This window comes from Pistacia vera, unplaced genomic scaffold (genome assembly GCF_008641045.1).
Source record: "Pistacia vera cultivar Batoury unplaced genomic scaffold, PisVer_v2 Contig118, whole genome shotgun sequence".
Classification (NCBI taxonomy): Eukaryota; Viridiplantae; Streptophyta; class Magnoliopsida; order Sapindales; family Anacardiaceae; genus Pistacia; species Pistacia vera.
This window is the reverse complement of record NW_022195226.1, coordinates 23-281,212: the sequence shown is the minus strand read 5'-3', so window position 1 is coordinate 281,212 and position 281,190 is coordinate 23. Positions and strand designations below refer to the sequence as shown.

General features: G+C 36.4%; 34 protein-coding genes, 1 long non-coding RNA gene, 2 other non-coding genes and 1 pseudogene across 48 annotated transcripts; 23 read left to right on the top strand and 15 right to left on the bottom strand.

Annotated features, from left to right (window-relative positions):
• Positions 1-24,074: 24,074 nt before the first annotated feature.
• Positions 24,075-25,768, top strand: LOC116109530 (protein kinase PINOID 2-like). The gene is made up of 2 exons (XM_031395760.1): positions 24,075-24,689; positions 24,806-25,768. The coding sequence occupies exons 1-2, from the start codon at positions 24,091-24,093 to the stop codon at positions 25,668-25,670; spliced, it is 1,464 nt and encodes a 487-aa protein (XP_031251620.1). The 5' UTR covers positions 24,075-24,090; the 3' UTR covers positions 25,671-25,768.
• A 3,878-nt stretch (positions 25,769-29,646) lies between these two features.
• On the top strand, positions 29,647-30,658 carry LOC116109406 (early nodulin-93-like). The gene is made up of 4 exons (XM_031395627.1): positions 29,647-29,737; positions 30,113-30,174; positions 30,272-30,347; positions 30,446-30,658. Exons 1-4 carry the CDS (start codon positions 29,647-29,649, stop codon positions 30,538-30,540), a joined length of 324 nt encoding a protein of 107 aa, XP_031251487.1. The 3' UTR covers positions 30,541-30,658.
• Positions 30,659-32,851: 2,193 nt separating this feature from the next.
• LOC116109414 (early nodulin-93-like) lies at positions 32,852-34,170 on the top strand. The gene is made up of 4 exons (XM_031395632.1): positions 32,852-33,158; positions 33,567-33,628; positions 33,715-33,790; positions 33,882-34,170. Exons 1-4 carry the CDS (start codon positions 33,068-33,070, stop codon positions 33,971-33,973), a joined length of 321 nt encoding a protein of 106 aa, XP_031251492.1. The 5' UTR covers positions 32,852-33,067; the 3' UTR covers positions 33,974-34,170.
• A 3-nt stretch (positions 34,171-34,173) lies between these two features.
• On the bottom strand, positions 34,174-36,509 carry LOC116109396 (pentatricopeptide repeat-containing protein At1g08070, chloroplastic). Its single transcript, XM_031395620.1, has one exon. It carries the CDS (start codon positions 36,504-36,506, stop codon positions 34,296-34,298), a length of 2,211 nt encoding a protein of 736 aa, XP_031251480.1. The 5' UTR covers positions 36,507-36,509; the 3' UTR covers positions 34,174-34,295.
• Positions 36,510-41,288: 4,779 nt separating this feature from the next.
• Positions 41,289-43,153, top strand: LOC116108706 (zinc finger Ran-binding domain-containing protein 2). Its single transcript, XM_031394939.1, has 4 exons — positions 41,289-41,374; positions 41,662-41,951; positions 42,679-42,749; positions 42,866-43,153. The coding sequence occupies exons 2-4, from the start codon at positions 41,671-41,673 to the stop codon at positions 42,877-42,879; spliced, it is 366 nt and encodes a 121-aa protein (XP_031250799.1). The 5' UTR covers positions 41,289-41,374; positions 41,662-41,670; the 3' UTR covers positions 42,880-43,153.
• A 1,594-nt stretch (positions 43,154-44,747) lies between these two features.
• On the top strand, positions 44,748-47,678 carry LOC116109929 (zinc finger CCCH domain-containing protein 39). The gene is made up of 3 exons (XM_031396170.1): positions 44,748-45,179; positions 45,306-46,113; positions 47,100-47,678. The coding sequence occupies exons 2-3, from the start codon at positions 45,342-45,344 to the stop codon at positions 47,345-47,347; spliced, it is 1,020 nt and encodes a 339-aa protein (XP_031252030.1). The 5' UTR covers positions 44,748-45,179; positions 45,306-45,341; the 3' UTR covers positions 47,348-47,678.
• A 1,073-nt stretch (positions 47,679-48,751) lies between these two features.
• Positions 48,752-52,900, top strand: LOC116109354 (nudix hydrolase 19, chloroplastic). The gene is made up of 6 exons (XM_031395582.1): positions 48,752-49,412; positions 50,488-50,628; positions 50,741-50,845; positions 50,941-51,040; positions 51,855-51,947; positions 52,371-52,900. Exons 1-6 carry the CDS (start codon positions 48,795-48,797, stop codon positions 52,661-52,663), a joined length of 1,350 nt encoding a protein of 449 aa, XP_031251442.1. The 5' UTR covers positions 48,752-48,794; the 3' UTR covers positions 52,664-52,900.
• A 269-nt stretch (positions 52,901-53,169) lies between these two features.
• Positions 53,170-54,802, bottom strand: LOC116109662 (broad specificity amino-acid racemase RacX-like). The gene is made up of 2 exons (XM_031395885.1): positions 53,732-54,802; positions 53,170-53,451 (listed from the first exon to the last, which is right to left on the bottom strand). The coding sequence occupies exons 1-2, from the start codon at positions 54,431-54,433 to the stop codon at positions 53,170-53,172; spliced, it is 984 nt and encodes a 327-aa protein (XP_031251745.1). The 5' UTR covers positions 54,434-54,802.
• Positions 54,803-62,557: 7,755 nt separating this feature from the next.
• On the top strand, positions 62,558-67,600 carry LOC116109558 (NADH-cytochrome b5 reductase-like protein). The gene is made up of 13 exons (XM_031395788.1): positions 62,558-62,818; positions 63,290-63,332; positions 63,476-63,551; positions 64,411-64,470; positions 64,641-64,691; positions 65,149-65,203; positions 65,314-65,384; positions 65,467-65,518; positions 65,955-66,032; positions 66,203-66,292; positions 66,390-66,503; positions 67,177-67,245; positions 67,336-67,600. Exons 1-13 carry the CDS (start codon positions 62,648-62,650, stop codon positions 67,390-67,392), a joined length of 987 nt encoding a protein of 328 aa, XP_031251648.1. The 5' UTR covers positions 62,558-62,647; the 3' UTR covers positions 67,393-67,600.
• Positions 67,601-68,397: 797 nt separating this feature from the next.
• LOC116110049 (zinc finger CCCH domain-containing protein 34-like) lies at positions 68,398-71,846 on the top strand. The gene is made up of 3 exons (XM_031396292.1): positions 68,398-68,681; positions 69,270-69,380; positions 69,753-71,846. Exons 1-3 carry the CDS (start codon positions 68,610-68,612, stop codon positions 71,190-71,192), a joined length of 1,623 nt encoding a protein of 540 aa, XP_031252152.1. The 5' UTR covers positions 68,398-68,609; the 3' UTR covers positions 71,193-71,846.
• A 1,625-nt stretch (positions 71,847-73,471) lies between these two features.
• Positions 73,472-74,189, top strand: LOC116109893 (MAPK kinase substrate protein At1g80180). Its single transcript, XM_031396128.1, has one exon. It carries the CDS (start codon positions 73,660-73,662, stop codon positions 73,996-73,998), a length of 339 nt encoding a protein of 112 aa, XP_031251988.1. The 5' UTR covers positions 73,472-73,659; the 3' UTR covers positions 73,999-74,189.
• A 1,766-nt stretch (positions 74,190-75,955) lies between these two features.
• On the bottom strand, positions 75,956-77,155 carry LOC116108888. Its single transcript, XM_031395131.1, has 2 exons — positions 76,730-77,155; positions 75,956-76,122 (listed from the first exon to the last, which is right to left on the bottom strand). The coding sequence occupies exons 1-2, from the start codon at positions 77,153-77,155 to the stop codon at positions 75,967-75,969; spliced, it is 582 nt and encodes a 193-aa protein (XP_031250991.1). The 3' UTR covers positions 75,956-75,966.
• An 8,616-nt stretch (positions 77,156-85,771) lies between these two features.
• On the bottom strand, positions 85,772-86,598 carry LOC116109912. The gene is made up of 3 exons (XM_031396151.1): positions 86,402-86,598; positions 86,200-86,305; positions 85,772-86,107 (listed from the first exon to the last, which is right to left on the bottom strand). The coding sequence occupies exons 1-3, from the start codon at positions 86,539-86,541 to the stop codon at positions 85,847-85,849; spliced, it is 507 nt and encodes a 168-aa protein (XP_031252011.1). The 5' UTR covers positions 86,542-86,598; the 3' UTR covers positions 85,772-85,846.
• Positions 86,599-89,268: 2,670 nt separating this feature from the next.
• LOC116109833 (mediator of RNA polymerase II transcription subunit 17) lies at positions 89,269-94,378 on the top strand. 2 transcript variants are annotated; one of them, XM_031396072.1, is made up of 8 exons: positions 89,269-89,519; positions 89,794-90,007; positions 90,662-90,775; positions 90,868-90,953; positions 91,222-91,606; positions 91,695-92,159; positions 92,257-92,577; positions 93,911-94,378. In XM_031396072.1, exons 1-8 carry the CDS (start codon positions 89,431-89,433, stop codon positions 94,232-94,234), a joined length of 1,998 nt encoding a protein of 665 aa, XP_031251932.1. In that variant the 5' UTR covers positions 89,269-89,430; the 3' UTR covers positions 94,235-94,378. The 2 variants fall into 2 exon arrangements, with proteins under 2 accessions (XP_031251932.1, XP_031251940.1); XM_031396080.1 differs by having other exon boundaries at positions 89,270-89,519; positions 89,744-90,007.
• Positions 94,379-94,956: 578 nt separating this feature from the next.
• On the top strand, positions 94,957-99,095 carry LOC116109609 (transmembrane protein 128). 2 transcript variants are annotated; one of them, XM_031395841.1, is made up of 5 exons: positions 94,961-95,882; positions 97,824-97,988; positions 98,089-98,140; positions 98,222-98,727; positions 98,901-99,095. In XM_031395841.1, exons 1-4 carry the CDS (start codon positions 95,626-95,628, stop codon positions 98,309-98,311), a joined length of 564 nt encoding a protein of 187 aa, XP_031251701.1. In that variant the 5' UTR covers positions 94,961-95,625; the 3' UTR covers positions 98,312-98,727; positions 98,901-99,095. The 2 variants fall into 2 exon arrangements, with proteins under 2 accessions (XP_031251708.1, XP_031251701.1); XM_031395848.1 differs by lacking the exon at positions 98,222-98,727 and having other exon boundaries at positions 94,957-95,882.
• A 3,353-nt stretch (positions 99,096-102,448) lies between these two features.
• Positions 102,449-105,995, top strand: LOC116108723 (F-box/kelch-repeat protein At1g55270-like). Its single transcript, XM_031394948.1, has 2 exons — positions 102,449-103,203; positions 104,467-105,995. The coding sequence occupies exons 1-2, from the start codon at positions 103,177-103,179 to the stop codon at positions 105,724-105,726; spliced, it is 1,287 nt and encodes a 428-aa protein (XP_031250808.1). The 5' UTR covers positions 102,449-103,176; the 3' UTR covers positions 105,727-105,995.
• Positions 105,996-106,180: 185 nt separating this feature from the next.
• On the bottom strand, positions 106,181-111,443 carry LOC116108729 (probable ethanolamine kinase). Its single transcript, XM_031394962.1, has 11 exons — positions 111,062-111,443; positions 110,881-110,972; positions 110,615-110,721; positions 110,152-110,257; positions 109,511-109,633; positions 109,280-109,371; positions 108,289-108,373; positions 107,306-107,411; positions 107,135-107,201; positions 106,549-106,641; positions 106,181-106,463 (listed from the first exon to the last, which is right to left on the bottom strand). The coding sequence occupies exons 1-11, from the start codon at positions 111,196-111,198 to the stop codon at positions 106,335-106,337; spliced, it is 1,137 nt and encodes a 378-aa protein (XP_031250822.1). The 5' UTR covers positions 111,199-111,443; the 3' UTR covers positions 106,181-106,334.
• A 1,646-nt stretch (positions 111,444-113,089) lies between these two features.
• On the top strand, positions 113,090-113,160 carry TRNAG-GCC. Its single transcript has one exon. It is a non-coding gene; the product is annotated as a tRNA-Gly (tRNA).
• A 16,150-nt stretch (positions 113,161-129,310) lies between these two features.
• On the top strand, positions 129,311-134,462 carry LOC116109708 (DEAD-box ATP-dependent RNA helicase 52C-like). Its single transcript, XM_031395934.1, has 6 exons — positions 129,311-130,015; positions 130,113-130,196; positions 130,816-131,058; positions 132,043-132,210; positions 132,408-132,521; positions 133,559-134,462. Exons 1-6 carry the CDS (start codon positions 129,320-129,322, stop codon positions 134,279-134,281), a joined length of 2,028 nt encoding a protein of 675 aa, XP_031251794.1. The 5' UTR covers positions 129,311-129,319; the 3' UTR covers positions 134,282-134,462.
• Positions 134,463-135,284: 822 nt separating this feature from the next.
• On the top strand, positions 135,285-137,221 carry LOC116109549 (uncharacterized protein At2g34160-like). Its single transcript, XM_031395780.1, has 5 exons — positions 135,285-135,581; positions 135,954-136,002; positions 136,298-136,360; positions 136,450-136,514; positions 136,910-137,221. Exons 1-5 carry the CDS (start codon positions 135,462-135,464, stop codon positions 137,003-137,005), a joined length of 393 nt encoding a protein of 130 aa, XP_031251640.1. The 5' UTR covers positions 135,285-135,461; the 3' UTR covers positions 137,006-137,221.
• A 379-nt stretch (positions 137,222-137,600) lies between these two features.
• Positions 137,601-140,234, bottom strand: LOC116109671 (adenine nucleotide transporter BT1, chloroplastic/mitochondrial-like). Its single transcript, XM_031395898.1, has 3 exons — positions 139,215-140,234; positions 138,591-138,752; positions 137,601-138,490 (listed from the first exon to the last, which is right to left on the bottom strand). The coding sequence occupies exons 1-3, from the start codon at positions 139,788-139,790 to the stop codon at positions 137,990-137,992; spliced, it is 1,239 nt and encodes a 412-aa protein (XP_031251758.1). The 5' UTR covers positions 139,791-140,234; the 3' UTR covers positions 137,601-137,989.
• Positions 140,235-142,157: 1,923 nt separating this feature from the next.
• Positions 142,158-146,246, bottom strand: LOC116110041 (ribosome biogenesis regulatory protein homolog). The gene is made up of 8 exons (XM_031396284.1): positions 146,097-146,246; positions 145,402-145,552; positions 144,018-144,069; positions 143,692-143,820; positions 143,403-143,520; positions 142,885-143,068; positions 142,669-142,782; positions 142,158-142,573 (listed from the first exon to the last, which is right to left on the bottom strand). The coding sequence occupies exons 1-8, from the start codon at positions 146,183-146,185 to the stop codon at positions 142,415-142,417; spliced, it is 996 nt and encodes a 331-aa protein (XP_031252144.1). The 5' UTR covers positions 146,186-146,246; the 3' UTR covers positions 142,158-142,414.
• A 627-nt stretch (positions 146,247-146,873) lies between these two features.
• LOC116110021 (chaperone protein dnaJ 49) lies at positions 146,874-149,218 on the top strand. Its single transcript, XM_031396265.1, has 2 exons — positions 146,874-148,172; positions 148,841-149,218. The coding sequence occupies exon 1, from the start codon at positions 147,082-147,084 to the stop codon at positions 148,156-148,158; it is 1,077 nt and encodes a 358-aa protein (XP_031252125.1). The 5' UTR covers positions 146,874-147,081; the 3' UTR covers positions 148,159-148,172; positions 148,841-149,218.
• A 768-nt stretch (positions 149,219-149,986) lies between these two features.
• LOC116110030 (signal peptidase complex catalytic subunit SEC11A-like) lies at positions 149,987-152,937 on the bottom strand. Its single transcript, XM_031396277.1, has 8 exons — positions 152,803-152,937; positions 152,493-152,605; positions 152,013-152,084; positions 151,363-151,398; positions 150,891-150,936; positions 150,615-150,702; positions 150,465-150,522; positions 149,987-150,281 (listed from the first exon to the last, which is right to left on the bottom strand). The coding sequence occupies exons 1-8, from the start codon at positions 152,876-152,878 to the stop codon at positions 150,201-150,203; spliced, it is 570 nt and encodes a 189-aa protein (XP_031252137.1). The 5' UTR covers positions 152,879-152,937; the 3' UTR covers positions 149,987-150,200.
• Positions 152,938-154,172: 1,235 nt separating this feature from the next.
• Positions 154,173-155,209, top strand: LOC116109807 (NHP2-like protein 1). Its single transcript, XM_031396039.1, has 4 exons — positions 154,173-154,312; positions 154,394-154,618; positions 154,703-154,834; positions 154,928-155,209. Exons 1-4 carry the CDS (start codon positions 154,310-154,312, stop codon positions 154,952-154,954), a joined length of 387 nt encoding a protein of 128 aa, XP_031251899.1. The 5' UTR covers positions 154,173-154,309; the 3' UTR covers positions 154,955-155,209.
• Positions 155,210-169,655: 14,446 nt separating this feature from the next.
• On the top strand, positions 169,656-169,737 carry TRNAS-AGA. Its single transcript has one exon. It is a non-coding gene; the product is annotated as a tRNA-Ser (tRNA).
• Positions 169,738-170,985: 1,248 nt separating this feature from the next.
• On the bottom strand, positions 170,986-175,368 carry LOC116108622 (dual specificity protein kinase splB-like). The gene is made up of 8 exons (XM_031394870.1): positions 173,973-175,368; positions 173,745-173,843; positions 173,507-173,659; positions 172,792-172,955; positions 172,247-172,394; positions 171,997-172,119; positions 171,814-171,901; positions 170,986-171,205 (listed from the first exon to the last, which is right to left on the bottom strand). Exons 1-8 carry the CDS (start codon positions 175,326-175,328, stop codon positions 171,039-171,041), a joined length of 2,298 nt encoding a protein of 765 aa, XP_031250730.1. The 5' UTR covers positions 175,329-175,368; the 3' UTR covers positions 170,986-171,038.
• Positions 175,369-178,504: 3,136 nt separating this feature from the next.
• LOC116110005 lies at positions 178,505-180,405 on the bottom strand. The gene is made up of 3 exons (XM_031396257.1): positions 180,178-180,405; positions 179,912-180,060; positions 178,505-179,278 (listed from the first exon to the last, which is right to left on the bottom strand). The coding sequence occupies exons 1-3, from the start codon at positions 180,301-180,303 to the stop codon at positions 179,236-179,238; spliced, it is 318 nt and encodes a 105-aa protein (XP_031252117.1). The 5' UTR covers positions 180,304-180,405; the 3' UTR covers positions 178,505-179,235.
• A 281-nt stretch (positions 180,406-180,686) lies between these two features.
• LOC116109450 lies at positions 180,687-183,903 on the top strand. 5 transcript variants are annotated; one of them, XM_031395680.1, is made up of 4 exons: positions 180,687-180,869; positions 181,842-181,891; positions 182,415-183,544; positions 183,649-183,903. In XM_031395680.1, the coding sequence occupies exon 3, from the start codon at positions 182,476-182,478 to the stop codon at positions 183,490-183,492; it is 1,017 nt and encodes a 338-aa protein (XP_031251540.1). In that variant the 5' UTR covers positions 180,687-180,869; positions 181,842-181,891; positions 182,415-182,475; the 3' UTR covers positions 183,493-183,544; positions 183,649-183,903. The 5 variants fall into 5 exon arrangements, with proteins under 5 accessions (XP_031251540.1, XP_031251532.1, XP_031251524.1 ...); XM_031395672.1 differs by having other exon boundaries at positions 181,842-181,907; XM_031395686.1 differs by lacking the exon at positions 180,687-180,869 and adding an exon at positions 180,880-181,089 and having other exon boundaries at positions 181,842-181,907.
• Positions 183,904-186,962: 3,059 nt separating this feature from the next.
• LOC116109767 (deSI-like protein At4g17486) lies at positions 186,963-189,474 on the top strand. 2 transcript variants are annotated; one of them, XM_031395996.1, is made up of 4 exons: positions 186,963-187,317; positions 188,433-188,720; positions 189,109-189,189; positions 189,326-189,474. In XM_031395996.1, exons 1-4 carry the CDS (start codon positions 187,167-187,169, stop codon positions 189,454-189,456), a joined length of 651 nt encoding a protein of 216 aa, XP_031251856.1. In that variant the 5' UTR covers positions 186,963-187,166; the 3' UTR covers positions 189,457-189,474. The 2 variants fall into 2 exon arrangements, with proteins under 2 accessions (XP_031251856.1, XP_031251850.1); XM_031395990.1 differs by having other exon boundaries at positions 186,964-187,317; positions 189,323-189,474.
• A 2,008-nt stretch (positions 189,475-191,482) lies between these two features.
• On the bottom strand, positions 191,483-195,632 carry LOC116109862 (acyl-protein thioesterase 2-like). The gene is made up of 10 exons (XM_031396109.1): positions 195,515-195,632; positions 195,062-195,131; positions 194,828-194,942; positions 194,591-194,627; positions 194,385-194,454; positions 193,990-194,094; positions 193,038-193,188; positions 192,870-192,952; positions 191,995-192,088; positions 191,483-191,906 (listed from the first exon to the last, which is right to left on the bottom strand). Exons 2-10 carry the CDS (start codon positions 195,090-195,092, stop codon positions 191,819-191,821), a joined length of 774 nt encoding a protein of 257 aa, XP_031251969.1. The 5' UTR covers positions 195,093-195,131; positions 195,515-195,632; the 3' UTR covers positions 191,483-191,818.
• Positions 195,633-196,245: 613 nt separating this feature from the next.
• Positions 196,246-199,004, bottom strand: LOC116109949 (probable receptor-like protein kinase At5g20050). 2 transcript variants are annotated; one of them, XR_004124814.1, is made up of 3 exons: positions 197,571-199,004; positions 196,393-196,494; positions 196,246-196,277 (listed from the first exon to the last, which is right to left on the bottom strand). XR_004124814.1 is itself a non-coding variant. In XM_031396193.1 (1 exon), exon 1 carries the CDS (start codon positions 198,926-198,928, stop codon positions 197,567-197,569), a length of 1,362 nt encoding a protein of 453 aa, XP_031252053.1. In that variant the 5' UTR covers positions 198,929-199,004; the 3' UTR covers positions 197,406-197,566. The 2 variants fall into 2 exon arrangements, 1 of the variants encoding a protein (XP_031252053.1); XM_031396193.1 differs by lacking the exons at positions 196,246-196,277; positions 196,393-196,494 and having other exon boundaries at positions 197,406-199,004.
• Positions 199,005-215,308: 16,304 nt separating this feature from the next.
• Positions 215,309-219,867, top strand: LOC116109494 (protein arginine N-methyltransferase PRMT10-like). Its single transcript, XM_031395712.1, has 8 exons — positions 215,309-215,588; positions 215,678-215,870; positions 215,949-216,054; positions 216,808-216,997; positions 217,670-217,855; positions 217,961-218,044; positions 218,403-218,625; positions 219,691-219,867. The coding sequence occupies exons 1-7, from the start codon at positions 215,382-215,384 to the stop codon at positions 218,577-218,579; spliced, it is 1,143 nt and encodes a 380-aa protein (XP_031251572.1). The 5' UTR covers positions 215,309-215,381; the 3' UTR covers positions 218,580-218,625; positions 219,691-219,867.
• A 3,016-nt stretch (positions 219,868-222,883) lies between these two features.
• On the top strand, positions 222,884-230,171 carry LOC116109510. Of its 4 annotated transcripts, none has more exons than XM_031395756.1 (4): positions 222,884-223,059; positions 223,840-224,279; positions 224,617-225,287; positions 229,702-230,171. In XM_031395756.1, the coding sequence occupies exons 2-4, from the start codon at positions 223,878-223,880 to the stop codon at positions 229,721-229,723; spliced, it is 1,095 nt and encodes a 364-aa protein (XP_031251616.1). In that variant the 5' UTR covers positions 222,884-223,059; positions 223,840-223,877; the 3' UTR covers positions 229,724-230,171. The 4 variants fall into 4 exon arrangements, with proteins under 4 accessions (XP_031251616.1, XP_031251609.1, XP_031251604.1 ...); XM_031395749.1 differs by lacking the exon at positions 229,702-230,171 and having other exon boundaries at positions 224,617-224,721; positions 224,827-226,002; XM_031395744.1 differs by lacking the exon at positions 229,702-230,171 and having other exon boundaries at positions 224,617-225,082; positions 225,170-226,002.
• Positions 230,172-234,027: 3,856 nt separating this feature from the next.
• Positions 234,028-237,223, bottom strand: LOC116109884 (cytochrome P450 734A1). Its single transcript, XM_031396118.1, has 5 exons — positions 236,877-237,223; positions 235,753-235,976; positions 235,406-235,647; positions 234,949-235,324; positions 234,028-234,791 (listed from the first exon to the last, which is right to left on the bottom strand). Exons 1-5 carry the CDS (start codon positions 237,154-237,156, stop codon positions 234,318-234,320), a joined length of 1,596 nt encoding a protein of 531 aa, XP_031251978.1. The 5' UTR covers positions 237,157-237,223; the 3' UTR covers positions 234,028-234,317.
• Positions 237,224-250,789: 13,566 nt separating this feature from the next.
• On the bottom strand, positions 250,790-251,431 carry LOC116108879. The gene has a single exon (XM_031395120.1). The coding sequence runs from the start codon at positions 251,429-251,431 to the stop codon at positions 250,790-250,792; it is 642 nt and encodes a 213-aa protein (XP_031250980.1).
• A 4,818-nt stretch (positions 251,432-256,249) lies between these two features.
• On the bottom strand, positions 256,250-264,791 carry LOC116108872 (annotated as a pseudogene).
• Positions 264,792-275,866: 11,075 nt separating this feature from the next.
• On the top strand, positions 275,867-276,771 carry LOC116108715. Its single transcript, XR_004124674.1, has 3 exons — positions 275,867-275,982; positions 276,080-276,162; positions 276,265-276,771. It is a non-coding gene; the product is annotated as an uncharacterized LOC116108715 (long non-coding RNA).
• The last annotated feature ends 4,419 nt before the right edge of the window (positions 276,772-281,190 follow it).

Below are 281,190 nucleotides of genomic sequence, written 5' to 3'. Positions count from 1 at the left end.
TTACACTATTTCTATTTTGCCCTAACCATCTGGACGATCCACGGATGGATAACAACTAAGTACATAATCCATAGTACAATCTATATTTTATTATTTTATAAGCAAACAAAAAAACGTATAAGTTTTAACTAAAATTTCCGGTCGGCATAAGGGTCACAGTAACCAGGCTTATCTTTGAATTTCCTGCACCAATGTATTACAACTCGCAACACATAATCTGTACTATAAATCCTTTGATTTGAGTTGCCGCTATGAATTTCCAGTCGGAACACGTATGTGGATCACTGGTTTACTTAAGCGTTTCAAAAATCAGAGGCCCAATGTAAACCAAGATTAAAGTGAGGGCTGTGGCCTGTGGCCTGTGGGTGGCATGGCCCCAAATACAAGTACCACAAATCATACAGCCATGTAGCCTTACCAACAGAGTTGTTTGCTCCAGTCCCTTTACCACACCACACACCCTCTCACCCAAACTTTAAAAAACCCAAGAAGAGGATGGATGAATTTGAATTTTGAAACATCCATCATATTGAGATTGCAATTTCAGAATTTTTTGAACCAAATTGTCAAGCACACCTAATATTGTAGTGTATGCCAGGATAATACCACCATATATTCACGGATTTTCTTGACATTGTGCATTTAGATTTTACTTGAAGTCTTGGGTTTCATTGTTATCTAATATACTAATGGTGATGATATCGTTTGTAGAATTCTTGAGATTTTTTATTCGTAACAATGATTTGTAGCTAAAATGCTAAGCACATGGGCGAGGAAGTAAATTCATTATGAATTTGCAAAATAAAAGCATTCAGAGTTCCAAAGCAACACGTACGCAGGCATAAAAACAAAAGAAATGTTTTGGACCCCATGAGCAGAAGCTGCCCACGACAATATGTCTTAAACAAACCCCTTATAGAGAACAGAAGAAGATGAGATGCAGTAACTCAGTATATGCATCCATATTCTCGTTGAATTCAGTTCACTTTTCACTGAAATTTATGGTTTGAATGTTTCTCAAATCAGCTTTGGTTTTATATATGGTGTTGTGGAGTTGTCAGGTTAGCCATGTTTTGCTCAGTCTATTCTATACATTATTGAAGGGCTGAAATTAAGTTTTGCAGTTTTCTGTCGATTTGGTGGTTTCTCCAACCAATATCTTCTCTCTTTTTTCTTATTGCTGTGTTTGATTTTCACCAACACCCTTTTGCCTCAATTTGCTTCCTCTATAATATTAAATATATATGTTGTTATGCTGAAAAAATCAGGGTTGACGTTAGCCTACGTCAGCAAGCACCAATTAGAGTTCAGGAAAGCTTTGTGTCGTTCAGGAGTTGTCATGTCGCTCCATGACAAGAAGAATATGGCTGTCATCAACTTGGCAGATTCAGGTTTTGTCTATGAGTGATAGAGGGCCGTACACTTGTCCAAGCCCTAGGGAATTTTAGGATATATCCTAAGTTATCAGCCAATGGAAGGCAAGGAAGGATTTGCACGGTATCTACCCACTTGCAGATTTGTAATCATTACTTTGAATTCATTTACTATAAATAGAGGACTCTCCCTCTCATTTTTTCGATTTTGATCTTGAAGCCTCATTCTGATTGTAATCTTTATTTTCAGATCAAAGACAATCTACGAGAAAGAGACTAATTTGATATTCTCTCTGAATATTAAGTTATTGTACCTCTGCTCGCTGTTCGCTATACGTGACCTCTTGTAATCTCTCATATATAAGAGAAACAGTGGACGTAGGATTTGCTTTAAGCATTCGAACCACTTTAAAACCCATCTCTCATTTATTATTTAGTCTTTGCATTTGTTATCCTAATCATTCACGTGTAATTTCTTCGAACAGCTTAGCACTTTGCCCATGCGAGTCATTCGTGCAAAATCAAGCATCAACAGTTTGACGCTAGAAGGAGGGCCTGATTTAGTATCCGCTCTTCATCAAGAATCTCTGATCAATCGGCTTTACTCGCGAACAAATGGCTCGTGGTCTTGAAACTTAGCGAACTAGTATCAACATCCCTCGGGTACAAGATGTTACTTCTCCCAAAGTACCTCCAGTTCCGCAGAGTATTGCAGTGGATATCCCCTCGACCTCTTAGCTCGACACAGTTGTGATGAATTACCTAGAGAGGTTCAACAATACTCTCCAAACGGTTAGTTGAAAGATAGATCGTTTGGATCAGGTTATACTGCCTAATTTCGATAAGGCAGTGCCGCCGCCAAAGACGCATGTAGGTTGCGCAAAAGCGTGGAAACGAGCAAAAGCTCATGTCGCGTGCACTACGATGCATAAAGATAAGGGAAAACAGGTGGCAGATAGTGGGCGAAAGGGCTTGAAAGGACCAGTGAATACTGGTCGCGAAGTAGATAGAATACCTATGGCTTTGCAACTTGGTGGTATGTCGCATCATGAGCCGGCTCATGCCACATCGCATGGGTACCCCCATAAGAGTGCAAGGCAAGGAGACTCTTATTATCGTCGGAATGATGATTTTGACCATCACCGCAAGGGAAATGCCCACCATCCACAGGTTGGTTCTGACCACCGTGAAGGTTAGGATAACTCCCCTAGCCATTCAATGCCTTCACATGGCTCTAGCCAACGTGTGCCAAGGTATGTCGAAGGCTCCGACCAAGATGGGGAAGAGTCTGATCTGTGCTCTTTCCTCAATTGCAATCGTGAGGGGCGAACCCACGTTGCGGAAAGTGATCCCTAGGTAGCTTCGCTTCCTCAGATTGAGGAGTTACAACAAGCTTTGGATCAGATTAGAGCTCAACACAATAAGCGAGGGCAAGTCGCTGAGGCGTCTCCCTTTTCTCTAGCAATGTTGATTGCTCCTCTCCCGTCTAGGTTTAGAATGCCCGATATACGAGCATTCGATAGGAATTCTGATCCACAGGATCATCTCTATGAGTTTAATGACCTCATGAAACTTCACCAAGTTTGTAAAATGTCGTTGCTTAGCAATGACTCTGACTACCCATGCCAAGCACTTGTTTAGATCGCTTCCACCAGGATCTATTAACTCATGACAGCAGATGAGTTTGTTATTTCTGAGACACTTCCAAGCTAATAGGAAGTTCTCAATGCCGTTGAGCTATCTGAGCAACATACGGCAATAGAGGAATGAGTCCCTCCAGTCCTATATTGACAGGTTCCACAGAGAGCTGAATAAGGTGACTAATACACCCAAAGAGTCAGTTCAAACTCTTATTATTGCGGGAGTTCGCTTGTAAACCGACCTGTGGAAGAAGTTGCAGTATGAGGATGATATTTCCCTCACTTGCTTCTACAACCTCACTAAGAAATATCTCAAAATTAAAAATTCAGTGGTTGCCTTGAATCTCTATGACTTTGGTCCTTCAACTAGTGCTCCTAATTGGAGGGAGAAAAACCGGGGAGAGGGTATTAAAAAGCCTGATCACAAATGGGCAAATGATGATCAAAGAAAGGGAAAGAAGTAGCGATTTAAGCCCAAAAGTCTTATGCCCATGTCCCTCGTCGCAATCGCGACAAGAATCAGTATAGACCGTTGAATGCATCAGTATCAGCTATTCTGGATAAATCAAAAGAAGCTAATCTGCTCGGAAAGCCAGTGCCCATAAATAATCCCCTTTCAACAAGAAATAGAAAGAATATTACCATTATCATTAGGATAATGGGCACCATACTAATGAATGTCGAGCTCTTAAATAGGAAATTAAAGACCTCATTAAAAAGGGGCACTTCAAGGAGTATGTTGATGGTTAAACTCTCGTATCGGAGGAGGATCAAGAGGACCAGGGGAAGAAGCGTCGTGGTCACAAGGGCCTCCATCTTGTTGAAACTATATTTGGAGGACTACACCTTGCGGGAAATTCTCGAAGTGCTTAGGAGAAGTACGCCCGAGAAGCTCGCTATGACCTTATGAGTGTGATGAACACGGCGTCGTGATCTACTAAGGTATGCAGGGAGGAGGAGATTACCTTCTTAGAAAAAGATGTGGTATGATGACATCACCCTTATGAGGATGTACTCGTCATCGCAGCTGAAATAGGTCGGTGCAAAGTCCACAGGATGTTGGTGGATAATAGGAGCGCCGTAAATGTCCTATTTCAGCGAGCATTCGAGGAAATGCAATTGGAGGAGACAGATTTGAAGCTTGCCTCTTACCCCCTTTATGGTTTCACTGGGGATCATCTAATTCCCAAGGGAACGATTGCACTTCTTGTTACTTTGGGTGAGACCCACGAAGTGACTAAGATGATAGAGTTTTTGGTGGTAGACTATTCGTTTGCTTTCAATGGTATATTAGATGACCCCTATTGCGAAACTTCAAAGCTCTCACTTTCATTTATCATATGAAGATGAAATTTCCCACTCTGACCGGGTGTGGGGAGGTCAAAAGGTCTCAACGTGAATCTCGCGACTGCTATATAAGAGTAGCGTAGATGACATGCAAAGGGAAAGGAAAGCCAGTGAGCATTCTTGAGTAGGCTATGGCGATCAGCAGGATTGAACCACAGCTAGGTCTAGTGGAAGACATCATAGATCCCTATGTTCAGGAGGAATATTCCCACAGTGGGCCTATTAAGACTCTAACTGAGGTATCAGTAGACCAGAGTGAGCTGACTTGTGTATAGAGAATCGAAAGTAATCTCAGCCCTCAGCTCGCTATTGATTTAATGAGCTTGCTCAGAAGGAATATTGATGTCTTTGTATAGACTCATGCTATCATGGTCGGGATTAACCCGAATGTAATATGTCATGTGCTTAACATTGATGGTGAGGTCATGTCAGTTTGCCAGAAAAAGAGAGTTATGGACCTAGAGTGATATGCTGCTCTTAAGATAGAGGTGGATAAACTCCTCTCAATCGGTTCATTTAGGAGGCTCATTACTCGAGTTGGGTCGTCAATCCTATTTTGGTGAAAAAAACCCAACGAAAAGTGGCAAATTTGCATTGATTTCACGGATTTCAACAAAGCTTGTCCGAAAGACAGTTTTTCATTTACCTAGAATCGATCAGCTCATTGATGCCACTTCCAGGCACGAACTGTTAAGTTTTATGGATGCTTACTTAGGGTATAATTAGATTTCGATGTACACGTCTGACGAGGAGCATACCTCGTTTATCACAGATTGAGGACTATACTGCTATAAAATCATGTCCTTCGGTCTGAAAAACGCTAGGGTAACCTATCAGCATTTGGTTAACCGTATGTTTTTCGAGCAAATCTGGAAATCAATGGAGGTCTATGTCGATGACATGCTAGTCAAGTCGTATGTAGTTTCAGATCACATAGCCAATCTCGCAGAGATGTTCGACGTACTTCGGAGGTATAGAATGAAACTTAATCCTCTTAAGTGTCCATTCGGAGTATTCTTAGGGAAATTCCCAGGGTATATGGTTAACCATCAGGGAATCGAGGTCAACCCTGAGAAGATTGAAGCTTTCTTAGATATGAAAAGTCCAGTCAATCGAAAGCAAGTTTAGAGTTTGAATAGGAGAATAACGACTCTCAGTCACTTCATATCGAAAGCAACATATCGTTGTTTGCTATTCTTCAATATACTTAAGGCCAATAAGAAGTTTGATGGATTTCAGAGTGTGAGCGAGCCTTCCAAAGCATAAAAGAGCATTTCGGAAAGCCATCTCTCATGTCCAAGCCCCTTCCCAAGGAAATTTTGTTTCTTTACCTGTTCATCTCTCAGTATGCGGTTAGCGCAGCTCTTATTCAGGAAGAGGGCAAAATTCAGTGGGCAGTATATTACACAAGCAAATAATTACTAAACATCGAGACTCGGTATCTAAAGATATAACGATTAGCGTATTCCCTGCTAATCATTTCTAGGAAGCTGCGACCTTATTTTCATGCCCACACCATTTATGTATTAACCAACTACCCACTCAGGTAAGTCATTCAGAAGCTAGAGGCTTTGGGTAAGTTGCTTAAGTGGGCTATGGAATTGAGTCAATTCGATCTGTATTACAGACCGAAGACAACAATGAAAGGGCAGGCTATTACTGACTTTATCTCGGAATTTTATCATTAGCCAGATCAAAAATTTGAGCAGTCAGCCAATGAAGTTGCTTAGGAAACTGTTTGGAACTTATCAACATGGAGTCTTCATGTTGATGGATCTTTGAACAGGAGAAGTGTCGGGGCTGGTCTTCTGCTCATTAGCCTTGAGGGAACTCGCATTTATGGAGCCTTCAGATTTGGATTCAAAGCTATGAATAATGAGGCCAACTATGAAGCGTTATTCGCTGGTTTGCAATTAGGAAGAGAAATGGGATCAGATATGATTGACATTAATAGCGACTCCCAATTGGTTGTCAATTAGATTTTGGGAGAGTAGAGAATATGATCAATTACTTGAAGAAAGCTAGGACTGCACTCGAGCTCTTCAAGCACTATATGATTAGGCAAATCCCAAGGGATAGTAATTCTATTGTAGATGCTTTGGCAAAGATAACCTCATCACTAGACTCTGATGCTCCAAATAGTATTCTAATCAACTACATTAAAGCTTTTAGCATCAGCTCACATGATCATGTCGTACCCGCAAATGAATCAATTTCTTGGATGACTCCGATTGTTCAGTATCTCAGAGATAGGGTTCTTCATAACAGAAGATCAGGCAAGACTCATGCGAACTCAAGCTGCTTGTTACACTCTCATCAGAGATCAGTTGTATAAGTGAGGGTTTAGCACTCACCTCCGCCGATTTGTAACGCATGATGAAGTAGATTATATCATGAGAGAGATACATGAAGGGATATGTGGTAATCACACTGCTACACAATCTCTTGCCAATAAAATTATCCATCAGGGCTATTATTGACCCTTACTTCATGAAGATGTCTTTAACTTTGTGAAAAAGTGTGATAAGTGCCAAAGATTTGTGAACATCCTACGAGCTCCATCCCACAAGTTAACGACAATGACTAGTCTTGACCCTTTTCTATGAGGGGAATTGATCTCATCGGACCCATGCTAGCAGGTAAAAGGGGCATCAAATATACAGCGGTTGCAGTGGATTATTTCACTAAATGGATTGAAGCAAAGCCTTTGACTGCGATCACTACAGAGAAGCTTAAAGACTTCATCTTCAAGAATATAGTGTGCTGCTATGGGATTCCTCATACATTCATCTCTGATAATGAGAAGCAGTTCGATAATGAGAAATTCAAGCAGTTTTGCGAAGAGCTAGGGATTCACAAGAAATTCACCTCAGTAACAAGGCCGCAGACTAATGGTCAAGTTAAAGCTGTCAACAAGACTATCAAGCACACATTGAAGGCCAAGTTTGACACAGCCAAGGGCAATTGTGAAAGATGGATGCATGAAGAATCAAGCATTTCATGCTATAACAAGTATAGTCATAGTTTAAAAAAAAAAATTCAATCAAATTGAAATAAGTAAGGTAGAACATGTTACCTTAAGTCCTTAGCAACCTTGGAGACTCTTAATTTCAAGAGAAACTAAGCAAAAGAGTATCCACACCAAGGGAAGAAGAGATTTGACCAAGAGGAAAATTTAGGGTTCTTAGAGATTTTTCTCTAACAAAAATTCATATATCATTTTCTTTATATGAAGCCTTGTAAACAATTCAATAATTGTTTTGACTTCCTTAAACAATTCCATAATTGTTATGAAGTGTTAAACTTCTTTAAATTATAAACTTGGATTAACATTTAATCACAATTCAATTTAACTCTTAAATTGTTTACATAACAATTTACCCTTAAATTGTTTACAATTACAACCCCTTGTAAAATCCAATTTAATATAAAGAAAATGATTAATATAAATAACTTTATTACCTTGGTAGGTGCTAGCCAACCTTGGTAATCAACTCTCTTTGGCTATTTCTTCATTCTCCTTAGTTTTTATGTGTGACCTCTTAGGTTCACTGTGGCCTAGCCGTGGGCCCATATCAGACTATTTCGATATGTTTTGTCATAACTATATGAACAAAACTCCCACTGATTATGGTAGGCATCTACCAATGCTCCATAACCCCTAAGTCACAATGAAGATATACTCCAACGACCTTTTACAATCATACATTTTGTATAATCAAATCATTCCGTTGTCTAATCCCAATTAAGAATGGATTCTGGTATGTCAAAATCCTTATCTTAATTTTAATTCAATACATATGGAACGTGTCACCATGAAACAACCTTCATGTAACATTTATATACCCCCCGGAGATTTTCCTTTTCCAATGTATCTTGACATTTGTCTAGGAACTTGTATCAATCTATACCAAGTCAACGGATCCCATTTGACTATCACTTCCTCACACTAAACAACCTTAAGTCCTTAGCAACCTTGGAGACTCTTAATTTCAAGAGAAACTAAGCAAAAGAGTATCCACACCAAGGGAAGAAGATATTGACCAAGAGGAAAATTTAGGGTTCTTAGAGATTTTCTCTACACAAAAATTCATATATCATTTTCTTTATATAGGAATCCTTGTAAATAATTCAATAATTGTTTTGGACTTCCTTAAACAATTCCATAATTGTTATGAAGTTGTTAAACTTCTTTAAATTATAACATTGGATTAACATTTATCACAATTAACAATTTACTCTTAATTGTTTACATAACAATTTAACCCTTAAATTGTTTACAATTACAACCCCTTGTAAAATCCAATTTAATATAAAGAAAATGATTAATAAAATAACTTTATACCTTTGGTAGGTGCTAGCCAACCTTGGATAATCAACTCTCTTGGCTATTTCTTCATTCTCCTTAGTTTTTATGTGTGACCTCTAGGTTCACTGTGGCCTAGCCGTGGGCCCAATCATAAACTATTTCGATATGTTTTGTCATAACTATTTATGAACAAAACTCCCACTGATTATGGTAGGCATCTAGCAATGCTCCATAACCCCTAAGTCCACAATAAAGATATACTCCACGAACCTTTTACAATCATACATGTTGTATAATCAAATCATTCCGTTGTCTAATCCCAATTAAGAATGGATTCTGGTATGTCAAATCCTTATCTTAATTTTAATTCAATACATATGGAACGTGTCACCATGAAACAACCTTTCATGTAACATTTTATATACCCCGGCCGGATATTTCCTTTTCCATGTATCTTGACATTTGTCTAGGAACTTGATATCAATCTATACCATTCAACGGATCCCATCTTGACTATCACTTGTCCTCACACATAAACAACACATGGCCAAATCGACTTATTAACACATGGCATGATTACCTCATGTTTATACACCTATAACCATATGCGTTTATGCAGAATCCAACCGTGATATCTCAGGTCTAAGAATTAAAAATACCCTAGTATGATCTTATGATATCATTGACTACATTTTAAAGTCCATGTGATTCATCATAAATGGCCATATCAATAAACAGTTCACTAACCGCGTATCCATGCTAATGCCCTAGTGATATAACTTTTATAATCACCCACACCAATACCATCACATGATATTCTACGAGGCATTCAACATGCCTACTATGTAATATTATTGCCCAATTAATATTACCTATGTAGGATACTTTGATGATTTTGATATTCTAAAGATTTGTATCATCCGGACATTTCACATGAAACATATATATAAATGAAGCAATAAACCACATGTAAAATAAGAACACTTTCTTCTATTGATAAGATAAAATGTATATACAAACTATATACATTCACATATATATACAAAACTTAATGCCTTGGACCGACGACACGATTGGTTCCTAGGGCATACACTAACAAACCTCCCACTGGCACTAGAGCCAATCGTTGTGGTATCTAATATCCATCTTCTCAAGATGATATCTAATTGCTTCTGTGTCATCGCTTTAGTAAGTGGATCAGCTACGTTATCCGCTGAAGGTGTTTTCTGCACCCAAATTTCTCCAGCTTCACAAGCTCTCTCAAAATATGATATTTACGCTGAATATGTTTTGATTTTTGGTATGCTCTTGGTTCTTTTGCTGTGGCAATAGCACCATTATTGTCACAAAAGAAGGTTATCGAACTCATGTTCGGAACCACGTCAAGTTCAGCTACAAATTGCATATCCACACACCTTCTTTTACTGCTTCTGAAGCAGCAATATATTCAGCTTCTGTAGTGGAGTTGGCAGTGGTCGACTGTTTGGAACTTTCCAACTAACTGCTCCTCCATTACATGTAAAGATGAAATCCGGATGTAGACTTTCTATCATCCACATCTGATTGAAAATCAGAATCTGAGTATCCTGGATTTTCAATTCTGAACCTCCATAACTCAGTATTAAATCTTATCCTTCTCAAGTACTTAAAGATTGTTTTAACTGCTGACAATGTTTCTCTCCTGGATTTGATTGATATCTGCTCGCAATACTTACAGCATAGGCTATCAGGTCTTGTACATGCATTGCATACATAAGACTACCCACGCTGAAGCGTAAGGTATATTACGCATCCGCTGTCGTCCTGATCAGTCTTAGGACTCATATCCTTAGAAAGTGTAGTCCTGCCCGCAAGGCAAAAAACCTCTTTTGGAGTCTTGCATGTTGAAATTTTTCAACATTTTCTCTATACATGCTCTGAGATAACCCGACAATCCTTTCGCTCTATTTCTATAGATGCGAATTCCTAAGATGTAATTTTCTTCTCCCAAATCTTTCTTTGGAAAGCTTTTGACAACCACATCTTAACCAGTCATCATGCCATATCATTTCCCATTATAATATGTCTCTACATATAATATGAGGAAAATCATGACATGATCTTTTACCCACTTGTATACACACGGTTCATCCGGATTCTTTATGAAACCAAAAGTTTTGATTGTTTCATCAAATTGGATATTCCAGCTTCTGGAGCTTGCTTCAATCCATAAATAATCTATGCAATTTGCACACTTTATGTCTCTCAGCATTGGATACAAAACCTTCAGGTTGTTGCATATATATGTTTTCCTCAAGAAATCCATTGAGGACGCGGTCTTGACATCCATTTGCCAAATTTCATAATCATAGTGTGCTGCTATGCTAGTAAAATTCTGTGGATTTAAGCATTGCAACTGGTGAGAAAGTTTCCTCATAATCCAACCCTTGTTTCTGAGTATAACCTTTCGCTACCAGTCTAGCCTTATAGGTCTCTACCTTTCCATCTGCGCCAACCTTTCTCTTGAAGACCCATTTACAACCAATAGGAACTATTCCTTCTAGAGATCAACAAGCGTCCAAACTTGATTAGTGTACATGGATTCTATTTCAGAATTCATCGCTTCTAGCCATCTTCCGAATTGATATCTAATATCGCCTCTTCATAAATTTTAGGATCATCTCCATGATCAACTTCTCCCACTGAAAAAGATTCAAAAACTTTTTCATGTAGAAAGCCATAATACCTCTCTGGAGGTCGAGATATTCTAGAAGATTTACGGGCTGGAACCATTGTGTCATGCGTTGAAGGTTCTTGACTGGTTCACCTATCTGAGTATGATCGATTTGAGACTCTTCAGAAAATTCTTTGAGTTCAATTTTTCTTCCTGCACCTCCTTCTTCTAAGAATTCTTTCTCAAGAAATGTGTATTTCTACTGATGAAATTCTTTGATCAGCAGGGAAGTAAAATAGTATCCTAAACTTTCTTTAGGATATCCTATAAATCGACCTTTTTCAGATCTTACGTCCAACTTGTCTGTTTTAACAATCTTGACATAAGCTGGACAACCCCAGACCTTTAAATAGTTAAGACTAGGTGGTTTGCCATACCACACTTCATATGGTGTTTTCTGGACTGATTTAGATGTGCTCTTTTTAAAATATGCACTGCTGTTTGTAAGGCATACCCCCACTAAATCGGCAAGTCCGTAAAAGTCATCATAGATCGCACCATATCCAATAAAGTACGATTTCCTTTCAGATACACCATTGTGTTGTGGTGTAATGGAGAGTTAATTGTGTATAATTCCATTTTCTTTAGAAAATCTCGAAATTCTGTACTCAAGTATTCACCTCCACGATCTGATCGTTAGAATTTTAATACTCTTCCAGTTTGTTTCTCTACTTCATTCTTGAATTCCTTAAACTTTTCAAAAGATTCTGATTTGTATTTCATTAAATACAAAACCCATACCTTGATATCATCAGTAAAGGTAATGAAGTAGTGAAACCTCCTCTGGCCTTTCATTAAATGGTCCACTGCATCTGTATGTATTAATTCCAACAATTCTTTGGCCCTTTCCCCTTTACTCTTAAAGGGTGACTTGGTCATTTTTCCTTGAAGACAAGATTCACAGGTATATAAGGTTCTGAACCCAATGACATTAAAAGTCCACTTTCTCCTAACTGGATTATTCTTCTGTCTCCTATATGACCTAACTATATGCCAAGTAATTTAGGATTATTTCATTTCGAGTTTGTTTATAGTAATGGAATTCATTATGCTATGCCCATTTAATTCTATCACATACAAACCATTGTATTGATAGCTTTGCCAACAAGTTTATTTCCAAAATAAACTAAACATTCATTTCTATTGAACTGTATACTGTAACCATATTTACATAATACAAACAGAAATTATATTTCTAGTGGCTTTAGCAAAATACAGGACTTGTACAATACAAAATGTGTCCTGATGGAAGCCTCAAACTACATGTTCCCATGGCTTCGGCAGCAACATTTGTTCCATTCGCCATTCTTAACATGACTTGATCTTTCTAGAGCAGAACTATTCTGCAGATCCTGCAAACAAACACAAAGTGTGAAGTAGCAGCTGAATCTAATATCCAGGTTGAATTATTTGAACTAACATTTAATTCAAATTCAATGACTAGCATTGGGACATACCTGATCCAGTCTTCGCAATGCGAAGAGCTTTAGCCTTCTAATACTGTCTAGATAGAGAGGACAATTCCTCTTCCAGTGCCCACTTTCTTTACACCAAAAGCATTGCCCTTTTCATTAGATTTATTGGCTTGAGGAGACAGCCTTGTTCTTAAATCCCTTTCCCTTGGGTTTTGTTGCCATTTCTTTTGGGATTTCATTGGCTTTTTCTTCTTTGTCTTACTGAAAAGCCATACTTACAACCTCTTGCCTTTTGCCTTTTCTTTCCTGATCATAAAACTGTTGAATCTCATTCAACATATCAGGAAGTTTTCTCTCAATCCTATTGAGATATAATTATTGATGAAAGGTGTGAAACTTGGAGGTAGAGATTGGAGAACCAAATCTTCCTTGAGGGTATCCGGCATTACAATTCTCATGGCATGTAATTGCCCCAGAATGTTAATCATTTTCAGACATGTTCTTCTGGTGACACGCCTTCTTTCAACTTCATTCCGAATAAGTTGAACTTAATTCATATTGCCTTATCCTCGAATTCTCACGATACAACTCTTGTAACGCGAGGTAAATTTCATTAGCACTTTTCATCTTTTCACACTTTCTCTGAAGCTCGTCACTCATCGATGCCACAAAAGAGCGAGCTTTAAGTTCATCTTCCTTCCATTTTTTATATTCATTATGCTCATCAGAAGGAGCATCAGAAGGAGGAGGTTCAGGCAGGGGTGTTTCTAAAACATAGGCTGTGTTTTCTGAATTCAATATTATTGTCAGTTTCCTCAGCCAATCATTGAAATTACTATAGCCAACTAACTTGTTCTTATCACCAGGATTTTCAACAGTAGATTATTCATCTTTCACTATTTTTATCTTATGAGAATGCTGCAAGAAAATTAAAAACAAATTATGAGTGTTTTGTTTATATAATCTTTTCTTAAGCTAATCTAATTAGCTCCCACAATTTTATTCAAATCCATACTTCCCCAGATAAGATTCGGAAATTTTGCTGGATTAAAATTTCTAGTGGGAATCAAATTCTTATCAAATTTCATAAACCTCACTAATAGAAATCTTGGTCTATTAAATTCAATAGTAGGAAACTATTTCCTTTTATATCACCATATAAGCTATGATTCATTTTCTTGCCTCTAGTTTCAGATACCTCACATAATAAAATCTTGGTACCCTACACACAGTTAAATCACCCATTATGCTTTCTTAAAATAGAATTCTTATTATACCCTCACATAATAGAAATCTTGGGTACAATGTAATTTCTATCCAAGAACTAAGACATCATTCTAGTCATAATTAGCACCCTCACATAATAGAAATCTTGGGATCTCTAATTTTATGAAAAAGAATTAAGTGACTCATAATGGAAGCATAGACTTAATTTTTAAATAGGGAAGATTAAAGTTTAGGTTTTAATTTTAGGTTAATGTTTTAATATCTACCCTATACATATCCATAATATGTATCAACTAATATAAAAACATAAACCACCAAACTACAAACCTAAAACTAAATGTCATGCCATAAAATTAAGTTTCAACACTCATTTAAATATTAAAACTTAACTATATACAATGGCATAATTAATATGCATAAAACATCAAGCATATTGCATGCTTCAATATAGCATCACATGTTATCAAACATAACAAAAATGCATTATGTTGATATAACACACATATATCTCATATACAATATATTCAACATTGCCCATCAATAGCATAAAAAAACAATTTATTAAACTTAGGGTATAATGTAACATTTACATAAATAAGCAATTATTCAACCCTATCTTATAAGACACATGGCTTGAATCTTATCAAACACATAAGCTAACAATTAAACATGCTTATCTGTAAGACACATGTCATATTAATATACATTAATCTAATTAATCTTATCAAACACATAATTAACAATTAAATTGTGTTCACACTACTTTTCCATGTCTTTGTCACAAAGACAATTTACCCTTAACTCTTTAAGACAAATTATCTTAATACCCTTTAATGTCCATTAAATCACATATTAACAAACACAATATAACTAACAAATTATGCCAATCAAGATCAAACAACCCTTTTTGCACCTTACTAAAAAATATGCAACTATTTCTCATATGACACAAAACATCTCCAGTATCCATGAACTTACCACTATTAAACATTAATTTGAATTGTCTAACAAGTATCTAATTAATCAACAATTAATATACAAACTTGTCATGGCCAAAATGTCACTAATCAAAATCATGTGAACAACACAATTTTCATCAAAATTGACATAGTAGCTCCATACAATGTCCTAACAATCAAGAATCTTATTCTTCAAGCCATAAATATTGAACAGCAACATTTTAACCCAAAACTCATTTGGCCAACTTCAATCAAACACTAAAATTTCCATTAAATATTGATGTTTGTCCATAACCTTCATGTTCTTCAAACAAAAGTCATAAGAATTAATTGAAATAAAAAAATTTCAAACACTAAGTCATGGCCGAATTTTGCTAGTCCACTAATGATTAAAAACAATTTTTTATGGCATATTAAGCATACATATGCATGGATCTACAATCTTACAAAGCATTATCACAAAACTTCACAACAAATTTGAAAAATTAGAACTCATTCTTCATCATATGAACATGAAATTTTTTTGGCCAAGTTTAGACAAATAAGGATCAAATCCTTGGCTCTGATACCATTTGAAAGATGGATGCATGAAGATCAAGCATATCATGCTATAACAAGTATAGTCTAGTTTAAAAAAAAAAATTCAATCAAATTGAAATAAGTAAGGTAAACATGTTACCTTAATCCTTAGCAACCTTGGAGACTCTTAATTTCAAGAGAAACTAAGCAAAAGAGTATCCACACCAAGGGAAGAAGAGATTTGACCAAGAGGAAAATTTGGGTTCTTGAGATTTTTCTCTACACAAAAATTCATATATCATTTTCTTTATAGAGGAATCCTTGTAAACAATTCAATAATTGTTTGGACTTCCTTAAACAATTCCATAATTGTTATGAAGTTGTTAAACTTCTTTAAATTATAACATGGATTCATTTAATCACAATTAACAATTTAACTCTTAAATGTTTACATAACAATTTAACCCTTAAATTGTTTACAATTACAACCCCTTGTAAAATCCAATTTAATATAAAGAAAATGATTAATTAAATAACTTATTACCTTTGGTAGGTGCTAGCCAACCTTAGATAATCAACTCTCTTTGGCTATTTCTTCATTCTCCTTAGTTTTTATGTGTGACCTCTTAGGTTCAATGTGGCCTAGTCGTGGGCCCAATATCACAGACTATTTCGATATTTTTGTCATAACTATTATGAACAAAACTCCCACTGATTATGGGCATCTAGCAATGCTCCATAACCCCTAAGTCACAATGAAGATATACTCCAACGAACCTTTTACAATCATACATGTTGTATAATCAAATCCTTCCGTTGTCTAATCCCAATTAAGAATGGATTCATGGTATGTCAAATCCTTATCTTAATTTTAATTCAATACATATGGAACGTGTCACCATGAAACAACCTTTCATGTAACATTTTATATACCCCGGCCGGAGATTTCCTTTTCCAATGTATCTGGACATTTGTCTAGGAACTTGATATCAATCTATACCAAGTCAATGGATCCATCTTGACTATCACTTGTCCTCACACATAAACAACACATGGCCAAATCGGCTTATTAACTATGGCATGATTAGCCTCATGTTTATACACCATATGAACCATATGCGTTTATGCAGAATCCAACCGTGATATCTCAGGTCTAAGGATTAAAAATACCATAGTATGATCTTATGATAGCATTGACTACATTTTAAATGTCCATGTGATTCATCTAAATGGCCATATTCAATAAACAGTTCACTAACCGCGTATCCATGCTAATGCCCTAGTGATATAACTTTTATATCACCTACACCAATACCATCACATGATATTCTATGGAGGCATTCAGCACGCCTACTATGTAATATTATTGCCCAATTAATATACCTATGTAGGGAATACTTTGATGATTTTGATCTTCTAAAGATTTGTATCATCCGGACATTTCACATGTAATACATATATATAATGAAGCAATAAACCACATGTGAAATAAAACACTTTCTTCTATTGATAAGATATGTATATACAAACTATATCATTCACATATATATACAAAACTTAATGCCTGGGAACCCGACTACCACGATTGGTTCCTAGGGCATACACTAACAAATTGGGCCAATGATCTTTCAGAAATTCTATAGGCATATAGAACGACTCCAAGAACCTCTACTTCAGAAACACTTTTCCTGTTAGCATATGGCTACGAGGCAATGATCCCAGTGGAAGTAGGAATTGGTTCTCTTCGGAGAGAATTTTTTAGTGAAATAGATAATAAAGCACTCCTTTGTGAAAGTTTGGATTTGGTTGAAGAACATCGCGATAAGGCTCGGTTAAGGATAGCTTCCTACCAGCAACGGGCAAAAAGATTATTCGACTCTAAATTCAGGTGAAGGGACTTCCAAGTTGGCGACCCGGTGTTAAAAGAAGTTCTTCTCGACACAAGAGAACCAAGCGCGGGGGTATTGGGACCTATCTGGGAAGGTCCATATCGCATCGCTAAGGTGATACGACTTGGAACATATCACCTCAAGAGGTTTAATGGTTCTGAAGTACCGCGAGCTTGTAATGTTGAACATCTTTGCCCTTATTATCAGTAATTCCGAACTCGCTTATAACTTGATCATTTCTAATTGTAAAGTTTTCATTATTATAAATTTTATGAATAAGATTATTCCAATTCCTCCCAAAGAATTACTTGTGTCATAATCTCAAGTTTCTAATAATCTTGTTATTTATAACATTTTATAGGTTTAATGATTTGATATGCTATATTTGTTTTGTGAAGTGCTTAAGTTATAAAAGTACTATCACAAATGGTCAAAAGTTCATTTTTATATATCCTAAAAATATGTATAAAGGATGACCAAGAGCTACATTAGAAAATAATAAGCACAAAAGAATCTATTCCAGCAGAGAAGAGAACGATCACTGGTCTTCATTTTTAGGATCCCTGGTTGCGACCCCTTGGTCATCTGGCTGACCACCGAGCTCTAGATTGATTGCTTGCTCTTCAGGGGCATCTGTTTCCTGCTGATCATCCTCCGGGGCATGCTCTCGTTCTTCTTGATCTTCGGTCTCGACCATAGAAGCAAGAGCAACTTGATAGTCCTCGAGGAGGTCAGAGATATCCATGTTCGGATTGTTCGGTCGCAAGCTGAAGATAGATTATAGTGCCATCTATCTGCAACGCTCTCTTCTCTTTCTCTGAGTTTTCCCTTAACCCAGCTCGAGTTTTTTCTACTGTTACTCCTTTTCTCTTTGGCCCAACTCTTTGGTGAGCTTCACCATTGTTCGTTGGAGCTCTTTATTATCGCCATCTTTCTTCTCAAGCTTGACCTTCTGAAAGTCAGCTGCTCACATGGCAGAATTCCTTTTAGTCAAGTATATGTTCGCCTGAATGTGGGCAGTTTTTGCCTTTGCATCTGAAGCTGCAAGATCTTGTTTCAGTTTGGCAATTTGCTCCCTCATCTCGTAGAGTTTGCCAACATAATCAATCTTTATCTTCTGTTGGGCCACATTCAAGGCGAGCAAGGACTACTTAAAAAATGAATAAAAAGTTAGTTTTTAGAAGGTCAACTTATATGAAAGAAGTTCTCGAAGAGAGCAAGTCATTTTACTTGACTTTGCATTTGAAGTGCGGTGGCCACTAGATCGATAGGTTGAGAAGCCACGAATCTGTCAAAGGTCTTGGCAAGTTGGCATTCTAAAAGAGTGTATACCATCGACTGCAAATGATCTAGTAGTTACCCTAAAAGATCCAACACGGGCGGGTCAAGCCTTATTGAGGTATGACCCCCTTCGACTTGATGCTCACCTGCTCTCCCCTAAGTAGCCGTGGTCGCTCTTTCTTCTGTTTACGAACTCCCGAGGGCAATCGACATCTTGGGAGCCTCCCTTGAGGTCGTCCTCGCAGAGAAGGCTGAAGCCTATCTGGCAATACCTCGAAGCCTTTTGATTCAGGTTCAGTTTCCTTTTTGGTGGGTATTGTTTTTCTCTTCTTTGACTTCTGACCCACAGTCTTCTTCTTCGATTGATGAGCAACGGCAGGCTGAGGAGCCTCCTCCCGTCGCTGTATGGTCTGGTGCTTTTTGGCACCAATTTATATCCCTCTTGTAGGGATATCGTTAGAGGTCGCTCCAGTTGTTTCAATTGGATTGATCCTGAGGAATGTGAACCCCCTAGGCTTTTTCGTCGTTTTTGAAACATTCGGTGGCATAATTGCTGCATGACATAAAGATACGTTAGCAAGCAAAGTCTTCTTTTGTTAAAAAAGACTTAGAGTTCCTCTATGTAAGAGATACTTACGAGATGAACCTTCCAAAGATGCGTCAGGAGTGAAAAACCCATACTTCCACAGGTTGGTGGTACTCATGAGTAGACTTGCATCGTGACTCTGGTTAAGTAATCAACCAAATTCTTTGATGTGACTGCGATCAGCTAGCGCCTTCAATCTGGTTGTTTTGTTTTCTGCAAGAAAGTAAAAGGTTTGTTAACCTAGTATGCTAAGGAAAATTTAAAAGATGAGCATCTGGAAATTAAATGGAAAACCTACTAGTTTCATTAAATTTACAAATTCCATCGTACTTGAAGAAAAAATATTTGATTTCGTAAGCCCCAACGTTCCTAGGGTAACCAAATATCCCTCCTTCGATCGTTGATCGCTTGAAGAGGCAGTATGAGTCCTTGTCTTTACTCTTCTTTAAATAGTATGCGCAGCCGAGTTCTTCTACTATTAGCTCACCGAGGTTGTGCTCACTAAATGCTATATACATAGTGACCGCTATCATATATGCATTTGGCGTCAGCTGGAATGATGGAATCTGGAAATGGTTGAGAATCAACCTGATGTAGGGATGGAGAGGTATCCTCACCGCACATTTGAAGATTGCTTACGAGATTGCGGCCATTCCCTTGGGAGGTTCCTGAGTAGTGTGTGACTTGTACCGATACACGTTTACGTTGATTGCGTGTTGGTCTATTGCTTTTTGGATTCCATCCTTCGTGACTGTTGATCGTATCACCTTTCTAGGAGCCTCCATGGTGTTCAGTGGTTGCGAGCTCCCCTTTTCGACTGTTCTCGCCTTAGGAGTATCCATTGCTCTTCGAGTCTGTAAATATGCGACATGTAGAGGTGACTCAGTCTCCGTATACATTACCTCGTACGATGACTCAAGAGAGTAAGAGAACCTTGGTTTCTCTTACATAGCCGCCAAAACCCTAAAAACCCTAAAATTCTTAAGAAAGATTTTCTAAATATTTGCGCCTTAAGTTTTTACTCTTAATAGTGTTTCTTCTCAAACACTACCCGAGAATATTCATCGTCTAAGCCTATCAGATTTCCATACCCACCATTACTGTAAAAATTAAGTTTTTGACAGAATGGAAAAGAGAAGAAATTTTCTTTACCTCTTGATTATTGGGAATGGCTACTATGTCGTAGCGTTGAATGCGCATTAATCGGGAAGGGGATTAACTGATCTTTTGAGTGCAAAAGCGTTGTTTTTTCTCTCTGAAAGTTTGAGTTTTGTGAAAAAAACTTAGAATGGAGTTTGCATTTTATAGAGTGAAAGGCGACGTTTGGTTTCTTTTATAAGTGACGTTTAGGTAGGAACACGTTTCCAACCATTGATTGTGACCACATGTCATTAATCTGCGCGAGGAGTAACCTTCATGCTTCGTGGAGATCAACTGGCATGATTATCTCCTCCACATTAAATGCGCCCTCATCTGCATTTAATGTTTTAAAAGGGAATGTCGCTTCAGCATGGCTAGCATTTAATGCTCATGGCTGACACTTATTACACAGAGACACGTTTGTCAAATAAAGTTTATTTTATTGACCAAGACAGCTGTCAAGCACAATAGATAACATCTGAGGAGGTCATTCGAGTCACTTATGTAACTCTCAAAAATCCAAATCACGGTCTACACTTAGCTCGCTGGTCGAGGCAGACTATCAGCCTCACGTCGTTTGTAACAATGTGGTTAATCTCAATTGTTAGTTTAGATAAATGCTTCTCGAAACAAGTTAGGTCGCGGCATAGTCATGAAGTTCTCAAGATTCAATCTTTGAACCTTAAGAACTGGGGAACTTCTGTTATGCCTAAAAAATCAGGGCTGACGTTAGCCTATGTCAGCAAGCACCAATCAGAGTTCAGGAAGGCTTTGCGCCGTCTAGGAGCTGCCATTTCGCTCCATGACAGGAAGAATATGACTATCATCAACTTGGCAGATTCAAGTTTTGTCCATGAGTGATAAAAGGCCGCACACTTGTCCAAGCCCCAAACAATTTGAGGATATTTCCTAAGTTATCAGCCAATGAAAGGCAAAGAATGACTTGCACGGCACCCACCCACTTACAGATTTGTAATCATTACCTTGAATTCCTCTACTATAAATAGAGGACTCCCTCTCTCAATTTCGAGATTCTAATCTTGAAACCTCATTCTGATTGTAATCTTTATTTTCATAGCAAAGACAACCTACGAGAAAAAGACTAGCTTGATATTCTTTATGAATATTAAGTTATTGTACCTCTGCTCGCTGTCCGCTATACACGACCTCTTGTAATCTCTCATAAATAAAAGAAACAGTGGACGTGGGATTCACTTTAAGCATCTAAACCACTTTAAAAACAATCTCTCATTTATTATTTAGTTTTTGCATTTGATTATTCCAATCATTCATGTGTAATTTCTAAGAATAGCTTAGCACTTTACACGTGCGAGTCGTTAGTGTCAAAATCAAGCATCAACATATGTCATGATCAAATATGTAAGAAAGTAATTGCAATCTTAACTATTCTTAGTGTAAAAAGAAGAATAATTGAGGCAATTAGTAACCGCAGAAGATTTGTTGTATCATAAGAAAAAATATAAAGAAATGTGAAGAAGAAAGGTTGATGGATTTGGATTGACATGGGGAGAAGAATGTATGGGGCAAGTGATGGAGGATTGAGTGTTCCTATATATTTGCCACCTCTGCAGTACAGCAAAAATTGCTGGGTCTGCTACCTGGAAATGTAACCAAAAGTGAAAATGATAAGATGTTGCAGAGAAAAGTGGAACATTCACAGGAAGAGATTAAGAAAAAAGACGAATTTAGAATTGGTATTATATTTGAAAGGAAGAAACAAAGAGAAATCTGATACACTTTTCATAAAGTCTCCAAATCCCATCAAATGAGGAGAGATTTTTGATATGATCTTGATCTCCTTTGGGATGGTTTTTATTATGAATGATGATCAAAATTTTGTGCTTGATTACAGGCCCACAATATCATTTATCATCATATTTAGAATGGAGGATGTGACAAAGACAAACAAGTCCAAGGCCAAAGTAATTGGATGAACTCGATCCTTTTGTCCCATCCAATTATCTAAGAATGGAATGGTAGGTAAAATATGATGCCTTCACATTCTCAAATTATGAAACAAAAAGATAAACTTACCTCAAATTAATGAGAGCTAGCTGTTTTTCCAACCTAATAAATAAAAAAAAAGAATGTGAAAACCAGTTTAAAATTGACACGTGTAAAGGCAAGAAAATGGACCCAATACAGGTCCCCTGGGTCCAAGAATTCACATGCATGACAAGAGCACCATAAAGAAAAAGAGTAAACGACTTTTCCCAACCTAAGGTTTGCCTTAATAACATTTCTCACTCAAAAAGTTTCAAAATATGATTATTCTATCCATAGTTTAGATTCTATTAATATCTAAAATATATTTCATTTTCTCAATCAGCATTCTGCAAGTTACCAGAAGCTAGGATAAGAAGGATTTTGTAAAGTGGAAACTGGTAGATTGCATGGTAATGACAGATTGAATATTCGTCATAAAAATCAACTAAGAATAGAAAACTCTAACTTTACAGTGATCGACAATCGACGAGCAATCAAGTGTCTGAATGAGAAGGGTTTTGTAAAGAGAATACTAGAGATTCAAATGATGGTGATAAAGAGAATTTTTGCCTTCGTAATTAGTTTTGGGTAATAACGAAATATTAATTTTGGATAAAAAAATAATATTTTGAAACAATTTAGGTTGGGAAAATGTAATTAAAGCAAACCTTGGGTGGGAAAAAGTCGTTTACTCTAAACAAAAATAACATAATACTCATTTGATTTTTATCACATTAAAGAAGTCACCTCTCCGATTTAATGTTCATCTCTGAGGTGGAAATGAATTTAGTCCACGGGTGTTTCGTGCATACCCACACCTTTTTTTTACACCACTGCAACTACCAGTCAAAAACAAACCATTTTCACTTGTGATTGATTGATTGATTTGTGGCCGTCAAGATCATATGTTTTGTTGTTTGCTTTTTAATTATAAGTTAATCGTTTCTCGGGAAAAGCATGTCATAAAAATGGGTGTTAAGAAGCTTTTTAGCAGAAAAGAACAAGTGCTTTTGACCATCGCCTTTTTCACGAAGCCAGTGTTTTCCCTCATCAAAATAACCAAATTCCCACGAAATTTTATATGCATGCGTTTCAAAAGTGTTTCCAGAAGGCATATTGTTTACATCAGGATCAGAATCATTAAAACAAACATAAATATTTTGACATTAATGAAATTTTGAGATACATTAATGTTTACATGCATCAGCATCACCATTCCTCCTCTCTGTAACCCACTTCTTCTTCTGCCAGACCCAGAAACAAACACTAGTGGCTGTGTCAGTTGATGACTTACCCTCCCTTTAAACTCTTTTCTTAATTACTTTAAGCTTTTCCAGATCTTCAATTATAGATCGTGTCATCGTAATTGGTTGAGCCACAGCACTTTTTTTTTTTTTTAATTTTCTTTTTCCATTCAGTCAATTAATTTTAATTTATCAGTTTAGGTGAATATTAAATGATCAACCGAAAAGTTATATCGACAGTGTTGTGATAATTAGTGAAAATAGTGGGCAATTCGATAAATATAAAACATATAGGGGTATTTTTAATTAAATTATGAAAAAAATAACACTTTGTAACCTTCCATTCCATGCTTCACATTACATATATCAATTCATATAAAAAGCCATTGAAAGCAAGGCAAAGGGACAATTAAAATCCCCTCTTCTTCATTCAAACACTACATGCATGCACCACCAACAAAAATGGCAGCCACCACCGTTAACAGAGATGAATCCGACTATGACAGCAGCTCCTCCTCCATAACGGTCCCCGACTCTAGCCGTAGTTTCATGAGCAACCTCAGCTTCGGTAGCCGTCGTAGCTCCGTCTCTGTTTGCTCCTCATCCGCCGAAACCTCTCTTTACAACTCCCAAAAGCCACACAAGGCCAACCAAGCCGCGTGGGAAGCCATGAAACTTCTCAGAAGAGCGCAAGGTCGAGTTGGGCTCGACCATTTCAGGCTCCTGCGCCGGCTCGGCAGTGGTGACATAGGGAACGTTTATCTTTGCCAGATAAGGAACCCTGTGGTGGGACTGCCACAGTGTTTTTACGCCATGAAAGTGGTGGATAGAGAAGCACTTGCGATAAGGAAGAAGCTACACAGAGCCGATATGGAGAAGGAGATTTTAACCATGCTCGATCATCCTTTTGTACCAACTCTTTACGCAGAGTTTGAGGCCTCTCATTACTCTTGCTTGGTCATGGAGTACTGTCCCGGCGGAGACTTGTACGCCGCTCGCCAACGCCAGCCGGGGAAGCGCTTCAGCATTTCATCTGCCAAGTAAGTTAGTTTTTTTTTTTGCGTTTTAAAAAGAGAGATTTTGTTAACAGTTTCAGTTCTTATGATAATGATAATGGTTGATACTTAATATTGCAATAAATTGTTAATTGGTTCAGGTTTTACGCGGCTGAGACACTCTTGGCTCTAGAGTATCTACACATGATGGGCATAGTTTACAGAGACTTAAAGCCAGAAAACGTGTTGGTTAGAGAAGATGGTCATATCATGCTTTCGGATTTCGATCTTTCTTTAAAATGTGACGTTGTGCCGAAGCTGCTGAAGCCAAAACTCAACTTGGAAGCCATTGACAAGTATGAAAAATACTGCTCAATTCCATCGTGTGCTACACCCATGCAGCCGGTGCTATCTTGTTTTTCGGCCTCAACCAGAAAGAAGAAGGTAACAGTTACAACAATCACGGAACAAGTTGAAGGCACTCAAGAAGTTGATCCGGAACTAGTAGCTGAACCAATCAACGCTCGATCAAAATCCTTCGTGGGGACGCATGAGTACTTGGCGCCGGAGGTGATATCAGGGCAAGGGCACGGAAGCGCTGTGGATTGGTGGACTTTAGGGGTGTTCTTGTACGAGATGATTTACGGGACAACACCATTCAAAGGTGAAAACAACGAGAAAACACTAATTAACATTCTTAAAAAGCCATTAAGCATGCCGAGAATGGGTGTTAGTAGCAGTAAAGAATTTGAAGAAATGGTGAAAGTACAAGATCTTATAAGCAGGCTTCTAGTGAAGAATCCAAAGAAGAGAATGGGGAGCTTAAAGGGTTCAGTTGAGATAAAGAGGCATGAGTTCTTCAAGGGTGTTAATTGGGCATTAATTAGATCGATTAAGCCTCCAGAGGTTCCTAATGACCAATATGTTTGCAAGATTAGGAATAAGGGTTACAATAATTTACCCAAATTAAGCAAGAAAGAGAGAGAGGCCCCTTATCAGATACCCCATCATTTTGACTATTTCTAACTGTAAAATGTAAATAAAATTAAGTGACAGTTTGTTTGATTTTACAGTAATGGAAGTGATGTTTTAGATGATTAATATTATTAATGTAATACTAATTTAATTAAGTCAAGTCAGATCAGTGCTTTGGATTCAAATATATATGTATATATATATATATATGCTTACGTGTAAAAGGAATAGGAGGCAATGTGATAGTCATGATAAGTGTATGAAGGTGATCATGTGGTGACATAATGAGTGTTGATTTCTGATGATGGTAAAATTTAAAAATTGCAATTTTCTTTTACTTTTTGCACATAGCCACCACGCATTCCCATGTTCTTTCACCGATTAAAGGAAATAAAGAAACCAAATATTTCATTATCTATCTTTCCACTTTTTCTTTATTTAACACACACCCAAAACCCAAATGAAATTCTTCAAAATAAACTAATGTATTGGAAGCTATCTCGTACAATCTAGTTTACTTTGACAAACTTAAAAGAATATAAAGGGCCGAATAATATGTTCCCATCCGCGCCAAGTTTGCCCTAACAACAACTTACTACCCAAAAAATTTGAAAACAACAATTACCCACCCATCGTGAATATATGTACGATAATTGCCCACTCACCGTTAAGATCTGTTAATAAAATATGTTATCTAACATAGTACAGTAACTATAAAGATGAAAATACATTTTCTTCTTCGAACCCAAATCCCATATCTTATTCAACCGACCGGAATTGCGCCAACAAAAACTGCTCCTAGCCAGGCACGATTCCGACCAAATCGCATCTAGCTAGGCACGTGACACAATCATAGCGAGACAAAGGGGCAGATGGTGGATGTCGTGGAGTTTGTCGGTTGGGGTGCAGGGGTTTGTCTCACGACTGCGATGGAGGCAGTCAAACGCGATTGAGGGACTTGGATGGGCGGGAAGTCACAAATCCGATGGCTGGGGGCGGTTGTTGGCAGGCAGGTAGTTGGAAATAGCGTGGAGAGTGGAAGGGCTGCCAACTGGGAGATGTCGGCTACTGGAAAGGCAAAGAAATTCTAGCAGTGGAGGAAGGGGACATGAAGAAGAAGAAGAAGACGAGAGGAGGATGGGGAGATTAGAAAAATGGTTTTTTATATATGGCGTAAAATGTTAGAATTACCTTTTGACTATTTTTGAATTTACCATCCTATAATTTTTCAGTTCAAATTAACGGATATAATTAATGGTTGGTGGGTAATTGTCATTTTTAAACTTTTTGGGTAGTAAATTGACGCTAGGGCAAACTTAGGGTGAGAAGATTCGTTCGGCCAATATAAAGTTAAGAGATATCATGAGCTCAGGCTGAGAGAGATAAGAAGTATATGTAATGTAATAATTAAAGTTTTAAAAGACCAAAACGAATACAAGGGAAAGCAGTTAAATATGAATGTTAATTGAAGGACATTTAAAATATTTAGAAAAGGGAAAGTCAAATGAGGAATGTTAGTTGAATCATGTATATATATTAATGTGGCCCAATGAATACTTAAATCATAATGTATACAAATTAAGGCTCAAGTATTTTATTAATGAAGTCAAAGATTTGATGAGTCTAAGAAATGAATTGATTGAAATTTGAAATGGGGACCGTCAGGAGTCAGCTTGCAGAAGCACGCGGGTTTCTTTGGTTCTTTCTCACCTACTTGAGACTGAAAATGACAACTATCTTATTTATAATTAAATTAATGAATTTTGTTAAATAATAAACAACAAATTCACTATACATATTTATATTTATTACATTTGCGAAATGACAGAAAAGAACTAAAGAAGAAGAGCACTCATGACATAACATGCAAGGCAAATCATCCATTTTTATTGGAATTTGGACTCTTAATTCTATCACTAATGAGATTCAACTATATCTATTTATTAATGTCTTTCACTCTGTCCAATAAAACACTTGGTCAACCCAACATTAATATGTATAAATATAATCACTTCTTCCATCATTTTTTTTGTAAGACAATGATTACTCTTATTAATAATAGAAATAAATTAAATTAAAAATCTCATAAATAATACATTAAAAAATTTTAGTTGATCACTTCTTTCATCGTTATCTTTCAATTATAAACCTTTATTAGAGCATCTTTAAAGGACTCTTTATATGACTTAAACTTTTTATTATAAAGAATCCATCCATAAAAATAAGAGTTCAACAGACTCTTTATCTTTAAAATATAAATTAGAGAGTAAGTTTGACTCTTCACATTTAGAGAGTCAAATTTTACTTTCTATCCTAATTCTAATTAATTAACTACAAGTTTCTATGTATTTTATTTATTAATTTTCTCTCCCATTAAGTTTCTTCTTAAAAATAAAGAGTATATTTATTAAATTTAAAGAGTCTATTGAATTTGAATAAAAATTATATTTTTTATATTTAAAAATTAATAAAAATATTATTTATTTATATAAAATATATTTTTCAAAATAAAGAGTATCATTAGATATGTTCTTAATATCATTTTAAAACATTATATTTAAATCTGCTATTCCCTATCCCCTTATAATATGTCTAAACTTAGGCTAACCCTATTTTCAAGTAAAACCACACAATTTTCTTAACAACAATGGGCCACACGTACATCATACATATTCAATAACCTTTATCATACACATAAACTTGCATATATAATTTATATTATTGTATTGGCAATATAACATAACTGTACTTGTTAATTAGGGTCAATCAAATGATTCAAATCAAGAGTAATTTAATGATAAACAGTCAGCCCAGTAAAAGGTACTTGCAACCCACTCAAGATTGAAGATTGAAATTGAACAACAAACCCATCAAATCAACGTTTATGGGAGGACACTTGTTCAAATCTTATGGATATTGCAGTTACACATGAAGCCTACCCATGGTTTTGGAGCAACCCGCTGGCTCCTAACATTTTAATGGATCTCTGTGTAAATGAATAATAAAAAGTAGATAAAGTGACCAAATATCTATACCCTTTGTTTTCTCTATAATTACATTATTAGGACATAATTAAATCTGAGTAATAACAACATTTTTATAAATATTTTTAATAGAACACGATGTGCTAAAAGATAATTAGGTAAATGTTTTTTTTTTTTAAATTTAAAATTAATCAATCATCTTTTATCACATCATACTTAATAAAAAATATTATATATATACGAGATGTTTGTCTGAGCTTATGAAAATTAGCTTATAAACAACATTTGCTTATATACTAATTTTAACTTATAAGCATTTGAAATTTTAAGCAATTACGTATTTGGTTAAAGTACTTATAAGTGGCTGATAAGTAATTGACGTATTTGGTAAAATATAGCTTATAAGTACATTTTATTAGAAAATGACTAAAAATTGTATTATATTAAATAAGGATATATTATAAAATTTTAAAATTAAACAAAGATAATATGGTAATATATTTGGTCAAACTAGCTTATAAGCTGAGTGCTTATAAGCAAGAAAAAAAAATACCTTCTCCCAACTTATTTTTTTTTTGCTTATAAGCTTTATTTATAAGTTCAAAAAAGTTATAAACAAACTTGTCAACTTAATTTTAAAGCTTATAAACTAGTTTGATTAACTTATAAGCTTAGACAAACACCCCCATAATATTATGCGTAAATCAGATCAGATATCGTTTGAGTTGAAGTTCACCTACTTTACCTATCCATGACAGAATCATGGGGGAAAACCAGGGGCATATAGATATAAAGGGAACAAAGCAAAAGAATGAACCCACCATAAACACAAACCCAGGTGCAAACAACTGAAGTGAAACCATCAAACTCTGTACTCCAGTGCTGTTCAGTATTTGAAAACAACACGACCTCTTTCTCTCTCTTTCCGTCACACCATCTACTCTCAATTCCCTATAAATATCCAATCCAACCATGCAATACATCAATTCACTTCCTTATTAACATATCCCGTTTGTGTATTTTTTCAAATTACCTTTCTTACAATGGCAAAAAATGTGGCTCAGTCTCCTCTTGAGAGATCTAGCTTGGCTTCACTTGATCAAAAGCTGGCCATGGCTAAGCGTTGCTCTCATGGTATATGTCTATGTCACCTTTCTTTTTCCTTTGTTTTTTACACCAAGATCATCATGAGATAACATGTTAAATTTTTTCACATCATTTATAGCTATCCGATTTAAAAGATCCTAATTATTTCATGGGTATCTCTCTCCATTGTCAAAACTCAAAACAATGGCCCTTTTGGAAGTAGAGGACCGGGATATGCAGAGACCCGAATCACACATCTTTTTCACCCTCAAGTATTGAGCAAAATTTAATCTTTGGCATTTTTTTATATTCCACAGTCAAGATTGATGATGCGGTGGGCCAAAAAGTAATTGGATTTTGCTTATATATAATGATATAAATAGCTCTATGAATCGTAATTGTTTTGTCTTAATTAATCAACAGAGGGTGTAATTGCGGGAGCTAAGGCAGCTGTTGTCGCTGGCATTGCCACAGCCATTCCAACTGTAAGTCTTTGTAAAGATCTCATGATTTGTAATTAAGACGACATATATATTCTAAAACAATTAATCATAATTTCAACATTTCTCAAAATGCATGCAGCTGGCTAGTGTGAGAATGTTGCCTTGGGCAAGAGCTAATCTCAACCATACGGCTCAAGCTCTCATTATCTCCACAGGTGACCATATCCTTACTATGTTCTTATATATGTGGATCATTATTATCAGACCGTTTGGTTGTTTATGTTTATTAAATTGATTCATTGATCAATTACAGTGGCGGGCGCCGCATACTTCATAGTTGCTGACAAGACTGTTCTGGCGACGGCACGGAAGAATTCTTTCAAGCACTCTAACATGGAAGCATATTAGCTATCATTCAAACCCGATCTTGAATTGCTATCAAGATTCAAGATTAAATATTCTGTCATGGTTATAATCTTTTAAGAAGCAGCTTAGCATGTAAACTCGTTATCTGTATATAAATAAAAAATGGTATTTATTTATAAAATTTAGTTGCACAACAATCAGCTTCAATCTTGAAGTGACAGTGAATGGCTTGTTTTAAAATGTGTTTGACACCTGACAACAACAAAACCCATAAATGGGGCTTCAAATTCACTTTGAACAATATGGTAATTGCATGAACAATTGGAGCCATCTTTGGAACGATTACTCTCTCTACACCAATAATTTCCCCATTAGATATGAGCTTGGAAATCGTAGAAGAATGAAATAATTGCTGTTCCCGGCTTTGTACCAGTCAAACCAAAAGCAATTGCCAAACTTCTCAAGGCCCCTTCCGTCCACTCATCATCAAGTCATAAGGAATTTGAGTTGTATCCTCCAAAACCTATATATATTTCACTAATTATCAGTATCTACCTTGTTCTTGTGAAGTTTTTCTTTGTTGTTTGTGTGTTTATATATATATATATGCTTATTCGGTTATTCACCATGAATAGCCACAACAATTTCAATATGAAGCAAATATATATAAAATTCTTATTTAAATTTTCATCAAAAATTTCAAATCCTTCTTACAAAAAGGATTATGGTGTGAATCTCACCAGTCAGTTAGCTATACATATCCCTAAATGTGTTCTTAGTTAGGCAGCCTCTTGGTTTTTCAAGTAAATACACACAAAATTATTGTGAGGGTCGGAGATGCCAATAAGCCTGCGTATGGTTATGACTTTAAGAAGACTACTCGGCTAATCTATCTTTTAATGTCATTATCTGGTTTGATTCAAAAGTTAATAAGTGATTCTAATAATATTTTATTACTTATGTAATATAAGGAGTGATATATAAGGTTATATGATTATCAAGTGAAAAGATGATATTTTAAGATTATCGTAGCAATCTTACCCAACTTGTTTAATAACTTCCTTAACCTTATTAATTAATTATTAGACAAAAATGCCCCACATAATAATAACAATAAAATAACAATAACAATAATAATAATAATAGTAATAATAATAAAGAGTATTTTAATAAAATAATATTTAATCATTTTATAATTATTACCAACCAAACATATTAATTATTGATATAATTCACACAAATCAAAAATAATAATAATTTATATCCATTGATGTTTAAGGTTAAATATGTAATTCCCCCATACGAGTAATCTCTAACCACTACGTTACTCAATATAAATATATATAGGCATAAATTATTCGCCATTGATAAGATTATTTACCTAAACATGGTTGAAAAATTAAGCATTGAACCTTTAATTGTCAGACAGTCGAAAGTTATCAAACTGCAGTAAATCAAAGCTCCGTCTAAAGTCCATTTGCTTATTCACGCAAGACGAAACCATCAAATAAAGGAAACCCATGATCTCAACACATTTTTGGACTCCTGTCCTGTCGGTCTGTACTACTCGTAGCAGGCAAAGACAAGCTAAGGATCGATCCCAGCGCTTGGTTTGGGACACTTGTTCAAATCTCAAGAACATTGCACATGAAAGGCATAACTCAGCATAAGGCTTCCCATGGTTTTGATACTGTTTGCTTCAAACCAGTGGCTTCACTGATCAGGGAGAAATAAAATTATAAAAAAAAAACAAACTCCGGAGAAAAATCGATTAAAGTAAAGAACAATTAAAAAGCCACTTTATGGGACTCGGTGTGCAAGTGAATAAGCTGAGTGGATCAGAAAGTGACCCAGTTATCACTGCCCATTGTTTTCATCATAATTACGGATCACCCACCATCATGAACTCTGATAATTAACACAGTAACTAGGAGGAGTGGAGTCAACACAACTGTTTGTAATCCTTAGCTACTACCAGTATCAGTCCAACAATTTGTTACCATTATGATAAATAATATCTTTTAATTAATTTATTTATTTTTTATCATTAGAATATTTGAATCAATTTACGCATATCTCAACTAAACCTTTATGATCTTAAAACTTAAAAGAACTTCAATCATCGTCCTATTAATTATTAAGAGGACTCTTAAAACTTATAAAACCTTCTTTTGTTTTGTTTTTTAACCATCAAGCATGAACCAACGGTGGTTAGTAATATCTTTTAATACAATTCCTGGATCTAAAAGTTCACCTACTTATCCATTACAGCTTTTCACTGAGCATTGTGGCTGAAAAACCAGGGGCATTTAGGCAGACCCAGAGAATCATTTACCGACCATTACAGAAACCCAAGCGAAAACGAGACTTTAGTATTCAAACGAAACCATCAAACTCTGTACCCAGATTCTCAACACATTGTGTTCTCTCTCTCTCTCTTCCACCAACTACTCCAAATTTACTATAAATGTCCCACCAAATCTCACTCTCTCTTCAGGCAATACATCAATAATAATAAATCTCTTACTAGCATATCCCATTTGTGTTTCTTCAAATAACATTTTTTACAATGGCCAAAAATGTTGCTCAGTCTCCTTTTGAGAGGTCTAGTTTGGCATCACTAGACCAAAAGCTAGCCATGGCTAAGCGTTGCTCTCATGGTATGTCACCTTTCTTTTTCCTTCATTTTTTGTCACTTTTTCAACTTTATTTTTTACACCAAGATCATCATGAGATAACATGCTTAGTTTTTTCATATTTTAGGCGATCAAAATATTCTAATTATTTCATGAACATTTGGCATATAGTAATCTAATCTTCTGTATGCTGAAAAAAAAAAGGTCACTTTCTATTGTCCATAGACATAGAGTGGCCCTTTCGGAGGTAGGGGACCGGGATCCTTAGATCCGGATCGGACCTCTTGTTCACCCTCAAATTACTTTACGTATTGAATAAAATTAATGTCTGGCAATTTTAATATTCCGCAGTCAAGATTGATGAGTTGGTGGGCCAAAAAGAAATTAGATTTTGATTTATGAATTGGAAATGATTTTTTGATTAATCAACAGAGGGTGTAATCGCGGGAGCTAAGGCAGCTGTTGTTGCTAGCATTGCCACTGCCATTCCAACTGTAAGTCTTCGACATAACTCATGATTTCAACCATTCCCTTCTTAATTTACATGGAAATTAATCTTAACATTTTTTTTAACATGCAGCTGGCTAGCGTAAGGATGCTGCCTTGGGCAAGAGCCAATCTCAACCATACGGCTCAAGCTCTTATAATCTCCACAGGTGACCGTCCATAATATAGTGTTATGGATCATTATTATCACGACTGTTAGGTTGTATTTGGTATTTAAATTTATTCATTGTTCAATCGCAGTGGCTGGCGCCGCATACTTCATAGTTGCTGACAAGACTGTTCTGGCGACAGCACGAAAGAACTCCTTCAAGCACTCTGGCATGGAAGCATGATTTTGAACCATTAACAAGATTGAATTTTGTCCAACTCCATTTGTTATCATGTTCTCAGGAGCAACTTAGCATGTGATTCCAACATCTGTAAATGAATAAAGATGTGTTTATAGCTTAAGAGAACGAGAACTTGTTTTGTTTATCAATTATCAGCTTATCTCATTGCAAATCGGCTTCAATCTTCACGAGACAGCGATTAATGGAAACACAATGACTATATATTGTTTAATTAATCTTGATGTGTGTTGACAATATACAATAACAAACCCACGCACTGGCGCCTCAAATTTATCCTAAATATTGTACATTCAAGGTCTGAATTTTACCAATAGTCATTGCAAGAACAAGAACCATCTTTGAAATGGTGGAAACGATTTCTATCTCTAGCAATAATTTCCCTATTGAAGATCTTTGATATTAGCTTCGTTGCAGAATGACAATTCCCACACACTCGAAGATTCTTCACAATTCTAATTGTTGTCCCTGGCTTAGTACTAATCAAACCGAAAGCAATTGCCAACTTTTCACTATGATGACTCAAGGCTCCTTCCTTCCACTCCTCATCCATGTCATACAGCACTTCCGATGTATCAGGAACAAACCCAGACTTCTCCAAAAGTGTATCCATTTCATCCAACATCTCAAATATTTGTTTGCACTGAGGATGTACTTTGTCGCCCACAAGAAACTCATGAACTACACTGTCCACCTCAATTGAGCTACAACCAGGAACCTTCTTCATTCCCTTGTCATTTAGCCTGGTTCTTATCCTTGCTACATCGTCCCATCTACCAACTCCTGCATAGATGTTTGATAATAGCACATAAGCCCCAGCGTTTTCTGGCTCCAGTTCAAAGAGATTTTTTGCATAAGATTCACCTAGTTCCACATGTCCATGAACCCGACAAGCTCCTAGTAAAGAAGTCCAAATTGCTCCATCTGGCTTCATTTCCATAGTTCCTATCAGAGCCTCTGCTTCATCAAATAATCCAGCATGGCCTAGAAGATCTATCATGCAACCATAGTGTTGCAATTTTGGTGAAATTTTGTAATCTTGGATCATTGAGGTAAAGTATTGGCGTCCAAGATCTAGAAAACCAGCATGGTTACAAGCAGATAAGATACCAACAAATGTGATATCATCTGGCTTGAATCCTTCACTGATCATTCTTGAGAAGAGTTCAAGAGCCTTATCTGCATTCCCATGCATGCCTAACCCACATATCATTGCATTCCAAGAAGCCAAGCTTTTGGAACTCATGGTGTCAAAAACTTGTGCTGCTGCCTCTATATTTCCGCATTTAGCATACATGTCAACAAGACTTGTCCAGAGGGATATATTGTTTAGTTTTTGGAAGTTCTTGTCTATATAAGCATGAATCCATTTGCCAAGATCAATCGCACCTAAATAAGCACACGTTGGAAGAATGCTTAAAAAGGTGACATCATTAGGCTCTACATCTGATGGTAGCATTTGCCGAAATAACATTAATGCTTCTTTGTAGTAGCTCATACGAGTATAGCCACCAATCATAATATTCCATGAAATAACATCCCTCTGCTCTGTACTGTCAAACAATTCACGTGCCTTCTCCAAATCACCACATTTTGAGTACATATCAATAAGCGCATTAACAGTATGAAGATTAGTACCAAGTCTATGTTCTTCAATCCAAGAGTGAACCCAGTTGCCCAATTCAAGAGAACCCAAATGAGCACAAGCGGAAAGGACAGTAACCATTGTGCTTTCATTAGGAACAACATTTTCATTACAAGTCTCTTGAAACACTTCCAATGCCTCTTGATATCGACCACTTTGAGCATAACCATAAATCATAGCATTCCAAGAAACCACATCTCTTACGGGAATTTCATCGAAAAGCTTCCTAGCCTCATCCAGATAACCCCTTGACGCAAAACCGGTGATCAAAGCCGTGTATGAAACTGCGTCACGGAGAATACTTTTATCAAAAACCAATCTTGCACTTTCCAATTCACCATTTTGTGCATACATGTTAATAAGCGAAGTATGCACAAACGCATCAGACCCAAGCCCCAACTTCAGAACATGAGTGTGAATCTGTTTGCCTTCAATAGTAGCAGCAAGTTTTGCACAGGATTTCAAGATAAAAGGAAGTGTATAATAATTTGGCACTACTCCAGATAAAATCATGCGAATATAGAATTCTATAGCCAAAATTGGCGATGAACTCAATGAGTGTCCTCTAATAATGGTGTTCCAAATCACTTGATTGGGTTCTTCAATTGTTTCGAAGACTAGAAGGGCATAATTAAGATCACCAAAAGGCGAAATAGCGCAAAACTCAATGAGTTTGCTTAGCGCGAACTGGGTATTGTGGAGGCCAGTCTTGATGATTTGAGAGTGGACTTGTTTGAGGTCTTGTATGTTTCTGCACTTAGAGAGGAGAGCCAGAGATGGGTGGTTTTGAAGAAGCTTGTAGGGAGGGTCAGATGTAGGAAGGACATGGAGAGTAGAAGGTGGAATGGCAAGTGAAGATGGAGACAGCAACATAATTTTCACAAACGAAGTGAAGACTGAAGAGATAAGAATAGGTAGGATCAAGGGTAATTTCATATTTGTATTATTCAAGTTGTTGTGGATACCTGAGGCCTTTTGATTAGAGTAATACTAACATTACATACGAGTCAAATTCAGTTTTTAAAAAAAAGGACAAAAGAGATAATCATGATTTCAAATAGATTTGACTCTTTGTATGTGTTCTCGTAAGATTAGTATTACTCTTCACCATATAGAAAAATACTCTTGCCGATGTCAGCTATTTGTCATGCATCACACAATGGCATTAACTGATCTTTTTCTGATATCTGAACATGGCTTCTGCACTGCTCATCATCAATTTAATTTCAAGTCTAATATGAGATTTCTAACTTTCAATTAATCACTTATAACCCAAGTGTGAATATAATTTCTTTTCTTTTTATAATTAGAAGTATTCGGATCAATTTATATGTACCTTAACTAATTTTTGGACTCAATGGAAATATAATTAACGTCTTTTAGAAGTTATACATATTATGTATAATAGCTGATATGGGTACTATTTATTTTATGAAAGCAATATTCTAATAATTATTTAATAAATATTACAGAACAATAGAGTCTGAGCGAAATCTTGATGGTTCTGGGTTCATGGAACCAAACTGTTTGATACGATAAATAAATGAAAAGAGAGAAATCCTGTGAAAAAACTGATAAAATAATCCAAATTATGAGTAGCAGATGAATAATGAATTGAATTGGTCCATCTATTGACCCTTGAAAAGATGCACAAGTTATTTTCTCACTTTCAAGGTCATCAGGATAAGTGCAATATCAGGATACCAAAGGGGAGAAACCTTTTTTTATAGAGGATAATATCGGTCATGGTGTCAGTCACCTATACCCATCTCCAAACTGGAATTTTAAAGCCGCTTTATTACTTGTTTGATGGGTGAACAAAGAGCTTAATTAATTATTAGCTTCTTTTTTTTTTTTTAATTACTAAGGAGTGTTCGAGTCAGATTAAACGTATTTCAATTAATCTTTTAGGATCTTGAAACTATCGGTTGAGTAAAAGTTCAAGTAACTATCACTATTAACAATCGAGGAGTGACTTGAACTTAGTACCTCTTTAGTAATACATCAAAGAGTCCATATTAAACCATTCGACCACTTAAACATAATTAATTAGCTTAGATTTTACATAAAATAACAGTTTGTATATATCTGTCAAACCATAAAAATATTGATATGACAATAATGATTTTATAAGGTTTTTAAGTGGCAGTTGAACGAAGACATTTATATTCTATGTTTATTTGACAATGAAGAATATTCAATATTTCAAAAGCAACGGCTATTTTTCATGAGTAAACCAGCTATGGATGTGGATTCTGCAAGTATTATTGAAGGAGATGCCCCCCTCTTTAAAAACCATCACACATAGAGAATAAAGAAATTGGAGCATTGTCTAAGGTTTTATGCGGAATATTCACCATGTCTGGTAAATAAATGGTGATTAGGATTCCTCCTTATCGAATCCTAGGTCAACACGCAAGCATCTGTGCCTAGGTGGAGTTGAATATGATAGCCATGTCAGCAAAACAGACCCCACTTTGCCATAGTCAGAGAGACTTATGGTTTTGTTCATGGAGCGGCCTTTAATTGAGTATATTCTGAACGAAGTTGCTACTTGCAATTGCGAAAAATATGCTATTCTTACCTTCCCCCTTCCTGTGCCCACATTGGAGATATGCCAGCAATTTAATGGACACCTGACCATCTATGATAAACTTTGAGTAATGCTATGGATACTAAAATTTTACACCGAATTTTGTGCTGAAGGACATAACAATCAGTCAGACGTGACCACACTGGAGTCTTTCGTAAATAAACGGTCGTCTAACATTTATAGACGTCAGCCCATATTTAATGGACTCCCGTTCATGTCATATGGACGATTGTCCGTTTACTATAGACGGACATCTTTCTAAGATGGACACCCGTCCAAAAAAATTTGAAAGAAAAATAATGGACACTCGTCCATCTTATATGGACATGTGTCTATTTACTATGGACGGGCGTCCATATAAGATGGACGCCCGTCCAAAAAATTAAATTTTTTTTTTTTTTTAAAACAAAAGTAGTGGACGGGCGTCCCTCTTAGATGGACGTCTGTCCATTAGATAGGGAAATGTTGACTGGCCAACTTGAAATGTTGATGTGGCTTGTGGGATATGAAGCTTACCCATTAGGTGTGAAGACTGAAGAAGGGTCTAATGTTACTATTGATGTCGTCAGAGTTGTGAAGAAGAAGAAGAAGATACTTTTCTCCTTCTCGTGTCTTCGCATTTCAAGAAACAAAGCCAGCTCCTCGTCTCTTTCTTTCATCACCATCTAAATTGTTTCCTTTTATTTTCTTCTTCTAAACTCCAACTTCTATTTACTTTCATCACCTCTATTCGTGGATCTGGTTCTCCGATGGTGGTGGTGGTTGTAGTGGTGATTATTGCATCAGAAATAATATTCTACCATGGAAAAAAAAGTGAAGAACCAGATGCCATGAAAATAAAGTAAAGAAACATGTGCTATTAAATAGGGAAATGGACGGGCGTCTACCTAAGAGGACGCCCGTCTATTACTTTTTTTTTTTTTTTTTAATTTAAACAATGGACGGACGTCCATCTAATAAGGACGTCCATCTATTCAGTAGGGATGCCCGTCCATAATATATGGATGGGCATCCATGATTTTTGTTTTTAAATTTGTTTCGTTTAAATTATGGACGGACATCTATTATAGATGAACGATCATCCATATAATATGAACCGGAGTCTATTTAAAATGAATGGTCATCCAATAACAATGGACGATCGTCCATATTTGATGGACGACTGTTCATTCGTGTAATATTTGTTAACGTAATACGTGGCTCGTCTGATTCAGTAGATATATCGTTTGGTGTAAAAATTCGGTGTAAAACGTCGATATCTTTAGCATTTTTCATAAAGTTTTTACTCAAGGCATGAACCATGCACATCTTTTAAAGCATATATGCATGCCGAACAACACTCCTTTGGCATGCCTTGATGCATGAACTTGGAGGGCTTCATTGCCAAATTTTAACACCAAATGCCCCAATCAATTATGCAAAATACTTTTATATTTCAGGTTAAGGCGAATATGATTCTTGCAAGCATTCAAATTAACCTGTATATTTAACTATATTATCATGCAGTTCACAGTCCAAAGGAGCCCACCTAAAATGTGCTACTTTCCAGATAATTAAAACTAGCTTCTCCTTCCTGGTTCCTGCCCATTCTTGCCTGCAGCGTCAAGCCGCCGCAATTCTTATTCCAATTAATAAACTACTAAGAACATTCCTTTTTTCTAGTTAAAATATACAAAAAAAATGGAGCTTTATTTTGCTAACCATATAAATCTTCCTAGTTAACTTTGAANTTTTTACTCAAGGCATGAACCATGCACAGCTTTTACAGCATATATGCATGCTGAACAACATTCTTTTGGCATGCCTTGATGCATGAACTTGGAGGGCTTCATTGCCAAATTTTAACACCAAATGCCCCAATCAATTATGCAAAATACTTTTATATTTCAGGTTAAGACGAATATGATTCTTGCAAGCATTTAAACCTGTATATTTAACTATATTATCATGCAGTTCACAGTCCAAAGGAGCCCACCTAAAATGTGCTACTTTCCAGATAATTAAAACTAGCTTCTCCTTCCTGGTTCCTGCCCATTCTTGCCTGCAGCGTCAAGCCGCCGCAATTCTTATTCCAATTAATAAACTACTAAGAACATTCCTTTTTTCTAGTTAAAATATACAAAAAAAAAAAATGTAGCCTTATTTTGCTAACCATATAAACCTCTCCTAGTTAACTTTGAACCTGATTTTTTTAACACTTGGCTGGCTATTAGGAACAAGGAATTCCACGAACGCATTTTGTTTTGTGGCTTTTCGCGTACACATGTTAATGCATCAAGAGCAAAGAGGCCCTGTTCGTGTAGTCTAATTTGGAATATTGACATGCATATGCAAATTATAATGGGAAGGAGCAGAAAATAAAAGAGCCAATGGAGATGTGAATCCTCAAAAACTTTTGAATTATTGGAGAACAGGAATCTAAACATGAAAAGAAGAATTTGGCAACGGATGTGCATTATAAGGAATTGATTCCAAGGATGAACTGGTTAAATGTTTTCTCTCAACCTTTTCACTGTCTCATCACTCATGTGCCACCGGAACTACTTAAGCCTCCTCCTGGAAATTGTTTGTATATGGAAATATGCAAGTTGGATAAATTCCACGTGAGCATCCACGTTGGCATTTGCGTGTGGGACCAATTCTTCTAGAGTAAAGAGATATGGTTTAAGAGGTAAAAATGCTGATAGCTAGCCAGCCTTCAAGTAACATCTCCCCCAATAGCACCTTACTAGCTAGAAATGGATATGGAGAGGAGAATAATAATTCTTGAAAGTTTTTCTTTTGCAATAATGCAAGGAATCGTATAAAGAGGGGGGCATTAGTGGAAATTTACTAGGAAAAATAGTATGTTTAGCTCTTCTTTCACTGGAGATGAATAAGCAGGTTTATCTCAATCTCTCAGAATTATAATTTTCTACTTTCGGTATCCCATCTTAAGGAAACCACATCTGAGAAAAGGCAAAAAAGGATAGAGCAACATCAATGGCCCCACTCTTGAGGCTTTAGCATGTATAAAAACCCTCCTAACACAAACACCAAAATCACCAAACTGCAGTATTAACAATCTCTTCTACATCTTGCTAGCTACTACTTAATTACCAGTACAGCAGTACTATATTTTTTTTCTTTGTTCAAGCTCTTTCTTAAGGTGAGTTCCTCCATTTCAAGCTTTTATGTTTTGCCTTTTCTAACCCAATGAATGAAGTTACAGTTGGGTAGCCCCTGAAGGGATAGGAGGAGTTACATTCTTGTTACAAAAGAACATTAATTGATCTGGAAGACCATGATTATAGAAATTTCTTTGTAAATTTGTGGAAGGAGTTTCGGGTTGTAGCTTCAGCATGTTTTATTGTTTCTAATTCCTGAACACACAGTAGCATTTTTATATATTTTAGAATGATAATTCATATAGTTTATATTGTCCTATTCCTGCAGGATAGAAAAATGAGCTGGACAGCAGGAGATTGGATGTGTCCCGCCTGCCAAAACCAGAATTTCAAAAAGCGAGATGCATGCCAAAATTGCAGTTACCCTAAGTATGGTGGCCCTGATCCATCATCATGGCAAGTGGTCCGTCTGGGAGACTGGTATTGCACCGCTATGAACTTTGAAAATCATTCTCTATGCGGAGCTCACAATTTTGCCAGCCGATCAAACTGCTACATATGTGGATCTAGAAAACAAGAGGGCGGCCCGACTAAACCTGGTGACTGGACTTGCCCAAGGTGAGTTCACATTCACAATTTGTTCTCAGCAGATAGTAAGAATACCATGAGAAACCTCAACTGTTGTTCCAACCTATCACATTGATTGTTGCATTCTTTTTTATTTTTCTTTTTTGAGCAAGGATTTCTTTCATCAGCAGACCTTATCTTTCTTTTCAAAAGTGAATGCTAACTCAGAACTAAAAATGATCAAAAGCAATTACATCTTTACTTACGGAATTCATAAATAAACAAAACATTATTAATTTACACATGCAGTTCCTTGCTGGGGGGAACTCATAGGGAAATAATTTCAATAACTTGACATGAAATATCCTACTTGTACACGTTTAATTAAAAATTCACTGTTATTCTAGCCCCAATTTGTAGTGTTTATAAACATTCTTCCTCATCCCCACAAAACCTATGATCCTGGAGCTTCCTTTTGAAAGTTGTTTCCCGGTTGATATATGTGCATTCTTGGATTATAGAGTGTACATTGTCAAAATTATTAAAGAAACAAAATTTTCCAGAAATTAGGCAGCATTGTTTCATTATATGCCACTGTGACTATACAATCCAATTCTTTGTTTGAATCGTGCAGCCATTTATCATATACAATATTCTTATAGAATTAATAATAAAATAGTTAATTAGATGCATGCATACATGAAGAGTAACTTTTTCCAGCTCTTAATCCGATGTCTTATCAGTCCAAATAATTAGTCTGAAATTTTTGTCAAAACAGATTGGAATGTGGAGTTCACAACTATGCTAAAAGGACAGAATGCTTTAAATGCAAAGCACCAAAAGGATATGGTATACTCATCATCATTACTTTAATATTTTCTTGGTGAAGAAAGTAATTGGGTACATGAGCTTGTGCAGTCTCAGTTTTATAATACTTGTTTTGCTTTGTTGCTTTATAATTTCAGGTGGTGGAGTTTAGAGATAGAAATTTATTAAGAAGAATATCTCGAGCTTGTTTCCTTCACGTCTGATATCTTTGTCAGTTTACTCTTGTACCGGAGATAATTAATAACATTTAGCTGGCTAGATTGATCATGGTAGAAAGCCCTTTTTCTGAAGCAAGCAGGCCATGTAACTGCATTTGGAATTGGAAGGGTTTCTGGCTTTAATGTATGGTGCATGGTGTTGTTCTAACATGAAGCTTTTGAAATCTCTTGTTTTTCTTTTCTATCTTAATTAATGAAGATACTATGTTTTCCCTGAGCACTTCTGAAAATCTCTCTCTCTCTCTCTCTCTCTCTCTCTCTCTCTCTCTCTCTCTCTCTCACCCCTGGGTGTCATTTGGGGAGCAACATAATTTCAATAGTACTTTAATTTGATGAGGTGGTCCAAGCAATGATAGGCTGTGGTAGCTAAGATTAAAAGTTACAAATTCAAGTTTTAATCATGGACCACCACTACACTACTACTACAGTTTTGAATTCAATCAATGCAAAGGAAAATTGTGAGAGCATGCAAAAACTCAGGACACATAAGATTCATGGAATCACAATGAGTAATTTACTTCAAAAGACAAGCTTTCTCTCAGAGCAATAATTTATGATCCCTTTAAGCATCAAATCTCGAAGAAATATATAATTATGTAGATAAGAACCAGATGCTCTCTGCTATAAAAGCACAGATGCAATGCCAAGTTCAAAGTGAGTCAAATTAACTTTTTCTTCCTCGCTTTTGCCTTCATTTTAAAGGTTCATAGCTCTGTTGTTTTACCCCTTCATTTGCTTCACCCATGAGTTGGATATTGACTCCATTCTGTAAAAAAATATAAGCACTGATATGTAACCCAAGCACTGTTATGTAACCCTCATTGACTTCATGATGATCTAATTGAGTAAATGCATATTGACTTAAGGTGCAAGTTGAGGATGTGTATTTTTTTGGGAAAAAGGGCAAATTTACATATGTTGTTGTCTCCTCTCTACGCTCCATTACTTAGCTTTTAAGAGATTCTTTTGTTTACTCTAAGCTACCTTTATGTAACCTGTTTTCCTTGTTCAAGAACATATGAATGACGAATTGTATCAGCATGAGTAGCAGCTATTCTCGATCGGCATGTCTAGTGTTGGCACTCAATGCCTCAGGTTAACCAAAGCATAAGTGCATTTACAAGTTATATCAGAAGAGTGTATTGATTTAATTCTCTCGAGGGAACTTTGCAACTTCCTTTGATAATCTACATTCTACTAATTACTAACTATAACTTCTTCAAAGGTTATCTACCCCATTTAACGTGTTCTGCAGTTCACTTTTATAGCTAAGCTGCTACAAATTCCTGTGCAGAAATATGATGAGTTAGTATGGCTGGATATACCTAGTATAAGCATCAAATAATTTATTATCGGTATGTTCAAGTTGTTCTTTTTTCTTTTATAAACTAAAGTTAATTCACACCCTTATATTTGTCGAGATATTCGATTCTTGATATATTCTTATTTTTATCCCTATTCCTATTCCATCCTCAAATTTGCAGAGATATTTTATTTATAATATATTCTTATTCAGAGTTTTATATCTACATAATTTTCAGAAGATACTTGCAACTAAATAATTTGAGTTTTAAAGAGTTCAGGCTCGAGCTCTGTTAAACTACTAGTTGAACTGTCGTTCATATAAATTTGGGTCTCTGAGAGCCCACTTCTTGAAGCCCAGTCCATGAATTACGGATACGGGCATCAATTGTTTAGGTCTGACCCGTAACTGACTTTTCCTCCTCACCTTAATTATAGATTAAGAACCGTAATTAGTAATAACAAATTACCATCTTTACTAATTAATTAATAATAGGGTTTTGTGTGTGATAGGGGTTTAGCCGTTTCGAAGGACTTTAGGTCTGCACCACTCCAAGTTCTGTTTGGTTTAGGACATTAGGTTTTACAAACCAAAATTTCTCTTTTTCAATTTAGGGCTTGTGGTAGGCGGCTAGGGTTTTTGTACCATATATATATATTCTTTACTTCTCCTTTTTCTTATATATATACCGTATCTGAAAGTTCTAAGCTTTGATATTTTCTTAAATTTTGAGTTTTAATTGTTTTATTCTTTCAAGTTTCGTTTTCAGTCTAGTATTAGTTTGGTTTGCGTCATAGGGGTATTGGTTGTTCGTCTCCAAGCTTCCGTTTACTGATTTTGTTTTCCGGGTTTTAAAAATTTTGATCGGTCTTTGTTAGTTGATTCTTTTCCTCGACGAGATTCAATTTTTACGCAAAGATTCATCTGGGTGTAATTTGTTTATACATTTCTATTCCTTTTATTTTGATCCTGATTTCTTCGTAAACAATTTACTGTTTTCGGTAGTTTGGAATCCAAATTATATATATTGATTATATTGTATTTAATATATTACGGGGGTTATTTGAATCTCAGCCCTCAAAATTAACCAATATGAGTTTTCCCAACCCTAGCGCTTCTTTTTTGGCGCCACAGCAACAGCTTTTTTCTGTAGACAGTGATGCCATTGGTGTCTGGCCTCAGTATCAAATGAATAATGAGCAACAATATGAGCAGCATGCGCAATTTGATCAACAGCCTCCTTTCAAGAGACCTAGAAACTTTGAAGAGAACCAATCAAACCCTTCACAATTTCATAGGATGAATCCATCTTTAAACCCTCCAATTAATAAAGGAACAACTAACATTTTCTTCAAGACGCGTGTTTGTGCAAAATTTAAGCAGGGTACTTGTAGGAATGGTGAGAATTGCAACTTTGCACATGGTCTTGAGGACTTGAGACAGCCTCCTCCCAATTGGCAAGAACTCGTAGGAGGTGGAGGTGGCCGTGTTGAGGAGGATCGATCATCTGGTGGTGGTGGTGGTAATTGGGATGATGATCAGAAGATAATTCATAAGATGAAGCTATGCAAGAAGTTTTACAATGGAGAGGAGTGTCCCTATGGTGATAGATGTAATTTTCTTCATGAAGATCCTTCAAAGTTTAGGGATGATTCAGGGAGGTACAGGGAGAGCTCAGCAATAAGCATTGGGACTACAGGGCCACCTGTGGTGCATGGAGTCAGTTTTAATCAACCTGATAGCAATAGGTCTGTCAACAACACTAGTGTGAAACCTGTATATTGGAAGACAAAGTTGTGTTCTAAGTGGACAACAGGTCAATGTCCCTTTGGAGAAAAATGTCACTTTGCTCACGGGGAGTCAGGTATATGATGTTAGATTATGGTATTTGCCTTAATTGTGACTACGTTTTCTTTATGCAAACTTAGGTTTTTGCTCTACTTTTGGTTTGGAATTGGTGATCTGAGAACGTAGGTATGATATAATTAATTTGGAGATGATCATAGATATTGCATGAGGTTTTGCGGAGTCTTTTCTCTCATGTAGATCGCTCTTTTGGACTAAAGTTCTATGTTGACGGTATTATTCCCTAGAAGCAGCTTCAGTTCCATCTCTAGGAATTTAGAACTTCTATCGCCTACTCGTTAATTTTTTTCCTTAGCACCAACCAGATTCAAAAGTTTTGATACGAAAGAACTTTGAATTGGTTAAGCAATGATTGTGAATTCTGATCGATAAATTTGCTCTGACTGGTTCTGCTTATACTGCCCTGGTTCTTTATTGTCTTTTCGGTGGTGTTTGGAATCAGGATGATTGAACTATAAATTATCAACACCACCGGTACCATTTTTTCTTTCTTCTTTTTTATGTATTTGATTTGAATTTTGATTGGTAACTTGTGATTTTCAATGGATTTTATTAGGATAATAACTTTTGTTTTGCAAGTGAACTCTCTTCTATGATCACTTGTGCAACAGAAGCATGCTATCTATGTACTACAAAATTTCATTTGTGAGAAATTGTAATGTTCCTGAGGTAATAGCATATTTCTGATATTGATATGATTAATAGATACATATTGGTTTATTAACTTATGAATAGAAAGGGAATAGGGAATATGGACCTTTATATTTGGTTTCTTATAAATCTATTAACCTATTTGTTTGTCTTGCTGAGTTGTGTTGTTCACTTTGGTTTTCCGATTAATTGTGTTGTCTGCATATTCATTTATCTATATATGAGAAGACTAGAATACTAGATTAGTATATTTATTCAATTTGTTTAGGTTGATGCACAAGGAAACTCTTGTTCGGTCAACTCGTTCCGTAATGCGGACTGTTTTGTGCTCAGAATTACAGGTAACCAGTGGACGCATTGAAGTTGAAGCAGGGAATGCTGGTTTCGTTCCAATAAAGCCTCAATTGATTCCTGTAAATGATTCATCAACCACAGTGAATATGCCTACTTTAAGCAAAGAAGGGCAGGGCAAGAACTGCTTAGTCAAGTGGAAAGGACCAAAGAAAATCAATCGGATTTATGGAGACTGGCTTGATGATATGCCCTTAGTGCACAATTTGTCAAGTCAAGTGGAGAGCTGAGTTCAAGTAGAAGTTGTATTGGAAACATTGGCGATTCTGCTCTAATTGATAATATACAAGTCTTTGTTCCAGTTATTGTCTTATAGGCATATAAGATTGCAGATTGTTTTCGCTTGATGATATACCATAGGTTAATTTGGTTCATTGCCTTCTAATTTTTTCTTCTCTTTTACAGTGTTATCTCTTCTTATGAAAGATATGTGTAGCAGTTTGGAATTAGCCATTGCTTCTTGGAAATTCAAATAAGACGTCCTTGAAATCAAAGTATGAGTGTGCATTTCCTGAAAAAGAAAATTGACTTCTCATCTAAATTATGATTATTTTTTTATGACTGGTGGTGTTTTACTCAATTTGTGTGTATCTCAATTAATCTTCCGAGACCCTAAAATTATCGACAGGGAAAGAGCGCTCAAATGGTCACCCTTATTAAGGACTAAAGTGAATCGAATTTGTTGATGTTTGATTTTGACATCAACTATTCGCACGTGAGAAATGTTAAGCGGGTTTAGAAGTCACACGTGATTATGGAAGTACTTAGTTTAGTAAAGAATGAAGAATAATGTTTAAAGTAGTTCGAATGTCCAAAGGCGAATCTTACGTCTACTGATATTATATTAAAGAGAGTAAAGTCAGGTCGCGTTCAGCGAGTTGAGTTACAGTTTAGAGAATACAAGAGAGAGAGAGAGAGAGTATGCTATTCCAGAGTGAAATTAGTCAATCCTGTAAATGAGAGAGAAGATCTCTATTTATAGTGGGATAAATCACGGTAATGATTATTAAATCTGCAAATGGGATGGGTATCGTGCAAATCCTTCCCTGCGTCCCATTGCTCACTTGTCCGAGTGATTTCCTTGACTTATGTAGGGATTGGACACGTGGATGTTTTCCAGCCATTCACCAACCTGGTGTTCACCCACTACACTGGCAGGAGCATGCCACTGACGCCATCACGCGATGTGGCCACATCTGAGTGGTCGTGGAACCTTCTTAAGTTCTGATCACCCTATGCTGATAAGACTCTGCGTCAATCTTACTTTTTCGGGCATAACAGAATTTAAGACCATTTTAAGAGTTTTACTTGACCACTTCACAAGAATGGTTGACATGATATATATATATGTTAAAGACAATATCAGACTAACTAATACTTATTTATATTTTAAATTCATACAAAACACATAAAGGGTAAATAATGAATGGCAAGTGGCATCTACTGGATCGTCAAAACAATTAAGCGGCGGAGGAAAATATTAACCACTACAATTGCACTAGGTAGAACCGTAGAAGAACTAGGTTGGGCTTGGCGGGTAATGAAATGGGCCCCTCTTCAACTAACAGAAGTATCTAATCAAGGACAGTTGTCAGTACACCAATAACCTAAGTCACCACCTAACCGTTCGGCTTTTCTCCGTTACTCCTTTAAACCCTGTGAACCACCCAATGGAACATGAGAGCCATGCTCACGCTCCTCTCTTCCTCATCTTCATCTTCATCTCTTGTTCTTTTCTCTAAGAAACTATTCTCTCTCCCAAAGCCCTCATTAACTCTCTCCTTTTTCAGCAGAAATACAGCCACCATGTCCACTAACCTACAATCTCATGCCTTTGCTGGCAATCCTATAAGATCAAAAACCCCCAAGTCAACTGACCCTTTTTCACCAAACTCAGCTCTTGATTCACTGAAAACACAACTTTTAGACAACACTCTCCTTCAACAACCACCTTCTCCTGATTTCAAGGTCTTGCCTTTTAGAAAAGGCAGGCCTTTAGCCTCGTCTATCCCTGGTGAAATGACCCCGAGTTGGCATCTGGGTTGGATCAGCTTGCCTGATTGCAGGAATTTATTGGAAAATTCTGGGGTCCAGTTGAGTGAAGACTGTTTAGTTTATCTGGGTTCCCGCTCTGAGGATGATGTGGTGTATTGGGCTATCGACGTTTCAAGCGAGGCTGGCTTGGTTCCTGAATTGGGTAGTAAGCAATTTTGCTTTGTTGAACTGAGGACGCTTATGGTGGCCACCGACTGGGCTGATGAGCGGGCTATGGGTGAATTAGCTATTGCTGGTAATGTAAGTGAAAAATTGAATCAACTAATTAGAATTCGGTATTTGTTCTTTTGTCAATGGGTTTGGTCTCTACTGTTGATTTCATGTAAATGTTTATAACTGTTTGATGAATTTGGTTAGTTGAGTTAGTTTTATCAGCTTGTTATAAACTAATGTATATGCCCCATTAACAATCACAACATTCGGTTGACTGCCAAGATAATGTTGCTTGATCTGAGTTTTGTATTTGTAAACTAAAGTCAGAAACTCAGAATGCAAATATGATTTCAATTCTATTAGCAGTTTGTTAAATAAAATGGGTGGAGACTTGACGGAAGTTAAGTTCTTAAATCTATACAATGTGATGGTGTTATGGTGCCATTTGATAACAGAGTTCTGGTTCATAGTATTACTTTATGCATATGTAGGTGATGTGCCAGTATTTGATTTATCGGAATGTTAGAGGTTGGACATTGGGAGGAGAAGATATATTTTAGCATCGGAAGTGATTCATTTGTGCTTAATATGGTGTCTCTTGTTTGGAATAAAAAAATTACTGTACTGCTTAGAACAATTACATGGGTTGATTTACATCAAGTCCATGATGTTCTTTTTGATGATTTTTTAATTTTTTGAGTCATTTAAGATGTTCTAAAGATAAGGTCTTTAGTTTTCTGTTCTCTCATATATTCCCTGCGTATTCAAGATGCACTTTTGTGCTTTAAATAATTTTCTTTCACTTACATGAAGATTTATGCCTGTCTTGTATGTTGTTGCTTCTACCCACAACTATACATTCTTCTTTTCTTTTAACTTAATTCCCTCTGAAAACCCAAAAAGAAGCCAAACATATTTTTAATTCTATTTCTTTCTTAATATCACTTTTTTTTTGGGGTGGGGGGTAGGGGATTTGTTTAAGGGTAATATTATTTTTGATAAAATCTCGGGTCTGCTCTTCCCTTTCCCTCTTAGTTCTTCATTTTCTGACTGAATTGATAATTTGATTGCTGCTTTGCACCGTAACCGTATTAAATACTACAAATTTTGAGTCAAATTCACAACTTGTATCTGATGGCTTCATCTATGGTCTTTTGATTAGGCCAGGGCATTGCTGGAGTGGCATAACTTATCACGTTTTTGTGGAGTTTGTGGGGCAAAAACAGTTCCCATGGAAGCTGGGAGACGTAAGCAGTGCTCAAATGTTCTGTGCAATAAGAGGATTTACCCTCGTGTTGATCCAGTATGGTGATTGATGCTCTTCTCTTTTTGTTTTAACCATTGTCTTTATTGGAATTTATATATTCAGAACATTGAATGTCACCTTGCATTTGTGACTCGTGCTGTTACTACAGGTAGTCATTATGTTAGTCATAGATAGAGAGAATGATCGTGCACTTTTAAGCAGACAGTCAAGGTTTGTCCCTCGCATGTGGAGTTGTTTAGCAGGTTTTATAGAGGTGTGTGTATTGGCCAACTTAATAGTATCTCTCTCTTTCTCTCTCCCTCTCTTAGGTGAAACTTCTCATTGTTTGAATACTTTTCTTGTCCTTAGCCAGGAGAAAGCTTGGAAGAAGCAGTGAGGAGAGAAACATGGGAAGAGACTGGTATTGAAGTGGGAGATGTTATCTATCATAGTTCTCAACCATGGCCTGGTATCATTTCCACCAATTCTTATGTTGTTTCTTCATTTTTTGACTTGCAATATTATTGCTAGCGAATGCAAAATGCAGTGACTCATGAAGCTTTGACTACTAATTTATATAATTGAAAACCATATAATGTTGCCATTTATATGAAAAAGTTTTGACTTGACTGGGCTGTGCAAATGCATACCCAAGCAAGTAGGAACTGGTTATAAAATCTTTACGTTGTAGTTTCAAACTATGTGGGACAATATTGCCTAATAAATCATTTCGATAATTTGTTTTCTAAGCTATAAAATATCCATGCCCCTGTAAATTCTTCAACTTGAACCATACTATTCCTTATCCACAACATCTTTTAGTATACTCAATCAACCATCTCAGCTGAATATTCATCAAGTTTTTCCAATCGATATTAACTTTGTATGATAGTAGTAATCTATAATATAATGGTTCATTGTCTTGTCAACAGCATCTTTTAGTTATCACTCCATCAGTGGCATCTATTTGCTGGAAACATAAAAGTAGAATGTGTTTGGTATCATATCAATCAGAGTAGAATTTTCTTGTTATTCTAGTACAATTCTCGCAATAAGGTCACATTAACTACATATTCATATTCATTAAAAGAAAAAGAGAAAACCTTCTGTACTCATCAGAAAGTAACTATGTCAGAAGTGAAACAAGTCTTGCATGATTCTCTTTTATCTTCTTATGACTATCTTGTTAGCTTAAAAATCTGATTAGTTTGTCTTATGGTTTTCCTCCTCTTCTTATGGCAGTTTCTCTTGTTAACTCTAAGATCTTGTTTGGTTTGTTTCAGTTGGCCCGAGTAGCATGCCATGCCAGTTGATGGTGGGTTTTTTGGCATATGCGAAATCACTGGAGATAAATGTAGACAAAGAAGAGTTGGAAGGTAATGCTAAAATTTAGAATTTATAAATGTAATCAACTACGTTTTCCCCCTTATGTTCTCCTTTCAATATGATAAGTTACATTGCTTAGATATTACCCTGGTAGTTTTCAGATGTATGCTCTTACTCCTTTCATTTTATTATAATCTTTTCAAATTTTTATGATATGTTTAATTAAATTGGTACAAAATCATCAAAAAGATCTGCAGAGCATGTCTAGATAAAGTTAATCTTGACATTTCAATTTTCATGTTTGTAGCTCAGATAATGTGGTCATGGTTTTCCGTCTTTCATATGCATGCAAATAGAATAAACTTAATGATTTCAGTTGTTGACTAGAAAAATGAAAATCACCTCGGCAACCAAGATATTTTTTCACTCCACTTAGGTTTGCTAAGTAAAATGTTGAAACCTTGTCTGTTCAGATGCTCAATGGCACAGTAGAGAAGATGTAAAAAGGGCATTAACCTTTGCTGAATACAAGAAAGCACAAAGAACAGCAGCTGAGAAGGTGGAGCAAATGTGCAAGGGAGTTGAGAAAGGACAGAGCTTAGCAGCAGATTTTAATGTTGAAAGTGGGGAACTTGCTACAATGTTTATCCCAGGTCCCTTTGCGATTGCCCACCACCTCATCTCTTCCTGGGTCCACCAAGATGTTGCCCCAAATGGTGTCCAAGTTCGAACAGACCAATCTAGCAGTTCTATATCAAATTTGTAGTGGTGGCCTCTATTGAACTCAAGCAACTGTGAATCTGTAATTTATATTCCTTATTGCTTTTTTTTTTTTCTTTCTCATATTCAATATGGTGTTTATGATAACTGTTTCTGAAGCTGGTAATGGCTAGTTGGCACACAACCGCTGTGAAATTTTTTCTGTAATATGTATTGTTCTATCAGTTAGTAAATTCCTAAAATTAAATTAGAGCAGTTCCGCACTAGTCACTATTGGCATGAATCTTGGCTTTCACTTGTTTATGTTATTTCAATTTTGGAAATGGCCATTGCCAAAATCTAATATTTTTACCTGGTCCGAGGTGCTATTTTAATGTCAAGCAATCATGTATCTATCTGTCTTTGGTAATGGTATGGTGATCTTCTAGTAACAGCCCATCATTGGCACGTTAATACAAAACAAGACAGCACTTCTTTCCCGTATATGGAACCCCCGTGCAAGAAGATGGTTTTGAAAGCAATGAAAAAATGGTGGGAATAATACAACTGTATTTAATGTACCATTTTATTTGATCTAGCCCATTTCACAGTTGACCTGGCCAAAGCATCCATGGGATTAATGCATTTCTTAAGAAGAGGATCATCATGCGGTAAAAGATCTTGCATTTCATCCGAAGCAAGGATTACAGTATTCACAGCCCTGATCGACAGAACATGAATGGCAATTCTTAAGAGATTCCGTGCCCCTTCCATGTCCCCTCTGTTCATTGTTTCGATTATAGGAATTATAATATGCTCCTTGGTTGCGGTGTCTGGCAACACAACTTCAAAACCCTGCACAGTAAGATAATAATACCCAGACAGAAAACTGTTTTCATTAGTTTATCCACTTCTTTCACTTGGATATTCAACCAAGTGTCTAGAGGGTTCAACGAAGTTGAACCTCCCCGGAACACAGATCAATAATAACTGTAGAAATTAGTTACTGAACTGGAAAAATCTGGGTTCCTCCATATCCTTAAGTAGTATGGACTATAGAAAAGTGATGTGAAACTAGTTTTGTTGGATCAACTAAAGAAGAAATAACTCAATTACAATAATTATTAATTAATACCTGACTTTGTAGTTTTTCTTGATAAATTCCAGCAGTAAAAGTTTCATGTGTAGTAAGCACCCCAATCCGCACACCACTTCCGGTTTCCAATGGCTTTAACTTTGCTTCTTTAAGCTCCCTGGTAACACACTCACCAATATGGAGAAAAGGTACTGAACATCCCTCAGATATGTCGCCATGCCAAGCATGTGAAACATGGCAAGGCATAACTATGCAACGAGCGCCAGATTGCTCAACAAAGGACCTTTGGTGCAGCAAATTCTCAACAATTAGACCATGATTTAATTTGATTTGAGCAGTTGTTCTCTTTAATGAGTGAAAGAGTTCATTCTTTAATTCTGGATCACAGCAGAAGACGAAAGGAACACATTCTTTCGCATCTCTTGAACTCCACCTAGCAAGCTTTTCCAGGAAACTAAGAGTTGAAGAAACGGATACCCCTCCAATGATACCAACAGTATTTGCTTTGTTCAAAGATTTAGAAGAATGACATCTCATTAAAGCTGTAGCTGAACCTGAAAACTTCTTGGATTCCGATAAATTTCTACTCTCATAGATTTGTGCCTGAAATGAAAATGGTTGTACAACTAGAGATGGACTTGTTCTTGCTCTATACTGAGTCTTATTCTTATCTAAATTACTTAGAAGAACGGACGGGCAATTGACTGTATGGAAAGACATAGTCATGCCACCATCAAACATTCCTGGCCGCTAAAAGCTTCTATAAATCCAGCCGTTACAAGTAATCCTATGAATTTCACTATCTAAGGAATAATTTTTTTCTGAACCACCTATAAACAACTAGACGATCTCCAGAGCAGTGCTACACCAATATTGCACAACTTGAGACTCTGACAACAAAACCCACTTAAAAGAATTTAGTAACATGTCGAGGATTTCAGAGTAGAGATTTTAGAGACCGAATCTAAAATCAAAAGTATCTAAACCCCAGAGAGAAAGTTAGGGGTTTCTTTCAGAATCTAAACTCAAGCATGTTCAAACAAATTCTAAAAGATAAACAATAAAAGAAGCCTCACAGAAGGAAAAAAAAAAAAAAAAAAAAAACCATATTTGTCAGATGAATGTAGTACAAGTAGAATGCAAATGGAGATAACGATGCAGATAAAGGAAGTCAAGAATTCCTATACTCTGAAGGTCTTATATATAAATGCTGAATGCATGTATCACATGGAATGACCAATCATAAGTAAGTGGAAAGAATCTGCATTATTGTCGTCCAGTCACCTTTTGCCACCGCACTCTGTCCACTTTTCAATATAATGACAATAATTATATATTATATGTCAGTTACAAGAGAACCAGGCATCGGCGGCTGTGTGGCACTGCCTTCAAAATTACTGGCTACTTGTTAAATGAAATGGTTCCCTGAATGGCGAAAAGCTTGAGCACGAGTCAAATTGCCAGCCAACCCATCAAGATTACCACAACCAATGAACAACCCTATAATCACTTTTCATTAAAATACACAGTAATTAGCTGTTTTTCTGATGTTTGATTTCTGGATGTAAACCATTATGGCCGAATCACATCAATTATTGTGTGCTCTTCCCTTTTCTTCTTTCTTCTTTATTTACTTATTATGAGTATTATTATTATTATTATTATTATTATTATTATTATTATTATTATTATTTGGCTGCTTTTTATCATATCTCAACCTCAAACATGTGTGAAGGGTCGCTGTTTGATCTACAACAACAGGTACTATAAAATATAAATAAAGGGGCAGCATGGTGAGTGGACCTATGAATGATCACATAATGTCAGATTTTGTCCTCTGTGTTAAATCATTGGTTGGTGATAAATTATTGAGTAAAATGTTTCTATCTTCAACAAACAGAGACGGTCATTAGTGGAACTATGACACGCAGACAGTAAAATGATTCAAAAGCTTTTGAGTTTTGAGGTAAGTTGAAATGTCCTTCTCAAAACCAAAATATCTGTCAATCAGTTTATCACTTTGTCTTATTATGGATATATTGTGCATATCCAGATGAAGTTACGAATATCTAATATTTTAATCTCTTGATGAGAAAACAAACATATCTGTGGGCTGTAATTAGTATTTACTAGTTGTAGGTGAAGCTATTTTCTAACTAAACATGATGATGATTGAGATTCCTTTGAAAGAAGACACTCTCATTTGTCTTGTAACACAAAGAGTCCTCTGAGATAATGGCCATCGCAAACGATATTTTGACACCTCATTCTCCATAGTGTTGTCAATGTGACATCTTCACGAATAGGTCAAACTGCTCTCTTCACAAATGATGTCAAAAACAAGAAGTTCTCAATTTTGCATTGTTGTGGCTTATTAAGGACACATTTTCCTTCTCTCATTTGTGTTGTCACATTTTTGCTTGTTTCGGCTTCCTTGTTACGGGGGCTGTGCGTTGTAAAGGATTGTTTATCCTCGTGTGATTGTATTATGTTGTGGGATCAAAGTCAGATCTTTTCATTACTATTCAAAAAAATATATAATTCAAAAGAGTTGTTAGGAAGACAATTAAAGATCCTAAAGCTAAAGTTACAGTTCAGATACAATCAGATTTACATTTGAAATATTCAAAAATTAGATAACAAACTAACTAAAGGATAATAACAATGATAACAACTATCATCTAATATACCCCTCAAGATAGGTAAATGGATGAGAGGTGTTGATTTTAGAGAATGTAGAAGAAAAGTAAAATTGTAGTAAATGAACTGATTAACTTTACTGAATACAAAGAATTGTTTATATACAAACTGCACAATTTAGTTAACTTCTAACTATAGTTAACTAACCACACTTAACTAACTAACTGACTAACGACAGCTAACTAACTACTTAACTGACTAACTAATTAAGTTCAAGTTGCTTAACTGCTTAAGTTCAAGTTGAGCTTATACAGTAGCAGTAGCTCGACATACAATACAGTAGCTCGACATACCATATACACTTAATAAGAGGCCAATCTTGACTTTGAGAGACTGAAATTTTGAATGAGGCGACGACTTTGTAAGAGCATTTGCAAGTTGATCATCAATGGAGATGTGAGCCATGCGAAGAGAACTTGTCTGGACCTAATCCCGAATAAAATGAAAGTCCATTGCAACATGCTTCATCCTTGAGTGGAACATGGGATTAGAACACAACTAAGTAGCTCTAATATTATCACAATAGATGACAGGAGCATGAGATAGACCAATACTAAGATCAATTAAGAGATAACAGGCCCACTTGAGTTCAGCAGTAATAGTAGCAACAGAGCAATATTTAGCTTTTGTAAAAGAACGAGCAATGTTATTTTGTTTTTTTGAACTCCAAGAGATAGGATTACGACCAAGATAAACAATGTATGTACTAGTAGAGGAGAAATCATCCAGATTTCCAGCCCATTCTGCATCGGAGAAGGCATGAAGAGAGAGTGGAGAATCACAATAAATTATAACACCCTCATCTAAGGTACTAACAAGAAGAGAGTATAAAATATTGATTATATATTTGATTTACAAGTTTGGTCAATATATACATGAGTGTTGTACTCTTTTACCAAAACAGAGATGCCTAAACACAAGGAAGAGATAAAAGAACTTTTGAATATTAAACTAATTAGAGGAGATATGTGGAGATAAAGTAGAATCGGAGTTTGTTGAATCACTTGAGTGTGGGGAGAAAGAGATGACACCGTCTGATGAAGTTTCTCTAACAGGCCCCCGCAAGACGGTACTCCCATTGGAGACACCGATCTTGGAGTGTAATTTGTGAAAGGTGATAAACGGTAAGGGCTTAGTCAAGGCATTAGCAATTTGGTCTTTGAATGAGATGGGAGACACTGTGAAGGACCTTTGAGCCACATGGTCATGAAAAAAATGGTAGTCGATAGAGATGTGCTTCATTCGTGAGTGAAAGACAGGATTGACGGAGAGATAGGTTGCACCAATGTTATCACAAAAAATCTGCGGAGGCGATAAGCAATTAACATGTAACTAAGTAAGTAAATTTTTAAGCCAAAGCACCTCAGCAACACAGGATGCAAGAGCCCGATATTCTGCTTCAGTTGAGGAACGGGCAACAATTTTTTATTTCTTGAAACACCTGGAAATTTCATTACCACCGAGATAGATGATGTATGCAGAAGTGGATGTGTGATCATCACGACTGCCCGCCCAATCAGCGTCTGTAAAAGCCGTAACACAAAGCTTTTGATGATGTTTAAGAAATAGACCATGATATATGGTAGCTTTCAAGTAGCATAAAATCCGTTTGACTGTCGACCAATGAATCTTAGTTGGAGAGTGCATGAATTGTGTCAGTTTGTTGACTGCGTAAGATATGTCAGGCCAAGTGAGGGACAAATATTGGAAGCCACCAAGAACTTGCCGAAACTGGGTTGCATCGGTGGATGAAGAACCATTATGTAGCTGAAGAGACTGAGTGGAAGACATAGGCATACTACATTCTTTTGCTCCAGACCTTTTTTTCCGTTCCAATAAGTCTCAAATATATTTGTGCTGGGTTAAGAGAAGCCTAGAGTTGGTTAGCAGAACTTCAATACCAAGAAAATAGTAAAGATCACCAAGGTCCTTGGTAGAAAAGCGAGATGCCAATGCTTTCAAAAAACATGAGATAGTCGGGTTGTCATTGCCGGTGACAATCAAATCATCTACATAAACGAAAAAATAAAGAATAATACCACTATGATGATAGATGAAAAGCAAAGTGTCACTGCGTGAATTAGTAAACCCATAGGAGATTAAAAAACCTTTGAGCTCAGTATACCATGCCCTTGGAGCCTATTTAAGACCGTAAATGGCCTTCCGTAATTTGAAAACAAAGTGTGGATGGTGTTTATCAATAAAGCCTGGCAGTTGCTGCATAAAGACTTCTTCAGACAATGTTCCATGAAGAAAAGCATTGTTAATATCCAATTGATGTAAATGCCAGTCATTGGACCAGGCGAGAGATAGTATCAGCTAAATAATCATGGATTTAACAACCGGACTAAAAGTGTCATGAAAATCAATACCAAGACGTTGGTGATACCCTTTGGCGACGAGATAGGTTTTGTACCTGGATATGGATCCATTGGGGTGTCATTTAATCCGAAAAACTCATTTGCAGCCAACTATATTTTGAGAAAGAGAATGAGGGACAAGTTCCCATGTTCCATAACGAAGAAGTGTCGTAAGCTCATCAAACATGGCATGATGCCATTCAACAAATTTAATGGCCTGGGTAACACAGGTGGGTTCAACAGAGGTGGGAAGGGGATGGTTTGTAGTTGTATAATAGAGACGTTTGGGTTTGAAAATGTTATTTTTGGAGTGAGTAGTCATGGAATGAGAGGAAGTTTGTGGAAGGGTGGTAGAGTTTTGTGGCATAGGATGGGCTGGAAGTTGTGATGAGGAATCAACAAGAGGAATATCTGCAACAAGAGAACAAGAACCAGGAAGTGAGGGAGAAACAATATTTAGAGGAGAGGAGCTATGAGTGGAAGTACCTGACTTAGCAGAAAGAGGCGGCAAAGATATGATGAGAGGTTGCGGCAAAATGTGCAAAGGAGCTGCCATGGTGGTCTCTACTGGTGAGTGTTGCGCAACAAGAGGCAAAGACATAGTTGTTAGGGAAGAAGAAGGTAAAGACAAGTGCCAATCATAAAGAGATGAAAAATCAGCCAAAGTGGAATGTGAAAAAGGAAATTTAGCTTCAACAAACCTAACATGAGGAGAGGTGTAAATTTTTTTTTGTGGTAATATCTAAACAAAATTATGCACTTTGATTAAGAGAGTAACCAAGAAAAATACATGGAGAAGATTTGGGCTCAAGTTTATTGGAATTGTATGGTTTTAACCAAAGAAAGCAAAGACACCCAAACACTGTCAGTTTATTGTAATTTGGTTTCCGGTTAAATAATTTTCATAAAAGGAAGCAAAATCTATTAAAGGAGTGGGAAGCCGATTAATCAAATAAACCGCAGTTTGAAAATCATAGGACCAATATTTTGGAGGGAGTTTTGCTTGATGAAGAAGGGTTAGACCAGTGTCAACAATATATTTATGACGTCTTTTAGCAGTGCCATTATGTTGTGGTGTGTGAGGTGGTGTTTTAAGATGTTGTATTCCCATTGTGGTTAGAAAATCTTTTAGAGCAATATATTCTCCACCACCATTCGAGTAGACAGAGATGGTAGGACGCTTTAAAAAGTTTTCAACCACAACTTTATATTGGCGAAAAATGGTAAACACGTCATATTTGAGACACAAGGGATATAGCCAAACATATTTAGTGAAATGATCCACAAAAATAACATAATAATAAAAACCAGTAACAGATTGAACAGGGGAAGGTCCCCAGATGTCAGTGTAAACTAAATCAAGAGGCCCTCAACTTACTAAAGTAGATTCGCCAAATGGTAGACATTGACTTTTATTGCACAAACAAGACTGACACATAAAATTAAGGGGAATAGAAGAGGTTAATGACACTGAACCAAATATTTTATTATTTTTAAAGATGGGTAACCAACGCCCATGCCAAATTCCTGGAGATGCATAAGCAGTTACACCAGCAGAGAAAGCTACGGTTGGGTTATTATTTGCATCTTCTGCCATCAGCCACTCATAAAGATCATGCTGATTCTTTTCACGGAGGAAAGGAGTCCCCGTACATAAATCATTGACAACAAAATAAGAAAGAAAAAATTCAATAGAGGTTTGATTGGAGCGATAGAATTTGGAAACAAATATTAAATTTTGTTTAATAGAAGGCACACATAAAACATGAGTAAGATTGAAAGAAGAAGGAAAGGAAATAGATCCAGTATGAATAATTTTTAAACCTGAACCATCACCAATTTGAATGTCATCAAGACCCTCATAATGTTGATGAAGAGACAAGTTCGACATCTGAGGGGTAACGTGGTGAGATGCACCAAAGTCAACTATCCATAGAGTTTGAGCAAACAAGAATGTGGTGACATGATTGGCAAATAGGCGAGGTTGGCGAAGTTGAGGAAAAAGCTTGAAGCATCGTTTGGCATCATGGCCACGCTTGCTGCAAAACTGATAGACAACCTGTGGGGAAGAGGAGGGGTTGGTTTTGTATTATTTATGGGCAACAACAGGAGTAGGAAGGAAGCCAAGCGCTGGGGAAGGAAAAGTGGGTTTTGGAGTTCGGTAGGAAGAAGGGGAATGTTTGGCTAAGTGGGCAATGGGTGGGTGGGGATCTGAATTGTGTTTGTCATTATCAAGAAGGGAGGTCTCATGATTGATAATCTGATCAAATAATTCTTTGAATGGAACAACAGAATCTCGAGTCCTCATGGCAGTAATGAGTTCCTTGTAAGTAGGACCAAGACCACGAGTTGCATAAACAAGAAGGTCGGCATCACTTGGGGGAGCACCAAGAGCAGTGAGTTCATCTGCAATTTGTTTGATAGAGACAAGAAAGTCAGTAACAGAGAGAGAAACACAAGTAATCGTAGTGAGTTTATCCTTGAGATAAATCATGTGTGTGGTAGATCTCTTAGCATAGAGACAAGAGAGACGAGTCCAGGCTTTACGACTAGTTGTTGCAGAATAGACCAAAGGCATGACACCTTCACTCAAAGACACAAAAATCACATGAAGAATAAGTTGGTCTTGTCGACACCATGGAAGATATGTTGGGTTGGGGATAGACTGATCATTTTCGATCACCGTTGGAGAGGGACACGGGAAAGTGCCATCAAGATATCCAAAAAGATCCAGACCAAAGAAAAGGGTGTTGAATTGAGCTTTCTAGGAAAAATAGTTACGAGTCGTGAGCTTTAGAGGCAATTGAACAGCAGCATTTATGGTTATTAAATTCTGAGCAGAATTGGAGGGAACAGCAACAATTGTTGACAGATTATTTGGAGCAATGTTGAATGAAGCAAAAGACAGGAAGGAAGAAAGAAGGATCTAGCTTGTTAGAGGAAGGAGCTCTGATACCATAACAAGTAGGGAGTATAAAATAGTGATTATATATTTGATTTACAAGTTTGGTCAATATATACATGAGTGTTGTACTCTTTTACTAAAACAGAGATGCCTAAACACAAGGAAGAGATAAAAGAACTTTTGAATATTAAACTAACTAGAGGAAATCTATGGAGATAAAGCAGAATCGAAGTTTGTTAAAACTACTACAGTTGAATCACTTGAGTCTGGGGAGAAAGAGATGACACCATTTGATGAAGGAATTCTAACAAGTGCCACACAAATAGCACAAGAGACACTTGACAAAAGCCCATTGTTCAGTTGATGGTTGATGCTCATATTGAGATAATTTGTTAACCACATAGGAGATGTATGGACTAGTTTCGTTTCAACGGTTATTTGTGTTTGTAAAGGATTGTTTTGCTTCGGGTTTTATCTTGCTCAGTCGTTAATTCTTTATTTTTTATAAAATTACTAATTACCCAAAAAAGATAAGGAATTAGATGAAACATTAATTTTCATCAGAATTTTATTATCAAAAGTAATTGTTTCATCCCTGCTAATCAATCATTTAAATTGATCTATCATCTTCTTAATACTGTATTCGCCTATGGGCTGCATATCAGGTGAGTTGGCCCATAAAATCTAGGCCCAACATTAATTTTAGGCCTACACCCGTCCAAATAAATAAGGCCGAAAAGTACGACCCATTAGAATGGGGCCGCCTCTCTTAGGAAAATTCTTAATACGCTCCCTAATATTTTCAACACGTGGCGATATGGTGATGGTTGATTTTTGAAGATCTGTCATCCCAAACCCAATAACCAAGGAGATGAACAGTTCTTAAACAAAACCCGAGCACACCTTATAGTTTCTTATTTTCTTCATCAATCGACCCTCAAACTCTTTGATTCTTTTCTTTGTCTTCGTTTCTCCTACTGTAAGTGAAAAATGGCTAGTAGTTTCTTCAGGAAGCTGGCCAAAGCCACTCCAATTGCCTTCAACAATGCATTTGGAGGCCAACCCAAGTCCAGTTTCAGTAAATTTCGACTTCCCTTGGGTGCAATTGCTGCAGCTTCTGGCGGAATCTCTTACTACTACTACTTTTCCTCTCCAAATTTGGTAATTTCTCTTGCGAACTCCATCTGCATATTCTTTAAAATTGGCCATTTATTAAACTGGGTTGATGGATCACTTGCTTGTAAATGTATATTTCTCAGTGTAAGCATATTTTCTTTCGGCTTTAAGCTGGTTTTAGTGATTGTTGTTGGTACGCTCACTATTCATTTAATTCGTTTTTAGAGTAGTTTAAACTGATATAAGTTTTTATCTGGGAGAAAATGTGTTTGATTGTTATTATTACTTTTTCTTTTGCACATGGTTAAGTTCTTTGATTACGGATCAGTGTGTAACCTTTGGATGCTGTAGTTTATTATTGAGATAGGCATTTTTATATGGTTTGGATTGTGTTATATTTAAGCTATGAAATGAGTATTACGGTTGATGAGTTGAAAATGTACATCATTTCATGGTACATCATTGATGTTTCTTCGGAATTCAGAACTCAACTTTGCTTCTGCTTTTTAATTACAGGTTCACTTAGATCAAATCAATGACGTGACAGGTCCAAAAATTGGTGAGTATCTTTTGCCCAAATTAGATTAGGATCAAGTCATTCAAAGTTTGATGACTATATTACTTTGGTCAAACTTTTAATTTCAATGTAAAGCTGTAGCCAATGTCCCCATGAGCTCAGTGGATGTTTCTATCTAATTTCAGCTCTCAATCCTGATAAGTGGATTGAATTTAAGCTGCAAGACACTGCAAGAGTTAGCCACAACAGTCATTTGTTCAGGTATATCCTCTTGATTCAATTATATGTTTGTAAATAAGTTCAATAAAACTCATTGCAGAGCATGACTGTCTAGACTGATCTGTGGTTTTGATGCATATTTTTTTCTTCTGTGACTTCATGAACACCAGAAGGGTGAGTCTGGTGTTATCCCTGCACATGATGACACAATTAAGTATTACTCTGAGAGGTTCAGAACCTTGTAAAACAAACACCTGGACACAAAATTCATTCCTGAATTAGATTTTTTTCATGCAATACCTAATTGTGCTAAAGAATATATCACTCATGCTTCTTCCGAACTATTTTATTGATGAAAATCCCCTTACACTACCTCAGATCATTAGCTTCTGATATATTTGATAGGCTCATATGTAACTATCATTTTCTCTTCTATGATATGTTACTGGATGCATGCCCAAACTTCTGTAAAACTATGATTTATGTTTGGCTTATTTATGCCATTAAGTCCTCCCAATAACTCATTTTGGTAACTGTGCATATAGTTAGTTTATATTTCTTCAAGTTTCTTCGCAACATATCTTTATTGGCTAGTGTGTGAATGTCCTTGTAGAAGTGTTTAATTAATTTTAGTTTTCATGGAATTAAAGCTGAAGTTGGTAATTAATGTGGCAAATTAATCGGTGTCCAGAAGATGAATTAGAAATGATACAATTTGAAGGAATTGAGGGTTCCCTCTACAGGTGTTAAAGAAAAACTAATTGCATGTTATTAAAAACAGTAAAATTATTTGAACTATGTGTAAATCACAGTGGAACTATTAAGTTGATTTGCTAATTCCCAAGTTTGAAACGCTTGTTCAGAGTAGTTAATTTTTTTAACCATCTCCTCAAAATGGCAGATTCTCATTTGATCCATCCGCTAAATTGGGTTTGGATGTTGCTTCGTGCATCCTTACAAGGTATGTTTCACTGATTGTAATTTGAGATGGTTGTAAGTATCCTACAGGTTTTCAAGAAGAATCTAATTTTTATGATTTCTGATTTTTATAATTTAGAGTTGATATTGGATAAGAGTCAAATGGAGTCTGCTTTTGAATTCATCTGCTTTTATGTGTTATCATAACTGCAGGGCTCCAGTAGGACAAGACACTGAAGGAAAAACAAAATATGTCATACGGCCGTAAGTCCTCCAGTTCTAATCTTTGTTTGTTTGAACTGGCATTTCCTGTGTACGTAGCTTGATTGCTGATTTTGAGGTTTGCCTTATATCCAGTGTATTTTTTCGTGGTGAGGATGGTTTTCTGGTCAAAACCACATAATTTATAAATTTTCATTAGAGACTGTTCAGCTTATTGATTCTAAGTTCTCTCTCACTCTCTCCCATCTCCCTGTCGAAATGCTTGTGGGGAGGAACTAACTTGTTGCTGAACACCAAATGTCATGAATACCTAGGAAAATATATTGTGTGGATTGTGCACTTACAATCAGATGTTCTTGTTCTGAAATGACTGGATGATGTTCCTTGATATGTTGCTAGATGTTCTTAATATTGTTCATAGCAGGTTATTCTGTTTATCTATTTTATTGATAAGCTTATTTGATAAGTATCTTGTGCTATTACTGTCTTTTATGTTCAGGTATACTCCTATATCAGATCCAGATTCCAAGGGATACTTTGACTTATTAATTAAGGTACATTGTAAATTCTTATTATTTTTTCAGTTTCCACTTTTGAAGATACCCTTGCACATTAATGTAATGCTCTTTAAATTGCATTAGTCCACTCCTTTATAATTTTTCAGGTGTACCCTGAGGGAAAAATGAGTCAGCATTTTGCAAGCTTGAAACCAGGGGATGTAGTCGAAGTGAAAGGGTACTTTATTTGGATTTTAGAAGTATTGGCAGGGATTACAGTGTACATTATACTTATAGCTGAATGCATTTATTTCTTGCAGGCCCATTGAAAAGCTCAGATACTCTCCCAATATGAAGAAACACATTGGCATGGTAAGAATTTCGATTTTAGTTGCTAATCATAATTTCTCTTGCTCAAAGAAGTAATATGAAGGCAGTTTTTTTTATAAATTATGATATTATGACAGCACAAGAAGTGTAAGGCTATAAGTAGCCCTGAAACATCCATTGTTCTTACCCATGCGGGCCATGCCAGGCACCAAGTTCTGTGATTTCATCATATATAGTCATGACATACGCATCTACAGTGAGTGGTTTGCTGGCGTTTCAGTTCTTACCACACGTCAAGGATAGTTGATGGCATAATCATTGATATCACTTCTTGTGCATATGGACTTTACTTTTCATTTGAATTTCTAGTTCCTTTCAAAAAATTTGTTCAACTTTTTCTGATAAATTGCAATAAAAACGTGATTCTATCAAATTTGATAAAATTGTGTGTTTTCCCCTCTATATTATGCTCTTCCAGATTGCTGGTGGCACAGGTATTACTCCTATGCTTCAGGTGATTGAGGCTATACTGAAGAATCCCGATGACAACACTCAGGTAAGCATATCTTATTGTTATCTTTGTGATGATAATGATATGGTCTGACTGACATTTTTTTTACTCTTAGTAAATTCTGTGTTTGAAACAAAGGTCATTTGTTTATTTAGAGTGCTTTCCTTAGCAGATTATCTATACCATATTGCTAACAGCAGCATTAATCTCGATAGGTATCATTGCTTTATGCCAATGTTTCACCAGATGATATATTGCTCAAACAGAAGCTTGACATACTTGAAGCTAGCCATCCAAATTTGAAGGTAACTGGTTTTTTTAGCATGAACTTATAGCTGCATCAGTTTAAAAGATGTATATTTTGTCAAATAAAAACTACTTTTTTCGGATTGAAAATTGCAGATATTCTACACTGTGGACAAGCCATCAAAAAATTGGAAAGGAGGTGCAGGTTACATCTCAAAGGATATGGTCATAAAAGGCTTGCCCAGTCCAAGTGATGATACTCTTATCCTAGTAAGTAACTTTGTTACTTCTCTGCAATTGAACTTTAGTTAACTTGTTCAGCTAGATGTGGAGCTAAATTGAGTACAGTTCAATCCAAAACTAGGTTCTCTATCTGAGTAGCAAGCAATCGGCCAAACTCAGGATTCTCTATAATTATTCCATTAATTAATTCTTTTTGAGTATATCAATTAGAGCTTTCTGGAGGTTAAATCCTTATAAACCTTTTTAGGATAGTCCCCTACTGCTTGAGTATTGAACTCCTATTCTATATCTCGAAACCCTTGCTCCAAACCAGATTAAGGCCTCAGAGAATATTCCCAATTTCTGTGACTAAAGCCAACTACTCTTAATGTTTTGCCTACTGATACTGTGTCGATTTCTGAATTATCTTGGACTGTATGCTTCACAAGCGTCTCTCTCTCTCTCTCTCTCTCTCTCTTTTAAAATCACACGGGAATTCTTTTAATTCCACTTGAAAAAAGTGGACCACGGTATGAGTTTAATGAAGCTAAATGTCAAGAAGACAGTAGTTTCTACTTTCTATAAGCAGGCTACTGGATACCGTAACTGGAAACTACCTGAAAGATTATAGGTCAAACCTTACCTGTTGCATACACGTTCAAGAACTAGGATGAGATTTAGCAAATTTTGAACCCTGAATCAATTGGTCCTGCTTGTTTAGGTATGTGGACCCCCGGGGATGATGAAGCATATATCTGGTGATAAGGCTAAAGACCGCTCACAGGGGGAGGTATGAGTAGGCATTTTTTTTATTATTTTGACCACTGATTCAAAAAGGTTTTTCTGTCTTTAATGTGGTTGCTTAATTGCTTTGCTGCAGCTTACTGGCATACTCAAGGATCTTGGATATAGTGAGCAAATGGTTTACAAATTTTGATAGATTGAGACATTTCAGCCAACCTCATTCTATAATTTTCAAACCAAATTTTGTGTAATAAATGATGTGATTAACATTGGTGAAAGGACTTAAATCCCTAAAATACAAAATAATTTAGGAATGTTACACAATGCAAAATGTTAGATGGTAAGAGCCAATACTGATCTGAACATTTGAATTTGAAATAACCTTGTTTGTCCTACTGTTACATGTGTACGCAAATCCAGTTTTTTCCTGTGATGAACTTGATGGATTATAACTTCCTTTGACATTACCTTTTCAATCTGTCTCTGAAAATAATTGTAAAAGTAAAGCTTTTGAGCTTCCCAGATTCATGATAGTGAGATTCAAGAAGAAGAACCTCAAGAATCAGGGGAGGCAGGCAGCCACTCTTATGAAGATGATTAAAGGAAATTCTAGTCTGTGCTTGTGAACGACACGAGATTTTCACTCATACAGCTACTCGTTTGGAGCCAGTTGGTGTTTTTCCTGGTTGATAATCTCCTTTCTTCTTCCTTCTGTCAGAGAGTAATTAGGGTCAATTCAGTCATGTTTTGGAACATTTTATATTCCAATCGAACACTTTCAACTTCTTATTATTCTCGTAGGAGAAGATCATTTTAGAAAACTTAATGCAACATTAACTTAAACCCCATCTCTGCCAGAAAAGCTGCAAATAAAAATGATGGTCACATTAAACTAATTGACACCCATTTTCAGTCCGGATCGTACATATATATTCATACTACAGTACTATTCAAAATTTCGATTCCTATAGTAATTACAAATAATAATAATAATTATTATTATAAGCTGAAATGAAATTTTTATACAGCTTTGCTTCTTAAGTAGTTTTAGCAGTCTCAAATTAAATAAAAATTAAAAAAATTGTTTGTATTAAATTATAGTACTGTGTTAAGAAATAAAATTACTCTAAAATTAATTTCAAAAAGCCAAGAATAAAAAAAAATGGCAATTGGGCAATAATTCACAAATACCTGAAAATTAGACTCCAATTTGAAAAGCACCGAGCCCTGCCCTCGCCTTGCCAAACCGCAAACAATGAAAACAAAATTCTCTCTCTCATTTACTGTTACGATCGATCTCTCCGCCAAGTCAGTGTGAACAAAATTCCGAAACAGTGATGGATACTTGTTGATCTGTTGAAATTACGTGTAGCATATTGTAGTGTTGAGTTAGCCTGGCAATTCCTGAAAATGGAAGAAGAAGTGCGAAAGCGGAACACTGATTGCGTCTATTTTCTCGCTTCTCCTCTCACCTGCAAGAAGGTTTCTCCGCAACCATCAACTTAGCTTCTTGCTTTTCTTATTTTTCTTCTCTTTTTGTTTGTGACTTTTTTCTATTTTTTTTTCCATTTTCAATGTCACAACTTTCCTTTCTAACCCTACATTTAAAAGAATTTAGATTCTAGTGTTTCTTTTAATATTCCATGATCTCGATTTTTGCACTTTCTTTTACTTAGAACTCATTTAGTATCTGTTTTTTTAACTCTTGGGTTCGATTGTTGTGATGGTTTATTGTGCTTCTATTTGAGTTCGTCTAGGGTTTTACTCTATGTAAGTTGTGTCAATTTTGAGGATCCGAAATTTACTATTGATAGTTTAATTGTTTCATTTATACCTTGCACCACACTACATTTGTATACTCAATAAACCTAATGTATACATACTCGTTTAGTTCCAAAATGGATTTCTTTCCATGTACTTAATTAAGTTTGTTCTTGTGTTTTGTGTTTTTTTTTCTTGCACTGCAAGTTTCTCTGTTTTAGAATTTGTGCATCTTTTTAATGGTTTCGGCTGCAGTGTTTATCTTTTTATGTTTCGGCTGCAAGAGTGATGATCTTTTTCTTTTCTCAGGGGATTGATTGTGAATATCGGCACTGTGAAATTGCAAGACTGAACCCGAGGGATTGTTGGTACTGGTTAGCTGGGAATTGTATTAATCCAGCCTGTGGTTTTAGACATCCTGTAAGCTTGTCTTCTGTTATGATTCATAGTTCACATTGGGCCTTGGTTTTTTTATCAATTCTTTTCCACGTAATTTGCAATCTCGCATCTTGTCTTTTAATTTGAGTTTCTAACTTTAAGAATGTTTCTTAACATTGTGATTAGTTTGAATGTCAGAAACCTTATCTGTTAATAGGATAGGCAAATACCATTTCAGATATGGTATCTGATATTTAAAGTGTAATTTTGATTGGTACATTGTGTTTTTATTGTTCTCTTTCATATGTTTTGTTTCTGTATTATTTACTGGTTGATGGATTTGTTTCTGGATTATCAACATTAGTCACTGGTTCCATAATGAAATCACTTTACTAAATTTTGTTTCTGTTACAGCCACTGGATGGGCATCTCACTGAAGCACGGCCTGAATCTGTTCCACTGCCATATCAATCTTCTATGCCTGCAAACAAGACCACTGTTCCCTGTTATTTCTACTTCAATGGTCTCTGCAACAAAGGTGACAGGTGCTCCTTTATGCATGATCCTGAAGGTAGTGCACCTGCTGGGATATATTCAAGGAAGGCCTCTGCAAGTACTGATGCTCTACCCACAGAAAACAAGGCATCTACAGGAAATGACAATAGGTCCACACTGAAAGAAAGACGTCCTAATCCATCGGAAACTGTCACAAAGCCAGCAATGGTTATGAGCATTCAGCCCAAGGATTATCTTCTGCAATCAGCGCCTAGAAGCATTCTATGGCGAAGTGCCTCCCCACAGATATCTCTGTCTGAGGGTGAAGAAGCTGCTACTATTAAGTCAGACCTCATAGCTCCAGTAGAAGGCTTTATGAAAACTAGATCTCATCTATGCACAGATTGGAATTCTGAGGAACAAATGAATGGCCATATTGAGCCCGAGGAGCGGTGGGAATCATCCCCAGGTTTTGACGTTCTTGTGGATAGTGACAATAGATCAGAGAATTTGGGTTATGAGGATGATTCAGAGTACTTACTGGCCATGAATAGAGAGCACGGTGGTCTTAACGGCCAATTTTTGGGTTATGATTTGGAAGACCAAGTTAAGTATGATCCCACATATCCAGATGCAGAACTTCTAGATGAACGGCAGATCTACAGTGGTTATGATTGTTTGGATAATGGGTGCATTCTCGATAATGTCATAGAACCTTCAATCCGTGGAAGAGAAAGGATGTTGGATTCATTATTTTCTCAAAAGAGGAAATTCTTGCCATCAAAAGTAGCAGTAAATGATCACAATGTGGATCTTCGAGATTATCTGAGGAAACGCAGAGTAATTGATGATCATCGAATTATTAGTTCATCAAGAAAGCATGAATCACATAGATTTGTTGTTCGAAGGCAGGAAAGGTCTCGAAGGCATGTTATTGGTCAGCGGCTGCACAGAAGATTGGCATCAGTAGTTGGAAAGAACAATATTGAGTCATATGAGGACAATGGAACTCTTTCAATTGGTGCCAACCAGCATGAGTGGCTTAGGCGTTCACAATCTAGGAGATTTAGGCAGAATTCTAAGGAAAAAAGGCTTGCAAAACGGCAGTCTCATTCATCTGAAGTCTCTAGAAAACCTGTTTCAAGGGAGAGGAGATCTACTGAGACTTCTACTGCATTTACAGGGCCCAAGACTCTTGCTGAGATTAAAGAAGAGAAGAAAAAGACTGAAGAAAATGGTGATTACTCTGGGGAAACAGGGCATTCAAGTAAAACGTTGACTGACTTTCAGGGACCAAAACCTCTGAGTGAAATCCTCAAGGAAAAAGGAGGCCGTGACCTTGAGGGACAACAATACTAGCAGCTGCTGAAAGAAATTACTCTCATTTTCTAAAAAATGATCAATTGTGCTGAAGATGAGGACAGTGAAATGTTATTTGTTGCTAGAGGCATTCTGGCTTATATCATGATACTTCAATATGCTGGGATCCATTTAGTTACCGTTATTTGATGAAGGTATTCATTTTGTTTCTAGATGAAGACACTGATAAGTGAGAGCCTTGAAGAGAAGTAGAGAAGTCTATGGACATTTCATTTGTACTTCTGTAATATCTGTAGTCCCCAGATATTTCCTTACTGAAAGAAACTTCTTAGAATAGCCATTTGGCCAGGCTATGACAGTATACTTCCATCAGAAAATTTGGCATCACTGCTAGTGTTGAGCTTGTCTTGATTTCATGTACAGAGCTGCACATTCTGGTTAGTACATTTGTAATGAGATGGTCAGTTTTTTTTTACGTATAACAATGATTTTCTCATTAGAGATTACCTTGCTCTTTAAGACTATTCCTGAGCGTTTTCTGTTTGCTCTTTGTTATAATCTGTCATTTTGGGTGATTGTCGTTTTTTACTTTTTACTGCATTGGGGAATCCAACCAACTCATAAAACTCATCTTTCAGGCTTTCTGGAGATTGTTGTTAATGTCATGTAGCAGCGCATTGTTCTCCAATTTATCAGCTTAAATTGTACATTAACAGGATATAAGATATGGGATTTGGTACATTAGTAAGAGGTTCAATCCTATTAAATATTAACTAAGCAAAAATGATCACTGATTAGACATCCTAATTCGTTGGTAATGTTGTTAAGACTCATGTATCCATTTGACTTGGATTGGTCTGGCCTAATTCTAGGCTAGACTTAATCAGCTTCCTCTAAGCCTTTATTGAGTCCGACTCCCTTAAACTCCGCCGCGAACTACTCAATACTATCACGGAGCCAGATTATGATTCCCAAGTTCTCAGCAAAATATTATTAGTGATAAATTGTTTCATAAAATAAATATAACACAGCTCAGCAGTTGTTTTAGTCTTAAGATATCAACAAATCTGTGGAATATTTTTTGATTATGACTTGACATTTTATCACAATGATCAATTAATCTTATCTAAGTAACTAATCTACTAAAGTTAGTCAAACCCAGGATCAGTAACTTCAAGCTTTATCATGAATTGAAGACTCAAATTAAGAAGATAATCAATCAATGTTAGGCATATGTATTAGAGTACAAATAACAATTGCGCTCTACTTTTCTCATTTTGTGTCTTTTGGGTTAAACAAGGGTCAAATTGTTGAGAAACTTTAGGTATCTAATTTTTGGGTAAATTAAAAGGAGAGAAGGATAATAAAATTATGAGTAAACGACTTTCTTCTACCCAAATAATTGTTTAATGATATTTTTTTACCCATAAACTTTTAAAATATTACTTTATTACATAAATTTATATTGTGTTTTCGATTTCGGCATCTTTGTGACCCCACACCATCACTATTCTCTTCTCCGATCATCACTCTTCAAACTCTACTCCTACCAATCATTGACAATCTGACAATTAGGATTTGCACAGTTACCTCTCTAAAGTCAAATTCTGATAAATGTTAACCACTAAAATCTAATCTTCTATCATAAAAAGATTCATCGGCCTCTCCTCTTAAAAAGTCTCAACGGCTTGGAAAGAATTTACTCTCTATTCATCGTTAGAATTTAAATTTGGATAAAAAAATAGTATTTTAGAAGTCTATAAATATAAAATGTTATTAAACTATTATTTGGGTGGGAAAAAACATCAACTCTAAAATTGTACTAAAAGTTAATGTGATTATCAATGTGTGTTGTCTTACTATAAAAGCTATAAATCATATACTATTACGTAACATAAAATATATCATATACTATTACGTAACATAAAAAATATTCAAAGTACGATAACATGATACATTGAATGAAAGAATTGATTAGTATATCAATGGTTTTGTGATTATCAACTAAAATTACAATATTCTTCCTTTTTTAACTTTAGCCAATGCATCAACACTTAATTGTCATGTCATGACCGAGTAAAACTCTTCATCTTATTCTCTTGATTCCCTTTCGTCCTTATCTTAATTTTGTGAGCAATTATAAGGATGGTATACCTAAATTATACGGTTAATAGACCAAACGTTTGAACTAGTATTTGAACCATTGAAATTAAACCACGATATGGTCAGCCTTCTGGTTTGGTCTATTATTAGAGGAAAAACATTAATATATATATTGATTGTTATCCTTTTGTTACTATACACATCAAGGCAACTCTTATTTTAATTTCCATAAATTAATCTGTAGATTCCAATTTATGGTTTTTCTCATTTTAATTCCTCTTTTGTCATTTTCCTCTCTTCTTCCTCTTTTATAACACAAAAAAACATTCCCAACTCCATATTGTTTGAATTGGATCATCGTTTTCTTTGTGCCACCGTTACTCCGCAGAAACAAATAAGGACGATGGCTGGTTTACAAAGGTCTGCGGCGTCGTTTAGAAGGCAAGGATCGTCGGGATTAGTATGGGATGACAAGTTCTTATCCGGCGAGTTGAAGCGTCATACGAGACATAAAGAAGCGGCAGATAAAGACGATAACAAGGGAGAGTTAAGGCTGTCACAAAGCGTGATGATGCAGCGTAGTCGATCAGAAGGTGGAGGTGGAGGAAGAACTTATCGGACTGCTAAGGTCCCATCACCCAACAGGGACCCTCCGTCTCCCAAAGTGTCCGGGTGCTGTGGCTTTTTCGGTAAACCTGAGGCAACCCGTAAACCCCGGAAACCCAATAAGCGTAAGTCATGATCGCACATAATGCTTTGTACATGATTTTAAGTTAAAGATGATGAATACCATGTGTGAGTTTGGTTTCTATTTGGGATTTTTGCTCTCTCTATAATATATATATTTGAGAATTTAGATGTATGTATATTTACAACTTACAGGATTCTACCGCAGCATGCACAAACCAAACAACCACGTTTGGTTCTTTTACATTTCTTTCGATCGATGTTTCATGGTTCAATAAGCTTATAGAGATTATCTTTCTCTCTTAGGTTTTTCAGTGGGATGGTTTTTATTTTTCTTTTGTTTTAAACCAAATTAAACCCTAGAATTAAGTTTTTTTTCTTATTTTCTTTTCAATGAAAATGGCCATTCTGGAGTGATTATGACTTGAATATGGTTGTGATGCAAGTTGGTTTGTTATGACTTGAATATGGTTGTGATGCAAGTTGGTTTGACATGATTAGAGATAGAGTGCAAAATCTATAATCAAAATGATCTCCTGTTCTGTGAATGATGATTTGAAACGCTCCATTAATTCAAACTTGCAAATCATGATGAATTGGACTTAATAATGAATTAAATAAAGAAAATTTTAGGTGTTTTTCAATAGTTTGACATTTAGTTAATTACGTTTTATTGCAATTTGAACGGCTTTAGTTGGTAACGTAAGCGATTCCCGTATAATATATAGTATAATTTTCTCGCCTCTTTAGTCTCTACTCCATTAGATGTATGTGCATAAAGAAGCTAAGCTGCCGACCATCATATAATGTCCAAGCAAATTGTAATAACATAATTAAATGCTTTCCTTGATGTTGAATGTCTGGAAATTAATTATTGATTTTATTGATCATGTCTTTTTTTTAATTTTTTTGTCTGGCCAGGGAAGTCTTGCTTTTAAGATAGAGCCAAATATATTGATTGTTTTGTTTTCTCCTCTTCTTTTGTCTGGATTAACATATATATGTCCAAATTTTATTACGTTAATATGTTGATCGCTTTAAAATTATTTGAGAAAGAAAATTAGAGTGTAAATGTCTCTCTGGACGGATGAATATTTAGAATTAAAGAGCTGAAATACTTGACTAGCATGAACTGGAAAAGCAGAAAAGTCTAAATTCAAAGCAAATTAATATGTAATATAGAGATCGTACTAAGTTACTATTATATTATCCTTGAACCATTCTAATGGGGAATCAATATTGCTTGTAGAGTTTTTTAATCTTATTATATTTGACAAATTAGGGAACCTTAATTACATAACTCTCCATTAGCTGTTTGAGCCAAGCAATTAAATAAGTTGCGCTAGGACTAGTACAGTTGACAACCCTCAAAAACTCAGCTAATAACTATATAAAAGTCAGTTCTGAGAAGTGTTTACTGGGTAAAAGTACAACTGTGTTGGTGCTTCTGTGATAAATGATTTTTTATTATTGTTGAACGTTTAAGAATTAAGAGTATGTATAAAGAATTCGTATTGAGTTCACTACTGAATTATTTTTAGGTTCAAAATCAAGACTAACATACATGATCATTTATCATATTATTTCACACTGGTATAGCTTATGTAAAGTCTATATATTCATGTAAAAGGTGTATATATATATATATATGCACACCAAATAATAGTTGAAAAAAGGTTGGTGCATGATTTTGGTGAGAAGGTAGCTAGGAAAAAACAAGACTCGGCCACCCTTTTGTTTAAAGACAAACACGAAATGGCCAAATACATAGCCATCAGCAGCCTCAGAGGACCACCAGATCAAACCTGGCTGGTGCTTTGACTCTTATCAACCACGTAATTAATACAGATATTTTAATTTACATTATTTTATTCACATCACATGAATACAACTCTTTCATTAACACATATTAAATTGACAAACTTAGAGAAATCATGTAATTAATCAACTGATCATAGAAACAGAAGAAAAAATTCAAATGATATGAATAATCATTAGTTTCTCCAATGAATCTATGATCTCATCAATCTAAAGCTTTCTGAACTTTTGTTTTAAACACTAGAATATACAGTTTCTCCATTGAAAAGTATAGAAAACAACCTGTTGAATGGGTGACAAAGGAGCCAAAACTTGCACCAACAATGCAATGCCAAGCCGGACCATACAATTTATCAAACTCCTGCATGTATAGAGTCACATTTTTAACTATTATGCATTATTGAATTAAATATTTGAGAGATATTGAGATTAGAGAGAGGAAGCACATGATTAGCCGAAGATGATTAGATTTATTAACATTACCGACATGATCACTGTTGCACACATTAATTAGTAAGAGATCAGAGAATGAGATTTGATAATTATTTTTAAGGGATTTGAAATTTGAGATTCCATTGATTGCTCTCGCACACATGGGTTGCTGGATCATTAACTATTTCATCAATAATATAATTAATTGACCAAGGTTACTGTTGATGATCAATGTAAAGTGAGAGAAAGTACTCCATGTTTCTGTTCTGTTGTTGTTTTCCTCCACAAAATCAACCCTAATTATTCTGAATTCATCATGAGTAGTATTCATCTCTAAAGTATCAAGTCTAATTCCTTGTGGGGTTTCCATGAACTAAATCTAATCATCTACCATACAAAAATCCAAAAAGAAACACCAAAAGAGTACTATACATTACATATATGAAATATCAAGCCGGCCAGAGTTGAAGATGCACGGCAAAACTAGCAAGAAATTTAATTTGTTGGGAAAAAAAAAAAAAAAAAAAAATGTATACCTTTTTAATGTTAAAAGCAATGTGCTTGGAGCTGAACTTCTCCAAGGTATCATAGGTTCGCCGGGCAATTCTGAAGGCATGGGCCTGCATGAATCCAGGCATATCAGACACCAACACCTTCACTTGAAGAAATGCAATCACTGATGCCACATTTGTTTCTACGTGAGACACTGACTTTCTCCCCTCAACCAAATTTCCTCCTCCTCCTCTGCGCTGATCACCATCCTCACTTTCCTCACAGATTTCCAGTTGCTTCTTTAATAACAACTTATGTGACGGCAGCGACAGTACTGGAAGTGGTTTATTTGGTGGAATTTCTGTCACGTGTTTAACTAATGGCTGAGATTTTGGCTTGTGATTAATTTTAGCGGCGGCGGACTTATAGAAAGACATGAATCCTTTCTTTAGCTTCTCTTGGTTAGCCATTTCCCTACCTCTCTCTGATCAATTCACTTTTGAAGTAGAATTTGTATGTCTAACTGTCTATATATATATATAAATTATATACAAGAAGGAAGATGTGACTGCAATGATGAACACATTGAAAACTCAGTTAAATAATGTAGATTAGAAAGTGGGTGGTGATAAATTAAGCAGGAAACCATGTGTTGTTGCCTGTAATCAAGGATAATTAAATGGTGGAATTGCATGAGATGAGATTTGATGATTCATTGTTTTGGGTTAGAATTAGTTGTATGTGGTGGAAATTGAACAAGTGTTTGGGGCATATTTGTATTGTCTCCTATATATGATTTCGTTGCTGAAGAGCCAGCACACATGGACCCAATACTACCCTCCACCGGCTATTCATGTGGGGTACCCTAAACAACGATCTCTGTCTTTGTTGTACCCTTAAATTATTTTTCTAATAATCAAGAACATGAACCCAGTTAAAATGTTGAATTCTATTTTAGATGTTTGCTCAATTTCTTTAATCAGGGCAGAGAAAGTGTATTAAAAGAAACCCGTTATATAGTATATTATGCATTACATAATCTCATTATAATACATTAAATAAGAAGGGAATTCTTTTGGGAAAATGTTAACGTCTGTCAAAGGGTACATTTTTAAGTAAGTTTTTAAAAACATAAAACGATCAAATCTATATACTGTATTTGTTGTTGGACCATCTTTATCATGTATTAATCCGAGTCTCATATATATGATGTTGACTCAATTAATTGAGCACATTGAAGTAATTGCTTTACCATTAAATTACATGTTGAGCATATATAGGATCGAGCATGTGCATGTCATCTCTCGACTTGACTTTTGGAAGTGAAAAAGTGGATGAAATTTTAAATTGAAAGTGTTAAAAGCACTAAGCAACAATTACTAATGGCGTTTTTAGTAAAATATTTAAAGACGCCTTGCCTTCAAACAAATGGAGGACTTCACTTTACAGGATACGTATTAAGAAAGATTGTAGTAATCCACTTGAAAATTTAACTACAGTATTTAAGGTCTCCTCCCGGTGCCAAAACAAGAGGAAGGTCTCCAAGCCATGAATTTTTGTGGCTATGAAATCTCCAACGAGGATCCATAAATATGACCCTCACAGGTCTCAAAACCAACATTTCCCCTTGTGGTTGGATGAAAAACCTTTAATAACTAAGGTTAGACGGTTAGTTTGCCCAAGGGGTCTTGATCTGTGGACTAGAAGAGATACCTACTTCTTTTATTCATTGAGTTTGTAGGGTGTTCCGTGGCTCTGAAGATTAAACAAGCTTTAATGTGGGTCTAGATATCTTAGATAGTTTCAATATAGACTTGGATATCTCAAATACCTTCGATGTGAGTCTAGATACTGTTAAGGCCAAAAAATGTCTCGACCCAGGTAGGCCCAAAGATGAAGACACCTTCAACAAAGCTGAAAAACTAAGGCTCAATTCCGATGGGGCCCAACTCAATTGGAGTTCTGCAAATGAGTCCAGTCTAGTGCTCCTTCCTAGTCCTCACCATCTGGAGCTAGGCCTCTTGATCCTAGAACACCTTCTAGGCTTACGGTCAACTCAAAGCCCACAGTCGCCTACGAAATACACTCCTACTTGGATTCTAATAAGGAAGTCAACTACTATCCCAATTCCTCCACGGTCCGTATCCGAGTCACGCTCGAACTCCCTTTCCTGCTGAGATAAGGGAGCCAAAGGTTACACCCTTTGGGAGAACTACCACTACGAGGACTCCTAGTCCTACTAGGACTGGAAGACCATATAGTCACTATTTAAACAAGGTCAGCCCTCTCACAAGGGACAAAAACATTACACCTTCAGACCATAGAGTTCCCACTTGAGCTTCTGCCTTGTCAGGTACCACCCAATCGGTTTTGCGCCTCGGTTTCGTCTATGCAACCTCTCCAGACTCTAGAGCACGGACCCCCAATCTCGGATACGAGGTCGCGCCAGCCATGTTCGTCATTAGTTGACGATTCAGCCCTGACTGATAAGGAATAGGGGCCGCCGATAGAATCATTCTCGGTCGATCCACTTCAGACACGAGATCAAGGCGTCCAAGTGACAAAAAGTCTATCACTTCTCATAGGCGCTCACCCATCCTTTTGCTTCCCAGTCGACCCGTTCATACGACTAAGCCGCCCTAATCTCAACGGATTCTGGAATGTGATACATTATCCGGATTCGCCACATATCATTGTCCTTCAGAAGGGGCAAATAATCTCGGCTCAATATCCCACCACCCGGCCGACTCGACGCATCCTCAGAGCTACTACCGGATGAGGATGGACTACCAACTCCTTCAAAGTCTTCCCCACTCCCCCCTTGCCTGCCAAGCTCAACATCACCCGTGTTAGCCCCACTCGTCCTAGGGGCAGCTACGTTCACCCTGGTCGGTATACCGACTAGAACGCCCCCACCTTCGGGCATCATCACCATGGTCGGGTCATTCTCGTACTCATTCCCGACCTCTGCCTCTGCCCTACTCGAACTATTGGACCCCGACCCAGACATTGTTCAACCAATTCACTCTCCCCGACCGACCTATTCCTTTCAAAAATCACCTGACCCACTCTCCCCACACCACTGAACGAACCATTGTCTCCAAACTATTCTTACTTGACCCTCGCTCGCCCGGCACCACCACCCGACCTCTCCTGTTCAGAACCTACACTCCCTAAAATCTAAGTGTCAAATCACCGTTCGTCCCTCACTGCCGATCGACCTAATCTTTTCAAAACTAATAGCTAGTTGAACCCGCTCGCCCCTGGCGACCGACCTCCTCAGTTCAGGGCACGACTCCCTTCTATAGCTTCACTCGCCCTAAATCACCAACTAACTACTCCAAAATGAGAATACGCGACTGTATAACCCTCTGCTCGGCCTGGGCGACTGAACGCCTGCTCAACTTAGCCTTCCGTACGACTCTCATACCACTCAGTCGGGATGATCGGGTGACCTACGTATCCTAACTTTCCCAGTTATTCAAAACCTAGCCCATACCATTTCACTCGACTCGGTCAGGCAGACCGAGACGAGCCGAACCGAGACACCCCATAACTTAGTTTCGTCTTCTTTTCGTTGTCCAAAATTCCAAAAACGTCAAAAAACCAGGAAAACCCGCTCAAATCACCCATAATCTTTCCAGGAACCCAAAATTCAAGCCTGTTCTAAAAATAAAATACGGCACCTCCAAAAACTTAGGCAAAACCTTTCAAAAGCCACCAAACCCACCAAATCTTCCCAAACTTCACTCAATCTCTCCAAAAAACACTGCAGAAACGAAGAAAACAAGGAACTAAAAAGAAAAGAGCATAAAGGAATGAGATTTTACCGTAGAAATGGCCAAAATCCAGTAAACCTTCAAAGTTGCGAAGAAAACCCCAAACTCAGAGAAAAACGCGAAGTGAAAGAGAGAGAAAAGAGAAGATGAAGAGATCGGACGCCCCACAGGTTTTATCAACGAAAAAGTGTCAGAATTAACACGTGGCAGCCTACGGTTGGTCATCGAGAACTATGATATTTTGATTTTCCCGCCTAAATGCAAAAGACTGCTCAACTGTACACGTGTCGCAACGCAACCATTCGCTTGGTTCACCCTACCGAGCAGAGTCACCGCTAGAATTATTGACTCTCCAACCTCTGTTAACCAGCCTCATACCGAACATTACTCAGCGGAACATGAGCTCCACCACTCGGTCAACTCGACCGAGCGAGCAACTTCCTCGATCCGAATCACACGTACTCCCGTCCATTCGGATTCAACCAACAAGCCTACGGCACCACCAAGTTGAGCCTATCGTATTCCGCTTGGTGGGAAGTATCGACCGGGCATGCCTTCAAAGGTTGCTCACACACACGCTCACCCAACTCGTTACACCAAGCTAAGTCACTACTAGGGAACAACCAACACAGCTATTCATCCATATACACCGGATGAACACTGTCATGGGAGGATTCGCATACCTTCTCGCTCGGGAAGGCAGGTCGAGTGAGAGGATTTTGTGCACTCTTTCAAACTCCTCCTCGACTCGGTACATTGGACGAATCCAACAGGGCCAATTCACTTCCTCACTCTGTCGGACGCATTGGACGCGTGCATGACTAGGTTTCACCTCGCATGGTACACTGACGTACCGAACTCCCCGCCGACAGCAAAAGCTTACATCATTCGTTCCAGGGAACATAGAAGCAACACATTCAAAAACTCAGCCAGTAGGCCACGAAGGCCAACCAGATGTGTCTCCAGACAATGTTTACTCTCTAAGCTAAGCACTCCTTAACTCAGAGAGTTGGGGGCAAACTGTTAAGGCTAAAAAATGTCTCGGCCCAGGTAAGCCCAAAGATGAAGACACCTTCAACAAAGCTAAAAAGCTAAGGCCCAATTCCGATAGGGCCCAACTCGGAGTTTTGCAAATGAGTCCCGTCTGGTGCTCCTTCCCAGTCCTCACCATCTGGACCCAGGCCTCCTGATCCTAGAATACCTTCTGGGCTTACGGTCAACTCAGAGCCCACAATCACCTACGAATTACACTCCTACTTGGATTCTGATAAGGAAGTCAACTACTATCCCAATTCCTCCAAGGTCCGTATCCGAGTCACACTCGAACTCCCTTTCCTGCTGAGATAAGGGAGCCAAAGGTTACACCCTTTGGGAGAACTACCACTACGAGGACTCCTAGTCCCACCAGGACCGGAAGACCATACAGTCATTATTTAAACAGAGGTCAGCCCTCTCATAAGGGACAAAAACATTACACCTTCAGACCCTAGAGTTCCCACTTGAGAACTTCGCATTACAGCCGTAGTCATGGTCCCCGACTAGATTTTCGGTAACTTTTCCTTTCCCTAACTCTCACTAAACTAGCCTTACTCAACCTTGCTGACTTGAGCGTCGGAGTACCTTTAGCAAACACTACCCTGGTCTTTTCCATTTACTTCACGTTTGTTTTCTCATGTGTGCAGGTACAGCATATCGCTAGTGGTCTCAACCTCATGGGATCAGTCCATCTTTCCGTAATAGTAGATTTTTGCATCTACAAATACCTCTTATAAAAAAGGTCTCAAAACAAAAAATCATGGCCATTAGAAGAAAAAGAAAAAAAAATTAAAGGTCGAAGCTGCAGTGTATGGAATATGAGTCGTAGTCAACAAGTCTTTTTCCAAGTAAATATGATATAAATTGTTGAGATGGCATGTCTGCCATGAATGACAAATATGATAGACATGGTTTAATTATCCGCCTTATCTTCGGAATTGATATCTATATTTATTTTAGTGGGGTTCCTTCAACTTTCAAGCTTTAAATAGCCCCCCCTTTTTACAGGAATTTTGCGGGCTAAAAGTATAGCAACTCTCCATTCATTGATTGTGATCTGATACTGAGATCCTTGTTGTTGGATGATTTATGATTCATGCAAATTGCAATAAGCCGTCCATAATTCTATTGCTAACATCACTTATGGCCTATGCCTCAGACGTTCAATATTATAATTCCTATTGTCTTTGTCTTGTCGCCATCCTTTGCCGAGTCAGAATGATAATAAACATCATTGTGATGCAAATTTTCTATTTCATGTATTCTCTGACGAGACGAGATTTGGATCCTCTTCTAATTTTAATTTTATATGAAATTTTAATTATTCAATTATATTCCATTATTTATTTATTTTATTTTTTTATAACCAAAAGTGTCCGAACCAGCTTAGATACATCTCAACTAATTCTCTAGGACCTCAAAACTACCAGTAGGGTAAAACCTTCAATAACTACCTCTATTAACAATTATGGAGATTCGAACTCAGTAAGTCATGTTAGATTATTCTCTTGCTCTTTTACTCTCAAGAGGACTCGAACTTGGAAGACCATATTAGATCCTCTTCTTGTTCATTTACCATTAAGGGGATTCAAACTTAGGAGATTATGTTAGATCTTCTTTTACTCTTTTAGCATCAGATCGCTCAGTAATGGTTAATATTCCATTAATTTTCGGTTATAAACTTTCATCGCATAAATATTTTTAATATACTGGTTGTGTGTGACAGTATGAGTTTACTGTTGAGGTTTTAAGTGGGTTGAGTTTGGACTGACCAACTGGTGTGCCTATACACGCATGATGGCCCAAAAATCTACAAAACGGCCCAAACTGCTAGATATATTGAGGGCGCGGTGACATAATCATACGCATTAAGCAAGTAGCAGCCCCTCGTCCACCAGCAGCTTGATCTACATCAAAGCCGGTTCATAAACCAAATACCGGTGAGAATCTAGTTTGCAGCCAACAACGGAAAAAGTTGTAAATGTTGGGATGGAAAATGGGTCCTCTACAGTCCACGTTTACTAAATACAGTAAAAGCTAAATCCTATATCAATACAGAATGTAATGCTCAAAAGAGTCGAAAGGAATTAAGGTTGCTTAAAGAGATAGATGAAGTTGGGCATCATATTGTTACAATAAACAGTACTCCCAACTCATTCTTCTACAAGAAGCAGAATAAAAACATTACTTTCTATATTGAGGATTTGGAAAGCCACGAAGAAGAACTAAAGATCTGAAATGGTACTACATATATAATAAACTACTGATAGAAGCAAAATAGAATCTCTCTGTATTTACATGTCTTGATAACGATATCAGAGTGTTCTGTTCGTTATTGTTGTTATGCATTAATTTTTGGGGCGGGGTGGTTAGAAAGCTTAAACCGTACTCCATTTTGTCTAAGCCTATACACCCACATATATGGCAAAAACCTATCTTCACGCATGCCAAAAGCAAATGCAACTTTTAAAAGTTGAAGCAACTCTCACTTAAACCCATAAATTCCAGGAAGCAGCAGCTTTCTTTTTAGTTTTTCTAGGCTCTTTTGTGCTATGGTGAAGTTTCTACATAGATGCACACCATTACTTTTCTAACTTCTTTTTAATGAATCCTCTGTTCTGTCTCTTCTCTGCACAAACTTGAGAAAATTGTAGAAATAGGGGTTCCTTTCGGCCCAAAGCACTTGGCTAACTAAATTGTTTTGGACTGAAGGGAGCTCCTAATTCTTCTCTTTTCCTTCTCCAATATTTTGGCCTCAGGAGATTTGTAACTTTGATGGATATCTTCATTCTCCATCGATCATTTGTGGTTGGGAAACTTTAGATCACTGATAACTGGTATGAGAATCACATCTTTTAATTAGTTTATTCCATTTTGGGAATGATTTTACTGCAAGTTCGAAGATTTAACGCATGACCACTTTACGTATTTATAATTTTGAGGGCATGAGGTGTGCTTGGTGATTTGTGGATTTACCTTTGCTGAGTTGATGATAAGTTGCTGGTGTAGAAGTTCTCCAATCTTGGGATCAAAAATACAGACTGAAGTTGGTAAGTACTGGCTCACAATACCATTAAAAACATAAGTACTGTATATATTCATATATTTTGGATAATGGACACAGGAATTTAATCATCAATGGTAGAATTATAACAAAGAATATATAAGCATCTTTTTAAGAGTACTTCATAGATGCAGACGATATTTTGGATATACTAGAGCAGCTTTTTCTGAAATTGGTAATTTTGTTCGGGTTATTCTAATGATTTGTGTTTCAGAATTAAAGGGCGGCCAAAAACGAGTCTATAGAGAAGATGGCCAGCGTGATTAACTGGTGAGTATGACTGTAAGGCAGGAGGAACTGCAAAATTTTGGTCCGAGTGCAGCTTGAATTAATTCACATAAAAATTAAAATAATTTATAATCTTAATTAAGTAATAGTTTCTTCTTTCCTTTCCAAGTCTTGGGATTGAAAAAGACATTGAAAAATTCAATGGAGCATTACCGGCTGGATTTTGTTATGAGATCCGCAAGGTGTACCTCCCTTGAGTAATCTGTCCTGGATTTTTCTTCTGCAAAGAACAGCTACAAGCATTTATTTTCCTGGTTGTCTTTTGTGAAATTAGTCTTCACCAAAATATATTGTTGTTTCCTGGCCCATAAAATAAGAGGTCAACTTCCCAGCTATGTAGTATGTTGACCAATTGGGAGGCCTGGTCCAATTTTATATATTTTTTCATATGCTAAATACAACTGTACAGTACTTCTTCCCAATTAAAAGCTCGTGCCATAAATAGTCTAATTAAACACATTTTCAGTTCAAAGGTGAACTCACAACAATGAATCTGAATCGTTGACAAATTTACAGTAAGTGAAAGCTGGGTAGTGAATGAATCAGATTAATGGAGAACTTGAATTGAATATAGATTTCATTAATATAAAATCTGAACTCCATATGAATCTTAAACGTGCCTGCTATATTGTGAATACTAATTCTTTGTGAGCGAAAGATTTTTAAGCCACAGAATACATTTAAATCTGTTTTTCGAAGCCGTACTCTGTAAGAACTAAGAACCTCAATGAACTCAACAGTCATCCATAACCAGGAATCTGAAGAGGAAGAAATTTAAACTCCAATCGTAGGTTATAAAATATAAACATATAGCACAACATTTATTGTTACGATCGAGTTTGAACAGAGTAAAATGTTCACTAACGCATAAATAAGGAAATGAAATAAAGAATTATTTGGTGTTAATGAGGTAAACCAGGTAAACCAAATCTTGTCCTTCATTCATCTCGTCAATCTATAGCAGTAGCAAACACTTTTGATATCCAAATGATCGATCAAGCATAATGAGAAAAGTCTTGGCGATTCACTGCCTGCTGTTGCTGCAAAACGCATTTGAGAGTTGAACAAGATCTGATGGCCTCTCCGGCTAATGGAACCACTGGCAAGACGTCACAGTTGCAAATCTCGATCATTGAACCATCTGGGTCGTGAAAAAACAACTGATCCACAGAGATTCCGCCCTCGTCTACTCTAGCCTTCATGTACTGTATCTTCATCTCTTTCAGTTTTCTCTCTACTATTGCCATGCTCTCACACTGCCAAACCCAAACAAAAAACCACTAACTTAAATGCTTGTAAAGATGTAATATGCAGAAATAATAATATGGAAGATAAGAGGGAGAAATACTTGGAAGGATATGTGGTTGTCCTTGGGATTTATCGGGTTGATGGAGGGCATTTGATTAGGATCATCAGATTTCAGGAGATGTATGCCAATTCCATAGTTGAATAGCCTGTTTTTTACGACACAAGGCAACAAAAATGAATCAAAATTCAAGTATTTTATGTGTTAATTTTGATTGCGATAAAAAAAAAAATAATTGATATACCATGCGCCTTCAAAATCAAAACTAGGCCTTCTAATGGGAAAGAAACCAAGAACATTCTGGTAGAAATCAATAGATTTCTCAACTGATCTGCACACAATAGAGATGTGATTCAAGGACTTGAGACGTAAAGGATTCTCCATGCCTTCGACTGAGATTAGAAAGATGTGAATGTTGATGGTGGTAATTTGAAGGTATAAATAGGGAAAGAATCCAATAGCTCATCTCTCCACATCTGCGTTTGTAATTTTTCAGATAGTCATGTTTCCTACACGTTGATGACTGAGCAGTATTTGAAAGTAATTTAATGTGTTACAAGTACATTTTTGTCTTTATATAAATGGTCAATTCAGCCAAGATATATATGGTATATAACATTGATTTTATTTCCTAGTTGCTGTTGCTGACTACCTCCTGCTAAAATTTGACCCGCACCTTCCACAACCTTTTATAATGTTATTCAGTATAAATTTTATACCATATTGGATTTATAGTTACAGTTCTTGCAATTTGCATACCTAATCACTCTATGCTATTGTTTTTTAATGTTGTCTTAACTGGAACAATTATTCAGATGAGCTTAATCTTAAAAATCTTATATATATTAGTTTTAATACTTGTTGTTAGAGAAACACGTGTTCTGTTACCCATCCATCAATTATTCAGAGAAGTGTTGAAATAGTGCTGCCAGCTTCACTATTTAATTATTATGCCCAGCATTAAAAAATTATTTGAAAATTCCCATGCAGTTAGGTTTGAAACTAATATTCTATTTGGGTTACCAAATATTTTGGCAAGCTTCATTTGAGACTTTTCTGGTTTAATATATTAATTTAACAAACTGAAAAATAAAAAAAGAAGATATTTGAGAATCCTTTGTTGAAACTTAAAAGGATTGCACCGTTTGCATCAGAACTGCAGTTATAATAACTATGTTGACATATGTATAATCGTTCAGTATCTGGCAAAGAGATAAATTATATAATTCCCCGTAGAGATCAACATTTCAAATTTTAATTGTAATGTTCATTATGTTAAACAAAAAGGATTCTTTTGTCGTGAATTTTACGTGACAGAAAGTGAGCAAGCATACCTCATTAGTAATCAATTGGATGACAGATAGACAGATAGGCAACATCTGGGGCTCCTGTAAAATGTTTGTTTAATTATTCGAAGTAATATTTTGTGCAAATTTAATTAAGTGATTCATAGTAAAAGTTTAATAATAGAATTACGTATTAACAACTCAAGGAAAAAAAAAAAAAAAAAATCAACCCCCACGTTAAGTCATATCTGAAAATCGTTTGTCTTGGGTACGTTTGATACTAAGAGAGAGACTAAAAAATGTCACCCACCGCCAATCTATGTGGACTTTGGTAGTGATGGTGATTGCGTTTGCGTTGTCATTTTTCAAATCTTAGTTATGTTATTTCAAAATCAAAATCACTTCTACTTGTATGTATATATGCTTATTTCCCACCATCCAATGTTGTAATTTGTTTCTAGTGAAGGCCATATCCAGGAAGGGTGCATGAAACTTCACAGGAGCCTTCTTTCTTATAAAGTCCTAATCCACAGTCTCTAGTGCAATTCGATTTTGCTTCACCAATCTACATCTCCTATCCTTGTCACAAACAACTCTATTTTCTTCTTCATTTGCCTAACTAATACTTATGTATAAAACAAGACTCTTAACCCAATTTGAATTACGCATTACCTTTTAAATAAAAGTCGTTTTAAGTTATTGCACGTTTTTTAATAAATTAATTTTTTAATGTAACATTTTGCTTGGAAATGACAATGATGATTGATGAAAAATAAATGGCTTTTAAAGAGAAAGAGAAAGAGAAAGAGAAAGAGAAAGAGAGAGAGAGAGAGGAGACAGGGGCATACTTTGAGAAAGAGAGAGAGTGTTGCATTTGGCCAAACGACATTTATTTTGAAACAAATTTATAAGACTAAAACGACTTTTAAAGAGAAATGGAAGGAGTATATATTTTGACATCTCATGCATATGTCTTCTAACACTAAATTTTGTTTTTTCTTCAAAAATTCAACAATAAATTTCATAGTAATGTGTTATTTGGTGATGAGGATGAAGGTGAAATAGAACAAAAAAAAAAAAAAAAAAATTACGATGGGGGTCCCCAAATTTTAAATTATAATTATTTTGATCCTTTTTTAGGGTTAAAAAATAAGTTGTTATTTTAAATAACGTAGCGTATAACAAAGTTCAGGCTCAAATAACAATTAGAGTTTATTAGAATTTTCAAAATAAATTACCATGGGAAAATTGTCAATGGAACAAGTTAATTAAGGAGTAACACGTGTAAATAATTAGGCCTCAACAGAATTCTAAATAAATGAAAAAGAAAATCATCAGAAATGGGCTGGAAACATTTTACAAAGTCCATAACAAGGCCTGTGTATCTACTATTTGTCCCGGCCTGGACCGCCGGGTTCACTATGGTTACTGAAATTTGATGATTTCAATTTATTTTAAGGGAGACAATCGATTTTTAGAAGCGTTATACCCAATTGATAATCTTATTTTGTACCAAATTAATTAAATGGTAAGTTGAATTAGGGATTACACACTCATTTAAAGACTTGCTGATTTAAAGATTTAAAAGAACCATATTTCTCAAATTAACTACCACGAATTTACCTGTACAAAATCACACCGTTCTATCAACAAATCACACGATAATATTTCCACGGATATTTATTGAAACTTTTACTCAGTCGAAAAACTAATTAAAGTGGGACAAAACACGTTAATAAAATGATTTACCTATATTTTACAAAAATACTTAAATCAACGACCACTTTATCACCATTTTGCCCTAAGCAACTGCCGACTTTTAGACTAACACCATGGGTCAATCCTGCAATTACGAGGGACAAATCTGGTATTCCACGTTCTTTTGGGCGAAAGTAAAGCATTGAACACTGAGAAAACCCACACTGGGCTTGCCCGTCCGCCTTCCTTAGGGCTCTCTTTAAATTTTCCGGGAAATCACCGAGGCAAAATGGACAGAGAACTAGAGATCTCCGTTGACAAACTCCTCGTCAAGCGCTTAGATGCCATCGAAGAGAACGGCGTTGAGCGATTTCCACCGTATGGTTCCTGTTTCACACTCTGTTTCATTTCTCATTATAAATCCTTGAAACTAAATAAATTAAAGATTATTTGAAATTATGTTTCTACCTCTTTTTTTTTTTTTTTTCTTAACCTTTAACTAGTGATTTTGATTGGTTTAATAGTCTGTAGTCAAATTTTTTTTCCCTTAAGTTAGTTTTCAAATAAGATTCAGCTTTGCTTATGTTTTTCTTTTTTAATAGGTTTTGTGAATACATGTTGATTTTGGGAGTATTTTGTGTTAATTAAATAGTGATGTTGATTATGATGAAAAGCGAGAGTCGTTGATACGGAGAATAGACTTTGCGTGGGCAGTGGAGAAAGATGATAATAAGAAGCAGAAGAAGAAGAGCTCGAAAGAGAGTGGTTCAACCACCGCAACGACTCCATGGCAGTGGCAGAGCATGGTGGAGAATCTGCAGCTGGCTCACCAGGAGCTTTCTGTCATTATAGACCTTATTAATACTGTGAGCTACTCCAAACGTTCTAACTATCTATCTATTGATAGTTGATTGTTTTTTTGTAGTTGTATTCCATAAATTCAGGCAGTTGGTTTTTATTCTGGTTAAATTTTGAGGGCTTATTTTATTTTAATAATGAGACTATATTGCTGAAGTTGTTAGTTGTTGTATTTTAGATCTTGTATATAACACAAGTGTAACACAGAGTTTTTGGATAGAAATATGTGAAAAAAGTCCTTGGATTTTGTTTGATTGTTGAGGAAATGTAAGGAAAACAGAATTTAAACTTTGCTTATGGATATATAAGTAGACCTCAGAAGCCGTTACCTTTTAATTGCTTACAAGAAATTTTTTTTTTTTTTTTGGTGGGTGGGGGGAGAAGGGTTTGGTTTGGAACCTTTTAAGACTTAAAATTGCTATACCACTTGTTTAGTTGTCTTTGTAATCAAGCGACAGATTTTGCTAAGTAGACAAAAGATTCCCTGTATGAATGTCATTAGTTGATTTTTGTTTGGTGCTTTGGCTTGTGTATTCTTGCTTTTTGTAGAGGAATTAAGAGCTGTGTGTGAAATACAAGTGGAAATGAGTGGGTGTTCTTTAGATTAGATAGTAATGAATGCTAATTTACGTTATTGATTTGTTTTGATTTGCAACATGTAGGTGGAAGCCAATGATGCTGTAACAGTGGCTGGCATGACCAAGCCAAAGCCATTACCTAATGAACTTCTGTCTGACCTCGCTGTATCTGCAGCAACAAAGCTACAGTGCTATAGGGTATTTCTTTTTTTCTTTTTTAGTGCTGTATTTTTCTTCTGATATTCTCTAAGAGCCTCAACTTCTAATTTCTTGTAATGCTTTTGCTCCAGTGTCTGAGTAAATATTTTAAGCAGTCTGCCAAAGCTTTGGAACAGCAGATTGCTAGGGAAGCAAGATTTTATGGTGCTCTAATCAGGTGAGTTTCCCATATTGGCCTTTTCAGAACACTAGTTTGATATAAAATCACTTTGCTAAAAGCGAACGTTGACAATTTGGTAGACCTCATCATTTTCTTTTCTTTCACTTGTAAAATCACCTAAGCAAGCAAAGTATTGTGATCTGCATCCTATTTTGAATTTATTCATCTAGATAAATGAAGAAGCTCATAACTTTGTGATGGTATCTTACATATGAATAGTTCTTCAACAACACTCTCTATGTATCTTTTCCTGACAAGCGAATAGATTGCAGCAAAACTGGAAAGTTAAGCGGCAGCGTGTGGCAGCTGCAGCTTCTGGAAATGAAGGCTTTACCATTGATCTTTTCGACAGTTTGTTATACGATTCAGCAGCTGTATTGAAGCCATCTTCTCTGTCTACAATTCGTATCGAACATGATTTGGCTGGTATGCTGGCTATAAATTTACCTCCAAACTCATGCCGTTCTCTTTGTTTTGGTATTCTTGGTTTCCATTCCACTGATAGTTCCAAGGAATCCGATGAGGCCAAAATATATTGCTCTGCTCATCCATCTAAAGAAGCTGAGAAGGAGTCAGTCAGTGATGATGATTGTGTTAGAGAAACACATTCACTTCTCCGTGAAGTTCATCAAGCAATTTTTTATGAGCAGGTAAGAGCTTATATTCTTCTATTTTAATGATTATATATCCTTAATTTTTTCTCTCTTTGCTTTAAAACCTTGGTTTTTCTGCCTCCAGCTCTTTGATATAGTGAATCGTGAAGCTTTTAAACAATCATTAGGAGTCAATCTCACTGGAATTCAAGAAAATTATCTGCAATTAGGCATTGGTCAGGGAACCTCTGTGTTCATATCACTTACACCAGCCAGTCAGGGTGATCAAAAAGTTAACAGTTCGGGTACCCAGAAGGTGGAATCTTCAGTTTTACCTCTGGAATCATTAGATGGAGTCAAGTTATCTGAAGAAAAGGATGATAGTTTGAAAAAGAGACGGGGTTATCCTAATCGTGTTTGTTATGAAATTTATCTGCAACAGATTTTTCATGAGCATTTATATGTAAGAGATAAAAATAGATCCATTTCGACTGGTACTCGAGCAATTGGTCAACAATCAAAGGATGGGTCAGGTCTTCTTGGTCATTTCTGCATGTCATTGGCTCATAGAATATTTTCTAACAAAGTTCACATGGAACTGGAAAATGTGGTATTGTCCTTGTCTCTTGGACATGTACTACTAACTACTTTTCACTTTCCATTTATAGTTGAAAGTGTCCTTGATTTATGTTCTTTGTAATCTCTAGGTTTGTGGGGTCCCATATCTCCAATTGATATCCCATCCTACTTGGCATTCTCGAACATCTTCATGGACACTCTTTTTAAAGGTTCCTCTGTCCATTCTTCATGGTGGTGCTCAACTCCAGACAACAGAAATCCATGGTGTGAAGAATGTTGGTAAGTCACAGTTTCGGACTAAGGTGGTGGTAAATGATAATCGCATCAATGTCGAAGGCGAAGGCACTCCTAATGTTGTCGGCTTGTTTAAAGAGAGATCTGAAGATATATCTTCTATCAACAAATATGATTGTGACTTGGCAGATCTTCCTGTGATAATTCTACAGCAGGTAGGTCACTACTTCATCTTGTTTCATTTTCTCTTCTTTCTCTCTTACCAATTGCTGTATTGCCTTTACATAGGATATATATATATTAATTATCTACCTTTGTTTCTGAGATCTACCATTCTAGTTTGGTTATGTGAAGTGGATGCATGGGTGGGTCTAGGCTTTAAGAGTTTTAGGTTCAATTTTTTTTCCCAAACAAGAAAAAGATTCGGGTCTTTGGGGGGTCGGTGCCTCCCCTGGCAATTCAGTATATCCACTAGGGATGGCAATGGGGTGGGGAGGCCTCCTCCATTCCCTACCCCACTTAGGATTTTGGTCTCCATTCCCCATCTTCCCCAAATTATTTAAGCAGGGCGGTTATAGGGAATCCCCACATTTGGGATTGCGTTCCCCAAACCCACTCCTTTCCCCAATTTATTTATATATAAATAATCACATAAAAAATGAATAACATTATAATTAAGTAAACCATTACTATATAGTATTAATGTTCTAATAAAAATAACCATAATATATTGTAGCAATATTAAAAAGGAAAAAGCTTAAATAAATATGTCATAGCTAAAACAATTAAGAAAAAATAAATAAATTGTAAAATAATTTCTAATGTGTCATAGATCATATATTTCCCACTGTCTTCTTGACTTCTCTTCCACAATAATCATTAAGACTTCATTCCTCTAAAATGTGAAATAAAAAAATATACAACAATTTCAAATTATTATAATAATTATATTTATATAGTAAAAAATATTTTATATGTAATTTTATAATGGGGAATGGAGCGGGTTCGAGGTGGGGAATACTAAATCCATCCCCTATCCATTTCTATATGAGGAATTAATTTGCTCCCAAAACCCACTTCATTACCTAAATTAACTCCCTCATCCCCACCCCAATAGAGGTGGTTCTCCAGGGGTGCCAAACCCCATGGGGCATTTTGCCATCCCTATTATCCACCCCTGCCTGGATGTATCAATATTGGTTGAAATTATGCACATTTGCTTAGTATTATTATCTTACTCTTAGGATGTTTGTTTGAATTTGATTTAGTGAAGTATGTTTTATGTTAAGAGAACAAACAGTTTTGACACATTAAATTTCTAGTTGCTTGCATTGGCTTGTAATAAATGTAAATTATTGATGCCATAGATTTGAATAATTTTGGAATGTATTGGTACCAGTTTACCCTTTTAGATTTTCTTCTTCTGGTTTGTTTAAAAATACAAAGAAAGGGTGAAAGTTTATGTTTATTGAATGATTATGCACTAGCGAACATGTTTTGCTAAAAATTGTGGACTGATTTGAGGTTGTCTTTTAATTTTGACAATAGGTTGCAAGCCAAGTTATTCGTTGGCTACACGAGGAAGCTCTTATGGTGGGGATTAAAGCAAATCGTGATTTTCTATGTTTGTCCTTTGAGCTGGAGCAAGGTGAAACAGTGACCTTGGTTGCTCATGTGGACCCAGAAGATATCAATGGATGCATTTCATGGTGGCTGGTAATGGAGGAGGCTTTTTCAGAGGAGACAAAACTTCGAACAGACATATGCGATGGTGTTTCAGATTATCGGAAGTTCTTGGGCCATTTGTCTCTGGATGTGTTATATTCAACACTGATGGACATGGTTAGCTTGTGTGGAGGTGGAAGCCATTAGTCATCTCTTTCACCCACGTATTAACGAAAATTAATTTTTTTTTTTTTTTTTGGTTCTTCTATGTTTACTGTATAATATGTTTACATATATTATTTTCTTATCAAGTAATTTTGTCATTGGGTAATGATAACAAAACTGATGGAAGAGTGATGACTATATTCAAATAATTTCTCCCGTTAGTTGGGAAATTAGCCATTCATTATTCATATCTTCTTTCTGACGGAATTTATAGTTACCTGGAAACCAAATAAACGAATAAACCTTATTCACAAAGAAATCATCATGGTCATTCATTTTATATTAACTTGAGACCCTGCATGTCTCCTAACTACATCCATTACTTGGATACATGGATGATGCAAAACTGAAGAAGAAGAATAATAAATTTTGAGAAAAAGGGGATTAGGTTAAAGGAGAGATAAGAAATCAAACTCAAGTCTAATCTAATCCACCGAATGTTTACCTTTACCTGGTTAGGCAGCAACGCATTAAGCAGGCAGAAGAATCCATCCTGAATCCATCCTACCCCTACCATTACTCAAAACCAATCCTACCTTGACATTTCAGATTCTTAAGAATCAACGTTAGACACGCGCCCAGCTTCCGCACGTTCACAATCACATGCCTTAAGCCGTCTGATACTCCCATCATCAATCATCATTTGACTTAATTCCGATAATTATCCCCCTAAGTCAACATTTAAACCTTCATAAGTTATCGAAAGAAAATAAAATATTTTCATTCTTAAAAGGCACACGAAAGGAATCACCTCTCACACCATTGATGCCTTTGCCGTGCCCCCCTATCAAATCTATTTTATTCTTCAATATTCTGGCATTATTATACTATACAGATCCCCCTCTTCTCTCGTCATCAACAAAAACCACAAAACACTCTCTCACTATGTATTACTGCAAATGACTTAGTGGCCCTTTTCTTTTCTTTTTTTTTTTTTTTTTTCCCCTCTGTATTAATTAGTTGCTGGTCTGGAACCGGTGAAACCGAAGCAAGTTCTCCGTGGGTATCGAAGAGAATTTCAATTTGAAATTTGGAGTTTGGATATATTACGGGGCTCCTTATGGGTTTGTCTAAATTCTAGTATTGGGGCTCCATACTCAGTTTTTTTTTTTTCCTTTTTCTTTCTTGTTTTATTTTCTTTTTATGTTAATGGTCTCACTCTTGAGTTGGGTTTCTGTGAGGATTTTTTTAGTTTCTTTTATGGGTTTTAAACACGAGCAAGATACCTCAACAGATTGATTTTTTTGTAAAAAAAAAAAAATGATTCCAGCATTGAGCTTTTAGAATTTTACTGACAAAGACGTTACTTGCATTGGATATTAACTCAAATTTTGCAAAGAATTAAGTGAGTTTATAGTTTTTGTGGGGGAATAATGTCTGGTGGGACACCAGTTGGCGGTGGATATATGAGGCAAAGGCATAGTCAGGGTTATGCGTCGAGTGGTGATGACCTTGAAGATGATGCGTGCTCTAGGCCCCAACCTTTCTCACCTCCAACTAGTCGACCGAGGACTTGGCTTGAGATTTTGGAGAACGCGCTTTGGATTGCTTCAGCTCTTTTCATTATTTACTATGGTGATCGCCATTCCAATTTTATCTATCTTCTATGGCACGATGACAGAATTAGAAGGTTAGTTTCATGTTTTTACTTGTTTTGTTTTTATTTCAATTGTTCATCGCCTTTTTCATTGTTTAAATTATGTTTTGGTTTTATTTGAAAGTTATAATTCCGACGGTGTAAATGTTTGGAATTACATGCGATTTTTGGGAGAGTAGAACAAGACATCTCAAAGACTGTTGGTTGGAGTTTTTTGGAATATTTTTGTAGTATGCATGTGCATTAAAGTTTAAGTTTAGGTATAAGATTCTTTCTACATTTCAGGACAATGGGATGACAATGCTGATTAATATGAGTGGCCAATGTTCCTTCACTGTTAATTTAGTTTTGGAATTTTATGTGACGTAACTTGCTCATATGTAATAAAGTAATAAAAAAGGAGGTGTAATAACAAGTTACAGAATATGGTAATAGGTTGAGAAGGTATTGAGATAAACATATAGTACAAATAACTTCTATTGAAGAAATTTTTTGTTATCATAGATTCTTCTATTTACAATAGCAGAGTTACATAAATTGATATATATCTTATGTGAACAGTTATTTTCTGTATTATGGCTATAGGAAGATGGTAAGAGGTGATCTTCTTTGTTAATATCCAAATTGGCACAATAACTTAAATGCACCAGTTAGAAGAAGCGACTTCAATCTAGCTTATTCAGTTAAATGCACAAGAAGAAAGCCTTCCAATCTAGCTTATTTGGTTAAATGCACAAGAAAAAAGCCAGAATATTCTGTTGGTAGAGATAGCCCCAGGTAGTTGGAACAAGTGTTACAGGTTAAGTGAAGCTCCCTGCTTAACAAGGGAAAGAGGCTAGCCTCGTTCTAGGAAAATCTTTAGGGTTGCCTACACCCTTGCCCTAAAAAGCGTAAATTTAAAAGTTATCTTGAACTTGGATGATTTGATCTTCAAAATAATCTGATATTTAACACCGGAAGCGCATGGATTACTACTTGTTTTCCCCATGTGCTGCACATTACAGTCTTGCTGCATTGATCCACATTTTTAGTGGTGAAGCTTGATGTTCTATAACTTGGTGAAGATTCTTATGATAACCTCAGTCACATGATTTTAAAAAATAGAATTAACTTGAAGTAATATTCTTGCAGAGATCAGTCAATAATCAAATCAAGATTAGGTCTTTAAGGGCATCTGAATTGAATTCTTAGGAAGAATCTCAGGATCAGTTTGGTTCCCACCTAAAGTCTTAACTTCTAACAGGAATTTTTTCCATATACAACTATGGCATCTGAAGTATGCAATTCTTGTAGTAGGAAAACTAATGGTACTTCTTGGGGAATTTCAGCTCAAATGTTATCTGGTTAATGCAATTCATTTATGCCACTCCTGTGTGGCTTGATCACTATGAATTGTTTTACCATAGTATCGCAATAATTAAGTGGCATCTTGCTCTGTAGGTATCAGAATAATATTTCAGTTTTCAGTAAGTTAGTAATCATAAATTTGGAGGTTTCATGAAGGTTAAGTCGCACACCTCAGTCTTCTAAAAGTTTCTCAGAACTATCATAAAATCATTCAAATGTTAGATAGTTGTTTCAACTTTCATATAGCTAGGAATATCTTTTTAATCAAAAAGTGTTGGATCCAACTTTCAATCAATTCCTTGGTAAATTGTGTATGAATGATTTGCATGAGGTTAACTTTTTTTCAATTAACTTTTTGGTGGTATAAAGCGGAGGATCCCATTTTTAAAAAATCCACGTAATATTCTGAATTTTGTATGATGTAATTTTCTTCTTTGTTACTAACTTCACGGTCGAGTGGCTACTTTTATATCCCGAGAATGGCTATGATGGCAATAAATTTGTTTGGATGATTTCTCAATCTCCAATGGACATTGCGAGAACCCTTTTTTCTTCTGGTATAGTAGTTTCTGCTCAGGATTGAGAAATTGTCTGTTTGTTGATGAGTGTCTTTTGATTTTGTTGCAGATTGCCTTTATACCTTGGACTGTTGTGTTTTGGATTGAATGTTACCTTCTTCTTTTATTCAAGTATGTTAATATGGAGCGTCAGGAGATTTGATGAAAAATGGGAATTATTCAGTATGTCTGCTTTGCCATTTGTTACGCTGCTTGGCCTTGTCTCCTTTTGCCTGTAAGAGGACCCAAATTTTTTTATTTTTCTTTTAAAGTTGATCATGTGCTGTTGTTATAAGACTGCTGTATCTACTTTGCTGACTTACTTCTCAAATCAGGCTCTCTTTTGCTTTGTGGCCAATTTGGAGTTTCTTGACCCTCCCTCTCTTGGTATGTATTCCCACTTACCAGTTCGGTAAACTGTTTTAGGTGGTTGTGGAGCCTTGCTAATTTATGTTTATTTTACTGCAGTTCACTTTGTTTATGGCTTGCATGGTTATATTCCCCCATTCCATGATTGGAACATTCAGACCACAAAATGATATGTTCCGCATAGATTAGAGTTTCTGAGACGATGTAAGAAATGATACCGACTTAGATGAAGAGATGTTATCATAAACGTGGATGGTGATGGCACCGGTTTCTTGCGTATCAATGTCATTCCCCTTTGTTATGCCCACAGACCAGTTATTGCTATATCCTATCAGTGCTGATGACGACAAAGCTGATTGTCATTTAAACAATCAGTTTTTATACATGTTACCTTGATGATACACACTTTGAGTAGGTGTGACCTCAGAATTTTACCACAATAGGTTATTTTTTTTTTTTCCTCATTTTGTAGGAGTTCTAGCAGGATTCATTTGGTCATAGAAATCTTGAGATTTTTAGATGACATTCTTTGGTATTTGTTCTACACTTAGTCATACAATGTTTTCTCTGGCACACTGGAAATAGTTCATCTTTGGAAGAGGAAGGTGTGATTTCATTTATAGTTCTTAATTTGATGTTAGCACCCTCTCACTAAACCTCCTTTAATCATCTGTAGTTGCATTCTGCCTTTTGTTTTTTCAAGAGAATTTTAGAATGAATTCAATATATTAACGTCACAGTCTGAATCTGATAAGTTCAAATTGATCGTTATGGACAGGGAAGACAGTTAGTGATAATTTAAAACTTCTGAGAAATACTGAAGAGTTTCCAATGATAATTGATTTATCAACGAAATAAACAGAGCCCAGATTGACTGGGTACAATTCCAGTGTGTGTCTGTGAACTGGTCAAATAATGTGAGCAATAATCAAGTGAGTTTGCTTTTGTAAAGCATTGACAGTACCCTTTATCACCTTTATGATGTTGGGAAGAATAAAATAGATAGATGTTCAACACGCGGAAACAGCTCGTGGGTGGTGGTCAACTTATCAGCAATGCCAAAGGCATCCATTACCATTATGATTATTCCAATTTTCATCTCACCCACCTTATAAATCTGAAGGTAAGTTTTTAAACTCCAATACACATCACTACTGTCTCTACCTAATGCTTCCCTTTTCTTGACTGTTTTGTGATCCTTTCCCTGTGTAGACGAGCACCAAAGACAAACATATAAACAACATCTGTATATTGGAGGAGCACTAAAGACACAAACATATCAACAAGTATTCTATAAAAATTGGATTTAGTTGTTGGTGTATTTAGTCAATGCATTTAAGATTATGTTTAACAACTCTTTTCCTTCTGCCAACTAAATTGAACGAGTCATAGGTTTGGCCGACATCTGTGATCTTTAACCTCAACATTCACCCTTAATTAAACTTCACCCCATTCTAGAAACATACAAATCTCTGGTTTAATAAATAATCCCAACAGTCAATTCTGGTTCTGGCTAGTTGTTGAACTGAAACTAGTCGTTTTCCATGAACAGAGATGTAGATTATTATGGTTAATCCCGATTTGTATCCACTACTTTTTTTTTTTTTTTTAATTGGATTAATAAGAATGTTATGCTTATTGCTTATGCATGCATGAGAAAAGGTGAAAAAAATAAGAAAGTGAACCCCACCTGAAAGACTTTTACTTAAACCCCACAAAGACCTCAACCATGTCGTGTCCCCCAAGTTGAGAAAGACATGTTTCAACGTCTCCTCTCTAAAAAGGAAAAGGTGAAGCTTTCATAATTCCAATTCCAACCATAGTGCTGTGAATAGTTGTGTGAGTTTACATCAAACTCATCATAACACACTGAAATTCTTATAAAATTAGGCATTTAAGATAGTGAGGCGCCGAAATAAAGTTATACTTGTCTTTTACAAACAGTATGGAGCTAAAAAGAGAATAATATATATCACTAATGGAATGCAACTATGTCTTTGAATATGAACCACCTTGTTCATCTCAGGTGTCCCAAACCTCTCATTTGTCTAACCAAAGAGTTTATAAAAGCAAAAGGTTGAAGACTTTTAAAAGAAAACGATAAAATCCAAAGTAATACCCTATTCTATTCTATTATTTCAATGGTACACACATGGTCTTTCCCTTCGTGCTCACTAACTTCATTTGAAATCGACAAACTTACTTGCACCACTTTACCATCAATCAATATCAATCTCAAAACTTCCAATCACCATTTTTTCTCTGGTAGAAGTAGAACCCTGCAGAATGTAAGTGTTCACCAAAGTCTCACCAGTCTCCAACATGATCATAAACTGTTATGCCTGGAAAATCAAGGGCTGACGTGGAGTCACATGACGAAACGTGGCCTGCTCCCGTCAGAACGGTAAGCGCACGTCAGGCCTGCCAAGCGCCCTAGAGCTCCCACGTGTCCGCTTACCTGCTCCAAATCGCGTAAAATCGGCTTGAGAAATGGGTAATGGGACGTAAAGCCTGATTATGTCCTGACATTCACACCAACCCAAGGATTTAATGATGATTACACGCATTCAGCTTGGTATAAGAAGAGGAAGACCCCTTCATTAAGGGGATTTCGATCATTTTTACATTTAACTCTTTCTCTCCCTCTTAAAAGAGGCTTGGTATTTACTTTTCAATCATTTGTAAGTCAGTCCGCTTTAGCGACCTGACCCACTATTTAATACATCAGTGGATATAGGATTTACACCTAGCATCCGAACCACTTTAAAAACCTCTCATTGCATTTATTTCATATTCATAATCTATATTTACGTGTGTTCTTTGATCCAATCAACGTTGCGCACGTATCAATTATTGGTGCCTAAACCACCACAACATAACTATTCTCATAGAAAAAAAAAAATTACTTGTTGATCGCCCAAACCTCTTAAATTCCACTGAATTGTCTATTCCGAATCACACTCTTCTTCCCCACACTTAAACGGAGAGTAGCGTATTCTAGACACTACGATAGCTTAACACTTTGAAAAATGTTTCAATTCCTTCAATAACTATAACTTCTTATAATGATGGCCTGGCATCTAGTTCAGTATTTATTGCTTAGACTTCAATTCTCATATCCACACGCATAGTTATAGTTATAAACTTGAAGGCTATAATGTTAATGGTAATGGCTTCATTCAGTCACCATATCCAGGCTCATCTCTTTGTTTTCTATAGACAGATAATAATTTCTCAACTTCCCCCCCCCTCATTCAAAGGGTAGATTAAATGTAGTATTTGGTCAGTTTTATGATGCTGAGATGCTCACTTCAATTTATTTAACGTATAAATAATTTATTATTGCTAATTAATATGATCTCATTCTGTCTATATACCCTAACTTTATCGAATATTCTTTACATAAAGAGTTATGGGATCAATGAGAATCCCATGTCCCCAATTTGGTCTAATTATACATGGGATTTGGGGTATTAATAAAGAGTAAACGATATTTTTCCACCCAAATAATGGTTAACACTTTTCCACAACAAACTTTTAAAATATCATCTTATATACTTAATTATTTATGTTTAATTTGTATAGTTACACCCCACACATCACCATTTTCTTTCTTGATCATCATTCACCAAAACTCCTCAAACTCTACTCTCATCGACTCCATCATCGTCAGCAATTGAGATTAAAATTCATATGGCTATCCCCAAAGTCAAATTTGATCAATCTCAACCATCAAAATTCAATCTTCCACCATCAAAAGATTCACTGGCCGCCCTCTTCAAAAGTCTCAACAGTTTTGACAAATTTATCTTTGTTCACCATCAGAATATAAATTTAATAGTAAAATGGTATTTTAAAAGTTCATATAGGGTGAAAAAAAATGATGATGATATTTAATGTCATGTAATCTTGTTTAATCCAATGTAGATTGGATTCAGTAATCAACCGCATTAATGTTGTAAACTACAACCAGTGATTCAATTCAATGAACTTGTAACCAATAATTAGGAGTGAAAAGAAAAGAGGTTATCATACTCCAATCACATAAATTTTTACGTAAAATCTACTTCCCATGGCCCATTCTGATCATCACTTCATCAGCATAAACCATTTTACAGTTACCAATTTACCCTTTATAGACAACATGTATCAAATGCGGTGGGTCACACTTACTAGAAACTCTTTTTTTTTTTTTTTGGGTATAAATTAAAAACATTTTAGTGGAGTTCTGAGTTGTGGGGCCAATTATTTATTGTTTTATTTTTTATATCTTATTTTAAATAAATAGATATTGATACTTATTTTTCTAGTGCTGGTTTGGTTTGCCCAAGTCTCAAACAACAGCTATCTTGCAATCTTCTTCTCATATTGTTCTTCATTTCTACTAATAAAAACAACCACCAAAGTCTCATAATTCACAACTCATCCTTCTATTCTTCCTTTATAATGGTTTAGGTTTTGCTTTTCCCCTCTCTCTCTCTCTCTCTCTTCTTGAATTACACGCTCTTCTGCTTGGTTCGTTGTGCCATTGAACTCATGGGCCCTCAACTCCACTCAAGTTTAATGGTCTCTATCTCCTCTTTCAGTGCTCTCTCTTTGCCTTGCCCCCATTTTCTTGCTGTCTCCCATTTATCTCGTTTTTCTTCCTATAGTTTTATGACAAGATAAGCTTCTGCAGTTTCTGTTTTCTCTCTTTAGAAACTATGGTATGGTAGTTTATCTTGTGAGGCGTCTCCGTTTGGGTTGTTGATTTTGGTGATGGGTTTTGCATATAATGCAGTAATGATGTTGGGTTTGTGTTGTGATCAACTGTGGTTGACTGTAGTTCATGGGTTTTGACTCTGGGATATATCTCTGACTTTTTTGTCTTCTTGAACCGATTTTTGCTTAACTACGGGCTTTTTGATCTGGGAATTGGGAAAATCGGCGAATTTTCAACGTGGACTTATGCATTTGTTTTTTCCGTATGTTTTGTGTACGAATGATGAGTGAAAGATAAGAACTTGATTTTGGTGGTGTTAAATCTGGTTTCGGCAAGTTCTTGAAGGACGAAAATGGACAGAATGATTCAACCTCCTCTGGTAAATTCTTTGTCTACCTTTCGGCTGACATATAGCAATGTAATGCTTAATCGGTGACTTTCATTTTTGTGGTTTTTAAATTTCGGTGCTGCTTGATCCTTGCACATAGTTTTAGGGTTTTGGTGGTTCATGTTGTTTGATTGTGTACCCATCTATGTTTTCTAACTTCTGAAGACGTGTAACCATCAACCCACCAAATCCACTTTAGCCTCGATTTTATTTTAACAAGTTGGAGAAAGTTTTCTCCTGTCTGAAGATCATTATCATGAATTTTTGAAATAATTAATCTACGGTTGATAAAAGATAAGCTGTATCAACTCTCTTTATCGATTCTAGGTTGCTCATCCTGTAAAATTCGGATATCTGATTGATTCCAGCTGCGAATTGAAACGAAATCAAATGGCTGCAACTTCTTAAGTGCTCCAAACACTATTAATACCTTCTCCTGAGGTATATAGTTTTGGATAAAGTTTTGTTGTCCTGAATTTGAGCATTGGTAGGCATTTGATATTGTTATAGCAGGAGTTGAGCGATTCAAAGGATTTCTTTTGAGCTCCATTATTGTAATATAGACAAGTATACCGTAGCAAGCTTTTTAGTTACTGGTAAATCTTTTTGATGTTCTCACTTTCTTGTATATGATGCAACATTGATTTCAGGATTGTGTTAATGATATATACTTTCTAAGTAGAGATGGTATTTGACTAGTTGTACCTTCCAATCTTGTATTTTTCCTCTGATGCTTAAGTTCCTTGAGTCTCAGGCTTTTGTGATATTCTCTCTGGCCATTGAATTGATAGAGGCATCACTATGTGAGCTCTGAATTCGTATGCCCCTTTTTTCTTTTGTGCTTGTTTTTGTTGCTAGGCTTATACCTGTTGTATATTTTCTCTTGTTCATGAGATTAGTCTAGTTGTGTCCATAATTTATAAATAGTTTGATTTCTTCACAAAGATGAATCTATTCAGTTGTACTTCAAATCTATTTTGAAGATAGAAATTGAAATATCAGCAAATTTTGTTTGTGTTAAGATTCTGGTCTCTGATTAGAGTCATTATGGTTTTTAGTTTTATACTTCAGATGCTGCAAGTGCTCCAGATTACTTACTAGTTGGTGGATTTTCTTTTTTCTGTCGTTGGAGAGTGAATGAAAGAACTTATGCATTTATAGGTGCATAGTTGCACCTAATACTGGCTCTAGCATAGACGCTTTTTATGTTATAAAGTAGCCAGGTCAGTAATTCTCATACATGTGTTTTTGCAGGTTGATACAACTGCGTGTTTGTGTAGAGTAGATGCAGGCCTCAAAACTGTTGCTGGAGCAAAAAAATATGTTCCTGGGACAAGGCTGTGTCTTCAACCTGACATTAAACCATCTATTCATCCAACTAGGAACAAGCCACCTAGTGGCAGCCGAAGCAGAAACCAATCTCCTTTGCTTCCAGGGCTTCCTGATGATCTTGCTATTGCTTGTCTGATACGAGTCCCAAGGGTCGAGCACCGTAAGCTCCGTTTAGTCTGCAAAAGATGGTGCCGTCTTTTGTCAGGTAACTTCTTTTACTCGCTTCGGAAAAGCCTTGGGATTGCAGAGGAATGGATATATGTCATTAAGAGAGATCGAGATGGGAAAATCTCATGGCATGCTTTTGACCCCATATACCAGCTTTGGCAGCCTCTGCCTCCTGTCCCTAAGGAATATTCTGAAGCCCTAGGGTTTGGTTGTGCTGTTCTTAGTGGCTGTCACCTTTACTTGTTTGGTGGTAAAGACCCGCTAAAAGGATCAATGAGACGAGTCATTTTTTATAGTGCCAGGACTAATAAATGGCACCGTGCCCCTGATATGCTTCGCAGGCGACATTTTTTTGGTTCTTGTGTCATAAATAATTGCTTGTATGTTGCTGGTGGGGAGAATGGGGGAGCACATCGGTCCTTGAGATCAGCAGAAGTTTATGATCCAAACAAGAATAGATGGTCTTTCATTTCAGATATGAGCACAGCAATGGTGCCCTTCATTGGGGTTGTTTATGAGGGGAAGTGGTTCTTAAAGGGGCTTGGATCTCACCGTCAGGTTCTTAGTGAGGTCTACCAACCAGAAACTGACAGTTGGTACCCTGTATATGATGGAATGGTTACTGGATGGAGAAACCCAAGTGCTTCCCTAAATGGACATCTCTATGCTTTGGACTGCAAGGACGGCTGCAAACTCAGGGTTTATGATGAAGTGACTGATTCTTGGAGCAAGTATATCGACAGTAAGATGCATTTGGGGAACTCTCGAGCTTTGGAGGCGGCAGCTCTTGTTCCACTTAATGGAAAACTTTGCATAATCCGCAATAATATGAGTATATCTCTGGTTGATGTTTCAAAATCCGATGGTGTGAGAGGAGCTTCTGCTGAACATCTTTGGGAGACCATATCAGGGAAAGGTCAATTTAAGACATTAGTTACAAACCTATGGTCAAGCATTGCTGGGAGGAACCGCCTGAAAAGTCACATTGTTCATTGCCAGGTTCTTATAGCATAATGACTGTAAATTGTATTGCCTCGAGAGTTGAGCTCTCTGGTTTTTATGCTGTTAATGTCTCTTAAATTTGATGAGCGGAGAGACCAAAATATTGCAGGCCATGAAATGATGCCTTGTACACCCTTTGGGATTCCTATTGGAATTTAAAGATTTATACATACAATGAGAGCTGCTGGATGGATGAGAGTATATGTTTGCTAGTTGTAGTTTTACAAATATTTATATCATATACAACTTTTACATGTTAATTAACGAGCCTTTTGTTTAAATGATTACGTTTTGTTCTTGTTGTAGTGCTGCAGCTGTTGTCAATTAATTTTTCATGTGCGGAAACTTGCACTGCCCATAGAGAATGTAAACCAATTCGGTTATGAGCATATCTTCAACTGGATCCATCTCAGTGCATATGGAAATGAATACAAACAAATTAACTAAATCAAGTTTATGAATTACAAGAAGAACGAATCAGAGAGCCACTAGAAATTTATTTGTTCATATTTGTTTTCAACTTTCTTTTTCTTTAAACAGCTACAAAAGATTGTTTTACAAGGAATATCTCCCTAGAATATCACAGCTCTGATAACATACAGAACCTAATGATGGGTAATTCAGCGACTATTCGATTTTGAGAGGTATGATTGTGCAAGCAAGAAGCATCTCTCTTTCTGCCTTTTATATTCATTGTAGCGCAGGAAGAAATAGCCAAGATAATCAAAATCTATCGGAGACATCTTTGCCTATAACCATAAAAAAATACCTGGATTAGCGCTCATAATGATGGGTGTTTAGAGATTGACAAACAAAGCTAGGGCAGTAAAATACCTGGATTAGCGCCCATAAAGCCCAAAATATATGTGAAGCCAACATGAATGTATTTGCCTCAACATACAGAGCTTCAAGATCTTCGTCGGATACCTATTATTAACAAAAAAAGAACAAACCCAGAATTTTACCGGCTTGAAAAAAATTAATAATAATAAACATGTTTGATCAGATGACAACAGTCTTTGTGAAGTATGTTGCAACCACGAAAAGCTGTGTCTATGCCTACAGATCCCACTTTGGATTTATACGGACAAAATTTTGACAAGCATCCACCTTTGCAGATGACAATCTGATTTTAAATTTCTATTTCATACATTCAAAACTGAGCATTTCATGAACAGCGCACACACGCAAACAGATACTCAGGTGCCTTTTTATTATATTAAACCATGGCTCCAATGTTTTTTGGCTCACAAAAAATTAACATTTTTTTTCTTTATCGAGCTCATGAATTTCATGCATGCATAATTCAAGCAAAAATAAATATCCTTCATTTTGGGCCAGTACCTCAAACCTGAAAACATTTTAAAGATATTTATAATCTTTAATGCAGCCGAAAAAATAAGTTCACTGTCTCAAATACCTCATCAGGTTTGTCCGGTCGTAAATAATGCCTGAAGAAATGATATTGCTCATCTGTATTTGGGTATCTACATGAATGCCACATTCAAATCATTAATAAGATATCATTCTATGCTATCGCCAAAATTGAAAGGTAGATACAAACAAGTAGAAAATAAGAAAAGGAATATACAAGCTATAGTCACAATCATAGCCTGCGTATTCACTGAAGTGATTTCCAATGTCATAGCCTCTGTAATTGTATGACCCATACTCAAAATCAATCAAGTAGAGTTCCTCTGGAAATTCATCAAAGAAAGAACAAAGTCAGTAAGAGAAGAATAGAAACAATTCCAGAAAAATTAAATATTTAGCATCAGCTTTCATCATTTTATGCATGTCAGACCATTTTCAGGCAGACACCCACATATTTTATCTTGTTTGGACTTTGGAGGCCACTGACTTGAACATCTCATAAATCATTACCATGATAAATGTAAAAGTTAATATAAAAATTCACCAATTATAATCAAAATAAAACTTATATAATGTTTTATCAAATTGGTAAAATCCTGTGTCATGATGCAGCCTACGTCCGACACTTTTTAGAAAATATCTCTTGACTATAAGTTCCATGGTTCCATATGTTATCAATTTAAAGTTCCATAGACTTACACCCCAATACTTGGCTTAAGTCTCACTTCTAAGGTAAATATATATCTTGCCTACGCTTAATGTTCAAACCATGCAGCAGCTCAAGAAAGGTCAATGTAAATTTACCCTAATTGTACTAGATAACATACCACTTATGAAGCCATCCAGTAGGATAGCAACCCACTATATGTACACTACAAAAGACTTTCAAGGTATATATAACACACATTTTGGGGTTGTTAATAACTGATACAAATCTGGCAAAACTAAGAACTTTTGAACTTAATAAAGCAACAATAAAATGCATTATCAACTTCAAAACTCAAGAGGTTCAGGGGGGTGTGTGCATATGTGTATCTGTGTGGCTGCATGTAAGAGGGAATGAAGAGTAATTAGAACTGTCACTGAAACATGAGAAGTATAAATAATAAGAGATGTCGACCAAAAATAAACATATCTAACGAACAATAGAACATCTATTCTGCCATAAAGGAATGAAGTAACTAAAAGTGTTTGTCTCACCTTTTTCATCATTAACCATTATATTCCCAGAAAGCAAGTCATTATGAGCAAACACCACTGCAGAATTTAGAAGTCCTGTCAATTCCTGTTCAATTATCAGGAAATAATACCTCATAAATAGGATAAAGGTCTTAATTTATCAATAAAAAGGCACAAAATGAGTAGAAGGGGAGTGTAAACCAACAAGAGCATTTGGGTACCAATTGTAAAATGGTCATCCCTTAACACAAACCAATCTTCCAAATTATTTTCCACGGTTGCATGCAACCATGGAACAATAATAGGATAGAAAAAAGATTGGTAATGATAAAGAGATTCAACAATGATTCTGGGCATATAGTGTCTTCTGCATTGTGCATCCTAATACTCCCTCAGCCTTTAAAATAAAGTAAATCCTTATTTGGAGGTGATGCAAGTTAGAACCTTGAAACAGACCACATCATCCAAAGTCAGGATTAAAAAATGATGTATGATCAAGTAAAGTCTGATTTTATTAATGTTTTTTTCTATTTTATGTTGTTAGATGATTTGCATTTTTTTTTTAAGGTATGGTAATTGGCCACCCCTTGGACCCACTCGAACTCAAGAACGGCCGGGGTGGGGGGGGGGGTGCTTTCAACCATGCACCCCTCTATCCATCCGGCCACAAGTGGGTGGTTCCGATTTGCATTTATCTTACCACTGCAAGGACTCGGTAAGTTGTCATACAGCATCACTACGCAAAATTATGGTGGAAAATCATGCATTTTCAAGCTTAGTCCCCATAAAAGTACACCATAGGCTGAGTGACATTAAGGTTAATGAAATTTGGAACCACTCGGGGTTAAAATCTTCAACTTTGACCTGTAAGGTCCACTAAACATGTTGATAACACACAATTTTATGAAGAAGCCAGGTTAGAGGCAGACAGAGATGCTAGCTTCTGTTCATCCTCACTTCAGCCAACAATAAAGCAGAATTAGAAATAAGCTCACAATATATAGAGGACTACCTTGAGTTCAACAACTTCTTTTTGAACTTCCTCAAATGAAATGGTCTCATACATCCTCTGTTTCTCAATATCATCAAATTCAAGAGCCGATGCTGCAAAAAGGAGGCAACTCAAAAATGATACCAATATCATGCAATCAGCATTTAATTTAGAAAAACTAATAAACATTGAAACTTGAAATCCAGATTAAAATATTTATGACGGCTAGCAATTCATAAAAGAGAAGAAAACCTTTCTCAAAAAACTTGGAGATCTCATTCCATAACTGAGGTTCTTTAGAACCTGGAATTTCCACTTGGTGGAATCTGTGCAGTTGTTTTGCAATTTCAGCAGCCAGCTTTGGATTTCTCATGTCTGCCAAGGAATTAAAAATAGGTTAAAACCATATCAGGAGAGAGGTGACAGGTCCCTGACACCTTGAAAATGCAAATGCTTGAATTCATGAGAATGACCTCTGTTTTTAAGCGCAAAGTTTGAAGGTAATGGAAATGAAATAAATAGATAATGATGTTAGTAATGCTTTCCCCAAACCCAAAAAAAAAAAAAAAAAAAAAGGTTAAGAAGCAATTTCAATGAGAAGTTAATAATACTATATAATTAAGATAAGAACAAAGCTTTCAAAAGAGAATGAAGGATCTTTATCAGAATTGGCTGACAGCATAGGAGTATAATTTCAAGAGGGTCTAAAAGATGGCCCCTTCAATTTCAGAACAAAGCTGTAAGCAAGTCCGGGGAACTCCGAAAAGGTTCCAACTCTTAAATACAACAAGCCAATCCAAAGTTTTTTAATCCACATATTGAACTATTGAAAAAGAGCATCCAAGAGCAAGATTTCGTGGAATCACTGCAGCATATGAACTTCTTCTGCTTACCTGATGGAATCAATGTTCGTGCATTGATGAAGGATTGAACCATGCCATTTCCAAAAACTCCAAGCAACTTGGCACCAAATCCTGCAACCGAGAGGTACTTGATAGCCTAAAAGCAATAGTGGTGAAGAATCAGAAAATGAAGCAGGCAACAAAAAAGGTCACCAATTTTACATAAAAAGGCTAAATAAGCTAAAACGAAATACAAGAAGCACAATTTAATTTGGACAAAGTTTGCATTAAGCACACCAATAAAACATTTATCCTAGTATGGCTTCATTTTCCTTGCGAAATTGACATCCTTTTAGTTTCTTTAAGTCTCAATGTAAAATTGACAACAGACGAGTACAAAAATATATACAATATCACAGTGTCTTTAACATAAAAGAAACGAAGCTACAAGAATCAAACTATTTTTTTACAACATTATTACAAATATTCATATAAGATAAACTAGCAAATGCACCTGCAATTCCCGTTCACGATTGATAACATAATCGGTGTTGGGCCCGTATAATCTTACAGTCACGGAAACATCATTTCCATTTTCTTCCTTCACTGAAACCTTCAGAACTGCATGAAAATTTGATGTTTGATTCTTATTTAAGGAATCCAAGCGCTAATAATTTTTGCATACATGAGTTAAAACAGAAAATTCATAAAAAATAAAAGAAGAGAGAGAGAGAGAGGAAAAAGTAAAAACCACTAAAATCAATCCTCGAAAAAACTCACGCAAGTTAGTGATGCCACCGGATACTCTTTCTACAGAGAACCAAGAATCATCCAATTTTGACCATTTCTTGAACAGATCCTTACACAACTCTCTGTGAAAAAACAAAACAAAGAAGAACAAATTACGGTAAGCTTAAGTGATCTAAAAAACACAAGATCCAGTAGTGTGCGAATAACTAACATGACGTGAGGGGTCATGTGAGGGAGAGAAAGCGAGGTATCGACGGTGACATTAGACGTTAGGAATTCAGTGATACCGTTCTGACGAGCTTCGGCTGCAACCTCCATCTCGTTCCAGATCTTCTTCACTCCTCCCATTTTGTCTCTCAGTTTATGCTCTGGTACAATTACAAATTCAAACGCCAGATATTTGCGTTTCCAGCGAAACCGGGAACTCCTCACTAGTCGGTGTAGCAAGATGAAGATTGGGAAATCAGGGAGTGTTTTAAAGACGAATTTAGGCTTTAGGTACTTCCGTTAAGCCCAATGTGTGACATGTGTCCCCTCACATTGCGTTAAACAAATCACGTTTTGTAACATAAAGGAATTTTATTTGTCACGGGACATATCATTTTTGTCCAAATAGACAGTATATAAATTAATTTTGTTTAAATGTGAAAACAATTTAGAAAGTGTCGCCTCACGCAACAAGAAAAACAGACGTGCACTTTTCCAACACAGCAAGGCCTTGGACATCACCATCAAAGCAATTGAGATAAGATAGCAGCTTAAATATCTTTTGTTTTGTCATTTTCATTCAATTGCCCATTTCCCATATTTTAAAGCACGTGGCACAATCTCACATCTCAAACAGCACTAACCAAGCGTCATTTGACACATAAACTGAGCTATTAAAGCTTATATTATAAGTTTTATATTGAAATCATGCCCTAAAATAACACAATACTATTAATTATTAAGTCAACATTCATAAATAACAATCGAAATCCTTATAATTGACTGTGGCTACTTTTAAAGTTATAACAATCGAATAAATTTATAATTGACTGTGGCTACTTTTAAAGTAGTGCTGCGTTTGGAAGAAGAAGTTCAATGATCAATGGTATTGATTGTAATGTTCAAAAGTATATAAATTTTTTGGATATCATAGGTCATGTTTGACTTATTATTTTTATCCCTATTCCCAACCCTATTCTCCAAATAATGTTTGACACATTATTCCATAAATATTACCATATTTTTTTAACTACATTTAAACCCCATAAGGTTATTAATTTCATCAAATACACCCTCAAAAAAAAATTTAAAAATTATCAAAAACACCCCCGTGACCCATGCTTGCCAGATTGCGGCAACCACCATCGGTGGTAGCCGGAATCTGTACAACGGCCTACCTGCCGACCATAAATGGTCGGAAGTTCACCGATCTGACCTTTTGAGGCCAGATCCACCACAGATCTGGCCAGAAAAGGCCAGATCTGGCCGTGAACGACGGCCAAAGATGGCCGTCGTTTTCTCCTTTTTCGGCCGTCGACGGCCACGGCACGCCGTAGATTTGGCCTTTTCCGGTCAGATCCGTGGTGGATCTTGCCGAAAAAGGCTATAACGATGCGTTACGACACAGATCCGACCGGTCTGTGTAGTAACGCGATTTTCGACCAGATTCCGGCAGTGGTGGTCGGAATCTGGCACTGCAGGTGGTGGGGGTATTTTTATCATTTTACATGTTGGGGTATTTGTTAAATTAGCAAACTTAAGGGGTTTTTTTTATAAATTTTTAAATTTTACCTCGTACTACTCCCATATTCAATTATCCAATACTATCCCCAAAATCCTATTCAAAATAATAAATCAAACACACCCATATAGTTTTTCCCATATTTCTAAGTTCTAACAATATAATTAATGGTCCTGAGTTTCAATTTCCCACTGTCTTGGGTGACAATGGTGTGATTAAGAACCTTTTCATTTCATCATATTCATAAAAGCATGAAAACCATTTATTAATGACTACAGTCAAAAGAAAAATGAAAAAACTACAAGGTGTTTATAACATTATCTTTTCGACCAAAGACACCACAGATAATGCTTAAACAAAATCAAATTCTAGTTTTTGCTAGTGTTTTGATGTTTGCCTTAGGAATGCATGAATAGCATCGCATGGCTCCCCCGATATCATAAATGGTATGCTAAAATCTGATCCCACACACCTTTTCTGATGTAATAATAACAACATTAACTATCAACAGCACCAGTGGTCTAGTGGTAGAATAGTACCCTGCCACGGTACAGACCCGGGTTCGATTCCCGGCTGGTGCACATTTTTATATTTATACTGAATTTTGGATTTAGGACGCTTAGAAGGCCTAACATCAATATCATACAATCACAACTCACAAGCCTAGAAAATCCAAAACGCAAGCGAAGTGTAATCTTCTCCAACTACTTCAGTTTTGGGTTTAGAACTTCCTCTGGTTTTCCAAAATCCAGGATAAAAATATTGACAATTGTTTGTAAGTAGGGATGATACCAGGAAGAAAACTGAATTTTGCAGCAGCCAAAACTTGATTCCAAGCCACAAACTGAATAAATAAAAGTGAGGACATCTTGATTTAGCTATTGGTTGAATGAATAAAGGTGTTTGGTATTACTCATTTAATCAAGGGACTTGGCTACTTTATGCGCTCATTTTATGTAATCCTACTGCCTTCTTGCCATAAGTGTTGATAGTCTCTTAGAAAGTTTCACAAAAGCTGGAAGTGGAACTAAACTTACTCAGGCGGGCGGTACATGCAAGTTTTAATTCTATGTAACTTGGCATGCTTACATCCAAAATCAAACATACTCCCCAGATTTGGCTCATTCTAGAGGTAATAAGGGCTCTAAAGCACTGTGATCTTCCTTTGAAGCACAAAGCACCTAATAAACAGGAATCAAACATAGCACAAAAACCAACTTCATAGCATTTAAATTGTTCAAGAACATCAGGTAGTACTCTATAATACAAATCAAACCCTTACTCAAACCCTACTTGTATGATTGCATATAGTCTTTTTAGCATTTGATTATACTTCAAGCTTCGCCGCAGTTTTTGCTCCATGTAACTAATATCCAGAACTCAATGAATAGCATATTATACAAGTAGTTAACTGATTTTATTTATTAGTTATTTTTTTTTTTTCTTTTTGGTAAGATAGACAAAAAGAAAATTGTCCCAGAAAGCAGAACTAAATCTTAAACTCTAAATTCTGCAAGGGAACACTAATTAATAACAGAAAATAAGTCACCTGAGGCGTGCTTCTCCAGTAAAATATTTTCAAATAATCCAACCATTTTCATTTCATCATATATATTAGTATAACACAAAAGCATGAAAACCATTTGATAATGACTACAGTCAATAGAAGAATGAAAATACTATAAGGTGCTTATAACATTATATTTCCATTTTCCAACTAGTGACAGCACAGGTAATGCTAACAAAATCCAGTTATAATTTTTTATTGTAAAAAAATATAAAAAAATAATGGAAAAAAAAAGATAAATATAAAAAGAAGTATAAAAAAAAAAATAATGAAAAAAATAAACATAAAAAAAAAAAAAAAAAAAACAAAAAATATAAATAATAATAAAAATAAAAAATATATCTATATATAAACCACATAATATAAATATATGAAATGTAAATATATAACAATAATTATAATTTAAAATAAAAAAATAGTAAAAAAAAAAAAAAAACAAATAAAAAAAAAAAAAAAAAAAAAAAAAAATAAACCAAAAATAAATAATAAATAAAAAAAAAAAAACAAAAAAAATAATAAAAAATAAAAAAAAAAAAAAAAACAGTAAAAAAAATAAAATAATAATAAAAAAAAAAATACAATAAATAAAAAACAAAGAAAAAAAAAATAAAAATAAATAAAAAAAAATCAAAGAAAAGAAAAAAATACATAAATAAGAAAAAAAAAGTAAAAAAACAAAAATAAATAAAAAAAAAAGAAAAAAAAAATAAAGAAAAAAAAAAAAACCATAAAAAGAAAAAGAAAAAAAATAGAAAAAAAGAAAAAAAAAAAAATAAAAAAAAAAATTAAAATACAAAAAAAAAAAAAAAATAAAAAATAAAAAAAAAATAAAAAAAAAAACAAAAAAACAAAAATCAAAATAAAAAAATAATAAAAAAAACAAAAAAACAAAAAAAAAAAAAAAAAAAAAAAAAATAAAAAAAAAAAACAAAAAAAAAAAAAAAAAAAAAAAAAAAAAAAAAATAAAAAAAAAACTAAATAAAAAAAAACTGAACCTAACTCCTAACAACAAAACACTGAAGTTAGCGAAAAAACCCGACTCAATATGCTGAATCTAAATTTTAGCTTTAGGATGCCTAGCGTCAATATATCGAGTGTGGACTTAAAACTTATATGCATACATTCGCGAAATTACCAAAAAAAACTAACTCCTAACCTCAATATACTGAATTTTGGATCATTTTTAGTTGGCTCGTTCCAGAGGTGGTAAAGGCTCTACAACAGTGCGATCTTCATTTAAAGCACAAAGCATCTAAAAGACAGGAACAATAAATAGAAAAATATCAACCTCATTGCATTACAATCGTTTAAGAACATGAGGTTGCATTAATAAACATAAGTTCCCACTCGAAATAGCAATCTACGAAAATCATAAAAAATAAGCAAATATAAAATTCACATAAGATTCTAGATGCCTCAAGAATTTCAGAATACATTATATTCCATATCTTGTGAGAAGAAAAGAAAAAAAGAAGGGCTTCTGAGGATTTCATGTACTGATTTCAAACCCAACGTCATAAAGAGGATTGAGTATAAATCAAAGGCAATGTGAAAAAATGGGGAATGGATTAATTGTTGTTCCGTATTATCAAAAGCAAAAATTAGCTACATAATTCCAATAATTATTCCACTTAAGATCCAACTCAGAGGTTTTATGATGGGAGTTTCAACACTCTTTCACAAGGCAGAGTCATATAACTTTAATTTTCTCTTTTTCTAGGCTAGAAAGGACTCTTCAAGGAGCTACAGTTGAACTTAAGTTATGACATGAACCCAACTACTCCAATTAAGCAAAACATAGAATACAAATCAATCCCTTAGTCAACTTGTTCGACAAACATAAAAACATACTTTGATGAAAAGTGTCTATAGACAACCAAATCTTCCAACATCACTCTTGTAGCCTTGCAGGTTTTACATAGTTATCAGCACAACATGACAATTCTTCAAAGCACATAAAAAAACCAAAGAACACCGCGGGAAAATAAGCTTCATAAATCAATAAATTCAAGAACTATGTAGATAAAAGTGCATGCAACAGATTATGCAAGAACTAATATTATTGTCAACTCGTCTGAATAGCAATACTTTGACAAACCACTGACCGCCTGCTGCAGTTTTGAGCCAACTCCAATTAACTGGTTAAGAACATTGAAGTATGCCTTAGAATCAGCAGGAAAAGTCTCTGCAAATTCTATCCATTTCATCACCTAACTAATAAGTTTAATTTCTAGATCAAGGACCAATACTATGATCTTGTCAAAAAGAATCATGCACAAGTACATTCTCTTACTGTATAAAGTACACATCTATTCATCAACTGAAGCTAAGATGACATAAAGCAAGCAATTTAAAGCGAACCCACGCACTAGAATGGATTATATGAGAACAAAACGTGCTCATAATAGTGAAACATAAAAAAGAAAAAGAAAAAGTCCAATTATAAGAAAATAATTGTAATGAAAACAAATAGTATTTTTGTTTGCAGGAGCGTGTTTGCAGAGATTTCGTTAATTTGACGCTTACATTAGCAGCCATGTCATGTCACGTTTCTCAAATGGAGTGTTTTGTGTTTGTGTTGATGCTTGATTTTGACACCAATAATTCTCACGTGCAAAGCACTAAGCTGACTTAAAAATTGCACGTGAATGAAAAATACAATGAAGTAAATGAAAGATGATTTTTAAAGTGGTTCAGATGCTTAAAGCGAATCCTACGTCTACTATTTTTTTTTATATATATATGAGGTTACAAGAGGTCGCGTATAGTGAACAGCAAGCAGAGGTACAAATTACTAATTATTCAAAGAGAATATCAAGTCAATCTTTTCTCGTGGGTTATCTATGTTTTGAGAATAATAGGTTACAATCAGAATGCCAATTTTTTTTATTAGAATTCCAAGAATGAGAGGGGGAGCCGTCTATTTATAGTAGAAGATTTTAGGTAATGATTACAAATCTGTAAGTGCGTAGGTGTAGTACAATTCTTACCGCGCTCCCCATTGGCTGATTACATAGGAGATATCATCAAATCGCGTAGGGCTTGGATAAGTGGGCGACTCCCATCCACTCATAGACAAAGCTTGAGTCTGCCAAGTTGATGACAGCCATACTCTTTCTGTCTTTGGACGACGTGTCAGCTCCTAGACGGCACAAAGCCTTCTTGAACTCTGATTGATACTTGCTAATGTAAGCTCGCGTCAGGCCTTATTTTTTAGGCATAACAAAAGCTCCCCAATTCTTAAGATTCAAAAATTGAATCTTGAGAACTTCATGATTATGCCGCAACTTGACTTGTCTCGAAGAGCATCTGCTCGAACTGTCAGTTGAGAATAGCCTGAACGACATGAGGTCGATGACTTAACTCGACCAGCGAACTGAATAGAGGTCGCGACAGGGATCTTCAAGAGTTACACAAGCAACCTGAGGTGATCATCCCAAAAGGTTGAACGACCTATGTTGGATCTTGCCCAGTGCTATACTGATGTGTTTCGAACTTTATCTGTCATCCGCAACCTGAAAGTACTTAGAGTATTTTACTATCGAAAGCTGGAAATCACTTTGCTCCGAGTTTGATATAAGGGGAAGAGTGTTTTATTCGAATGACTTCTTCAGATGTTATCTGTTGCGCTTGACAGTTGTCCTGGTCAATAAAATAAGCTTTATCTGACAGACTTGTCTTTGTGCAATAAGTGTCAGCCATGAACATTAAATGCAAGTCATGCTGAAACGACATTCTCTTTTAAAGCATTAAATGCGGATGAGGGCACATTTAATGTGAAGGAGATAACCATGCCGACTTTTGGCAACTCCAATAGAGGGAAACATCGATTGATCTCCGCAAAGCGTGAAGGTTACTCTCCACGAGGATTGACGACATGTGGTCACATCCAATGGCTAGAAACGCATCCTGCCCAAACGTCGCTTACAAAGGAAGCCAAGCGTCGTCTTCTTCCCTATAAAACCCTAAGTCCATTCAACATTTTTCACAGAACTTGCATTTCCAGAGAGAAAAACAGCGTTTTCATACTCAAGAAATCGATTCATCCTTTTCCCGATTGATGCGCACTCATCGCTATGACATAATGTCAATTCCCAATAATCCAGAGGTAAAGAAAATTTCTTCTCTTTTTCTCTTTTTCATTTCTATTAAAAAACTTAGTTTTTTTCACAATAATGGTGGGAAAAGATGTCTAGTAGGATTACACGATGCACATTCACGAGCCGTGTTCGAAATGGAACACTTTTAAGAGTTAAAATCTAGGGCACAGATCTTTGGGAAATCATCCTTAAGAATTTTTAGGATTTTTAGGGTTATGGGAGAGAAATTAGGGTTTCCTTTATTCTTTTAAGTTGTCATACGAAACAATGCGTTCAGAGACTGAGTCATCTCTGCATGTCGCACATTTTCAGACTTTAAGAGCAATGGATGCTCCTAAGATAAGAGCAGCCGAAGGGACAAGCTCATAGCCACTGGGCACCTCGGCAGGTCCCAGATAGGTTGTACTATCAGTAGCCACTGTGGATGAAATACAAAAGACGGTAGATCAGTTTGTGATCAACGTAAACATCTACCGACACAGGTCGCACACTGCTCAGGACCCTCTCGAGGGAATGGCTATGATCTCAAAAGAAATTTTTAAATGTGGGATGATGATACCCTTTCACCCCTTCATCAGGTCGATCTTTGACCACTTTGATGTCGCACTGTTCCAGTTAACACCTAATGCATATATGATAGCGGTCGTTATGTATATCGTATGTGGCGAACACAGACTCGACGAGCTGACAGCTATGGAGCTCGGCTGCACCTACTATTTGAATAGGAGTAAAGAAAGATAAGGATTTATACTACCTCTCAAAACGATCAACGATCAAGGGAGGGATATTTGGTTGCCCCAACAACGTCGGGGCTTACGAAACCAAATATTTTTTCTTTAGGTATGATGGTGTTTGTAAATTTAGAAAGCCGAGTAGGTTTTCCCTTTAATTTCCAAACTGTTTACCCCATATGTTTAGCTCTTCCTTAATAAATAAGGCTAACGCATCCTTTGCTTTCTTGTAGAAAACAAAACTACCAGGTTGTCGGCTTTGACAGATTTCAGTCGCATCGAGGCATTCGGTCTATTGCCTGACTAAAGTCGCGACGCGAAGCTGCTCGTGACCACTGCCAATTTATGAAAGTATGGTTTTTTTAGTCCCGAGGCATCCTTGGAAGCTCCAACTCGTAAGTATCTCCCTATGCAAGAGAACTCTATGTCTTTGTTAACACACTTTCATGTCGCACAACAACCATGCCACCAAGGGTCCCGAAGACATCGAGGAGAGTTGGGGGATTCACATTCCCCAGAATTGATCGGACTAAACTGGCTGGAGTGACCTCCAGCGATGTCCCCACGGGAGGGATACAGATTGGTATGGAAAGGCAACCTTCCGCGGAGTGACGCGAAGAAGCTCTTCAACCTGCAACTGCTCACGCTTTAAAGAAGAAGACCATAGGCCAGAATACCAAGAAGAGAAAGCAACTACCTACCGAAGAGAAATCGGAGTCTGAACTAGAGGGCTTTGGTGTGTTGCCAGAAAGATCTCAGACCTACCATGTCTTTCGCTCGGGGGTGCCCTCGGGGGATGCCCTCAACAATTCGACCACCCCCGAGAGTTCGCATAGGGAAAAGGGAAGGACCATAGCTGCCCAGAGGAGAGCGAGCAAACAACAGGCTGAAGAGGTGTCCGCCTCCTTGGGGCTAGACCCGTCTGCATTGGATTCACTTGGGCAACTTCTGAAACACTTATAGCTGGTGGTATACACCCTATTAAAATGCCAACTCACCACGGCCTTTGACGGTTTCATGACTTCTCGACCCACTAACCTGGTGGCCACTGCGCTCCAGTTGCAAAGTTAGGTAAAATAGCATGTTCTCTTCAAGAACTTTTCAATACCAATCGATCTCTCAATTTTTTAAGATATTTAAAATACTAACTTTTGTCTCTTTTCCCATGCAACCCTTGCTCGCATTGACAGTAGCCCAGCAGAAGAGTGACATGGACTCTACCGGTAAACTCCATTAGCTGAAGGAGGAGAATGTCAAGCTGAAGCAAGATCTCGCAGCCGTAGATGCTGAGGCAAAAGCGGCTCACGTTCAGGCAGATCAATACCTGACTGAAAGAGATTCTGCTTTTCTAGCAGCAGACTTTCAGAAGGGCGAGCTCAAGAAGAAAGATGATGACAATAAAGGGCTCCAACGAACTGTGGCAAGGCTCACTAAAGAGTTGAGCAAGAGAGAAAAAGAGTTGCAAGCGAGTATTGATCGTGCAAAGGTGGCAGAGGAGAATCAAGCTCGGCTGTGGGAAAACACAAAAAAGCAGAAGAAGGCGCTATAGACAGACCTCGAGCTACTTTAGGGGCGATCGCTTCATTGATCGAGTAGATGAAGCGGCGAAATCTCGAGCTTGAGAGGAAGGCTACCCACTGGGCAATCCAAGCTATCTATAGCTTGCGGCAAGAAATCCAGAAATGGACATCTCTGACCTCCTTAACGATTACCAAACCACTCTTGTTTCTATGCTCAAAGCCGAAGAGACCGAACAGCAAAAGGAACATGAACCTCCCTAGAAGACGATTAACCGGACATAGGCATTCCTGCAGATCGGACAGATGATCCGAAGGTCGGCAACCAGCTAGAGGACATTGGGGTCGCAGCCAGGGGTCCCGAGAATGAAAACCAGTGATTCCTCCCTTTTTGCTTTAAGTATTTCCTGCTTATCATTTTTGTAATTCTTGGTCGCTCTTGTGTACACATTCATCGAACATATATGAAATGAACTTTTTGACCACTTGTGATAGTACTTTTATACTTAAGCACTTCACAAAACAAATATGACATATCTGATCATTGAGCTCGCAGAAAGTTATAAATAACAAGATTATTAAAAACTTGAGATTATGACACAAGTATTTCTTCGAAAAGAACTGAAACAATCTTATTCATGAAATTTACAATAGTGAGAACTTTAGAAGTAAAAATGGTTAAAAATGTGAGCGAGTTCAGAATTACTGATAATAAAGGCGAAGATGTTCAACATTTCAAGCTCGGGGCACTTCGAAACCATTAAGCATTTTGAGGTGATACGTTCCAGGTCGTATTACCTTAGCGATGCGATATGGACATTCTCAGTTAAGTCCTAATACCCCGGCATTTGGTTCCTTTGTGCCGAGAATGACTTCTTTCAAAACTAGGTTGTCAACCTAGAAATCTCTTCTCTTGACTTTAGAGTCAAAGAATCTTTTTGTCTGCTACTGGTAGGAAGCTATCTTTAACCGAACCTTATCACGGTGTTCTTCAACTAAGTCTAGACTTGCACGTAAGAGTGCCTCATTGTCTATTTCATTGAAAAATTCCCTCTGAAGTGAACTAATTCCTACTTCCACTAGAATCTTCGCCTCGTAGCCATACGCCAGCGAGAAAGGTGTTTCTAAAGTAGAGGTTCTCGGAGTTGTTCTATACGCCCATAAAAATTCTAGGAGATCATCAGCCCATTTGCTCTTGGCTTATCCAAGCTTGGCCTTCAATGTATGCTTAATAGTCTTGTTAATAGCTTCAACTTGACTATTGGCTTGCGGTTTTGCTATTGAGGCGAATTTCTAATGAATCCTCAACTCGTTGCAAAACTGCTTGAATTTCTCATTGTTGAATTGCTTCCCATTATCAGAGATGAGTGTATGAGGAATTCCATAGTAGCACACTATATTCTTGAAGATTAAGTCTTTGAGCTTTTTTGTAGTGATCGCGGCCAAAGGCTTTGCTTCAACCGACGTAGTGAAATAATCCATTGTGACCACTGCGTACTTAACGCCCCCTTTACCGGTTGGCATGGGCTCAATGAGATCAATTCCCCACATAGAGAATGGCCAAGGACTGGTCATTGTCGTTAGCTGATGGGAAGAAGCTCGCGGAATGTTCACGAACCTCTGACACTTATCACAATTCCTCACAAAGTTGAAGGTATCCTCGTGAAGAAGGGGCCAATAATATCCTTGATAGACAATCTTATTGGCGAGAGATCGTGCAGCGGTGTGATTGCCATAGATCCTTTCATGTATCTCTCTCATGATGTAGTCTACTTCATCATCGGTTACATATCAGAAGAGGAAAATGCTAAACACTCGCTTATACAGCTGATCCCCGATAAGTGTGTAACGAGCAACTCTACTTTTCAAGAGTCTCGCCTAAGTTTTAGTGCTAGATAGAATCTCATCTCAGAGATATTGAATGATCAAAGTCATCTAGGAAGTAGATTTGGTTACAGTTATGGCTTGCTCAGGTGAGATGATGCTGGGAACCCCGATATATCGAATTTGAATATTGTCCGGAGCATCAGAATCCAACAATGAGGCTATTTTTGCCAAAGTATCCACGACAGAGTTACTGTCTCTCAGGATTTGCTTGATCGTATAATGCTTGAAAGGCTTGAGTGCGGCCTTGGCTATCTTTAGATAGCTGATCATGTTCTTTTCTTTGGCTTGATATTCTCTCAAAATCTTATTGACAACTAGTTGGGAGTCGCTATTGATGTCGATTGCAACTGACCCCATTTCTCTTACTAGTCGTAGGCCAGCAAGTAGCGTTTCGTATTCAACTTCATTATTCATAGCTTTGAACCTAAACCTAAGGATTCCATGAATGCGGGTCCTTTCGGGACTAAGGAGCAGAAGACTAGCTTTGGCTTTTCTTCAGTTAGAAGACCCATCAATATAGAGGTTCACGGTTGATAAGTTTCGAACAGTTTCTTGGACAACTTCGTTGGCTGACTGTTCAGGTTCCCGATCTGGCTGGTAAGAGAACTCCAAAATAAAATCAGCAACAGTCTGCCCTTTGATTGCTATCTTCGATCTGTAATGTGGATCAAACTGACTCAGTTCCATTGCCCACTAGAGCAACTTACCCCACTAGAGCAACTTATCCGAAGCCTCCGGCTTCTGAAGAACTTGTCAAAGTAGATGGTTGATTAAAATATGGATGGTGTGAGCATGGAAATAAGGTCGCAGCTTCCTAGAAGCGATTAGTAAGGCATAAGCTAATCGTTTCATCTTTGGATATCGCGTCTCAACGTCTAGTAGTTGCTTGCTCGTATAATATACTGGCAACTGAACTCTGCCTTCTTCCAGAATGAGAGCTATGCTAATCGTATACTGAGAAACAAACAACTAGAGAAATAAGATTTCCTTGGGAAGAAACATGGACAGAAGAGGTGGCTTTCCGAGATACTCTTTTATACTTTGGAAGGCTTACTCACATTCTGAAGTCCATTCAAACTTCTTATTGTCCCTAAGTATATCGAAGAACAGCAAGCAACGATCTATTACTCTTAATATGAAACGACTGAGAACTGCTATTCTCCATTCAAACTCTAAACTTGCTTTTGATTGACGGGACTTTTCATATCTAAGAGAGCTTGAATCTTTTCAGGGTTGATTTCAATTCTCCGGTGGTTAACCATATACCCTAGGAATTTCCTTGAGGATACTCTAAATGAACACTTGAGAGGATTAAACTTCATTCTATATCTTTGGAATACATCAAACATCTATGCAAGATTGGCTATATGATCTGAAGCGACACCCGACTTGACAAGCATGTCATCAACATTGACTTTCATAGATTTCCTAATCTGTTCGGAAAACATACGGTTAACTAGACACTGGTAGGTTGCCCCAATATTTTTTAGACCGAAGGACATAACCTTATAACAATACAATCCTTGATTTGTAATGAACAAGGTGTGCTCTTCGTCAGACATGTACATCGGGATTTGATTATACTCTAAGTAGGCATCCATAAAGCTTAACAGCTCGTGCCCAGAGGTGGCGTCAATGAGCTGATCAATTCTGGGTAGAGAGAAAATGTCTTTTGGATATGCTTTGTTGAGATTAGAGAAATCAATACAAGTTTGCCACTTGTCGTTGGGTTTCTTCACCAAAACAAGATTAGTGACCCAACTCACCAAAACAGGATTGGTGACCCAACTCAGGTAATGAGTCTCCCTAATGAACCCGTTTGAGAGGAGCTTATCCACCTCAACTTTGAGAGCAGCATATCTGTCTGGGTCCATGGCTCTTCTCTTCTAGCGAACCGGCTTGATTACGTTATCAATGTTGAGTGCATGACATATCACATCCGGGCTGATCCCAACTATGTCAGCATGAGTCCATGCAAAAACATCAATATTCTATCTGAGGAAGCTCGTTAGGTTGGTAGTGAGTTAGGGCTGAGATTGCTTCCGATTCTCAACACCCGAGTCGGTTCATTCTGGTTGACCGATACCTCAGATAGAGTCTCAACAGGTCCACTGTGGGAATACTCCTTCTAAACACAAGGATCTATGTTGTCTTCCACTGACCCAGCTGTGGTTCGATCATGTTGATCACCATAGCATATTCGGGAATGCCCACTAGCCTCCATTTCCCTTTGCATGCCATCTGCACTGCTCTTACATAGTAGTCGCGGGATTCACTTCGAGATCCTTTAACTTCCTCGCACCCTGTCGGAGTAAAAAATTTCATCTTTAGATGATAGATGGAGGTGGCGGCTTTGAAACTCCGTAGTAGAGATCATCCCAAAATGTCGTTGAAAGCGGACGGACAGTCTACCATTAAAACCTCGGTCATTTTGGTCACCTCGTGGGTATTACCCAAAGTGACAAGAAGTGCAATCATTCCCTTGGGAATTAGGTGATCCCTAGTAAAACCATAAAGAAGGATAAAGGCAAGCTTTAGATCTACCTCGTCTAGTTGCATTTCCTCAAAAGCTCGTTGAAATAGGATATTCACAGTGTTACCATTGTCCACCAACATCATGTGGACTCGCACCGACCTATTTTAGGTGAGATAAAGAGTACATCCTCATAAGGGTGATGCAATCGTATCACGTCTTTCTTTGAGAAGGTAATCTCTTCTTCTCTACGTACCTTAGTGGGTCGCGAAGCCGTGATCATCACACTCCCGAGCATACCTCTCCTAAGCACCTCAAGAATTCCTTGTGAGATGTGGTCCTCCAAATATGATCCCAACAAGGTGGAGACCTTTGCAACCACGACACTTCTTTCGCCCGTCCCCTTGATCCTTCTCTTGAATGGGAGTTTGACCATCAACATACTCCTTAAAGTGCTCATTTTTAATGAGGTTTTCGATTGCTTGCTTGAGAGCCCGATATTCATCAGTATAGTGCCCATTATCCCGATGATAACGGTAATATTTCTTGCTGTTCCTTGTTGAAGGGGGATTATTCATGGGCTTTGGCTCTCCGACATACTAGCTTCTTCTGACTGGTCTAGAATAGCTGATACCAATGCATTCAAAGAAATATACTGATTCTTGTCGCGATCGCGATGAGAGACTTGTGCATAAGATTTCTTGGGCTCAAACCATTGTTTCTTTCCTTTTCGCTGATCGTCATTAGCCCATCTACGATCAACTCTCCTACTATTCTCCCCCCAACCTTCTTCCCCCTAGCTAGGGGCACTGGTTGAAGAATCAAGGTTGTGGCGATTTAAAGTAACCATGAAATTATTGATTCGGAGGTACTTCTCAGTAAAATTGTAGAAGCAGGTGAGGGAAATGTCATTCTCAGATTGCAGCTTTTTCCATAGGTCAATTTGCGAACGAACCCCTGTAATAATGAGAGTCCCAACTGACTCCTCGGGTGTATTAGCCACCTTATGTAGCTCCCTATGAAACTTGTCAATATAGGACTGGAGAGACTCATTCCTCTTCTACCGTATTTTGCTCAGATAGTTAAATGACATTGAGAATTTCCTATTAGCCTAAAAGTGTCTCAATAATAATGAACTCATCTACTGCCACGAGTTGATAGATCATAACGAGAGAAATCTAAACAAACGCTTGACATGGGCAATCAGAGTCACTACCAAATAATGACATTTGGCCAAGCTAGAAACTTGGTGAAACTCCATGAGGTCATTAAACTCATAAAGGTGATCCTGCGTATCAGAATTCCTATCAAATGCTCGCATATTAGGCATTATAAATCTTGATGGGAGATGAGCAGCTAACACTATTGGAGAAAAAGGGGACGCTTTAGCGGCTCACCTGTGCTCATTCTGCTGAGCTCTAAACTGATCTAGAGCTCGCTATAACTCTTTAATCTGAGGAAGCGGAACTACCTAGGGATCACTTTCTGTAACGTGGGTTTGACCCTCACAATTGCGGTTGAGGAAAGACCGCAAGTCAGACTCTTCCTCAACTAGGCCAGAGCCTTTAGCATGACTTGACACACACTAGCTAGAGCCATGTGTAGGCACTAAACGATTAGGGGAGCTATCTCGACCTCTACAGTGGTCAGAACTGACCCGTGTATGGTGGGCATTTCCCTCGCGGTGATGGTCGGGACCATCATGCCAGCGATGAAGGGAATCTAAATGCCTTGCACTCTTACGGGGGTGCCCATACGATGTGGCGAGAGACAACTCATGATGAGAAAAAAAACAAAAAAGTAAAACAAAAAAAAAAAAAAATAAATAAAAACAAAAATTAAAAAATAAAAAAAAAAAAAAAGAAACAAAATAAACAACATGTTTAAAATAAAAAAAAAAAAAAGAAAAAAAAATAAAAAAAAAATTAAAAAACATACCCAAGTATAAAAAAAAAAAAAAAAAAATAACAAAAAATATTAAAAACAAAAACAAATAAAAAAAAAAAAAAAAAAAATAAAAAAGAAGAAAAACAATAAAAAACAAAGAAGAAATAACAAGATCCAAAAAGACAAAAAAAAAACAAAAAAAAAAAAAAAAAAAAAAAAAAAAATAAAAAAAAAAAAAAAAAGAAGAATAAAAATGAGAGAAAAAAAGAAAAAAAAAAATAATATATTAAAAAAAAAAAAAAAAAAAAAAAAAAAAAAAAAAATAAAACAAAAAAAAAATAAACAAAATTAAAAAAAAATCAAAAAAAAAAAACAAAAATAAAAAAAGGAAAAAACTAAAAATAAAAAAAAAAAAAAAAAAAATAAAAAAAAAAATAAAAATAAAAAAATATAATAAAATTCATAAAAAACTCAAAAAAAAATAAATAAATAAAAAATAAAAAAAAATAAAAAAAAAAAAAAAAAAAAAAAAAAAAAAAAAAAAAAAAAAAAAAAAAATTAAAAAAAAAAAAAAAATAAAAAAAATAAATAAAAAATAAAAAAAAGACAAAGAAAAAAAAAAATAAAATAAAAAAATAAAAAAATAAAAATAAAAATTAAAAAAAAAAGAAAAAAACAACCATAAATATTAAAGAAAAAAAAATTATATTATATGAGAATAAAAAATAAAAAACAAAAAAAAAAAATAATAAAAAAAAAAAAGATAAAAAAAAATAAAATATCTAAAAAATAAAAAAATTATTTATTTGTGGTATTCAAATTGAAATCATTACATGGAGATCACAATTGGGTGTGCGTAATTTTCATTTATGATTGTCATTACTGTTTTATGAACATTTTAAACTAAATTACATTTTAATATTTTTCCTTCCTCATTTGAATCTCTACTCCCCCCACTAGCGTAAAACTCGTTTGACTCAAACGACATGCAATGCGTTGGGCAGTAAATCCACTTCGTGTCGAATCTCTCCAACTTGTGTGTCAATCCATGAGAGAATTAATTCAGGGGTAAGATTTAAAGTGCATTATCACCATGCCGTGTGTCACTCCATCAAATGACTACTTTATGTATAGGACTCCAAAAGATTACTTCACCAGTAAAATTTCAAGCTACGATGTCATCTTGGCCGTGTGTTGCGATGCATGAAGGTTAATTCGCACCTAAGATCATCCTCAGAATACTATAAATAGGGGGTTCCCACCCCAAACCAAGGATATACAACATCTTTTTAACCATAAGAGCACTACAACAATAGTCTCTTTAGAGCAACTTCTTTGTGTAATCACAACAATAAATAACCGTGGATGTAGAAATTGCTGTGCATTCGAACCATTTTAAAAATTACTTTTGTCTATTTTCTATTTCCTTTTACACATTTATTGTTCAAGTATTTCATTTACTCTATTTATAAACATCTCCTTAAACCCATGAGTTTAGTATCATATTTACTATTTCACGGTCTTTTATAAACCTTTTACGTAAACTTCTTGACTTGCATACATATTGTTGGTGCGAAAAAAGGCATCAACACAATAAAACTCCTGTTGTATATATGTGCCACTCGTGGTCCACAATGTCTACATTTTTGAGAAAAGATCATGTTAATTTATTGAGAATGAAACCGTTGATGTATATATTGATTATATTCAATGGTTTTGGCATTGAATATGATGAGTTCATGCCCGTATATAAATTACTACTGATATATTGTATTTGTAGCAGGGTATATTTTGACAGATTGAGTTTTACTTAGAAAAAAACAAATTTTGAACATTTGAACATTGTCAGTTGATAGGATGGTGAGATGAAACCGCCACCCTAGCTTTAATGAGCGATGGCAGCAGGTAGACTAAATCCGGCACAATAATAATAAAAGAAGTAGATTATGTGGAATATTAGTAACATTATTTCAATATTAGGATGATGGTAATGGTTACTGGAGTTGATAAATGTTGAGCCCAAACACAAATTGGTGTGGACCGTGTGGTGTAGTTGGTTTAGCTTTAGCACGTGTATTAAATGAACACACAAGACAACACAAAGAATATGGCCTTTACACATATATTCTCTTTGTATAATGATGTACTTTATTTTGAATTCGAGTTGGGCGTTTGAGCTCCTCAGTGAATTAATATAAACACATATTTTGGCCCTTCCCTATTCTTCCTAGTCTCTCGGAAGATATGGCATTTCCCTCCCTCGTGAATCGTGTATCTTTCTGATTCTCTCTCTCCATTTCTGATTGGAGCTACACTGCACTCTACACACTTTTCACCTTATAACCTTTACATATTCTCTCTCCATCCCCGGTACTATATTTTATATTATATCAGCGCCTTTTTCCTCGTCCAACTCCTTCTCATTGTCTGCACTACTCTGCACTGTAACATATCCAAACACCCTTTTCATCTTTCTCAATACTGAAATCCATCGCTTCCGCTCTGCACACACATGCTTGCTTTCTGCTCTCTGCTTTCGTTTCAAGCTTTTAACCATTAATATTAATACACAGTAGCTATGTCTTGGGTTGATGTAGTAGATGAGTCAACGCGTAATCTCACGCACCCAACTCGTCCGCCTCGACCCACCTACATACCACCCCACCTCAGGCACACCTACAACAATGCCGTCTCTCATCTCAACTACGATCACCCTTCCTCTTTTAACTTCCCTACCCACCCAACACCTTCTCGCCCCCGTTTCAACCCAAATGAACACGGTCGTTCCTCTCGGACACGTGGCGGTGGCCGTGGACGCAACTCATTTTTGGGCGGCCCAAACCCAAACTCATTTGACATCGCTGACAAGTTTGAGAAAGTAGAGGTAACAGAAGATGATCAATGTAATGATAACGCAATCAACTTTGACGCATATGAGGATATACCAGTGGAGGCTAGCGGCTCGGACATACCAAAACCGGTATCGAGTTTTGTTGAGATTGATTTGTGTGAAGCTTTGCAGCAAAATATAAAGAGGTGTAAGTATGTGAAGCCAACGCCCATTCAGCGCCACGCCATACCAATAGCCATTGCTGGGCGTGACTTGATGGCGTGTGCGCAGACAGGGTCGGGCAAAACGGCTGCGTTTTGTTTCCCGATTATTTGTGGGATTATGAGAGACCGTCTTAAACTGGTCGTTCCTGGTGGTGGTATGGTCAAGGTTGCTTACCCGACTGCTCTTATTTTATCTCCTACCAGAGAGTTGTCTTGTCAGGTGGATTTGGTTTCGTGGAATTTTCCTTTTTAATGTTTAATGCATTTGGGTTTTCCTTTTTCTTATACTTGTTTTTATTTCCATATTCTTTGATTAGATACACGATGAGGCGAACAAGTTTGCTCACCGCACAGGGGTCAGGATTGTTGTCGCTTATGGAGGGGCGTCCATCGGTCAACAGGTTTGTTGTTTGTGTCCACGTCATACTAACATTATGCTGATTAAGAGTGCTTGTGTACAAATTTCTAACTATTATTATCGAGGTAATCGGCACTTTTTTAAGCTATATATCGAGTGCTGATACATGTTTGCGTCAGTATATTGATTTCTTGTCATATCATGAACGAAGTTGCATGATTCTGTTTGTTTGCTGATTATCAATAGGTAAATGAAGACATAAAAGTTTGAATGGTGTGTTTGATATCATTGATTCGTGTTTTCTCCAAAACGGAAATTTATAATTCCTGTATGTACTTAATTGAAAATAAATAACTTCCCTGAAGTGGATTTTTTATGTTTTTGGGCCGCCCAGGTGTACGCTACGCATATAGCTGTCTTTTAACCATAATCCATGGGTTAATTCTATTTATGCTCTTTCATTTTTATTAATTAAGCTACAATTGTTCTTGTTACATGAAGAAATTGATGAATTCTCTACTCCCTCGATTGTTTCTAGTAGCTTGCACTTTGTATTATTATTATTAGTATTTTGCATGATATCAATAGTTCTTGCATTAGATAAGCATAAACTTATAATTTAACTGTTGCTATTGTCCCTTGCATATTTTTTGATGATGCAGTTCCATAATTTGGAAAAGGGTGTTGATCTCTTAGTTGCTACTCCTGGACGATTGGTGGATATGATTGAGAGAGGAAGAGTTTCTCTTAAAATGATTAAGTATCTTGCTTTAGATGAGGCTGACAGAATGTTGGACATGGGATTTGAGCATCAGATAAGGAAGATTGTCGAGCAAATGGACATGCCGCCCCCGGGGGCAAGGCAGACAATGCTTTTCAGTGCTACATTTCCGGATGAGATTCAGGTTAATTGATTCCTCCCCTAATTATGCCATGCCTTTTGGGTGCTCATAATGCTTTACACATTGTAGAAGCATATGAGTGATATTCAGTACCTTTAAAGGTAGCAATTACTTGCGCTTTTGGTTAATGTTGGCCAAGAGAATTCTATTCATTCCATTACTGTGACATGCAATTAAATATATGATGTTGTAAAAATTAGTTTGATTAAATGATTATGTATAATTTGGTATCATACTGTTTTATTTTATTTTTTTTAAATTCTGACCAAATTTGTGCTACGTCTTCAAATATTATTCTAAAAGTATTTTCTAAATTTGAACTAATAGCCTCAAGACTTCTGAATATTATTATTTTATGCTCTTTGCTTTTATTACACTATAATAACAAGCTTGATTTCTATTCAATTTGGTTTCTTGGATATTTATTCATTAAACTGACCCTTCTTTTTTTTTTTTTATGCAATTCCTCTAAGTAGAGATAAAATATTATTATTTACAAACTTAGAAGCTTTATTTGTATGATTAATGCTTTTGCGAAATCAAATGTACAAGTTTACGATCCACTAATTTTCGAAATACAAATAGATATGAGTTAATAATCTTTTCTATGGCAGTCGCAGAATTTTTTTCTCTTAGAATTATCTTTTGAATACCTTGTGCTTTTTACATTATATAAGTTGTTTAGTCATACATATTGGAGTTGTTGACCACTTCAACAAAAGGGGTGAGACAGATGCATTCGGGGGTTCCAATATTCTAATAATATTGACTCTGTTGGATGTAATAAATTGCGTATGTTTTTCTTTCTCTTTACTAGTTTGATATTTGTGTGTGTTTACATGTTTGATTTCGTATTACTCTGTAGATTATTTCAATATAAACTTTTACATTTGAAAGCTGGAGTTAATAGTTCAGATCATCGACACTTACACCTGTTTAGAATGGATTCTCTTGTGGCTGCCCTCACTTCTTTGTTGTACTTTGCAGAGACTGGCATCTGATTTTCTGTCGGATTACATATTTCTAACTGTTGGAAAAGTTGGTTCTAGCATTGATTTGATAGCACAAAGGGTTGAATTTGTTCAGGATATGGACAAAAGAAGCCATCTCTTGAATCTTCTTTGTTCTCAGAATCCTAATAGAACTCGTGACAAGGTATCTGTGCTGTCTGATTGTTCAAATAACATGAACCTCTGGTTTTTGGCAACAGAAAAATTCTGGTTTTTGTTTCATGCACCTTTGTGTAATGAGGGAGTATATATACATATTTGAATTTGACATACAGCAAACTAGAATTTTATTTTATTTCTAGTTTGTTGATTTACGCAAGTGTTGCCAATTGGATGTTGCAGCCATCCTTAACGCTAGTATTTGTGGAGACGAAGAGAGGAGCAGATGCATTAGAACACTGGTTATTGATGAAAGGTTTTCCAGCTATAGCAATACATGGTGACAAAGTACAAAGGGTATAAAGTCTTCTCTCTCCCTTTCCTTTTTCTTGCTTTTGGCATTTCAATTTTGTTTAAAATATGAGCTCCATGAATGTGAACCTGTGTTCTTGCACTGTTTGCCGATGTTGGCTTAGTGCCGTTTTCTTTTCCTTGTATCTTTGCTCTCTTATCAGGTTCAAGTTTCTCCACCAGTTGTATGGTTAATATTGTACTTGAGTGGTGTTAAATCTCAAGACTATTCAATCAAGGTAGAACAAGAGACCCAAGATTTCTAATCTCAAAATCAACCGCAACAATTAAAAATGAAAGCATGAAAAATAAAGCATAACAGTAAAGAAAAAGAACACAAAAAATTATAGTGATTCAGTAATCAGATTGATTACCTACATCCACTCTTCAGAACAGTAAGGAATTAACATTAAATGGTAAATCTTACAGAGTTTATGGCATTTCCTAGCATACAAGATAAACCCAGGATATTCCCCTCAGTGAAACCACCCGTAATGACCCTTGCCTCACCTCTCACACACTCACTCTGAATACAAAAAATAATTCCTATATATAAAGGAAAAACAATAGAACAAACCATGTAACAGACCATGTGACGAATCCTCACCAAGGCCATTGGATTCATCTTGTGATTTCTACTTTTCTAGAGCTCCATGTCAATCTCCATAGCAACAAATTTTCTCTCTCTCTGTAACCAAATGAGAAGAGTACGAGAAGAGTTCTTAGATGGGTTTGAGAGAATATTGTAGATGGGTTTGAGAGAATACCTCAAGTGGTAAAAAACTAATTTCGAGGGATATGGAATTAGTCTTATGTTTGTAAAGAATTATCACTTTCAGCATTTTTTGTTGGAATTCCTCTGTTAAATCACATGTTGATGGCAGACTTTTCATATCTTTTAAGGTTTAATTTCATTATATTTGCTATATATTTGTTTATTTTTTCCTCGAGAATTAACAGTAAAGTAGCTTATCACAATACCTTGGTCTGATTTCACCACATACTCCACTGTTTTTCGTAATATTCACTTGTTGAATTTGAAGGAGAGGGAGCGAGCACTCAAGTCTTTTAAAAGAGGCTCCACTCCAATTTTAGTAGCAACAGATGTTGCTTCACGGGGTCTGGACATACCACGCGTTGCCCATGTGATCAATTTCGACTTGCCGAAAGCCATCGATGACTATGTTCACAGGATAGGCCGCACTGGCCGTGCTGGTAATTCGGGCTTGGCCACTGCATTCTTCAGTGACAAGAAACTGCCACTAGCAAAGCCACTAGTTGAACTAATGAACGAAGCAAAACAGGAAGTTCCTTCTTGGCTGAGCGAGTATGCTGAGAATTCTCCTTGTGGTGGCCGTGGTCAAGGCAGCAGGTATGGACATAGCAACAAATTTGGTGGCTATGACTTCCGAAGAAGTTCCATTCCTTCTAGTGCGGTTGGTTATAGTGAGTATTATGGCGTTGATAGTTCTACTCAAGCTGCTGATAATTCTGCTACTGCTAACGGTGAATTCTATGCTGTTGGTTATAATACTGAGTATTGTTCTACTCAAGCTGCTGATAATTCTGCTACTGCTCACGGTGAATTCTATGCTGTTGATTATAATACTGAGTATTGTTCTACTCAATCTGCTGATGATTCTGCTACTGCTCATGGTGAATTCTATGCTGTTGATTATAATACCGAGTATTATGCTCTTCCAGCTAATTCGGATGCTTACCCTTATCTCAATGTTGGGTCAGTGGTTGCCAGTGGTTGGGATTAGGGCTGCTATCTATCTCACGTCTGGAGGTAGATTTGATATACACAGCTTTTGAAATTTGCATTTTGTAAGAGTCTAAAGGGATGCTTGAATATTTGTAGCATTTTGTAAAAAATAGGTGGTTTCTTACTCTGAAGATATTCTCTCTATGTTTGGAAGGTTAGACACTGTTAATTCTTCTGCCATTGGCTTAACAAGGATGAATGCTTTTTAGTTTTCACAACATTTGCTAGGCTTCAATTTTGCCATGGCCTGATATGGAACTTTGATTTTATTCTGCTGCGTTGGCCTGACCCAGCCATGGTAATAATATAGTTTATTGTTAGAGAATTTTAGATTATTAAAAGAGCATGAAGATAAAATGTTTTTATTAATAAATTTTCATTCTTAAGTAGTCATATTTAGTATTTATATCTCGTTGGGTATTATTTTTGTGTATTAAAGGATTTTTCTTGGAACAAAAATTAAAACTGACAGACGATAGTAATTGTTGAAACTTGAAATATAAACAAATATTTGCTAAGTATTTTGATTTATTGAATTAGAAGTGAATGGAGGGTACCGAATTTAGAATATTAACAATCTCCGGTGATAAGTGATTCAACGAAGATTCTTGAGTGTATCAGTAAGAGGTATTTAAGTGATTCAATGAAGATTCTTGAGTGTATCAGTAAGAGGTATTTAATTCGAGTTCTTTCATCGTTATTAATAGGGGTAATTATAAAAGTTTTTATCCGATTAATAATTTTGTAGTCTGAAGAGATTAGTTGACGTGTATATAGATTAACCCGATACTCCGATCATTTAAAAAAAAAAAATAGAATGTTATATGTCATCTTAAAAACATTGGGATGAATTTAAATTTATTCTTATTATAAATAATGAAAATCCTATCAACAATCCAATGTTACTAATTTCACAGGTTCGAAATGATAATGGCATATATGTAAAAGTAATATATAGTTTTTCAGTTTAAACTAAATAAATATTACCCAAAAGAATAAACATCCTAATTAATCTAATAACAAGAAGAAACAAACCCTAGCCCAGCCCCAGTTCAGAAAGACTACCGACCGCTTAAGAACTCACAGAAATATATCTTTCTCACCAAAACCATCTTTCGATCTTTTATTTTGACCTTCAACATACACTTTGGCTTTCGGTTTTCGTTTTCAGCTCTATCATGGAAGAGGTTACAGATGGAGTTAACAATATCAACTTAAGCGCTGATTTAATCAAGAAAAATCGGATTCAAGTCTCCAACACTAAGAAACCCTTGTTCTTTTACGTTAATCTCGCTAAGGTATGTATTTTTTTTTTAATAATAATTTTATCTTTATGATTGTACATGTTTTTACTCGATTGGGGTTGTTCTGTTGTAAGAAATTTATTAGCATTTAGATTTTAACCATGCTCAGTTGTAAGCTATTGATTTGATTGGCCTTGTTATTTTGGAAGTTTGAGTGATAAATGGAAAGAAATCCGATATGGGATTAAATTTCTCTTTGTTTCTAGAGCTTTCTGTTGAGACCTAAGAGAGGTTTAGGGTTTTACCCTTTTTAGGGATCTGGGGTATATCTAATTGATAATATGATTAGTTGTGTATCTAATTTACTGATTGTGGGTATAATTTTTGTGTTCAAATTTATAATTTGTGTCTAATATTTGGTTGCAGAGATACATGCAGCAGCACAATGAGGTGGAACTCTCCGCTCTTGGAATGGGTAATTACTTTATTAGTTACTATGTGCATTGGTTGTTTACTCTTCGATATGGTCATACGACCATTTTATATCCCTCTCGCATTCTTAAATATCAAACCGTGTTGTATCATTTGCTCTTCTTTACCATTCTACACGGATGTGGTTTACTCTTTGGGTAAATTAAGTTTGTTTAGTAAATTTTGTTTTGGCATAAATTTGACTTTATTTTGTGCTCTACATTGTTGTGACCTAATTAGTTTTTCATGTTGGTATATCCAGTCTTGAACATTTTATAATTTTCTTCTTGTATCTGCAGCCATTGCCACAGTTGTCACTGTTGCAGAAATTCTGAAAAACAATGGTTTGGCTGTTGAGAAGAGTATGATTATCTGTTTCCCTATATTGTACATATTCTTAGTCCAGCTATCAAGTCTCGATGTCTGTACTTATGTTATGCACTCTTTGTAGAGATCATGACCTCAACAGTGGATATGAAGGATGAATCAAGAGGGCGATCTGTCCAGAAAGCCAAGGTAATTAATTCAATACCTGTCTGCGCTTTATGGTTTATAATATAACATGCATACAATTTGAAATGCTGCAGTTAAGATCCTCCCTATATTGATCATCTTTGCAAGTTGCAAAAAAAGACTGATTTGGATGTTCTAAGTTTTCATTGATGATCCGCTTTTCCTTATCCAAAAATACTCTAATTTTGCTTTGTGATTTATTTTGACCCAGTATTTATACGTTGGGATATTACTTTTATATAATATATTTGGTGGTTCTTGTGTCATCAGTAGCGTTTTCCTTCCACACTATTCATACATACAATTTTGATGTTTATTTCATCCATAGTTAATATTGAGCTTTCCTGTCAATATCACCTTGAATGTCTCATGTATGGAGTTATAATTTTCCCTCTCAGATTGAAATATTGCTGGAGAAGACTGCAAACTTCGATGAGCTGATGGCAGCTGCTGCTGAGGAGAGGGAAGCTGGAGAAGCCGAAGAGCAGAATTGAAAGGCAGTTAGTTATCTATTGGTATCTGGTTTGCTTTGGTGTTCATGCTCCAGTGCCAGTGAAGGCACTTAATTTAGTTAGTTTCTTGGTTGTGGGGTATCTTAGGTATTGTAGTCCCAATTGGTTTGGTAATTGTGAAGATTTGAACTTAAGCACCTATAGACACCATATGTTTACCATTCAAAATTCAATTATATTAACTGATTCTTTTCTCCATTTACCTTCTTCAATGTCGCTAAGTACATTAAATGTGCTGTTAGTGTTCTGATGGTATCGGCAACAGTTGTCTATAAGACTTGCTTCATTCATCATCCTCTTTGTGCACTCTGTTAATTCATTATTGATTTAATCTTCTTTGTTTGTTATGGACTTATCCTATCTGCAATAGTGTTCTGAACTTCTGTTGTAATGGAGCTTTGTGCTGTTGTATTGGCCAAGCAACAGTGACGGCGTAATCACATTTCAATAATAGGAAAGTTCCAACGAGTGTCATGAACAGGAAAATTGGTCCAAGGATGATCACTCTGTTTTGGGATTTCAGAATCTGACAAGTTTGAAAGGCGGAACATTCATTGAGAATGTAAAAGAAGACTCAGCAATTTGCTGTATTCTCACAACTTTGCCTCAATAACTTTTACATATGATGCGTTTTGTTGGAACTTGGTTTCATCATTCATTGAGAATGTAAAAGAGTGGACCATTCGCCCAGTTTAGCTAATAGACACCAGAAAATTAGAACATAACACGAAATGAGTTCACTGCATAACTTTCTGCTTCACGTTGTTGCCTGCTAAGTTTGTTATCAGGCTTCGTTCTTCCAAGAGTTCTTGCTACTGACCAACTTCATATTTATAACTATAACTACGAACAGACCATGTATAATCTGAATCGCCAAAAGCTACATTAACTTAGAACTATGGCTAAACCATTTTCCTATTACAATAACTTGGTTCTCTCTCAAAGAAATTATAAAACAATTCCTTCTCATTTATAAACTAAAGCGTTAGTCTCTTTCAAATCTGTAGCTTCTTTCTGAATTAATATCCTCTTGCATGCCTCGTAGCACATGAAAGAAATCCCAGCTGCAGGGACCAATTTCATGCAGCTTGGCCCCAAACCTTTATACAGACCTGGGAGACCTTCCTTCTCAAGGATGCTTGCAAGAGCATGAAGCATGTTCTGGTACTGTCTTCCGTTGAGAGCTCCAGCCTGCATGTATTTCCGAGCCACCTCTAGAGGGAAAGTTGCAGTGCTTGAGATGGCAGCAGCCGCTGATCCGATGAGAAGTGTCATAATATTTCCTATTTCTTCCTTCTTAGAAGCCTTTCTGTAAGCTTTTCGTAATGTGTCATAAGCAAAATAGTTGGTAGCAGCATATGGAACTACTCCTATTAGACTCGGGGTGAGGCCTCTGTATAGCTCCGCAGGTCCCTCTTCCCGCACAATTTTTAAGAATGCATCCAAAAGATTCTTGTACAATCCTCTCTACAATCAGATTAAAGTTCAGTAACGTGATAAGAGTTAACCGAGCATAAAATAGTACATGTTAATGAGTTAATCAATGCTGCTTAAGGCTTGAGTTGACCTGGACTGTTACTCGGGTTTTGAGTAACTCGAGAGGATACGTGCACAAGGTAGAGCTGACACCAGCGACAGCACCTGCAATTGATGAAGCGGGAATCGGAAGCTTTGGCTGTTCCCCAGGTTTAAGCGCCAAGTGCTTCTTCACCGTATCGTAAGCAAATAACTGCATGAGGTCCATTTTTTAGAACATTTAGTTGTTTCATACCCGAAACAAGATTTTGACAGACAATAACCCAATAATAGACCTGCAGACGGTACTGAAATACAACATAAGATACTACCAAAGTGGTCAATTAAAAGTCGGACTCAAATCAGTAGGCAGTAAACAGTTTGAAGATCGATCTTTCTCCTCATTTCTTAACCACACACCGCATCTTATCCCACCCCAAGCACAACCACTGGATTCAATTGATGCCGTTGATTTTGCAAGAATTAATCACTAGAATATCCACTGGGAAACAAACCAGGTCTAAGCAACACAAAGACCCAATGAACCAGGACAGAATTTTAAACAAGAGTAAAACGTAATCTAAAATTCCAAAAAAAAAAAAATCACAGGAATCCAACAAGTCAGAAAATTAACATGAATATTGAAACATATAACATAGAATCCTTTATCACAAACCTCAATAGCTTTGTTTGGCGCAACCCGGATGACATTAACCAAATTGCCTCTAAACAAGCCCTTCCAACCATCAATCTTGAGGATAGCATCGAACACTTCACCTGCAGAATTCCCACAACTTCCAACCATCAAATGTGTTCTTACAGTCTCCAATGGAGCCACAACAGTGCGAGACACAGCGCCGGCTACTGCTCCACTGATCAGCTTCCTCAACGACGGATTTCCAATATTAATTCGCAGTTTAAACCCACCTTTCCTTTTAACAACCTTCTCACCAACCTCCAATACCTCACGTAACACCAGGTGTGGAATCCTATCAATGCTAAAAGTCGGTTGAGGCATTGAAACATATTTTGCGTGTACATTAGGACTTGGAAGTTTTGTACTACTCTCTAATGAATTTACAGGGTCGGGTGATGAAATCCCAAACCCCATTCCTGCTTGGCCTACACTTGCAAAAAATCCGTCTCTGAAACTATTAATCTCTTCAGAACTACATTGAAGCTTAATTCCAGAACTAGAGAAAACAACATCTTTGTTATTGTATTGAACAGCTTGTAAATTTGTTCTAGACATTCCTAACAGAAAGCCTGAAACTCTGCCGGGTTCTTCTGGTTTCAGATATGACTGAACTACTAGTGTGTATAAAATTCTAATAGTTTGACGTTTGATGAAGAAGAGGAGTCAATTTTACGGAAATGGGTGGTTAAAAAAGAAAACTCCAATGGTTATCCGACTAAATTGGCAGGAAACAACATTTGGTACACGGAATTACAAGACAGGTGCCATGAACATGATACAGCTAAGAAGATTCTTTTTTCCTTTCCATCCCTCTGCACAGTTAAAGCAGAAAGAAGAGAAGGAACGGCTGATGTATTTGCTTCCCTGTCCAAAAGGTGTTCCTTGGTGGGAAAGAGAGGCAGAATTTGTATTTAGCTTGTACTGAGATAGTGTGTATTTCTTTAACCCAATAAAAAATTTACAAAAAGGAAAAAGAGATATAGGCAAAGAGCCAGAGGGAATGAATGCAAAGCTTTACATGGCAGCTCATTGAAATTGACCAGAATATATGAGGAAAGCTTCGTGGCACTACTTTTCTAATTTATATTAAATTAAAAGTAAATAATCTTTGACCAATCTTGTCCATTAAAAAATTTTGAAAAGCTATTTTGGAAAAGGTTGTTTATTGCTTGTGAAATAGTATTGTTTCAATAAATGTTCCATCACATACAATTTCTTACTAAGGATGCGGATTATCCTTTTCCTCCCTATTTGTCTGCATTTTCTCTCAACGAGATACCTGCCGTCGGTACCACAAGGTTCAGATAAAATTGATATTTTTGTCTAGAAGTGGATCAAATGATTTTGGGCCATATACAGAATGGGTTGAAGCCCTAGGGTTGTTTCTCCTGCACGTAATTCGTTTCATGCTGCATGTTGATAGTGGGCAGCCCTCTCAGGTCCGCTTGGGAGTTTGCGTTTATTACTTCTCAGATTTTGTATGTATTGGTTTTAATTCGCNTGAACATGATACAGCTAAGAAGATTCTTTTTTCCTTTCCATCTCTCTGCACAGTTAAAGCAGAAAGAAGAGAAGGAACGGCTGATGTATTTGCTTCCCTGTCCAAAAGGTGTTCCCTGGTGGGAAAGAGAGGCAGAATTTGTATTCGCTTGTACTGAGACAGTGTATATTTCTTTAACCCAATTAAAAATTTACAAAAAGGAAAAAGAGATATAGGCAAAGAGCCAGAGGGAATGAATGCAAAGCTTTACATGGCAGCTCATTGAAATTGACCAGAATATATAAGTAAAGCTTCGTGGCACTACTTTTCTAATTTATATTAAATTAAAAGTAAATAATCTTTGACCAATCTTGTCCATTAAAAAATTTTGAAAAGCTATTTTGGAAAAGGTTGTTTATTGCTTGTGAAATAGTATTGTTTCAATAAATGTTCCATCACATACAATTTCTTACTAAGGATGCGGATTATCCTTTTCCTCCCTATTTGTCTGCATTTTCTCTCAACGAGATACCTGCCGTCGGTGCCACAAGGTTCAGATAAAATTGATATTTTTGTCTAGAAGTGGATCAAATGATTTTGGGCCATATACAGAATGGCTTGAAGCCCGAGGGTTGTTTCTCCTGCACGTAATTCGTTTCATGCTGCATGTTGATAGTGGGCAGCCCTCTCAGGTCCGCTTGGGAGTTTGCGTTTATTAATTCTCAGATTTTGTATGTATTGGTTTTAATTGGGCTCAAAAAATTAAAAAAATGAGTGTAATATATTTTGAAGGATTTATAAAATACTCTAAATTAAGGTGTTTTAGTTGGTTTTAAAATTTTATTTTATAAATACCCTATCTATTATAAAATTATCTTAATTATATTAAAAAAAAATTAATCATATTATACACATCTTTAACCATATTAAATATAAAATAATTTTAAGTAATCATAAAAAAAAATTATTATTAAAATCTCATTCCTAGATATTTTCTTGGAGAAATAGAGTTTTAATTTTTCGATCATTTCAGATACTGCAAAGAATGACAAAGGAAGATAAAAAAACTTTGTCACATTTAAAATTGTAAAATACTAATAAGTAAAAAACAAATAAAAAACTTTTACCTTATAATTGAAAAAACAAAACTCTCAAATACTGGTTAAAGTTGGATTATTTTTATAAGCATATGTGTAAATTTATCATTTTAAAAAATTGTTAGAACCGTTGAAAAATAAACTCCTAAACACAGATTGAGTGTTTTATAAACAGCTACTATAAACCCTTCAAAACCGTTATAATAAACCCTCAAAGCCAGTGAAAAACAACTCCCAAACAGACCCTCGATATATTGCATTTGCAGAGCGCTGCGTAGACAACCGATAAAAGGTTAAGTTAATCAGACAATGGCATGATCCTTCCATTGGTTACGTTAACTAAACATGGAATATATTCTCAGACAATTGAATTAACCTTTTATTGGTTGATGAGATGCAACAAAAGAATACCGAATACTTGTATTTTGGCAAGTGCGTATTGTGAGAGAAACAGAGCTACGGTAATCACTAAGCAACTTAATAGACTTAGAATACATAGAAAAAATCTCATATGGAAAACTCCTACTTGTTCCAATTGGCCAACTTGTAGCACATAACAGAAAACTCTACAAGCTTACAACAGTGTTTTCTGATTAATAATTTTATTTTGCCTTTCTTTTATTTGATGATCCCTTCTTTACAGACTTCTTATTAGGTTTATTCTTCGGTTTCAACTTGCTGGAGGTTGATGAAGACTTCTCTTGTCCATTTTTCCTGTGTTTCTGTTTCTTCTCTCTCTTCACGTTGTACATGGTAATGGCCTATTTAGCAAGTCCAATGGGTAAAAAAAGTGAGTGTACTTCCATTTGACTCCAACAATAATTAAAGGTTCCATTATCGAATGGCTGAAACGTACCTTATCAACGTTAAGTATCTCATGTGAATGCTTAGACATTAACTTATTCAAAACCTTCTCAGTTTGCTCCTTCTCTTGCGAGCCTATCCCTGTCCCTTCCACAACCGGTAGGAACTGAATGAAAACCAAAAAGAAAATAAAATTATTCATTCCCATGTAACATTTTGGAAATAACAGCATTGAAGCATTTGCCTGGCAAAAAGTAAGCCTACAAACCTTCCTTTGCTTCCCTTGTTTCTTGGGAGCCTTTTCTCCAGGTAGCTTCTTATCAAATTTACCACCACTGGCTGTTGAAGTAGCAACTATTCCAGCTACATCTCCTAATTCGTGTTTGGTAACTTTTTTAGGCACAGCCTTGGTTCCAGTTATGGGCAAAGCAGTGACAGCTAGCTGAACATGGCTGCACAGAAGAGTTTTTTTAAAGTTTTCTATACAATACTAGTGAAACAGCAGGTATCTAGCAGAATCAAGAGGCAGTTAAGCAGCAACAGATAAACAGCAATTAAAATAAAGAATGCAAATAAGATTTTATCCACATGTGGATGTTAAGATGAATGGGAACTGAGACAAGGTGGCCAGGGACTAACATCAATAAAAATATCTTAGATGGATGAAAGCTGAAATGGGAGTTAATGCGATGCTTGGGCAAGTATATTGTACGTAACATGAAGTTGAAAGCAATAAGAAATATTTATATGCCAAAGAAAACCCTAATTAGAGATGGAAGGGCAAACCTCGGCAAAGCACCAACTTTGTCTGCTTGTTTCAAGTTCTGCATCCGATTCTTCTCTTGCTTTTCAACTCGTATCTTCTTTTCTGCTTGTCTCTTAGCAAAAGGATCCTCTCCTGGCTCTGTAGAAAGCAACATTCAGAGTCAAAAAATTCATTTCATAAATGAATAAATAAGTGTGACATGATTTTCATGAATGGAAATTCCAAAAAACAAAAGGTATATTCATTTCAATTTTCAAATTGTTGGTAACTTTCTTGCCACTCAAACATTATCTATGTATAGAAACTTACCATCAGTCATCTTCGCCTCTATGATGGGTACATCTTTATCATCATTAACACGATCATAACCATAGCGGCGTTTCCAAGTACCAGTTTGCTCATCCCAAACAACCTTGTCCTTTTTACGCTTCTTTATTCCTGCAAGATATCGCAAAACCAATTGTGTTCATATATAACATTGCGCATACATCAAGATTCAACAGCATTCAAATACTTTAGATTGTTAATCTCAAGGCCAAAGTCAAGATCTTGATATATTTAGGTTGAATATAAGATTAAGAGTTTCATAATCAAAAAGAGCATATATACCACAGTTAATTAATACAATAAATTACCTCTCTTCTGGGCAAACGATTCCCATTTTGTGGGAGGTTTAGGCTTTGGTAGCTGAAAACAAAATGTAAAATGCATCTGAGTTTAATGCTAAACATAGAAAATTAAAAAACTAAATATAAACATTTAAGTTCTAAGAAAGTATGAACCAAAAAGAACCACAAACATTAACAATAAAAAACATTGGTTTCCACAAAGTGATAAATGCAGCAATAGGTAGCAGAAAGTGACATCGACATCCAACAACTTAACCGATGTTAAAGCTAAAATAAGAAACATAATGGGTATCTTAACAATTAATTCATTTGACAAATTTTTAAAAAATAGACAGTTGAATCTCATCTCTAATCTGCTAATCTCTTTCATCTTTCTCTTCATCACAAACTGTCTCTCACAAGTCTCATTCTCATGTCTCTATCAAAAAAAATCTCAAATCTCAATCAAAACATTAAAACTTTGATAAATGCCCTAATTTATTCATTTATAGATTTTTTACAAATAAACATTCGAATCTCATCTCTTGTCTCCTAATCCCTTTCATCTTTCTCTTCATCACAAACTCTCTCTCTCTCTCACTCATATATCTTTCTCATGTCTCTATCTAAAAAAAAATCTCAAATCTCAAACAAATTATTAAAACCCCAATCAATCCCCCAACTTCCAAGAACCAAACTAATCTTCAAATCAAACCATCACACATGTCTAGACTCCACAATATCAAACCTTTAAACCCTAACCAACAGCCTTTTCCACATATCCCCTCAATAAATTTTCTATTGGATTAGTTAACAAAGCAACAAAGTAAAAGAATATTCTTTAAATTATATTCATGGCAACACAGGAGACCACAATCTCATGCTCCTCACCTTCAAAGCACCAGGTGTGTATAAGTGTGGCTATGCATCAGTTTAGTTTTTTCCCTTGCTAGACAGACAGTAGACATTGTGCATTTTAAAAAGTGGCATTACTAGTGAGATCTCCAAGCACAAAAGTAGCAAGGAGCAGCACATAATGAGTCTCTCAGAAGAAATTTTTTACTGAGTGCATTACACACCTATATATGTAAGGCTCACTATCTATCAACCATGCATTTTAAGCTGAAAGGACAAATAACCAATCAAAAAAGTTCTGTGTGTTAACAATTAGTCTCACGTATGTAATGCCCTCAAAAACAAATTAAATAAAACAGGAATTACTTGTAACATGAGAGCTAGAAAAGAGATTGAAGCAAATTTGCAATTTTCAGCAATACATATGATGGTCCAGTACTAAGTTTCGACTTTCGTCGAAAGCAAAGTATGAAAGGATGAAGTATTGGTTACATAGTCAAGCTGAAGTAGATAAATAATTACAATTGAGAAATGCCAAACAAAAGGTAAGCCTTACATGCTTTGATCTAGGCAATTTTGTTGTTGGAGGAGGCAAACTGACAAGGGGTCCATCTATATCTTCAGTTGAAGGCAAGTTAAAAAGTTGGTCAGCAATCGCTTGAACTAACTTTGTGCCCTCCTGCAGACATTCCTTCACTAGTTCCTCCCTAAGCATATCAACATATGTACAATATAAAGTCTCCTCAAAACAAATATACTACCCAATCAAATATATACTTTGAATATCTAAAAAAATTGAGAGCAAAGCAACTGTTGTTATTCACTCATCAAATCAAATTCTAGCCATTGCATATTTATTCTCAAAAATAATCTTGAAAGGTCATGAATTAAACTAGCCTGTACAATCCCTAAATTTACAAGGAAATAAAAAGTGAGGGATTTAATCAAGAATGTCAAACAAACGCTGCATACATTTTTAAAAAAGTTAGATTCAAATCCTATATAACAGAAACCTAATCACTTACCTAAAATTCGAGACACCCTAAATAAAAAATGAAACAAATTAAATACAGCTCAGGGAAGGTATTTCAACAGCACTGAAAGAAACTATAGAGTTACTAAACTAACTGAAGATAAAATAAAACAAAGAGAACTACACAGGGTTTTGGATATTAATAAAATAGGAGTATAAAGATGAACAAGTATGAATTGACAAATAAGAATAGAAAAAAAAAGTAAAAGAAAGTAAACCTTGAAGAAGGGAGGGATGGAAAGTGGTAAGAAGGGTTGAACGCCATGAGATTACCAAGGTCGACCTCATACTGGCTTTGATTCTCCATCAGTCGCTGTGTCAAACACTTGATGAAGATGACTTGTTTTAAGGGTTTATGTACATAGCTTCTCCTTCGTTGCCCTAACGGGACTTCAAACTGTGATGTTCAAATAACCGGCCCAAACTCCACCTTTGGGCTTTATTTTGTGGCCTTTTTGGCACTTTCATAACCCATAAATGTGTTCTCAGTAGGAGTAATTCTACTACAAATTGTTAAAAATATTTTTTATGTTTTATTTAAGGATTAATTTATTGATTTTGTGTTAGAATTATGAAAATTTAGTCTCTAAAATTTATATACTAAATAAAAATCTTCTTTATGCAAGCAACGTTACGCCAATTAGTTTTTCTTCTATGTATATTTTTGGCTGATTAACATATAGAAGCCCACTGTTACCAAACCAAAGCAACTATAAAACTACCTAATGACCTATTTTAGTAAGAATACTAAGTATATAATATTAAATTTTTTAAAATAATGTTTTATTAAATTTAGCATTATTAAATTTATTGATTATTTATGTTTATTATATGAACAGAAACTTTATTTTAAAATTTTTGCAAATAATGTTACCCCAATTAGCTTTTCAAGAGGCCCATGGAATCCCAATGTTACCCGTAAATAATTCCCGAATCACCGAAGTACCTATAAAAGCCTTGTTTGGCTACCCCCTAAACCTAATCAAACACTGAACTCCCTATTAACTTTAAAAGATTGACACCCAAACAAACCCCAATCAATAAATAAGCCAATCTATTTTAACCAGAAGGAACGACTAGTCCACTACACCTCTCTCTCTCTTCCTGCCCCCAAGCCCAAACCCTCTCCATCAAATTTTGAATTCAGATCCCATGATTGCTAATTGATAATAAATTAGGGTTTTCTGGTTTCCAATTTTAAGCATGGACGGCAATAAAGACGATGCGTTGAAATGCTTCAGAATCGGGAAAGAAGCCCTCGAATCTGGGGACCGAGCGCGTGCCCTCAAATTTCTCACCAAAGCTCGACGACTCGACCCCTCTCTCCCCGTCGATGATCTCATCTCATCCATCGAATCCGATTCTAATTCAAATCCCAATGGGCCCTCCGTGCGGGCGACGACGGAGAAACCGGCCGATCAACCCTCGCTCCGTCACCGGGCCCCAGCCACCGCCTCATCTTCATCAACATCATCTGCATCTGCTGCTGCGTTCACCGAAGAGCAAATCACGATCGTGAGACAGATTAAGAAAAAGAAAGATTATTACGATATTTTAGGTGTTGAAAAGAGCTGTTCAGTGGAGGATGTACGGAAAGCGTATCGAAAACTGTCTCTGAAAGTTCATCCTGATAAGAACAAAGCCCCGGGTGCTGAAGAAGCTTTTAAATTAGTTTCTAAGGCGTTTCAGTGTCTGAGCAATGAAGAGAATAGGAAAAAATACGATCTTGTCGGGTCCGATGAGCCTGTTTACCAACCACGGGCACACAGTCGGGCGGCCCATGGGTATAATGGTTATTACGATGCGGATTTTGATGCCGATGAGATTTTTAGGAACTTTTTCTTTGGAGGGATGCAGCCCGCCAGAACACAGTTTCGACATTTTAATTTTGGGCCGGGTATGGCGGCCAGAACGGCTGATCATGGGTCTGGTGGGTTTAATTTACGAGCGTTAATTCAGTTATTGCCGGTGATTCTTATCATTCTGTTGCAATTTTTGCCATCTTCAGAGCCAATTTATGCCCTGTCTAGGTCGTATCCTTATGAGTACAAGTTTACGACAGAGAGAGGTGTTAATTATTATGTGAAGTCAGCCAAGTTTGAGCAGGATTATCCGATGAATAGTGCGGAGAGAGTGAAGCTTGAAAGGCAGGTGGAGAAGGATTACTCGTCAATACTTGTGCAGAATTGTCGGTTAGAGATTCAGCGTCAGCAGTGGGGTTTCATAAAGGAGACTCCTCATTGTGATATGTGGCGGAAGTTTCAAGAATCGCCAGCTTGATGACTTGAATCAAGGTTTAAGTCATAGTCCCTGATTTTGTTTGGAACTTTAGATTTTGTGTAGAATATTTTCAATTGGGAATATTAATTACACTTAATAAGTTATTTGCTTCCTTTTACTTTGAAGTATTTGATTTTATATCAAGGATATATACATTTTTGTATGTTTCTATGGGTTTTCTTGTATACCAGCTGAAATGGGCATATAACTGGGAATAATTTGTGTAAAAACAGTCTGTACTGCTCTGCTATTACTGATTCATTATTTTTAGTAGGAGATGCAATACATGGTACTGATACTATAAGCTAAACTCATTGACGTTTAGAACTCATTGACTTTTGCTTATAACAATTTGGAAGGGAAAATTTTCCCCTACCAACCAATTAAAACTATCATGAGAATTTTCTTGGATCTACCAACTAGGTAGTTTTCATCCTAATTTCTGGTGCAATTCATCCTACTTCTGACTTCAGGTTTATTGTTGTTGTCTTACCTGTTATCTTTCAACCTGCTGTGTTTGGAAATGTACCTTATAAATATAAACTGTCTCTTAGACATAGCCATAGATGTAGAACTGTTGTCATTTGTCATACCCTTGAATTTAATTCATAGGTATGCTGTGACTAATTTAGAGAATGCATCAAGACTTGTATTCTGGGATTGTAATTTTCTCCTTTTGCAGATTGCTTGTTTGCTGCTAAATGCTTCAACATTTTCACGTTTGACGATCACATGAAGCATTTGAAATTTGCTCAAGCTACGAAGGATAATAGTAGTGATTTTTGAGAATTATCTTTATCAAATCTGGCTGTTGTCTATACTTTTCGCACCTTTAGTTGGTAAACTTTCTGCAGCAAACTCTGTGATCTATGCATACACGAGGACAGCTCATAAAAACTTTCTTTGAAAGTCAGGTTGCAATATGCATGCCTATGAATGCATCCTGCAAGAGTTGCAAGATTTATATTTACATTACATTTTTAGTACTGTAGAATATAATTTTCGATAACCTCTATTTTTATGTACATGAACTAGTTACGTGTGTACATTGATTCGTTTACATTGATTTTTATGAGTTATTTTGCACTGTGTGAGATGATTTAGTTATTTACAATGTATCTACTGGTGATGGATTAATGATTAAAGCACTTTGACAATTGACCCAACTTTTTATGTATATGTTTAGCTTTTAACACTCATTTATCAATCCTTGGTTGCTTCTGTTTGTTTCCTGGGCAAAGTTTTCACCCTTTGTTATTCTATTTCATTTCCAATCTTTTCAAATAGAGATCTCCTTCACATTCTTCTATGAATAAGAATATTAGTTTTTTAATTTGATTGTAATTAGTTATTAACAACTGCCCTGATATTTAGTACTGCTTGATCACTATCATTATGCCCACAGATGGCTGGAGATTCACATCTGCATTTGCTGGGAAGTGCAAACTGTTTGCTGAGATTATAAATGAGATTTATAAGTTTTACATGTTTATCAAAATGTTACCTTTCAAGCTACCCTGAGAAAGGCTAACTCATTCTCACTCATAACATATTTAAAACAGCTGAGAATAATACAGTCTAGAACTGGAACTTTAGTCTCTATGTCCATGGCAAATAACTTTTAGAAATGGAGTCTTCACCAATTAAAGACCAAACCATTTAGGGTTCTCAGGGACTGGTTTGGAATGGCCAACCTCATTTCGCCCCTAATGTTAATGAATTGTTCCAACTTTGTGAAGACCGTCCATCAATGTCAACCCAAAGGTATAAAATAAAGGTACGAAATTTACTTTTTAGACCAGGAAGAAATTAGAATGTATACAACCAATCATAACAAGTCCCAACACGGCAGGGTTTATGTTTTAGTAATCATCTGAAACAACAATGTATTGTTGACAAATAAAATACATTCTATTTATGTGATTGCCGGCCTACAAAATGGTACAGGACGCTAGAAAAGAAATCTATGTCAATTGAACATGTAAAGTGTAACTTAGATCTTCTTCTCCGTTGTAATAAGAAAATCTTATGTGGGATCTGATTCATGTCTTGGCAGCTGAAAACTTGTGTCTCTCATCCTTTGAGGTTATGATCAGCAAACCCAACACGCCTAAAAGTATGTACTGCAAGCGTAAAAAAAAAAAAAAATTAAGTTTATAACTTTTCGTAATTGTTCAGTGTAAAAAATTAAAAAAAGAAAATGTCATAAAGAAAATGCATGATTTGAAGCAATTTTAAGAGAGTAATATTTTAATAAAAGAATCAAGATGCCATTGCAGATGCTTTAAAATTTCAACAAATGTAACCTTGATAATGGGCTGCTCAGTCATGATAATTGTTGCCCAACCAAGGTAAGGCAGGAACCTGGAGAGAGAAGACATTGAATTGAACAACATCAAGATACATCAGAGGCAGAAGAGATCCATATAGTTTTTTGTTAGTAGATGCTAAGTTACCCAACGGCTCTCCCCATGATATGTTGTCTTTTTAACCAAAACTGTCCACGAGCATATAACATCCTGTCATCGCTTGGATTACTGTCTCCTGATTAAAGCATCCAATCAATAGATGAGAACATTAGCGCTCTTCCATTATGACCTCACAAAAATTATGTTTGCTTTCATCCTTCATATCTATATAGATATATGTAAATATGTATGTATAACTTTTGACAACAATAATGAAATTAAACTTAGCAACAATCAACTATCTCAAGATGAAAAATATTATACCTTTTGTGAGTAAATCAACTTCTCCCATCTCCTGCCGCTCATGAACCTAAAAATAAATCATATAAAGAGTACTAACAGATATGTGAATCATTAAATATCAAAGTCAGAATCTTAGGGAAGTAAAAACCTAATCAGAAACATAAGTCATCTAAGGCATATCATAAGGTATTCATGCATAATCTTCCTCCTTTCACCACTTTCTCGCCCTTTCACCAACCCTCATAGTGTAAACTGTCAAGGATTCAGAGGAGTTATATAATTTTTTTTGTTTTCCAAGAAACCACCCCGTGTCCTCCAATGTGGCTCTGCCATTATTGGACGAAAGCAAACAGTACGGAAGCTTAAGAGGTTCAAAATATCCTAGGTTCTGCCTGAGATTTCCATTGTAAATAGTGATAGTTTCCCTTTACCCCTTTTTTCATTATTAAGCATAAAAAAGACTTCAAACAAATGAAGTATCCACCATTATTACCTCAATAACTCGATGGACAATTGGAATTTGTTTACCCTAAAACATTGTGGAAAACATAGATTAGCAAAACAAATATCACGAGGACAAATATTCAATATACATAAGCTAATAGCGAGTAAAAACCGCATGGAGAACTACTGATGAAAATAATATAATGCAAATGGATTTGTGATATTAATGAGAAAAATAAGAGTAAGCTCACAAGAGCAATTATTATGTGAATTCAAGTAGCTAATGTTATGAAGAAACACAGTCATCAAAAGCTTTTATTCTGGGGGGAAAAGATGAAGATAACAGTAAATATAAATAAAAGGTAAGAGTATACCGGGTAAGCTTTCAACGTCCGAAAGGAAATGAAGAACAGAATTTCAATGTGAAGTACTCTAATAGCCACATTTTTTCAGTCAAGAGATACAAAAACATAAAAGCAAATTTTTTTTTGACAACCACAATGCCATGTAACAAGAAGATTATTTTCAAAACACACAGAAGTACTGAATTTTAACAATCAAATATAGAGAAAATCAAATAAAGAAGATAGCTTGATGATGAAAGGGATGATTTAACAATTCTTTAAGAACAAATTAAGATGATTGAAAAAAAAATCATGTAAAAGAAATAGGAACTCATAACTGAATAAAACAACATACTTGTACTTTGAACACAACAATTTCTCCTGCACGAATGGGTTCATTGCTCATATGCAGAAACAAAATGTCGCCCTGCAAAATAATTAAAAGGCTATTCTGATAATTAGGTAGCAAAAGAGTGCAGATTCATATGTCATATAAAAAGAACAATGCTCTTTCCTCTTCCAATGCGATATAAGCTGGCAGGTAATGCCAATTTTTCAATAAGAAAGCAGAATTAATTAATTAACCATGTAGGAAAAAAAAAAAATTAAGGAGTTAAATTTGTGAATGCAAAGCTATATGTGGCATGGAAATAAGCATACTTGAGGTTATCTTTTAACTCAGCTCCTGAAGATAATTTAGTCATAAACCTGCGACCGACTTGATTTCAAAAAGGAAATATTTTGAGTTAAATGAAGTTGGCACCAGTCTGGATACGAATCAAGATTATTAAGTTGGTAAAACAAATGTTAATGCAAATAATAATTAATGACTCACTCTTTTAAAGCCAGGTTCCATACTTCCGGAGAGCACAACTACAATAGGCGATTCGCTTCCACTTAAACATATTAAACCTTTCCATAGCATCAAAGCTGACGAAACTATCATGCCTAACAAACACAGTGAGAATCCAATATTATACTCAGACTCAACAAATAACACTAGGTTAAATCTATATCTAGATAGTCATCAAACATTGAAAGAAAAGAAAAAAAAAATGTCAACTGCTTGCTTAGTATTATTAAACAAAGAAATTAAAGTTGCAAGCATGAAAGACGTAAAAAGGAATAGAAAAGATGAAGCTAACCAAGAGTGATAAGCTGAAAGAGAGATTGTTTGATATTCAGGGATCGGACGCTTTCTCCAATTCCAATCCAACCCATGTTTTTCTTTCTCTGATTTTCGAGTTCAATTTCATGGTCATGCTGGCTGGCATTTATAGGAAAGTCAAAGGCTCGTTTGTTGAGTTCTTCGAATTACGACCGTGGACCCCGTTTTCAGATTTTGTGCGTGGCACCAGCACTAATGCTTCGCCATCTGTTTTTTTGTGTTTTAATATAGAGTAAACGACATAGTCCCACCCAAGGTTTGACGAAATTCAAAGTTAGTATCCCAGATTATATTTATTCTAGATTTTCACCCTTAAAAGTTAAAATAACAGGTGTTATCAATTTTTAGGGTTTAAAAGATGCAATTATCATAATGCCCTTAACCCTAAATTGATAAATTATGTTTTAACCCCTAAATTAGTATAATTATAAAACCTACCATTTTATTTTCAAATTATATCAAAAACATCCTTGGTCACTACACACCCTCGTCAGAAATAGCTCGATCTGGGCTGTTTCTAACGACGTCGAACCCCCTAGTCACCTCCATCACCTTCCCTGTAGTCCGCCGTCCAAAACCTCTCTGGTTCCCGACTCATTGGCCCCTCCAATGGCCAAAGTCGTTAGGCTTAGGGTTTTGGTGTCCTTCGCCAGATTCCAACGGCGAAAATCCAATTGGACATCATCACTGCAACCACCGTCTCCAAATCTATAAAACCCCTATGTGCCTAGCAACCGTTTTATAGTCATTCGTCGGCCGAGAGTTCATGTTCATCGACCCTTTTTTGGTGAAGTGGTGGACGACAAACGGTGAGTTTTCGTGGCTAGAAAGGTTAGAGGTTTTGTAGGGGAGGATGCGAGGAGTCAAATGGTGGTGGTGGTTGGGGTTGTCGCCGTTCAAAAAGGCTGAAAATCGACAAAAACCAGTCAGCTACCTCAACTGCCATGGCCTACGATCAGCGAGTGATGAGGGGTTGTGAAGGGTATGATTTTGTAAAGGGGAAGATGAGAGTTCAAATGGTGGTGACAAAAGTGATTTTGGATGGAAGAATCGTTGAAAAAAGAGCGAAAAACATCAGGAACGCCGTCTACTAACGTGCGTCGGAGGGCTGTAAGAGGTGGTGGTCTACTAATATGCGCTGCCCATGTAAAATGACTAATTTACCCCTTTATTGTTACATCCAATATTTTTTCATCACTTTAAGGGTGGGAATTGAAATAAATATAACTTGAGGTACCAACTGGGATTTCATCAAACCTTGAGTGGGAATATGTGTTTACTCTTTCAATATAAGATTTTCTAACATATATTCTATCGATCTCTAATATTTAGTAGTAAAACGCTGCCGTATTATCTTGTTTCTTTAACCTCTATAAATCATCCCCTCGATCTTTATTCAATCTCTCTCCTCTCTTAAACCCTAGATTTTTTTGTGCTCCTCATTCGTCCCCAACAAAAACCCTAGCCTCCTTCGACTTACAAAAATGGTAATCTTCGATTAAATGATTAATTAATTTGATTTTGACATGATCTATTCACTGATTATGTGTTGTAATTGAATTTTGCAGACAGTAGAAGCAGTGAACCCGAAAGCATACCCACTGGCAGATTCACAATTGACCATTACAATTCTTGATCTTGTTCAACAAGCAGCCAACTACAAGCAGCTCAAAAAGGGTGCTAATGAAGCAACCAAGACCCTTAACAGAGGTATCTCCGAGTTCATTGTGATGGCTGCCGATACGGAGCCTCTCGAGATCCTTCTGCATCTTCCCCTGCTTGCGGAAGACAAGGTGGCTTTCAGATTCAGTGAGGTTTTTTATTACTTTTATAATTTGAGTTGAAACCAAACTAACCCCTTTCTTTGAATGTGGCAGAATGTGCCGTATGTGTTTGTTCCTTCAAAGCAGGCTCTCGGACGAGCGTGTGGTGTCACAAGACCAGTGATTGCTTGCTCTGTCACATCAAATGAAGCCAGCCAATTGAAAACACAAATTCAACAACTCAAGGTAGTTAATTTTGGTGTTTTGTTTAGTTGTATCAAAACAAGAGTTAGTGTTTGTTTTCTGAGTTTGTGTTTTGTGTGTGTGTTTGAAATGCAGGATGCCATTGAAAAGCTCTTGATTTGATGTGAAATGTGATGGCTGGTGTGAGTACTCGGTGTGATGGGCCTCTTGGGTGGATTTGACTGCGGCATTAGGGAATTGAGCTTATTATATTAATGATCTACCTTTATGTTTTGTTATTGTGCATTGTGAGATTGAGGCAACTTTTTTTTGGAATTATATTATCCAAAGATGAACGGTGTAATAATACTAGTAGTTAATGTGTTTGCTTCATGTTTGATATTGCTATGAACATAAACCATCTCTGAAATTAAGTCATTTGCTCCATAAATCCGAGATTGCTTGCATCATTCCTTCATTCTTAATCTGGAAATATGTTTTGATCATCTTTTGATAAATTTGACTTGAAGTATCTTGTTCCATGATTATATTATTGCATGTATATGATCAAAGTTTAGTCGGAGTAAACTGTAGAATTAAGAGTAAAGCTATGGTTATTGCCTTAGGAGTTGGATTAGTAAAAATATAGACAAAATGGATTGACAAATGACAGCCATGAAGTATTTACTCGATGGGTCTTTAGCTATGGAGCTGCTAAAAGTAATGCACTCTCGAATGCATTTCATTTTCATGTTCAATACAAGAAAATAATTTTGAAATTATTGATGGGTCCATCTTTTACTATCTCATTAATTGTCTTTAGTAATTGATTTTTACTTTTTTCTTTTATTTATTTATTTATTGCTACATTAATATGTAGTGAGTGTATGTTATCCTTGAGTCATCCAACATCCATCATGGACAATTGATCATAGTGATGGTTAGCCTAGTATTATTACTATTTCCTAGTTCACTATACAATAGCGCTTAAGACCATCTCCAACCATTGCACCAAATTGGTGTGATTTTTGCAATAAAACACTATTGCATCTCCAATCCACTCACCAAATATTAGATTAAAAAGAATTATTTTTTTCTTTTATTGTAATAATCAACAATTAATCTATTTCACTCATTATTTTTGTATATATTAATTAAATATTATGAATGATATTTTTATTAAATAATAATTACTTTGAAAATTATACTAATTTAATAAAATTAAGCATTTATTTAATAAAATATTAGTTGAACGATTTGGAAATTGATTTGGTGTGAGCTTTTATAGTTGAAGAAAATACTATTCTAGATACAAAATAATAATTCAAAAAGATGTATTGTCTATCTAAGCTTTTGAGATTTGTGGTTTATTCAAAAAGATGTATTGTCCATTCAAGCTTTTGAGATTTGTGGCTTATTCAAAAAGATGTATTGTCCATTCAAGCTTTTGAGATTTGTGGCTTATTCAAAAAGACGTATTGTCGATTCAAGCTTTTGAGATTTATGACTTATTCAAAAAGATGTATTATCCATTCAAGCTTTTTAAATTTGTAGCTTATTTCAAAAGATCTATTGTTCATTCAAGCTCAAAAAGATGTGTTGTCCATTCAAACTTTCAATTCAAACTTATGTTATAAAAGAGACAATACATTAGTTTTGAACACATCTCTTCTATTTCCTCTTAGAAAAAAAAAAGCATATATCTTCTTTATTTTTGTTACAAAATGACTACACAACTAAGTTCTTTGTACACAAATGAAGAAGACATGTATCTATGTCATATTTATCTCGATATTTCTCAAAACCCGATTTTAGGTATAAACCAATCTAGTGATCAATTCTGGTCTCGAGTTGAGCTTGACTACAATAGTTCCAAACCCGTGTTTCTTACTCAGGTTCAAAACAAAAGATCTTTAGGTATAAACCAATCTAGTGATCAATTCTGGTCTCGAGTTGAGCTTGACTACAATAGTTCCAAACCCGTGTTTCTCACTCAGGTTCAAAACAAAAGATCTTTGCATTATCGAATGCAACTGATCTTTAAAGCTATTGGCAAATTAAGGGAATGCGGACGTCAAATTGAAAATATGAATCCAAGTAGTGCTTCTGAGCAAGATATTGTGAGTATTTGTTACATTTAATTAACAAGTCTTTTTTATCTAATTGATTTTAACGTTATATGCATATTGTTTTGTAGATGATTCAAGCCAAAATGTTACTAGCACAAGATAAAAGTTACAAGAAAGGTTTCATATTTGATCATGTGTGGCCTATACTTAAGGATATTGAAAAATTTACAGATAATGTTAATGCCACAGAAGTATTTCAAAGGCAAACCGGTAGGTTTGTATCACAAGAATCAGAGACTCCCACTTCAAAGTCTCCCCAATCGGTGTCTTGTGACATGTCGTCAAATTCTCTAAACATAAATGATGAAAATATTGGGGGTAGTTTAGCTTAACGACCTATTGGGGTGAAAAAAACAAAATTTAAAAGGAAAAATGATAAAGAAGTTTTAAACAATTTTGAAACTATTCAAGAAGAAAATCGACAGCTTGCTGCTTGTAATAACTACTTCCTACTCAAATACTCATAAAAATATATATAATAAAATACATGTATAATAACATAAGTAATTGGGCCCAAATTTTTCTTTTATTAAACATATACATTTTTTTTTAATACAAAATTAGTATCATAAATAAAAACTATCAAAAACTATATAGACAGTGTAGCCATTCCTCCTCGCTTGCCGACGTCCATCTGACCGTGTTCTCACCTAAATCCTGCAAAAACACAGAAAGACAACCGGGTGAGCACAAATAATGCTCAGTAAGTAAACCCTTTAGCCATCTATCCCCGTAACTCTCTCTCTCTAAGTCTTTCCTGACAATTCTCATTTACTCTCTCTTTTATACTTCTCCCTGTTTTCTCTTTCTGTTTCTCTCTCTGTTTCTCTTTCTTATAACTCTTTTCTACTAACCCTCTTTAGTAAGTCACGACCCCATCTTACCGAGGGCATGACCGGGACTCGCTCCCGCTCTCCGTGACTTCTACTCGTTCTTAGTCGATCGGACTCAGTTATGCATGGATTCGGAACCCTTAGCCATGTGAGTATATAATCTCTCTCTCAGGTACTCTCGGGTATAGCCCTCATCTGCATTCACTTTCACGGGCTACACCACTTCTCTCTCTCATACTCATGCCGCTCTCTCAATGCGGCGTACATGCGGGAATACTCTACCCATTACTCACGGGTTCCCAATCGCACAACCTACTCTATTCTCTTTTTCTCTCTTTTCTCTCATAAAGCTCACACTCAAATTCTCTACTCTTTCTCTAATGCATAATTAATGCATATGGATGATTCATGCTCATTAATGCACTCATGAAATGCACAAATGCAATGTTGCATCAAGATAGTCATTCTGCACAAGTCACACTCAAGAAGGCATAACTTGAGTTATACATATCGGATTGCTACGATTTTGATCTCGTTTTAGACTAGAGACAGGGCTACAACTTTTTGTTGGTCTCAACCCAGTTCAATCTGTAAGATGCCTAAAAATCACTCAGAATGTCATAGCTGTGACAGTACAGTTTTCACTTAGGTTTTTCACTTAGGCATTTTATCAAACAATAAATGTGCAACACAAATCTACTTAGCTATAACTCTTCTTCTTTCTTTAACCATCCAAAATGGGAGTAAAGCTCTCTACAAAAACATGTCAAGGAAAAACACTCCCAAAAGTTTACTCAAACTCTTTCAACTTCAATCAAACTTCAACCCATCACATACAATCAAAAGCACTTCTCATAACTCAAATATATCTAACAACAAGTATAATTCATCATAAATTTCATCTCAATTTCTCAATAATCATAACAATACATAATTAAAGAAATCTCTACTCACTTGATTTTCTTAAATCTTAACTTGGTTGGATTTACTTACCTTATGGGTAAATGGCTTCTCCAGCACTTCTCCATTCCCTTTTGTATCAGTCTTCTATCTACAACTTTAACAATAACAACATAAGACTTTAACAAATCATAAGCAAATTCTCATCTAAAGCAAGAATCTTTACCTTAGGATGCTTTAGATTAAATCTCTACTAAAATTACCCTAAAAATCCTTAGAAATTCTTGGAAGATTGAGTGGAGGATTGAGAGAAATTAGGGAATGAGAATGGTGGTGGAGATGGTGAAATGAAGGGCTTTCAACACTTAAACCCTTTTTAGCTCACTTACATACAATCATTCCCATTTTGCCCTTGCTCTTTCTTGAAAATTCCCATCTATATCCTTTAGTCAAATATAATAATGCCCTCATTTTTATTACATTCTCCATGAAATTCTATCTCTTTTCACTCCCCAATTTTTCAACTAATTTTGAGTGGAAAGATCATTTTACCCCTAATAAAAGTTTAAGATTTTCTTCACATTTTTCTCAAAATAACTTTAACAAATTCAACTAAGACTAATCAACCAAAAATAACAACATGCAACTCAAATGAAACAAATCAATAAACTCAAGCAATGCAACAATAATTTAACTACATACCTCAATTGGCGCGTTCAATTCTCCCCCCTTAAAAGAATTCCGTCCCCGAAATTCACACAAATACTTCGGTAACTTTTCTGCATGTCTTGCTCTACCTCCCATTGACCTCTTCTACCTTATGATTTCTCCAAAGGACTTTTACTGATGGAATGGTCTTATTCTGGAGCCTTTAATCCTTCGGTCCAAAATCTGTACTGGACCTCCTCATACACAAGGTTCTCTTCTAAGTCAACATCCTCTATTCTCAAGATATGGGAGTGATCACTTACGTACTTCCGTAGCATCGAGACATGAAAAACATCATGCACCTTATTCTGCTAAGTGGTATGGCCAATCTGTAGGCCACTTTTCCCACTTGTTGCAATACCTCAATGGACCTACATTCTTTTGTGCTAACTTTCCTTTATTACCGAAGCGCATCACTTGCTTATAGGGGGAAATTCTCAGAAACACTTTATCACCCACTTGAAATTCAACCTTTTTCTCTTCAAGTCGGTATAACTCTTCTGTCGACTTGGCTTGCTTCATTCTGTTCTGATTAATCTTACATCTCTATCATTTTCTGAGTCACCTCTGGCCTAAAGACGTACTCAACTCATCCTTTTCACCTATCTCATCCCAATGCAGTGGAGACCTACATCGTCTACCATACAAAGCCTTGTAAGACACCATCTTAATTGTAAACTGGTAACTGTTGTTGTAGGCACTCCACTAAGGGTAACATTTCATGTCAGGATGCTTTATAATCCATACAGCAAGCTCTCACATATCCTCAAGCACCTGATTTGTTCTCTCTGTTTGGCCATCCGTCTGAGGATGATAGGTAGTGTTGAATGCCAAACGGGTACCCAAATTTCTCTATAACTAGTCCAGAAAGCTGAGACAAATCTGGAATCTCTGTCTGACACTATTGTCTTGGCACACCATGTAACCTGACTATCTCTTTATGTAAATCTAAGCCAACTGATCCGTAGTGGTGCTCTCATTTGCTAGAGAAATGGGTGGACTTAGTAAACTATCCACAATCACCCATATAGCATTATTCCTCTCTATACTCTAGGGAGACCTGTGATAAAATCCATCGAAATACTCTCCCATTTCCACTCTGGAATACTAGTGGTTGAAGCAACCCTGACAGCCTTTAGTGTTCTGTTTTCACCTGTTGACAAGTCAGCATTTACTACAAACTCTGTAATGTCTTTCTTCATACCTGACCACCAGTAGCCTTTCTTACATCTTCGTACGTCTTGGTTTTCCAGGATGAGCAGTTTATGGTATGTCATGAGCCTCCTAAGAATTCTCTTTCTCAACTCATCATTTTGGGGATACACAACCGATTTCTGAAATAGACACCATCCACTAAATGAACTCCGTTCCCATGCCATCATGTACTGGTTGAACTATTTTCTAACACCACTCATCAACCACTTGCTTAACTCTACTGCTTCCTCTAATAAAGTAGACTGAACCTCTAACCTGGCAGTCCTTCCCGAACACTTCAATCTGTTCTCTACATAATTCTTCTATCAACTGTTTCGTGCTTAGTGAGTCAGGACAAATAAGCTTTTCTACTCAAGGCGTCGGCTACTACATTGGCTTTCCTCGGTTGATACTTGATCTCACAATCATAGTCCTTAACCAGCTCTAACCACCTTCTCGTCTCATATTCAGCTCATTTTGAGTGAATAAGTACTTTAAACTCTATGATCAGTATAGATTTTACTCTTTGCACCATAAAGGTAATGTCCCAAATCTTAATGTGAAGATCACAGCTGCCAACTCTAGGTCTGCGTAGGGTATCTCGTCTCATACTCTTTTAATTGCCGAGATGCATATGTTCCACCCTACCTAACTGCATTAATACTACACTAGTCCTTGCAGAGAGGCATCTGTATAATGTCATAATCTACATTCTCATGTGGCAACACTAACACGGGAGTTGTTGTTAACGTCTTCTTCAATTCTTGGAAACATTCCTCACATGCTTCTGACTAACAAAAGGAGTCTTCTGTTTGGAAAGCTGTCAATGGTTAGCCAACTGGGCAAACCCTTCAACAAATCGTCTATAGTAACCTGCCAGGCCTAAGAAACTTTTGACCTCTTTTACTGTCTTCGGCCTCTACCACTCAAGATTGCCTTACCTTACTCGATCTCCTGAATCCTTTCCTTGGACACCGTATGGCCCGAAATATTACTTGGTCAAGCCAAAACTCACATTTAGAAAACTTAGCAACAACCGCTTTTCCCTCAACGTTGTAACACTATTCTCAAATGTTCCTCATGTTCTTCTCTCGACTTGGAATAAACCAGAATATCATCAAGAATACTACTATAAACTGATCTAGACAATCATGGAATACCCGTTTCATCAAATCCATAAAAATTGCTGGGGCATTAGTCAAGCCAAACGGCATCCCTACGAACTCATAATGCTCATACCTTGTACGGAAAGCAGTCTTAGCTATATCCTGCTCGGCCACTCTTACCTGATGGTACCCTGACCTCAAATCAATTTTGGAGAATACTGCTGCTCCTTTCAAATGATCAAACAAATCATCTATCTGAGGTAATGGTATTTATTCTTCATTGTCACTTTATTTCTCTCTGTAATCAATACACATCTGTAGTGACTCGTCTTTCTTCTACAAACAGAATTGGACTCCCCAGGAAGAATGACTCGTCGATAAAATTTATCTAAAACTCTTGAAGTTGCTTTTTTAATTCTTGAAGCTCTACTGGGGCCATTTGGTAAGGGGCTTTAGATATGGGGTGTTGTTCCTGGTGCTAATTCAATACTAAACTCAACCTCTCTTTCCGATGGCAAACCCGGTAAGTCTTCCGGAAACACATCTAGGAATTTTAGAACTATTGAAACCCTCTGAATTTCTGACTGTGGAACGTCACCACTCTGTACTACATGAGCAATATATCCAAACACCCATTTCTCAACATCTTTCTAGCCTTCACTACTAATCAACATGCTCAACTGATGATTCTCTCCAAACTAAATTTATCTCCACTATCGAGATTAATCTGTCTTCTTTCTCCGAAAATCAATTTCTACTCCATACCTCCCTAGGAAATCCATGCCCATATCACATCAAAGTTGGGCATATAAACTATAATCAACTGTTAAATCTCAACCATGGATCTACGGACTCTCCTAACAACATCTCCTGAGCAGCACTCACACCCCATCAGGTAACTCTATCTTAATAGGTTGACTCACTCTAGTAGTTTCAAACTTAATCTCTCTATCATTCCATGAGATATAAAGAATGGGTAGCTCCAAAATCAATTAAAGCATATAAAAGAACAACATGAAATAACAACTGACCAGTTACGGTTGAGGGAGTGGCCTCGGCTTCACCCTGTACCACTGTAAATACTCTGGCATTTGTACCTCTAGGAGTCTGAGCTATCGTGGGAGAGGAGCTTTACAATCCCTTATCAGATGCCTTGGCTGTCGGCACCTGTAACACACGTTTCGTCCCTCAAACACTCTCCTGAATGGTTCCTCCAGCATTTAGCACAAGGGGGAAACCCTTTTGTCTTGGGTCGTTTGTTATGACAATCTCTCCTATTCTTCTGGGTTGAAACTTCTTCTTGGCCTTTACTTCTCTGTTCTTTGTGGCATCTACTCTCTCCCTCTGTAAGGTAGTGGATGGCTCACTAATACTGTTGAAACTAACCCTTCTGCAATGTTTTTATTTACATAGATCTCTGCCCTTACAGGTCGTGTTAGAGCTCACCTGTAGGTATGAGGGGGCTCGGCTCCTTTCATTACGTCTCAGCATATCTGATCTCAACCCTTGCACGAACTTGTCCCTCCTTAACTCCGGTGTGTACACTACTATCCCGGTGCAAAGCGAGCAAGGGAGTTGAACTTACTGAATATTCTTTCACCGTACTAGTCCCCTGCTTTAAATTAATAATTCTTGGACCTTCTCGTGTATTCGATCTTCTGTTCGATACCGGTCTTAAACAATCTCTTGAATTCCTCCCAAGTCATCGAGGCCATGTCATGAGTCTCTTCCATTAATTCCCACCAAATTCGGGCATCTCCTCGAAATAAGAAACTGGCATATCTGATCCTCTCTCTGTCATTCAAGGAAACGTGTTGTCATCCGCTTTACGAACTTAAACCACTCTTCTGCTTCTAACGGTCCCTAGTACCCCTAAACTCTGGCAGCTGTGCTGTTTAACAAGCCCCTAAATCAGATCAACTCGCCTCTGTACTGTCTGAGGTACCAGCCCTTCTCGCTCTTGTCTTGCGGTCGGTACTCTACTAGGGGTTTCGGTTCTTTCCTGTACACGCTTTCCCCTGACTCTCAACTAACACCGTTTTACAATGGTTCGAATCCTTGTCTCATCAAGAGCAGGGAGAGTTGGTTCTGGTGGGTTAAAGAATTCTCCCTCGTTCATCACACTCTTACCCTTCTTCCTGTTACTACCCTTCACTACAAAACAACCACACTTGATCAATTCAAGAGAACACTTAATAAGGAAAGAATTAATTTACACAGTCGGCTCTTGGACATCATAGCACAAATGGTACACTGTCAAATTCCAAAATTTCGGCTCATGCCAAAATGTATAACTACTTCCTACTCAAATACTCATAAAAATTTACATAATAAAATACATGTAATATAACATAAGTAGTTGGGCCCAAATTTTTCCTTTATAAACATATACATTTTTTTTTATACAAAATTAGTATCATAAACAAAAACTATCAAAAACTATGTAGACAGTGTACCATTCCTCCTCGCGTGCTGACATCCATCCGACCGTTTCCTCACCTCAATCCTGCAATACATAGAAAGACAACGGGTGAGCACAAATATACTGAGTAATAAACCCTTTAGTCATCTATCCCCTAACTCTGTCTCTCTAAGTCTTTCCTGCAATTCTCATTTACTCTCTCTTTTATACTTCTCTCTATTTTCTCTTTCTGTTTCTCTTTCTTAGAACTCTTTTCTACTAACTCTCTTTAGTAAGTCACGCCCCATCTTACCGGGGGCACGGCCGGACTCGCTCCCGCTTTCCTTGACTTCTACTCGTTCTTAGCCGATCGGACTCGATTATGCATGGATTCGGAACCCTTGGCCATGTGAGTATATAATCTCTCTCTCGGTACTCTCGGGTATAACCCTTATCTGCATTCACTCCACGGGCTACACCACTTCTCTCTCTCATACACGCCGCTCTCTCAATGCGGCGTACATGCGGGAATACTCTACCCATTACTCACGAGTTCCCCATCGCACAACCTACTCTATTCTTTTTTCTCACTTTCCTTAATAAAGCTCACACTCAAAGTTCTCTACTCTTTCTCTAATGCATAATTAATGCTATGGATGATTCACGCTCATTAATGCACTCATGAAATGCACAAATGCATGTTGCATCAAGATAGTCATTCTGCACAGTCACACTCAAGAAGGCATAACTTGAGTTATACATATCGGATTGCTACATTTTGGTCTTTTTTAAAGCTTAGACAGGGTTACAACTTTATGTTTTGATCTCAACCCAGTTCAATCTGTAAGATGCCCAAAATCCTAAAGTCACAACTGTGACAGGGCAGTTTTCACTTAGGCTTTTCACTAGGCATTTTTCCAAAACAAATGTGCAAACAATCATTCTACTTTAACTATAACTCTTCTTCTTTATTTAACCATACCAATGGGGGTAAAGCACCCTTGTACATCACAAAACCGTGTCAAGGAAAACACACTCCCAAAATTTACTCAAACTTCTTTCAACTTCATCAAACTTCAGCCCATCATCATACAATCAAAAGCACTTCTCATAACTCAAATATATCCAACAACAGCATAATTCATCATCAATTTTTCTCAATTTCTCATAATCATAACACATACATAATTAAAAGAAATCTCACTCACTTGATTTTCTTAAATCTTAACTTGGTTGGATTTACTACCTTATGGTAATGGGCTTCTCTAACTTCTCCTTCCCTTTTGTATCTTGTCTTCTATCTACAACTTTAACAACAACAATAGAACTTTAACAAATCATAAGCAAATTCTCATCTAAAGCAAGAATCCATACCTTAGGATGCTTTAGATTAAATCTCTACTAAAAACTACCCCAAAAAATCCTTAGAAATTCTTGGAAGATTGAGTGGAGGATTGAGAGAAATTAAGGAATGAAATGGTGGTGGAATGGTAAGAATGAAGGGCTATCAACACTTAACTGTTAGAGTAGATGTCCTAGAGCCAATCAATTATTGTAGAATTGACTCTTTGTAATAATGTTCATTAATCATAAATAAAAGGCATTTTATTCTATATCGCATAAATCATTATTATGCAATAAGTTGATATATGTCCTTAAATAGTAAACCGTGACGAGGTTATCAAGTGTTTCAAATCTTGATAGTGAGACCCTATGAGCACATATGTGGCCATTCTAGAAACGTCTGTAGCCCCGTATTATTCTGAAGTAAGGGCACAGATAATACGGTAAGACTATCATAGTGTTGACGACCATGTCGAAAGGCAGTGACTAATCTCACTTGTCAAGGTTATTTGGTGACAACCTGGTGCAACACATGGTGCTTGTTGTAGGCGGATATACCGCACGAGTTCACTGGACTAACCCACCAGAGGATTTCATTTGGATGGTAACCCTAGTGTCTATGGAACAATCCTCTAACAAATGTGTGCATGTGATGCTTAGACTTGAGATCACCGAGCGTCTTGTGCACCGATTGGTGCGTTTGACACTAGCCTAACGCAGTTCTTTTCAGAGCTGTCAATACAGTGGTAATTGGCTGTATCAAGGGTGTATCAAGATTAGGTGGATAGACAGGATCATCACTCTCGGGTACGGGAGAAATTATCTCACGGTGCAATTCATATATGGCAATGACATTAAAACTGTGGCAACAGTGGGATTGGTTGTTGCTCTATCCGGATTATAATCAGGTCATTGGTCCAAAACTGAATACATAATATCGAGAGTAACGAAGGTTGACACTATTTCTATCTTCATCTCGTCGAGATAACGTATGATAAAGGATCAAATTGTATGGTAACCATATCGTTGACAGATAGCTGCTTTGCTGAATCCGAATCTATCGGGTGACCATGATGCCTTGCTAGGGGCCAATCTTGATCTGTGATTAGTGAGACATTAATTGGTGTTAATCGCGATACGTACACTACCGGTATGATGAGGAGCTATGGTCACACACATGAAGATAATTTAAGAGCCAAGAAGAAAGAAGGGTATTTTCGTCTTTTTAGGCAAAAGGGTATTTTGGTAATTTCATAGTGCAATTAATTTGCTGGGGTCGTAGCCTTTATTTAATTGGTTAGAAATTAAATAAGTGAAATTACGGTTAAATGGTTGTTCGTACTTTAATTAAATCATCATTATTGTTAAATGTTAATTAAATATTAATTGATTTTAATTGAGATAGATGAATTAAATTAAAATATCTAATTGGGAGTGTTAGGCAACTGGGGTATTTGGATTGGAGCCCAAGCCCATTCCATGTGGAATAGGGTAACTTGGTTTGCCTATAAAGGAAAGGTGTTTGTGTGATTTGTTAATTATTCATTTTTGCCTTTTGATTAAGAAAAGAAAACACACAACACCCATACACTCTCCCACGCCACTTTCACTATTTGATTGAAAAATCAAATATTTTTTTTTCTTCTTGATTTCTTAAGGCCAAGGAGGATCTAGCAAATCCCTCCTTGGTTCTTGGTGGTTGTCTTCGTGTGGAGGATCTAGCAAATCCCTCCTTAATTCTTGGTGTTGTCTTCGTGTGACTTCTTTGTTCGATCCTACACTTGTTGGTAACAAACACGTTCAAAGACAATATTGGTGGAGCCTCCAACGTGGGTAGAATCTAAACTTTAGATTTACTTTTTCTGCAGATTCTTGATGATATCATAAACTGTAAAATTTGTGCCTTGATTTTGGGCTTTAAGGACAGTCTATGATTGTATAAAATTTCGCTTTCCGTTGCGCAAGCGGGTCGTTTCCTAACATAAACCCTTTTTAGCTCAACTTACTACATATCATTCCCATTTTGCCCTGCTCTTCTTAAAATTCCATCTATGTCCCTAGTCAAATACAATATGCCCTCATTTTTATTACATTCTCCATGAAATTCTATCTCTTTTCACTCACCAATTTTTAAATAATTTTGAGTGAAAAGACCATTTTACCCCTAATGAAAGTTTAAGGGATTTTCTTCACATTTTTCTCAAAATACTTTAACAAAATTCAACTAAGGGCCAATCAACCAAAAATAACAACATGCAAGCTCAAATGAGAACAAATCAACAAATATTCAAGCAATGCAACAATAATTTACTACATACCTCAAGTGGGGTGTTACACTGCTATTTTCAATCAGGCAACTCAGCTAGGGCAGAAAATTATGAAATCCAAATGAAAAAATTGGCTTTGGCAGAATATGAGAAGATAACAAAATTTTATTCAAAGATTTGAATTCCATAACCGATCAAAGCCTACGTGAGTTTTTTCAAAATGAGCAATCAAGAATTATGTAAAAAAGAGCTCAACAACAAGTCAAAGATCTTAAAATAACTCTAGTTTTTTCTAATTTTTGATGATCTTAGAGGATCTGAAACTAATCTACAAGAATACTAAATTGTTATTTTAGTTTATGTTGTATTTTCTTTTAATTTTAGTGTTTTTAAATTAGTGTTAATTTTTATTTTGAGTTATTGTAGTTTAATATATGCATTGAACAAAGTTTGTGTTTTAATTTTTCATCATTTTTGGAATTATATAATTATTATGAATTTATTATTATAAATATATATAAATAATAATCAAATTAACTTAAATACAATAACAACAACATTACTATTTAAACAGTGCCACGCCAAATTTGGCGTGGCACTATAGCGGGACACCAATTTGGTGCAGCAGATGGCACTGGGTTGGAGTTGAAATTTGCGTTATTTTGGTGTTTTTACACCAAAATAACACAGGGTTGGAGATGTCCTAACCTGTTGAAATGAAAGGACATTTGAATTTGTAGATTGGCCTCCTTTTCAATATGAAACTATGTTGTTAGAAATTTAGAATAAATAGACATTTTGAGAATTTTGGTTAATCAGGCTTTAAAAGGGTTATTATTTTTGACCCTTGAGGGGCTATTTGGATCGGGGGTAAATAAGATAACGAGGGTAGTATTCGTTTATTTTGCAAGATTCATGTGTTTGGTTTGTAAGTAATAAAATATTATTGTAATCATTTATTGCAAATAGTGGTTACTATTGGTAATGTGGGGGGTAATCTTATTACCTTGCTAGAGTTGCTATTAAAACATTACTGGGGTAATATATTTTTCTTCTCTCAAATGTCTACCAAATAACAATTACACAACCCACCTACATTTGATAAATTAGCTAAAACACCCCAGCCATAAAAAAGTTTAAAAGTTAACAAAATACCCCTAGCCACCTAAGACCATTGCCGGCCGTGACTCACCACCGTCGGCCGTCGTAATAGTGCACGATCGGCGGGATTTGGCTGGTAGTGCCTCGATAAGGCCTTTTTGGGCCATGGATCTGGCCAGATCTGGCGTTTCTATGGCCGTTAAGATCTGGCCTTTTCAGTTGCCAGTCTGGCCGTGAAAAGGCCATGGATTTGTGATCCGTGGCCATTTTCGGCTTTGCTGGTGCACAACAGGCCATGTATGGCTAGTCTTGCACCATTCCGTCGACTGCCCGTGGCGGCCGACGATGGTGGCTCACTGGCGGCAGTGGCTTGGGATGGGTGGGGGTGATTTTGGTACAAATTAAAGTTTTATATGGCTGGGGTATTTTAGCAAAATTTCAAATGTAGAGGGTTAAAAGAAACGATTCAAAAAATAATAATAAAAAATATTATTATATTAATATTTAAAAATGAGGGCAATAGTAATCTATATATAACATACCCATCCATTTATCCTCCTAGCCAAACATATTATTCACCAATTTATTCGAACTAACCAAACACATTTTCTAAACATTTCAAGTAATCTTCAAGGTGATATTTCTTTCCGTTAATAAACCCCTATAACAAAATATTATATGATCCAAACGTCCCCTGAAAGGTAGTAAAATATATAACGTACCCACTATTGTTTAAAAGTATCATATATTATTCATAGGGATTGTGATACTTTTTGAAAGTGGTAAATGCTAATCTCAAGGGGGTATACAAATTTTTCAAAAATTGTGGGTGTACTTTGTATGGAGACTCGGAATATAAAATCATATATTTATAATATTTTTCGAAAGACCAGAGCATCAAGTGGGCGTGCCGGAGTGGTTATCGGGCATGACTAGAAATCATGTGGGCTCTGCCCGCGCAGGTTCGAATCCTGCCGCTCACGACTTTTTCATCTTTTTTTCAACGAAGTTTTTAATTCTTGACATTTTTTTTTTTTTTTTTAACTATATGAGCGAATGTTAATTTTTACCTTATTATCAATAATATTATTTGTTGTTTGTTATGCCTAAAATATATATTTTAAGTCATCTCCACCAATGGGATTCAACAAGCACATGGAGACAAAGTATGATAGTTGTCTGATTCTTAAACCGGTTTAGAATGATACTTACGTCTACAACTACCGTAATTTCATTAAATTAAGGACATGATTAAAAGGTTTCAACAAATAAGAAGGAATGAAGATCTTTACCAAATAAAGGCAATTTACAAAAACACTCATTACCTTAAGCTTAAAAGAGTATAATCCACTCCTCCCAATGAGATTGATTAGCGAATTCACACACTTATTCTACAACAAAAATAACAAAAACACATTGTTAGAAAGAAACTGGCTTATCATTCCCTGAAAACACTTCGAACACTTGTAACCTTTAAAGGTTGCATAAGACATCGTTCTCATTGTAATCTTCATTAGCAATCACAAAAGAAAACATAATACAAACACAGTAAAAGTAAGACTTACTCATAGCATCTAAACTACTCTAAATCTCCCTCTTATCAACTTGTTATTAATGCATTAATTAGCAAGCAACGTGGTTGCATCATAAATATTTTTACAATCATCTCATGTTCTTAACACTTTACATGTGCATAATTGTTGGTGTAAAAATTACTGATCAACTTTTTTATTAGTACAAAGTTTAGAATCATATTAAAAAATTTATTTAAATAAATGTTTACTTAGTTATGTACACTCTGATGACATATAGAGGTTATCGGACAACTCGGTGATTGAAAAAGTTTCAGTCTTTCAGATGACATTTTATAAAACTATGAAATTGCGGTATGGTGCAGGAGTAAACCAAATTATCGATGCAACACATTTATCAAGCTTTTGTTTCCCAACCGAGGAAAGGCTCTTTTTCACAAATATTTACAGAAAGCTAACTCAAGGCTTAGCCTGCTCTTGATCAATCACAACCACCAAAATTAAGGCTAAACCAAACAACTTTTTTTTCAATAGAACTGCTTCTCAATACTCTATACACTAGCTATATAACATTGGTGACTGAAAAAATAAACTTCACTTGGCCATCACTTACTCCTTACTAGAGGGTCATCTTCATATCATTACAAAACTACACTGGACAGGAAACCCAAAGCTGTCTGAAAATGCCCTGTTCCTAGTAGCCTAAGATAAGCAAAAAGACTAATAGTCTGGCCCATGGCTCAGCCTTTGGGTCATTTAATGTTCATGGCTACTGCCATGGCACGTAGCTCCTTTGAAATCTCTGAGAAGGCTGGCCTAGAGTCAGGATCTGATAACCAGCACCTTTCCATCAATGATCTCCAACTTGGATCACACCAGTTTGGAATTTCAGGTCGGAGAATGCCTTTGATTATGCCAGCTGAAAACATCACAGTTGAATGTATAAGGACATATGGATCAACCAAAATCAAACAAGATGCCACTGCACCATTCTGCTAACCATAATAGAAATTATGGAGATGATTAAAATAATTTCTTACTTTTCAATAAATAAATGGTAAGAACCGACAACCATGATATATGTTAAGCAATAAATTATTTTAAACTCAGATAATAACAATATCCATTTGATAGAATTACAAAATTTGACACTAACGAATTCTTATCTTTGGTTCTGCTGTCCACATTGAGTCATCAACCACAGAAAATTTGTTTTGTGTTTGTAATGGGATTTGACAAAGATTAGCTGATACAATAAAATATAAATGTACATATAATATATGATGAGTGAGATGAAGACTACAGAAGCAGTGAGAGCTCTGGGGGCTAGAAGCACTGAAATATGGCAAGGTAAAAGACAAAACGTGAACATCAAAGTTGAAGAAAATGCAAGACACCACTTGAGAATGTGGGTTAGATAACACAATGACAAGGATAATGACGTCACAACATTTGCATTCAGTGATTATTTGAGTATCTAAATTAACAAGTAGTTGAGAACAGTAGTAGTCTGAAATTGAAGTGTACCTATTATTTCCTCCGAATACAAGTCTGCATAAGGTTCCTCTCCAGTTAAGAGTTCCCACATGACTACTCCAAATGAGTACACGTCAATCTAGCAAAAAGATTCAACAAAAAAATAAAAAACAAAAACAGTTATGCAACTGGCAACAATACTCAACAATAAACTTCAATGACTGACCATTTTACCTTTTCTGTTACTAGGTTGTTCTTATTGTTCAGAAGCTCTGGCGCCATCCAAGGTATGGTTCCTCTTACACCACCTGAGATGAGTGTCTTCTGTTTGATTTTTGATAAGCCCAGATCACCAATCTGACAAAATGTTGAAATTTGTAAGTTGCTTAGCTAAATGAATAAATGTAAACTTAAGTCATTGATCAAGCAACAGAAATGGTACAGATATTCAGACCCAAAGCACATAATTTTCTTGTACAGATACCTTGCATACTGGTCTTTGAGGATCCCTCATGTTCACAAGGAAATTATGAGACTTCAGATCAAAGTGGACAATGTTCTTCTCATGTAGATATTCCATACCAAATGCTGCATCCATTGCTATAATTAACCTCTTCCGACGATCAATTGTCCTGTAAATCAAACCACCCAATTAAGGGAAAAAAAACACAAAGACACGTACTGAGTATTGGTTCCCACTGAGTGAAAATTATGCCCATCATAAGATTGCAACATGATGTATGATAGCAGAATTCACAAGATACAGCTCCATTTGACACAAATGTAAAGAAAAAAATGCTATAAAATTTTTTAGGGGCACAAGCCAGGTGTGGATGGACTAACAATTCGCACTATTTTCCAATTTAACTTTCAATTTCAAGATGTTCATGCTCTAACGAATGCAGAATTCAAGGTGATAATTCAAACTACTGGAAAAAGAAAATATTACAATTCAAATCACATTAACTTAAGTTCCTATAATATCTTCCTTGCATTATATTATAAATATAGAATGATAGGATAATTTACCGATCTTTCCTTTGTAGAACTTGTTTTAGGGAGCCATTTACCATGTATTCTGTCACTGTTGCCAAATTTGTTGCTGGCCCATCAGTAACTACACCATATAAGGCCACAATATTTGGATGGTGAAGCTGACCGAGCATGTGAGCTTCCCTCCAAAAATCTGCAACCTGCGTGGATGTATTGTCAACAATTGTACAAATGATATTTGCATTTCTCTTTAGGCAAGCAGGAGACTCAGGACTTTGTTAACTCATAGAACAAACCTCTTTTCATTTTCAATATATTTTATTGTCTATTATACATTCTATAGTTTTCAATAGTTAAGACACTTAAACCAGAGCTGCCCAATAAGAATGTGGGAAAGAGACAAAGGATAGGAAGGCTTCAAGCTTGAGAATGAAAAAGAAATCGACCAACAGCCTTATACAAAATTGATCAGTACATCTGGTGTTTATACTTAAATAAGGCACAAACAGATACATTTGACATCCTTAACATTAAATAGCATTTTAAAAATGTTAGAGCAACATAAGACTCAAGAACAAACCCCTCATGACAAAATGATGTTTAGATTGACGTGTTTAAATTGACAAAAGAGATTCTAAGTCCAGATCCAATATATAAATGATTCATATCAGATACCTATGCTATTAGTAAAAGTAATTAAATAATGAAAACTTTTTCAGATTGAACTTTGGAAAGAAATATGCATGATTACCAGTCGATCCTCCTCCAATGAATCTTCAGTGAAGCAGCTTGGTTTCATCCTCTTAATGGCGACATCAGATCCCCTCCATTTTCCATGGAAAACAGTTCCAAATGTACCCGATCCAAGTTCTTTTATATATTCAAGATCAGAATTTTTTATAGTCTGCAGAACAGTACAGAATTACAAGCTGTCTTCATATTCCATTTAAATGATAAAAGAGACAAATCAGACATGTTTGACAGGCTACCTGCAGCTCTCCAGCAGTTAAATGAGCGAAGAACGTTGTCAGGTGACTAGAGATTCCACCAATTATCTTTGGAGATTTATAGCTCAATTTGGCGTCACCCTAAGAAAAAAAAAAAGCAATTAGTCAATCAAGCCAATGAGAACCGCATCCAACTATCAACCAATGAAACTAGTGAGCATATAATATTGCCTCATTTGGCTCAAATCATCATATATCTTTAAGTAATACCTTTCCTTCGGGGCATAAACCAGGATCCTTCTGAACTTCTTCTCCATGCACAGCAACTCTTCTTGCTTTAGCTGCATTCTGCGAAGAAGAACTAGATCTGACCCTGTTTGATTCATCAACTACAAGGCCTGCACTGAATAGTCCTTCATCCACAGGATCTAAAGGCTTTGGTTGAGACTTCAACAAGGCATCAGAGACAACACTGCCAGAAACAGAAGAATTCTGGGGAGTATCAATTCCTTTGGATGATGACAATGAGAGGTTATACAAAAGATCCATAGAAGATGCAATTCCGTCTTGCAAATTTTTAGTGCTATTTGTCAAGTTGCGTCCTAATGCTGCTTCATTTCTATGGTCCATTTCATTTGAAGGACCAGAGATATTAGCATTCTCCAGTGAGCCAACCAGGAGTTTTTCAGTCTCAAGATCACTACAATTGGATGCATAATTGGTGGACATTCGATGAAAATTCACATGGAGAGTGTTATATAGAGCTTCATTCTTCTCAAACTCAGAGCCAGTCAATAGATCTTCCCGAGGTTCCATCACCCTTACACATGATGATGGAATCTTAACAGCATCAGATGACAGGAAAGATTGATTAACCACACCATTGCAGAAATCATGATAGGCTAAATGACTCTCCTCCGTATTTGAATTTCCATACTGTAAAATTGCATGCGCATCCTGCTCTCTAAAAGTCGCCTTCCCATATTGGATACCAAAAGGGAAGATGCCTTTGTTTAAGCAAGAAGCCATCATGCTCGCCCCACCCTCCAATGCATGCTCTGCGAAACCTGGCCACAGCTTCAACAAACTGGGATCATATAATCCCATAGACTGCTGTTGCTCTGAGATGTTTGAATACGGCTTGATCCCAAGATAACATGTCCCCACCGTGCTATCAAGTCTAACACCTCTATGGTTTCCTGCCTCAACAAAATTGTTCCTATGATTTCTCATATAATAAGGATGAATTCGATGATTTCTATAATCATACACACCAAACCTATGGTTTGGAATTCCATTCTGACAAGAACCTGAAACCCTGTCACCAAAATAGGAAGATTTCCCAGGATAGTTACTCCCAACGTGCTGATTGTTGCAATTTGATGGCAAGTGAGTTTTCACTGAACAACAATTCACAGCCCAAGGCATAATGTTTTCCCTATTGAAATTACTGGTTAAGACCTGCCCCTTACTGTTAAAATGCTTACCATCAAAACCATTACGCACAGAAACCACACCACAATCATACAATTCCTTTGACGGCAGTGAAGACTGACCTGTATTCCCAGTTTTACCCCCGCCCCCATTACACAAACCTGAACTAGACCGCCCCACTAAAGGTTCCATTGGACCATTTGTTTCCACTCGCAGATTTCCATCCCTCGGATTCAATGGATGCAAACGCTCATTTCCCATTCCATTAAACAAGAAAATTTTCTCTCCATAAGGATCCCTTTGTATAGTTGAAAACCTTGGTTGGGGTCCTAAATGCGAATCCATAAATTGATGCTCGTAATCCCTTTTAGTTTGTTTTGCTAATAAGCGTTGTTTCAAAACCATTTTTCTTAACAAATCTTCATTACCTCCTTTCTCAATCCTACTATTATTACCACGTTCAATTTCACTGCATACAAAAACCCAAAGCCTTCCATACTTACCGTACAGTTCCAGTTTATCATACTCATCAACCATGCACTTGACGTCATCGTCCGACGCGATCAACACCACAGGCATCTCGTCGTCAGCCTCATTGTCTTTACGCGAAGGGCCGGTCAAAGGAAGCTGGTACCTGAGAGTGAAGGAGCGAATGTTGGGGCATATATCTGAAATCTTTAAACGGAGTTTGGAGAAAGAAATGTTTCGGTCAAGAGAGACTATACGCGCCTCTCCGCCAATGTAGCGGAGCTTATTGGAAAGCGGTCTGATGTGGAATTCGCCATTGAAGCTACAAACTAGCTTCAGTTTGGAGGTGGGTTTCTTGCGGATACGAGAGAGAGAGTGTTCTTTCATGGCAGAGATGGTGTGTGCGTTTGTGTGCGTACTTCTTGCTTATTATATATGTGTGTGAGGCGGTTTGAAGTTTGGGTTTTGTTTTTGACTTAATTACGTTGTTGCCATGATCTCAGGTGTGTTTTCTGTTGGGAATTTGAAGTATATTATTACTTAATTACCCTTCAACTTGTTTTTAAATTACCGCTTTTTTGTCTTGTCGTTTTGTTTATAAATTTCATATTTAATGCTTGTATTCGTCTAAATAATAGTTGTTTGTCGTTTGTACCAACCTAAAGAAGCTGCAATCAATAAATTATTTTGCTTCTTTACACTTGCTGCTGTAGATATGATACGAGCTTAAGAATTAATATGCAAAATCTGGTCTAAGCATGCTTTTGATAATATATATATATATATATATATATATAACATAAGATTATAGTCCCATTAAACGTATTAGACTATGATCTTAAATTAATAAGAAGAAGAATTGAGAAATTGACGTTGAAAAGAAAAATAATTCAACAATGAGACTAATGTATGAGATCAAACATTAGTTTGGAAACGGAGTAACGATTTGTCAAATCCAACAGTTTCTAATTTTATTGCATATAAATACATAAACAGGGAGAAAATTCCAAAGCTTCGTGTCTATTTCTATATCTAATTTGTCTTTGTACACTGCATCATTGATCATACCATGTTATTCCAAAGCTTTCTATATTTAATTGTTTTAATTTGATTTTTTAATTGGTCCAATTATACCCTTCAATAATTCAAATTGGATCAAAATATTCTTCAATCTTTTGATCAATTGTTCTGATAAGAATATAAATTAACATAAGGATCAAGAAATGTTAAGTTACATTGGCGCACAATAGCATGCCAGCTGCATAGTATCTTATACTGTACATCACGTTTAGCATATTCTCTAAATCTGCACACGTGGATCCTTGAGATTTGACGTGGCCATTTGGGCATAGAATTGATTGATCCACGGCCACAAGTTAGGTGTTGGTCAGAGTCAGAATGATTTAATTGCATACGTGGAGCATTGAGAATACACGTAGCGTTTTAGGCCTTTCGGTTAAGTGATCCACAGCCACAAGTGAGCTTTTGGTCAGAATGGCAGTCCCTCGAGATGACTGCCACGTAACGACATAAAGGGTACGTAGTGAAAATGTGGGTCCATTTTAATGACTTTTTTTAACACGTGGAAATTACTTTTGGGCATTTGTTGGACAAGTTTTGGTCAGATTCTGTGTCAATCCTAGTAATGCAACAAGTAGGTCCAGTGTTGGCCATAAGCCCACATCGAATAATTATCATTTGGGATGACTTCACGACTAATCAGGAGAAACCAAAAGTTAGATTATTATTCTACATATCGATCTAATAATATAAAGTCGAAATAATTTAAGGTAAAGATAAGTTTTAAGAATAGAGATTCTTGATGTACTCTTTCATAAAAGGTTGAGCATTAAATACAATTGGGAATTGAATGTCGGTAAAAAAGGAGTAAAGAGTATGAATAATGCAAAATGGACATGACATGGTTAGGTGATGATCTTGAAAGGTGGCCAATGATATTAGTTGCCACATATATGATATGCATACAATAATCCAATGTTTCAATGAAAAATTGACGGACATGATTATAAAGGTTAGGCAGTATATGTTCCAATAATGTTACAAAAACGAGTTGGATATGTGATGAATCAATCATTTGTATGGTTAAAATAACGTTATATCATTGGATATCTCAAATGATCAAAAAGTTAATAATAATCATCACAAATATGTAATTTAGTTAAGGTGTGTACAAACAGGATATCTTAATCATAAAAAAAAAAAAAAAAAAAAAAATTTGAATAAAGGCAACAGTTGAGCTGGGACACTATAGTATGGCTCAAGCAAAGTCAATAAGATTCACTAGGCCTACAATATATGTATACTTATATTAAGATTTAAATAAAGAAGTTGTATTGGCATCAAAAAGTGCTAAACGTAGAAAATATCGTCACCCATTCATTTACAAGAATTTTCAACATCTCACATTAATTTAGATTAATTAATTTCAGTGGAGTAATGGTACATTGTATCTGTATCGTTCAACTGATTATCAGATTATGACAATAAAATAAAATAATAATTGCATGATTCTCATACCTTAGAACACCTTTATTTATGGAATCTACCGAAATCACAAGGTGAGTGGCGGCCTAACACGGAAATCACACAATTTTGATGGCGATGGCTTATCTTTCACGTTCAAGCTTTACTTGACTTCAACTAATCAACTCCATCCACATCACATGATTTTGCACTTGATAATGCTGCATTCATGGCTTCTCCTCTACTTCAGGATGTGGAATCGTGGAAAAATATGAGAGCCGTTGGAAATTTGCATACGCCTACTTTAATTTATTTGTTACTGGAATCTTCTGTTTAAAGAATGAACAACTCAATCCCCTATGGTCATAATGTCTCCAGCACTGCGTACAGAACAGTGTTACCAACAACTTAAAAGACAGATTGTTGCATCTATGACAAAGAGAACACATACATCAATGAGTAATTACAAGAGAAAATGTTTATAGAAGAACTGATTAAAAATCATTCCTGGAATCTGGTAATGGTTGTTGTATGGTAGTAAGAATTCCAAAATCCATGATTTTGGTACAATAGGAAACATGGTGAATAAATAGAAACAATGCCAGACAATCTGATGCTTTCTGCATTGGAGTCATGACTCTTTAATCCTTTTAAAATATATGAGTGCAATATTTCTAATTATTGTCCAAGACTTTCACCTATCTATCTCTGTGGAGAGATCTTTGAGTAAAATGTTCAGGACTGATACCTCTTTATGAATGGGATTTGAGAAAGAAGAGTCTTCAGGTTAGCGGGATCTGGGATACACTGAACCGCTACCTGGCACCCCGTGTATCCAATACAGTGCAGTGGATCCTCCACGACCAACAATGACAGATGTAGTTAGTGTGTATGCTTGACAGAAACATGACAAATTGAGAAATCTAAAATGGGATCCGGCTCTGTCAATCACATAACAGTTTCAAATGTACAAATGGGAAAAAATCTAAGATTTCAACCAATAACTATAATTTATTAACGAAGCTTTCAGTTGGTGCACCAACTAACCATGTTTTTCTTTGCTTTGGCAGAACAATATACGTTTCACAATTTATAAATTGAAATATAGAAAACAGAAGATCGGTATTATGCGTTCAGCCTCCCCAAGTCAATAGTAGCCCTTCCCCAGACAGTTCAGACAGCGCTGCACCCTGTAATGTGAAATATTTGGAGAAATCATCAAATCAACAGACAAGCATCTCCATAAAGATTAAAGAAGCAAAACATAACTAATCACTAATTTATCACTCGGCTTTTATTATTGAAAAAAGCATGCTGACATCCAGTATTCCAAACATTAGTTAAAATCTTTTATCACATTTTTTAATTGGACTTACACTTACTCATGGGACTCCTGCCTAATGACATTATTTTCTCATCCTTATATTAATTGGAGAACTTAATGAAAACGAAAATACAATGTAGAGCAACTAATTTCTGATGTGAATCTCATTTAATAAAATTACCACACAAAAAGAAAGAACCTAATCACAAGAGTATCTTACATTAACAACTATACTTCATAAACTACAATGAAAAGGAAAGAGATGACTAAAATGTTATTTTTTGGGAGGTAGCTGCTCCGCATATCCTTTATTTTCCTAACTTCTCTCAGAAACGAAACTATAGTCGGAAGAAAAGTTGCTTTCCAGAAACAAGAACACACCATGGAAAGGAAAAAAAAAAAAACCTCACAAAAAGTGTGTATAGTTTTGGCAAACTGAAAATGTTTTCAGAAACCAAGCATCGAAAACATAAAAAAAAAGAAGAACAAAACGACTAACCTGTTACCATCACATGTAGGACAAAGACAAGGGTTGATAAAAATAGGGTCATACAAAGGCGACCACTTTATAGTTGCATTTCCTTTGCATAACTTACATTTATAAAATCCTTTCCCTTTACAAGACCCACAAGGCGCCGCGACCTTTTTCTACAAAATGTAAAGCCGCAAAAACCAATCTCATCAACATATAACAATGAACAACTCAAACAGGAACGAAGTAGTGACATTAAGAGCAAGACACGATGGTTCTCATTTAGTTTTTACCCGTTTCGCTTCAGTGACAGCACGAAGCGCACCTATCGTAATCGTTGAAGCGAAATTGAGGGTGACAAATCCACCAAAGATTATTGTAGCACTTGTGCCCAACACCTGCAGTGATTTTGGTATCATCGTCACACTTTCACTCTCTCCCACTTTTCTTCGAACAATTTCAGTGCATACAAACCGACTTCAGTTTATCCTGGCAGTTGACGCCTGACGGTTGACGCTCTCAGACTTCGTATATTTAGAAATTTCCAGCAAAACGCACCGTCTTAGTTTATAATTCATTAATTCGTCTATCCAGTAAGACTTAGGTGGGGCCAGCTGGGTAAGTAGCAACTAGCAAGGCGCTGAAATTACAAAACTGCGCCGACTTAAAAAAAAAAAAAAAAAAAAAACAATTCAATTCAATTCAAAATTTAAAAATAAAAATACATTAAAGAAGCCGAGTCTGCCACGTCAGCTCCCATCGAGACGAGACGCCCTATATTTTCCTTAATCAACATTTTCTCTTTCTTTCTAGTTTCTCGCTTTAGGTAAGGAGTAAGGAACCCTAAATGAGCTGCTCTATCTCCTTCTCTCTCTTCGAAAATCTTTCTCTCTCTTCGAAAATCTTTCTAATTAGTCACTTCTAGGCCTTCAAATCTGTTTAATCTGAATCATAAATTATTCTATCGGACGTTTCAAAGTTTCTGGTAATGATCTAAATCGAATTATTATGATTTGTATCTTTTCTCAACTTTTGACCCGTTTCGGGGTCTGGTTTTGGCCGGATCTTGTCGATTGATGTATATTTAATTCAATCCTTAGATTGAACTGGTTCTTGACTTTTTATTGGATTCGTTCCATGTATTTTGATTTCTGGCCATGTGGACTTTGGGATTATGTGTTTTTGCTATTAATTTTGGATTCGAGGTGAGAAATTGGTGGCTGTTAGCTTACTTTAAAAAAGTTGGATTTGTGAAGTTTGATCTTCGTTTGCGATAATTTAATGTTTCCAATAGTTGCTATGGTTACTTTTATTGTATATTCAAAGTTGTTAGCTGTGATTTTAATTCCTGTATTGTATTGGCAATTATGAGCTGTTGAGTTTTACTGTTATTCTATATCATCTAGGTTGCTGCTGGTGTTGATGTTATAGTCATCAGATTATACTTGAGTTATCTGTTCTATTATTCATAGAAGTTATTTTGGAAATAATTTCGGTATAGGTATTACTTGCTAATGAGTTTTGTTAATGGGAAGAGCAAACAATTTGGGGACGGAATAAGTTATCAATTTCTTGATATTGGAGTTTTAATGATGTGACAATGGCGATGGCTATCCATGTGTTGATTTTAAATGGAAGACCAAAAGGATGTGAACTTGGTTGTGAGACAATATATTGTTGTTTTATGGTTTTAGCTGAAGATTTTGCTCCCCAGAAAAGGATTTTGTTTGGCCAACTTTCAAGTGGTTGGGCTTTAAGACATGTTAAGTTGTGTAGTTTCTTTTGGCAGATTACTTCTAATTGTAATCATTCCTTTGATTGAGATAGAAGATTGAAATGGTGGTGGTCTTCATGGATGAGTGACTGCAATTCTTGGGTTATGTCATTGTTGCTCTTAATATGACAAAAATGATCAAATGCTGTTTTAATAATGTGATATGTAATTGTTGCCATACAGATCATGCCTGTACTTGGGACTCACCAGCTATTCAATGGTCTTAAATCTTGGTAACATGACTTGCTGGTGCTTTTCTCCCTCCCTCCCTTTCTGCTAATGCCTTTCGGATTTTATGTTGATATCCACCCTTTTTCATTAATATTATTTCCTAGGAAGTATGCCTGGGAGAATGCTGAGGAGATGTAGCAAGGGTATTGATATTTATGTCTATAGCACAGGGTGAAGAATCTTAGTATCACTTATCCATTTTATCCTATTTAAGATAATATTTCTGCTCTATGGAGTCATTGTTTTTCCTTAAATTATGTAATCTGTGTACATTTTTATGATACTGATGGGAATTTGAGAGTTCTTACTAATTCACACATGTTCTTGCATAGTATATTCATATATCTATTTCTTTCTGTAAACACTGTAATTCTCTAAGCCTTGATTCTCTGTGTTTGATATACTTTCGTGTGCCAATTCTTTTCTTTTATTAGACTTGTAGGCCTTTCTTTTGATGAATTTTTAATACATAAAGCATGCATTTATTACATTTTGGTGAGATCTTTTGTGTTTTGATTTATTCAGTTGCTGCCTTTCTGGAGGCACTGGACTTTAGAGTTTGTGTTGATATAATAGAGACTTCAACATGCCAAAGGAGAGAAGAGATCGTTCTGTCTCTTTTGATAGATGCAAGACATCTCCTTATCCATGCAGCTCTAGTCATGCTCAGAGATCTTCTGCTAAAATCCCTTCCGAAACTGAGGAAAATTTGAAGGAATGGGAAGATGCGAGGTGCCCTGTTTGTATGGAACATCCTCATAATGCAGTTCTTCTCTTATGTTCTTCCCATGAGAAGGGGTGCCGGCCCTACATGTGTGACACAAGCTACCGCCACTCCAACTGTCTTGATCAGTTCCGGAAGTCATTTGCTGAAACCTCATCAGTGATACCACATCAAGAAGAAACCCAACCCACAAACTCAGTCTCAATTGTTACTTCAGAAGTAGCAGTTACTGATTTGCAAGAAGAAAGAAGTGAGGAAGGTTCCTCAACGCCACATTCTGTGTCTTGTGAGAAGAAGGCGCCGCCAAAGATAGTGTGCCCACTTTGCCGTGGCCATATTAAAGACTGGATAGTTGTGGAAGATGCTCGTCGGTTTATGAATGCAAAGACAAGGTCTTGTTCCTGTGAGACATGCAATTTCAGTGGCACCTACACAGATCTCAGAAAGCATGCTAGGCTGGAACATCCCCTTGTGCGGCCATCAGAAGCTGACCCAGAGCGGCAGCATAATTGGAGAAGATTGGAGCGCCAGAGAGACCTTGGGGACTTGCTCAGCACACTTCAATCTTCGTTTGGAGAGGAGGGGGCTGATAGTAGTATTTTGCCGATTGATGATGGGGGTTGGCTTACTGTATTTTTTCTCATTAGAGTCTTTAGACCTGGGTCTAATCCAAGGAGAAGTAGCTGGTCCAGTACTTCAAGAGCCAGAGCACACCTGAGTATTAGGAGGAGATCTACCCGACTTTGGGGGGAGAGCTATGATGGGGAAACAGGATCTTCTTCCAGAGACGACGATAATGACTCTTCAGATGGTGGATCAGTTCCACTTAGGCGCAGTGAGCGCTTAAGGCGGCAAACAACTCCAGACAACCAGCCTTAATGGCATATCCCTTGCTGCATCTGTATGATTCTTTTTGTTTGGAATTTCCACTGTAAGAAATGATGCAACTTTCTGGTGCTTTTTTTTTCCATTATTTTGCTGATGATGGCAATCAAGTGTGAGAAACGGGAGTTGACTGCTTGTGTTGTGTTTCAGGTGGAGCACAATGGGATAAGAATGGAAGTAATGCTCGAGGTTTGGTCTATTCCACATCCTGTGGAACAGACTTTGTTGGAGTTGATGGATACTTATCGGAGATTTGTCAAATTGTAATTTAAATGAACTTTTAATTAACTACATATCTTTTTGTCTGAAGCAGCTCTTTTCTTTTACTTGGCATTTGTTGGTGCTGCTTCTGTCGGAATTGTCTTTGAATTTGTTAAATAAAAATTTATTAATTTGTGCCGTTCAAATTAGTGGCCAATTTGGAGGGTTGTTGCTAGTTCAAGGGCGTTTGGTTGGGTTGGGTTTTATGTGAAATTATTGGGTTTAAGTTATCTTATATTACTTTATTATCATATTTAGATTATTAAGTAATATAACATTCTGGTAATCTTTAAATATTAATAGTGGTTACAGTTGGTAATATTTGAGCTAATCTGATTACCTCAATTTTGTAAGATTATTTGGATAATTTTTTTCTTTTTACAATTCTATATTTGGATAATTTTATTTTTTTGCCAATTCTATCTCTTATTAATAAAATTTTAGACAATAATGTCTTTATTTTTAAATTTATTTACATAAATCTTGTTTTTACCATTTCACCTCATTTAATTAATTTTTTTGGATAAATTTACTCTTTGAAATCAAAACAAATTTCAGCTTACCCAAGTCACCACTCTTATCCACTTGTTGTTGCCTGTTGTCAGCCAAACCACTATTGGCTGTCGCGGGAAGTTGTTGGAAGTCACCTGAAGTCATCGTGAGCAGCCCATTGTGATCAAGAGGCCTCGATATGGCCCACCGTTGGCCATTTTCAGCAAGATTTGGCCTAATATGGCCGTTTTCAGCCATCAATATGACCAGAAACGATCATATCGGAGCCTCGTGGTCACAATGAGCTACTCACGGCGACTTTAGGAGACTTCCGACGGTGGCAACAAGGGGTGGCTAGACCTGGCAATGGGGTGGGGCGGGGATCTCATTCATCGTACCCATCCTCGCCCTCAAAATCACTCCCCACCCTCGCCCCATCCCCGTTACGGGGATGACAGGAATTCCCAATCCCCGCTTCAAAGGGGAATGTTGGAGGCCCGTCCCCACCCTGTTAATTTTATATAAACATAAATTAATTTGAGCATGACCAAACATAATAGTTAATTCTCGTCCACATAACAAACACTTAAATTAATCGTTTAAACATAATTAATTATACATAAATATGGGTTAGGGTTTGTTTTTGTTTAATTGTTTAGGGTAAAAGAAATTGGGAAAATATGAGTTTATATAGGTATGATAATTGTGTAATTAGGTGAAATATATAGATATTAGTGAAAAGTATATATATATATAATTTTATATATTATATACGAGGCGAGGCAGGGTGGGGTCGAGGAAAGGCATCACCCACCCCCGCCCCATCCCCGAGGACGGGGATTAAAACACCCCCCACCCCTATCCTTGAAAAAACTGAGGCTTCCCTGCCCCATATGGGAGGGGGCGGGTCCCCGGAATTCCGGGGAACATTGCCATGCCTAGCGGTGGTAGAGAGTGGGGGTGATTTTGTTATAAATTAAAGTTTTATAAAGCGAGAGTGTTTTAGCTAAATCTGAAATATTGGGGGTTAAAAAAATTATTCAAAAATTAATAATAAAAATAATATTATATTAATATTTAAAAGGAGGGCAATTTAGTAATTTAAATAACATACCTACCAATTTATTCCCTCTAAACAAACATATTAATATAACATACCCACCAACTAATCAAACACATTTTTTTAAAGATTCATAATAATCTTCAAGGTAATATAAGATTCTAGTAATCTAACATTCTCTAATCAAACATCCCCTCATATTGCTCTGACAACAACTAAGGTATAATTAAGGAATAATGATGTAGGACTATTTTCAACGAGATGAAGGATTTTTGTATTATCATATCTTTACCCTATTCAAAATACACATTTGTTTCCCTATTTTGAAAATTCTATTCTATTTTATTTAAATATTTTTAAATCTCTTAGGTTTGTTAATTTAACTAAACACAAAAAAAAAAAGTTTAAAAATTGATAAAAAAACTTCCACCCACCCACATTTGTCAGATTTCGACCACCATCGTCGGTAGGTGGTCGGAATCTGGTATAATGGGGCATTACCGACTGGATCTAGTCGGTAGTGCGTCAATCTAACCTTTTTGGGTCAAATTCACCATGGATCTGGTCGTTGACAACTAGATCTTTAGCCGTAGCTAGTCGTCAACGACGACCAAACGCGGTCAGATCTAGCCACCAACAACCAGATTTAGCTGTAAATCTGGTCTTTTCTGGACAGATCCACAGTAGATCTAGCTGGAAAATGTTATTTCAGCATACGATCGACCAAATCCTATCGGTTGTCTACCAATACGATGACTCTAGCCACCTTCTAACGATGGTGGCCAGCTGTCGGTATTTAGTGGATGGGTTAGAGTATTTTTATTAATTTTCAATGTTTTATTATAAGGGTGTATTTTTATTAATTTTTAAACCCTACTTCATAATAACCACTAAACTCTTACTTTTTCAAAAATCTTATCTAAAATAATAAAACAAACACACTCGAAGTCAGAAATATTCCTATTTGCTTTACCAATAATTGATTTTCCTTAATATGTCCATTAAAGAGTAAGAAGTAACATTGTGAACTGTTAAGGTCCCAGCCGGATAAATAAATGATATCGAACGGATCGCAGTAATGTAATATTCAAATTAATACAAAGCTCTTGCATTTGCTGGGAATCAACGGACTAGACTTTGATCATGTGCAGATTAAAAACCGCCGCATTGGTTTTGAAAATAAGATACGAAGATTACACATCATACACATGTGATCTTACTGAATCAAACGCAGGCCAGTTTAAAAATTTTAAAAGCACATGCCACGTTAATGAGTATTTTTTCTTGTCATCCCTAACCTTTGGTGTTATGACTTTTTGGTCCCAACTTTTATTTCTCTTGAATCATTGTGTTAAGAAATTTAGAAATTTTATTTTTATCTTGAATTTGGATTACAACTTCTTTTATTTTGAATATTAATTAACGAATGCTATTTTGTGTCGTAAATTTTTTCTTAATCTATTAGCTTTTGGGTTTAAATTGTCACTTATTAAAAGGAGCCATTATTTGGTACGCACCATTATTTGGTACACAATATACAAATGATAGCCACCTTCCTTAGCTGTACTCTATTTACCCATTTTCATTTTTTTTTAATATATATCTTTAAAAGAAAAAGGAAAAAGGAAAAAACGAAAAAAGAAAAAAGAAAAAAGAAAAGATAGTAAAAGAAAAAGAGAAAGCGCTAACTTTCTTTTTCCTTTATTCCTCAAAAGTCCCAAACCTTTCCTGTGACTGCCCAACTGCTCGGAGAATGGAGACGCATCTCTGAGACCGAGAAAAAGAGATTTGTAGTTGCGGGCTTAGAAGTTTTATTTCTTTGTGGAGTTAGTGTGAAGAATAGTTTTATGAGGAAATGGGATCAGCCAGCATCTCCAATTCCAGCTTAGAACATGATAATTGTGACAACAGTGACACCCAGGTGGTTTTAAATGTTTACGATCTCACCCCTGTCAATAATTATACCTATTGGTTTGGTTTCGGGATTTTTCACTCCGGCATTGAAGGTTTGCTTCTTTTTGCTTTATTTGGGTATCTCTATGTGGTATTCACGTTGTTGAATTTGTCTTTCAATCTTTTTCTCTTTTAATTTTTTACAGCTTACTAATTTTGGGATTTTTTATATTTGCTTAGATCTTATGGGGCAAAGGTTTTTTTTTTTTTTTCTTTTGCTTGATTAAAGAGTCAAAATTTGAATTCATGTTTGTAATTCAGACGTCAACTTTATGGGGTTCTTGTTGCAGATTGATTTTAATTTTTTGCATGTATGATAGACGTGCTTCTCAATGTTTACAGTTCATTAGCCTTCTCTTCTTATTTTTTTCAGAAAAAAGGGCAAAAAAAGGGAATGTTTGATGGATGGATCATTTGATGTTAAACTATTTTTTATACTGTAACTTCCCTTGGACTTTATTTTAACAAAGAGAAAGAAGTTTTAATTCATTAGTGCCTAAAAATCTTCAATCTTGAAGACAGTGTAAAATTTGTTATGCTTCATACAAGCAATATGAGTCAGTTGCACTTGAAAATATTTGGTCTAAACAATGAGCTTTTGGTTCCAGGTTTAGTGCAGAATAGGTGATGTTGTTTGTACTTCAACAGGGACAAAACTAAGTATTTGAATTGTCTACTGATTAGAGCCTCAGACACTGGATTTAAACTTGTCTCATGCAACTTTAAGTATTTTATATACTCAAAATAGTTGGGAATAAGTTGTGATCCTTTGACTTGTATAATGGAATTGAATAAATTGGTTCATGGTTGATGTGTGCCCTGGAGGAAGGCTGGTAGAAGTGTGGAACATATAATGGGAATTGGGGAGAAAGTGATATTCTGATAAATGTTTAAGATTCACGAAAACGATATTAATTAGAAACCTGATATTTGCTTGAATTGGGGAGAGAGTGACTTGATGAACTATTTCATCCTGATCCGTAGAAGTCCATATAGTGAATGTTCATCATTACCAGAGAGTTTCCTGATCAATAAATTCATGTAGATCTACAACTAGTCCAAAAATGAAAGAACTCATTATATTTGAATTTTTGTTCAATACATATTGTTTCTTATTGCCTTTTCACAGCTCAACTCACTAGAACATCTGAATTTATTGTGTGAACAGTTCATGGTAAGGAGTATGGTTTTGGAGCACATGATTTCCCAGTTAGCGGAGTTTTTGAAGTAGAACCAAGGAGCTGCCCTGGATTTATTTACCGATCTTCCATCCCATTGGGACGCTTAAATATGCCTTCCTCTGAATTCCGGACGTTTATTGAGTCTGCAGCTTCTGAGTACCATGGAGATACTTATAATCTCATTTCCAAGAATTGCAACCATTTTACTGATGAAATCGCATGGAGATTGACAGGCAAACATATCCCTGGGTGGGTAAATCGGCTGGCCCGGATAGGTACAAAAAGTTCTTCCTGTTTATTGATCTTCCAATTCCTGTAACACATTGCAACTTGCAACTAATAACAACTTTGGATGATGTATTGGCCTTAAACCCAAGGAATATGTGGGGTGAGTAGCTGCCCCTGAGGCTCAGCCAAAGGAGTTACCGACCGCCAAATTGTGTTATAATATGCCCAATTAAAGATATATTCATCAGAATACATTAGGTTTCAAATTATGGTCTTTGATCTGTCCTTTCCTAGATTTCAAAAGATATAGCCTTTAGTTTTAAGAATTTGAAGTTTACTTTTCTTTTCCATAAATAGTTACACAATTTCTTTTACACCCTAAAAGCTGAACAATCTGAAAATTTAATAGAATGCATCACGTGTTCCATATTTCAGGTGCTTTGTGCGGTTGTCTTCTTCCTGAAAGCCTTCAAGCTACTTCTGTTAAGCAGCTACCTGAGTACCACGAGTGTACGGGTAAATATTATATATCATGAATTATTTTTCTTCTGAATATTGTTCAACTTAATGTTTAGTTCACTTGTTACTTTTAACTGGTTCTAATATTTGCAACATATGGTTTTGCCTTTTTCTGCATTCTTTCCTAAAGAAGATGGTACTGAATCACTGTCAACAGCCACTCCTCGTGAGTCAATTGAAATTGATGATGATGGAGAGAAACTCTTGTTGTCACCACCAGCTGGCAGTGGGGAAGTGGCTTTTGTTAAAGAAAGGGAGAAGTGAACTGTGGTTGCTTTCAAGGGAAAAAATTTGCCCTTTGGACCGATTATTCTCATCTTAAGTAGATACTTGCTTGGAATGGCCTGCATCCCATTTTGGGAGGTAAAGTTACCGGAGATCATTTACCATCGGTAGCACACGTGATTGCTTGCTGGATGTTGATTTTTTTCCAAATTACTCATTGTTTCAATCATTTTTCTTCTCTTTCCCCATTCTTTTCTTTGGTTTGATGGGGTGAAGAATTTTGAACTAGAAAATAGCTTGTTGTAATTGATTTTTTGTACTAGTGTTTTGTATGAGCTTCTTTGAAGTAGAAACAATATCTCAATAACTGTTCAAATGTTTGATATAGTTCATGATTTGAAGGCATAGACATTTTCCTAAACATATGAAATGTTCAAATTGCATGTAGTTTCTAGGGGGACCGTGATACCCAGAGAAGCTCTTCCAAAAATATTACATTGCTTATCAGGGCACCTGAAGGATATAGAGTTTGCTCCAAATTAGTTTGCATGAACAAGTTTGAATCTTAGGGAAATTTTGCATATATATTTAGAGTAAACGACATTTTCCCACCTAAGGTTTGGTGAATCTGCAAGTTTCCACCCTCGGTTTCATAAATTACAGATTCTCACCCTTAAATTAATAGAAAATTGTTTAATCTAACAATTAAAAGGGTAAAATGGTCATCTCAAAGATGAAAATTTTGAAATGACCCTTTACTTCTCAAATTCACGCCACCAGAAAATTTTAAAATAACCATTCACTTCTCAAATTCACCCAACCAGTGATTTCAGGCCATTCCGACCTGTTACCTGCACAATCGACCCCTCCCGACACCACAATTACAGTCCCCTCAACCCTCACATCAAAACCCCTAACCTCCTCGCTTGATTGAACCCTCCAATCGTCGGTCGTCACTTTTAGTGTCAATCGACGTTTCATCCAAATTCCGGCAGGTCCTGGCATCGAAAACCACCCCCAAGACCACCAATAGCATTGTCGGCTTCCTCCCACCAAAGCCCCAACATCCCGACTGCAATTGCTCATCGATCGTCATCGCCTCTTCCTTTGGTTTTCGCGTTTTGTCACCCATTTCCAGCCAAATTCTTGCACCTCGTCGAGGCGCAATCGAGTGGAAAAGTTAAGCATTTTGGTGAGGAGGATAAGGGGATGTTGATGGTGGTGTCAATGAGGTCCAATGGTGTCAAAATTAGGCCAGATTTTTGGCTTGGCCGGGATCTCTTCTGGGGGTTATTTGAGAGAAATTTGAGATATGAGGGTTATTTTGAGAGAAAAGTAACAGTATTAATTTAAGGGTGGAAATTGCAATTTATGAAACCAGGGGCGGGAACTGTAGATTCGCCAAACCTTGGGTGGGAAAATGGCGTTTACTCTATATATTTATAAGCAACTGTAAACTTTACTGGTAATTGATGGCAGTCCTCATCATGTAAGTGATAAACCTCGAGCTCCCTCTTATATTCTTGATGGTTTATATGAACTATGAACTTAGGCCTCCAACGTATTACGTATCAACTCTTCAAGGCTCAAGCCAGTAACATAAAATTCATACAAATATAGGAGAGTTGGAATTTGATTTTAGGGCCTAGTTTTTACTGAGGCATGGGCTTTTGAGATGACCTATTACATATGGTCCAGGTTTTTATTTTATTCTTAATCATATGTAGTCTGGCGGTTGCGAAATTCAAACGCAATATCGTCCTTTAATATTGTACATTTTTATTGAACAACGGAGTCGTTTGGCAATGATAGAGAAACTGGCAAAAGCAAGTTGCCACTTAAGTAATAAGATAGTATATTCCTGATGAATGCACAAGATAAATAGCTATGCTCCAGTTGCAACCATAATCTGTCATTCTCCTGATTACTGAAAAAGGTGGCAAGAAAACAGAAATATGAAAATTTCAAGAGCAAATGTAGTCCCTATAGTTGTTATAAGTCCCAAATTTCATTTTATTTATTTCTTCCCGATCACGCTGATTCAGAGAAGTTGGCAAGGCAAATAAAAAAAGAATCAGCAAGTCACTACCAGTTGCATGGAAATGAAAATAGAGACAAGTTAAAAACATAGCAATAACCGTCCAGACTTCATGACAAGCAAGTTGATGACCCAAACTACACACGTCTTAAAGATTTACCAATAAGGTTTCTTGTAGATCCAACAGTTAAAACAATATGAAATACGCCAGGACTAAATAAGGGAAATGCATGGACCAAGTTCGCTATAGCATGTATGTAAAAACCAGAACCATTTTGAGCTACTAAATTTTTATCCTTGAAACCATCAACAATTTTCTCCTTCCTCTTCAATTTTATGAAATCAAGATTTGCAGTTGTCACGTTATGAAGAGCTCCCCTCAAGTCCCAATTTAGATGTTAGCCAAGCACAAACCTCATCCATCTCTTCAGGGATTGTGTAGTGGCCAAGCCTGACAGTCAAGAAAAGGAAAAGGAATCAGAATTTTACAATAATAAGTTATCAAAACCAAACAAAGAAGTCTTACTGGTGTTACATACCCATTGTAAGATTTGAATGTCACATCCCGAAACCCATTTGAATTCAAGGATAGTGAGGACTTTTCACCAAATTTATATTGAACCACGTCATCACCTGCAACCAACCATGCCAAATCAATTTGTTAAGACCTGCAACTTATGTCACCAATAACTACAATGCCAGTGCTGAAACTAGAGCAAATCTTCAATTAGGGTTGAATACGAGACCATGAACTGGTGATTGAACATCTAGAGCAACGGATGGCAACCATTGACCATCTTCTTGACAAGCAAATAACAGGAAGAAGATATATAAAGTAGTAAAATCATTCTTGTTCTTCCATTACAAAAACAATGTGAATGTATTATGAAATAATAAGTGCGCTGCCTTTTATGTGACTTCTATTGTAAAAAAAAACATGAAGATGGCATTATGCTGCTGAATTACACATTGTCCATCCTACGGGCAGCTCTAATAGCTGAAATTTGATGAGAGCCGTTTTTGTCAATGAAACAAGAATCATGAATAAAACTACACAAAAGACATTAACTAGCAAGGGACTAAAATGATATGCAAAATGAGAGGATTATATGGCCACAAAAGATTAGCTTTGACCAGCATTAAAGATTTTAAGCCTCCCAATGACCATATATTGACACTGGCATAAACATATTCCAATAAGCAGCAACAAAAACAGAAGATAAATAATGAAAGTGGTGAATGGTCAGTTTATGATCATCTAAGCTTATATTCTACTCATAATCACAATTTGTTACTCATAGAAAAAAGAAAGTATACCCTAAAGCCAATGATATAACATAAAACCTTTCAATTGAATATAAATTTCACGACAAAAAAAAACCAGCATGTTCCTATGTGAGATAGTAAGGACGACCTTTGCCATGACAAAGCAAAATGGGCAAAGATGAAGCACGCCTTGCAGCTTCGTTATCTCCTCTTAATTTGCTATTCAAAGTCCTGGAAAAGCACATAAATTAGGCACCATAAGAAATGGAAATATGCCTAGAAAGTATCAAGTTGAGGTAAATATATGAAGACAAACTTTGAACAAGGAAGCCAGCCACTTAGTCCCACAACTGCACTTAAGTTGGCAGGGTATGTATTGCCATTTGCATATTTTCCCTGAGCGAAGCAGGTTGCAGAGTATAGTGAGGTTGCTGCACCCATACTGAAGCCTCCAATACCAAGTTTAACTATGACAGAAAATATTATGATAATATTAGAACTAGAACAAGAGCAAAGTTGGCATTTTCAAGATTAAAACTTAGGAGTAATTAGTACATTGCATGGGTTGGAAATTAATCCATTGTTCTCCCCATTGCATTTGAAAAAGTAAGTTCACCTCTTAAGTGTACATTCATATAAAAACCTGGCGTAACCACTATTAGTGATCATAAGGAGAAATAGATCCATTACACAAAAGCAATGCAAAATACTTGTCTCACATGCAAAACAAGCCTCTTTAGTTGAACTTATACGTGTGACACAATGCAATGGTGCTATGCCCATTTGAATAATCAAATATCCTATTAGTTCATGATGCAATTTGAGAAGCAGAAGTCCATAAATCAACTCCACAGTAACCTGATAATGATATTTAAGTTTGCATGAGTGTATAAAAGCACAATCCTTTTGACCTACAGATTGGAACATAGTGTGGCAAATTGTGCTCCAAATAAATGACACAGATTGACACTGCAATGCTTTCTATGTTACAAAAGTCTAGCTCAGAAACAGCTCTAGATGATATGCTCTTACTCTGTATCAGATAGCTAAGATAACATAAGCAATTAAACTGAATATTTGGCATTTTGAAAAAGGTAAACAGTTAAGCAGCTGTGGCATGATATTAAGTTTCTCATATCACTCCAACAATCAAAATGCTTGAAAACATCAACAACATAAACATCTAAAAGAATAACTTTCCAAACTGATAAAGCATTGCCAAATGTATAGCATCATCACATACCAAAGATCTGAAAGAAGAAACTTACTGTCAGCAGGCTCAGTTGACAACAAATTTGCAACATGCAAGGCTGCAGCATCTAAACCCTCTAAATCATCGGGACCATCTTCCGAAAGATCTCCCACATCAAACCCTGATTTAATCACATAAGCATTTCAGGTAAAAGCAATTAAGGTCTCAAACAGAAGATTATGTTGAAGCAAGATTTTCATTTCTAACATCCAAAACTGAATCTTCATTTTCAACAGATTGTTAGCAAAGATGAGAGAGTGGAGTCTTGTTATAGTTAATATCGTAATTATTTTTCTTTCATTTTTCAAGGTGCTTAGGGATAATATTGTACAACTTTGATAGACAGCGACATGAGTATTATGTGATTTTTCATTTAAAAGAATATATTACAAATCAGGCAACTATTCTTACAAGCAGTGGATGGAAAGCCACCAAATATAGTCATTGGTTGAGTAGGGGCAGTAGGACAAATCCATTTAATCTGCATCATACAATTACAGTCATAACAAGTTACGAACTTCTCAATGAAATCAAAACAACTCTTCCAAATAAATTCGAAAAAGGCAAGTTTCGTTAATGCAAGTGCTCCTAAAGAATTAGGATGCGATCACTCTTACATTTGGAAGAGGAAGAGTCTCCAAGAGCTGTGACCAGCTGCAAATAGGATCAAAGCATAAATGAAACTTACATTTTCATATACAGATAGATACCTATATACATTTTCATACACATGAAACCTACATTTGCTTTGCAAAAGTTTTGCAAAGCGAGCATGCATAACTAACAAAATAATTGATCTTAAATATATATAAAGAATTACTGGAGAGAAGACAGCAATGAAAATTTGACAATACCTCGAACCATTGTCACCAAGACCATGAAGCCAAACCACAGTAGCTTGGTGTTTACCTTTGGGCCTGATCACATAGGTCCTTCCAAACTCAAGAGCTCTTCTAGCAGTTTTACCCCCTTAAAAGGTGTTGTAATAAAATTCATTAATAAAAAATGCTGAAGATTATAAAAGAACTTTCATAGTAACCATCAACTTTTCCAAACAGTAACTGATGGAGCAAAAAAAATAAACTAACCGGAACTCATGGAAGGGCCAGTAAAGCTCATGTTAACCCTAAAAAATTATCAGTAAGAAGAGAACGAATCCTGAAATAGATTAGGACCCAGATTAATAATTACCCCCTGAAGTAAATGAATTAATTCAATGTAGCACTCTTATCAATTTGACGATGTTTCTCACAAACAACATTATCATAAATGAGCTAAAGAAAAGGTTTAGTATTCAAACATTGTTAATATCAAAATGAAACCAATAATTTATAATAACACCACAAAAATATAAGAACCATAATTAGACCCAAAAAAAGGGGGCAGTAATATAATTAATAGAAGACAATAACCATTATAATTAACAAAAGGCAACCTCCAAGAAAGAATTTGATGTTGAAACAGAGGATAACAAAGTGGAAATATTTAGTAATGAGATCAAAATTAAGGAGAAAATAGGTTTTAGGGTTTAAAGAGATTACCAGAAGGGTAAGGTTCGATATGATAACTCCAAGGAAAGACGAGCTGTCTGGCTTTGCTCTAGCTCGGTCCCCAAACTTTTGGTCCGATAATCCTTGTTTTTCTTCTGTTTTGTTTTTTGTCGTTTTACGATGTTACTAATATTTATGTCTGATTATTGTCGACCGTTGAATGTTGATCAATGCGTATAAGTTGTTTATAATCGTCTTATTTTCTAAAAAATAAATTTCATATTTATTTATGTCCAGTCCATATCACATATTACATTGACAAATCATATAATATATTTTTTTTCTAAAAGTAACGGAAAATAAGGTAATTAATTAGTTATATTTATATATCAAATGTTGTGGAAATTGTAATATTTATAAATTATACACTCTCTTTATCTCAACTATGTTACACAATAATGTTAAGAAAAAATTTTAAAAATTAATTGAGGAAATATTTCTGTTGTGTGTGATTTTTCCACTAAGCTCAGGTTACTGCGAGGATGTAGCTCGACCCAATATCAGTCCGACTCCATCGGTTGTTCGACCTAGCATAAGTTCGTCAACATATAACTCGATCTAGCACAAACTAGTCGTGAACAACTCGAATGATTATTCAATCAATTCCCAGACAACTTCAGATCCTAGATATTGCGGGAATTACTAGATCAATAGCAATCTTTGCGCAATTACAACACCCAATCGCTAGAATATCGGAATTATAGTTCATATCAATTGTAATCCCTTTATTTTCGCTATTTCCTTTGTACAAAACCTGTATATAAACCCCTCCAAATGATGAAAAATGGGTTACGACATTCTCACATAATTCTCATTGTAAGCTCTCACAGCAAATACGAAACACAGTGGACGTAGGCTCAAGACTTTACCTCGCTGAACCACTTTAAAAATTCTCATTGTCATTTACTTTATTGCATTCAATATTTGTCTATCACTGATCATCCGTAATCACGTGCACATCCATTCTGATCCTGCAAAGGTCGATCATAATTCTCTGGTTAATGCGGACTTTTGTGTCAACAACCGCACCAAATAAAGATGGATAATTTAATAATTTATATACATTAGAATAAAAAATAAAAAAAATTGAATGTATGGTATATAAATTTCAATAAGATAAGATATGATGTCAAGTCAAAAGATGGAATGAGTCTTTCAATCCCAATTTGTTTTATAAGCTATCTTTCAAAGGAGTTTAACATTAAATAATTAAGAATAATTATATTCCGCAAGGACCGCAACCCTTCATGAATGGGTAAGAAATTAAATTCAGCAATTTTTCTAATACGTAATTATATTATAATTTAAAATTTATCATTATCATTATCATTTTTTGAAAACAAAAAATGTTACATTTTAATTGATAGTATAAACCCAAAATTGATTAGATTTGTGTAATTTTTGTTTTGGGACTAAAGAATATATGAAAACTGTGTTTCAGTTTGTGGTGTTTCTGTATACGCGTATTTACATAAGAACAAGATGGGGACAGAGTTGACTTTTATTTTGGTCCATTAAATAGAAATATACCCTCTCAAATCAAGTTAAAGTTTTCAATATAGCCAATATTATTAGACCATTTGGTTGTTGGATCATCATTTTGTACACATTCTGCACTGCACACCTTTGTTTTGCCAACTGTTCCATAGTCTGATGCTGCTAGCAGAAAAGCTCATTACTCTTTTCAACTTTCTATTTACTTGATTTTGTGAAACTGCTGCTTTGTGTTATATTTTTGGGGTCAGCTTTCCTTTTTCACTATTCCCATTCAGTTTTTTTCTCATGTTTCCATTGAGCAACTGTAGAGTTACTGTACAGGGAAATGAATCAATAATTTTTTACAGGAAAGCTATTTAGCTTTGTTTTAACATATATAGGATTGACAAAGTGACATTACACCTATTCAAAGATCTTGTATTCTATAATCTTCATATTTCCATAAACTTTTGTCAAGAAAAAAATTTAGTAAAATATCGATGTAAACCACAAAAAGAAATTACAGATTACCAAAAAGAGAACCAAAGTCAGGCAACATTCTTAAAGCTACCTTCCGGAGAGAACTGACATGGCGTAAGAGCATGTTGATGTAGTGGGAAGAGTTGTATCAACTTCAGGAGACAATGATGCAATCTTTTTCTTGCCATGGTCACCACCATCAGGTTGATCTTCTTCATCAATTGATAACAAATCAACAATAACCATTTCGGTCTCCGGTGGCTCATCTACTGTTACACGCCCTTCGAGCATTTCCACTACCCGAGCCATACTAGGCCTCAGCCTAGCCCTCTCCTGTATGCACCAAAAAGCTACATAAATCAATCTCTTTACCTGCCTCTCATCAATTTTCAGTCCATTTTCAATCAGTCTATTGTCAACAACTTCCATAAGCTTCCCTTCTTTTATTTTCTCCTTTACAATTTTCGGAAAGTATTGCCATTTCCTTTTGGACTTGTCATTGCCTTGTTCAATCAGGCAAACATTTCTTCGCCCTCCTATCATTTCTAAAAGAACCATCCCATAACTATAAATATCAGATTTTTCCGAAATTCCACGCTCCAACAGCCACTCTGGGGCTAAATAACCTCTTGTGCCCCGGACTGTTGTAACAACTCTGCTTTCATCTCTTCTCATTAACTTTGATAGACCAAAGTCTGACACAATTGCTCGATAATTCTCATCGATAAGTATGTTTTCTGGCTTGACGTCAAGATGTAATATCCTTGACCTGCAATCATGATGAAGATAAGAAAGTGCCTTGGCCACATCAATGGCAACTCTATACCTTAAATCCCACGACAAGCAACCCCCTCGGGAATTCCCACTTCTTCTTCTTCCAGGGAAGATCCAATTATCAAGTGAACCATTCGGAATGAACTCATAAACAAGGTGTCGAGGCCCTCCAGGAACAATACAGAAACCAAGAAGGCGTACAAGATTTACATGTTGCACACTAGCAATGGCTGAAACTTCTGATTTGAATTCTTTTTCGCCGTGTTCCTCGCCGTCGATCCTCTTCACAGCAACAGCAGTACCATCATTTAGTATGCCTTGGAAAACAGAAGCTGATGCTCCTTTGCCTAAAAACGATTGGAAATTGTCGGTTGCTTCTTCAAGTTCCTTGAATCTGTACTTTATGGGAACTCCTGCAACTCTTCTAAGGAAGCTATATTCTATCCGAAGCTCTCTGCCTGCTGAGCTCAGTTGTGTCTCCAACAACTTTCTTCTGCGATCGTAACGCCTTCTGATTATTAAATAGGCGAAAACAAAAAGGATCACTGCGATATCTGCCCCTGCAATTAGGAAGAAAACTTTGGAAAGTTTGAGTGAGACACGAGCAATAATGATAACTAAGATGAGGGCAATGACTGTTGAAGCAGCAATTACGAGAGCTTTCTTGTCCTCCATTAGAGCTTCATTCTAAAGATTCTCTTTCTGTGTATTTTCATGTTCTCTGACTGTCCAGAGAAAAACCAATGTTGACTGTTTGCTATCCTAGAAAAGTAAGGTGCATAGCATTTTTATGTTATTTAATATCAATAAGGCAAATAATTTTCTTCTATAAATCGTCAACTGTTGAAGTTTCGGGGTTGAGTTTATTTGAATTTGAATTAAAAGAAACCACCAAGAACTTCACCTAATCTTCCTTGTTCATTTATTTCAAAGGGTAAGCCTTTTTCAGATGGTTTCTTCATAAAAACTATTCAAATTCTTTATTTTTTTTTAAGCTCTGAAATGGTCAATAGTGTATGATTTATATTTTATTGAGAGAAAGTAAGTCTTCTCCAAAGAGTAAAGACCCAGCAATGTCTCACACCTGCACGTCGTTCTTCACATAATAGACTGCTTTCACCATAACCATAAACTAAGTGAAAGAACATTTTAGACCTATTCTGTCTTGTCTGTTTCTGTTTTGTCTTCCGGATCCTGGGCTATGGCTACCCACATCCAGTAGTGATGATGAAAGCAAACGGGAAAAACAAATCTTATGTGGGGGAAATACAAGAAATTTATAGATTTTTTACTTCTTGTCTTTCAAGATTTAAAGTATATATATATATATATATGTTAATGGTCATGATAAATAAAATATCAGATGTCCTGACAAAATATATCTCAAATCATCGCCATAATCAAAGGTTTTTACACATCCTATGAGTTTATACTTATCTATTGACTCATTCAAATCTTTATTTTTATAGAACCAAGTCAAGACAAGACTCATAGGATTAATCAAAACCTCTATCTTCTAATGGTTGACGCCTTCAAAACACTTCGCACTTAGTTTTGTTATTACAACAATATACATAAGTGTAATATAATGCATAAGATCGATGAAAATGAAAGATAAATTTCCCAAAGAATCAGAAGAAGTCCACCATCATGAATATACAAATAAAAGCATAAGCCAAAACCGAGCCGTCGAAGAGTTCCATAGATCCAGTAGAATGATCAGAGCATGTCATTATCTTTTACTTCTGTAACTGCTCCTTGTTAAGACTCTTTCTACCTGAAGTTGGTGTAATTCGAATGAATTGATACATTTTCAAAGCTTAGTGCTGCTAATATTCCTTTTAGACATTCGCAGCACTGGTTTTAATATTTCAGTTGGAAGAGGGGACAAATTAAAGTTTTTGTTGTTTAACAAGCATTGACCTGATATGCCATTTGCAGGGTTTAGATTTGTTTTTTTTTTAAAAAAAAAAAATAAAAAGAAAAACCATTGACAAATTGTGAGACAAGGACTAAACAAGGTTTGGCTATTCTGTAAGACTTTTGTTGATGCTAGATTCTAACACCAACTAAACGATACGTGCGCAACGTTGATTGGTCAAGAAACACACGTGATTATGGATAGAGCATAGGAAATAAATGCAATGAGAGCTTTTAAAGTGGTTCGGATGCTAAGGTAGCAAGTCCTACGTCCACTGATTTGTATTAATATGGTGGGTTAGGTCGCAAAAGCGGACTGACTTACAAATGATTGGGGAAAGTAAAAATACAATTTCTAGAGAGAGAGAGTTCAAGTGGAAAAGTAGCCGAATCCCCTTAATGAAGGGGTCTTCTTCTTTTTATATCAAGCTGAAGGCGTGTAATCATCATTAAATCCATGGGTTGGTGTGATTGTCAGGACATAATCTGGCTTTACGTCTCATTGCCCATTTCCCAAGCTGATTTCACTCGATTTGGAGCAGGGAAACGGACACGTGGGAGCTACACGGCGCATGGCAGGCCTAACGTGCACTTACCGTTCTGATGGGAGCAGGTCACACTTCATCACGTGACTCCACGTCAGCCCTTGACTTCCCAGGCATAACAGAAGTCCCCTAGTTTTTAAGGTTTGAGGATCGAACCTTGGAAACTAAGTCATGCCGCGATTGGAGGTTCTGGTCACTTCGACCTGAATGGGAGAAGCTCGGGACAGGGTCTTTTGCGAACACGACCTCGCACTCTGCCCAAACGACCTGACAATCGTCACCCCAGCGACCTGGATTCATCGGACGCTTCTTACCGTGCCTTAGGGTTGGAGATCCAATGAGTCTGCTCCCACGCTGTCAGGTGCTCTGCACGTGTTAAAGCGTCTGGCAGTAAATGCGTTGCGTGCTGACCCGACGTGGTTTTGACAGTATTAACTGCGCGATTCATTCGAAATGACGATCCTCATCAGAGCATTGAATGCGACGTGGGGCGCATTTAATGCGGAGAGAAAGAGAGAAGGCTGTCGTTTCGCTTTCGAGGGATGGAAACCGTCGGTTCGCAGTCCATATAAAAACTCACATTTTTCAGATGACGCCACTAAAACCCCTTTTGCCTCGAGTGACAAGCCTTTGCAAACCGGAAGTTCCTCTTTTCTGATTGGCGTCTCTCAGATATCTGAAACAAGATTCGGCCTTGGTCACGCGTCCCAGAAGGTAAGACCCTTTTTCTTCTTCCTTTTTGTTTGGTTGGTAGGCAATGGCGTTGGGTCTCCTGGTGTTTCACCAGAGGCACGACGCCGTCGTCGGATTCGAGCCGTGGATGGTGGCTCAAGTTACTATTAGGGTTTAAGGAATTTGTATTACTTGTCCCGGCGACCTACCATCACCGATGGGATACATAGCTATCCCAGCAACGCGGGGGCCTACGAGACAAAATTCTTCTTTTCTGCTATGACGGCTACTGCCGCTTTTAGAAACCAAGTAGGTTCTTCTTTGCTAGGTTCATTGTATGTTCTCATGCTTTATAATAACGACATGCTTTCTTCTTTTGCAGTTAATAGAACGACCAGCCAAGACCTGCTTGACGACTCGGATAGGCTCGTGTCTTTTGGAGTCCTTCCCGAGGAAAGCCGGGACGCGAGGAAGCTCGTGACAACCGCGAACTTGCGAAAGTACGGTTTTATTAGTAACAATGCGTCTTTAAAGCCCCTAGAAGGTAAGTTACACCGATTTCCTTTTGGTCGCAGAATAATTTTGTTTACTAATGTACTTGCATGCAACAACTATGCCTCCGAAAGAGTCCGAGTAGCCTCGCTGAGCACCGTTCGTCTTCCTTCGATCGAGGAGAGAGAGAGCGGCCGAAGCTGCTTGTCCCATTCTGGCACAACCGGTGTGAACAGTAGTACCTTCCCAGCCCCGTCCTGTGCAAGAAGCGACCAGGACAGAATAGGTCGCTCAGGCACCACCTGCTCGCTCAAGGCGGAAGGCTCTGGCCCAGAGGTCAAAGAAGAGGAAGCAGATTCAGGTCGACGAGTCAGAGACCGAATCTGAGGAAGAACCTTTGAGGTCGCGACAGGACTCAAGGAGGTCGGGCAAGGAACCCGTGAGCAAGGCGATCGCTGCTGACAAGGCGAAGGACGCACTAGTGCTGGACTCATTGGGGAGTCTGCCTGAATACCTACAGCCGATAGTCTACGGTCTGCTCGAGTGTGTGCTATCGGAGTCATATGACGAGTTTGTCGATATGGGCGACGACCTGATGACCACATCATTCCAGCATCTAAGCAAGGTACACGAACTGCTCTTTAGGGTTTGTCCGCCGTTTTCATTCTAAACTCGCTTCTTGCTCACAGGCTTTGCTTGCGATGAGGATGTTTATGGAGAAGACTCGGCTGGGGGCCGCGAAGGGGGCCAGCGACCTAAAGGAGGAGCTCACGAAGCTCAAACAGAGCCTGGAGTCCGTCAAAGCAGAAAGAGCGTAAGCATTCGAAGCGGCGGGCAGGTACCTAGACCAAAAGGATGCCGCTTTAAGGACAGTGGACTTCCAAAAGGCGGAGCTTGAGCGACGCGCGGAGGAAGTGAAGGAGCTTCAGAGGACAACTGCTAGGCTCTCTAAGGAGGTCGAAGAAAAAGACCAGGAGATCTAGGCGACCTCCGCATGGGCTCAGCGAGCTGAACAAGAAAGGGAGGCCTCCGAAAAGGAAAGGCAAGCTCTTGAGGCCGAACTCCAGGAGAGTCGGGAAAGAATCGCTTCTCTGACTGAAGAAATGCGGATCCAGTAAGAGGAGGTGGAGGATAAGGCCGTAGACTGGGCAATCGGGTCTATTTATTCCCTGTAACCAAAGAACCCAGATATGGATATTTTCGACCTCCCAGAGGGGTGGCAAGAGGCCTTGCGGATCTTGGGGGAAGAAGACGATCAGGTAGCAGCGGCCACCCGAGCATCCGACTAGGCAGAGGGTTCTGGTCCTGCTTCGAAGGATCCCCCCGACCAGCCATAATGTAAAGAGTTTGACTCCATTGAGATTGGGTCTTAATTTTTGTTTGTACATAAATGAAAATACATTTTGCTTTCAATTGTTGTTCGCCTTTTCATACATAAGTACAGTTTACAATCCAGATTTACATAGGCAATTACATACGAATTCTTCCACGTGAACAGAACACATGCGAACTGTTTCAAGCGAACAAAATAATACTTTTACATTAAAGAGGAAACTAACAAAAACTGAGAGTTGAGTTCGGGATTACTGATAGTATGGCCGGAGGTGCTCGGCATTCCAAGCTCAGGGTACTTTGGAACCGTTCAATCTTTTGAGATGGTAAGTCCCCGGTCTGATCACCTTGTCGACTCGGTACGGTCCTTCCCAGTTAGGTCCTAGTACCCCTGCACTTGGCTCTCTGGTCCTAAGGAGAACTTCCTTTAGCACAAGGTCCCCGACCTGGAAGTCTCTTTGTTTGACCTTTGAATCGAAAAACCTCTTTGCCCGCTGCTGGTAGGCTGCTATCCTTAGCGAAGCCTTGCTGCGGTGCTCTTCAACGAGATCCAAACTTGCCCTCATTAGTGCTTCGTTTTCAACCTCGTCGTACAAGTCTCTCCGAAGAGAACCAGTTCCCACCTCTACAAGAATCATTACTTCGCAGCCGTAGGCTAGCCAAAAAGGGGTTTCTGAGGTGGATGTTCTCGGGGTTGTCCTGTACGCCTATAAGACCTCTGGGAGATCGTCAGCCCAATTTCCTATGGCTGCCCCGAGCTTAGCCTTCAGAGTGTGCTTGATGGTCTTGTTGACAGCTTCAACTTGGCCATTCGCTTGCGGTCTGGTGACTGAGGCGAATTTTTTATGGATGCCCAGCTCGTCGCAGAACTGCTTGAATTCCTTGTTATCGAATTGCTTCCCATTATCTGAGATGAGGGTGTGGGGAATTCCGTAGCGGCACACTATGTTCTTGAAAACGAAGTCTTTCAGCTTTTTGGTCGTGATCGCGGCTAGCGGTTCAGCTTTAACCCATTTTGTGAAATAATCTACCGCGACAACGGCATACTTGACCCCTCCCTTTCCAACTGGCATGGGACCGATAAGGTCGATCCCCCACATGGAAAATGGCCAAGGGCTAGACATCGTTATCAGCTCGTGCGAGGGGGCTCACGGAATGTTTGCGAACCGCTGGCACTTGTCGCATTTCTTGACAAAATTGTGCGTATCTTCTTGGATCCGGGGCCAATAATATCCCTGGCGAACAACCTTGTTCGCAAGAGATCGAGCAGCTGTATGATTACCGCAGATTCCTTCGTGGATTTCTCTCATGACATAGTCTGCTTCTTCACTGGTCACACATCGGAGGAGAGGGGCATTGAATCCTCTCCTATACAGCTGGTCCCCGATGAGTGTGTAACGGGCATATCTTGCTCGCAGGGTTCTTGCCTCGACCTTGTCGTCTGGCAGGGTCCCATCCTTGAGGTACTGAAAAATGGGAGTCATCCAGGAATCCGATTGAGTCATATTCATGGCCTGTTCAGCTGAGCTGATAGTTGGAGCATCCACGTAACGAACAGGAATGTTATCTGGAGCCTCGGAACCCAACGACAAGGCTATCTTTGCTAGGGCGTCCGCTATAGAATTGCTATCTCTGGGGATCTGAGAGATCTCAAAGTGTTTGAATGACCCGAGAGCGGTCTTAGCTTCTTTCAGGTAGCGGACCATGTTCTCTTCCTTGGCTTGGTATTCCCCTAAAATTTGGTTGATGACCAGCATGGAGTCGCTGTAAATGCTAATCGCGGTTGCACCAATTTCTTTGGCAAGTCGTAACCCGACAAGTAGGGCTTCATACTCCGCCTCATTATTGGTCGCCTTAAACCCGAACCGCAGAATAGCATGAATTCGAGCCCCCTCGGGGCTTATAAGGAGAAGACCTGCACCGGCTCTTTTTCTGTTTGATGACCCATCAACGTAGAGGTTCCAGGTCGACAGGTTCTGAATCCTTTCTTGCATGACTTCGCTAGGCTATTGCTCGCTTGGGAGATAGGAAAATTCTGAGATGAAGTCTACAACAACTTGCCCTTTAATGGTCGATCTGGGCTTGTACTTCAAGTCGAACTGGCTCAATTCCATGACCCATTTGAGCAGTTTACCCGAGGCTTCTAGTTTCTGGAGGACCTGCCTGAGGGGGTAATTAGTCATTACGTTGATTGTATGGGCATGGAAGTAAGGTCGCAGCTTTCTGGACGCGATCAGCAGAGCAAAGGCTAGTCGCTCCATTTCAAGATAAAGCAACTCGACATCCGATAGACGCTTGCTTGCATAATACACTGGCCACTGCACCTTTTCCTCTTCCCGTACTAAAGCTGCACTGACCGCGAACTGGGAGACGGACAGGTAAATGAGCAGGATTTCCTGTGGAAGAGGCTTAGAGAGGAGAAGTGGCTTCCCAAGGTGTTCTTTTATACTCTGGAATGCCTGTTCGCATTCGGGAGTCCATTCGAATTTCTTGTTGGCCTTCAGAACATTGAAAAATGGTAAGCAGAGGTCTGTTAATCTCGATATGAAGCAACTAAGTGCCGCTATCCACCCATTTAGACTCATGACCTGCTTTTTACTGGTCAGACTCTCCATATCGAGCAGAGCTTGAATATTCTCGGGGTTTATTTCTATGCCGCACTGATTAAAAATATACCCCAGGAACTTTCCTGATGACACCCTGAACGAACACTTGAGAGGGTTTAGCTTCATTCTATACAGTCGGAGGATGTCAAACATCTCAGCGAGATGTGCAATGTGCTCTGAGGCGACCTGGGATTTGACCAGCATGTCGTTCACATAGACCTTCATTGTCTTCCTGATCTGGTCAGAGAACATTCGGTTGACCAACCTCTGATAGGTCGCGCCCGCATTCTTGAGGCCGAAAGGCATAACTTTGTAACAGTACAGCCCCCGGTCTGTAATAAAGGACGTATGCTCCTCGTCTGGCCCATACATCAGGATTTGATTGTATCCCGAGTATGCATCCATGAAGCTTAACAGCTCGTGCCCCGAGGTGGCATCAACGAGCTGATCGATTCTCGACAGAGGGAATCTGTCTTTGGGCAAGCTTTGTTGAGGTCGCTAAAGTCAACACAGGTCCGCCACTTGCCGTTTGGCTTCTTTATCAGGACCGGGTTGGCAACCCAGGTCGGGTAGAGAGCTCACGAATGGATCCATTTCGGAGAAGGTTTTTGTAATATCCCACTTGAGGTACGTGTTTAAGATTTGCTGTATTAGTTAAAAGTTTATTGTTTCAACTTTAATTGAGTTTGTATGTTGAGTTGATTGAATTGTTGCCTTGAAATTGGTTGAGTATTGGTGAAGTTGGAAATCCAATCTTCGCCGGGGCGAAGAATAAGCTTCGCTGCGGCGAGGAAGAGGAGTTGCACCACGGGTAGGTTCTGCCCTATTTCGCCGAGGCGATAAAAAGTACTTCGCCGCGGCGACGAGCTTAAGACAAAGTTTCTTGAGTTTTCTAGAGAATTTTTCTTTTGGGACATAATGACCATTCTACCCCTAATTAGTAGGAAAAGTGGGGAGTAAAATGAAAGGAAATTTAGTAGAGATTGTGTTTGGATGGGGGTGTAGTTGTAAAGAATCAAAGGATATAGATGGAATTTTCAAGGAAGAGCAAGGGCAAAATGGGAAATGATGCTTATAATATGAACTAAAAAGGGTTAAGTGTAGAGAAACCCTTTATTTCTTCATTCCACCGCCTCTTCCATTTGCCCATTTTCTCTCAATTTCTCCATCCAATCTTCCAAGATTTCTAAGGGATTTAAGAGGGGTTTTGAGTAGAGATTTCATCTAAAGCATCCTAAGGTAAGGATTCATGCTTTAGATGTGAGTTTTCTTATAATTGTAGTGAAGTCTTATTTGGTTGTTGCTGTCCTTGTGGTTGTTTTGAGTTGTAGAGAAGAGACAAGACCACAAAGGGAAGGAAAAGTGCTAAAGAAGTCATCTTTGCACAAGGTAAGTAAATCCAACCAACTTGAGTTTTAAACAAGCTTTTTGTGTAGAGATGTATGCATGATCAGTATGTAGTATGATTAATGAGAAAATTGAATTGAGATGAGTAGCTATTTTTGTAGTTGTTGGATAGATTCCATGTATGAGAAGTGTTTTAATGTGTATTGAGAATGGAATTTGAGATGAAGTTTGAGAGATGTTGTGTGAAGCTTTTTGGGAGTGCTTTTCTTGACAGGGATTATGAGTATTTGAGGGAGTTTTTCCCCATTTTGGATGGCTAGAGAATGAAGTATAGTAGTAATTTTAGTAGAGTGTTTATATGCACATGAGTTGTTTGATGAAATGCCTAAGTGAAATCTGCCCTGTCACTGCCGTAACTTTCTAAGTAATTTTTGAGTATCTTACGGTTTGAACTGGGCTGAGACCAAAACATAGAAGTTGTAGCCCTGTTTCTAAGCTTTGAAACGAGACCAGAACCGTAGTAATCCGAGGTGTATAGCATAAGTTATGGCCGTTTTAGTGTGACTGGTGCAGAATGACTGTTTTGAGGAAATCTTGTAGTTGGCATTTCATTAGTGCATTAGGGAGCATGAGATAGCTCTACACCTTTGTTTATACACTTGAGAAGTAGCTTGAGATTTAGTAGAGAATTTGAGTATAAGTTCCTTAAGAGTTAAGAGAATAGAGTAGGTTGTGCGATGGGGAACCCGTGAGTAATGGGTAGAGTATTCCCGCATGTACGCCGCATTGAGAGAGCGGCATGAGTATCAGATAGAGAAGTGGTGTAGCCCGTGAGAGTGCATGCGGATGAGGGCTATACCCGAGTACCCGAGAGAGAGAGATTATATACTCACATGGCCAAGGGTTCCGAATCCATGCATAACCGAGTCCGATCGGCTAGAGTGAGTAGAGATCACGTAGAGCGGGAGTGAGTCCCGGCCGTGCCCCCGGTGAGATGGGGTCGTGATTTATGAAAGAGTTATGAGAAAAGAGTTTCTAAGAGAAAGAGAAAGAGGAAAAGAAAGACGTACCCAAAGAGATATTGAACGGGGAGTTGTAAGGAAAGAATTAGAGAAAGAGAGTTACGGGGCTAGTATGAGTAGAGGATTTACTTACTGAGCATTATTTTAGTGCTCACCCCGTTGTTTTCCCATGTTTTGCAGGACCTAGGTGAGGACACTGTCGGATGGATGTCGGCGTGCGAGGAGGAGTGGCTACACTGTCCCTGATGTTTTGATGACTTTTTGTATACGTTATATATATTTTGTGTAAAAATGCATATGTTTGTAAAGAGTATGTATATATGTTTAATAAAAGAAAAATTTGGGCCCAATTTCTTTATGTTATTTTATATGTATTTCTTTATAAGTTTTTGAGTAGTAGTGGCTATTACAGTTTTCCACTTCTGATTTCAGTGCGGCGTACCATTCCGGATCCATCGCCCTTCTCTTCTGGCAAACCGGTTTGGCTTCACTACTGACGTTTAACGAATGGCAAATAATGTCTGGGCCGATCCAGACCATATCTCCATGCGACCAAGCAAACACGTCGATGTTTTCCCTTAAGAAGCTTATCGGTTCGGAAGCGAGCTAAGGGTTGAGACAGCTTCCAATCCTTAACACTTGGCTCGGCTCTTTTGGATCGACCGAAATTTCGAACAGATCCTCAACCGGGCCGCTTGGAGGGATTTCCTGAATTCGTGGATCTATGTTATCCTCCGCTGGACCAGGCTATGGTTTGATCCAGCTGATCGCCATGGCCTGGCGAGGCACACATCGCGAAATGCCCTTTCCCTTGCCTGCCATCTGCACCACTTTTACGTAGCATTCGCGAGATGCGCTTTGCGATCCGCTTACTTCCCCTATCCCCGTCGGGGTGGGGAGCTTCATTTTGAGGTGATATATGGAAGTGACTGCCTTGAAGCTTCTCAATAGAGGTTGCCCCAAGATTCCATTAAAGACCGATGGGCAGTCCATGACAAAAAATTCGGTAACCCTAGTCACCTCGTCGTAGTCGCTGAGCGTGACTAGTAGCTGGATCGTTCCTTTGGGGATCAGGTGGTCCCTAGTAAAATCGTAGAGAGGCATCGAGGTGGGCTTCAGGTCGGCCTCATCTAGATTCATTCTATCGAAAGCGGTCTTGAACAGGATGTTCACAGCCCTTCCGTTGTCCACAAGCATTCTGCAGACATTATGGCACCCTATCAGAGGGGTGATCACAAGGGCGTCCTCGTGAGGATGGTGCAAGCGAGCTGCTTCCTTCTAGCAGAAGCTGATCGGTTCCTCCTTTCGAGCCTTTTGCGGTCGCTGCGAAGTGCTCATTACCCTGATAGGGTCGTGATATGCTTCGCGAGCGTACCTTTCTTGCGCACCTCGCGTGTTTCCTGCGAGGTGCGGGCCTCCAAAGATTATGTTAACACTGCTGTATCTGCTGTGATCACGACGCTTTTTCTTTTGCTCCCCTTGGTTCTCTTTTGGGGAGTCATCGATATACTCTTTGAAGTGCCCTTTCTTGATGAGCTCCTCGATTGCCTGCTTTAGAGCTCGGCATTCATCAGTATGGTACCCATTATCCCAATGGAAACGGCAGTATTTTTTACTGTTTCTGGCCGTAGTAGGGGTTTTCATGGGTTCCGGTTCACCGAGTAGGCTGGCCTCCTCGGATTTGTCAAGGATTGTAGATATGGACACGTTCAGCGGAGTGTATTGAGCTTTGTTGCAGTCGCGACGAGGAACAAGAGCATAGGACTTTTTGTGCTTGTAGCGGGGTTTCTTCCCTTTTCGCTGATCATCAATGTCTCCTTTGCGATCAGCTCTCCTGTTTTCTCCCCGACCAGACATACTACTGGAAGTGCCGTGATCGCGACAGCAGAGTGCGGCCAATGAATTCTCTATTCGGAGATATTTTTCTGCAAGGTTGTAAAATCTGGTGAGGGAAACATCGTCCTCAGCCTGCAGTTCTTTCCACAGGTCGGTTTGCGGGCGAACTCCAGCTATTATAAGTGTTCGGATGGACTCTTCTGGAGCGGGAGCCACCTTGTTGAGTTCCCTGTGGAAACGGTCGATGTAAAATTGCAGGGATTCGTCTCTTTCTTGCCTTATGTTGCTGAGGTAGCTCAAAGGCATCGAAAACTTCTGATTTGCTTGAAAATGCTGGAGGAATGTCGTGCTCATCTGAGGCCACGAACTGATCGATCCTGCTGGGAGCGACCTTAACCACCACTTGGCGTGAGAAGTGAGCATCACGGCCAAACAACGACATTTTGCAAGGTCTGAAACCTGGTGGAGCTCCATCAGATCGTTGAACTCATACAAATGATCCTGCGGGTCATGGTTCCCATCAAACGGTCGCATGTCGGGCATTCTGAACCCTGGTGGGAGTGGAGCAGCTAGCACTTCGGGAGAAAAAGGGGATGCAGAGGCGACCTATGCCTGTTCGTTTTGCTGCTCCCTTAACCTGTCCAGAGCTCGCTGTAGCTCCTCAATTTGTGGTAACGGAGCCAATTGGGGATTGCTTTCACCCATGCGAGTCTGGCCTTTGCGATTACGGTTCAGGAAAGCCCGGAGGTCGGATTCCTCTTCGCCTCGGCTGACATTTTCGGCTGCACTCGACACACGCTGGCTAGAGGCGTGTGAAGGCGATGGATTGCGCGAGGCGTTTTCACGACCCTCGCGGTGGTACGAATCGCCCCGCGAGGTGTGGGGGCCACCCGCATGATAACGATCGAGATCGTTCTACTGGCGGTGATAGGAATCATCGCGCCCGACATTTTTGTTTGGGTTCGCCTGCGACATGGCATGGGACAGCTCGGGATTCACTTTTTCGCCGAGTCTCAGTTTTGTCGGCACCCTGCTAGGGGCATGGTTTGTGTTCGCTGGTCCTTGGGAGCCCGTAGGCTTACTTTTTGCCACTTGCTTACCCTTGCGTCTACGCGCTGTAATGCTCGCGGCACGGGCTATTGCCCTTTGCCGCGCTTTCGCGCGACCTGCAAGCGTCTTTGGCGGTTGTACCGCCCCAGCTGTTGTAGATGACATGCCTTGGTCCAAACGGTCTAACCTTTGGTTGACCATTTGGAGAGTATTGTCGAACCTCTCCAGGTAGCTTCTGATGGCGGGGTCGAGTTGCGAAGCTGCCGGGATATCCCCGGCAGCATTTTGCGAAACTAGAAGTACCCTGGAGGGGGTATCCCCTTGGGTCAAGGGGACTCCTTCAGCGCGCTGATTAGCTTGCTCTGGCTCAGATTGGTAGGCCATTTGTTGCTGTAAGACCAGTAGGTCAAAGATTATCCTGATGAAGGGTAGACACTAAATCAGGCCTTCCTTCTAGCGCCAAACTGTTGATGCTAGATTCTAACACCAACTAAACGACACGTGCGCAACGTTGATTGGCCAAGAAACACATGTGATTATAGATAGAGCATAGGAAATAAATGCAATGAGAGCTTTTAAAGTGGTTCGGATGCTAAGGTAGCAAGTCCTACGTCCACTAATTTGTATTAATATGGTGGGTCAGGTCGCAAAAGCGGACTGACTTACAAATGATTGGGGAAAGTAAAAATACAATTTCTAGAGAGAGAGAGTTCAAGTGGAAAAGTAGCCGAATCCCCTTAATGAAGGGGTCTTCTTCTTTTTATATCAAGCTGAAGGCGTGTAATCATCATTAAATCCATGGGTTGGTGTGATTGTCAGGACATAATCCGGCTTTACGTCTCATTGCCCATTTCCCAAGCTGATTTCACGCGATTTGGAGCAGGGAAACGGACACGTGGGAGCTACATGGCGTATGGCAGGCCTGACGTGCGCTTACCGTTCTGACGGGAGCAGGTCACGCTTCATCACGTGACTCCACGTCAGCCCTTGACTTCCCAGGCAAAACAACTTTCTTCAATCAATGCATTCATGCAAACGGAAAAACGGCATAGATTAAAAATAAATACATTGATACCAGTTGCTAAGTAAATGCAAGACAGACTAGCAACATCATGCTGCTCCTAAATTCAACACTAAACTGGATATTTAGTCAATATCTTAGGGTCCATTTGATTTGTTATTTTAGATTGGATTTTGGAAATAATATTGGATAGTTGAATAGGGTTATTATTACGAGGTTAAATTTAAAAATTAACAAAATAACCTCTTAAGTTTGCTAATTTAACTAAACACCCCAATATATAAAATTTTTGTAAAATGACAAAAACACCCCCACCCGCCCACAGTGCCAGATTCCGGCCACCAACGTCAGAATCTGATCTGAATCTGGCGTTACGACGCAGACCGGTCAGATGTGGCCGGATGTGCGTCGATCTGGCCTTTTTCGGCCAGATCCACATCAACGGCCATATCTGGTCGTCAATGGCCGCAAAAGGCCAAAGATATGGCTGTCGTTGTCAATGAACGACGGCCATTTCTTTGGCCAACGCAAACGGCCAGATCTGGCTTTTTTCGGCGAATTACCAGCCAGTTCCAATTGTTTGTGGGCCGTTGTGACAGATTTCGGCTACCACCGACGGTGGTTACCAGAATCATGCAACTATGGGTGGGTGGGGGTGTTTTTGTTAATTTTTAAACTTTTTTTCTGGGGGATTTAATGAAATTAATAAACTTAAGGGTCTAAAAGTAATTAAAAAATATAATAGTGTTTCCTAAATAATTAAACAAACAAATATTTTAGGAATAAGGTAGAAAATAATAAACCAAACGCACCCTTAGGTTTCACGTTTAAGCCAACTACAAGGTTGTTTTCCATAAACCATTCCTAAGTGACTTAACGGTGTAAAAAATAAAAGGAGGTTACATGAGCTTCTAAGTTTGAGTTCCCCCAAATACTAATAGGAATTATTACTAGAGCTTTTACTTGGTTAGTTCTAGGGTCCTAAAAGATTGAATGACCTGATGATAAAAGAGCAAAAATGGGTTTTATGAGCTCCTAAGTGATTGTTTTCCATAGGGCTATAGTTGTATTCATTGTATTTTAATCCTATTATTTTTGTGGTGTCGCTGTTTAATTTAATCTTTAATCTGTGTTTAATCATCTCTGCCCTTAATTAAGTAAAGTGATTAGATTTGCCACATTCTCCGTGAAACAAATTGAATATGTTCTTTGAATTTTAAGACTCTTTAAATTTTATGACAGATAATATATTTTTTTAAGAAAGAAACTTAATAGGAAAGATAAATTATAAATAAAATGCATAAAAACTTGTAACTTATTAATTAAAATTATGATAGAGCGTTAAATTTGACTCTTTAAATGTAGAGAGTCAATCTCGCTCTTTAATTTATATTTAAAGAATAAAAAGTCGGTTAGACTATTGTTTCTATGGATAAACTCTTTATAATAAAGAGTTTAGTCATATAAAGAGTCATTTAGTTCTTTATTTTAAAAAACATCTTTCATATAAATAAAGAGCATCTTCATTTATTTTTAAATATAAAGAACTAATTTTTTATTCAAATCTAATAGACTCTTTAAATTTAAAAAAAAAAAAATATCTTTTCAGGAAAGAAACTTAATAAGAGAGATAAATTATAAACAAAATGCATGAAACTTGCAATTTATTATTTAAAATTAAGATAGAGAGTGAAATTTGACTATTTAAATGTAGAGAGCCAAACTCATTCTTTAATTTATATTTAAAGAATAAATAGTTTGTTGGACTCTTGTTTCTATGGATAAAGTCTTTATAATAAAGAGTTTGTGTCATATAAAGAGTCGAATACACTCTTTCTTTTTAAATAGCATATTTCATATAAATAAAGTATATCTTCATTGATTTTTAAATATAAAGAATAATTTTTTTTTTTTTAAATCTAATAGACTCTTTAAATTTTAGGAAAAATAATATATTTTTTCAAAAAGAAAACTTAATTGGAGAGATAAATCATAAATAAAATGCATAGAAACTTGCAATTTATTATTTAAAATTAGGATAGAGAGTGAAATTTGACTCTCTAAATGTGGAGAGTCGAACTCACTCTTTAATTTATATTTAAAAAATAAAGAATCTGTTGGACTCTTGTTTTCATGGATAAACTCTTTATAATAAAGAGTTTTGGTCATATAAAGAGTTATTTGGATATGCTCTTAATATACCATTTTTATATATATTAATATAAGAGCATCTCTAATGATGTTCTTTATTTTGAAGGGCATCTTTCATATAAAAAAAGAACATCTTTATTAATTTTTAAATATAAAGAACACAATTTTTATTTGAATCTAATAGACTCTTTAAATTTAATGAAGATGCTCTTTATTTTTAAGAAAGATATTTAATGGGAGAGAGAATTAATAAATAAAATGTATAGAAACTTATAGTTTATTAATTAAAATTAAGATAGATAGTGAAATTTGATTTTCTAAGAGCATCTCCAAATAGCTCTTTTTATGAGTCAAACTCTTTATTATAAAGAGTTAATGCATAAAAACAAGAGTCCAATGGACTCTCTATTCTTTAAAAATAAATTAAAGAGTGGATTTGACTCTCCACATCTAGAGAGTCAATCTTACTCTTTATCATAATTTTAATTAATTAAATTACAAGTTTCAATAAATTTTATTTATTGTTTCTGTCTCTTATTAAGTTTTTTTTTTAAAAAAAAAAATTGTTTTTTCTCCCACTACGATGGTCTTTTGAGTTTCTATATATTCATGTTCTGTTTTCTTTTCTCTAAAATCATAAATGTTTTATGGGAAAATTGAAAATAAAGAATTAAAATAAAGAGTCCATTGGACTTAAATAAAATTTTTGCTCTTTATATTTAAAAATCAACAAACATGGTCTTTATTTATAGGAAATATGCTCTTTAAAATAAAGAATCATTGGATATGCTCTAAATTTGGAGAGGCAAACTCACTCTCTAATTTATATTTTAAAGATAAAGAGTCTGTTGGACTCTTATTTTTATGGATATAAAGAGTCATTTAGAGATGCTCAGGGTCAATTTACGAAACTAGGTATTTTCCTTTAATTCGTAATTCCGTATACAGGGGATAAAAGTGTAAATGGACCTCAATGTAATTCCAATAACCAATAAGCATTAAGCAGTAACAAAGTCGTTGAAGTAGAATAGCTATTAGGTGAGCCCACATTTATACAGCGACGTTGCCCTAAAAAATAAAAATCTCTCTTTTCCCTCCCTTTCAGTGAAAGACAGTGAACCGAATAGAGGAGGCATGGGGAGCTGCAGAAACGGCGTCGTATCTGGGGACAGCAATGGAGGGATTGGCGGCGGTCCAACGGTGGACAAAGGAGTCGATTTCGCCAATTATTTCTGCACCTATGCCTTTCTCTACCATCAAAAAGAGATGCTTTCTGATCGGGTCCGCATGGACGCTTACTTTAACGCCATATTTGAGAATAAACATCACTTCCAAGGAAAAGTAAGCATTTTTTTTTTTCTACTTACTTATTGTAAGTAGCTTCTGTGAAAATGTCAAATTTTGATTAGTTTCTTGTATTTCTTGTGAAGACCGTGTTGGATGTAGGAACGGGAAGTGGTATACTTGCAATTTGGTCGGCACAAGCAGGCGCAAAGAAGGTGTATGCTGTGGAAGCTACAAAGATGTCGGAACATGCCCGCACACTTATCAAAGCTAATAATCTTGATCATGTGGTTGAAGTAATTGAGGGGTCTATAGAGGATGTTAGCCTGCCAGAGAAAGGTATTAGATTTCTAATCTATTTTTATCATTATGATTTATTGCTGTAAATTCTAATATTACATTTTGGTTAATATGCAGTTGATGTAATTATATCAGAATGGATGGGCTACTTTCTTCTTCGTGAGTCTATGTTTGATTCGGTGATATGTGCTCGTGATCGCTGGCTGAAGCCAACTGGAGTCATGTGAGTGATTGGAGATGCTATGTTTTATTATAGTTGTGTGTCATGTACAATTACATCACTATAGTTTCACATTTTCTTCTTTTGTTTTTTCCTTGTAACGGGTTTTTTTTTTATTACATTTAGAGTGCGAAAACTACATGCTGATGTTGTTTTTTTTTTTTGCAAGAATTACCCATGGTTTCAAGTCCTTTGAAGATTTGACCATATACTGATACGAGATTATATACATTCTGTACAATAAAGGCTTCACTTACACACCCTTGACGGAGACACAACTGTGTGATGTTCTTGCCATCTGCAAATATTTGATTGCTTAAACTAAAATGGTGAAATTTATAGATTTTGACTGGTGTTAGAATGTGGAAAAATATTTTTTCATGATAGTGAGGACTAAATGTGCATATGGTTCAATTTTAGCATAGTAGGTGGCAATGACAATTGTAGGGATTAGGGCAGAAAGTTTTTATAGCAATCCCTTAAATTACTTGAATTTCCACTACCAGGGAGACATTAGAGAAGCAAAATTGGATAATCCATATCTTTGTCTAAGTTAATAATTTATGGTCTCCGCATTGAACATAGTATGATCTTCAATGAATTTCTCACTCTCCTGCGCTTATTTTTCAGTTGGGCTGCAGATTTGATTTTTCTTAACTCCTTTAGTTTGAGCTTGCTCTGTTGTATTTATTTATTACTTATGATATCTGTAAGTTATTTTTGAATGGGTTGATCAGACAAGTTTTGCTCTCTCAGGTATCCTAGTCATGCTCGCATGTGGATGGCACCTATTAGGTCAAGTTTGGGAGATCAGAAAAGGAATGATTATGAAGGATCCATGGACGAGTGGTATAGGTTTGTCCAAGATACTAAGACTTCCTATGGTGTTAATATGAGTGTTTTAACAAAGCCTTTCTCTGAAGAGCAGAAGAAATATTATTTACAGGTAAATTTCAGAATCTGCTAATCCTTTAAGAGTATTAAAATAAGTGAATGTATTAAAATTAATGAAATTAATTTTACTTTTATGCTGCTTCAATTTTTAATCTTGTGCAATCTCATATTTGATATCTTATGATGTTGTCAATATATATTTATAACTCTGATATTCACGGGAAAAATTATACTTGTTGGCCAAGCAACCTATATCACACTCCTCCTTCCCCTAGCTGCCCCCTTCCCAATCCTTCTGAAGTTTTGAATTGGTTAATAACTGTTTCTTTATGTGAGCATTGGCTGAATGGTGTGACCACACCAGCTGGTATGCTGCATATTTTTTTGATGTAATTTCATTGAGGAAAATCTATCTTTGAAAATTTCTCTCATTTTGGAAGGGATTTAGATAAGCTTTTTTGTTGACTTGGTTTTTATTTAAGTTTTCTTTGTGGAATATTTTACTCGTATCAGAACTTGGATTTGCTATTGAGTTGTAAATAATGAAATTAGTCTTTATCTGCTTGCTTATATTCTTTCTAAACCAACTTCATTATAACTTTTTGATCAAGAAACATATTCAATAAAACAGTTTGTTTATCTATTTGACCATTTATGCATGAGACATTGCATGCTCTTTTGTTGTGTTGTACCATCAATAAGAGCATAATATTAATTTTTGCAGACATCATTATGGAGCAACCTTCATCCACATCAAGTTATAGGGACAGCAGCTATTGTGAAGGAGATTGATTGTTCTACTGCTACAGTGAATGATGTCCTTGAAGTCAGATCAAACCTTTTATCATCAATCACTGGAGAGAGGACAAGGCTTTGTGGATTTGGTGGATGGTTTGATGTCCATTTTAGAGTAAGTTGAGCTTCAGTGCAGCTTATTATGGTGCATGCTTGTACTCTGAGGCATCCATGTACTGAGTGGAGTGTATATAACTTTTCTATTGGTCTGGTGCACCAGGGAAGCAAGGTGGATCCTGCTCAGAAAGAGATCGAGTTGACAACTGCACCTAGTATGGATGATAGCACACATTGGGGCCAGCAGGTCTGTATATGAAAAATGAATCTGTTTTTACTTTTGATCTCAATTCTACAAGTTTCTTCATCGTGGCATGTTTTTTCCTCCCCCAGTAAAATAATGGACCTATTCATTTACCTGTTTCTTAGGAGGTTGTATTGTCTGCATCTTCTTCTTGACAAGTTTGCATAGTATTAGTTAATTTTTTGGGATAAGATCTGTTTTAATTTTTTCTGTTGTAAGACTTTAGTTGTGCACCTATCATTCTTGCATGTATTTCCAGACTCTAGTATGAGCAGTCTGCAGTTTTGTGCATTTGATGATTGTTTGCTTCTTCAGTGACACTATTTTCAATCAAATATTAAAGTACTGCCTGTTTTACTAGGTTTTCCTCCTTCATCCTCCTATTCATGTTAGTGAAGGGGATGACCTGAATGTTTCTTTCTCAATGAACCGGTCTAAGGAAAATCATCGATTGATGGAGATTGAACTCAGTTGTGACATTAGACAGTCTTCTGGCAATATTCTTCCGCCATTCAGCAACAGGTTCTATATAGAGTGAGGAAAGAAACAGGTCACATACTTTGGGTACTTTAACATTGGCTAAGGTACATACAGTTACTCCTTTATTTACTAAAATTTCAAAACATGATCTGCCTATGCCCTATGATGTCAAAGCCATAGATTAAAATACTGGTATAGTCTACTCAATTTCAGTCTGTGAGCCTTCTCTTGCTAGTTTATCTATATTTGGGCTTTCTTTGCCCATGGAATTTGAAATCTTTCTATACATGCTAGAACTTCTGCACATACGTGCAACTGGATTTGGCAATAGAATGTATGTCGGTCATCCAAACTTAATCTGAACCTGTTGGTAGCTTAGAAATTTCTTGAAATAGTTTAGCTATATATTATTGGAGAGTTTTTTAACATGTCAAACCTACTTGTAAAAATCTTACCAAGCAACAATTGGGTGGGATTTGATTTAGATTTTGTGAAATATTAATTTAAATGCAATCTGTTTGCATAAATGTTTGCCTGAATCTGGTTAGTTTGGTAATTTAGTAATCTTAAAACTGTCTTAATTAGGTATGGAGGTTACACAATTCCTATAGCATTTTGCTACTGTAAATCTTGCATGAGAACTTTGTGCTCTTGATAATTTCAAGCTAATATCTAGCACTTAAACATTTGGTGATACTTGATCTTTGTATAGTGGTAAAAGCCTTATTGCGGAAATTGGAACTGCCAAGTTTCTATGAACATTTAGATGAATTTGGACTGGCTGATTAGAAAGTTTTTCTAGCTTTTGTTGGAAAATTTCAGCCTTGGGTTTTCCTGATTGCAAAATTTGTTTTCATGTACTGGAAACTGAGATTATTTAGAAGTAAGGACAAATGACTGGATGGTTATTTTCTTCTTGATTTGTTTATGTGCACCTTCACACTTGTGGTTTAATTTTTTTTATCAATCATTTCACAATCAATTGCAAACCAAATTATGATTTGGTCTATGTATATGAATGTCTCACTTTCAAACTGAAGATTATATGGTCAAAAATCCAGATATGGCAATTATTTGTTTCTTTTACATTCTACTATTTAGCTCTTTATGGAAGATAGAATTGCATGGACTCTCTAACCATGTCTTTTTTGTTTTTACTGTTTGGCCAGTGTATGATTGGAAGACATGTAACCTCAGACATGTATGCTTTGGTAATTGATTGCATTACTGTATACATATGTTTCAAGAAATCCCATAAATGGGCATTGTGGTGATTTTTTCGTTTTGCCACTCCAATGTTGAAGTCAATATATTGTGTTTTAAATGACAAATTTTGTCAACGTTTATTATAATTGTCTCTATAGTCTTTATTTCATGCTATCTTCATTTTTTTTTTCTTTTTCATTTTTATCTTGTGTAACTGTAAGAAGCCACCCCATCGACTTCAATTATGACGTTCACTAACTGTCTCCAAAATCCTTTTAGCATTATGTCCTCGGTCTTTACTAAATGTCAATAACGTAAGTGCCAAAAGTTAAGAAACATCATTAAGTTCTTAAAGTTTGCATCAAAACTTCAACCACCATAGTCTCAACCCAGTAAAAACCACCACCACCACCACCACCAGAGTAGAGTATAGTGACAAACATCTCTCGCTCCGCTTACCGATCTCTTTTTAATTTTTTCTTATGTGACGACAAATTTGGTACAGTAGTTGATATAATCGTTGAATGCCAACGTCCGAACGTCGATACGGATGTGGTTCAAACTAGGCAAACTGACGCAGCGACCGACGGTACCGACGTGGTTACCTGAACTAGGAGTTTGGTCCCAAATATAGTTTTTTTTTTTCGTATTTCTGCCTCTCGGCCAACTACGAAGAAGCATAATCAAATATGAAAAAATGAAAATATATATAGTTTGTTACAAGAAAAAAGTTGAAATTGGTATCACATTCGGAGTCTCTGATCATGTTTTGACAGCAGAAAAAACATGGAATCATGGAGCAACAGATGTGGAATTGTAGAATAAATAAACTATAAATATTTGTATTTTAGTAAAAAGAAGACAAATAACCCGTGGGTAATTGCGTCATTTAAATAATTTTCTCATTAGATACATTTTACTCCATCACCATGTTGTTCCCCATCTCACAAGTCACATGTTATTCGATGACTCCCTGGAGAAAATTCCTTACTGTTACAGACAAGTGCATGTGAAAATCTCCATGCTTAGACCAAAATAATCTACTTTTTTTTAATTTCCCATGCACATGATCCCTTTAATTGCACCGCAAGCAGCTGTTAGGCCAAGCTTATTAAAATCCCACTGAATTTTCATTTGTCAACTCATTCAAAATCCGATATTCAGTTCCAAGCAAGCTTGTTTTTACTCCTATAAAAATCTGCTGTCTCTGCGTTTGGCTTTGTCTCATTTGAAGATGCATAGGTCATCGAGCACTTCTCGAGCCTCTGATGAGTTCTTGGTCAACTTGTTGCCAGCGGCCATGGCCATGGCGGCCTCTTCACCTGTAAAAGCTTTATCTTCTGATGACTTACCAATTTACGATCCCGTTTCTGAAGCCACCAAAAAGGAAATCGGTTTACATCAAAAGTCAATTGCAGAAAATGCCATTCACCTTATTCCACTTGTTGTGTTTCTCTGTGGTTTAATTCTCTGGGTTTTTTCTCATCCAGGTAAAAAGTAATCCATTCTTTGCTCTTATTATGTAAGTTATATTTATTAATTTTCTTAAATAGAAGAAAATGTGGCAATGTAATTTTTTTAATTATCAAGTGAAGAGTCATTTGTTCTGATGATGCTGATTTTATTAGCTGTGTTACTCTTTGTCCAAGTGACTAATCTCTGGGAACGTATAGAGAATGTTTCCTGTTTGGGTAGCTGAGCGTTTAGAACGACATGTCGTCTACCTCTCGGTTATTCATTTGCTATGCCGTCTATCTTTTAAATTATAAAACAAAAAATGACATATTCTTCTGCTTACCATGAGAGAACGATGTGACTGCAAGACGACAATTGGCTTTTTGCCTCTACCAAACAAAGAGCGATTGACTAGTCGGCCATCTGGTTAAGAAGTGGAATTGTGGAATGAGAAAAGTAAGACAATGGAGGAAGGGTGGGCTTTGTTTTTATATGTATGTGTATCTTTAAATGATCATATGGCACTAAGTTAATATTTATTTGGGTTAATATAGTGTTGCTTACAAGCACATAACAAATCCTAAAAGAGTACAAGAAGCTGACATTACAATAACCATCTTTGGACTTTATAAGTTATAAAGAGAAAGGAGAGAATTTATGTACCATTAGTATTAGAGGAAACGAAACGTATATCCAATTTTAACTTTAAGCCACGTTTTCTTTCTTACCTTTATTTGTATTCAATTTCCCAGCCCACACTCTTTCTTTCAGTTTAAATCCAAATAAATATAAGACACGTTCATGTTTGTTAATGAATAATCATGCATCCAATTTTCTTTCATATAAAATTGGAATATTTCTTTATTCTCTCCTTTCTTCCAAAGTTATGCCTCGTTACTTGATACTCTGGCAAATGTCCCTTCACCATAATAACTCAAATTTATTAATGGATTTCCACATATTATTTATTTAATTATAAAAAAAAATTAAAAGAGATATTTTAACCAAAAAAGAAAAACTAAAGAATAATTCGATAACGACTTTTGGGTGTATTATTTAAAAAGTTTTGAGTTTAAGTCTTTCTTCGATTATTAATAGAACTAGTTACTGGAGCTCTTATTCGATCAATAGTTTTAAGGTCTTGAAGATTAATTGAAAAACGTGTAAACTAATAAAAAATTTAATTAATTAAAAAGAAATTACAATTAAAGTGTTTAGTGTTTAGTAGACATGTTCCGATCATAGGGCGTAGTCGACTAGTCGTCAGTCAAATAAAGCAAATTACGCGGTTGGCTGGCTGCTATTACAACTTTAATTTAGTAAGAGCAAACAGTTTGACCAACATTTCTAATTTTCTACTAAATAATAAATCCTTCTCCATTCTAGGTAGTTTGATGCACAAGTTATATATCACTATCTCTCAAATTCTATTTTAATTAAATTGTTTAATCCACGGGGAAGACTCTTAATTTGTATCAACATTGTTAATTAATCGCAATAAAAAGACTAATTTCAGTATCCTTATCCAACCTAACTAATCCAAAAACACCATAGTAATAATAATAAAAATAATAAATAATTGATAAGTGTGCGTAATACACACCACGGCACACAATAAGGCGCAACGCAACACTTAATCCCAACTTAACAAGCTATTCTTAGCCTTTAGGCAGTTGGCAACTTCATACCATATTCTTTGTTTATTTTGCATATGTTTATTTATATATATATTTTTTTTTGGAATTATTATTTATTAATCCTATTCCTACCAAAAGTATACATACTCATAAAATAACCAACCACAAAAATAATAAATACAACAAAACTCAGATACAATTATAAATCTTTCTACGAGCGTTTCTCTTCAATCGAACAAGGTCGGTCAAATCTCTTCCTTTTTCCTTCTATTTATTTTCTGCTATTAATTTTGTTATTTGTAGGATCTAATTCTTGCTTCTTCGTTTGTTTTTTTTATCAATGTTTACTGCACACAAGTTTAAATTTTGCTTCTTTAGTCGTTGTTTTTTCTTTCATAATTGACTTTCTGTTTGGTTGCTGAGAAAACAAAATAATAGTGAAAGAAAATATAAGTATTTTTTTTCTATCTTTTCTTTTTGTTATGCATTTTTTTTTAAATACAAGTTTGAACTCAGTAAAGCTCTGTTTATTATAGTTTTGTTTCTTCATGATTTGATGTTTGCGGTTCCTTTTGTTTCCCGGCATTTTCTCTGCAACCAAACAAAGCCTAAAGTGTATGTAGTGCTATTTAATTCTCTGATCATTGAATCAGTTTTGTCTGATCGCTTCAGTGTCATTGTTTCGTTCTTTGATTTCGAAAAAAAAAAAAAAAAAAAATTCAAGAATACATTTAGGTAGATGAAAGAAATTGAGCAACTGAAATTTTATATTATTTGTTTGTATGCTAAATGAGATATTAAGGATCTTCACTAGATTGAATGCTGCCATAATACTTTGTGTTTTTTTTATTAGTTTTCTAGAATCCAAACCTTATGGAATTAATCTTTAATTATCTATAGGACGTTCAAATCTTTTAATCATGTGATTTGACTCAGGGTTTCTTATTTGAATTACTAGTTTTTTTTTACGGTTCTACCTTTTTTTTTAGTTCTTAAGTCAATCACTTCATTTTACAACAGGTTTTGCACTTTAGGAATTCAGGAGCCAAAGAGCAGTAATGAGATTTAAGAAAGGAGATAAAGTGGAAGTGTTGAGCCAGAAGGAGGTTCCCTCTGGCTCCTGGCGTTGTGCAGAGATAATTTGTGGTAATGGCCATAACTACACAGTTAGATACGATGGGTATTCTTGTGCCAATGACAAGAAGTTCTTGGATAGAGTTTCCAGGAAGTCCATCAGGCCTTGCCCTCCTCTGCTGGAAGTTTCGGAGTTTTGGGTTCCCGGTGATGTAGTAGAGGTGTTTGATAATTTTTCTTGGAAAATGGCAACAATTTCAAAGGTTTTGGGGAAAAAGTACTTTTTGGTCAGGCTTCTTGGATCTTCTCTGGAATTCAAACTCAAGGAATTTGACATACGGGTGAGACAATCTTGGCAAGATGACAAATGGGCTGTGATTGGGGAGGTATTTTTCATCTGAATCTGTTTTCATTACTAGTTATTTTTTTTGCAATTTTGGTTTATGCTTGTGATTCAAAGTTATTTTATAAATGTTATTTCAACCAAACTTTTCTTGTTATGTTGAGTTAATATCTTCTAATGTTCATCAGTTGTGGGTTAAATTTTTTGTTTTGCAAAAAGTGAACTCAAGGTTGAGTTCTAAGTTGTCAATTACAATGCTTGAAGTTGGCAATTTGTTTAGGCATTTTAGAGATCATTTAGTAATTTTTAACTGATTGTATTTAGTAAACTCTTTGTTAATTTTGTGAATCAAAATTAATCTGTTTTTGTTTTGCATTCAGGGCTCTGGCAGTAGGGAAGATGTGAAACACGATAGAAGTTTAACATTGTACTGTCAAACTTCAAGCTATCGAGTGAAGAACGCAAAGATTAGGATGAATTTACATGTAAACAATGATTGCTTTCCTGTTAAGAACAGTGTGAATGTCCACGAATCCCATATTGCTTCATCTAAAACTCTGAAGAGAGGATCTCCTCTTTGCCATTCTCAGGCTGAAGGATACACTGGAGCTGCCGAGAAGTTAAGAAGAATTGACAAGGATGGCAGGTTGCATCCAGTGATTGCTGCAAATCCATCTTCATTACCTGAGCAGGTAGAAGCTGTTGCTTTCCCAAGAGAAATGATGGGTGAAATATACATCCATCCTTCTTTTAATGATGGAACAACAGGGGTTTCTGAAGTTGAAGCAGAAAGGAGAAAATCAACTGGAGCTGTTGGATGTTCTCTAGCAGTAAACTTAGATTCAAGTGATGCTCATAGTGTTACATGCTCTGTTGGTAGTTGTAGTATCGATAGCAACAATTCCTATAAGTTGCCTCATCATGTTTCTGCAGGTCCTATTGAAGATAGCGATGGTAATTTTAGTGATGCTGAATCTTTTTGCCAGTTGAGACATGAGGAAGGAAATTGTCTCCTTCCCACAAAAGAGGAACTGGCAGCCGAAATCCATAGGTTAGAATTGCATGCCTACAGATCCACTATGGAGGCATTGCATGCATCAGGTCCATTAAGTTGGGAACAAGAAGCATTGGTGACAAATCTTCGTCTTTCACTTCATATATCAAATGATGAACATTTAATGCAGATAAGAAACTTAGTTTCTGCTGATAACAGCATTCCCATTAGATGACTGGATAATCTGGGTTTTATTTTTCAAATTATTTTTTGCTAGCTGTAGAATTTCATAAATTTTTTCTTTGATGCCCCTCTGTTGTAAGAAGCATGATAAAAAAAAAAAAAAAAGTTGTTTATCAATCATTCCTTTTTGGCATTATGACATATAGTGGTCTAGTTTGAAACAATGTAACCCAAACATTGCAATTAATATTTCTAAGCTCATCCTTGTGCATCTTTTTTGCTCTTTTATTTCATCCTTAGTCAGAATCGTCCCTCTTATTCTCCTATATTCTTTTCAATTTTTTAATTGTTAATGAATTAGTTTATTTATATATTTTTGTGTGTGTACTGTTGCATATAATGAACAATTGGGATATATCAAGGCTGAAATTTCTGATATTGTAGTTTTGAGTTTTATTTGAAGAGAAGCATTGGTCAGATGTATTCTTTACCATGTGAATCTTCTTCCAACACTTGAACCCTGGTCTTTATTAAGGGTGTTATCATTTTACTAAAGGCTGGTGAATAATATGTTTATGACTTTCTCTAAGTATTTTATAGGACATCTTTTTGCCATTTAATCCATATAAGTAGGGTTTATTAGGTTCCTTTCGTCTGGATCATAAACTAGAAAGTTGTCCCATCCTTTCTCTTTGATATAAATGATCTGGACTTTGAATAACTTAATATCCACTGTGCCATTCGGTATTTTAAGTATTTTTCTTTTAGTACCTTATTGATGCTTCCCCTGCATTTTCCAGGGCCAAAGTTGGAGGGCTTGTAGCCTTGTACACCTCTCTTCCCAATGTCACAACATGAGTTGGGGTTTGCCACCTTTTCTCTTGGTTTGAGCAATGGGGCATTTTTAATAGGACAGTTGACAATGATTAACTGATGTGGCTAATTTACACGGTTGCTGGATTCTTCCATTTCAGGCCACCCGTGGGACTTAAATATCTCTGTCGCTGAAGCATTTAAGACCAGAATATTGTGGCTGGTCTGCCATTGCATGACCTGATAAGTGGTTGCTTGAAAGGTTTTATTTCAAAGCTTTACTTCAGCACATCCGTGTACAAATCTCTTTGCTTGCTGATGTGCGTTTTACAGTCTTTCTGATGCAAAGTTATCACATAAGAGTAATCGTTTTTTTTTTGTTTTATGGTTGCTTTCATAGTGCTCCTCTGCTTCTGCATCTGTGTGGTTTTGACGCTAAAAAATTAGTAACTAGTGAAGCTTAATTAGTTAATGCCCTGCAACCCGTGGCTATATAGAGTTTCTGAAGCTTGTGTCAACATGAATTTATGAAGTTAGGGAATCTATTTAATGAGATCATCCAAGTGAATCTATACACATGCACACTTGGATTGTTGTGGACACTTGCTAGCAACCTTCCCCTCCAGTAACGTGCTCATATGTCCTAGCATTTGGCAACATGTTTATCTGTGTGATGTTATTACACTCTTTTCGAGGTTCTAGGATATGTGGTTCTAGGATAGTCAGTTAGCTTCGAGTCTCCATCTTCTTTTGATGTCATACTTCTCTCTCAGGGATCCACACTGTCATGTTCTTATGCAATAAGATGAAATCTTTGTGAGGAACAGGCTGATTCATTTTTCCATTTACCTGTGTTTTGTGCTCTTTTTTCTATGCTGTTCGTGATCCCTTTATGAGTAATTGGCAACATTATTATCACTGATGGGTGGTAATGCTAGATGTCATGTTTCTGGCTAGATGAAGTTGGCTGAACATAAACCAAAAGAATGTTGGTATTTTCCTGGCTGCCTGCCGGCTATCTCCTGTTAGTAAATGTTGGTTCTTTTCCCATCCCTTATTTTATTTTTTTTTCTTTTTTTCTTTTTTTTGTGTGTGTGTGTGAGTCTCTTTTTTAAAGTCACTAGAATACCACATACTAACAGCCAATACAAGTTACCAATATGTTATAAGTGAGCAAGGGCAGGAACAAAAGAGTCACAATGGTTATCGATTTTCTGTAAATATGAAAATATTGGGTTGTGTTTTACAGACATTGGCATATCGTATTAAAAATTGACAAGTTAAACTAACAAATTGTTGTATCTTTCAGTGTTATCTGACTGATAATCAAAACCATGGACTTTCATGATCAATATCAACCCTCTAGAATAATTAAGTTCCTGGGATTCCAAGTGGTTCGACTTTCATCTGTCATGGCACAACAAATCTACCTACTCCTAATGTGGACTAAACTCCTTATTTGGGTAGATTGGTAGCCCGTTGTTTAACTCTTTTTGTCCCCCATTTTTAGTTTTATTTAATAATTTTTCTATGGATCTTTAGTNTTTAAGACCAGAATATTGTGGCTGGTCTGCCATTGCATGACCTGATAAGTGGTTGCTTGAAAGGTTTTATTTCAAAGCTTTACTTCAGCACATCCGTGTACAAATCTCTTTGCTTGCTGATGTGCGTTTTACAGTCTTTCTGATGCAAAGTTATCACATAAGAGTAATCGTTTTTTTTTTGTTTTATGGTTGCTTTCATAGTGCTCTGCTTCTGCATCTGTGTGGTTTTGACGCTAAAAAATTAGTAACTAGTGAAGCTTAATTAGTTAATGCCCTGCAACCCGTGGCTATATAGAGTTTCTGAAGCTTGTGTCAACATGAATTTATGAAGTTAGGGAATCTATTTTATGAGATCATCCGAGTGAATCTATACACATGCACACTTGGATTGTTGTGGACACTTGCTAGCAACCTTCCCCTCCAGTAACATGCTCATATGTCCTAGCATTTGGCAACATGTTTATCTGTGTGATGTTATTACACTCTTTTCGAGGTTCTAGGATATGTGGTTCTAGGATAGTCAGTTAGCTTCGAGTCTCCATCTTCTTTTGATGTCATACTTCTCTCTCAGGGATCCACACTGTCATGTTCTTATGCAATAAGATGAAATCTTTGTGAGGAACAGGCTGATTCATTTTTCCATTTACCTGTGTTTTGTGCTCTTTTTTCTATGCTGTTCGTGATCCCTTTATGAGTAATTGGCAACATTATTATCACTGATGGGTGGTAATGCTAGATGTCATGTTTCTGGCTAGATGAAGTTGGCTGAACATAAACCAAAAGAATGTTGGTATTTTCCTGGCTGCCTGCCGGCTATCTCCTGTTAGTAAATGTTGGTTCTTTTCCCATCCCTTATTTTATTTTTTTTTCTTTTTTTCTTTTTTTTGTGTGTGTGTGTGAGTCTCTTTTTTAAAGTCACTAGAATACCACATACTAACAGCCAATACAAGTTACCAATATGTTATAAGTGAGCAAGGGCAGGAACAAAAGAGTCACAATGGTTATCGATTTTCTGTGAATAGGAAAATATTGGGTTGTGTTTTACAGACATTGGCATATCGTATTAAAAATTGACAAGTTAAACTAACAAATTGTTGTATCTTTCAGTGTTATCTGACTGATAATCAAAACCAGGGACTTTCATGATCAATATCAACCCTCTAGAATAATTAAGTTCCTGGGATTCCAAGTGGTTCGACTTTCATCTGTCATGGCACAACAAATCTACCTACTCCTAATGTGGACTAAACTCCTCATTTGGGTAGATTGGTAGCCCGTTGTTTAACTCTTTTTTTCCCCCATGTTTAGTTTTATTTAATAATTTTTCTATGGATCTTTAGTTTTGAGGTTTGTCTTACTGTGCAGTGTGTTGACACGGCAGTACGCCCATTATTGTTTTTGGACTTGGCCTGGCGGCCGGCTGTTTATAGTAAATCTATGTAAATGGAGTTGTTCGGAAGGTGATTATGAGATGGAAACCACCAAAAAAATTGTAAATGAAATTTGCTTACTCTATGATGCTATACAACAAGAGTGATACATGCATAATTTTAAGTTCTGATTTGTCAAATTGTTGATCACATTTGATTCATCTATTTTTAATTTCCAAAAATTTAGGAAAATCAATGCAATATACATAATTGAAGTTAGTGATAGATTTGTTTTATGATGAGTTAGGGTGGGAAAATTCTGGGCCATAGATGAGCTTTAAGTATTAACAAATGAGGTGGTGGGAAACTATATATGGGAATTAATGTGCAGTGCGCAAAAAGGTGAAGCTTTGAAATAAGGTTTGCTCTAACAATGACATCCATTCCGGAATCCACAGCCATCTACTTTTTTTTTTGTTTTTCACATCTTCTGCATTCCTTCCATATCAAGACATTTGTAATTTACTTGGGTTATAGCTTTTGTATTGCTTTCTGTTGCAGATGCAGATGTCAGTTGCATTGATTCTGATGTTAAATCGGCTTTGGAGCTTATCAAAAAGCTGTGATTCTGTGAACAATATTATTGTTTTTTCGCTGCTCTCAGTTTTCCAATTATTTGAGTCCTTGACTTTAGAAGTGAGCAGAGCTTGAGTTTCAGATGCTGGAGCCTGCTTTCATTGGCCTACATATTGATGGCATGGCCCTGTTTTCGTGCAAAAACAATTCAAATTTTGTTCTTTTTTTAATAAAAAGAAGACGACTCAGGGACAAAGTAATGTTATAATGGGACGCGAATTGGAAGGTAACATTTTGCCCACACGCAATCCTGGCGGCTAATTTCATTATTCCTGCAAAATCCATTGGTTCTAGATCAAAGAGAGTACGACAAGATATAACATCAACAATACCATAAAACAATTCATGTAAATTTCCTTGTGGGAACCATTTACCAACTTTTAAAAAGCACTTGAGGTCACACCAATTCAATCCTTTTTGTTTGATATTAAAAATAAAAAAATAAAAAATAAAAAGGCTTGGGCTTTATCTAACTGCATATAATTAAAAAGTTGATATGGCGTAGCATACTACAAGTTTTCCCTTTAGGCTTTTTGTGATATCTTCCAAAATCAAAACCCAATTTTCTAACATTAATAGAGTCATTCATTTGGCATCATATACTTATTCATTAAAACAAGAACCTTGTTTCTGGGGTGCACCGTTGCCCACCCTCACTTCAATTCAAATCTGTCCCACAATCGTTGCCATATTACCAAACTTTGCTTACATTTCTATGTCTTAACATTTTGATTAATTATTCAATATATATATAGCTAGCTCCCCACTTTCCTATGCAGCCAAAGAGTTTTGTCAATTATACACGCCAAATTATTATGAATTTTGCAGTTTCCAGGATTCTGTTTTACTTTCAGGAAGAGTTTTATGAACCTTTTACTTTGATGATTATTTTTATGTATCGTATCGAGTACCAACCCATAAATAAAGACTTGAAGGAGAGGGAGAAGGAGAAGGAGAAGGAGTGGCAGAGTATGAAATATGAATATATATGATTCTTCATTATTAATATAATAAATAGTATGTTTGTTTAAGATGAGAAGCATTAAATAAAGGGGAAATGGCACAGGTGGGTTTGTCATGAGAATAGGCAACAAAGTTCCAAGTTGGTCATTCCTTCCTTGGTGAGTAGTATATATAATTATAAGGAGGAATTGAAGAATTAAATGTATAAAATGAATATGATAGAAGATTGATTAAATGAATTTAAATAGGGGTGCGTTGATAGATGAAAAGGCTACAAATAGAGTTGTGCATTTATGTGGCTCCACCAAATCCCCTGCCATTGTCTCATCTGCATCTCTTCATCATTGGTACTCCCATGTGATTATGCTTCTCTTCTCTAACCTTATGCCATGGACCCACCTTCTTTTCTCTCCTTGACTTCTCTTTTCCTTTTCCATACCCATTTATATAATCTTATTTAAAATAATAATGTGACATCTAGCAGAGGCAGAGAGAATTCTCTAATCCAGCTAAGTAGAATATACATATATGGTCTGATTCCAATTAGCATTCTCAAATCTCAATCATATTCGTATCATATGGCAACAAGTAATGAAAAATGGATGATATAATTGAGAAGTGGAATGCTCGTGGGACATAAATTTAATTGACCGCCAAAGCCAATGCCAATGTATCATCATATCTTATGAAAGATAAGGTGGTATTGAGCCAGCTAGAATGCTTTGGCACAAGAGAAGGCATAATCAATTAATTAAACTAATTCATAATTAATTAATTAGCCATAATTGTAACGTACAATTTCGGATGGGTTCCAGTTGTTATTTGTTCATATTAAAGATGGCTATTTTGTCTCTCTTGTTGAATCTTTGATTAGATTAGACGTTATGTTGTGGGAATAGTTCGCAGTAGAAGGACATGTGTCTATTAGAATATTATTTGTATTAAGCATTTTGAAAACACTAGAAATGAATTCTCAACTCCTGCCTGCTGGATCGTGTATTAACCAAAACCGCAATATATATATATATATTATATTATATACTTGCATGACTCATCATTTTATTATTTCTGAAATAGATATATAATCAAGAAGCCCATGTTTTCTGACTTCTTTCATTCTCTTCTGCATGCGATTGCCAATCATAATCATCAATCATTTTTTATTTTGGGTTAATTTATAAATCAACAGTAAAATCACATGCAATAAATAAATCAACTCTTTACTGGGATATTTAGCTTGCTTTTCTTTTTTTTTTTTTCTTTTTTTTTTCACGTGAAATTATATGTTTTTAGAAAAATTATTAGATAAAGAATGCAATTGTAAATAGGAATAAATTTTAGAGTCCTAATAAAATTGAAATATGAAATATCTGAATATGAAATATCTCATATCCTACGATAAATATAGGATTAAGAACCAATTCAAGATACCAAGAATGTAAAACACTGATATTTGATGTAAGAGTTATTAAACATCATGAAAAAGTGTCTTAAAAGTTTGTTTCCACTCTAGTATTGGTTAGTTTCTGCTCTATTTTACGTACTAGGTTTATATATTCGTACTCTTGTGGTGAGTTATGCCAAATTATTAAATATTAATATTTTCTGTAATATAATTATTCTTTATATTATTTTCTGAATGTGTGATACTTACCATTCTTAAATCCTAAACATTAATAAATTTCTAAATACTTTTTAAAATGAATATGGAATGTTAAGTTTGTCGTGTACTGCAGGGGACGGGAAGGAGACATTAGCGTAGATGTTAACGTGGATCGAGGCATGGCCAAGAGACAAACCACAAATGTGTATATTATTTAATTAAAAGATTAAGACATCGATTACTGTTAATCAGGAAAAGCTTAATTAAGCACGTACATTTCTAGATATAAAATCATGGGAAAATCAAGGGGCAGGCAATGCAATAATTTTTAATTTATCGAGATTAAGGGTATGTCCAAATCATTTAATTACAATAACAGTAGAGAATAAACAGGTTAAGATGGTAATTAATACAGCAAGGTGTATAAAGGTTAATGAAAGGAAGATTAAGTTAATGATGAGGAGTAATTATATAGATGAAATCACATGCTCTTACTATGAAGCACGCTTTGATTCCTTTAACAAAAGCAAAAAAAAAAAAAAAAAATTCATTCATTCATTCATTAATAGAAAGAGATATCTTCAATTCCCCAACCACATGCTTTATGGGGACCATCAAATTAACCCTTAATTACATCTCAAATTAGAAGATCCCAAAGTCATGTTGTAATTAATACATGGGTTGTTACTACAATTAATTAAAGCCCTAAACCCTAAAAAGGAGAATGATAATCAAAGTGCATTTGCATGCTAGATTTACAGTCACCTTTAACTTTTAAAAATTAATAACATTTCATGCTTTGGGTACTGCATTTGTCCTTGCTTTTACTTTTAATCTTCTTATCTTGTAGTAACACTATGTTCACAGATTCTAGCGCCTCTTCTCTTCCAATTTTAATAGTAGGGGGCCACTGCCACCATCTCTCTCCTCTCCCTTACTTTTTTTTACGACTTATTTTAGTATATTCATTTCAATATGGTTAATTTTATGTAATTTTTACATATTTTCATTAATAATATTTCAGCAGATTTATTTAATTATGAGAAAACACAATTAAAATTCGTAGCCACGATTAATCAATTAATAACTTTCTTCTGGAGTGGAGAATGTTTTGAGGCAAAATAAATTTTGAAAAGTGGGTTGTTATTATATATATATATATATATATAGAAAATTGAGAATATCGCTAGATTTGCTGGTAATGGAAGAGTGCAGTTTCAATTCCCTTGAATTAATTAATAAAGTTAGAGAGCAGACAAGTTCTACAGGGATTTTCACCATCTTAGCTGGTACCCATTAACCCATGAATTAATGAATAAACAAATGGAAGTTTAAATTAATTAATGTGCACAACTTTCAATTGGCCAAAGTGGGGTTACAATTACATGAAAAATTTCACCTAATGTTCGTATTGGATGACCCCAAGACTCATCAAATCCTATAATGTCTTAGGCTTAGCTACAGCTTTGCATTTGCATAAAAAGAAAATTATAATAATATATTAAATTAAGCTTAGGTTGTCTATTCTGTATATTATTATGGTGATATAGACTACAAATTATTGATGAATTTGCCTTTTTCTATACAAGACAAATTGCATACCCAACCGTTGCTTAAAAAGAAAAACAAGGAAGATTCATGAATCCATAAATATATAATAATAGATTCTACAAAACTGTGTAGAAATTGTGCAAAAATATATATTACATACAAACAGGGAGCTACCGCTACCTAGCTGTTAGCCTGCCATTAATTTACTGTAACATAATCCTACAACTAGTAGTACAAACCTTACACTTAATTAATGGTAAAAACCATCGGTTAAAAAACCATGAGAGAGCATTGGGTCAGTCAAATACTAGAAGAAGATTTTATATTTCTGCTCTAACTTTTTTGGATCCTATAAAACTCAAGCCACTCACTCGCACAACAAGGAAGGATAGATAGATAGATAGATAGATAGATGGAGATGAAATCAGGAGCGTTGATCATGTTGATTACAAATGGGGTCATCGTGATCCGATGACAAATGATGAAAGATAATTGGTGCACCATATTGTGGGTATAATAGCATGAGAACGGTTGGTGCATGTTGATAGGTTGGAGCCAATCGAAACGAGAAGCGTTGAAGGATAATGGCCAGTGCTAATTTAGTTTGCAAGATGGCTAGATTTTGTCCAATGCAAGTGCGGACCCCAAGTCCAAATGGGATGAACCCCACTGGATGTTTCGCCGCGCGGGCCACACCCTCAGAGAATCTAGCTGGATTAAACTCGTTTGCATCATTCCCCCATATTGCTTGATCATGATGAACGGCTATGATGGGTATTAGTAACTCTGTCCCACATGGTATCTTATATCCACCCAACTCCACATCAGCTTTCGCCCGTCTGATCGTAGCGATGATTGGTGGGTATAATCGAAGGGATTCGTTTAAGATCATGCTCAGCTGCACAGCAGATTATTTGATATAAAAAATTTAGAAAAAGTAGAGACCAGAGAGAGTTCAGTTATGCTAGAAAGCAAAAACAACTAGTACGAGACAAAACATGGTTTTTGTCTTAATTAATAAAAAGAGGAGGGGGAGAGGGGGCGTTTTCGTTTACCGTCTTAAGCTTGACAACATCATCTTTAGTGGGTATGTCACGTGCTCCACACACCCTTACCACCTCCTCACGTGCTAGCACCTGCCATTGTGGGTGCATTGCTAAAAGAACTGTAGTCCACGTCAGCAAATTGGATGTGGTCTGTTTGCCAGCAAAGAAAAAGCTCTTGCATTCTTCAACAATGTCATAATCTGTTATATTTGGAGATGAGTTTGAAGCTTGAATCATAAGTCCTAGCAAATCCTTTGAACTTTTTTCCTTTTCATTCTCTACTTGCATTCTATTCTCTTTTCTCTTTCCGATCAGTTTCATTAACGATTTCTTGATTTCCTTGTCTAGTTTCCACGAATTTATGTTCCGTTTTGTGGGTAGAAATCTGCATTCACAGTTATTTTACTCATTAATATACATACATACATATATATTCCTCAGATTATTTTATTCATATTATTATTACCTGTAGCCAGGGATAAATACTTTCCGAAAAGCCTCAGCTGCCAGCTCCATTTGTTGAGCTTGTAGTCTAAAAATGGCTTTGCCATCTTCATAGCTACTACCAAATGCAGTTCGAGTAATTACATCTTCGGTAAGAAGTTGAAACCACTCTGAAACTTCAATTTCTACCTGCCCGGATTTTGACATTGCTAGCCATTTATCCAACATTTCGGTTACGCTTTTTGCCACCACTGGAACCAGCAGCTACAGAAGTTTTTTTTTTTAATTTTTTTTTTTAATTTTTAAAGTTTTGTATTAATATATTTGAAAATTGATTTAATAATGAATTAATTAAGGTGATGAACTTACTTTGAGATTTTCCATATGGAAGGTGGGTGTTATGATTTTCCTATGTTGAGCCCATTTTTCTCCTTTGAGACTGAGGAGACCATCACCTTCAAGCTGTTTAACAAGTGGGTGTGCCTCATTTTTCTCATAGAATTCAGACTTTGAAGTAAACACTTCACGAATGAGGTCGGGATCGGAGACGGTGAGGCGAACGGTAGGTCCGAACCATACAAGAAATGTTGCACCTGCAATGAACCATTTAAAAAAAAGAAGAAATGATTCGTGTGTTGGCATTAAATAAATAAATATAAAAAACGGGATATACAAGGCAAAGAAATAAAAAGAAGAGCTTAACACCAAGTAGGAAGTTGCACAGAACCTCAAGTAGTAAGAATGAAGTTGCAGAAAGAGGAATGAGAAGAAAACATGACAGCCATTAATTCAGAGAAAGCATGGATAGTGTAGGACCCTACAAGACAAGAGCAAGAGCGGCCAAAAGAAACTAGGAAGAAGACAACTCAATACATACTACTACCAAACACATACAACTTCATTATCAGAATTCAAGATCCCATAAAACAAATGAAAGACGACATACACAACTCAAAAGTAAATGATAACTGAGTATGATAGAACACCGCATTTTCACTTTCACGACTGAAAAAATTATAAATAACAAAGTAATTTTTAAAATAAAAAATCCAAGTTTTTATTTTAATTTTTTTATTTATTAATCTCCAGTGGAAGGAGGAGGATGAGAGAAAAATTAAAGGAAAGAGAAAAACAAACGGGTATGGACAATCCAAAACTCTGAACTTCAACATCAAGCATCCGAGTTCAGAAAAAAAAGGCTAAAAAGTTTTCAAAAAGAAGTACCGAAACTCAAAAAATAAGGTTTTCAAAAGCCACAATTTTAAAGCATATGATCATCAACCAAGCTAAAGAGACTGCGCACTATCAACTTTAATGATGATCGAAACTAACTCTTAGCTTTAAGAGAGAGAAACCTCTCAAGATCATTTTTTTTTTCTTTGATAATCTTTAATAGCTTAAGGAAAGAAGAAGAAGTTTAGAATGTTGAAAAAAGAAAAAGACGCCTCAATGTGAGTGGAAATGAGAAGTAAAAAGAGAGAAGAAAACAGTACCATAGATTTTCTTCCAGTGATGGTAAAAGGAGAGAACTCGAGGGAGAATGTTGTGAGAGAAAGGCATGGGTTGAGAAGAAGCCTTAAGCATCATGCCAACCAACTCCTTAACATTTCCAATGAAGAAATGATAAGGAGGACCTCTGATCCCTTGCTTAGAGAAATGGTCTTCAATTTTTCTGGGTGTCCACCAAAGCAGAATTGTAAGTTTTAAAACTAACAAAAAGACGGTGAAAGAGATGACAAGGAACTTGAACCAGTTGAAGAGGTCTTCCTCCATATTAGCAAAGCGAGAGAAGAGAGAGCGTTGCAAAGTGGAGCAGCCTTTTTTATGTTTTTTGCTTCTTATCTTGTTTTGCTAATGTTGGTGTACTTGTTACTTTGTTAGTGTGTTTGGCTTTTAATACTAGCGAGCGAGAGCAAAGCAAGGCCAACGGCGTAGGGGCCGCCATTGGAATTCTAAGGGTCAACGAATAAGCTTTTTAGTTACTCTTTTTAATCCTTTTTAGACTATCTTACCCTTGTCTTTTCTTTTTAGTATTATTATATCCCCTTTTTTCTTATTGTTTTATTTTTCTAAAGGTCTTTATATTAATTAAATAAAATAAATTAAGGTAGTTAAGTGATTTTATTTATTAACAAAGTTTCCCCTTGAAAAATCTTGTAACAAAACTAAAGAAAAAGTTAAAAGAGTAAATAAATATTTATTAATTACCATGTTCAAAAATAAAAATAAATTACATGCACTCTTAAAAGTATTCATAACACCTTATTTTTCTAATTACTATGTAAATTCTTTGTTCTGGGTATTATTGAATTATGAGGATGAATTGCATATTTTTTTGTAATCGGGGTGTTAGGCCAGCTTACGCGCACCTTAACTAATCTCTGAGGTCTGTTGAATGCCCTACAAATTCAAAGAACCACATAACTTATAATGTTATTATGGTAGGTGACCCTAAGATTTAAACCCAGAAATTTAAGAAAATGAGGAAACCTTTTTGACCGGAAGTTGAACCCCTTGAAGTTAATTGCATATAAACCTAACCTCAAAATTCTCATGACAAGCATATAGTCTCACGTGAAAGTAATTATTATTAAATAAATTTATGTAACGCCTTTGTATAATAAGAAGTTAATGTTAACAAAAAAAATAATTTTAGAAGAAATGTAATAAATGCTATATAACTTCCCATTATAATTTTATTTCCAGTACTTAGTAGTAGTGGACCCAACAAAAATAAAGGCTTTCCCCTTTCTCTCTCATTTTATACTAAAATTGAAAGATTTTAATAATGACACCATTTAACCAATATTTTAATTATAATTTAAGAAATATATTAATTGATACTTAATTAAGGAAACGACCTTCAAAATAATCCTGCATATTAAGTAGGTTTTGTCACTTGATTTCTAAATTAAGAAATGATTGAAGGCAACAGATGAGCATGAGGTGTAAATTAATGTGTTATTTTTTGTAAATATCTAAAAGAAATCAATTTACGATCTTCCGAATATATAATAGTATAGTTTATAGTCAATTGATATTATAAGTATTAAAAGAATAAAAGAATAATGATGTGATAAAATTTCTAATCTTGTTCAACAAAACCAATATTCTTTTATAATCAACATTAATGACATAATAAACCAATTTTTGCAAGATTTTAATTCTGTCTAGAGGTTAATAAAAATTTTTTAATTTAAAATTTATTAATGTTAAGATTATATGGGTCGGGAAACATCCGGCAAATGGTCATGGAAGAAAATTAAAAAAGGAAAAAAAAAAAAAATGTAAAGTCTTCCTTAAGAATAAATATGAAAAAGAATGGACCCTTGGATTTGGTATGGAGCCCTCCACTTTTAGGATTGTACTTTAAAAGAATGTTAAGTAAAAGATTAAAAGTGATAATTAGAGAGATCTAAATCTAATAACTAATTAATTACTTTTTTGTATGGAAAAGGGTAATTAAGATTAGTTGTAATATTGTTTGTTGTTCCTTGTTCCCGAAAAGATTGATTTGGGGAGTTGAAGAAAGAGAGAGAGAGAGAGAGAGAGAGAAGGCAGAAAGCGGGTTGTTATTTTGGAATGTTGCTCTTAAATTTGATCACATGGGAACAAGGCTGTCTATTATAGGGTTTGTTTGTGTGGTTTTGGTGGGGAAATATGCTCTAGTTGACCCAACAAAAGGGCACCCACGCAAACCCACCTTCTCTAATCTTGTCCTAATACACCCAAAACATGTTGGGGCCATGTGCCCCTCATGGGTCCTTACAATTTTTATTACCAAATTACCAATCAAAATGTTTGTAATTAAATCTCTGTCATTCACATAATGTTTAATATAAATATTTTCTGAGGTGAATTAATTCATGTGGGTCTATTACTATTTATAGGGGTAGACTAGTGTCAACTTTGTTGTTTGGTTCTTTGTGAGATTTTGAGGGTGACTGTCCTAGATGGGACAAATATTAATTAACTTTATAATTTCACCCCACTTGAGTTGAAAATGGGTTGTTATCGGATGAGTTCATATACATGTATTTTGTATACTAAATAAGGTGCTGAATTTCTAGTGTGGGGTTTGCCCATTCCTATTGCTAAGGGTAATGTAACGACCATGATGTGATGTGATGTGCTTTCTCTTATTTATTTTATTTTATTCCAACCATACAAATAATTAACTTGAATTATTAATTAAATAAAAACATATAATTATCCATTTATATTTCCTCAGTTGACTGACCACCTCTATTATTCTAGAGAAGATCTTTTAGGAAGTTATTGGGAGAAAATTATAAAAACTGTTTTGAGTGCTGATGCTACACTTTTTGTCAGCAGTCTGTAACAACTGTAAAAGGGTTATTTATCATAGTATATTCTCAATAAAAAGAATTACTTAAATTTGATTTAACGTACAGTAATCAGTAATTCATAAGTATTGTTATTTATATCGTTCAAATTATAATCGGTCAGTGATCAGACAGAGCTGAGTGTGTGCAGAAAGAGAGATCTAAGCGTCTAATTGAATATTTCAATGAAGATCAGAATTCGTCCTTCAATGCCTGTTCACTCTCTAACTTTACTTAAAGAGACACAGGAGTTCATGATATAGCAAATCAAACTTTCAAACAAAAATAATAATAATAAATCTGAGGATGGCCATACTCTTCTGATCTGCGAATCAAAAACACTAAAAGACAAACTATAATATGCAAACAATTTAACAATCTCTGGAGTTTTTGAATATGGCCAGTAATAAAAGGCTGCAGAAAATAAGGTGCTTTTGCTTGCAAATATTTTTATATATATATTATTCTTTTTTCATTTTGTCTTTTAATTGATATTGAAAAAAAAAAGGCTGCCACGGAATTGCACTTGTGTTAGATGAGGAAGAGCTATAATATACTTTTTGAAAGATTGGATAGTAGACATGGATTACTCTCATTTATCATTATCTATATATAAGAAGGAAAGGGTATTTCCACCCAGTTTTCTTTAAGAACTTAAATTTATATAAACTGATTAACATGCATTAATTTGATGGAGTTTAATTTATATACCACTAGCGAAGAAAATGTATATATGATGAAAACACTTTGATTAAAAAAAAGGGTAGAAAATGACAATTAACCAACCGTAGTACTTAATTATGAAACATATATAACTCTATTTGGAAGTTGACAAATTTATGGGAGTTACATAATTGAGAATTTTGGAGTGATTTGGGTTGAAAAATAATTGACAATAATTGGAGTAGAGTGCTTAATTATTTATATAGTTGTTGAAGTAAGAGGAAAAGAAGGGATATGCATATACGATCTGTTAGCAAATCCCTCTCCACCACCATATCATATCTTTTTTTTTTTTTCAAATTTTTCACATCTTAATCACACGTAAAACTTTAAAGAGTTTTGACCTTCGTTTATAATCAATTCAGTCCTTGAAGATCTATAACTACTCGATGACAAATCCATTTTGAATGATAGTTGGGCCTTAATTTTCATTAACGTAATTATATGTCCATTATAGAATTGTTTAATTGAGATTAACCCCCCCACCCCCAGGCCGTATCATTTATCTATAATCCAAAGCTTCAAAAATAGGTTTGCCTTTGCGCGTGCATGGTTGCGCATGCATTAACCGAAAGATCTTCTCTCATCTTGAAAACGATGATTGTAAGCATGAAAATTAAATTAAATTAATTAATAAAAAGAAAAATCAAAGTGATGGTTGGATTGTTTTTTGTCAACTACTGTTACGTATAGCGACAGAGAATATATATGAAATGATCTAACATCTAACCAGTTTTCGTCCACGCAATCAACGGTGTGACGGGTCCTTCACAGCCTTGTCAAATCGACTACAGCCACGTGTCACCCAATCATTTACCTTTCTGCCTTTTGCTTTTTTCATTTTACCATAATACCCTTTCTTCTATGGAGATGAATTTAATTAGGTTAATGTTAATGTTAAGAGGAAAGTAATGATGAGTTCAAATGAGATTGCAAATATCGAAGAGAGTTGTAATTGGATCATCCTAATCTTGATAAGGGACAAAGACACAAAGCTGACAAAGGGATATATTTGGGAAACTAAAAAGAAAATCACATGCATCTATTTTTATTAGTTTTTTGAGTACAAAGATAACAACCTCTGGCAGTGTTAAGAATCACAGCCCAAATCCGTACTTTTTTCCAACCCTCGTGAATCGAGGGCAGTGTTTTTTCACTTTTTCTCAAGTTTTTACAATTCATTAATTCACCAAAGTAAATAAATATTATTTGAAAAGGAAACTAAGCACTAGGTACTACATTTCATGCCATATGTTTTGTCCCTTTAAAACCATCCTTGTCTGCTTTTGTCTCTCTCCAACGCCCATGTCTTTTCTCCTTTTATCAATTAATAAATTCATTTCACTTCTTTCCCTTTGCTAAATATAATCCTACGCTATTAAAATTAAGTAAACCACCTCTAATCTTCTATATATATACAACATTAGTTTGTTAATAATCCCATAAAGAACAAAATTTTGACATGGAGTTCGTATAAAAGAAAAAAAAGGACAAATTAAACGAAGGTCGACTGCCATTAATTTGACTATATATTTTATATAGTAAATTTATGTTGCGATGCATGTAGAGTTTGAATATATAAGGAGGTAGGTTAGCATGCAGGATGGGAAGATGAAGATGAGATGAGAAAAACAAATAAGGGTGAAATTAAGAGAAAAGGAAAGGGGTTGCAAAATGGGGATAGACAATGACAGTTGCTTCCTATCCTCCCATTTATGCCTCTGATGTTTATGGTTAAGCACATGGTACTATTGCAGAACATGTCTTGTTCCAAGTTTACATGAATATCAAACATGGTTCTTCTTCTCTCATTGCCCTACCATTACCATCTCTACTATTTATTATGTTCCTCTCTATAATATATCAATGTATTTCGTATTCTCACATGATGGCCCATTTCATGATAAGTCGCAATCTTTTATTAACTCCTCTTTCCCCACTTATTACATACATACCAAAAAATAAGTGTTTCCATTTGATTTGATTGATATATACATGTATTTGTATTTTGTAATATATGTGTTGATACATAAATTTGCACCAACTAGAGCGATCCGATCGACCTCGGTGGGATGGCAAAAAGGATTTTAAAATGGTTTGATGAGATGAACTTTTGAGTCTATATCCACTGTTATTTGTATTTACTGTGAGAGCTTACAATAGTAATTTTAGGAATATTTTCCAACCCCTTCCTCGTCATTTAAGGGGGTTTATATACAAAGTTTGTATAAAGAAAAGAGTGAAAATAAAGGGATTACAAATTAAATTGAAATGCAACTCTGATATACTCGCGATTGAGCGTTGTGATTGCGCAACGATTGTTGTCAATCTGATCATTCCCGAGATATCTGAGATCTGAAGTTATTTGGGAATTGGTTGAACGACACTCAGATTATTCGCGACTAGCTTGTTTTGAGTCGAGCTATAGCTCGACGAGCTTATGTTGGGTCAGACAATCAGTGGAGCCAAGCTGGTTCTGGATCGAACTATATCCCCGCGATGCTCCAAGCTTAGTGGAAAAATCACACACAACATCTGCCCCCCTAGTGTTTGATGCTCGTTTTGGGCTTCAAAAACTATCACTAGATTTGATATCAAGCTCGACATCATTGGTAGGTCTCTGGACGCAAGTTCGGTCAAGCTCCAAGGGTCGAACCCCATGCTTTGTCGTACTCCACACTTGGATCTTCTCTCTCCTGTGATACCTGACAAACTTGGAATATGAATGGTTAGGACAATTATGTATATTCCACGCGATCATGTCGCATTAAATGTGGCAGCCTTTGGCAATCACATATCATCGCGCGTGGGTGACTTCAGTTGTCCACACGCCGAGTTGAGGCGACGTGTGGTGACAGTTATGATTACAACAGTCTGATGGTTTGTCCCCCCTCGCTGATGGTTGACACGTGGCCAAATCCAAGGGCTAGGATTACTCGATAAATGGAGGGTTGAGATTCACTATAGATTGATGGCTACGATTGAACCCCGCTTTTTCGCTTCCCATGCAAGCTATTATAAAAGCGAATGAAGTGGTCAAAAACTCACTCAACTTGTGAAAATTCTTTGACGTCTTTTGCTTATTCTGTTACTGCTTCATCGTCATCACGGTGCTTTTTCCAGCGAGTTCTTCCCATTCTCTTATTCCAGTAAGGCTTCTTTCCTTCTCTTTAGTTGCTTTCGCTATTTTTGCGGCTAAGGGTGGCCATTATCATGGCCACATTGAGTCTTCTAGGGGTTTACTAGGGTTTTTAAGCGTGTCTCCAACGGTCTTGGGTTTAAGGAGGGTTTAATGCGGTGGCCGTCGGAATCCGAGATAGGTCGTGTGCATTCGTCATTTGGCGCAAGCTATCTCGAGTGCCTGAACTGAAAGCAAAGTGTAGATAGGTCGCTGAGTCTTTCGAGCTCTGACACATGTTCACTTTTTTTTTAGGTACCCAGGAGTGAGCTTTAATTATGTCTTCGTCCTACAACCACACGATTGATCGCATTTTCGATTCACCCGTAGGTTCGACAGTCCTCGGGGGTATAATCCCTAAGGTTTCCAAGGAAATTGTCGCGTGGAGCTTGAACCCCAACGCGGCGGGCTCGTACGATCGTGCCTTAGTATAGTTGGTTCAATCCAAGCGGTCTCTAGTTCATAGGCTGCAGAGAGAACCACAATCCTTGATTAATAACGAGGACCTAAAGCGCATAAGAGAGACTTATGCGGCGCAACTCAATTTGATGGTTCCCGGGGATTATTCTTGGAAGAATCCCCCACCCGGATGGGTGGCAATCTCTGAGACCCTTCTGAGATGCGGGATATCTATTCTCCCTCATTGTTTTATTGACAACATTCTGAGATGGTTCGACATTGTTTCTCTCCAACTGTCTGCGAACTCATACATCATAATCATAGGTTTGTATATAGCATACATGATCGTCGATTTGGGTGAGCCATCCATCGAGGAGCTCGTCCATTTGTATAGGCTAAAAAAGGGGTAAGACCAGATGTACTACCTTTCCAAGGTGAGGAAGGTACGTTTCAACGGGCTAATCAACATCCCGAAGAAGGTCCCGCATTGGGACTCCCAATTTTTCTTTTATGAGGCCTGGGAGACCGATATTTTTGCTTTAGAAGCGAGTAAGACTTCGACCTCCGGTGTGTGCGAAAACAACTTTTAAAATTTATGTTTAAGCTAACTGAGTTGCTTTGCTTTGCAGTTAATGTCGAGCAAAACTATCTTCCTGCTGCAAGTTTGTAAAGGCTCCAACGTTTCAGCGACCTTCCTGACAGACAACACAACGTTAACAAGATCATTTCCCTTCCTCATTTAAAGGAACATGGCTTCTGTGAGGGCAACGCCAAGTTTCTTACCATTCTTGAGAAATGTTAGTTATCGCTTGCTCGTTCTTATTTCTTCTGCATAGATAGGTTGCTCACCATTTGCTACTCTTTTTTGCAGAAATGTGAGCTGAGAAACCAAAGGGCCTCAAGAAGAAGGCGGTGGCTTCTGTTGCTACCAAGAAAATGTCGAATGCTTTGGCGACGAAGCAACCCACTGGCATTGTTGACATGAAGTGTAGCGGTGGTGAACTTGGGGAAGGCCCAAGTGTGAAGAAGTCTACGACTGCCTTAAAGGCAGTTGGCGGGAAAGGTATCTTTGAGCCCCAAAAAGGGCCGACAAAGAAAACACCTAAGTTAACTAGGGGCTTGGGAGAACAAAAGGCATCTGAGTAGTATGACGGCTTGGGCAAGAAGAAGTTGGTCAAGCCTCAGGGGGGCTTAGGAAAACAAAAAGTGGCCGAGTAACAGGTTGGGTCGGGCAAAGAGGTTGCCGTGCAGGCTGATGGCCAAAAGAAGTCTATAACCAAGGACTTGGCCAAGAAAAAGTCTGCCTACGAGCAAGACTGTCATTGTCGGGGGAAGTAAGTCCAACTCGTCTCGGTCGGGAGGCAAGAAGATGGACGAAGCAACCCCAACTGTGATCAATGCGTTGATCGACCAACTCCCCGACCATTTCACCATTGGGGCCGCAGCGGCCAGGGATGGTGTCACCTTACAAACATTCGTGGGCATTACGGATTCATCTCCCACCGAGATGCTGGCTTAGGTGTGTAGCTATACGGCAAAGGTACCAGTAGTTCACCCTCTTTATTCTTTTATGCTTGCTATCAGTATTTCTTGTCGACTTTCCATCCTTTCTTTAGGCTGCCATGGTGAGTAGGCTTCTTTACGATGAGTGTTATCCTACGCTGAAAGACACTCACAAAGAATGGTAGCTAGCGGAGACGGTGAAAGAAGATACCTTAGCTAGGGCCTAGGTCGCGAAAAAGGTAAAGGAAGTAAAGTAGGTTGAGTTTGAGTAGCTTAGGGAGAAGATGGCAACTTTCGAGGTCAAGGAAAGGGAGTTCCTTGACAAGATAAAGGTGAGCGAGGTTACACGAGCTAAGACTAAAGCCGAAGCAACCGAGGCAGGGAAGAGTTTGGCACAGCAGCAGGGTGCCAATAACAAGCTGAATTCTAAGCTTTCCTCAGCCCAAAAAGCTGCCTCGGATTGGGAGACCAAGTTTAAATAGACCTCGCTGGACTTTGCCCAAGAAGTGGAAGGTCAACGAAAAGCTAAAGTTGAGGCCAGGTAACTCAGGCTTCAAATTAAGGAGCTGAATGAGGCTATCACCACTCAAGCTTGGCAGACATTAGTCTTCCTTGTACAGAAGTTGTGGGAAGCTTACCCCTCGATTGACTTCTCTTTCCTTCCATGAGCTTATTAGAGAGAGGTTGATAGGATGAAGACTGAAGCTCAGGGAATGGTCTATGTATACTTGGATGATTTCAAGGATGATGGTGAGGGCTAGGATGAGGTCGAGGAAGGTAAGGAGGAGATTGGCCTCAAGCAAAAAGTCGAGGATCCAGCTCCCCTGGCTATACTTCCCCCCAGAGTTACCGATCTTTCTTCGGGTGAGACTCTCAACCTTGAAGAGGCTGCTACCATTCCTTCTGTCGAGGAACCGTCCGTCTCTTACAATCAGTGGCGAGTTCTTTAGTCTGGCCGAAGATGATGTCCCTGCTCCTCCACCTACCTAAAAGATCATTATATTTCTCCTTTTTTTTTTTTTTTTTTTGTTAAATTTGTAATCGAACTCGTTAATGAAAAGAAGATATTGTAATATATCCTCATCGAGCAATTCTTTTTTATAATCTTGTTGAGTCATTTCAATCGTCCTAACTAGACTTATAAAAAAATCTAAATTTGCTCAAAGTTATGCGTAGCTCGTTTCTTGAGGAGCTTTTTCGAATATATGCAAGGAAATCTTATGCGACAACTTCGACTTTGGATCCATTGTTTATTTCCAGTTTTGATCGCCAACTTAGGGCCAATTTCCTTCGACATGTTTTTCTTGAACTTTTCCAAGTTTAACTTTGTTGATTTGGGATATTTCACCCTTATATAGTCGGATTTTAGTGTGGCTTATTGAGATAAGCTGCCTTTTTCCGGACTCGACTCTGAGTTCTTTTCTACATGTTATCGTGTAGGTCGCAATTTTTGAAGCAATGAATAATAAGCGCTAAACAAGTAAAAGTAACAATGATGAACAAAGAAATTTTTTGAACCTCTTTTATTGATAAGACATTTTGGCCATAATCGGCCTTACAATGAATGATTAAATAACACATGCTTGGAACCCGAGCTGCTTATTGGTAATACCTTAGCAAATGTTCGGCGTTCCAGGCTTGTAGTACTGCTTCGCCGTTGAGGCGTTCCAAGTGAGAGCTTTGCGAAGATCCTGAATGGACCTTCCCATTTGGGCCTAAGTACCCCCAAGTTCGGGTTTTAAGTACCCTGAATGACCTTTCTGAGAACTAGATCACCCATTTCAAAGTCTCTATTTCTGACTTTGATGTTGAAGTATCGCCTGACTCACTGCTGATACAAGGCAAGCCTTAACTGAGACTTGGCCCGAAGTTCTTCGATTAGATCCAACCTCAGGCGGAAAAGATCTTCATTGGCTTCATCATCAACAACTTCCATTCGGAATGAACCGATCCCTACTTCAACCAGAGCCATTGCTTCACACCCATATAAGAGAGAGAACGGGGTTTCTCCTGTTGAGCTTTTGACTATTGTTCTGTAAGACCACAAGACTTCGAGCAATTCTCGGCCCATCTTCTTTTCAGGGCGTCGAGCTTCTTTTTAATGGTTTGCTTGATGACTTTGTTTATAGCCTCTACTTGACCGTTGGCTTGAGGCCGATAAACAGTGTCGAAGCTCTTCTTGATGCCGAGCTACTTACAAAAAAGATCTAAAGTCCTTACTGTCAAACTGTTTCCCATTGTCGGTAATTATAGTGTGGGGGATTTCAAACCTACAAATGATGTTTTTGTAGACGAAATCCTTCAGCTTATTAGACATGAGTGTAGCTAAAGGCTCGGCTTTTGCCCACATGGTGAAGTAGTCAACGGCAACCACTGCAAACTTAACGCTCCATTTTTCCTGAGGAAGGCCGATCAGGTCGATGCCCCAGATTACAAATGGTCAAGGGCTTGTCAATGTAGTTAATTCTTGAAGTAGAGCTCGTGGAGTGTCTGCAAATCTCTGGCATCTGCGCACATAGTCCGTTGTATCGTCGAAAACTGTTGGCCAGTAATAACCTTAACAAAGCACTTTGTATGCTAGAAATATGCCTCCTGCATGGTTCCCGCAAATCTTCTCATGGATTTCCCTCAAAACATAATTTGCATTCTTATGGTCAATACATCGTAGTAGCGGTACACTGAACTCGTGCTTATATAACTTATCATTGATGAGCATGTATCGAGCGGACTTTGCGTAGAGTGTTTTGACTTCAGTTCTTCCTTCTGGCAGTATACCATCCCTTAGGTAGGCAATGATTACATCCATCCAACTGTAACTCTGACTCGTTGCTAAGACTGGTTCTTGTAGAGCGAAAATGCTTGGTCTTAGAAGGAATTTAACTGGTATAAAATTAGTTTTCTCTTGGTTCATTGTAGAGGCCAGACAGGCTGAACCATCAGCTACCGAGTTCTTCTCCCTTAGGATCTAAAGAACTATGAAGGATGTAAACTGCTCGAGCTCAGATTTTAGCATTTGGAGGTAGGATGCCACCCTATCTTCCTTCGCTTGGTACTCCCTGGTAATCTGGTGGACTACGAGTTGGGAATCATTGTAAATTTTGATGGACTTCGCCCTCATTTCCTTGGCGAGGAGGATCCCTTTGAGCAACGCCCCATACTCAGCCTCGTTGTTGGAGGCGACGAACTCGAAACTTACTGCTGCTCTGATTGGGTTTCCTATGGAACTTTCAAGTAAGAGCCCTTTTCCTGCCCCTTTCTCGTTTGAGGAGCCATCCACATACAAAGTCCATTGTCATAGGTTGTCGAGCTTTGGCTTCTATTACTTGATTTTGTCCAAGGTATTTGCCTCTAGCGGGCTTCGTTCCCTTTCTAGCTAATAAGAGAATTTTGATATAAAATCTGCCAAAGCCTGACCTTTGATTACCATTCTCGGGATGTACTTTATATAATGCTGACTCATTTCCATTGTCCACTGAATCAATCTGCCTGATGGCTCGGGCATTATTTTCCTCAACAGAAAATTGGTCAACACATGAATGGAGTGCGCCTGGAAGTTAGGCCGTAGCTTTCTAGCGGCGATGACAAAGGAATAGGCAAGTATCTCCATTTCGAGGTATCTAATCTCCGCGTCGAGCAGCCTCTTGCTCACATAATATACCGGCCACTATACTCCTCCCTCTTCGCGTACTAATGCCACGCTGATAGTGGACTTTGATACCGACAAATACAATAGCAGTGGCTCACCTTGGACGGGTTTTGACAACAAAGGAGGTTGTCCTAGATGTTTCTTTGTCTCCTGGAAGACTCTCTCGCACTCCTCTGTCCACTTAAAATCTTTCTTCCCTTTCAAGGTCTCAAAGAATGGTAAACATCTGTCTATGGTTGGGAAACAAACATACTAAGTGCGGCCACACGCCTTGTCAAGCTCTATACCTGTCTTATGCTGGTTGGGCTTTTCATATCTAGCAAAGCTTAAATCTTCTCTGGGTTGGCTTCAACGCCTCGTTGATTTATAAGGAACCCCAAGAATTTTTTCGAGCTTACTCCAAAAGCACATTTTAGGGGGTTGAGCTTCATTCTTTATTTTTTGAGGATGTCAAACATTTTCCCCAGATGCTCAACATAAATTTCGACGACCTTTGATTTAACGAGCATGTCATTGATGTATACCTTCATAGTTTTGCCGATCTGGTTGGTGAACATCTTATTCACCAAGAGTTGGTAGGTCGCCCCAGCATTCTTCAGGCTAAACGGCATAACCTTATAACAATAAATCCCATGGTCAGTAATAATAGAGGTATGTTTTTCATCGAGCTGATACATTAGGATTTGGTTATATCCCGAGTATGCATCCATGAAGCTAAATAGTACGTTTCCAGCTATTGCATCTACTAGTTGGTCAATTCGTGGTAGCAGAAAGTTGTCTTTAGGACAAACTTTATTCAAGTTTGTGAAGTCGACACAAATCCGTCATTTGCCATTCGACTTCTTAACCAGGACTGGGTTGGCGAGCCAATCCGGGTACTTTACTTCTCTGATGAAGTTGATGTTTAAGAGTTTGTCAACTTCATCTTTGAGCGCTTTAGAACGTTTTGCATCCATAGACCTTCTTTTCTGTCTTATTGGCTGAGCCTTTGGGTCGATGTTTAGCTCGTGACACATTACCTCGAGGTTGATCCCTACCATATCCGCATGCACCCATGCGAATATGTCAAGGTTTTTCTTCAAAAACCCTACCAGATTATCGGCCGTTTCTTTGCTCAGGCTACTGCCAATTTTCAGTACGCGAGGTGGATCTTTCTCACTAACACATATTTCTCGTAGCTCTTCCATTGGCCCTACGGCAGTCTCTTCTTTGTGGATGCAAGGATTTATGGTATCCTCGAGAGGTCTAGGGTGTGGTTCAGACTCTATCATTGTTCTCGAGAGTGGTCATTTTAATGTAGCGTTTATGGCCTGGTTGTAACATTCTCGAGATTCTTTCATGCAGTTCCTAATCGTCTTGACTCCTAATAACCATTGTTCTCGAGAGTGACCATTTTAATGCAGCATTTATGGCCCGGTTGTAACATTCTTGAGATTCTTTGCTGCAGCTCTTCATCGTCACGACTCCCCCGGGAGTCGAGAACCTCATTGCTTGGCAGCACATTGATGTGACTGCACTCAAATCATCCAAGATCAGTCGTCTGATGATGACGTTGTATGTGGTTGAGTAATCTACCACTAAGAATTCAGTTATTACTATCCTGATTTTGGGTCATGCCCTTAGAGTCATATGAAGGTCGATCATTCCCTTGGGGACCAGACTATCCCCGGTGAATCTGTAGAGTGGTGAAGGACACGCCCTCATGTCCCTCTCTATGAATCTTATCTCTCGGAAGGCTCCCAAGAAGATGATGTTCGTTGCACTTCCATTATCGACCATTACCCTCAACATTCTAGTATTGTCGATCCTAGCTGCGATTACGATCGCATCATGATTATGGCAAAGGGATTCTTCGCATTCTTCAAAAGTGAATCCTACCACCTCCCTCTCCTGTCTGGGCCGCTTTGACGGCTTATATTCGCAGCTCATTACCTGGGGGACCGAATATGTTTTGGCCTCGCAAGCATATTGCTCGTGGACACGCCTTGAGCTTTTCGCTATTTCGGGCCCCTCGTAGATCATACCCACTAGGACCTCATGGTTGGCGTTGGTCGGGGCCTGCTGGACCTGGTTATTTTGCTCGCCAGTATTTTTGTGAGCTGGTGCCTCCTTGACAAATTTCTTTATGTGACCCCTTTGTATCAGGTCTTCGATGACATCTTTCAAAGCTCGGCACTCATTGGTGTTGTGCCTGATGTCCCGGTGGTATCGGTAATATTTTTGCCAATCTCTTCTGCCCAGAGCCCCCTTCATCCTTTCTGGAGCGAGCTATCTTTTTGCCTCACGAGAAACTTCGTAAATGTGAGTTATGTCTTGCGTGAGGGGGGGTATATCCTGCGTATCGCGGGAAAGGTTGCCTATCCCCGCAGTTATCTATTTTCTGTCTTTTTTGGGACCTATTATGGTCCCTATCATTACGGTCTTGGCCCCTTCGCTTATCTGATGGGCGATCTCGTCGTTTGTCTGGAGCACTTCGTAGCGAGCTTCTAATTAGGGCTACTAACGAGCTTTCTACTCGCTGGTGCCTTGCAGCCATCTGATAAAACTTTGCCAAGCTCACGTGATCTTTGCTTTGGAGCTCTTTCCACATCTCCGTATTCGGCCTGATGCTTGCAATTAGCAAAGTCCGGATTGACTTTTTTGGTGCATCTATAACCTTTGCTTGCTCGTTCTAGAACCTCGTTAAACACGAAGTCAGGGTTTCGTCTCTCGCCTGACAAATATTGCTCAAGTAGCTGAGCGGTATTGCGAACTGTCTCCTCGCTTGGAATTGTTGCAAATACAGCGAGGAGAACTGTTGCCAAGAACTGATGGAGTTCATCTTGAGTCTTTTGTACCACCTCTTGGCATCCTCTACCAATGTGACCTCAAAGTAGTGGCACTTTGCTAGGTCACAAACCTATTGCAGCTCCATCAGGTCATTGGAATTGTCGAGGTGGTCCTAGGGTCTCCTCTCCCATTGAACTTACTCTCTAACGCCTTGAATCCCTGTGGAAGTAGGGCCTGGCGAACCTCCTATGTGAAGGGGGAACTTACTATTTCTTCTACTGCACCGTTCTGACAGACCCTTAGATTGTGGAGCATTTTATGCACACGATCCAAGTCTTCATTGTGATTGTCTTGGCTGGCTCTATTCAACCTTACCTCAAGCAAGTGAGTTCGCAAATCTGTTGCTTGTAAACCCCCTCCATTACGCGCATTGATGCACTCGGTTGAGTCATGATGGCTCGGTTGATAAGTGTTATTATGTTTGTCAGTGCGTTGCTCACGACATCGGTTATAACCAGAACATCGGTCATTGTCAGATTAGCGCACATTACTCATCTCGCAAGCTTGCAAAGATCGGGCTTGTCTTGGGCATGGGTTAAGATTGGCACACTGACACTGTAGATGTCGTCGGGTAGGTTGAGCGTCTTGTGGGCGACTATTACATTCGCTTTCACCCATTGGTTGTTTCCCTGGCCGCCTCCTTAGGTTAGTTCGCCTGTGTGACTCATACTCGTGAGCAGAGTGCACCCTTTGACGTCGGGGGTGTCGGTCGCCCCTTGGCTCCGATGAGCCAGATTAGTCCCCGGCTGAAGTCCGACCCGTCAGGGTGGGATTAGTGAAATGTAGCTAGTCAAGGTTTTGGGCGATTGGTTGTTGATTTCTCAGCTCGGCCATGTTCTGTTACACTGCTTGTGTAACCATGATTCTGATCATCTCCACCAGCTGGCCGTTTTCGAGGTTTGACATTCCTGCCTCCTAGTTATTCATGGCATGATGAGATGGCAACAATGGTGGTCGACGCCCAACAGTGTCCTATTGCACCTCTTGATGGGTGGTCTCCACATCGTCGTGGTTTCTGGTGGTGGTTTTTGATCTTTTACGCACCATCGTGGGCCTAAAATGGTTAGATCACTGTGGTTGTTTGCCAAAATTTCTGAGATATTGGCGGAGACCCTCCTTCTAGTGCCAAAATGTTGATACAGTAATCTACACCAACTAGAGCGAACCAATCGACCTTGGCGGGATCGGAATTGGTGTGTGCGTGATTACAGATAACTAGCAATGAATGGATAATGAATGCAGTAAAGTAAATGGCAAAAAGGATTTTAAAGTGGTTCGGTGAGATGAACTCTTAAGCCTACATCCACTGTTCTATGTATTTGCTATGAGAGCTTACAACAGTAATTCTAGGAATATTTTCCAACCATTTCCTCATAGTTTAAGGGGGTTTATATACAGAGTTTGTACAAAAGAGAGAGCAAAAATAAAGAGATTACAATTAAATTAAAATGTAACTCCGATATTCTTGCGATTGGGCGTTATGATTGTGCAAAGATTATTGTCAATCTGATCATTCCCCGAGATATCTAGGATCTGAAGTTATCTGGGAATTGGTTGAACGATCACTCGAATTGTTCGCGACTAGCTTATGCTGGGTTGAGCTATAGCTCGACGAGTTTATGCTGGGTCAAACAATTGGTAGAGTCGAGCTGGTTCTTGATCAAACTATATCCTCGCGATGCTCTGAGCTTGATAGAAAAATCACACACAACAATATGTAAAACCTTAATTAATAAACTGTTGAAATTTTACCAAAAATGAATTCTGACCCATACGATTTTGCTTAAAGAAAGTTGCATATAGATGTGATGTGACCCATTTACAGCTGTTGTATTTTGATATAAGACTAAGATTAGATATGATGAAAGATATATATGGATGCATAAATTGTTACACTAATGCGTGATACATAACAAAGTTAGAAAGACAAAAAACAGAGTTATGATGAAAGAAAAAGAAAGAAAGAATAGCCAATACACCAAAAAAGAAGGGTCGACATAGCAATGCAGGAACACAAGGATTGAAGAGAATAGGAATTGGAAGGGGAAGCAAAGCAAGTGGAACTGGGATCCGACCATCCACCGACAGTGGATACCCTATAGCTTATAAACAGAAGATGTATAAAAATGGGGCCTTGGGCTACGGCAATGAGCCCCTGAAAATTAGGACATTTGTCTTTTAGAAGGCACCCCACCTTGTGTAAACATGCTGGCAATGGCTAAGACCAGCTTTCATTTACCCCACTAATTGGTTGGAATGATGTGGAGTTTAGTGGGCGGCAACAGTTGCCTACAATCCACGACTCACTCAACCAAAATATTTCACTATGCTTAGAACCGACACAGAAAATGACAACTCCTTCGCCTTTGGGGCTAAGTAAAGGCGACCGGGAGCGCGTATTGGGTTCCTCAGACACGGGCAAGTGGGTGTGAATGTAATGTACCAGTAACAGTCAGAGCCCATCTACTTATGCCATCTGTATTTCACATGACATTTAAATAAACTGCAATTAATCATAAAAAGGCTGAGGTGAGTAAGTATCGAGCATGATTAAAAGTTTGGTAAATGTCAGACACTTCTCAGACCCCTATTGAATTGTCCATTTCTCGTGACTCCTGATAAAGTTTAGAATGTTCAGATGTTGAATCATTAACCTAGTGCTGTACTTTGGGAGCCATTGCCATTGCCATTGCCATTGCCAAATCCACATCTCACTTTCAGGCTTATATGTTACCACTTTCCTTCTTCCTACTTCCTGCTTTAATATTCTTTTAACTTCAACAAGGGCTCCTAGGAGATGGAGATGAAAGCCTAGCGTACTATAGGAATCATTGAATTTCCTTTTGTTAAAGTCGATCCATTGAATGAGGATTATGATAAAGCAGAGTATGTTTGAACCATGATGATGGGCCGTTCATGTAAGTATTTGACCCATCATTTATTGTTGCAAATCAATTACATAATTGAAGTACGAAAGATTAACACAAGGATATGGTCATGTCCTTTCTCCTTCCAGAGGGATTTTAAATGCTCATTCGATTACTTACAGTAAACTCAATACAAACTCTGCCTTTTTCAACAGTCTCTGGAAAACCATACCAAACGTAGATCTAATTCAATATTTATGACTTTCTATCCCGAGGCCTAAGCTCTGTTTTAAAAACCGGTCCGGACCGGCCGGTCGGACCGGTTGGACCGTGAACCGGTAGCTTCTCCGGTCTGGTTTAGGTCTCAGGGGGGTTTTTGAAATATTTTAAAATTATGAGGGTTACTTTGTAATTTTATAGGGGTATTTTGAAGATATATCAAAAGTTTAGGGATTAATTGGTAATTTTATTGGGATATTTTTGGAATAAATAAAAATTTTAGGGACCAATTTGAACTTTTTTAGGGAAATTTTTGTAATATATTAAGATTTAAGAGGTTAATATGTAATTTTTTAAAAATAAAATATTGCTGACGTCACCGATTCAACCGACCGGTCCAACCGGTTGGACCGATTGAACCGTGACCCGGACAACAAAACGGTTTGCCCTCCGGTCCGGGTTTTAAAACAATGGGCCTAAGGCCCTAAAGAACTCTCTATATAAGACTTTCCTCCTCGTCATTAAAATTTAAAACTGATAAAGCATTTTCCGGCTAGAGAATTGAGATTCCATGTGAAACTACGAATAATACTACACATACATGATTTCCATACAACATTATGTAGTAACATATGATTGGATGAAAATTTAATTTTAACTTTAAATTAACCAATCATATCTTACCACATAATATTGTATGAAAATTATGTATATGTAATATTACTGGTGAAACTAGTTCATTGGAGGGAACCTTGCCTCTACACACGCATAAAACGTGCCTTATATTAATGCTCGTCGTCACTCCTTACACATTTAATCACTCAATTTACCCTACAGTCCCATGGATTTGCAATTGTGCCAAGTTTTGACTGTATGTGCGCGACAACTATATTAAGAGATTCAAGTTCGAACATATAGAACTATGCATTAAAATGTTTTAGAGAAGCATAAATCGACAACACCAAATATAATCCAATAGCAAGTATAACCACAAGAAAACACATTCCAACAATATATGAGGAAACCTAACTACTACATTCCCATTACTAAATCCTGCATATAAATGTTGCAAATATTTCAAATGATAAACGCTAATACAAGGTCAAGGGGGCTTAAAAAGAAGCACAAATGGTTGTGCCACACCAGCAACTGCCCTCTACTCAAAGGCGTCATCATCTCACAGGAAGGCTGACTAGCTGCTGCAGCAAGCTCGGCTTCATGCCTAAGGGAAACAAAAATACAACAGTCAGGCAAAAGAAAAAACACTTAAATATGGCTAAAATTAAAACCTGCTTTGATAGAAAACCAATTGATGTAGAAAGTACTTTTAATTATTTCAATTAATTAAAAAATTGCACAGTAGGTGCCAGCTGACTGGCTAAAAAGTCCATGAAATAAAGGGGTACCACGGCCACAAATTGTTCAGACACGAGAAGAATCCATAAATTCAACTAAAAGATTGCAACACTAAGAAGTTCACTTACTGTTGCTGTGCAGCCAAGTCTATGTGTACTTCTGAGGAGCAAGAGCAGGAGACTCGACAAAGTGAATATTAGGGTCCCTAGAGTCATCAAAACACCATCATCAATGTCAGTATTATTAACAACACATGCATACCACAAAGTATTAGGACATTAAGTATACCCGCAAGCTTCCTGGCAAGGTACAAGAAAGGTTTTCTCAAAATTGTAGTTGCTCTTGGCAGAGATCTCATAGTACTGCAGATTCTTCTTCCTGTGAATGTGACCTGCTTTGCCTTGACTTGCCTGTTCTTCACATCAACCTTGTTTCCACAGAGAACAATAGGTATATTTCACACACCCTATCATTCAAATGACACAATGTTAAACCATCACAGATGCAACACAAAAAACCTAAGAAAAGCTGAAGTTAAAACAGAAGGTAAACTTCATTTAAACACACCGGCACAGATCGCGATGCACGTAGGAACATTCTTGTATGTCAAGCGGGCAGTAACATCAAACATAATGATGGCACATTGCCCATGGATGCTGCATATGAGGATGGAAAACTGTTAATAAAAGACAGGAGGTCCAACTAGCCCACACCACTAGCATTAGAATCAAAAAACGGAAAGGAAAACCTTCATTCAAACTGAAGGATATTATTCTATAAGGATACGTAAATACTAACAAAGACTCCTGTATCTATGATTGGTACCATTTGAATCTAAATCTAACCCCAACCATAGCACTATTTTTTCCCACTTAAGCTAAAGCAGAAACAGGTCTTTCCCATATAAAGTTCAGTTCATTCTTAGTTCCCTTATACATTTGTCTTATCCCTGGCTGGAATCAGAGAAACAGTTAAAAGCAAAGATTAAAGTTACATAAGCTGCACTGTTGTCAGACGGTCATGGTGACACGCAGAATCCGCTCAACAATCTGCTAATAAGATTTTCATGATAGATTACATTTCAAATCATCCGACTGATGAGATCTATTTTAAAACATAATGCTTCAATAAGGTCAATAGCTCCTATATTCACCACTAGTAGCCATCTCTGAGCCCACCAAATTTCTCTTGCCCGGCGTGTCCCGCAGTAGAAACGGATTTTCCCGCAATTTGTAAAGAAATCCAATGGATGAACCTCCACACAATGGTTGCTACGTAATGCAATTAAAGAAATAAATAACAATACAAATATATCAAGTAATTAAAAACGAACACAATCAATCTCTCCTCCAGAACACTTACGTTCATATTTCTTCTCAAACTCCCCTGTCATGCCTCTTGACAAAAGTAGTCTTTCCTACACCATTTTCAAACACTCAGTCAAGCCCAAAACACGACACTTAAGAACATAAACATCAATCACTAAACAACGCGCCTAACATAAAATAAATAAATAAATGGGAAATAGTTCCAAGCGGACAATCACTTCTCCTTAAAACTACTTCGAAAATAATTCAAACAATAAAGTATATATGTCCTTTAACTGTTAACACGAACTTCATGTCTCTAAGTTACACATTATATTTCTTCTTGCAGTCTCCTCACGAATAAAAATGTTGCGATATTAGTGAAAAAAAAAAGAAAAAAAAAAAAGGAACACGAATCAGAAGACAAGTTATTAATCCGTAAATTTACCAGTGCCTCCATCACCGACGATTACAAGCTTGAAGCTCGGGTAGTCTACAGTCTGCTGATTTGGCAAAGCCTGAAAAACAATAAATAAACAAATAAAGCTCCAGTGAATAAACCTAACTACAAATTTCGAAAACAATATATCAGATCTGAAATTGTTAAACAAAAGCTAGCGTCTCGCTAGAAGATCGAGGAGGAAAATAATGAGAGAGGGATTTACCATTAGTAAGGCGAGGGACTGCAGAAGACGAGTTTGTGTGTGTGAGCAGAAATGTAGACGGTGAAGACGGCGATAAAACGGGCTTATAAGAGAGAGCGATTTGAATTGAGGATTCAGCGTGGCTTTAAGTTGACGCAACTCTACCACCATTGGATTAAATTACATTTTAGTGATTCATCTTTGTTCTAGAACATCTTTGACCGTCAGATCTTTCTTTGCCTCAGATTTACGCACTTCTTTCCGCTCCGCTTTGTTTTTAGCTCTTTTCAAATTTCGAACGCATCCAAATTGATTATTATATTTTTAACAATCCCGTGTGTTTTATTTAAATAGGGAGAACGACTAACACGTACCCAAAGTTTGTCATAACGATTTGGTACCTAAAAGGTTTTGAAATGACAAATAGATACCTTCCGTCATTTCTATTAGTGGTTTCTGTTTATTACTGTTTATTATAGTGAAAAGACTAAAATGCCCTTAAAAGTTTGAATTTTAGTTTTATAAATTTAAAAATTTCTAAAAAACCCCCTAAGTTTACAAATTTAACTAAATACACCCCAATGTATAAAATTTTATAAAATAACAAACACCCCCGCCACCTGCAGAGCCAGATTTCGGCCACCACCGCCGGAATCTGGCCGAAAGTTGCGTTCACGACACAGACCCTCGGATCTGTGTCGTAACGCGTCGATCTGGCCTTTTCCGGCCAGATCCGTGGCTGATCTGGCCGGAAAAGGCCAGATCGACGGCTAGATCTGGCCGTCGACGCCGCAAAACTCCATCTGCGGCGTCGACGGCCAGATCTGGCAGTAGATCTGGCTCTTTCCGGCCAGATCAGCCACGGATCTGGCGGAAAAGGCCAGATCTACGGCTAGATCTGGCGCGTACGCCCGCAAAACTCCATCTGCGGTGTCGACGGCCAATCTGGCATAGATCTGGCCCTTTCTGGCCAGATCAGCCACAGATCTGGCCGGAAAAGGCCAGATCTGGCTGTTGCTTTGACGGCCAGATCTTGCCTTTTCCGGCCAGATCCGTGGCGATCTGACCTGAAAAGACCAGATCGCACGTTATGACACAGACCCGACGGGTCTGTGTCGTAATAGTTTTCCGGTCAGATTCCGCGATGGTGGCCGAATCTGGCACTGGGGTGTTTTTGTTATTTAACAAACTTTTTATATATGGGGGTGTTTAATTAAATTAGGAAACTTAGGAGGTTTTTTAGAAATTTTTAAATTTAGAAAAAACTAAAATTGAACTTGAAGGGCATTTTAGTATTTTCACTATTAAACAGAAATCAGTAACAGAACATGACGGAAGGTACTTATTTATCGTTTCAAAACCTTTGGGTACCAACTTGTCGTTACGGTAAATCTTAGGTATGCACAAGTCTTCGGCCTTTTAAATATTTTCATTGATGAAGTTTATTGTAACTCAAGCATTTATAATTTAAGATGAATGCATTCTAACAAATTAAATGAAAATTAGTATTCAATTAAATACTAAATCATTTTTTAAGTAATTAAGCATAATAGTCTAATTTTTAAGAACACATTCCTACTTAAAACATAATTTTTGTTCAACAAAATATTAGAAAAGTGAGTTAGATATTTAATAAAAAATTAAGATTTATACTTAAATGTTGAGCTATATTAATATGTAATTTAAGAATTAATATTTAATATATATATATATATATATATATAACAGAAGGATGGATGGATGAATGCAAAATGTTAAAATATATAAACACCAGAGTTGTAATACATATCTCCCCACCACCGAATAAGTATCCGAAAAAAAAAAGTCTTCTTCCAGTGTACCGTACATGATACAATCGAATCTACTACGGAAGTAAGGGACAATTGTGGTATAAGTATCACCATTCAAAAGTTAGAATTGCCTACTATAACAAATTTAAATAATTCATGTCATTTAGCATTAAATTTCAAGCATGATATTTTTTGTATGGACGCTGTTGCCCTCTCCATTTTGTCTTTTTAAACTTCACTTTAGAAAAACTCCATTAATTTTTTTTTTTTAAATATATTCAAAAGTTATTTTTAATAATTTGTCTTATTTTTATGAACACTTAGTTTATAAATTTTGATAACAATCACATTTTTTTTTTTATATCATGAAATCTTGTTATTGAAAATTATTGTGCCTAATTTAATTATGAATGATTTTTTTTAATAATCAAATTTTTTTTTTAGACACAGTATGTCGTTCGGAAAAGTTTAACATAATACTGGAAACAATTTAACTAATCTTAACATCATTTAAAAATTAGTAACAAACTTCTCTGATGGCCGAATAGTTCGACAAGATTCGAGTCTCTTTAGGTTACTAATAGGGTAGTCACTAGAGCTATTATCTGACCGATAATTCCAAGGTCCCGTGAGAATAGTTGTAGATGCGTGTAAGCTGGTTCAAATTATGGTCATCAATAAAAAAGACATATAGTAGCACAGTTTTTTTGTTTTATTGATTAAAAAAAAAAAAAAAGAAAACAAGTTGAAGTCAAAATAATGAAGGAGGCATTGAAAATATTGATAAAAGAAATAAGGTTTTATGATTTAGAATGGAAATTAGAATTTCTATAATAAATGCATATCTTGATTATAATTATTATTTTTAATTTGTCTAAGATATTCGTTTTATAAGAGGGTAATATTGAGTTTCGGAAAAAAAAAAAATTGATAAAAGAGATATAATAATATAAAGGCGGGGATAGATAGCATCAATTTAAAAAAAAAAAAAAAAAGTTATGTAAATTACACAGCATTATTAATATTAATATTTCTAAGAATGATTAAAATTACAATTTATGAATTAGGAGTTTATCTTATTAAAATCATACGAACCAATAGTATTTCTTATTCTGGGTTTTAAAACTCATTTTTTAAATAGTTGACTTGACTGAAAACTAACACTACAACAAAAATAACTTACGGTAACACTAGACAATAATAGTTTTCCTTAAAGTGTTACCGTAGACTATCTATAGTAACACTTGATATTAAAATGTTACGATAACAATTTTTATATGTAACACTTTAACTTTTTGTAACACATTTTATATCAATGGTAACTTTTCTTCTTAAATGTTATGGAAAATATATCTACAGTAGCATTTTTAAAGTATTACAATAAACCTAATAATATAGTAACTTTTTTATAATGTTACCATATAATCAAAATACAGTAACATTTTATAAGTGTTACGATAAACCCAATTATTTACCAGAAAACAAAATATTATTCCCGCCAATATGAAATGAGGTTGATATTGTCTCCTTTTTATTGTTTAGGGGTCAAATTTACTATTTGGGCTTTACTTTGTTACATTTCATTCATGTAGGGACCAAACAAATATTTTTACAAATAGTATAAAAGGAAGATGGAAGGTTAAATGCAAAGCCAAAAACGTCCACCCATCTTCATCCATTTTTTGGAGACCGTCCAACTTCCACCTTCGACGACCATTTTCCTTCTTCAATGGCTAGTCGTCATCACGTAAAACCTTCCTGGATTCCAACGACCATTAAGCTTCCTCCATCTGTGACCATTCATCTTCTCGATGACTTTGACTTTCGTTTCTTAGTTTTTTGGCAACTTCTAGACATCCTAGGGGCTAGTCCATACTCCCTAAGGTCAGATCCACCTTCCATAAGCTTGGTTGACTCGAAATCTCGCTTCAAAAATTCATTTCACTGTCTTGACTCTTCACCTTAATTCTCGGTGTGATTTCGTCACTTTTTGGTGTCGTTTCGTCTCTCAAGTGTTGGAGTTGTCCACCACTTCAACAATAAGGGGTCACACATACGCATTCGGGAGTCTCGTTGCCCGGTCAATGGGTAGGGGTGCAGGGGGTAGCGCGTCCCGGCCTGCAGGCAATTTGCGTGTATTGAAATAATATTGATTTCATTAAATTAAAATATTGTAATACTTAAAAGTGTTACTAAATCAAAATATAATAACAAATTTTATTTTCCTAAACTTTAACTGGGAAAAAATTTGTCTACCTGCCAAACAAAATTCCCCACCCCCCTACCTTATTCACTCATCTTCTCCAATTCCCGTCACCTTTTCACACATCTTCTCCAATTCACGCCAACTCTTCACTCATTTTCTCCAATTCACGCCACCTCTTCACTCATTTTCTCCAATCACGCCACTTTTTCAATTTTGCTTCTTTACTAAAATTTCAGCTCCAAGCTTCTTTCTAACACAATTTTTGTTATGTCAATGAAGCCACCCTACACTTAAAGCATTTTCAACTCATCCAACCTACTCATTCAAACAAAATACCCTACACTTAATCATCTTCATTCAGAAAAATCTAGTGAAAATCATTGGTTTCATCAAATTTTTAGCTTAAAATCTCCAATACTCATAACCTATTGAACCCTAAATGGAAGCCCTCATCCTTTAAGAGGCAAATCAGTGAAGCTACGGTTCAGGTGAATCATTTTCTTGCATTTTTTCTCTGCATTTTTGAGTAAGAGGGGAAAGAAAGCTGCTCAAGTGAAGTGAGTAAATTATTAGTGTGATTTATGTTTAATTTGACACTTAATTATTGTTTTGATTTGTCTCCCTAATCGCATTAGTAAGATTTCTATTGGTCATTTTGCCTTTATATTATCGAAGCCTTACAATATGTGTACTATATGTGTGTGTTTGGTGAACTCAGCAATAGAATAGAACTCACCGCTTAAGAAATCAATAAATTTATACAAGTAGGGACAGATGAAGCCGAAGCAAAAGACCAGATAAGTTTGATGCATAGTTTTTTTCAACTTGAAGATGACACATCAACCAGCCTAATATTCTTTGATTTTTGTAAGTTGAAAGCCATTCAAAAGCAAAGTAGCGAAAGAAAAGAGAATTATGAATTTATGTTCAATTGATCAGATATAGCAGGTAAAGCCCTTCCATTTCTATGTGAAATTTTTGGTGGTTTAGAGTGACCTCACATAATGGCTTACCATTTCTTCAAACAGTGAAGAAAATATCAGAAATTATGCAAAATTTACTGTTCAAATACACTAAAACGTAACATCATTCATCATCTATAGATGGGTACACTTTAAACATACACAGGTACATATTACCTTGAAAGCACAATAATCCAAAGTCGAAACCGAAGTAAGTAAGAAATGAGAGTAAGGATATTTCTAAGATGATCTCTTTCTTGCTTGTTATGTAAACATGCAAGGGGTCGAAGTTTTTAAGTGTTATGTTTATGATTTGAATTCATTGTGTTAACTTTTACTACTGCTTGTGCAAAAATATGATAATTTATTTGAGAGGAATGCCAAGAATGGTAGCTTTTACCTTTAGTCAAAGTTTCACAGAGCAAAGGAATGTTTAGAAGACGTGTATCGAAGCAAAGCGGAGAATCTATCTTGAAGCTTAACCCACTGTGCGAATCATCGTCACTTTTGTACGATAAACGATTCTAGTATGGCAGATCTCCCCAAGTTAAAAATTGTATAAATAATTTTGTTTCGCTTATACGGTTGTTTGTTGAACCTCGTGTTAACAACCTGCATTAATCTAATCAATTAGTTTAAGGTTTATTTTAATAAAATGAAGATCAGGGCCATCAATGATTTGATTTCTATAATGATCGAACTGTTTGAATGAATCATTGTGGTGCTTAATAAGATTGATTTATTCTTTTTGGGTGCTGAAAGTTGTTTTACTTAACATTAAACTAAACTTAGTGCTATGAATCATTGTGGTGCTCTTTTCTACTTTCTGTTTTGGAAAGTTAAGTGCTTTTGGGAAAGCAAGCTTTTTGCTCTGTGCTTTTGGGAAATCCTACATGTTTAACACAAAATCTTAGATTTCTAAGCTTGCAAAACTGCAAACTGTAGTTTGCAAAACTACAGTCTGCATTTTTGCAAGCCATTATTAACAAGGCCACAATGGCAGCAAGCACAAAGGAGAGCAGCAAAAGTAGATTCATCAGGTTTTAATCCTTCAGCTATTATCTCCTCAAACATTTTGAAGGCCCCTAATTACTGTATTGTAATTAACAATATTCCTTTCCGGCATAGTCTCAAAAACACGAATCCCCAAGTCCACAAACCCACATTTTGAATACGTCTGTGAGAGCAGAAGAAACCACAACACTCAATTCGAAACCACGCTGAATAACATAGCCATGCACCACACTACCAGACCACACATTTGTTGATTGAGCAGCAGCAACTAGCACACTAGCAATCAAAATAGGATCTACCTTCTTGCCTTTAATATGCATTTTCTTGAAATAGTACAATGCCTTTTCATAATCTCCATATTGAGAATAACCCGTAATCAAAGCAGACCATGTTTGCAAACTGCAGACTGCAGTCTGCATTTTTGCAAGCTGTAGTTTGCAAACTGCCTGCAAAAATGCAAACTGTAGCTTGCAAAAATGCGGACTGCAGTTTACAAAAATTGCAGACTGCAGTTTGCAAAAAGCGAAGTCTCAAACAGTTTGCATGTACATATTTGAATATGAATTATTTGTATTTGTCAAATTATAATAGTGTTTTCGTTTGTGCAGATCGAAATTTATCCCATATCAAGAGGGAATTAAAGATTATTGCAACAAGAAGGATTGAAGTTAATAAGCTACAACCATTAGGTATTCGGAGAGTAAGCATTATTTTGTTGTTCAATGGAATTTGCATATTATGTTGGTTACATTCAACTCATGTTTTGTTGTTTTCATAATATTCTGCCATGTTTACCTATAATTATTTATGTATTGTTTGGCTTTTAATAATTGTGTAGATTAAGTAATGATGATGATGAATAAGGATTAGGTGCATCTAAATGGGTAAGAAAAAGATTAAAAGACACACTTCCATATGTGTATGAAGTAATAATGATTTTCTTAACAAGGTTTTAGATGTTTTAGGTTTTTTTTTTTTTTTTTTCTCTCTCTTTTGATAGAGCTACGGATGCATACATTCAAGGTGCATGGGACTTTGTCAGTTTGTACTCTTCATGTCATTAGTGTAGCTGCTGGTGGGTATGACTACAGTTTATACTACATGTCATTACTCTTCATGCAGGAAATTCTGGGCAAGGTTAGACTAATTTTACATACTGCAATTTGCAAACTGCAGTATGCAAAATTGCAGACTGCGGTTTTCAGTCCGTAAAATTGCAGTTGGCATTTTTGCACTGTTGATTGTGAAGTTGAATATTTAAACATATTCTTTTAAACATGCATGGTGCCGTGTTTTTAAAACTAGTGATTGTGAAGTTGAAGATTTAAACATGTTCTTTTAAACTTGCATGGTGCCATGTTTTTAAAACTAGTGATTGTGAAGTTGAAGATTTAAACATGTTCTTTTAAATTCTGGGCAAGGTTATATTTTTCATGTCATTAGTGTAGCTGCTAGTGAGGTGTGCATTATCTTAGTATCGAAATTTTCTCATGTTGAGGTATATATGTAGTCAATGTTTTAATTGTATGAACACACAATTTATGTATAGAGTTTGATCTATCTTCAGAAGTTTTTAATTTTTATTTAAATTGTGTAGCATGACATGAAATATATCTAAGTAGGTCACTCTACTGTCTTTGTAAAACTTTAAAGGTTTTGCACTATAACATAATAATGTGTTCTTTGTTATTTAATTAAGTGAAGAAAGATTTTTGATGGTGTGCAAACTGCAATATGCAATCTGCAGTTTGCAAACTGTAGTCTGCAATTTTGCATACTACAGTCTGCAATTTTCTTGCCACAATAATCCTTATGTTTCCTTGTATGGTTCTAACTTTGGTCGTCTTGCACTATGTAGTGAAGTAACCATAGTTTCCAAAGATGGAAAAGTTTTTTGCTTTACACTCTTTCATTGGCTAGGAATGATTTTGTGATAACTTATTCTTTAGAACTAAAATTTGATGAGCCTTTGAACCTAGGGTTTGATAAATGAGACTTTGTTGGTGGAGAAACGTGATTAACTTTGTAATTTGTACCATTGTTTATGCCAATGATGATAGTATATCATTAACGAGGCTTTAGGATTGTTTCTTATTTATTACAGTAAAATATGTATTTCTCATGACCATTTTTTGTGCCTATGTTGACAATATTTCATTAACAAGGCTTTAGGTTTTTCTGCTGGAACTGTTATCATAGTATCTTCTGTTATCATAGTATGCTTGTGAAGTTGGAGATTTAAAGCATGTTCTTTTCCTCTTTGTTTTGCATTAAATATTTGAGGTGCTTTTGTCTTGATCTTTTCTTGAATTTACAATATATATGTGTTGTCATCTTTGAGAATATACATGGGATTTGAAGATTTTTTTGTATTAATGGTTTTGTAGGTTGTGAAAATGCAAGAGTACTTTTTTGGTAAAGCACAATTTGGAATGGAAGATGGTTTGCATGATGGTTTTTGTTGTTAGAATTTTTTGAATGATTGGAAGGTATTAACTATTGCTCATAGTTAATTTTTCAATCATCTAGGTATTATAATGTAAAAATGATAGGTGCATATTTGTTAAGCATATATAAAACTTTTTGTATATGAAGGTTTATATGTTACAAAATGTGATATGATATATGAAGCATGTTAGATTTTATGGATGTAAAGGATGTTGGGTGCCTATTTATTAGGCATATATGCAAACTTTTTGTATATGAAGGTTCATCATCAATGAAATGTTCTTTGGAAAATTAGTGTATCATTGTTCATAATTTGTATTATTTAAATAACAACTATAACAATTTTATATATGTTATAACAGACACATTGATAACACTTTCAAAATATTATGGAAAATAATTTTGTAACATTTACTAAATGCAATGAATGATACTTTGGTAGCACTTTTAACATGTTATTAAAAACTCTTTTGTAGCATTTTAACAATGTTACAGAAAACTAAACTGTAACCGGTTAAGAGTGTTACAAAAAACTTATTTATAGCAATCTGAGATGTTACAGAAAACTAAACTGTAACAGGTTAAGAAAGTTACATGAAACTTATTTATAGCATTTTGAGAATGTTACAGAAAACTAAACTGTAACATGTTAAGAAAGTTACAAAAAACTTATTTATAGCATTTTGAGAATGTTACAGAAAACTAAACTGTAACAGGTTAAGAATGTTACAGAAAACTTATTTATAGCATTTATGCAGTGTTACCAAAACTCATTCGTAACTACGAATAAGTGCTACAATATACTTAACAACAACATTTTATGACAGTTATTGAAATGATTAATAACATGCAAAAAGTGTTACCAATGTCTGCTTTTTAGTAACATGGGTTGTCATAGTATCCTTATAAATGCTACGAATTACCTACGGTAACACTTTTTGCATGTTACTGTAGGCCATTTTTGGTGTAGTGTAAATGGAGTGTTTTTCGACTTTTAGTTGTCAGAATTAGGGGTTAAGGGAAACCTAAACATTTAATAAAAATAAAAATAATCGTTATAAGTATAAAAAAAATAGAAATATATATATATAAACTGGAATACCCATATGGTTTATCGACATGTGGTACATTTTGAAAGCTTTAGAATTGCTCCATTTTGACACATTGGATTGACAAGTCAATCAAATTGCTCTATTTTGATACGTTGGGTTGATATTTATTGCTCCATCTATAATTATTAATTAATTAAAAAAAGAGGATCTATATTAATAATTAATAATAATAATAGTAATACAGGTGCATTCCATTAGCATTTTAAAGGTTTAACCATAATGACATTTTAGATTTGTGATTGTCATGTTGTTGAATTTTATTCGTGATGATGTAGACAATATTAATTGCTACATTGGTATTCCAAAGTCTAAATAAATATACATAATGATTGGATTACATAGGTGCATTGTATTGGTTGTATTAATAAATAATAATAATACAAATTATATAGGTGCATTGCATTGACATTCTAAAGGTCTAACCATAATGACACATTGGATTTGTGATTGCCATGTGATTGAATTTTATTGGTGATGATGCAAACAATATAAATTGTTGCACTGGTATTCCAAAGTCTAAATAAATAGACATAAAGATTGGATTACATAAGTGCATTGCATTGGTAGTAAAAGCATACATGTTTATTAATAATTATATAAGTGCATTGTAGTGACATTGCAAACCTTTCTTCGTATTCAATTCGTATTTAATTGTGTTAGCATTCGAAATGTCTAAATAAGGGTTATAAAAGGGGCATATGTTCAGTTGTGTATTATCAGAATATGTTAGTTGATATCAATAATACGTCTGGTATTTTGTTAATTGTTTATAGGTCATGTTAGTTTGTGTCAATAATACTTCTATTCTTCATGATTTTATTAACCAATGATTTTTTATTTATTTATGTTTTTGTTGTTGTTTATATGTCAAAAATTCATGAATTGACATTGAATAAAGGAAGGAAGTCTGATTGACATTGTCAAATGAGTTCTTATGTTGATTCGTTCTTCTGAACTGTAAGTATATCTTCTAACTATTTTAATACGAAATTGTAAGTATATCTCATAACTATTTTAACGGTTATTATTTGGTTGAATGATTGTTTTTGTTCAGTCAATCTATTTGAATGATTAATTGTGTTAGTCCTACCGAATGATAAGTGTATTCCTTAGCAATTTTAATATGAAGATTAATTAACTTTTGTTAATTTCGTTTTTAGGTAACAGTTTTTATATGAATGAATGATTGTTCCTTAACAATCTTAACATAAAGATCGATTAAATTTTGTTATGTTTGTTTGCAAAAAAATGTTCATGTACTTTACTAAGATCAAATCGAGGATGATCCTATTGTCAGCCAAACTGCAAGTATGTGTCATAACTATATTAGTATAAACAATTCATTTGTGTTGAATATGTTTTCTATAAAAACATTCGTGTATTTTAATTTGTTATATGAATGATGTGCGAGTATATATGTTAAATGAATTAATTTTGGCTGATTTCGTTTTCCAATTAATACGTGTTATTTGAAATATTTCTTATCAGTCATAATCTGATAATCCCTTAAATTTGGGTTAAGTAAACCATTCGTTTTATCATCACACGCATTTCGGTTTCAACTGAACAATCAATAGTAAATTGACCATAATTTGCTCAATAAAAATCCAATTGATGGGAGGATTGAATCTTTAAAAACAAGATAGTGCTTTAATTTGATATATTATACGCTTAATTTGGATAACTGTAGCCCCATTGCCGAACCATTCATTTCATCATCACACACATTTCGGCTTCCACTGAATAGTCAGTAGTAAATTGACCATAACTTGCTCAATAAAAATCCAATTGATGAGAGGTTTGCATTTTTAGAAACTAGACAGATAGGGCTTTAAATTGATATATTATACGCTTAATTTGGATAACTGTAGCCTCACTGTTGAACTATTTCTTTTCTCATCACACATATTTCAGTTTCCCCTATTTCTCAATTTCCACTGAACAGTTAGTACTAAATTGATCATAACTTTCTCAATAAAAATCCAATTGATGATCGGTTTGAATATTTGAAAACTAGACAGATAGGTATTTAATTGGATATATTGTATGCTTAATTTAGATAACTGTAGCCCTACTACCAAACCATTCCTATTATTATCACACACATTTCGGTTTCCACCGAACAGTCAGTAGTAAATTGACCATAACTTGTTTAATAAAACTCAAATTGATGAGAGGTTTGAATATTTAGAAACTAGATAGATAGAGCTTTAATTGTAAATATATACGCTTAATTTGGATAAGTTTAGCCTCACGGCTGAACCATTCCTTTTATTGTCACACACATTTTGGTTTTCCCTGTTTCTCGATTTCCACTAAGCAATCAGTAGTAAATTGACCATAACTTACACAATAAAAATTCAATTGATGAGCAGTTTGAATCTTTTGAAACTAGAAATATAGAGTTTTACTTTGATATATTATATGATGAATTTGGATAACTATAGACTTGCGGTCGAACCATTCATTTTATCATCACACATAAAACCAAGTCAATTTTAGTAATGACAAAGAAAAACAAATATTGATATGTAGTTTTAATTATATTTGTTCTATCTCTTTTGTTGATATTTTTTTATGTTACATACATATATCGAAAACAAGTTGCTGTTGGATATAACAAGTTGTTCTATCTCTTTTGTTGATATTTAACACACGCATTTTGGTTTCCACTGAACAATTAGTAGTAAATTGACCATAACTTGCTCAATAAAAATCCAATTGATGAGAGGATTGAATCTTTAGAAACTAGACAGACAGTGCTTTAATTTAATATATTATACGCTTAATTTAAATAACTGTAGCCCCACTGCCGAACCATTCCTTTCATCATCACACATATTTCGACTTTTACTGAACAGTCAATAGTAAATTGACCATAACTTGCTCAATAAAAATCCAATTGATGAGACGTTTGCATCTTTAAAATCTAGACCGATAAGGCTTTAAATTGATATATTATACGCTTAATTTGGATAATTGTAGCCCCACTTCTGAACCATTCCTTTTATCATCATACACATTTTAGTTTCCCCTGTTTCTCGATTTCTACTAAACAATCAGTAATAAATTTGTCATAACTTGCTCAATAAAACTTCAATTGATGAGAGGTTTGAATATTTAGAAACTAGACATATGCTCTTTAATTTGATATATTATATGCTCAATTTGGATAAATGTAGCCCCATAACTTACTCAATAAAAATCCAATTGATGAGCAGTTTGAATCCTTGGAAACTAGAAAGATAGAGATGTAATTTGATATATTATACGATGAATTAGGATAACTATAGACTTGCTGCCAAACCATTTATTTTATCATCACACAAATAAAAAAAAAAATCAATTTTAGTGATGACAAATGAAAACTAATATTGATATGTAGTTTTAATTGTATTTGTTCTATCTCTTTTTGTTGATTTTTGGATTGATTTTGTTGTTTGATTTGTGGGTTTTGTGGGTTTTACAATTATCGTCTTTCTTTAGGATGCTATCATCAGATGCTTTTTTTGCTATAAGTGGTGGTCAATTCTAATTGCAACAAATAGATTTGTGTCATAGGACATTTATCTTCATGGCTTCTTCAATGCTTCAATTAAGTTGCCTTCAGATTGTACTGTTGGAGTTGTTGTTGCTTTCTATGTGAGTTCTTTTCTCAACATTCTTAATTTTTTTTTTTTAATTTCTAAAATAATAATAATAATAATAATTCATTTTCTCTTCTCAACAATGGCTCTGCAAGTCTCTTGCTTAAAAGTTCACATTTTTCAACAAGGTTTCTCTTTTTCTGATTTATTTATAGACTTATCAATAATACCCAGTGGGTTATCTTGCAATTTTTTTGGCTTTTCTTGACAAAGGTTTAAACTTTAGTTGCAGATTTCAAATGGTGGCATATTTGAGAAGAACCATGATGATATAGACTTTGAGTTCAATTTGTGGATATTTTATTTATTGATTTTTTAATTATCAATTTAATATAAAATGAACTTCAATATAGAAAATATATATTTAAAACACAAAAAACCAATAATAATGTAAAATAAAAAATACTCGAGCAATGCAACTTGAAAATGAATATAAGTTACAGAAATTGGAGAAAGTCAGTATAAATTTTAAGTTTAAATAGTTTATCTTGATAACATTAAATGATCTTAAATATTATAAATGATTCACTACAAAATATTGACATCAAATATCAAAGACATGTCTATAAAAATAATATCAATTGTACAAGATGATGATCTTGAAAATATAATTAGACCATATAATGTGCATGTGATATTCTTAAGTTGGATGAATGATTTAATGACATCTACCTATAATTGATATTAATAATTATACAGATACAATTATTAATTTTATCTTAACACAACTTTGTATATATATAAAATTTATATTTACTTTAAAATTTGTATAATTTAACAATTATTATATCTTAATCTAATTTGTTTATTTTGTTAGAATAAATTTGTTTATAATCTATTTCAAAAACATTGAATAAACTAGAGGTGAGCATTTGGGACTAGGCCCAAAAACCCAGTCCCAAAACCCGGTCCTAGGAGGCTGGTCCCAAAACGGGACCAGACCTAAAGAGGAGGGCCCAGGCCCTCCATTGGACCCTCCGATCCCAGGCCTAGGCCCAATTTTTTTTATTTTTTCAATATAGTCCTTATCAAATTACATAAAACCCCCTATCAATTTTAAAATAAACATAAAATATGAGGGCTAAACTGAAATTTTACAAAATTTATTAAAAATTTAAAATAAGTAAATAACCGTTGGCTGCTGCAGGCCACGGTTATCTTTTTATTTTTAACCGTTGGCTGGCAATGGTCACAGCCAACGGTTATAAGTTATAATATAAATTATAACTTTTTTTTTTCATTCCTCTATCCCCGCCACCCCGCGCCCCCCCCCCCCCCCCAAAAAAAAAAACTACTCTACAATAACCCTAAAATCTTTCATTTTTTCCACACCAATCAATCTCTCAATCTCTCTACTCTAAATCTCCAATCAATTTCTCATTCAATTATATTTTAATTTATAATTTATTCATATTATTTATTTGTATTATTCAATTTTTTTTCTATTTTTCAATATCATCATAATTTCATATTATTATTTAATTTCTTTTCATTTTAATTATTTATTATTTTATCATAAATTTATAATGGCTTCCCCAAATCAATTTTACGTTCCATCCACCGAAGAAATGGAAGGCTTCAATCCATTTTCACCATTTCCTTCAGAGGAAGCAACTGCAATTCCACAACCACATTCGGTCGGGACGAGGTGTAGGCCAACACATGCGAGCTGCGAGTCAACGGGCACGGGCATAGCCTAACCCCCCCGACCTTCAAAGAGTGTCGTGTCCGATGTATGATGATACTTCACCAAATCAAAACGGCCAAAGACAAATGGGGAGGGGGAAGAATCGTGTGAGATATATAATTTTTGTGGAACCATTATTGGCACTGAGAAGGGGACTTCGACGATTCGACGACACGTGGAGAAGAAGCACCCCCAAATAATGCAGTTGCCCGATGCATCTTCAAGCGGATCAGGTAGACAAATTCAAACTCAACTTAATTTTAATCCACAATCCTCAACTCTCTCAACATGGCAATACAATGCACATGTTGCACGAGAGGAAATAGCAAGATATATAGTTGCTACAGACTCTCCCATTTGTTTATCTGAAAATCATTTTTTTATTCATATGGTTAAAACTGCATTTTGTCCAGCATATACTGCTGTTAGTAGAAGTACAAGTAAAAGAGATATACTAAAACTTTATAACAAAATAAATAATAAACTTAAAAACGAATTTCAAAATTTTAGGAATATATCTATTGCACTTACATCAGACATATGGGCTTGTAGATCAAAAACCTATTTTTTAACTATCATAGTACATTTCTTAGATCATAATTGAGGTTTACAACAAAAATTGATAGGTTTTAAACCATTATATGAAAAACATAGTGCTGAAATTATTTATTTTACAATTTTTAAAGTTTTGCAAGAATATTTATTAACTGATAGAGTTGTAGAGCTAACGCTTGATAATGCAGCTGCTAACACAGCGACAATCTCTTTATTTGAAAAGAAATTGGATCCGCGTGGTGAAGACAAATTTTTTCACCAGGGTTGTGCTTGCCACATCATCAATTTGATAGTTAAAGCAGGTTTAGATGCTATACATTCGAAGATGGAGAGGGTACGCAGAGCTATCAGATTTATTGTCAGCGGTAGCAATAAAAGATGGTATGAGTATGTCAAATATTGTAAGCAATAGGACCCACCAGTTCAACCTTTGAAATTATGTACAGATATGTTTATCCGTTGGAACTCCACCTACCTGATGTTGGAAAAAACTTTGCCAACGGCGAAACAAATTACATATTTCGTCAACCGGAAGAACCATCCAGAGGAAGTTGTCAGCTATGATGATTGGGCGGTTTGTGAACTTTTTTATTCATTTCTTCAAATTTTTTATGATGCTACTAATACTTTAAGTGGTATTTATTATCCAACTACTAATTTAGTGTTAGATATTTCACTTCAAATTTCTAAAACTTTTGCTCAATATAGATATAATAACATTTTAAGTGAAATTGTTTCAAAGATGGAAGAAAAATATGAGAGATATTGGTTAGATATTCCATTATTATATGGATTAGGCCTTGTTCTAGATCCTAGGTTTAAATTACACGTAGTTAACTGTATAATTACTGAGATAGGCCATCATTTAGGATATGATTATACATCTTATTTGACTAACTTTAAACAAAAATTGGATAGCCTTTTTTCTTTATATGAGAACAGGTACAGTAGAAGTGGAAGTGGAACGTTCAGGAGAGAAGATCCGGACCTTAATGTAGCCCTCTGTCAAGGATCGAGCAAGTGGACGTATGTGGAACGTGGCGGAAGTAGCAGCTCCAGCTTATACATACATGGACCAAATGAGTTGAATCGTTACCTACAAGTGGACCTGTCCTATATGACGATGAAGGAGCAACATGATATGGATATTCTTCAGTGGTGGAACCAACATGAAAATCGATTCCCCATTGTAGCCCAAATGGCACGTGACATTTTATCTGTGCCGGTTTCTACAATTGCATCCGAGTCAACATTTTTAACGAGTGGTCGGATTGTTGAAGACATAAGATGTTCTTTAACCGATTAGATGATTAAAGTGATAACGTGTTTATGAGATTGGACTCATACAGAAAGAAGACTACAATAGCACCCTGAAGATCCCTAACTACTCGAACTCTTTAGGAATACTGATTTGAATGATGTAAATATTGTTGACGATGAAAATGAATAATTTAATTAAAAAAATATTTAATTGTTTATTTGTGAAACATGAATGTGTGAAACGTGAATTTATGTTAAAAATAAAATTAACTATTAATTAATTTATTAATTTTTAAAATTAATTAAATTTTTAAAAACTTACTAATCTACCCTTAAAAAATACTAAAAACCCCCTATAAAATTTCGTTTCGCCTCCAAAATATAAAAAAAGATCAGGGGGGAAAAGAAATTGTCCAGACCCATAGGATAGGTCGTGGGCTGATAGGACCTGTCCGGGTCCTTATTTTGCTCATGGGCATGGGCCCGGTCCCATGCCCATGAAATGGGACCAGTCCCAAACGGGCCCGGGCCCAGGCTTGCTTGGGCCTGGTCCTGCCCACCTCTAGAATAAACATACTCTCCCAACGCATGAAACCATGTGTAGTTATATACATAATTAACAATAAAATAAAACAATTTATTTTAAAATATTACAATTGAAGCGATTCGGGTATACCCGCCCTCCTGCTTCGGCGGGTTAGTCGGGTACCGCCCAGGCCCACCAGGATTTGGCATCCCCGTGATAAAAGCACGGCTTCGAAAGCGAGTAGGCAGCTGCAGCAATTCAAAGCCAACTTGAATTTGTAACCTTCAACAATTCACTCTCTTCTGATTGAATTCTCATAGATCTATTCTGATCTTCAGAGCACGCGATGGCTTCGACATCCGATCCATATAAGCAGTGAGTATTCCGAAACGCAATATTTTTTTTTTCTGTATTTATTGACTATTATTCATCATGCAAATTCAACTCATTTTTTTCTATTATATCTATGAAGGGAGGCTGTTATTAGGAAACAAAATAAAGGAGCTCCTATCAAGTTCTTGATTCCTCTTATATACGCTCCTATTCTTCCTTTAAGTAAGGTTAATTTTTGTTTTTTAAGATAATTTTGTTATGTTCATTGTATTGATTTTGTCAATAATTTTAATTTTTATGTGCATATTTGATTGTTTGTTTTAGTTCGAATCTCATTGAGGAGGAAGCCAGTTCTAAGGGACCGGTTGTTTACTGGTGTGTTGGTTGGTGCATTTGCTCATGGATTTTATCTGGTGTATCCTTTATTCTCTTCTATAGTCTGTGCGTTGTGCAATTTGATTTTTACCTTTTTTTTTATTGATTGAATTTTAATACATGAATTATTGTAGAACCATTGCATATACTTTTTATTGTGCTCATATTGTATATTGAAATGGGAGATTCGTGTTCCTTTTATGTGGTTTGACCCTTGCATATTTTTTATGTGACTTGATGTTGCATGTTTTGTTATTATTAAAAAGGTTTTCATCCATAATTTTTTTGTATTTTATCTAGCCTCTATGAAAATGTATATTGGTTGTTTAGATGGAAATATTTGCCCTTTCTGTTTTTCATGTGTTGCATTTGTAAAAATATTGTAAAATTGGATATTCGAAACATGTAATCCTCATTGAGTGTTGTTAAATGAGTTCATGTCTATGCTGTTTCTTTACATACTTGGTTTTTAGGACATGAGAATTTACGCTTGAATTTAAGAAATGATGGTTTAGTGTTTCACAGTATATGCTTTTTGAATAGAGTAGGTTTTTTGTAGCTTCGGAAAATTAGTAAGATCTTATCTATGAGCAATTGGCGGATACATGTCAATGAAGATTTAGTTTTAGTAACATCATTTGTTGTCAAGAGCAGGTACAGGAAGACAGTGAGGGTGGTTAGGGAATTTGTTTCTTTAAACTCATATCTCCTTTTCTTTTTTCTCTCTCTTTTTGTTCCTTTAAGAGATTTTTTTTTTTNCACCCTATAAATATGTTTTGATTGTGTAATTTCTTAAAGTTTGTAAATTATAAGTTTGGATCCTGCGTGACATTTTATATGCATGTTTTAGATATTATTATTATTATCCTTATACAGATTTTTTCTAAATACAACTCGTTCTCCAGACATGTATCCTCGGGATTCCCTTTGAGGGATATTCAGAGGATACCTGACTGGAGGGGGGTTTTACACCCTGACCTGCAAATCAACCAGTAATGCCAAACAATATATCCAACAGTTCACAATCAATGGTCACAACCAGAAAAGAAATAACTCTCTCTATATTGATATCAAAACAGAACAATGCATCCAGCGATAATACATCCAGAGGCCATGTTCTATCAGCAACCCAGTAAACCAATAACAACTGAAAATAATGCAAAGTACAATAAAGAAAACAATAAATGATAAGACTAAACTTCGAGGGTCAATCACCTCCCTTCCAAACCTTAACCTCCTCTCTGAATATCCTTTTTCTTTTCTCCATCTCCTTTTTATTCCCTCCTGATCCCACATTGAAAGGGAAAAGGGTGGGCATGTGGGTTATAAAGGCTTGGGCACCCTCCCTTGGCAAGCTGGTTTTCCAATGAGAGTTCTACCCAATCCCATGAAAGACCCATGGCCCAGCCCAAATTGTTGAGTTATTAGAGTGGGTTCCTATCAAGTGGTATCAGAGCACTAGGTTTTGGGTAATGGTCTTGACAAAGATGGATTCTAGAATGGATAATGCAGAGAGAGAGGTTACAAAGTTAGGAGTTGAAATGGGCACTATCCGAGAGTGTTTGGTTGAGTTACAGTCCTGGGTGCGAAGAAAGGATGAAGAAGAAGCTGGTAGAGCAGAGACGCGTTCATCGAAAAATGTTCGTTCTCACCAAGAAGAACATCCAAATGGAGCAAACGGGTTTGGCAACAATAGCCAAAGTCGCAGTGAAATGGGTGGACGAAAATTGGAGATGCCAATATTTTTCAGTAAAGCATTACTTCAACCTCAACGGAATATCTAAGGAAGGGAAATTGACAGCGACAGTTGTCTTTATAGAAGGTGAAGCCATAAATTGGTTCCAATGGACTGAATCCAGAACTTCGGCTAGTTCGTGGGCTATGTTTAAGCTTGCACTACTCTAGAGATTTAGTGGATCACAAGAGCTCAACCCGTATGAGCCTTTAATGGCAATGAAACAAACTGGTTTAGTCGTAGAGTTTTGTTGATAGTTTGAAGCAGTAGCTGCACTTGTGGTAGGGGAGAAGGAGGAAATGTTAGTAAACGGTCCCGAATACGCAGCGGAAACAAAAATTATGATATAACAGGATCGTTTACATGAGCCAAGATCAAGGGTATGATTTTACAATTTATATTAAATAAAAATCTGCATAAATATTCAACATGAGTTAAGAGAAACAAACGCACGTTGAAGGCTCCTCCAAATTTGTCGACGAACGTTTTGCTACCGATCCAAGTGTAGGATCGAACCTGCGTAGTCCACACGAAGACAATCTTAAAAGAACCAAAGAGGGATTTGCTAGATCCTCTTTGGCTTCAAGATTAAGAAGAAAANTAACATAAAGAATAAGCTTATTTAACCAGGTAATCCATAAAAGTATTAAAACTAAGATTGATATTGCCGTATTTTTCAAAACGTATTATTGACAATGCACCGTATTAAACCCGTATATACCCGTATCGTATTTTTTCCGTACCCGAATTTTATGGCCGAATTTTTATAAACGTATTTTTCTCCATTTACCGTATTATACCCGTAAAATTCCCGTACCGTTTTTTTGCCGTACCCGTATTTACTAACTAGGATCCTGCCGTAGCCCACAACTTTTCAAACCTTTCCCGATAATCTTGCACTGAACCCCTTTGTTGTAGGCGTGTTAACTCTCCAAAGAAATCCAAAAATTGGTTGGGACCATACCTAGAGTTTAGCCCATCTTTAAAGTCCTCCCGAGACGCCATTGTATTTTCCTGTTTTAGCAATTGATACCATAAATGGGCGTCTCCCACCAAGTGAAAGTAAGCAAGCGCAACTCAATCGTGGACTGGAATCTCATGAAGCTGAAAAAATTGTTCAGCTTTGAATAGCCAAAAAACGAGGTCACCTTTGCCTTCATAGCGTGGACAATAGATTTTTACCGTATTTGGCATATACGTCTTGGTTGATTGATTTCGATGATTCTCATTGGCATTTTGTCGAGCACTTGGTTTGCCCCTTCGTGCAACAAATCCTTCACTCTCATCTAGATTGTGCATTTGAGTAGTAGAGTTCAACTCATTTGTCTGCCTAGCAATCTATTCCACCCAAATATTGAGCTGGTTGATCGTCTCCATTATTGTCGTAAAAGATGTCCTTGCCCAACAATTGTTTCCATGGCCTTCTCGAGTTGTTCCACTAGTTGGTCCATTGCCAGGCTTTGATACCACTTTGGTACAAACGTGCTTGAAGAAGTTTTCTGTGCTCAACCTATTTTGAAATTAAATAGAGAAGAATCAATTCTTGCTCATTTGAGAGGGAGCTAGAAACCTCCAGAGTTCTAATAGAACTTTTATGCAAATAATCAAGTCCTTATTCCAATAGAATTCTAGGAAATATATAACAACTCATAGCCATATTTCCCTACAAAATAGCAAAACACGTTCAACAATTTAACAAACCAAAAATACAGTTCAATCCCAACTAAAGAATCCTAAATACGTGACTACAACTCACAACCATATTTCCTTACGAAATAGCAAAACACGTTCAGCAATTTAATAAACCAAAAATACAATTCAATCCCAACTAAAGAATCCTAAATATGTGACTGACTTATTCAACTAAAAACCCATTCAAAAATTGAACTTAACAACTATAGAATTCTATTGGAATGGGGACTTGATTATTTGCATAAAAGTTTTATTAGAACTCTGAAGGTTTTTAACTCCCTCAAATGAGCAAGAATTGCTTCTTCTCTGTTTAATTTCAAAATAAGTCGAGCAAAGAAAACTTCTTCAAGCACACCTGTACCAAAATTGATAGAAACCCACTCCCAAATTAATAAGAATTGGGCTGAGCAGTGAGTCTTTGATAAAAAAACTGGGTTGGGCAGTGGTCATTTTTGTGGGCTTGGGTAGAACTCTCATTGGTAAACGATTTGCTAAAGGAGGGTGCCCAAACCCTTATAAACCACATGCTCACACTTTTTCCCTCTCAATGTGAGATCTTAACATTTCACCACGCTTTCACAACTGATGTCCACGTCAACCTCTTTACCCCCGTCAGCCTCTTTACCCCTTGGGTGACTACATTGATCCGGGTTTGGGTAGAACTCTCATTGGTAAACCGGTTTGCCAAAGAAGGATGCCCAAACCCTTATAAACCACATGCCCACCCTTTTCCCCTCTCAATATGGTCGAAACCCTTATTAACCCACCCCTTTCCCCTCTCAATGTGGGATCCTAACATTTCACCACGCTTTCACAACCGACGTCCACGTCAGCCTCTTTACCCTCGTCAGCCTTTTTACCCCTTGGGTGACTACGCAAATCCCTTTTCCCTAGGGCCTCTATGCCCTTTCTTGGGGTAACAGCTTGGGCCCAAGGTCAGCCTGCCATGTAGGCGCTGTCACGTAGGCGCAAGATCATGCTCTAGTACTAATTGATAGAAACTCACTCTCAAATTTAGGGTGGCAGCCTAGGCCCAAGGTCAGCTTGCCACGTAGGTGTAGGATCATGCTCTAGTTTCAATTGACAGAAACCCACTCCCAAATTAATAAGAACTAGACTGGTAGGAATGACAATGTTCCCCGAAATTTTGGGGACTCGTCTTGCCCCGCCCCATAAGGAGTAAGGAAGCCCCAGTTTTTTTGGGGATAGGGGCGGGGGTCGAGGGCATTTTAATCCCTGTCCTTAGGGATGGGGCGGGGTAAGTGATACCTTTCCCCCGCCCCGCCTTGTATATAATATATAAAATTAAAAATTATATATACAGAACATGCTTTTCACTAATTCTCCTATATTTCACCTAATTACACAATTATCATACCTATATAAACCCATATTTTTCCAATTTCCCTCACCCTAAACAATTGAACAAGAACAAACCTTAACCCATA

Excerpts from the sequence above, each read along its gene's own strand:
- LOC116108888 (XM_031395131.1), bottom strand. The coding sequence starts at position 77,155 with ATGGCTAACCAAGAGAAGCTAAAGAAAGGATTCATGTCTTTCTATAAG. Across the intron at positions 76,123-76,729 it reads TTGCTTTTAACATTAAAAAG|GAGTTTGATAAATTGTATGG; the intron begins GTATACATTTTT and ends CTATACATGCAG.
- LOC116109609 (XM_031395841.1), top strand. The coding sequence starts at position 95,626 with ATGTCTGGTGGGACACCAGTTGGCGGTGGATATATGAGGCAAAGGCAT. Across the intron at positions 95,883-97,823 it reads CACGATGACAGAATTAGAAG|ATTGCCTTTATACCTTGGAC; the intron begins GTTAGTTTCATG and ends ATTTTGTTGCAG. Across the intron at positions 97,989-98,088 it reads GGCCTTGTCTCCTTTTGCCT|GCTCTCTTTTGCTTTGTGGC; the intron begins GTAAGAGGACCC and ends TTCTCAAATCAG.
- LOC116109510 (XM_031395736.1), top strand. The coding sequence starts at position 223,878 with ATGAGATTTAAGAAAGGAGATAAAGTGGAAGTGTTGAGCCAGAAGGAG. Across the intron at positions 224,280-224,616 it reads AATGGGCTGTGATTGGGGAG|GGCTCTGGCAGTAGGGAAGA; the intron begins GTATTTTTCATC and ends TTTTGCATTCAG.
- LOC116109833 (XM_031396072.1), top strand. The coding sequence starts at position 89,431 with ATGGACAGAGAACTAGAGATCTCCGTTGACAAACTCCTCGTCAAGCGC. Across the intron at positions 90,954-91,221 it reads TTTTATGGTGCTCTAATCAG|ATTGCAGCAAAACTGGAAAG; the intron begins GTGAGTTTCCCA and ends ACAAGCGAATAG. Across the intron at positions 92,160-92,256 it reads ACATGGAACTGGAAAATGTG|GTTTGTGGGGTCCCATATCT; the intron begins GTATTGTCCTTG and ends TGTAATCTCTAG.
- LOC116109494 (XM_031395712.1), top strand. The coding sequence starts at position 215,382 with ATGGGGAGCTGCAGAAACGGCGTCGTATCTGGGGACAGCAATGGAGGG. Across the intron at positions 216,998-217,669 it reads AGAAGAAATATTATTTACAG|ACATCATTATGGAGCAACCT; the intron begins GTAAATTTCAGA and ends TAATTTTTGCAG. Across the intron at positions 218,045-218,402 it reads GCACACATTGGGGCCAGCAG|GTTTTCCTCCTTCATCCTCC; the intron begins GTCTGTATATGA and ends CTGTTTTACTAG.
- LOC116109558 (XM_031395788.1), top strand. The coding sequence starts at position 62,648 with ATGGCTAGTAGTTTCTTCAGGAAGCTGGCCAAAGCCACTCCAATTGCC. Across the intron at positions 62,819-63,289 it reads ACTTTTCCTCTCCAAATTTG|GTTCACTTAGATCAAATCAA; the intron begins GTAATTTCTCTT and ends TTTTAATTACAG. Across the intron at positions 65,519-65,954 it reads TGAAGAAACACATTGGCATG|ATTGCTGGTGGCACAGGTAT; the intron begins GTAAGAATTTCG and ends ATGCTCTTCCAG.
- LOC116109912 (XM_031396151.1), bottom strand. The coding sequence starts at position 86,541 with ATGGAGAATCCTTTACGTCTCAAGTCCTTGAATCACATCTCTATTGTG. Across the intron at positions 86,306-86,401 it reads TTTGATTTTGAAGGCGCATG|GCTATTCAACTATGGAATTG; the intron begins GTATATCAATTA and ends CGTAAAAAACAG. Across the intron at positions 86,108-86,199 it reads ACAACCACATATCCTTCCAA|TGTGAGAGCATGGCAATAGT; the intron begins GTATTTCTCCCT and ends TGGGTTTGGCAG.
- LOC116109884 (XM_031396118.1), bottom strand. The coding sequence starts at position 237,156 with ATGGAGGAAGACCTCTTCAACTGGTTCAAGTTCCTTGTCATCTCTTTC. Across the intron at positions 235,977-236,876 it reads TCACTGGAAGAAAATCTATG|GTGCAACATTTCTTGTATGG; the intron begins GTACTGTTTTCT and ends GGTTCATTGCAG. Across the intron at positions 235,325-235,405 it reads GTATTTATCCCTGGCTACAG|ATTTCTACCCACAAAACGGA; the intron begins GTAATAATAATA and ends CTGTGAATGCAG.
- LOC116110030 (XM_031396277.1), bottom strand. The coding sequence starts at position 152,878 with ATGGGTTGGATTGGAATTGGAGAAAGCGTCCGATCCCTGAATATCAAA. Across the intron at positions 150,937-151,362 it reads TTGTCCATCGAGTTATTGAG|GTTCATGAGCGGCAGGAGAT; the intron begins GTAATAATGGTG and ends ATTTATTTTTAG. Across the intron at positions 150,523-150,614 it reads ATCATGGGGAGAGCCGTTGG|GTTCCTGCCTTACCTTGGTT; the intron begins GTAACTTAGCAT and ends TTCTCTCTCCAG.
- LOC116109450 (XM_031395680.1), top strand. The coding sequence starts at position 182,476 with ATGCCAAAGGAGAGAAGAGATCGTTCTGTCTCTTTTGATAGATGCAAG.
- LOC116110049 (XM_031396292.1), top strand. The coding sequence starts at position 68,610 with ATGGAAGAAGAAGTGCGAAAGCGGAACACTGATTGCGTCTATTTTCTC. Across the intron at positions 68,682-69,269 it reads CTCCTCTCACCTGCAAGAAG|GGGATTGATTGTGAATATCG; the intron begins GTTTCTCCGCAA and ends TTCTTTTCTCAG. Across the intron at positions 69,381-69,752 it reads CCTGTGGTTTTAGACATCCT|CCACTGGATGGGCATCTCAC; the intron begins GTAAGCTTGTCT and ends TTTCTGTTACAG.
- LOC116109893 (XM_031396128.1), top strand. The coding sequence starts at position 73,660 with ATGGCTGGTTTACAAAGGTCTGCGGCGTCGTTTAGAAGGCAAGGATCG.
- LOC116109862 (XM_031396109.1), bottom strand. The coding sequence starts at position 195,092 with ATGAGCTTTACTGGCCCTTCCATGAGTTCCG. Across the intron at positions 194,943-195,061 it reads TGGCCCTTCCATGAGTTCCG|GGGGTAAAACTGCTAGAAGA; the intron begins GTTAGTTTATTT and ends ACACCTTTTAAG. Across the intron at positions 192,089-192,869 it reads TTTGCTTTGTCATGGCAAAG|GTGATGACGTGGTTCAATAT; the intron begins GTCGTCCTTACT and ends GGTTGGTTGCAG.
- LOC116109549 (XM_031395780.1), top strand. The coding sequence starts at position 135,462 with ATGGAAGAGGTTACAGATGGAGTTAACAATATCAACTTAAGCGCTGAT. Across the intron at positions 135,582-135,953 it reads TTTACGTTAATCTCGCTAAG|AGATACATGCAGCAGCACAA; the intron begins GTATGTATTTTT and ends ATTTGGTTGCAG. Across the intron at positions 136,003-136,297 it reads ACTCTCCGCTCTTGGAATGG|CCATTGCCACAGTTGTCACT; the intron begins GTAATTACTTTA and ends TTGTATCTGCAG.
- LOC116108879 (XM_031395120.1), bottom strand. The coding sequence starts at position 251,431 with ATGAAGGGGGCTCTGGGCAGAAGAGATTGGCAAAAATATTACCGATAC.
- LOC116108706 (XM_031394939.1), top strand. The coding sequence starts at position 41,671 with ATGAGCTGGACAGCAGGAGATTGGATGTGTCCCGCCTGCCAAAACCAG. Across the intron at positions 41,952-42,678 it reads GGTGACTGGACTTGCCCAAG|ATTGGAATGTGGAGTTCACA; the intron begins GTGAGTTCACAT and ends TTGTCAAAACAG.
- LOC116109807 (XM_031396039.1), top strand. Across the intron at positions 154,619-154,702 it reads CCCTGCTTGCGGAAGACAAG|AATGTGCCGTATGTGTTTGT; the intron begins GTGGCTTTCAGA and ends TGAATGTGGCAG. Across the intron at positions 154,835-154,927 it reads CACAAATTCAACAACTCAAG|GATGCCATTGAAAAGCTCTT; the intron begins GTAGTTAATTTT and ends TTTGAAATGCAG.
- LOC116109949 (XM_031396193.1), bottom strand. The coding sequence starts at position 198,928 with ATGGAGGACAAGAAAGCTCTCGTAATTGCTGCTTCAACAGTCATTGCC.
- LOC116109767 (XM_031395990.1), top strand. The coding sequence starts at position 187,167 with ATGGGATCAGCCAGCATCTCCAATTCCAGCTTAGAACATGATAATTGT. Across the intron at positions 187,318-188,432 it reads TTTTCACTCCGGCATTGAAG|TTCATGGTAAGGAGTATGGT; the intron begins GTTTGCTTCTTT and ends TTGTGTGAACAG. Across the intron at positions 188,721-189,108 it reads AAATCGGCTGGCCCGGATAG|GTGCTTTGTGCGGTTGTCTT; the intron begins GTACAAAAAGTT and ends TCCATATTTCAG.
- LOC116109708 (XM_031395934.1), top strand. The coding sequence starts at position 129,320 with ATGTCTTGGGTTGATGTAGTAGATGAGTCAACGCGTAATCTCACGCAC. Across the intron at positions 131,059-132,042 it reads CATTTCCGGATGAGATTCAG|AGACTGGCATCTGATTTTCT; the intron begins GTTAATTGATTC and ends TGTACTTTGCAG. Across the intron at positions 132,522-133,558 it reads ATGGTGACAAAGTACAAAGG|GAGAGGGAGCGAGCACTCAA; the intron begins GTATAAAGTCTT and ends TTGAATTTGAAG.
- LOC116108729 (XM_031394962.1), bottom strand. The coding sequence starts at position 111,198 with ATGGGAGGAGTGAAGAAGATCTGGAACGAGATGGAGGTTGCAGCCGAA. Across the intron at positions 109,372-109,510 it reads CTCCAAGTTTTTTGAGAAAG|CATCGGCTCTTGAATTTGAT; the intron begins GTTTTCTTCTCT and ends TCCTTTTTGCAG. Across the intron at positions 106,464-106,548 it reads CTTTATGGGCGCTAATCCAG|GCAAAGATGTCTCCGATAGA; the intron begins GTATTTTACTGC and ends TTATGGTTATAG.
- LOC116108723 (XM_031394948.1), top strand. The coding sequence starts at position 103,177 with ATGGACAGAATGATTCAACCTCCTCTG. Across the intron at positions 103,204-104,466 it reads GAATGATTCAACCTCCTCTG|GTTGATACAACTGCGTGTTT; the intron begins GTAAATTCTTTG and ends GTGTTTTTGCAG.
- LOC116109406 (XM_031395627.1), top strand. The coding sequence starts at position 29,647 with ATGGCAAAAAATGTGGCTCAGTCTCCTCTTGAGAGATCTAGCTTGGCT. Across the intron at positions 29,738-30,112 it reads GGCTAAGCGTTGCTCTCATG|AGGGTGTAATTGCGGGAGCT; the intron begins GTATATGTCTAT and ends ATTAATCAACAG. Across the intron at positions 30,348-30,445 it reads AGCTCTCATTATCTCCACAG|TGGCGGGCGCCGCATACTTC; the intron begins GTGACCATATCC and ends GATCAATTACAG.
- LOC116109414 (XM_031395632.1), top strand. The coding sequence starts at position 33,068 with ATGGCCAAAAATGTTGCTCAGTCTCCTTTTGAGAGGTCTAGTTTGGCA. Across the intron at positions 33,159-33,566 it reads GGCTAAGCGTTGCTCTCATG|AGGGTGTAATCGCGGGAGCT; the intron begins GTATGTCACCTT and ends ATTAATCAACAG. Across the intron at positions 33,629-33,714 it reads TTGCCACTGCCATTCCAACT|CTGGCTAGCGTAAGGATGCT; the intron begins GTAAGTCTTCGA and ends TTTAACATGCAG.
- LOC116109354 (XM_031395582.1), top strand. The coding sequence starts at position 48,795 with ATGAGAGCCATGCTCACGCTCCTCTCTTCCTCATCTTCATCTTCATCT. Across the intron at positions 50,846-50,940 it reads GTTTAGCAGGTTTTATAGAG|CCAGGAGAAAGCTTGGAAGA; the intron begins GTGTGTGTATTG and ends TCTTGTCCTTAG. Across the intron at positions 51,948-52,370 it reads AGACAAAGAAGAGTTGGAAG|ATGCTCAATGGCACAGTAGA; the intron begins GTAATGCTAAAA and ends TTGTCTGTTCAG.
- LOC116110005 (XM_031396257.1), bottom strand. The coding sequence starts at position 180,303 with ATGATACCAAAATCACTGCAGGTGTTGGGCACAAGTGCTACAATAATC. Across the intron at positions 180,061-180,177 it reads CTGTCACTGAAGCGAAACGG|AAAAAGGTCGCGGCGCCTTG; the intron begins GTAAAAACTAAA and ends TACATTTTGTAG. Across the intron at positions 179,279-179,911 it reads CCTACATGTGATGGTAACAG|GGTGCAGCGCTGTCTGAACT; the intron begins GTTAGTCGTTTT and ends TTCACATTACAG.
- LOC116110021 (XM_031396265.1), top strand. The coding sequence starts at position 147,082 with ATGGACGGCAATAAAGACGATGCGTTGAAATGCTTCAGAATCGGGAAA.
- LOC116108622 (XM_031394870.1), bottom strand. The coding sequence starts at position 175,328 with ATGGAACCTTTAGTGGGGCGGTCTAGTTCAGGTTTGTGTAATGGGGGC. Across the intron at positions 172,120-172,246 it reads CTCAAAGACCAGTATGCAAG|ATTGGTGATCTGGGCTTATC; the intron begins GTATCTGTACAA and ends ACATTTTGTCAG. Across the intron at positions 171,902-171,996 it reads ACAACCTAGTAACAGAAAAG|ATTGACGTGTACTCATTTGG; the intron begins GTAAAATGGTCA and ends TCTTTTTGCTAG.
- LOC116109671 (XM_031395898.1), bottom strand. The coding sequence starts at position 139,790 with ATGTCTAGAACAAATTTACAAGCTGTTCAATACAATAACAAAGATGTT. Across the intron at positions 138,753-139,214 it reads CGCCAAACAAAGCTATTGAG|TTATTTGCTTACGATACGGT; the intron begins GTTTGTGATAAA and ends GACCTCATGCAG. Across the intron at positions 138,491-138,590 it reads AAACCCGAGTAACAGTCCAG|AGAGGATTGTACAAGAATCT; the intron begins GTCAACTCAAGC and ends ATCTGATTGTAG.
- LOC116110041 (XM_031396284.1), bottom strand. The coding sequence starts at position 146,185 with ATGGAGAATCAAAGCCAGTATGAGGTCGACCTTGGTAATCTCATGGCG. Across the intron at positions 143,521-143,691 it reads AGAGGCGAAGATGACTGATG|AGCCAGGAGAGGATCCTTTT; the intron begins GTAAGTTTCTAT and ends TGCTTTCTACAG. Across the intron at positions 143,069-143,402 it reads AAAGTTGGTGCTTTGCCGAG|CCATGTTCAGCTAGCTGTCA; the intron begins GTTTGCCCTTCC and ends TCTTCTGTGCAG.
- LOC116109530 (XM_031395760.1), top strand. The coding sequence starts at position 24,091 with ATGCATGCACCACCAACAAAAATGGCAGCCACCACCGTTAACAGAGAT. Across the intron at positions 24,690-24,805 it reads TTCAGCATTTCATCTGCCAA|GTTTTACGCGGCTGAGACAC; the intron begins GTAAGTTAGTTT and ends TAATTGGTTCAG.
- LOC116109929 (XM_031396170.1), top strand. The coding sequence starts at position 45,342 with ATGAGTTTTCCCAACCCTAGCGCTTCTTTTTTGGCGCCACAGCAACAG. Across the intron at positions 46,114-47,099 it reads CTTTGCTCACGGGGAGTCAG|AATTACAGGTAACCAGTGGA; the intron begins GTATATGATGTT and ends TTTTGTGCTCAG.
- LOC116109396 (XM_031395620.1), bottom strand. The coding sequence starts at position 36,506 with ATGTTGCTGTCTCCATCTTCACTTGCCATTCCACCTTCTACTCTCCAT.
- LOC116109662 (XM_031395885.1), bottom strand. The coding sequence starts at position 54,433 with ATGTTTGATGGTGGCATGACTATGTCTTTCCATACAGTCAATTGCCCG. Across the intron at positions 53,452-53,731 it reads AAGAAAAACTACAAAGTCAG|GGTTTTGAAGTTGTGTTGCC; the intron begins GTATTAATTAAT and ends CTTACTGTGCAG.